This window comes from Phaethon aethereus, assembly GCF_964289735.1.
Source record: "Phaethon aethereus genome assembly, chromosome: 1".
Taxonomy (NCBI): domain Eukaryota; kingdom Metazoa; phylum Chordata; class Aves; order Phaethontiformes; family Phaethontidae; genus Phaethon; species Phaethon aethereus.
The window spans coordinates 140,079,513-140,367,870 of NC_138575.1; the positions used below are offsets into that span (position 1 = coordinate 140,079,513).

At 39.0% G+C, this 288,358-nt stretch overlaps 1 protein-coding gene across 1 annotated transcript; it reads left to right on the forward strand.

The window, feature by feature from the left end:
- Positions 1-59,976: 59,976 nt before the first annotated feature.
- On the forward strand, positions 59,977-209,820 carry ANOS1 (anosmin 1; the record flags this gene model as incomplete). Its single annotated transcript, XM_082005079.1, has 14 exons — positions 59,977-60,174; positions 96,934-96,981; positions 149,679-149,741; positions 152,863-153,085; positions 158,418-158,602; positions 165,692-165,821; positions 175,274-175,476; positions 178,203-178,350; positions 183,068-183,220; positions 202,251-202,345; positions 204,518-204,689; positions 205,918-206,138; positions 208,934-209,075; positions 209,762-209,820. 14 exons carry the CDS (start codon positions 59,977-59,979, stop codon positions 209,818-209,820), a joined length of 2,040 nt encoding a protein of 679 aa, XP_081861205.1.
- Between the last annotated feature and the right edge of the window lie 78,538 nt (positions 209,821-288,358).

The following is a 288,358-nucleotide window of genomic DNA, read 5'->3' on the forward strand; positions in this document are numbered from 1 at the left end:
AAAATTTGTGACAGCTGAAGCAATGAACAAGCAATTTCTCTAGTGTTATAAAGAAAATGAAACTAGCAAGTTAAACTTCTAAATACATTTCATAATTCAGATACATTAACAATAATTATTTTTAACAAATTGTAACTGCTTTATAACTGCACTGCAATTACACTAATTGTATTGAAGTTAATGTGCCTGTACTATAATGTGCATTTGTTTTCTTTCGTTAAACCCTAGTAATCAGGTGAACTAATTACAAAGAAGTGTGTGAGCTACAACATAACCACTCTTTGCTGGCACAGATCTAACCATGTTCGTCATCTTAGCTAATTACAGCTTCTCTTGTTCACTGCAGAAGAAGGTCTTTGGCCTTCTCCAATAAGCAGCATCAAAAATGCTGCAGGCAGTAATTTGGGAAATAGGGCAACATTTTAAAACATTGAAATTCACCTTGAGGGACAGGATGTTATCCCCATGTGCTATAAAATCTCTTACCTTCATTACTGAAGATCCAGTTTCAAGTTTTTATTCTCCTCTAGGTACAGCAAGTACCTGAACTTATTCAAGTATCTATACCTATATCTCCTTATTAATTCAAATTTAAACAATGTTATTAATAGGATCTTTGTATCTTTCGAGGTTATCTGAGGTCACTCAGACAACCTCTTCCATATTGGACCTACGAAATTCTTGTGCACATTGAGGCAATTCTTTAAGAAAACTTATCCCATCAAAATGTTTTTATTTTATCGAAAAGTAGTTTTCAGAGATTAAAAAAACCCACTAACTAGAATTACCAATATAATTGGTGAGGCAGTCTTCCCACACTGAAGATTAACATGTTCGTTGGAAGCACTTTGAAGACCAAATATATGTAAGAATGGAGTTCTGCTGATCACTGAAATCTAGATATTTAATTTTAGCCCTGAGATCTGGAGGTAAAAATCTCATCAGAACACAGTTATTCAAAGAATAAAAAGTAAAAACTTTTTTTTGCTGGGCTTATTTTAAATCAGTGGTCAAATGGTACGAATAAATAACTAAGCCAAAGCAAGTTGGGACATGAGTAATTGGATCTTTCTGAGAGCACCAGTCATGGAGCTGTGGTGGATATGGTAGTGGGTCACAAAAAGTAGCAAAAAGTGGTTTACTGACTGTTGTTTCTTGACTACTGGTGCAGTTGCTGTCATATTACCTGGATATGTATATGGCAAGATCTCTTAGACACCTGAATGCTTTTCCAAAATGTGAAGCTGGAAAGAGCCTTCCTTAGGGCAAGAGAGAAAATGTATTTCTTTTAAATAAAATACATCCATATAATTTAAGAGTGCTCATTCTCCAAAAGAATGTTTTGCTTGTAGGTAACCTCATCACACTGAATTGTCATTGCTTTCTGTACAGGCCTTTGCAAAAAAGAAGAAATTTGAAGCAGGTCTTTTAACCCAGTATGACCTTTCATGTTTTGTGTATTGATCCCGTTGTTCATGTCCTTACAGGTGGTGTTCTGTGATAGTGGCTCCCCTCTCTCCCTGTCCTTCCCCCTCTCCCTCCCCTTCTCCCTCTCCCTCTCCTCAGGTACTCTCTACTTCAGGTGTTTTCTTTTTTTCCCCATGAATCACTGTTCTGCTCTAACTCAGTTTTACTTTTATATGATGTATTCTTACTTCTTGTTCCCTCCCTTCCTCAAATTGTCTTGTCTTTCCTTTACTTTTAAATTTATAGCAACGTTGTTTGTTTTTTTTTTTTAACTTAATAAAATGAGGCAATTAATATCAGTCAAAAAATGAATTAATTTGTGAGGTCCTAGCAGTTGTCAAGCAAGAGACTACAATATCACCAGTCAGTTGATGGTTGGTTTAATTAATGTCTAAATAAGTACTGTTTAGGCTTGAATTGTCTCCTATAACATGGTCCTAAGATGAAGTCCACTAGGCTAGAGGTTTTAGGTTCCTACACAGGAAAGATAGCAAGCACTAGGATTGCTAATTGCCCCACATAATACAAACTCTTCTATTTTTTGGCTGCATCCAAAGCAGTTGGAGTGTTGGCTGCATCCAAAGCAGATCACAGAGTGTTGAGGGAGGTTTATTCTGCCCCTCTACTCTGCTCTGGTGAGACCCCACGAGGAGTCCTGCATCCAGCTCTGGAGCCCTCAGCACAGGAAAGACATGGACCTATTGGAGCAGGTCCAGAGGAGAAATGTGCCTGTGTGAACCTCATGAGGTTCAACAAGGCCAAGCACAGGGTCATGCCCCTGGGTCGGGGCAGCCCCTGATATCAGCACAAGCTGCGGGATGAAGGGACTGAGAGCAACCCTGCCAAAAAGGACTTGAGCGTACTGGTGGACAAAAAGCTGGACATGAGCCGGCAACGTACGTTCGCAGCCCAGAAGGCCAGCCGTATCCTGGGCTGCATCCAAAGCAGTGTGGCCAGCAAGTTGATGGAGATTTATTCTGCCCCTCTGGTCTGCTCTGCTGAGATCTCACCTGGAGTCCTGCGTCCAGCTCTGGAGCCCTCAGCACAGGAAAGACATGGACTTGTTGGAGCAGGTCCAGAGGAGGGCCACCAAAATGATCGGAGGGCTGGAACACCTCTCCTGTGAGGACAGGCTGAGAAAGTTGGGGTTGTTCAGCCTGGAGAAGAGAAGACTCCAGGGACAACCTTATTGCAGCCTTCCAGTACTTAAAGGGGGCTTATATGAAAGATGGGGACAGACTTTTTAGCAGGGCCTGTAGTGATAGGACAAGGGGTAATGGTTTTAAACTAAAAGAGGGCAGATTTAAACTAGATATAAGGAAGAAATTTTTCACAATGAAGGTGGTGAACCCTGGCCCAGGTTTCCCAGAGAGGTGGTGGATGCCCCATCCCTGGCAACATTCCAGGTCAGGTTGGATGGGTCCCTGAGCAACCTGATCTAGTTGAAGATGTGCCTGCTCACTGCCGGGGAGTTGGACTAGATGGCCTTGAAAGGTCCCTTCCAACGCAAAGATTTTATGATTCTATGATTCTATGATTATCTAATAAAATAATCTGTGCTGTATGTTTTTATACAGGACTCAAATTTTCATTGCAATAATTGCTTTTCCAAAGGTACCTGGACACCTGAGCTGACAGGGGCATGAAGGAGCTCATGTGCAGGAGCCGTGCATGAGTTGTGCTTTTGGTTTGCACATACACAATTTTGTCTTTCTGGGACAATAGAGGCCTATTTTTCACATTAATCTACCAGTATGAAACAATCATCTTAACCAGCACACTTAACCTGCATGGTAGGAGAGGGTAAAGTGAAATCTCAACAGGCACTGTTAAAAAAAAAACCAGCTGAGCAGTTTAGTAACAAACCAGAGCAGATGGACTTCCTCAAGCTTTTCCTAATCCACTTTATGTGAAGAGAAATGAAGAAATTCAGACAAGGTCTGAAACAGGATGTTAAGCTAGACTGTGGGAACCTTAGACAAAATTACTGTCCAAAATATCTTTACACATCAGTCACCTAACTTTGGTGTGTGCATGCATTTGACCTGCGCTTCAGATGTTTCTGGTTGTTCCTTTGAAGGCTTATAACTGCTTTGACCTGAACAGTTGTGCATCTGTGTTGTTTTGAGGTCCTGAATCTCCTACTTTTGCTAGCATGGTTAGAGATGATTACCACTTGTGAGCCGACGTGGTCTCTCACCACAGAACTCTGTCCAGGAGGTTTTAAAACATGTCCAGGAAAAAAAAGTCCCTCCACATCTAAATATTTTGACTTCTAGACTACTACCCAAAAAGTGGGGGGCCCCTGAGATTTTGGTGCAACAGAGTCAAATCTTTCTTTTCTACTTCTTGCTTAGTGATCTTCCAGGCTATTAGTTAGTTAGATTATCCGGGTTAATGTAATGAGCAGAAAAACTACTTGGATAGAGAGGCAAAATTCCTGTGACCAGAAACAGGGAGACCAGAGTATGCTGTCACCTCTGGGAAAGCAGGAAAGGCACATGATGAAACAGGACAGACGGACATGCTTTTCAGCATGCTGGCCATGGGAGCTGCATCTCAGTACGGGAAATTATCTTGTAGTGCAGTGTTACTGGAGTCTCCAAAAAAATACTTTAAAAATCTCTTCTCATTATTACTGAGTACTCAGTTGGAGCAAAGTACCATGTCCAGTAAGACTTGCAGGAAATAAAGGCACATGGCTCAATTTTCAGTGTTTCTCAGTATTGATGGTGGTAATGCAAATGTTTTTAACCAGAAAAAAAATCCTGCTGAAGAGGTAAACTATAAATTGATGAAAAAATCATGAAAGTAAATTCTCACATTTCTCTCAAGATTTCATCTGTCAAGAAGTACGAATTTCATGGTAACAATGCTATTCTACACTTTCTTTATTTTTCTTTAGTAATACTATTTTATATTTCACAATTGGAGTTAATAGGTAGCCAATAGCTAGCCAAAAGTCTCACTGCCCAAAGATGATAGGCATCAAAGTCATTAAAAATAGTAAAGACCTAGTTTTCATCTCTGATTTCAAAGAAGTTAATACGGACATACACTTTTACCATTTTTAAAAATTAACTAAAGGTTCAAATTCTCACATTCCTTTGCTCTGATACAGTTTGTTCCCCACTTTGGTATGACATTTTATATATTTTTAATTCAATAGTCAAGTTTGTACTAAAAGGCAACTTATAAAGGTATTTGAATATCTCATTATTTTTGCCGTATTGTAAATAACCACCTAAGCTATTATGTACAATTAAACATCATGACATTTGATAATAATTCTCTCCTTTCATTTATGATATTCAGCTAATATTTCTAGAGAAATGGCTTCATAAGTACTCTGAAGTGTAAAGCTAAAACTATCAGTTTTGGATTAGAAAACATTTAATACTACACTTTCCATACTTATTTTTTTTTAGCAAAACTATGTTTGTATCCATAAATTAAATGTACAGTCACAAAAATAAATATGTGGTTTCAATAAGTACTTTTAAAAAGCCAGGCCTCTTACAAATAAAAGGAAACCAGAGGAAATTAAATCATACTCAGATGTTTAACATAATTTCAGCTATTAATGACTAAGTCACTTTTCTTTCATGGACTGTCCATTAACATGCATGTCTGGTGCAGTAAAGTGCTTCATTTATTTCACACTTGAAGATAATATTTGAAGATATAATAAGACCAAGTTGGAGATGTAATAAATACTAAGTGAGGAAAGTGAGTCCTTACTGTTAAATCAGCTTTGTGTAGTTATGGTGATTTGATAAATATCCTTTGACAGACTTTGACTCATGAACAATAAACCCACTACAGTCTTTAAATTTTTACATGTGGTTTTTTTATTAATAATTTTGCTGGTGTTATTGAGACATCTTTGACTTACCAAAAATTATTATGTCTGAGTGTACCAATTAGTACATAGATTTGAATACATAGTAAGGCCCATAGTCCAGGCAAAAAGATTATAATATTATTTATCTCAAGGTAGTGCTGTTGAGATGGAGCAACTGTTGTGCTACATAGCATAAAATTCTTAATTCTTAAAAATTAAATTCTTAATGTCTTTTGATAGAAAATCTACTTAACTGCCTAGACAATGCCAAAATAAAGATTCTACAATCACAGAGCAATTATGACATTGAAGTATGCCACTAGTTGGCTCAGGAACTCTTGTGGAACACATCCTGAATACGGGAAGGGAAGAGATGAGACATTGGTAAGGTGAACTTGAAGAGACTTTCATCTGTTTAATGCTTGGCCAACAGTAATATCATGATCTTATATTTGGAGACGAATGTAAAACAGCTCTGATCATTGCTGGAAGGCAGCAGTCATTGACGTTAATATGTATATTGATTGAAGAAATTTTAATTGAAAAATCATTAAGGTTTGGAGATAAAGTTTGCCTCCTATTTTTTTTTTTTATTTGATGCTATAAATATGCACTTGATGTTTAAAAATCTTAAAGCAGATTTCTTCTGATTTATTTATCTGGGAAAGGTAATATGGGGTAAGATGATATGTAGGACAGAGAGGCTAGTGTTACAAGAATGTCTTGTGAGACAGTCTTGTCCATTTTACAATAAGGTGAATTAAGAGTCATATTTGGTGTCACATTGGTGAATGGCAACAGATTTGAGAGAAAACCATTGAGACCTTATTTGTATGATATCTGGTTTTATTTTAAATGTCAAATCAATCAAAACTTAAAATAATAATTGAAGATTGCTGCTTCACTTAATCCCTAACGGTTTCAATGTAAAGTGTTGAATGGGACAAAAAAAGAAGTTTTTTTCGGGGTTTGGATTCCCACAGGTCAGAGAGAGTTATTAAAGAAATACCATGAGGCCCTAAAATAATTTGTTACTATTTTATACAATCCTTTTTGCCAGTGATTTTACTTCCCTTTATGAACTCGCAAGTTTGTCTGCACATTATTTCCAATTTAAGGAATTGATAAAGAGTCAGGTTCATGTAGTGACAAAATGGAGATCAGAGCCAAAAGGATGTTCTCAATGTCCAAAACTGGGGACTTCCCACATAACCTCTCTTCTTATTGTTTGTCTGTGCATACTTCCACTTATAACCATCAGGTGATTTGAATAATCTTTCCCTATTTAAAGGGAACTCTTTATAAAAATTTTGCTCATTATTGACATTGCCAAAATACTTGCTTTCATTTCCTTGACCAATGCTTTCCTATCTGTCAGATGTAAGGTTGGGAATGGGACAGTGCTCTTCTATGTTTCAACCTTCATGTCTCTTTGAAGGAAAATTAATAATTAGATATCACTTCAATTTAAGGGAAGCACAATACCTACAATTACAGTGGGAACTTTGTCCAAAGGAGGAACAGATTTAAGCATGCTCTAATGGAAGAAAATTCACTGGTAATACTTACCCTAGAATGAATAAACAAGCAGAGTGTTGCTTCACATTTGCTGTGGCTGAACTGAAATTCCAGCTCATTTAAAAGCTTGGCTACATTTTAAATAGAAACAGAACACAGTTTTAATATTTACCAATGCAGTGAGCTTTTCCTTTCCAGAGGAACATTCTTTTTTTTATCTCTTTGTCAGAGGATACCCAGTCATAGTATTGAATTTGGAATTTCTTTTTTTTAACCCTTATGCATTTGTATCATCCAGATGTACTCTAGGATTTTACATAGGAATTAAGACAGTAACAGTAATCTGAAGTCATTAACTGAAAATAAGAATTTTCAAAAAACCAAAAGAAAAGTGTTTTAGTATAAACTGATTTCCTTTGCTACAAATATGCAACTGAATCTCTTTGCCTCCTCCCCCTGCTTTGTACAGTGCTTGTCTGAAGTTCTACCTTCCAGCTGTATCAGAAACCCTTCCCTTACCTTTACCTGACGAGTTTCATTCCAAAGAAACAATTCAAGAGACCACTTGTCTCTTGAACCTTAGGATCAGTACTCTGCATTCCCACTCTTTTTAACTGTCAGCCACCTCTCTGTCGTTTGAGTACAACCCTCTGAAAAACATCAGACTTTCTGGACAAACGTATCTATTACTTCCTATACTCCTCCATTTAGCTTTCCTATTTATTATTTCAGTGTGTTTTTTTGGAGGATCCCCCAAAGCAGAAGTCATCATCTGGACAACAGGAGAGTGCACCCTCAGCAGCTTTGAGGACAATGCCAAATTAGAAGTGGTAGTTGATACATCAGCAGTCAGGGCTGTTGTCTGGGGGGACCTCAGCAGGCTGCAGGAATGGGCTGAGAGGAACCACAAGAAGTTCAGTACAGGCAAATGCACGTCCTGCCCCTGGTCGGCATGGAGCAAGCCCCTGCACCAGCACAGGCTCAGGACTGGCAGGGAAGCAACTTTGCCAAAGAAGACCTGGTGCACAGAGCTGAACATGAGTCAGTCCTATGTCCTTGCAGCTAAGGCGGCTGTGAGAATGGTCAAATATTGGAATGAGTTGCCCAGGGAAGATATAAAATTTTGATCCTTGCAGATAATCAAAACTCAACTGTGCAAGAACTTGAGCAACCTGATGTGAGTTGGCCCTGCTTTGAGCAGGGCGTTGTAACAGGTGACCTCAGAGGTTCCTTCCAAACTATTTTATTCCGTTATTCTATAGCTGTCCTGTTACTGTTGTAGAATTTACATGGACATTCACTTTAATGTTTTACGTGTTAAAATTTCAACTATGTTCTTTACAACATAAAACTATTTCAGACTGAAACATTATAGCATAACTAACTGTATAGGGAATAATATTTCTAACATAAAAATTAAAAGAGGAAGTTACTGTATCTTTTTTCTGTTTCCTCTTTATTATTATCCCCTCATATTCTTATCTAGGCCACTGCCCTAAAGCAATGACCTGCCAGTCTGCTGGAGGTTAACGGACTCAGAAGATTCTGAATTTGTGCTTATATTCTTCTATAATCATAAATAAATGAAATGATACTTTTATGTATCAGTGTAATGAGTCAAATAGGGTCTGGAATCTTGTTGAGCAAAGAGCAAACTTGAGAGAGAGGGAAGGCAGGGACAAAGATGACTGCATTCTGCATACTCTGTAGTGTCATTGCTTAGACCGTGCACCTCTCACACAAGCCATCTGTTCTTCTGTTCAGCTACCCATCTCTGCTGAACATTAGGAATCCCCTACGATGAAAAAGGTTGCATACATGCAAAATGGAACACACTGCTATGCTGTCTATATATTTTGGCCTCCAATGTCCATAGCCTCTAAACTTCTGACAAACAGAAATGGTAAAGAAGGGATAAATTAATCTTTTTGAAGGATACAGAATTTTTACGGAGGTACACAGTTCACCACATGCATATACGGTAAGATGTTCACCACACCGATGGTAAGGCCACAACACACAAGTCAGAGAGAGAAGTTTGTTGCTGTACAAGAGTTTACAGCTATAATCTAAAGCATAATATGAAATCACGTTTAAATCAACAATGCTAAGGAAAAAAAAAAGCGGGTTTTGCGGTTAAAAAGGATCATGTTAGATTACCAGATTAAACAACATTTTAAAATTGACTGTGTATCCCTTTCAACACCTTGCAAATATGCGGGTAGAATTTAACGAAGAAATCGAAGTACTGATTTCTTTAACTTGCCAGGACAGACGTGCTTTTGCGCGTCACGAGCGCCGTCCCCGCTGCGGCGGGGCCCCGCCGCACAGCAAGGCGCGCAAAGGAAAGGGCGCCCCCTTCTGGCCCAGCTGCCACCCCCACGTCGCCCGGCACGGTCTCCGCGTGAAACGCTCCCACGCAACCCCTGCAGAGGTGCTCGTAGATTTAGAATACCCAGGACATACTGTGCAGGGAGAAAGCATAGTCTTGGCTACAAGAACACGAAGATTCGATATTCCCTTTTTAGCACGCAAGACGCTCACCCAGTTTTGGACGTACGTAGGACTGCTCCCCCCAGATAAGTCAGCTGCAGCAATTGTAGCCTTAAACTTGTTTAAAAAAAAATGCTCCGGTTTTTATTCAAAAGAGAGCCTTCTCGGACCATACTTAACTTATTTTTTGAAATGCCACCGTGATAAAAGCTTGACATAATGCTTAAAAATTTAGTCGAGCTGTGCAGACAGTCCTATAAATTTTAATATACAGGTAATTTATCAAATTTTTAAAATGTTAAGTAATCTATTGCAGAGAATGTATAAAAACAGCTTCACTGAAAAAAAGTATGATTAAAGGATCGTATTTTGCAAATAATGATAGCAAAATTCTGGTTATTTTGCCATGTAAACTAAAGTGTTCCTTTATGGCAGTGGTTCCACAAGCAGTATACTTCAGAGAAGTTAAACAGGAAAGATTAAATAATCTCTTTTTAGTGACTCAGCTTTATTCAGCCTAGCAGATACAGTCACAGCAGCCTTCAAAGTGTTTTATTGCTCTAAGCATGCACTAAGCCAGATCCTAGTTTTCCAGTTAACTGCACTGGGACCATTAATGCATATCTAATTTGGACATGAATTATTCAGCTCCCATTACTTTGGGCATTATTAAAAACCTTTAGCAAGTCAGGTAAGTGGATAAGAGAAGATAAATGCATTTGCTACTCTGCAAATGCACCACATTTGCAACAGTATAATTACATTGCTAAGGGAGATGGAGTATTTGCTGATGACTTAGATTATAAAAACATTATAAAAATATGCGAGGACATACAATCACTACAGTCACATTTAAGGTCAACCCTGACAATCACCTGTGCTTGTCACTCTGCCAAAGCTTGACTCTACTATGAAGCTTGTTCCACAGGCAAACCCTTCAAGAAACCCACTCCTTCCCTTTTTGAAAATCTATGGTTTCAAGAAAAGGTGGCAGAAATTGAATTACTGAAGCAATGAAAGAGAGCAGCAATGAGGATTAATGACAGGAACCCTGTGGGCTATTGAAGATTTGGTTTGAAGGACCTGCTGGATACGGGGAAGCTCTGAACGCACCTTAGGAGTGAGTAGGGTTAGGGCCTTGGGCACAGAAAGATTCTGGCTGTCCTGCACTGAAGGCACACCTACGGGTCAGCAGGAGAGACGTTAGGGCATCTGTGGGATGGAGGTGAGCCTGGCTTCTGATAGAAGTTCATAACCTGCACAAGCAGATCCATAGGGCATGACATTCAGACATGGTGTGGAGGAAGTGGCATACCATTAAAGAGCCGTAAGATCTTGCCGGCTCGCAGGAGACTGCTTCTGGGCAGAAATTGTTCACATAATGAGTTTACACAGTAACTCTTGAGGGAACAGGGGCCTTGTGGTTTTTTTGCACCATAGCTGCTGCAGTCTAATAAAACATTTAGCCACTTACTTAAGTAAGTTGTAACTTAAATGTTTAAACTAAACACTTTTAGCTATTTCTGTTGAAATACTCTTAAATGCTTTGTGAAGTCACTGTTCTCTGGAATTCTGCCACCAACATCGCCTATGACTGCCTTTAGCAAAAATACATTTTAATAGGAAATCCTGAACTGTGCTGGCAACTGGTAAATATTGTGTGTTATATAGGGGAGCCTATTAGCAGCACAGATATGGCTATAGCTAAGTTGAAAAAGCTTAAAAGGATTATCCTATTTATTTCACTCTAGCAACAAATAATTGCAAAGAGTCAGCTCAGGAGAACTGAAGTTCTTTACAGTATAATTCAAACAAGTAGAGATTATTTTGGCAATATTGTTTGGAAAAGCATACTGCCATTTGACTTCATTTATTCATATCACATGGCAGGGAACGGTAAAATATATCCAAACACTTTATGCAAGCGCCTTTCCAGTACTAAGTGCTCACATTTATTTAGCTGTATGGTACCTGCTACAACAGCATAGCACTCGATCCACTGCATTAACAGGCAGCAGAAATATTACCCATTATTGTAAATAGAGGTATTTATTCTCCACTATGTATAAATGAAATTCATTTATTCATCATAGTTGTAGGAATCACATTTTAATGCCATAATCCAGTACCACTCACAGGAGAAAGGCTGGTAGAGAATACTGAGGTTCTTGAATACTAAAGTGAGATTCATCTCACTTAATTTCAGTCTTTTTCTTCTGCTTACCTAGGGTTTCTTTATTGACTATAATGGAAGATAAACATCTCCAGAGGGCAAGTCATTAGAGAGAACCAAGGCAGAAAAATCAATTCAACCCTAGATGTTTGATAATAGAGAAGTTTTACCTAACACTTAAGCCTTCTATTTGGGACCTTGTTTGCCTTGATGTTCCTGATAATTACTTGTCAACTCAGCTTTCCTGTGCACTGTACTTCTTTCCTTCCCTGTTGATCAAAGCTGATCTATCCCACATCTTTTGCCAAAGGAAAATTAGGAAAGAAAGTTTGATCTTTCTTGTGGATATTGCCAGGCTTTTAATCTTTCACAACTGGCATGAAATATGCCAATTCAGAGCTGGTTCTGTTATGACTTACACAAATCATATCTAATTCATTTAGCCCTTACATTACTCTCCTCTGTAAAAAAAAAAAAAAAAAGGCAATATATGTCTCAGTAATTAGTACATGTCTGGCAGCTTTAAGGTAAGTTAAAATGAAGCTGCCATTTTCATTATGACTTCCTTTTGAGAATGTAATAGGAACTAATTATTATGGACTAGATAGGCCAAGATGTCTATGAAAAATGTGAAGCGTCATTAATAATTCTTTCCAGGTCCCATTTATTCTAGGAACCTCTGTCAATAGCATGTATCTGTTGTAATGTGCTGGCTCATCTGCAATAACAAGAATGATATCAAGACTTTGCTTATTTCCTTGCCTGTCTTACACATTAAGAGCAAACCTCAGCACACAGCCCATGCCAACGGAGTTTTCCAGAGGCACATGTCTTGTGTAGGTTCCCTTCTGAAAATGGGCCTGGGGAGCCTGAGTCTTTTGGGAATTTTGGAAGTGTTATGTTAGAGTTTCTTGACGAGGTCTTTATGATGTGGTGTACATTTTAACCTAGGAAAGAACATGGAGAAAACAGGGAAGTTCATACACTCTCTTGGAGACACCGCATAGAAAATTTGTATGGCATGTAGAAGATTTATTACAGGTCTCCCTTGCCACTGCAGTTTCCGTCTGCCCACTCCAAGAGTTCCTGGACTGGCAATACCTGTAGTAAAGAGTCCCAAAAGGTCTAAAAGGTCAGTAAAATTTTACAATTTTTTAAGAGAACTGCAGCTCGTTTCTCAATCGGTTGGGATGTGCCACAGAAAAAACACAGCCTCTGTGTGTGTGCAGTTAAATGGTTTCAAACTGTATTTCCTGACATTTTGTTGGCTGATAAGATACACCTAAGAATAAAATGCACATATGGGACATTTATTTGTCATACCATCTCTGACAAGTGAAATTTCCCATTAGGCTATAAATACAGAACAGCTGTGAAAACCTGGACAACTTATTATAAGCAAGTATAGGCTGAACTAGAAAATGGAAAAACACTTATTTTGGAAATTGAGTCTTCAGGTTCTAAATAACCTCATAGACAATTTAATGAATTTCTTTATACTAGTCATGTTTTTCTGAAAGAAGAAATATGGAATTATTTTTTCTGGTGGTACTGGTGTCTTCAAATTTCATCTTTTTTAATTTATTAATTAGACAGAAAAGACAATCGGCAGTAATGTATGTCATTATCTTACACTGATCACAGAATCACAGAATCACTAAGGTTGGAAAGGACCTTCAAGATCATCAAGTCCAACCATTAATCCAGCGCCACCATGTTCCCTAAACCATGTCCCAGAGTGCCACATCCACATGTTTTTTGAACACTTCCAGAGATGGTGACTCCACCACCTCCCTGGGCAGCCTGTTCCAATGTTTGACCACCCTCTCGGTGAAGAAATTTTTCCTAATATCCAATCTAAACCTCCCTTGGCGCAACTTGAGGCCATTTCCTCTCGTCCTATCACTAGTTAGTTGGGAGAAGAGACCATCACCCATGTCGCCACAAACCCCTTTCAGGTAGTTGTAGAGAGCGATGTAAGTTCAAATGTGAGATCAGATCATTCCTAAACATTTAAAGTATGCTTGTAAGCAGCATGCAAGTTGTAACATGGTTTTCATGGTTTTGGCTGTGTCAAATACGGAGTTTTAAAAAAAGTTTGGATAAAATCTGCTGTCTCTAAAACAGTATTAATCAAGATACTTATTCTAAAGTTTACTAGATCGTGTGACTGTTTGTCCTACGCAAACACAATGGAAGGCATATATCAAACATTTTATAACCAAGTTACAGTGCAGCACACTCTATTAAAGAAGTTGCTTATAAGTAGGATTTTAGAAGCTTTTCTTTTCAAAATATAGCTTCCATATAAAAAATTAGGTGGAAGCTTTGTGTAGTCATCTTATGTCAACAGGGAGGGATATATTTCAGGCACTGAAATCAACATAATTCCTCAGGCGCACACTACAGAATAATTTATCATAACTGGTGGTCTGTGCTTAGGAAAAGCCAAACACTGGAGCAGCAGGGATTCTACAGGTCAGGAAACAGCGTGGGAAAACCTGCTGGTACGACGCATGGCATCCCCATTTCACTAAAACAGCAATTTTAAACAGTCTCTTAAAGTCATCAGTAAATGCATAAAACCTTTCAGACGGATTTTCACTTTAGTCAATTAGCAGCAAAGATCAGAGATAAATGGTTTACTTTATGTCTCACTTTAAGTCATTTATGATTTCCAGTGCTAATACTTCAGGATATATAACAGCATCTGGATACTTAACAAACAAAATGTGTTGAAACCTTTTTTTATTTATAATAATCGGCAGTGATGGTTAATATTCTTAGCAATGCTAGAATTAACTTTAAAATACCACCGTAACAACTATTAAACAATGGGCTTCAAAGCTGTATTATATTATGACATTCTTTGCAGTCAAATTGCATAAAATGTCAAGTTAATTTATGTCCTTCAGTGTGAAAACTAATTTTAATTAAATAGTTTTAAAATCAGTAATTATGGTAGCTTGGTCTGATTAAAATGAGTTAAAGCAAGCCAGAGATTATGTTAATTATATTAAATACCTGAAATATAATTTTTGTTACAAGCAGAAATATTTAAGAAACTGACAGAAAAGCGCTGAATAGTCTGCCTTAAGTATTTCTATGGAAATGTGCTAATTTTTATATACTTTTTCACCTTTCCCTTCAATATCCAGACAGAAGAAGCTTTCCTCTTCTCTCTTCTCTCCCCCTACTCACTTAAAAAGCATATAACCACAATAGAGGCAAATGCTGATCATCAAAAGAAAACAGGAGAATTAAAGAAAGACATTCTAGTCCTGTTTCACTGCAATAGCTATCTTTTACCTTGCATCCTTATTAAGTAGAGATCTACAAATTCTCTTCAGATCTGGTGCTTGAACCTAGGAAGTTAGAAGGCCTTTATCCTTTTCAGTAAGTCCAAGACGGGGTCTAATATGTCACACTCACATTGAAGCATAACACCACATTATCCAGTAATATGACTGATTGATAGACAAAACCCTTCTTTTTGACTGTACTTGTTTTCGATGGCTGGTTTAGTCTGAATCTCTAAAACATCATATATAGTTGACTCAAACTATCCCACAGGACTGTCTCTATTCTTGCCAGAATTTGACATTTATAAGTTTATGTAAGGTCATCTTTCTCCACAGGCTAAGAATTACAGTGGTGTCAATATTCCTGCTTAACAAGGCCAGTTCCCAAAAGGGCAAGTGACTACAGGATCCAATTGCTTGCAAATTACTTCCAAAAACCTGAGAGAGAGCAAAAAGAATATGAGATTTAATAATACTTAGCATTTATCCAGGTATTTAAAATTCTGAAATTATGTTATCTGTTAAGAATGGTGATACATATGCTTTTAGTAAGCATAGCCTGGTCAAAGGACTGTGTTAAGACTAAAGTCAATGGAAAAAATCCATATGAAGCTGAGAGACTTAACCCAAGGTTGCAATCCAGTCAGCTGTAGTGACAGCAATCAAGTGTATGTTGATGGAGGACAGTGCTGTGTGCCTAGAAAAGAAAGTTTTTTTCTGCATTTCAAGGATCTGCAATTCATTACGTGCAAGGGACTGTATGAAGTTCTGATGTAACTCCATTCTCTTTCCGCTGACAACTACAAGAACCAATTTTCTCTGGCATTTGTTTTTATGGTACAACAACCCACACCACCCCTGCTTAGTAGTATACGGTATTTGAAATTTTTGGCTAAGATTATTTTGAAATTTAAAAGTGCAAATGCAATTCACTTTTATGTAAAAAACTCCACAACCGAACAACAGAATACCTTTTGTTTCTTTCAGTTGGATTTATGCCATTGGGAACACCTTCCTCCTCTCTCTTCTCATCACCCCCACTTCTAACTTCAGATTAAGTAAAAATAAAAAAACCCAGACCCAATCAAATAACTTTGTATAACAATAAATCTTTATTTTGTTTTCTTTTTACCTTGATTTATTATTAAACTGTCACTTTCTTCCTTTTAATTGCAAACGTATGTTTTTTTTTTTTAACTTGGCACAACAACATGGTAGCTCTTCAGCTTTAGACGATATAAGATTGTGTTGTAGTTCCTTATGCTGTAGGAAAACTTGACTTGTACATGATCTGCACTTGCAACTGCCAGTTCTTCCTGTTCTATTTCCCTTGCACACTGTTCTTTTCTAGCGCAAAACCATATAAAATACTGCTTTGTTCTCTGTCATAATCTTATTTACAAAATATATTTCCTACCACTAAAATCAAAGAAAAAACTCACGACCACCACAAAAAAAACCCCCAACAAAATTCCCCATCAGATCTGCATGTGGTAGATGCCCTCATGGGCATGGATATAGAGAATTTTTTACCTACATTTGATCTTGTTCTCAAAATGTTGACTGCCTAACTTCCACAGAGAAGAAAAACTATAATCTTCAGTTGTTATTAAATGAGAGAAAACTTCTCATTAAACCCTTTTATAATTGAATCTCGTTATGAATATGTATGATGAGGTGAGTAAACATGGTACTGACACTGCAACAGGACAACCTACCTTCTCTGTTTTCAGTTATGCTCTTGCTTTACTTTTTTTCTCACTCTGATCAGCTGCCCATATAGGTGCTTCAGCTCTCTATGCTTTTGAAACCCTAAACACAGAATCACAGGATCACTAACGTTGGAAAAGACCTTTAAGATCATCAAGTCCAACCATCAACCCAACACCACCATGCCCACTAATCCATGTCCCAAATTGCCACGTCCACACATTTTTTGAATACTTCCAGTGATGGTGACTCCACCACCACCCTGGGCAGCCTGTTCCAATGCCTGACCACCCTCTCAGTAAAGACATTTTTCTAATATCCAGTCTAAACCTCCCCTGGCACAACTTGAGGCCATTTTCTCTCATTCTACTGGTAGTTACTTGGGAGAAGAGACCAACACCCACCTTACCACAACCCCCTTTCAGGGAGTTGTAGAGAGCGATGAGGTCTCCCCTCAGCCTCCTCTTCTCCAGACTAAACAACACCAGTTCCCTCAGACGCTCCTCATAAGACTTATGCTCCAGACCTCTCACCATCTTCTTTGACCTTCTCTGGACATGTTCCAGCAACTCAATGTCCTTCTTGTAGTGAGGGGCCCAAAACTGAACACAGGATTCAAGGTGTGGCCTCACCAGTGCTGAGTACAGGGGCACGATCACTTCCCTACTCCTGCTGGCCACACTATTTCTGATACAGGCCAGGACGCTGTTGACCATCTTGGCCACCTGGGCACACTGTTGGCTCATATTCAGCCGGCTGTCAACCAGCACCCTCTGGTCCTTTTCTGCCGGGCAGCTCTCCAGCCACTCCTCCCCAAGCCTGTAGTGTTGCATGGGGTTGTTGTGACCCAAGTGCAGGACCCGGCACTTGGCCTTGTTAAGCCTCATACAGTTGACCTGGGCTCATTGATCCAGCCTGTCCAGATCCCTCTGCAGAGGCTTCTTGCCGTCCAGCAGATCAACACTCCCACCCAACTTGGTGTTGTCTGCAAACTTACTGAGGGAGCACTCGATTCCCTCATCCAGATCATCAATAAAGATACTGAACAAGATCGGCCCCAGAACCGAGCCCTAGGGAACACCGCTTGTGACCGGCCACCAACTGGATTTAACTCTGTTCACCACAACTCTCTGGGCTCAGCCATCCAGTTAGTTCTTTACCCAGTGAAGAGTGCACCTGTCTAAGCCACGAGCTGCCCGTTTCTCCAGGAGAATGCTGTGGGAGGTGGTGTCAAAGGCTTTACTAAAGTCCAGGTAGACAACGTCCACAGCCTTTCCCTCATCCATTAGGCAGGTCACCTGATCATAGAAGGAGATAAGGTTGGTCAAGCAGGACCTGCCTTTCATGAACCCATGCTGGCTGGGCCTGATCCCTTGGTTGTCCTGCACAATACTGTAGTAGCACTGATGCCAATCCATACCACACAAGGTGTTTACCATGGTGTATGCTATGATCCCTGTCTCTGGTTATCCAGATCAGGGAAATGTTTAGAGCACTCCATATCATTCTATATTTACATTTTTTCGTGTGGAAACCAAAATGTGGAAGTGCTCTTAGCTTCATCAGGTAAGATATACACCAACATAACTGTGCTATAAAGCGGAGTTTAACACGTCCAGTTTTCCTTTAACATCTGAAGAAGTGTAACTGCTAGTATCACTCTGAACCGACAGCCTATCAGTTCTATCAGAGCCACAAAGTACATCATATAAGACATTTAAAATCTTCTTGACCAGGGACAACATACAGAAATGTATCTATTCCATCATACATGGTTTTCACCTTGGGAACCTTAGGAAGTAGGAGGATAAGCCCCCAAGACTCTCTATTTCACTCCCTTGAATTATCCTCAAATCAACTGCTATATAGTGTACTTGTAGATCTTCTGGATAACTCTTTTCAGTTTAGGCCACTTAAATCACTCTCTTGCATTACAGTAAAGTATCTCAGAGCAGTTCCCAAAACTGACTTGTGCCCAAAGCAAGCCTTCCCCTTCCATTCAAATCAAGCAGCAATCTGGTTGCTTGTTCACTGACACTTAACTTCCTTTCTCAGGTAAAATACAGATTCTGCTCTTCTGGAGCATAGTTCTACACCTGGAGAGATGCCTAAAAAGGCACAAGTGAACAACTTTGAATGGTTAACCTGCCTTCTGATGTTTCTGTGGTGTGATAATGACATTTCTATGACTCATGCACATGTTATTGGTCTTCCTCCCATTTTCAGTCTTTTAATATGTGTGATATGGGACACTTTGAACATTAAATATGTCATGTTTGATGTAAAAACACAAAGGGATAACTTCTACTACACACTGCAGTTCTTTTACGTATCACAATTGAGATATGCAGATATTAACAAAAATATATTTGAGTCATTCCACACATTACATATGAAATTGACACAATCTACATTTTTTAGGAAAAAAATAATCTCAAGCTGCTATACTTAATACCACTATTACCTAAATAATTCATTAAAAGTTTTAATGATGAAAAATTTTAAGTAGAATCTGACTGGAAGCCAAACAAATAGAATCAAACCCACAAAAACACCATGCAAAACAGCATCACAAAAAAGTGAATCTTCAGTGACAGCTGTATTTAGAGTTGCTTAATGCTTGCTTTCTTTATATTGTATATTACAAATTCTAACGTAGCAGTAAGTCAAGGGCCTGTCAAAAGTCTGTATCAGATCCACATACCCCTACGAAAATAATAAAATCAGCCCATTTGATAAAATGTTTTTTTCCACAATATTTAGAAATGTAATATATACCTGTTCTTAGTCCAAATTACGTAACATAAATATCCAGCTGTATTATCTAGATCATTGTTATGAAAAAAAAGTTTAAAAACCAGCTCACACAGTGAACCTCTGAGATGCCTAGGTAAACAACAGTGTTCACAGTCTTAAGTTCATTAACGTTAATGGTAGTTGTAGATACGCAAAGCGGTATTAGTTTCATCTGTTCATCTGCACGTAATCCTATGATACCACAGAGTGCGTATGAAGTATGCAGTCATGAAAACAACAATCCTTGTACCTCAATCTCAGCACAGTTTCACTAGGTAGCTACGCTGCCATTTTTGTCTGCAGGGAAGCTGCAATTTGGGTGCTTTCCTCGTGGCGCGGTTTTGAGAACTAAAGGGGACAATGGAGGAAATGAGAAAAGTTAGATGGTCTTTTAGAGTCTGTTCCCTAGGTTTGCTGACAATCCCCCATATAAATCACACACCAGTGCCAAAATGGAAAGCTGACATCATTTTATATCAGACAGCTGTGTTTGCTCCTCAGGTTTTTAGGAGATGATTCTGAGAGACACCTAAAATAACCTGTAAGGGAAATTTGCTTCAAATAAGAAAACTCAAGGCATTTCACTTGCAGAAATAATATTCTAATTTCTCTACACAGCAGTGTCTTCTCTCGACTCCTAACCGTCAAGCATATACTGCATCACCATCTCAAAGAAATTTTTTTCTCTCAGGGTGACATTTTTGGCCTTTCTCCTTTTTTGCCTTAAAGTAGCTCTTTTCAGCAGTAACTGTGGTTAACAGGGTGAAATAAATACAGTGGAAAAGTACAACTGACACAAAATGAACACAGTCATTGGTCAGATGATAGCATGGATAAAATTATTTAGAGGGCAGAAAATGGGAAAACAAAATAAATAAAAAATTAAAAGCTTTCTGAACCTTCTGAAGATAGTGAATAGACTGTTTCTCTCAGTGTACTTTACCGAATAGGTAAAACTAGCAAATGTTATTTGTTACATGTAGTTGTGACTCAGCCCTACTGATTCTTATTTGCACGTTTACCCTTATGTTAACAGGGCTAACCCAGTATTTTGTTTGGCTGCATGGTATTTGCTTTGTTTTGTTGGGATGTCAACAGACATGATAGATTAAAAATAAGAATGAATGCCCCAACTTATGAAAGACCCTGAATGAGACACTGTGGATGTTTGATATTGCCATGACAGAAGCAGAACCCTCTAGTGGAACTCCGAGGTAACTTTAACATCCTTACATTTCAACAATATTGTTACTATCTGCCTTCCAATGATATAGTCAGTGACTTTTACAGATTCACCTACAGCTGACTTTTAGCGGTGTAAAATGATTGAGATGAAGATCAACCCTATAAGCTCCCTATCATCTCCTTTTGAAATGTCCTAGTTATTAAAAATAGAGAAAAAGAAGAGTGTGTTCAAAGGGTCAAAACCAAAATGGCTTCTCTATCAATACCTACAATAATTTTCATAACTGGAAACCCATGGGTTAGAAATCCTGAAACGGAATCAGGGTTTACTAATTGTCGTCAGTATGTCTCTAAAATGCTGTGGGATGATAAAGGAATTTACTTACTGATCTGTTGATGTAAATGGGAACAATAAAAACATTGATTTTTTTTATGAAGGAAAAAAGTTTTCTTCTTTATTAGGGATCTATGAAATGTAGTTATTGTTTGAAATGAACAAGGAAATGCATGGCAACGACAAGCCATCTATAACCCTCTAATGCCCATCATAAAAAAATATTTGAGGCTTAAACTATATGGAGAGCATGAAAGTGGTATTTGTGTTGAACTTCTAAACTCTTACTTTGAATAAGCTTTGGTTACATTTTAAATACATAAAATACTTAAAAATATAAAATATGTAATATAAAAGCATTGACATTCTTTTGACCCATATGATTTTGTTTTCATTATTAAAATAGCTTACATGATGGTGATCAATACACAAAGGAAAAGGAATTCACTAGGGAAACAACAGCTAAGAAATGTGTAGAGTCTTTTGGTTTTAGGATCGAAAGAGGAGGAAAGCACTGAGGTTGAAAGTAATCAGTTACAGAAAGAAAAGAGAAACTTCAACCTAAAAAGAATTCTTCTGGCACAAATCTTTTGAAAATATAGAAAATATTAAACTATACTTGACAACACTTTTCAACTTGCTGCAGAAGCTGACTCTGAGTGTTTCCATAGAACTCAAAAGCTTCTGGTCCTAATAAAACAAGAAAGAAATACTCATTTAAAGAAGTTTCCCACAAAAATTCTCTACATACTCTCCAACACAGTCTGTGTGAATTGAGACCTAAGGGATTTAGAGACAAGATGTCTTGGAGTCTAAATGTTCAGTCAGAAAAAACTTCATAAACATAAAAGTTCATAACGTAAAACTTCATTTCACCTTTGGGATTATGCTTCCATTAAGGGCACTGTTTCCTACTCACTCTTTCATTCACTCATTCATTCATGATGTCATAATGAGCTATTTTTGAGGAATAATATCAATGTCTCTTCTCTTAATCTGCCCTGTGATAGAAAAAATCAGAAGGAAAATAACTCTGTATACTGCAATCCTTTTTCACTATTTTCTTCTACTATCATCCTTCTCCCATTTTATTTGAATTTCATAAGAGAAAAGAAAGAGAACAACTGCCTTCCCCTAATCTTGATGTCCTGGCAGTTTCAGATCAGCGAAAAGCCCTGCAAACTGCTCAGTTTTACATTAGCTTTTAAGGCACATGATGGCTCCAAAGTTCTTTTGTCTTCTTGTAGGCAGTACCTATAAGAAACAAAAGACAGAATAGACAATGGAGACTAAGTATAGTTTCTTTAAAAAGATTAAGTTGAGAAACTCCAATGTGACAGTAGAGGGTATACTGAACTAGTCATTCCCATTCTGCAGCTTGTCTGGGGTATCAGAGTCCACAGTTCAGAGGTGTTAGACACTAAAGCAAAAACCCAAGAAAATAGGAAAAGAGCAATGAGTAGGCCTAAGGTTTTAGATTACGTAGTTAGTAGACATTTATTATAATTATGGATTGAGTATTATTGCTGTCCAATCAACTACAGACAAGAACTGCTAAAAATTGCATTAAGGCATATAAAAGCTTTACATGACATGGACCTGTTCCCACTTCAATTAAAATTCAAATATGTCCCATCAACTCGAGTGTGTTTTAGAGCATGTCTGCCCTACTACAAAACGATTCAGAGGAAGCACTAACTAGATTCTAATGTCTACATCTTTCAGATATTTTAATGGCTTTATTTTTTTTTTCTTACATTGAAGATGACAAACCCATGAAATATGTGCTTGGATATGTCTACATATGGAGTGAAACAGCTCAGAAAGCCAAAGACACGTCAGATATGGACTCTTCTGAAATTTAATTAACAAGCACTTAAATCCTGCAAGCTGTAGGCAGAAAACAATGGAATTTCTAAGTTTGCATCACTGATTTGACTAGCTCAAAGACTGTATGAATTAGTTGCCATTGCTTACAACAGACTCAGAGGCAGACCTTGCTGCAAGGCAACAGTTTCCATAGAGAGTGAGATATATTTCCTGCTGCCATGAATATCTACAGAATTTTGAATTTGCTTTTCCTTTCCTATTATTAGTGCTAAGCTTGCGTTTAGTGCCTTTGTACATTATTTATCTGCTATCAAGGATTTTGCCCTGACAGGTTACTTCACCCAGTGCCACCTTTTCTCTTGCAACTACTGCTTTAATTCCTGTTACCTTTGCTGAGGTATTTATGGGCTGTTAATGTAGCTAACTGTTAACTCTAGTTCTTCCTCATTTTCACTACAGAATATTAATGCAGTTCACGGGAAAACTGATTTAATAGCATTAGGCATTTTGGGAATGAAGAAATAATTGAAGGATAAAATAACGTGAAAAATGGATCTGGAGTGCATGGGTAATTAATACAGGACTTTTTTTCTCATGTGGGAGAAGGAATGTCATTGCAGTTTATGGATTAGTAAATTCCATTTTTCTTCTCTCTGAGAAAAATCCTTGCTTTTCACAAAAATGATGAACAGCTAAATCAAGCAAGGAGATAATATATATGAAGATATTTCAACAATCAGTTTATATCTCCCTATTATTCTTGGCAATAACTTCTTCTATAACTAGGGACACTTGCAAGGTGTTATATAATGGAGTATAGGAATGTTTTCTTATTTTAGTTTCCATGGCCCTTGGATTCCACTGAAGGCTTCTTAATTCCTGGAAGTTTAAGAAAGACTGAAGAAGTTCTCAAAAACTTATGTCTTCAGAGATTTTTCCCAACTGGCAGAAAGTACTTAGGAGTTGAGGTTATGGAGAGAGTTGTGGAGAGACAACTGGCTGCTGCATTGCTGAATCTATGCTGAGACTCCTTTAGGTCAATTTGCTTTGAAATTTTAGTTGTTATCTAAAAGCTATCAGTTTTGTTCAGTTACAAATTAGGAATTACTATTTTTGCCAAACTAGACAATGTCATGTAGGATCTGAGATGTGTTGGAGCAACATCGTGGTTTAGCCTCAGCCAGCAGCTAGGCACCACCCAGCCACTCGCTCACTCCCTTCACAGTGGGATGGGGGAGAGAATCAGACGAGTAAAAGTGAGAAAACTTGTGGGTTGAGACAAAGACAGTTTAATACGTAAATCAAAAAATTTGCGCATGCAAGCAAAGCGAAACAAGGAATTAGTTCACTACTTCCCATTGGCAGGCAGGTGTTCAGCCATCACTAGGAAAGAAGGGCTCCATCAAGAGCCTGAGAAGAAAAACGCCATCACTCTGAACGTCCCACCTCTTCCTCCTTCTTCCCCCAGCTTTATATACAAAGCATGACGTCATGTGGTATGGAATATCCCTTTGGTCAGTTGGGGTCAGCTGTCTCAGCTGTGTCCCCTCCCAACTTGTTGTGCACCCCCAGCTTACTTGCTGGTGAGATGGTGTGAGAAGCAGAAAAGGCCTTGAATTTGTGTAAGCACTGCTCAGCAATAATTAAAATATCCCTGTATTATCAATATTTTTTCCAGCACAAACACAAAACATAGCCCCATACTAGCTCCTGTGAAGAAAATTAACTCCATCCCAGCCAAAATCAGCACAAACAAGAATAATATTTTACTTACATTTCACTAAGTCCAGATAATAATGATTTATAAATAGAAGCAAATAACAAAAATGAAGGAAAAAAAGTTAAAGTGTTGTCTGTGAAAAAAAGGTTTTCATTATATGCAAATTATTTTCATTCTACTTACAAATAACAAAGAGAAACACTTTGAAAGGAGACATATAACAACATTATAAAATATTATTTAAATTTTCCTTAGGAATTTTATCAGTTGCAACCTTGAGGTAATGCAACAACAGTAACAACAACAATAATAATAAGAGTAATAATTCAGTTTTGCCTCATGTTTTAAAGCTTTCAGAGAAAAACATTAAGGGAAAATTCCAATAGAAAAACTATACAATGGTCTAAATAAAAGCTGCTACAGCAAGTGAAACTGTAGGCTCAAGCATCACTTCCACAACATATATCTGAAGATGGCAAAGGCACCCCAGTTTGAAAAGTATAGGCTTTTCAAAGCCTCCAGTGATGCTGACTCCATCACCTCCCTGGGCAGCCAGTTTGATCACTCTCTCAGTAGAGAATTTCTCCTAATACGCAGTCTAAACCTCCCCTGGCACCAATTGAGGTCATTTCCTCTTGTTCTATGACCAGTTACTTGGGAGAAGAGACCAACACCCACCTCATCATAATCCCCTTTCAGGTTATTGTAGAGAGGGAAGAATCACCTCCTTCGAGCTGCTGGCAATACTTTGCCCAATGGAGATCGGGATACCATTAGCCTTCTTTGCTGCAAGAGCACATTGCTGGCTCATGTTTGACTTGGTGCCAACCAGGACACTCAGGTCCTTTTCTGCAACACTGCTTTCCAGACAGGTGGCTCCCAGCATATAGTCATGCATAGTGTTGTTCCTCCCCAGGTGCAGGATTTTGCACTTCCCCTTGCGGAACTTCATAAGGTGCCTAGCTGTTGAGGTCCCTTTGCATGGCAACACGACCTTCTGGCATACCTGCCACCGCTCCCAGTTTTGTGTCATCAGCAAACTTGCTGAGGGTACACTCGGCCCCATCAACCACGTCATTAATGAAGATGTTAAACAGGACTGGTTTACAGTATTGACCCCTAGTCACTTCTTGGAACAAGAATTTGCACCACCGGTCACCATCCTCTGGGCCTGACCATTCAGCCAATTCTATCGCCTGTTACTTGGGAGAAAAGACCAACACCCACCTCACCACAACCTCCTTTCAGGTAGTTGTAGAGGGTGATAAGGTCTCCCCTCAGCCTCCTCTTCTCCAGACTAAACAAACCCAGTTCCCTCAGCCGGTTCTCATAGGACTTGTTCTCCAGACCCCTCACCAGCTTCGTTGTCTTTCTTTGGACATGCTCCAGCAACTCAATGTCCTTCTTGTAGTGAGGGGCCCAAAACTGAACACAGGATTCAAGGTGCAGCCTCACCAGTGCCAAGCACAGGGGCACGATCACTTCCCTACTCCTGCTGGCCACACTATTTCTGATACAGGCCAGGACGCTGTTGACCATCTTGGCCACCTGGGCACACTGCCGGCTCATATTCAGCCGCCTGTCAACCAGCACCCCCAGGTCCTTTTCTGCAGGGCAGCTCTCCAGCCACTCCTCCCCAAGCCTGTATTGGATGGGGTTGCTGTGACCCAAGTGCAGGACCCGGCACTTGGCCATGTTAAGCCTCGTACAGTTGACCCCAGCCCATCGATCCAGCCTGTTCAGATCCCTCTGCAGAGGTTTCCTGCCCTCCAGCAGTTCAACACTCCCACCCAACTTGGGGTTGTCTGCAAACTTACTGAGGGAGCACTTGATCCCCTCATCCAGATCATCAATAAAGATACTGAACAAGACTGGCCCCAAAAGTGAGCCCTGGGAAACACTTTTTAATAACTGGTCTGGCTATTAAAGACAAAGAAGGCATTAAGTACCACAGCCTTTTCCTCATCCTTGGTGACAATGTTCGCCCCCCACCTTGCCATCCAATAAGGAATGGAGATTCTCCTTGGCTCTCTTCTTGTTGTTAATATATTTGTAAAAATATTTTTTCTTCTCCCTTACAACTATGGCTAGATTGAGTTCTAGCTGGGCTTTTGCCTTTCTAATTTTCTTGCTGCATGACCTAATGAGATCCCTGTACTCTTCTTGAGTTGCCTGCCTCATCTTCCAAAGGTGATAAACCCTCTTTTTTTTCCCGAGTCCCCGCAAAAGCTCCCTCTTCAGCCATGTTTGTCATCTTCCCCACCAGCTCATCTCACAGTGCATGGGGACCACCTGCTCCTGCACGTTTAAGACTTCCTTCTTGAAGAATGTCCAGCCTTCCTGGACCCTTTTGCCCTTCAGGACTGTCTCCCAAGGGACTCTCTCAACCAGTGACCTGAACAGGCTCAAGTCTGCCCTCCCGAAGTCCATGGTTGTGGTTTTTCCAACCCCCTCCTCATTTCACCAAGAATTGAGAATTCTACCATTTCATGGTCACTAAGCCCAAGACGGCCTCCAATGAGCACATCTCCCACCAGTCCTTCTCTGTTTGTAAACAGCAGGTCAAATGAGGCACCTCCCCTGGTAGGCTCACTTACCAGCTGTGTCAGGAAGTTACCCTCCACACACTCCAGGAACCTCCTCGACTGTTTCCTCTCTGCTGTTTTCTATACTTCCAGCAGACATCCAGTAGGTTGAAGTCCCCTACAAGAACAAGGGCTATTGATTGTGAGACTTCTGCCAGTCACTTGTAGAATGCTTTGTCTACCTTTTTGTCCTGGTTTGGTGTGGTCAGCATATTGGGCCCTCTGTTCCCCTCAGAAGGGAGTCGCCTATGACAATTACCCTCCTTTTTTTCTTAACAGAGGATGTCTTGATGTGTGGGGCTGGCTGACTCACCCTAGGCAACCCCTTGGATGGACTATCATCAGGGTCCTCATGTTCCTGTCCCTCACATTCCAGAGCCCCATACCTGTTGTGTAAGGGCAGCTGGGACGGTGAGGGAGGCCGGGAGGGGATTCGCCTGCTGCACCGAGCAGGGACCTGTTTCCATTCCCCCTTGTCTCTTAGGTCACCTTCTTCTGCCCGGCAGCAAGAGGGCAGGGGATCCCCTGCTGCTTGTGAAGCCTCCACCAGCTGCCCCTGCCCCAGGGATGGCCGGGTGTGGCTCCACTGATCCATCTCCCTCTCACACTCCCTAAAGCTCTTCAGACTCCCTGCTGCCTCTGTCAGCCCTGCCCCAGGCTGAGCAGGTCGCTCACCTGGTCGCACCGCACACGGGTGGTGTCTCCGCTGGCCTCCGGCGCGAGCGACAGCCCCAGGCACTCCCTGCAGCCGGACACCGGGACAGCCACGTGTGTGAGCAGGAGCTCCGTCTGTGTCGCCACATTCCTTCTGCCCACAGCTTTCGGCCAAGTGGAGACCGTGGCTGGGCCTCTGCTGGGTAGGCGATGGCCACTCGTCAGAGAGCCTCTAGTGCCGGGGAGGGGGGACTGCGCCCTGCCCGCCCATCTGCCCTGCCTGCCCTGCCCGCACCAGCTGCTGCGCCAACTGCCGCGCCACGCCTGCGCGGATTTAAAACCAACCTACACTTCGTTTTAAATCGGCAATGATGTTAAAAACACCATGTTCTGCTGAAACATTAGTAGGGACTGGCAGATACATATGAATCAATGAGAGAACGGTCATGACCTTTTAGAGTAACCAAGTTTGGGGGGTGGATGATTTACTGATAGACTGCTAAACACACCTAGTGCATCTAAACATTTTGTGTGTTACCGTTAATATATGAACTTGTGCTTTTTCTCTTTTCTGACATTTATTTCAAGCATATGTTATTCTAGCTTTCTAAATCATATCTATTGGTTATGTACTGCGGGCCAGGCTACTCTGTGCATCTGGATTAAATTACATATTGGGACACCAGTCAGCTCTTAACTCTGGTGTGATGATCATCAGATGGGTTTTATCCTTCTTGAGCACAAAGGCCTGAAGTATATATTAAACCATAAAAATCCTGTTTAGAGTACTGTTAAATGTTTGATATATCCCTGGCAGTATTCAAGAATATGAAAGCTGAAGCTGTTGATGACCAGAAATTATTGTGAAAGTGGAATCCTTACTTTCTAAAAGCAGTATCATAGAATAAAATCTGACAAACTGGCTGCTAAGAATGGACCTCATAAACTTCACGAACTTCATACATAAGCAGTTCCATGGATAACAGGTACTTACATGTAATTTGTTTGCCATGTTGTGAAATAATCCAGGGAACATTATTTTTAAAATCTTAATTGTAACTATCTACAAGTTGATTTTATATTTTATTGAAAGAGATTGTTTCCTGTCATAATTTTGCTGAAGAGTAATTTTTGATTTTTTAAAAGAAAATATGTTTTCCCTGAAAAATTTATTGGTTCTGTTTTTTCTCACAGAAAGATATCATTAAACTCATTGATGTCAAAATTTGTACAGAGGGGAAATAATTTTTATTAGTCCCATGTTATAGCTAGAAAAGAAAACACAAAGAAAAGTTTTACACATTCAAACCTTTATTCAGAACTTTTTATTTTGTTTCATTTTTATTTCTTTATGTATTTTTTTTATATAGTCTTTTCAGTCATGACTCAAGATGTTTGGCTGAATGACATTTGGAGGGAAAAGCAAGCATATTAAAAGTGAAAACTGCTATGTTAACCCAGGCCGAATATGATCTGATATTATCTATGTTAATATACAGAAGTCACAAAACAACTTCATTCTAAGTGGTCTACAACTGTGTCATGCTTTGTAAGTACATATATCTTAAAGTTACTGTAATTTGGTATGTATTTCTGGTTGTTCAGTTTGTCTAACTCATAAAGGTCATGACTCAAGATGTTTGGCAGAATGACATTTGGAGGGAAAGGAGAGTGTTTGTTATGAAAAGCAAAAACAGATACACAGGAATATAGAATAAAGCACTAAATGTCAAGCACTTCAACACCATGTCACTTTTCACTTTTTTTATGTTGAAGTATCTACATAAAAATTCATAATATAGTTTGGAGAAGTGGCTCAACAGTAGGTAAGGAGATAAAGTGTGATTTAAAAATAAGTATTGGAGAAGAGTCTACATTTACTTTCATTACATGAGAAGACCTAAAACACAGAATAGATGCTACCAGTGACGGGGAGAAGAGAGAAAAGAGGGTTTGCCCCACTTCCCCTTCCCCTGCCAGGACATTAGCACTTTGTTAATGCAGCAGGAAGTGCAGCACCAAGGTTGTTTTCTGTTTTCTCAGACCCATGCATCACAGCTAAGGAACTAGAGAGATGGGAAGGCACACAGGCACCCGAGGACGCGTTCTGTATGATTGCAGCCCAGTGTTGTAAATTCACACCTCCCCTCTGTGAATTGTTATGAGGACAGAAAGGCTCAAGATCTCCTTTTATATTAGGTCTGAGCCTATGCCATACACAGCATATGCTGCATGGGAGAATGCAAAGTTCTCTGCACAAAAGCCCTGATAGAATACAGTGGAGCTAGAGCAGACTTTCAAATCAAAGCACCTAGTGTGCTCTAAGTGGCATAGTACAGAGCAATTAAAAATTACTTTATAATAATATTACAAGCTTGACTTCATATTAGCTGAATCTGAAGTATAAAATACTGATTCCACAGGTCGCAATATGAATTTCATCATTGACTTTATTAAGGCTAGATGTAGAAGTCACAGCTGTTGCAGTGACTTGTTGAACATATGACGATTTGCACCCGTTGAGGATTTGGCCCAGATTTGCTGCGCGCTTCTAGGCTTCGCACTGTGGACATTTGTCCACTGGGGATTCGGTTAACCATCAGCTTGCTTTACAGGCAAAACAATAGCCACCAAAAGGCCAGAATTCCATGTCAGGACCAGCCCTAGGTGGATTTCAGAGACTGCTGTAAAAGTACCTTAATGAAATGCAGAAGACAATACAGTAACCCATACGCCACTTTACAGCAAAGGAGAATATATGACTTCCATATTGAAGAACATATGATGGATTATTCTTTCCTCCATTATCAGTGTGTCTTTTCTTTTTTTAATAGTTACAGACATAACTTTGAACATTACTTTGTTTAGTTTCAAGGCCAGATTTTAATAGTAACTGTATGAGATACAGTCACAGACCCTTTGTACACAAGATTTGATACCAAATAGATCCAACATTTCTTTTAATAATTCAGACTGACCTTTGGATAACACAGGATCAGCACTTAGGAGTACATTATATTTTCATCACTCAGAACAACTAACTGGAATACGATGACAAAGCTTTTCCTCAAATACCATAGGTTCACTCAATTATTAGGAATCTAGTTTCCTTGTCAACAGTATCTCTGATCCATTAGATACAAGACATCCGGCTCTTGCCACACACCTTCTTCTTTCACTTGCACCATAAAGAATTGTATGCAGTGATGTAGGAATGGCACTTCATTTCTGATAGCCAGCATTACCTACGGCCTTGTAGAATTTGCACCATTTATCCTATAAAGGGTGTGACAATCATGTTTTACCTAACTATTACAAAAATCTTTTAAAAAAGATGTCTCATCCTTTGTTGTTCGCGGCCTTCTGGCTCTGACTGAATTATGGGTTGACGACCTAATGTCATAGCTGGAAGCATTTAAGTGTGATGCTGTCAAACAGAAAACAATCTTTTTAGGGGACATTACCTCAGTAATCTTCCATATGTCTTTTCTGCCTTAATAGAGGACATTGTACCCAACCATAATAGTCCCAAATGTCCAGGTAGATTCATCATATAAGACACTTTCCAGACCTTCCTGACGGCTCCAGGAGCATCCAAGGCCAGCTGCATCCATGGCCTCAAAGGAGAGACCAAGGGTTGTTGTTACACATGTTGTATGTACGTCATGTCTGAAAGTCTGCCTCTGGGCAACTCAGCTCCTGTTCTGGCATCTTCCCAAAGCTCACTAACTGTGAGAGAGGCAGAGTTTGTCGCACAGCATGCATTAGAAGCGCTCCTTCACTGTACACGCAAGATGAACTCCATTTAATAACTCAGAGAATCTGAATATACTTTCTTATCAGAACAAAATTCAAAAGGTATCCAACAATGTGAACCATCTCATTTCATGAAACTATCGAATGCACATCATAACTCTTCGATATCAAAAGTAATGAAGAAAAAAACATACTGGGTAGCATCAACGCATAATTTGTAAGTTAGTTTTGGGCTCCAGTGCGCTACTGTAGAAAATGCAATTGTCTGAACCATAAAATACAATGCCAGTGATCACCATTCAGAAGTCTGGCTTTACTCCAAAGCATTGCAGCAGAGCGATATTGTTATTCTGTGTTTGCAGCGTAGGGAAACTTTGCAGAATCTTAAATGTCATTGCAAGTTCTGAATTTTAATGGGTATTTCAATAACAGAACAGACAATTATGTATACAACAGGAAAAACAGAAGGGATACTAATGCTAGAAGAAGGAAGTGAAAAACATTATAAATGAATGCAAAAGGTAAATCAGAAAGAGTGCTTGAGTATTTAACAGTGATGTGCAGCTTCTTTGCAAAATATATGTTTGAGGACAGATTGACAAAAGGAAAAATATAAGTTCAGAATATAGACACTACACACAGGTTTAAAAGATTATTATGAGCAGAACTATTAACCTGGCTGGAAAGGAGTATAAAATATGGCATGAAATAGCTGGAAATAGCATGTGATGGAGTGCTCTGAAAGAAACATGAAGAGATCAATTATCACTGCACCAGCACCAAAATTTACAGAACAAGAGCGTGACTATATTAGGCGATTCTTACATTATTATTTTATGTTGAAGTATATAAAGCTAGATGTTGGCTATAATAAAAGAATAAGGGACCATGCTACACCAAAAAAAAATTCTATTTGACAGGAAATTTCACTAGATATGCAGAAAGCACCAATGGATATGAATAGTTAGACCAGAAAACCTGGAGTACAAAAGGCAAGACTTTAATTCCAATGCTTTACATTGGTTTGAATCTCATAATGTGGCTATGATAGCCATAACATATAATATTGTTTCCATTAGAAGATACTGAGTTTTTTTCAAAGTAAAATCCATGGGCATTCTTAAATACTGCAGAAACCCATTTCAAAGTTGTGGAGTCTTAATGTAAGGTTACATTAGCAATGCTATCTTTGTCACTCCAAGTAGTAGTAGTAGTAGCAGTAATGATAATAATAATAATAATAATAATAATAATAATAATAATCAACAGATTAATAGTTTTTACACATATTTCTCAGAAGGTCTTTCCAGGCTAAAGAAATATTATTGTTCTTGTGCAAACAGCAATCCAAAGCACAGAGAGAACATCAGATCTGATTATAGTTGCACAGTAAATCTGAAGCATAGCTGGGAACAGAGCACGAGGTTGCTAACTCCCAGAGTGGGACTCTAACCACATAAAAACATAACCCTTGGCTGAGATCATATTACTAAGTTACACTGTACTGAGAGCATCAGAATAGTAGCCATCAGACAACCGTTGTACAATACTTGAATTTATAGGATCTGGTCTAAATCTTCTTTATGGACTTGAAATAGAGCAAAGTTAGTGGAGTCTCAGTGGAGCCTGTGAAAGTGCCATTAGATCAGAACATAACAGAGAACCATGATATGTATGCTTGAGGTAAAACACGACTTTCTGAAGTAGTATAAGATGAAAGCATAATTTGTTGCAGAATGAATTCTCCGAGAGAACATTTTGATTGCTTGGAATGATTCCAAAAAAGCAAAGCTTTTTATTCCATGATAAAATCAAAAATCCTGCCATAAAGCTTTCAATAAGAATTTCACTGTTATTTGTTGTATCATTTAACCTTCAGCACACTTTAATATCATGCTCTTTGATGCGCTTCTCCTGTGATCATCAGGCAAGTTACAGAGTATTGCAGCAAACCAAAAAAGGTCTTGAAACCAACACCAAATCCTTATATGCGCTCATTTCAAGCCTAAACTTCCACTTCAGTATGCAGAACCTCTCAGACTGCACCTGCAGTCTAATGGAAAAACAACAGGCTATAGCAGGTTCAGTCAAGGTTCAAGTCAATATACCTAATAATTTTTCATCATTGGTGAATGACACCAAGCTGACTACTGTAGTTGATATGCTTGAGGGAAGGGATGCCACCCGGAGGGACCTTGACAGGCTTGAGAAGTGGGCCAATGTAAACCTCATGAAGTTCAACAATGCCAAGGTGCACCTGGGTGAGGGCAATCCCCAATATCAGTACAGACTGAGAGATGAAGGGATTGAGAGCAGCCCTGCTGAGAAGAACTTGGGGATACTGGTGGATGAAAAATTGCACTAGAGCTGTGTATTGGGTTTCTGTGGCAAGGTTTTGGTAGTGGGGGGGCTGCAAGGGTGGCTTCTGTGAGAAGATGTTAGAAACTTCTCCCATGTCTGACAGACCCAGTGCCAGTCAGCTCCAAGACAGACCCGCCACTGGCCAAGGCCGAGCCCATTAGTGATGGTGATAGTGCCCCTGGGATAACTTAATTTAAGAAGGGTAAATTGTTAAAAATTAAATTTAAGAATTTAAAAACTGCTGTGCAACAGCAGTCAGGAGAGAGGAGTGAGAGTATGTGAGAGGAATAACTCTGCAGGTACCAAGGTCAGTGAAGGAGGGAGAGGAGGTGCTCCAGGTGCCAGAGCAGAGGTTCCCCTGTACCCTGTGGTGAAGACCGTGGTGAGGCAGGCTGTCCCCCTGTAGCCCTTGGAGGTTAATGCTGGAGCAGATATCCACCTACAGCCCATGGAGGACCCCATGCCGGAGCAGGTAGATGTGTCCAAAGGATGCTGTGACCCTGTGGATAGCCTCTGCTCAAGCAGGCTCCTGGCAGGACCTGTGAACCTGTGGAGAGAGGAAGCTATGTTGGAGCAGGTTTGATGGCAGGTCTGGTGACCCTGTGGGGGACCCATGCTGGAGCATTCTGTTCCTGAAGGACTACACCCCATGGAAGGGACCGAGACTGGAGCAGTTTGTGAAGAAATGCAGTCTGTGGGAAGGACTCATATTGTAGAAGTTCATGGAGGACTGTCTCCCGTGGGAGGGACCCCACGCTGGAGCAGGGGAAGAGCATGAGGAGGAAGGAGTGGCAGAGGTGTGTGATGAACTGATTGGAACCCCCATTCCCCCTTCCTCTGTGACACTTGGATGGGGAGAAGGTAGGCGAACTCAGGAGTGAAGTTGAGCCCAGGAAGAAGGGAGGGGTGGGGGGAAGGAATTTTAAGACTTGTTTTTCACAGAATCACAGAATCACTAAGGTTGGAAAGGACCTTCAAGACCATCAAGACCAATCATTAATCCAGCGCCACCGTGTTCCCTAAACCATGTACTGAAGCACCACATCCACACGTTTTTTGAACACTTCCGGTGATGGTGACTCCACCACCTCCCTGGGCAGCATGTTCCAATGCCTGACCACCCTCTCAGTAAAGACATTTTTCCTAATATTCAATCTAAACCTCCCCTGGCACAACTTGAGGCCATTTCCTCTCATCCTATCACTAGTTAGTTGGGAGAAGAGACCATCACCCTCGTCACCACAACCCCCTTTCAGGGAGTTGTAGAGAGCAATAAGGTCTCCCCTCAGCCTCCTCTTCTCCAGAGTAAACAACCCCAGTTCCCTCAGACGCTCCTCATAAGACTTGTGCTCCAGACCCCTCACCAGCTTCGTGTCCTTCTCTGGACAAGCTCCAGCACCTCAATGTCCTTCTTGTAGTGAGGGGCCCAAAACTGAACACAGGATTCAAGGTGCGGCCTCACCAGTGCTGAGTACAGGGGCACGATCACTTCCCTACTCCTGCTGGCTACACTATTTCTGATACAGGCCAGGACGCTGTTGACCATCTTGGCCACCTGGGCACACTGCCGGCTCATATTCAGCCGGCTGTCAACCAGCACCCCCAAGTCCTTTTCTGCAGGGCAGCTCTCCAGCCACTCCTCCCCAAGCCTGTAGCATTGGATGGGGTTGTTGTGACCCAAGTGCAGGACCCAGCACTTGGCCTTGTTAAGCCTCATACAGTTGACCCCAGCCCATCGATCCAGCCTGTTCAGATCCCTCTGCAGAGGCTTCCTGCCCTCCAGCAGATCAACACTCCCACCCAACTTGGGGTTGTCTGCAAACTTACTGAGGGAGCACTCGATCCCCTCATCCAGATCGTCAATAAAGATATTGAACAAGACAGGCCCCAAAAGTGGGCCCTGGGAAACACCGCTTGTGACCAGCTGCCAACTGGATTTAACTCCGTTCACCACAACTCTCTGGACTCAGCCGTCCAGCCAGTTCTTTACCCAGCGAAGAGTGAACTCAGAGATTTGGTGACCTTGTTATCTCTTCAGCCTCAAAATCATGGATGTTTTTTGTAGAGAAGAGCTTTCCACAGGAGAAAAGGTGATTTCTGCCTGTCCTAAGGTATATGATACAAACCTTTTTGGGGAAGAAGGAAAGTGGGTTTTGATGCTAGTCATCAAAATCCTGGACATGTAAAACATATTCTGTGTTCAGCAGTGTTTACTGGTGAGCTCAGCTATCTACCTACAGTATGCTGGCAGTTCTGAATTTCATATTCTGGTAGGTAACTCTACCTGGACTTCATGTATAAGGTGCATAAAACTCAGTTGTTGCAAAACAGCCTCACAGTGGTATTTGAACGTAAGAAACCTATTTTAAAACTACCCTTCTGCCACGTTTGAAGCAAAGAATTGAATCCATATTGTTTAAATCCTGAAAGGCCATTCCAGTCACTAATCTACTGGATGTTCTCTTTGTTTTCTCCTAGATCTGTGACATTTTTTTTATGAATGATGAACTGTTAATTGCAGCAGAAATTTTCATCTGTCTCTCCTAAATCCTAAGGAAATGCCCTCATCACTTAACTATAGCACTTAAACCTTCATGGTTTCTTCTTTGGCCATATGAAGATTTAATTAATTTATAGACAAAATTCAACAGCAAATATTATGTGATTGTCTTGAATATCCAACTTATATTTAGATATAGGTATGCTGGCCTAAGCAGCTATCAAAGAAGATAAATTTAAAAAATTATTGCTTTACAAACTTCCTAGAATTTAGGCACACAAACTTTGTAAACATTAGTGGAAAGGAATTTTTGTCCAATTCTGCTGTCAAGAAGACAAGTCTGTATAGGATTGGTGATACCTAACAATGATTAATGCATCTCAAGGGATCAAAATGTTCTAGTTGTTCCAAAGTTGGAATTTTTGTAACAAAGACTTTCTGTGACTCTAGTTTTTGTCAAAGTATGTGCAGAGTGGTATAAAACTTTCTTAAAAGTGTGTAACATTTATCTACTGCTGCCACAACAGATTATTAAGTTTTGGACATTTTAGAACTTTTAAGCAGGGTATATCCTCCTAATGCTTCTACATAAATGGCTATATTGCAACTTTTTTTCAGTACATTCTGCCTAACTACTCTTCCCCTTGAATACTTATATCACTCAGATGTTAGGATAAAAGAAAGAATTATCAGACTTCTGTGTTTCTGTGTTTGTCATCTAGTCTGTATGCCAGACAATGGACATCACTTGCAATGTTGTGATCACACACTCCTTTCTCTTTAACACTTGCTAAAAATTTTTTTTTCTCATGTATGTCCTGTATAAATCAGGTTTATTTAACAAAAATGGGTATATTCAGTCTTGCCAAGGCAATCTCCAAAGTTTAAGGTTGTTGGAAAAGATCTATTTTTTCCCACATAGAATTAGCATTTGGTCTAACTGAAAAGAACAATGAAAATAACTGTACTTTAAAAAAAAAAAAAGGCCTCAGAAAGGATGGACTGAAAAAGTATACTAATAGGAATGCTTTGTGAAAAACAGAAAAAAGGGGATGGCATTGTTATGATCTGCAAATACATAAAATGCTTCTGGAATGAAGAAAGAAATAATCAGTTCTCTGTGCCTAGAGAGGCTGGAAAAAGAATTAATGGGCTTGAATTACAGCCAGGAGGTTTTCAGATAGATATTAAGTAAAATGTTCTAATGACATGGATCATGACACACTAGAATAGATTGCCTGAAGAGCTTTTGGAGTTTCAGTCATTGGAAATCTCTAAGGGCAGGTTAGGTAAACATCTATCAGAGTTGACAGGTACAGTTGATTTTTCCTGTGAGCAAAAGCATAGAGTAGATGACCTCCTGAGGTCTCTTTCAGCCTATTTGTCTCTGATCCTGTGATAGGCAGTGGTTTAGTCTACAAGTAACCTCATGACTTCAATAAGGGTATTCATAGAAGAAATAGTTATACTCTTAAAAACACATTTGCAGAGATATCAATATTTTTCTGAAAGTGGGTATGCATAAAAGGGGTAGGGCTCCTGGATGAAAATGTCATCCACAGCTTTTTTCTGATTAAAAAAATCACATATCAAATAGATTTTCTCAAGATTACAGATAACAGTTGGATTTGAATTTTCAAGAAGGTGTGCCTGCAAAGCCACATTGCCTCCCTCAGCATTATAAGTAAGCAAGATACTGAAACACATTTAAATGTCTATCTTCTGTATGCTCTACAGAATATGATTTTTGTAAGGCTAACTGTTTTAGTATTCAACACTGAATTGACACTAGGGATATGGTATATCTTTGGCTGACTAAGTGCCCCACACTTCATTTGCATGGTTATTCTAAGGAACTCATCATTCTTTAAGTGTGAGCAATCTGACCAAATATCAGCAGTTACAGACATTTGCACATCTACCCCTGAGATTTCCTTTGGAGTCAGTGGAGGGAAACAGGCATTCAGCACATGGTTCAGCTGACTTATTTTCCACATCCTCTCTAGGATGAGATGATAGGTGCCCTGGAAGTACATATTTATTTCCAGTGACTATGAAGAAAACAAGAAGTGAGCAATTGAAAAATGGACATCCGTATTAAACAGATAAGTAAGTGAGTATCACTCTTCCTTGAACAGATTTTCACATTATATGTAACCACTACGTAGTCTTTCACGTACTTTTCCTCACGCAACTTCTGTGGAATAGGAAGAGCTGTTGGCTTCTTTTTGAAGATGCGGAAATGAAGCACAGGGCAGTTATGAGACTTGACCAAGGTCAGATCAGAAAATTCAACAGAAAAAAGGCCTGAACCTAAGTTTGTGAAGTCTCTGACTGTGTTCCACGGGATTTTCCTTTTTTTAAAATAGCAAAAAAGAATTTTTTAACAAAGCATGTGTTTCTAAGATAGTCATCGTCACAGGCCTGTCACTGTTGCCACTCTTGACTTTATCCCCCCCAAATAAACATTAATTTCCTCAGCCAGACTATTAAATGAAAAAAAAAATTGCTGTGTGTGAGCAGAGGTGAGAAGTCTTTCTAATTAGGATGCTGCAAAGCATTTGAGAATTACAAAGCAGAAAATGGTCTGGTGGTACAAGGACGGCAAATCTGCAAAAATACAAATCTTCAGAATGAGCATAATCTTGCAAGCATCCATATGGTGAAACTTTTTTTTTTTCTGATTTAGAAATGAATAAATTATCTTCCAGGACTAAAATACATATATACACACACTTGTATTCAAATACTACGTGTGTATTCATACTTACATGATATATATAAGCATATCTTAGTTTTCATTAGTTCAATCCAAGGATGGATCAAACAGTTTTCTTCAGAATGCCTAGCAAAAGGGAAACAGAAGTATGGAATACTAGAATTGTTAAGTGCCTAGTGTGTTAAACATTTTTTAATCAAGACGAATTGCCAAGCAAATTCGTACAGGGAAAATCATGGTTTATCTTCAGCTATGTGGCAAGTGGTACCATTCTTACCAGAAAAGGTACCAAAGAAGAATAAGCTCTAAGAAAATATTTTAGATTCTAACTTCTCACTAAATTCAATAGGTCTTCATGTCCACAGTTTTGCCGTAAATATTTGAGGTAAAATTCTGTTCTCATTTGAGCTGAATAAGAACAACCCTTTGGTGTGAAGGAGAGAAACATTTCCTTCTTGGTTCATATGGAGATTGGAGCTCTAGAAGCTAATGTCTGAAATGTATATTTAGTGCTTGAAATGGAGAGCATGGAAGAGAAAAGAGGAAAGAACTTTTCCACAGTGTAGGAAAAACATGTAATGAAGAATCTCTAGGACACACAGAAGTACTTTATGAAACACAGTGAACCCCTAGCTTCTTTTCCAGCTTCCATGATACTATCTCCAAAAGTATGTCTGTATACAGCTCTTGTATTAAATTCCTTACTTTTATACTGGGAATGAATCTCACATGGGCTAATATACCTTGCTTCTCAATACAGAGAGACTTCAAAGAGCATCAGGTGTAAGTCCTCTGGTAATTCTAATCATCTAATGTCTATTATGTACCTTGAGCAAGGTGAAAAGGTCTTGTAAAGTGTGAAGAAGTACAAATCAGAAATATTATTGAATATTTCCAAATAATCTAGAAAATGTTACTGGTAAGGTTCTTAGAAATTATATTTAGAGTTGGCATAGCTGGTTTTAAACTATCCAACACGGGAATCTCCAAATCAGGGATAATGCTGGCAATGACAAGTGGCTACAATGCAGATTATTTTTTCTTATTGATATGTGTGAAACAATATATAATTAGCAGCAATTTTTTGTTCAGACTACAAAATCTTACCCAATAACATTAGCAAGAAAAGCAGCTATATGCAGAGACCAGTTCATCCTTTCAGCAAAATTAAAGACAGAGGACTAAGCAAAACTGAGTTAAGCTTCCTCATGTTAATAGTTCTGGGGACAAATCTGGGCTCTAGCACAGGCTGGAACAAGCCTTTAGTGAAGTGCAGCTGGTGTCTCTGTGATGTGGTTTTTAAATGCATTACACAATGACTACAGCCCCTAATTTTTCTTCTAATACAACATATGTGAATCTTTTACATATTCTCAGTGGGCTAAGCAAAACTATATTCTCCTGCTAAACTTCATGCAGAAGTCCTCCACAGAGGAGGAAACTTGTTTTCTTCTGTACAGAGCAACAAATCTACAGCAGAATATTATTCTCTGTAAAAGTAATCATTTAAGAATAAATGTGTAGAATACTGATCTGTCTTGAACAGACCTGTTTTCAGTTATCTGGGCTACAATCCAACTAATTTAATTTGTAAGCTTTTTTCTAAAGAAGGGTAAAATGGAATTCTAAAATATCTATATATATCTAAAATCCACTTCCCGTTGATATTTACTATGGTAAGTGTAAAATGGTGAAATCAATATGGGTTCAAAGAGATATATAAAAAAAATGTAAGGATTGCAGCAAACAAAACAGATTAAATTCTTATTTTTATTTCATTCCTGCAGATTCTTCCTATGATGCAGGAATTTAAAAAAGATTTGCAGATAATGACATTATTTCATTTTTCAATGTAAGTTTTCTGCACAGGAATTCTTAGCTCTATCATATTTTATACATGCCAGATTATGTGGCAAGAGGAGGCCCTGCAGCATTTAACTCTGCCACATGGCTGGTCCGCAGGAAGACTGGGACCCAGAGGTTGGTGTTCTGAATCATCAGCTGTACTGAAAATTGAAGCACAACGTGCCTATTGTTCAAGAGCTACACTAACAAAATCTTGCATTTCATTACTACCTCCGCCTTTCTATCATGAGATTTACTTTTCTTTTTATAATTCTGGTTAAATGCAGCGTTTAATGTATTTAAATATCTTTTGCAAGGCCTTCATAGAATCATAGAATGATAGAATCGTTTGGGTTGGAAGGGACCTTTAAATGCCATCTCGTCTAGTCCAACCCCCCTGCAATGAGCAGGGACATCTGCAACTACATCAGGTTGCCCAGAGCCCCATCCAACATGACCTTGGATGTTGCCAGGGATGGGGCATCTACCACCTCTCTGGGCAACCTGGGCCAGGGTTCCACTACCCTCATTGAGAAAAATTTCTTCCTTATACCTAGTCTAAATCTGCCCTCTTTTAGTTTAAAACGATTATTCCTTGTCCTATCACATCAGGCCCTGCTAAAAGGTCTGTCCCCATCTTTCATATAGGCCTCCTTTAAGTACTGGAAGGCTGCAATAAGGTCTCCCCGGAACCTTCTCTTCTCCAGGCTGAACAACCCCAACTCTCTCAGTCTGTCCTCACAGGAGAGCTGTTCCATCCCTCTGATCATTTTGGTGGCCCTCCTGTGGACCAGCTCCAAAAGGTCCATGTCTTTCCTGTGCTGAGGGCTCCAGAGCTGGATGCAGGACTCCAGGTGGGGTCTTACCAGAGTGGAGTAGAGGGGCAGAATCTCCTCCATCGATCTGCTGGCCATGCTGCTTTGGATGAAGCCCAGGATACAGCTGCCCTTCTGGGCTGCGAACACACATTGCCAGCTCATGTCCAGCTTTTCATCCACCAGTACCCCCACCTCCTTCTTGGCAGGGCTGCTCTCAATCCCTTCTTCCCCAGGCCTGTATTGATACTGGGGTTTGCCCCGACCCAGGGGCAGGACCCCATATTTGGCCTTGTTGAACCTCATGAGGTTCACATGGAACTACTTCTCAAGCTTGTCCAGGTCCCTCTGGATGGCATCCCATCCTTCAGGCATGTCAACTGTACCACTTAGCTTAGTGTCATCTGCAAACCTGCTGAGGGTGCACTCGATTCCACTGTCTATGTCATTCATGAATATATTAAGGAGTAATGGTCCCAATACAGACCCCTGAGGGACACCACCCCTCACCAGTCTCCATATGGACATTGAGCCATTGACCGCTACCCTCTGCATGTGACCATTCCACCAATTCCACATCCATGCAACAGTCCACCCACCAAATCTGTATCTTTCCAATTTAGAGAGAAGATGTTTTGGGGAACTGTGTTAAAGGCTTTATCTTTGCCTTATTATGGTACCCCTACTCTTTCTAGGGAAAAAAAAAAAAATCTTTTTTTTTCTTTTGATCTATTTGTCTTTTTATATCCACTACAATTTTGAAGGCAATTTTACACAAAGAGTCTTGGGATGTTGTTTGCAACCTTTTCTTTTTTGCTTAGCCTGCAAATTCCAGGTAGAGTTTGTTCTTTTGAATTGATGTGCATGGTTCTTCTATATTAAAGTCCTTAAACTCTCAATCCAGTCATTGTCTCTAACTGGTTCTCATAATTTCTCAAAGTTTGCCATTTCAAAATCAAAATAGTTACTTCCAGACATACTTTTGTTTTTCTCACTATTTTATTTAAACTGTATCAGCTAGGGATCATTATATTCAAGGTTGTTTTCTGCAGAAGGTTCTTTTACAATGTCACTCTTATGTTGTCATGAACTTCATATTACATCCATGTCTTAAAATTTCTATTAAAAAGCAGTTATTGAAGATACAGGATAACTACTGAGCAAAGGAATTTTAGATATTAATATATTATATGCCATATAGCCCCATCTAAAACCAATGGTATTAAAATCACAAGTTCAAGCATTCCAAAACAGGAATGACAATGCAAAATCTAAATTATCCTGACAATTAATTGTGCCCATGTCACATGTACATTATTTTAAGGTATTAGTTATGTGATCAGATCTCACCTACATTGTCTACAGGATTTCTCCCTCAGGTTGTGTACAAAAAGCATGAAGATGAAGTTGTCTTCTTCTATTGGAAATATTTGTACCCCAATTTTGAAAGGGCTGTATCCTTCACCCAAATCTTTACACAAATGTATCACAAGATTGGCAGAAATACTGTATTTCAAGAGACTGATTCACTTCTGATTCAGTTGTAGCAGCGTATATCTTTGTCACATTAGGACTGAATCCTCCTGGCTTCAGCAGGAAGCAATGTGCAAAGTATGACTAATTAAATATCTCCAGTTTGGTGCAGCAAATTAGCATGAAAACACCGTTCCAATATTTGGGAAAGTAGACATGTAAGTGTCTCATTCAAAACTCTAGCCTCACAGACAGTTTTGGGCTACAGTGGTAGGAGTTTCTCGTGGCAACTAAGGACCATGCAGACCATTACAGCTCAAGTTTCTATGTGTTTAGGACAGTCTCCGTACAGTTTCTTTTATCCCCAAATGAAAGCATATTCCAAATACTTTCAATGTGACTCCTGAAGATTTTCATCAACGGTGACAAAACTATACCCTTATTTAGCAGTTGTATAGTTTTTTCATCTCTCCATTTCCAAGAAGTTTTTGGAGATGGGAAGACTTAGGCAATATAGAATAAAATGGTATGGCTGCGTGTGTAATAAATACACGACTCCAATTTGATCACTTTAAAATAAAAATCTTTCCTCAATTGCAAGAAGAGAAGCAACCTTTTTCTTTTATAGTCTGATCCTACTATTCACTTTTACATGCAAAAAGATGTAAAGAAAAAAGTTTATTTTTAAATAACTAGGTGAATTAGGTTATTTGGAGTAATTTGCTCAATTCTGGGAAAAGAATCTTCAATAAAATCAGTGGGCTTTTATGATGGTTAAAATCTTCTAAACTGTTATGCGGAACTTTATCACAATGCCATTTGTCACTAGGAAATGACTTTGCTTCCTCAAAGTCATGAAATTTTATTTTATCTCACCATTACCATGATGAGATGATAAGGAAGGTGGCCAAACCCCATAATTAAAGAGCTCTTCAAAACTATAATGTTCACAAAGAGGTTTACTGCTGTTAAGACACACAGGTTGCATTCAGTTTTGTTATTTTGTCAGGAATGCCCTGGGCTAGGAGGACTGAAGTGAAAAAGATGACTTGATGTCATTTCTAATAAACAGAAAACATTGTGGGGTTTTTTTTGTAAAAATTAAGTACCATTCTTTGTATCCTGCCTTGCAGAGCAACAGAGAAACTACAGCATTTTCTCATTATTTTATTTTGAATGGCCATGAAATACTATCTTTTAAAAAAGCCACAATCTGCTTTTACTTTTTCCTTTTTTTTCCACAGTTACCATGACAACCGTAGAATTTTGCTAGGTATAAAAGATTTGACAAGCACGTTATCTTTCTTCTTTTAAAATCTTCATGGCAATATAGATGATCAGACAGGCATTACTAAACAAGGCTGAGCATTATAGAAGTGTGAAAGCTACACAAACAACTTGAGGAGGTCAAGAAAAATGGTCTTTCCTGTCAAGACCATAATACAAAACAATACAGGAATTTGTCATTGCAGTAAGAAACATTAAAACTGTGATTTAGTTTTTTTTGGGGGGTGAGGGGAAAGAAATTTTCGGCTAGGGTGAATGGACTTGATACAAATGGGAAAAGGTGAGAAGGTGTAAAAAGAACAGCTCAACATCAAGATCAGTTTAATATCAATCCAACCTCCTAATTAAATTAGAGAAGTTTAAAGAGCAGTACAAAAAGCAAACATTCTCTGAGGATACATATTTTGCTCCAAATCACCAAGACATCAGAGACATGCATTCTTTTTTCCAGATATTAAAACCATTAAAGAACTTTTGATAAGACTGAGGACAAACCTTTACAATTCTTGGCATTCTGATTCAAATAAAACATGCAGCGCTTCAAAAAAGGGTTTCACTCTGATCTGGAGCTAAAGCTAGACTTTAAAAAAGTCTCCTGGAAAGAAAAACATTGAAAACATATCACTTTGGGGTGATTTTTGCCTAGCTAAAATAAAAACCAAACTATAAGAATCTGGGTTGGGTTTTTTTGTTAATTTGGTGGATTTGCAAAATTTATACTATGTGCTATTTTTATAGTTATTAATTAGTTCATGGCATATCATAATCAGCATATTCACCTACAACATTACTAATGACATGTGACAGCAGGAAAAAATACCAAAATATGTCATTATTCTTAAAATAAATACCAGCAGCTGATTTTGGCATATTTGGAACACTGCTCTTCTTTTTCTCGTATCAAAAGGCTTCATTGCAAACACTAACAGGAGATGCTTTAATCGAAGTATCAAGCGGCTGCACTCTTTCTTTTCAAAGCATTCTTTACCTGAGAGAATTTTAATTAAAATTAAATCTTTTAAAAATGTTTCCGTTCTACATTAAAAACATGTTTTCAGTTACAAACATTTACATGGAAGAATTCTGATCAGTTCAGCTGATGTAAATAACTATTTGGGTTCCCTGTATGGAGTGGTATCAACTGCGCACAAAAAGTTAAGTATATTGGAATGTATATTGTGGGAGAGCCACCACATCGTATCGCTATTTCGCTCAACTGTTAAACTCTGGCTACTTCAAACTCTGAACTAAATTCTCAGAGTCTTTGTCAAAAATTACTTTTTTTCTCTTAGCCTGGAGAAAATGGGCAGTTCCTATAATTACCAGTTCTTGCTACTGAAGGCCTAATGAGTAGCCAATATCATAAATACATAACCTGATATTAGGCAAGTTGCCCAACTTCATCTGCTCAGTGACATTTGTAAAGACAAATCAGACAAACCAACTGTATTTCTTAAAATACACAGTTCAGCATTAACCTTGGAGGTAATCAGAAGGAATTCTGCTTACTAGTGTAGGGGATACATTAGTCCACATTTTGACAGACTTATTTTGCTTGCCTAGCTAATCCGTAATTAATTATTTCTTTTACCCAAGTTAGACTAGAACATTCTGGATGGCTGGTGGACAGCTAGATGGTAAAAAACTAGTTGGATGGGAAGGGTCAGAGAGTGGTGGCTAGTAGGTAGCACTCTATGTGGATGCCTGTGACAAGTGGATACCACAGGGGTCTGCAGTGGGACCTGTCAAGTTTAACATCTTTATCAGTGGTCTGGAGGTGATAATGGAATGCACTCTTGTCAAGTCTGCAGGTGACATCAAACTGGGAAGAACAGTAAACATGCCGGAGGGCAGGGCTGCCATCCAAAGGGATCTGGGCAGGCTGAAGGAAGTGACCAACAGAACCTCATGAAATACAAGAACAAATGCCAAGGCCTGCACTTGAACGGGAAGAATCCCAGGCACCAATACGTGCTGAGGACTGATGGACTGGCACAGTTCACTGAAGTATTTTCTTATAAAGTCATCATATTTACAGTTGTGGGAAGGCAAATATTAGTCCTGACATCCACGTTTGTGTTGTCTGGTTGGTCATATCCTCCTAAGCTTTGGTATGTGCAGGGAGTGATATAACTGTCACCAGCATCTCTGCACTTCTGAGTGGCACAAAGAACAACAACATTCTGAAATGTAGTGCCAAGCAAACAGAGGCAAACAAAGCAACTTACCTGGGGTTGTTCACTACTCTCATGAGTTTCCACATATGTGTCTGTCTGCACATGCAAAACCACAGGTATATACTTAACCATTTTTAGAATAGTTATTTAAAGATTGGCAAATAGATTGCTATGGATTTTCATTCTCTTCATGTCAAAATTAATTAACCTTGGAAAGAGAACTGTAAACAACAGAAGTCTGAATTGTTCTGTATTTTAAATCTTAACATTTGCAACACAGAGCAGGAAAATCCATAAAAACAAATTTGCAGGTTCAGCTTCTTAATTGTTGTCATTTTTCATTCTATCACTTTCGGTGTTATTTTAGGTTGAAGGACAAGTGCACAAACAACTTCTCAAGCACATCAAAAGGTTTCAGCTTAATTGAAGGGAAAACAGAATGTTTTTATACACCGTGCCTTACCTTTATCTATTTTATGTATAAAGAAATGCTGTTGTAGACATTGAACAGGAATATTAAGACTTCATAGTTTTACGATATATAGATATATGATACTAAAATTATGCAGTAATGTGAGTTGAGAAGAACTGATGTGTGTTGTGTAATAGGCTGGATAGTTGCTTAAGATTGAGGCTAATTAAAAAAAAATTATTACGATTGTGTCACACATTGCTTTCAGACTCTGCACACATCGGTTGAATCTTCGTACAGTCTAGCCCAAGAGGGCCTTCACCTTGATAGGTCTACCTGTCTTTGGCAAAAGCAACAATGCAAAGTATGGAAGCACATTAAATTAATGAATGCATAAAACCTTTTTTCATAAACATACATAAAGCAAATCTGACATTATCTTTTGAAGCGATTACAAATCTGATTGGCAAAGACAATGTCAAATGCATGTCAACTGGCATATTATTATGTGACTTTCTGACTAAAATTTGACATTCAGCAATACTTAATGTAAAACTTCTGTGTTATCCAGATTGGAAAAAAAAAAAATCTTGATAACTATGCCATATCCAAAACCAATTGTAAATGGGAAATCATAACAGAAATTAATAAATTCTGTGCTGTCTGTTCTTGACTCAGTGTTATTTAGTTCATGTATTGATAATATAGAAACAAATAATAAAATTGCTTCTTATTAAGTTTCCATATGACGTGACTATTGACTTAAATGATAAATAATATATAGAGAATTCTGAATCACTCAGTAATCTGAATACATTTTTAATCATCATACATTTTAATGCTGCCATTTGCAAGACTGTACATCTAGAAACACAGAAAGTAGGTCACACTCACAGGACACAAAAATGTTTCTATGTATCTATGAAAGCCTTTGGGATCTGGTGAGTAACCAAAAGAACATGATGAACCTGAGTGGTACAGTGACTAAGACTAATGTAGTTCTTAAATATATAAAGTGAAGACAAATAAGACAGACTAAAGATTTTATACTACAACTGTATGGTATTATTGATACAATTATTTGACTAACATGTCCAATCCTAAGGTATACACATCAAGGTTGTAAATTTTCTGAAAAAAACTGGAAGGTTTACAAAATCTGCAATATAGCAAAACTTCACAAAGAAATCTCAGTCTGGTTAATTTATAAAAGAAGTTAATCGTGGTCTGCAAGTAACCTCCCCTTATATCCCAGATTTATCTTCAGATGTTTCTTGACCTATCTTCAGGTGGGTGTCAACTTGAAAAACAGTTTTTGTTTATCCAAAAGGTAGAAAAAGTTCAATGCCTAAACATTAATAAACACTGCAGTCAGGCTAAAAATAACGTACACATTTTTAAAGACAACCACAAAAAAACTTCCCCAAAGATGTGTTGATTTCTACATTGTTTTCTCTCCTGATATAAAGAGTGGATGCCTGTTTAAAAACATGCTCTACTTCAATCAGAAGATAAGTATGGGATATACAAAACACAAGACAAAGAATTATGGTCTGTTTGAAACAAGAAATCAGACCACATGACTGAAGTGACAAGAGGCAGCTGGGAACGTGCCAGTAAGATACATTTTTGTTGGAAAACTTATTTTTGCAAACTAGTTCAAGACACAGATTTGGAGTGAGTGAGGCCTTGGCTTTGCCCTATTCTATATGACCCTGAAGAAGATGAGAATCCCTGGGAGGAAATAAGTATGTTTTTTCAGCTAATAGCATTGTTTGCCTCTGACATTTCTTTACAGGTGTCTCAAGGTCAATATGTTTATAGTTTATCTCGGTTTGTCTCCTTTCTTTAGTATTGTGGGTGAAATCTCATTCAGGCATATCATTTGGGCACCATCTTTGATTCTAAGGCTTTGACCTCCACATCTCGAAAATCAAAGTTTGTTTAAATCTGCATTCTTTGGCATAAATCTCTAATGTTCAGCCCCTTCTATCCATTCATGTAGCTAAACTCTTACCATTTTTCATCCTAAACACTGTGACTTCTTTTCTCTGCTGTTGATACAACAGAATACTTTCATTTGTCAAACAACAGAGCAAAATGTGCTTTCCCAGCCTTCTGTTTTAGTCATCTCTTCTCTCTTTATATTTCTGAATTTGCTTCTTTCCACATTGCATTAAGACACAGAATATTAAGTTCTAGTTCAACACTGAAAAATCCAATCCTTCTTACAGTCAACTGATGATGTCAGCATTTATTTTTCATTTCTTACATTTTAAAATAAGCACCTTCATGCTTTCTTATGTCTCTTCTTATACTTGGGAAGAGTGCCCAGTGAATCTCTCTAAAGCTATCCCATCACTTCTCTTTAAATCCATCTTCAGACCTCACTGCTCTTATGTTTCCTACATGCTCAATGACGCCTACCACCTAGTTCAAAATTACCTAACCGGTTCCCTGCATTTCCCCAGCAATGTCTGGATAGGCATCTGTTATCTCTTGCTTTACACACAGAAGATGAGATTTTAGGAACTGCGAACCATTATTTCATCCTGCTTTCCACTGTGACTGCTAACTCCCCTACTAATATTCCTGCTACCTACCCCGGATTTCCCTCGTACAAGAGAAAACAGTGACTCAGAAAATTCCTGTTGATTTGCTCCGGGGAGAAAGTATTATTATAAGTACTGCAATTCTACACCTATGAATGAAGAATATCAGCTATATGAGATGCATAGATTTCTGGATTTTACTCATAGTCTTGAGTTATGACTATGCAAAATCCTATTCTTCAAAAGGAGTTTGAGAAGGTCACTAACTTTAGGGATCCCATGTGGAAGGAATGCTATAGGCCACCTGTAAGAGCCCAGAGAAAGAGTGAGTTACTATGCGGCCCTTACCACAGGAAGGGAGCTGTATTTGGTCCTTGGAGGAATGTGCAAAGCCATAAGAAAGTTTCTTTCACCCTCCCATTCACAGGCATGAGGTTTTGTCCACAGACAGCATAACTTCTGGCACAAATTCATTCTGCTTTTATCCTGGTTTCAGCCAGGGTAGAGTTAATTTTCTTCATAGAAGCTAGCGTGAGGCTATGTTTTGGATTTGGGATGAGAAAATGTTGATAAGGTGCTGATGTTTTGAGTTGTTGCTAAGTAGTCAAGGACAGTCCAGCTTCTCATGCTGGCCTGCAGCGAGCAGGCTGGGGGTACACGGGAAGCTGGGAGGGGACACAGCTGGGACAGCTGACCCAGGCTGGCCAAAGAGATATTCCATACCATATAACGTCATGCTCAGTATATAAAGCTGGGACGAAGAAGAAGGAAGGGATGGAGGGACGTTCGGAGTTACGGCGTCTGTCTTCCCAAGAAACCATTACACGTGACGGAGCCCTGCTTCCCTGGAGATGGCTGAACACCTGCCTGCCCATGGGGAGTGGTGAACAAATTCCCTGTTTTGCTTCGCTTGCGTGCGCGGCTTTTGCTTTACTTATTAAACTGTCTTTATCTCAAACCATGAGTTTCCTCACTTTTACTCTTCCGATTCTCTCCCCCGTCCCACCGTGGGGGAGTGAGCGAGCGGCTGCGTGGGCCTTAGTTGCCGGCTGGGGCTAAATCATGACAGCTTTCAATGTCAGTTCTGGATTCCATTGTTTGACCTGCAGAAATAAACAATTTTGTGGAAGCATCTTTCAAAATTACTTCATTTTCCGTGGTAAATTATTTCACCTTCCCTTGAGCAGCAGCAAACTACAGAAGACACAGGCTGGATTCAGGGCTCAGACATAAAATTAAAGACCAGTATCTAGCAGGGTTCTAGTTATTGCACTTTCTTTGGTGAACTGCTGCTAGCAGGAAATCACAATCAAGAAATCACAGGTAAGCCAGCCATCTCCCAAAACTTCCTAAGTCTATAAGTACAGTTAAAATAGATTAAAAATATATCTAATATTACATCTAAATTATTGTGTATCTCTTACATATTACCTTCCTCATGTATGTCCTGAATACTAGTAAACTAAACATGCAGTGTAGGTGGGAAATGTAATAATCGCTTTAATGCCTGTCCATGAATTCACTAACAAAACAGGCAGACTGCTCCTTGTCAAAAAGCCCATGTAGTTCAAATATAGGTCGCACTGCTGCATTAAATAAGTGCTTCTGAAAAAATACCTGAAGACTTCAATGAAGATTATGGCAAGAAATTTGTTTACAAGATAAACATGTAAGGTAATAATTTTCTATTTAGTTTTTTTATTTAGGAAGTGTACTTGAAAATACATTTGTTTGTTCAAATTATTGAATTGAGTAAAACAGGGAATGGTTGAGGTTGGAAGGGACATCTAGAGGTCATCTGGTCCAAGCCCCCTGCTCAAGCAAGGACACCTACAGCCAGTTGCCCAGGACCATGTCCAGATGGCTTTTGAATATCTCCAAGAATGGAGACTCCACAACCTTCTCTGGGCAACCTGTGCCAGTGCTCAGTCACCCTCACAGTAAAAAATGTGTATCCTGATGTTCAGAGGGAACCTCATGAGTTTCAGATTTTGCCCATTGCCTCTGGTCCTGTCACTGGGCACCACCAAAAAGAGCCTGGCTCCATCTCCTTTGCACCCTCCCCTCAAATATTTCATTATATATACAATAAGATCCCCCCTCAGACTTCTCTTCTGTATACTAAACAAACTCAGCTCTCTCAGCCTTTCTTAATAGGTTTCAGCATCCTCATTCCCATTCACTGGACTCTCTCCAGTATGTCCTTGTCTCTCTTACACTGAGGAGCTCCAGAACTGGACACAGTACTCCAGCTGTGGCCTCACAGCTGAGGAGAGGGGAATCACAGAATCATAGAATCATTAAGGTTGGAAAAGACCTTCCGGATCATCAAGTCCAACCATCAACCCAACACCACCATGCCTGCTAAACCATGTCCTAAAGTGCCACATCTAAATGTTTTTTGAACACCTCCAGTGATGCTGACTCCATCACCTCCCTGGGCAGCCTGTTCCAATGTTTGATCACTCTCTCAGTAGAGAATTTCTCCTAATACGCAGTCTAAACCTCCCCTGGCACCAACTGAGATAATTTCCTCTTGTTCTATGACCAGTTATTTGGGAGAAGAGACCAACACCCACCTCATCATAATCCCCTTTCAGGTTATTGTAGAGAGGGAAGAATCACCTCCTTCGAGCTGCTGGCAATACTTTGCCCAATGGAGATCGGGATACCATTAGCCTTCTTTGCTGCAAGAGCACATTGCTGACTCATGTTTGACTTGGTGCCCACCAGGACACTCAGGTCCTTTTCTGCAACAATGCTTTCCAGATGGGTGGCCCCCAGCATATAGTCGTGCATGGGGTTGCTCCTCCCCAGGTGCAGGATTTTGCACTTCCCCTTGTGGAACTTCATAAGGTGCCTGTCAGCCAATTTCTCTGGCTGTTGAGGTCCCTCTGCATGGCAACACGACCTTCTGGCATACCTGCTGCTCCTCCCAGTTTTGTGTCATCAGCAAACTTGCTAAGCGTACACTCTACCCCATCAACCACGTCATTAATGAAGATGTTAAACAGGACTGGTTTACAGTATTGACCCCTGGGGCACACTACTGGTCACTTCCTGGAACAAGACTTTGTGCCACTGGTCACCACCCTCTGGGCCTGGCCATTCAGATAGTTTTCAATTCACCTCACTGTCTGCCCATCCAGGCCATACATCAACAGCTTGTCTGTAGGGCTCTTGCAGGAAACAGTGTCAAAGGCCTTACTGTAGTCCCAGTAGACAACATCTGCTGCTTTCTCCTCCTCTACCAGGCCTGTCGCTTCATCATAGAAGTTTATCAAGTTGGTCAAGAAAGACTTCCCCTTGATGAAGCCATGCTGACTGCTCCTCATAATGTGCTTGTCCTTAATGTGCCTGCAAAGAGTTTCCTGGATTAGCTGCTGCATCACCTTCCCAGCGATGGAGGTGAGGCTGACTGGCCTGGAGATCCCGGGGTCTTCCTTCTTTCCCTTCCTAGAGGCAGGAGTCACATCTGCTTTCCTCCAGTCTTTGGGTGCTTCTCTCAATGGCCATGATCGATCAAAGATTATCAAGAGTAGCCTCACAACATCACCTGCCTCAGCACTCATGGGTGTATCCCATCAGGGCCCATGGACTAACGTGTGTGCAGTTTGCTTAAGTATTCCCTGACCTGATCCTCATCCAACCTCCAAGGGTACATCTTCCTTGATGTAATCCTTCCCCAGCTTTCTGGGTCCTGGCATTCCTGAAGGCTAGGCTTGCTAATAAAGTCTGAGGCAAAGGCGGCCATCGGCAGTACCTCAGTCTTTTCCATGTCCTGTGTAACCAGGTCCCCTGTCTCACTGAGCAGTGAGCTTCCCCAGTCTTCCTTTTGTCACCTATGTATGTATAGAAGCCCTTCTTCTTGTCTTTGTGATCCCTGTCCAGATCCAGTTCCATTTGGGCTTTAGTTTTCCTAACTTCATCCCTGCATGCTTGGACAATGTTTCTGTATTCCTCTCAGTTTACCCATCTTGTTTCCACTGTCTGTATGTTTTCTTTTTGTGTTTTAGGAAGTTATCAACAGTGTACTCCAGAGAACTCCCGGATTGCTTATGCCCTGCTGTGTTGTCCCTCCAGCCAATATCGAGGATAACTTCTTAAGCCGGGTAATAGACAGTCCTACCAGAGGGAAAGTGATACTGGACCTGTTGGTCACCAATGCAATTGAGATAATTGCTGATGTCAAGTTTGGAGGCAGCTTGTCCGCAGTGATCATGCACTGGTGGAGTTCACAGTCTTCAGGGATATATGGCAGGCAAAGAGTAAAGTCAGGACCCTGAATTTTAGGAAAGCAAACTTCCAGCTCTTCAGGGAGTTAGGACCCCCTGGGAAACTGCCCTCGGGAACAAGGTAGCAGAACAGAGCTGGCAGACCTTTAAGGATATTTTCCACAGAGTGCAAGAGCTCTCAATGCCCAGGTGTAAAAAATAAGGAAGGCAAGACACCAACATAGATGAATCGAGATCTGATGGGCAAACTAAAGGGCAAGAAGGAAATGCACAAGCAGTGGAAGCAGGGACAGGTAATATGGGAAGAGTACAGGGATGCTGCCTGATTGTGTAGGGATGAGGTCAGGAAGGCCAAGGTGTGGTTGGAGCTGAATTTTGCAAGGGACACAAAGAATAATAAGAAGGGCTTCTATAGGTGTGTCAGTCAGAAAAGGAAGGTCAAAGGAAGAGTGTCCCCCCAATAAGCAAGACTGACATACTGGTAACAACAGATGAGGAGAAGGCTGAGGTACTCAATGACTTCTTTGCCTGGCAGTGTCTCTTCCCACATCTCTCAAGTGAATGGACTGCAAGACAGGGCCCGGAGAAGCAAAGTCCCTCCCACTGTAAGAGAATCAGGTAAAAGACCACCTGAGGAACCTAAACACACTATGTTCAGTCTATGAGATGCATCCCAGAGTCCTGAGGGAATTGGCTGATGTAGTTGCCAAGACACTCTCCATGATATTGGAAAAGTCCTGGCAGTCAGGGGAAGTCCCTGGAGACTGGAAAAAGGGAAACACTGCACCCGTTTTCAAAAAGGGTAAAAAGGAGGACCCTGGGAGCTACCAACCTGTCAGTCTCACCTCTGTGCCTGGGAAGATCATGAAAAAGATCCCCCTAGAAGCTATGCTAAGGCACATGGAGGACAGGCAGGTGATTCGAGACAGCCAGCATGGCTTCATCAAGGGCAAGTCCTACCTGACCAACCTCGTGGCCTTCTGTTATAAAGTGAACAGTGGAAAAGGGAAGAGCTAGCGCTGTTGTCTCTCTGGACTTCTGTAAGGACTTTGATATGGTCCTCCACAACATCCTTCTCTCTAAATGGGAGAGATATGGATTTGATGGGTGGACTGTTGGGTGGATGTGGAATTGGTGGAATGGTCACATGCAGAGGGTAGCGGTCAATGGCTCAATGTCCACATGGAGACTGGTGAGGAGTGGTGTCCCTCAGGGGTCTGTATTGGGACCATTACTCTTTAATATCTTCATGAATGACATAGTGGGATCGAGTGCACCCTCAGCAGGTTTGCAGATGACACTAAGCTAAGTGGTACAGTTGACATGCCTGAGGGATGGGATGCCATCCAGAGGGACCTGGACAAGCTTGAGAAGTAGTTCCGTGTGAACCTCATGAGGTTCAACAAGGCCAAGTATGGGGTCCTGCCCCTGGGTCGGGGCAAACCCCAGTATCAATACAGGCCTGGGGAAGAAGGGATTGAGAGCAGCCCTGCCAAGAAGGAGGTGGGGGTACTGGTGGACGAAAAGCTGTACATGAGCTGGCAATGTGTGCTTGCATCCCAGAAGACCAACAGTATCCTGGGCTTCATCCAAAGCAGTGTAGCCAGCAGGTTGAGCAAGGGGATTCTGCCCCTCTGCTCTGCTCAGGTGAGACCCCATTGGGAGTCCTGCATCCAGCTCTGGAGCCCTCAGCACAGGAAAGACATGGACCTTTTGGAGCTGGTCCACAGGAGGGCCACCAAAATGATCAGAGGGCTGGAACAAGTCTCCTGTGAGTAAAGGCCGAAAGAGTTGTAGTTGTTCAGCCTGGAGAAGAGAAGGCTCTGGGATGACCTTATTGCAGCGTTTTGGTACTTAAAGGGGGCTTGTAAGACATATGGGGACAGATAATTTAGCAGGGCCTGATGTGATAGGACAAGGGATAATCATTTTAAAATAAAAGGGGTAGATTTAGACCAGATATAAGGAAGAAATTTTTCACAGTGAGGGTAGTGAAACCCTGGCACAGGTTGCCCAGAGAGGTGGTAGATGCCACATCCCTGGCACCATTCAAGGTCAGGTTGGATGGGGCTCTGAGTAAGGTGATCTAGTTGAATATGTCCCTGCTCATTGCAGGGGATTTGGACTAGATGGCCTTTAATGGTCCCTTCCAACCCAACCAATCTATGATTGAGGTGACTGAAGTCCCTCATGGGGACCAGGGCCTGAGAATATGAGGCTGCTCCTACCTGTCTGTAGAGGGTCTCACCCACTTGTTCTCCCTGGCCAACTGGCCTGCAGCAGACACCCACTACAATGTCACCATTACCTGTCCTCTCTTTAATACTAACCCTTAAGTGCTCGGTTGGCTCCTCATCCACCCCCAGGCAGATTTCCATGCACTCCAGCTGCTCTCTCACATAAAGAGCAACTCCCCCTCCTTCTCTTCCCATCCTGTTCTTCCTAAAGAGCCTCTGTCTTTCCATTTCAACAGTCCAGTCATGGGAGCCATCCCATCACTTCCCTGTGATGCCGACAAGATTGCAGCCCTGAGTTTCACACAGATCTCTGACTCATCGTGTTTATTCCTCATACCACCTGCATTAGTATGCAGGCACTTCAGAGAGGCACCCCAGCATGCTGAATTCCTGGAGAGGGTTTAGGGGATTATGTTGTATCCAGAGTTATAGTAATTTTTGATATGTATAACATAATTAAAACTGAAGAGAATTGAGTAAAGAATGGCACATTAAGGTGATTTAATATACTAAGCTAAATCAGTGGTCTAGAATACAGTGGTTTATATGAAAACAATAAATATTTTTAACATTAACAATATTTCCTTTATTTGTTTACTTGAAATGAGAACCTAATGTTGGCAATTCCTTTGGAAGAAGAAGCAATTACTTAAGGTGCAGTCAGCGTAATTTAAAATAGATTAAAATCAACTTATTAAAGAGAAATAAATCAGTGCAACGCCCAGCAGCTCTCACCTCACAAAACCAGCATGTGGCGCTGTCTCCTGTGAAAAAACCAGCCCAACTCTCACAGAGCTGAGTTGGTCTTCAAAAAACCTTGTTTTTACGTTGTCAGACTGCTCTGAAGCACGGGCAGAATAATAATCCCTGTATTTGTAACGCAAGATCAGCGCTCTCCATTTGCAAGAATTTATTGGTACTAATTCTACTACTTCTAATACTGAAAAATTATTTAATTTCAATTGTTGACAAAAAAGCAGTGAGCAAAATGTACGAATGTGTGTGTTATGTCTATTTACGTGGTTATGGATCACGATTATCCTTAAAGATTGGTTGGTTGGTTTGTATATATAATTTATTTCCAAATTTCTGTATTCTGTAACCATTTTATTTAACATTTACAAACTTGTGTATCTTGTCTTTTGGTCTCTTGGATACTTAGCCCATATTGGGTTTTAATTACTGACTAAATTCTTGAGTGACCGAGCCCGTTTCTTAATCTCCATGTAAGGGAACAGGACCTGTGTGAATACCGTTTTACTGGAACTGAACAGCCAGTCTTTTGTGTGCTAACCAAGTCAGCCCTCAGTAAAAAGGAATTCACAGGCTACGCTGATGATCTCTGTAACCATGACCTTTCAAACAAAAGCAACTGAGTCAACTGTGTATTCAAGAACTTTTTAATTATTAAGGGCTCTATGCCCTTTGCTACCAGACTTTATAAAACAAAAGAAACAGGATTTTTACGTTTTTACTTAAAGCTGGGGTTTATAATATACAACATAAATTGCATTAGCACTAACACTGGGGCAATATATCTATAGAACCATCTGCCCTCTCTAGATTTGCATCTGATTTACAGATAGCTACATATTTTTTTCAGGCAGTTCTTATTATCTGCTAAAATATGGCAAAATTTGAAAGCATTTGGTGTACCTGTAAACTCTATGAATCATTGAAGCAATTTTCCTAACTCAAGGCAAAAATTTGCAAAATTTTTAGTCAAGGCTTAAGAAAACCTGTTTGAAAGTTTGTCATTTAGAAACTGGGAAGTCCTGAACTTAATATCAAGGCCTGAATGGGCTCACAACTATTTGTCACAACATAGCTAGGACTGTGCATTTATTTCTGTGCTTCTACAGTGTGTTTTTTTCTTTTTCAATATAGAGATGCTGGATTAGGCAAAGTTCATGAGCTGCTGTCAGCAGAGCCCTAACTGGTTCTCTAGCGGTGAGAAATCGGTCAGAATTGTGGACAGTGTTACTGAGCTGCTAATGACCCCTGCTCGCTGCAAGAGGTGGGTAGTCACTCCAGCTCCAAAGATGAAGACTTCTGGAGGTGAAGCTGAGACAGTCTTCCTTGACAAACCTGGACACTTCCAAAATAGCCAGCGGAGAACACTTACAAAGTGCAAGCAGCTGGACAACTCCCGTGCCAAGACGTGGCAGGTGACCTCGTTCGTCTTCTGGCAACTGTGCTCACTCAAGCATCCAAGGGCACAAACTGTCATTTCAATTTGTTAACACTTGCAGGAGTGAATCTAGCCTACTGGATTCTTTCAAGTGAAGATTTCTGGTCATCTGACAAGAGACACTGTAAGCTGCAAAGTAGTATCTAAGCTAAAATTTGTCTCACTTCCTATTACAGTCATACGTTACTAATACTTGTGATATGAACTCTCTTCTCTTTTTAATCTGTGCCTTTTGTAGTAGACTAGTAAAATTATAGGTAGAATTTAATTGCTGATTTCTTAGTTTGGATTTAACACACCTTTTTGTACTTTGATTCTCTGCTTTGAAGATATATACGGGTATATGGAATGTGGTATGCATATAGTCTGGCAAGAACAGTAACATTGGGGAATATGCTTTATTTTACATTTGTGTACATAAGAACATCCATCGAGGAATTATAGCCATGTAAAATTAGTACATGCCAGACTGGTCGAAGACCTTGCTGTCTTTTGATGACATTTCAGGTGACTTTCCTAATGAGCACTTACGTTATGCTAAAACTTGTTCCAGTAAAGATGACTCCTTGCAGTCTGTTCCAATACAGGGTTTGGTAACCACACTGAAGTACTAACTTACAGAAGTAACAAATCCACTATAAACTCCTGAAACGGCCCAAAGACTACTTATTTCAGCTCATACAACTTCGGGATTTTCAAGTTCAGGAGGCTCAATCCACAGCTCCGGTGAGAACAGATCCACTTGCTCTTTCTACTATAGCACATACTTGCAACGGGAGGGGTCCATACACTGTGCAGGGAGAGGAATGTAGTACGGAGCCTCTGTGCTGCGTACTGCGGCATGCGCTCCCAGCCCAGGAACTGAAGAGAGAAAGGGCGTTAAGCTGCTCTATGCTGTGCGGTAGCCATTTTAAAGCTCAAGGCGCTGGTTTAATTTCGCAGCTATTACCCAGAGGTATTTGGACTAATGACTTGTAGATTTTCGTCCTTAAATAACTCTTCAGAGGAGACTTCATGGGTTTCACCTGGGGACAAATACTCACCGCACTGTTCCACTGTACGAAACACTGAGTTTCAAAAAGTGATTTCTCCGACTTCTTGCCTCCCTGACCATCTTTAAAAAAAAAAAACCCACAACAAAACACCCAAAAAACCCAAAAAGAAAAAAGAGGGAGAGACTAACAGAGACAGGGCTTTAAGGACCGGCGGCTCAGCAGGGCTGCTGGCAGGCGAAGCCGCGGGCGGGCCGCGCCGGTGCCCCCGCAGCGCGGCGTGAGAGGGCTGAGGCGGGCGGCCGCGCCCGGCCCTGGGCGCGCAGCGGGCCCGGGCCCGAGGGCGCGGGGCGCCCGCCCGGCGCTAACGGTCGCCTGCCCCCGGCGCCCAGCTCCGCGCCAGCGCCGCCCCGCCTCTGCGCCTGAGGACATGGCCGGCGGCTCCGCCGGCCGCCGCCCGCCCCGGTGCCCCACAGGTGGCGGCGTGCGGCGGCGGCGGCCCCGGCTGCCCGCCCCGCCGGGCCGACCTGCCCGCGGCCGCACGGCCCGCCCGCCCCGCCGCTGGCGCTCGGCGCAGCCAATGGCGCGGCCGCTGTCAGCCTCGGCCCGCCCGCTGCCGGGCGGGGGAGGGCTGTGGGCCGGGGGTGGGTGAGCAGAGTTGAATGATTGAACTTTCTTGTGTAGTTTCTGCGGCGCGGAGGTGTCTGCCCCCGGCGCAGCCCGGCACCAGCCCGCCGAGCGGGAGCTTACCCCGGCGCCTGCCGTCCCCCGCAGCGCCCGGCCGCCCCTCTACCCTTCCTCTCCCGCGGAGCGATGGTGGGGAGGGCGCCCGGCGCGTCCCTCGCCCTGCTCCTCTGGGTAACGGCCGCCTGCGGCAGCCCCGCCGGGCCGGGGGCCGCCGCCGCCACCGCCGCCCGCAGGCAGGACGAGGCTTTCTCCACCGCCAGATGCACCTCCAGGTGCCTGAGCCTCCAGATCACCCGCATCTCCGCCTTCTTCAAGCATTTCCAGGTAGGGGCATGGCGCTGCGCAGGGGGCCCGGCGCCCGGCCCACCCGGCGGGTGGGCGTCCCTCGGCACCGGCGCGGCGGGAGCGGGGTGAAGTACGGCCGGGGCCGGAGCGCCGCTTGGCAAACTTGGGGGGCCGTTTCCCCAGGGGATGGCGGGCGCGTTGCGGGTGCCGCCGCCAGGTGCTGGCGGAGAGGGGCCGGATGGGCACGGCCCGGCGGCAGCGCCGAGACCCGCCCGTTGCGTGTGGGTGCTCCCCGCGTGGCTGGTGGCCGGGGCGAGGCGGCGGATCGTGGGGCTCCTGGCACGCCGCGCCCCACCACACGCCTGTCAGCCGCTCGCCGGGCGGGGCGGGGGCACCGCTCTGCCCCGGCCCCTCGCAGGTGCTCGGCGCCCCCGGTCGCTGCCTCTGGCGCGGCGGGCCGGGCCCCGGCCCCCGCCTCCGGTGGCGTCCGGGGCCGTGGGGCGGGCGGGACGGCCGCGGCACGGTGCTGCCGGGCCGGGCGGGTCCTTGAGCCCTGCCGCCCGCGGGTGCTTCGCTTCTCCAGCCCGGTGGGAAAGTTTGGGCTGGTGTGTTTGGGTTTTTTTTGTGTAAGAGCGATGATTGGGAACGCGTAAAACACTTGGTTCCAACCTGCTGGAAGGTGAGGGTGGGGGTCAACACTTCCCCCCCCCCCCCAAAAAACAGAGGACCACATCCGTGGCTGACGGGAGTGGGGAGATGATGAGGGTGAAGTGGGGGGAGACCTGCGGGGTGTACAGTGAAACGAGGGAGAGCGAGGCCCGACAGCGGGCGCGCTGGCAGCGGCGCGGGAGGTGCTGTAGCCGCAGCGGGCGCTTGTCCGCCCTTTCGCGTCTTTCAGTTACGCACCTTCCCCTTCGCCCTTCCCCACCTGTTCCACACTGCGCAAGGATTAAAGCGAGTCGACTCCATCCCAGCGAGGAATACCCTCCCGAACGGCCAGCCCCGCTCCCTTCCTAGCCCCCCAGCCCCCTTTTAGAAAGGGCCGGCCAGCCCGGTGGGGCCGGCAGGGCAGCGCCCGCCTCTGCAGCCGGCCGGGGCGGGGGGCGCCGCTCGCCCGCCCTGTCCCCTCCTGCCGGGAAGCGGTCTTCGGGGCTCGGGTCTGGGCACAAAGGGCTGGTGTGAGGGGGATGCGCAAGGATGAACCCGACTGGAAGAGAAGTCGGCGTGGAAGGAAAGCTCCGTGTGTTCGTTTCGACGGGCAGCAGGAGCTGTTTGGTGCCTGTAACCGGTTTTGGGCTAAAGAGACCGCCGATGCACCTCGAGACGGGTGGGGAAGGGGCTGCCCCGGGCGACGCTTCCACCGCATCTCGGCCGGGGCCGGCGGAGCGCTCGCCGTCACCGTGGTCTCTGCTTCACGGGGTGGCTTTGAAGGCAGGGTACCCATTAAAATAGTTCATTATCTTGGAGAGGGATTAGTATTTTTTATTGCGTTGTCAGGCGGTTGTAACTTACTTGTTTTACAGTTTCAGTGGCTGAAGAGGCAGTTTAGATCAAGCCAATTCCTGGTGAAAGGCTGTTTTTGTGTCGTCTTGGCAAGATTTCTTTTCCGACGTAAAACTGCTGACAGAATGCACATTGCCAAACAATAGTGATTACATTTTAATTACCCAGGGTGAAATAAGCTGCAAATTACTCAGTTAGGACTTGATAACTGACTGTTTTTTTTGTAATCAGTTGAAAATCTCAGAGTTTTAACCCCAACCTGCTAAAACACACGGTAATTTATCTAAATTACCAGAGATTAAACTCCTGCTAGACATGAAACGACTGTAATGTTTGGATGATAAAGTGCTCTCGTTTATAAAAAGTTGAGCTTTCCATTGTCTTCTGATGAGGGAAAGGAGGAGAGTTTTAGAGCACAGCAAGCATCCAGTGTTCTCACAGGAGACTGATAATACACGGTGGACTGCAGGACATGCAGGTCTGGGCCATATTATTCCATGAGGGCTAAAGGATACGATGTCCCTTTCATCCCCTTCTCTTCTCCCTCCTTCTAAACACCACCACTACCCCCCGCCCCCCCCCCCCCTTTCATCTCAACTGGTAGCAATTTCTGGAGTTCTTTTCATTTCAGAGGTGACCACTTATCTTGTAATCTGATTCAACCTTTGAAGCGAACTAAACACTAGCTCGTCCCAACTGGAGCAGGAAGGAATTCTAGTGTCTCCTAGTTAGGACAAGAATTGAAAGAAGACTGACCCACTCATTTCCCAGCCCTGCTTTACATACAGCCCCAGTGGTGGGGAGACAATGCTTCATGGGAGGTGGACTCCCCGACACTTCACAGAGAGTTCATTTCACATAGTTCGTGGTACCAAAACCACATCACTAACAACCTTTTAAGGGAATGAGGGCCAAAATGTACGAACAAGAAATCAGGATTAATTCCATACCTGCTGGCTCCCTTGCTTGAATGCCAACTGATACTTTTCAAACCTCCAAAATGCTCACAAGAGATTTTAATTTATTTTCCCCCCACAGAGAATTTTCAGCCATTGTTCTTTACCATCTGCATTTGTGAAAGGGTCAAGAGAGATGTTATTTTAAAAAACCCAAACTCTTATTTGTTAATTTACATTTCGGAAGCAGTTCTATGCCAATTTTAAAGGTGCATTCTCAGTAGGAAATTATTTTAACTGATGCACAGGTCAAATAATTTACTCTTTTTTTTTTTCTATGTAGGCTATTGATGTGGGCTACAAGAATTAGTCACCTAAATCAAATGTCTGTGATCTTCAGAATGGCTGTTGAAGAGGCACAGATGACTGCTTTTTGCTATAAAACTCCCATGGTTGGGGAGTTTTCCAGTTTTGGGAGTATTGGGGAATTCCGGGGAGAGGTTACACCAAAGAACATTTGGGCTTAATATGAGAGAAATGGCACCACATGAGTCTTAAAGCCCAATGAAATACGTACGGTTTATATCGATCTATGGCCTGTCTACAGGCTAGGAAGTTTCACACAGAACGTGCTGGCACAAAGTCCTTTCATAAAAAAGCAAACAAACAAAAAATGTAAACAGAATGGGTCGCAGTGGTTTCTTCTTTTATACAACAGCATGTTAATTACATACTCGTCCACAGTAGAGGATGATGTTCAATCTAGGAATGAAGAGAGATGAGAGAAAACATTTTTATCCCAGCTATGTAACTTGGGCTACTGGACAGTACTGAATGAAGCATTCATTGACCTGTGACCAGAAAGAGTAGGGGAAAGAGAACACGGCTCTCTACTCTAGTGTCTAGGATACTTGCTTTTAGCTATTTTGGCTACTGAGACCAGGGTTTTACAGTGACGGTTGTGTAACATGTATGAGGGAGTAATTGGAGCATTACTGGAACCCATCTGTGCTCCTGGGTGACTGCATTGACAAGTGGAGTTCCTACCACTATGCTTTGTTTCTGGCAAAATTCTCTGCAAATCGCCTGAATAGGGGACGATGCTGAGTGTTCATCCAGCAACCAAGAGCATGACAATCAAGTGGCCTGTCTACAGTGGAGAAGATGTAGGTTTGAACCTGACAGTCCTATATCATAATCAGTGTTGTACCCATTGGGCTGTTGTCTAAAAGAGCATGTCTTTCTGTTAGGGAGGAACCCAAAAGCTGTCCATATAAGAGGGGAAGGGAGATTCCTCCTCTGCTTTGGAATGAAAGGAAGGGTTAAGGGTGCCTGGCTCTGCAAGAAGCATCGAGACTATGAATCCTGTGTGGAAGAAAGCACACTGTTTTAGGGGCTGAGGTTGTAAAGAAAGGTGATGCCCTTGGATACATTCTTTCCCTCAACCTTTCCACATTATGGCAGTTCCCTTTCCAGCGTCAGGCATTCTAACTTGATGTATCCAAAGTTTATTTATGAATCTAGCTTTATAGTAACCTAGTACAGTTAGGTTTTAGTAGGTAAAACCCTCAAGAAAATGAGCTCACAGTTACTGCACAAGTTTTTGCATTCCTGAAGAGGATATAGGGACAACGTAGAGCTATCTGGAAAAGAGGCTTGAATACTCAGATTAGTTTAGTTAGAGCTTTTCTGTATAACCTACCTGTTTTAGTGGAGTGAGACTAAATTTCTTTCATTGCTGTCTATGGGTGTAGCCTTTCGCATCCGTGATATTAGTTGTGGATGAACTCACTTGATTTTTGGGGAGCAGGCATGGCAGTGACCTTTAGCATTCTGTTTTCAACTTAAGTGAAAACACAGTTTGGATTTTAACCTTTACTGCCAGCCATCTGAGCTGTGCTTAGAAAACTGCATGATTAAAATTTTTCTTTGTGAATTAGAGCTCGAACATCAGTGTAAGCATGTAGGCTAGAGGTAAAGGATAAAAATGGTATGGAGAGCGGTGTTTACTTGAACCTGTGAACTCATGGATCTTTTGTCTTAGTTGCCATCTGTTACAGACCTCTCAAGTGTCTTCCTGCTTAATATGTGAAACTTGACAAGTTATCTAGGGTAGAGGAAGTGTAAATCTTGTTTACTGGGTTAGAAGCTAAGAGGGTGGTAGAACATGCCAGAGGATGGAAGAATGGCAGCAGCAAGAGGTTGGCGGTAGTTACGAGTCAAACTGACTGGCCATGTTTGCTGCATGGAGTCACAGGAACAGAGAGGGGCTACAGCCACATGCTCACAGAGTGACAGAGTAGTTGAGGCTGGATGGTACCTCTTGGCAACCTGTTCTAGCGTTCAAACACCCTCACAGTAGAAAAGAAAAAAAAGTGTTTTCTTATGTTCAGATGGAATTTCCTGTGTTTCACTTTTCCCCCCTTGCCTCTTGTCCTGTTTCTGGACACCACTGAGAAAAGTCTGACTCCTTTTTCTTTACTTCCTCCTATCAGATATTTGTAAGCATTGATGAGAACCCCCTGAGCCTTTTCTATTCTGGGATAAACATTCCCAGTTCTCTCAGTTTCTTCTCATATGAGAGATGCTACAATCCCTTAATCTTAGTGGCCCTTTGCTGTACTTGCTCCACTAAGTCCATGTCTCTCATGTACAGGGCAGTCCAGCACTGGACCTGGCTCTCCTGATTCAGGAAAATGACTAGAACAGAGAATATGAGTAGTTAACATTTCAAAGATACAATGCGTGCTAAATATTTGTACTCACTTCTAAATTAATTTTCACTATTTACATTTTTCTTACCTTAGTTTACATATGACCATTTATAGTTGTCAACGCATTAAAAACAAAATGCTAATGCTAAATCCAGTCAGATTTTTTTTTCTATATTTTTAGATATTAGTACATCTCACTGTGGTTTTCTTTTTTTTTGGGGGGGGGTATTTTGCGTTTTTTTTGGTTGCATAGTCCTCAATAGTAAATGGAATCTTAGCAAATCGTAGAATCATAGAATAGTTTGGGTTGGAAGGGACCTTTAAAGGTCATCTAGTCCAACCCCCCTGCAATGAGCAGGGGCATCTTCAGCTTGATCCATTTCTTTATTCTTAAGAGGGAAATCCAGGTACATTGAGATGTATACATGTAGTGTGATCCAGAATTGTGATTGCTGCTTGAATCGGCTCATGAGATATTGCTTTAAACTCGTTCATATGAGTGCTGTTTCAAGGCATATCAGTAACAGTGTGAATGAGCTTGGCCACATAGGGGTTCTGTATTTATACCTAAGCTAATTTGTTTGAGTAGTGGATAACTTACGGTTGAAACTTTTGATACCACATAGACATACTTCAAGTGGTAAGCCAGTTTCGTGGTATATGAAAGGAAATTATTGAGAGATTTCCTCTTCTAAGGGTGATTTAGTATAAATCTAATAGTAATGTACTAGGAATTAGTGCTTAGGAATTAGTACTAAGCTAGATCAGCTAAGGCTAACTCAAAATTGTTTTTGAAAGGGTGGAAGAATGTTCTTTTAAGCTAATGTTTAATAGCTGTAAGAGGGATCAATAAGGCATTAAAAGTTTATTGTATTGAATGACTGATAACTATATGGTGGTAGGTCACTCTTATAGGTGGACTGTTGCCTGTCTACTTCGCAACTGAATTTTTTGAGAAAAAACAGCCAATTCATTTAAGTAAATAAGAAAAGCTTCTCAGATTTTATATTTGCAAGCAAATAGTGTGCAAATGACTACCTCTAGATACCCAATACCAGATCTTACCTGCAAATCAGGCTGCTAGTTGTCTAAATGCCAGCACATCTCTCTTCAAATTGTTTGTAACTCCAAAGTGACTGCACCTGCAAAAATCTGCAACTGATTCCAGATGTAGGCCAGGCTGTAGGCTAGGCTGAAAGTCTAGGGTGCGTGTGCCTCTGTGCTGTGCTGTAGAGAAGATGGAGATCATGAAGAAACCATTTATTGTAACTGTCTTGAATAATTCCAAAACCCTAAATTACTTCTCATGAAATCTTTTGAAAAAATATGTAGTACTTTTGTAATGAGATATAGTAGATATGTAGTGTGTTATTTCCAGAATGTTTCAGTTACAACGGATAGGCTGCCCAAGCACTGAGTTTGCTTAGATCTTTTGGGACATGTTCACAATCTTTTCTACATGTTAGTACTTAAATGTGTGCCATCTGCTTGTGTTGCCATTTCATTACTCATCTCCAAAAATAGTCCTGGTGTTAAATAATTCTGACTTTCATATGTCTCATAAAGCATACAGCTGTTAATTTCCCACAGACAAATTTAAACATTTGTCATTACTTTATGATTTTCTCAAAATTTGTTAAAATTCCCAATGATTCTTCTGTCTTTATTGTTCATATGGTGTATGATCTGGATTATTATTCTGGCACTTGGTGTGCTTTTATTATTGAGATCTGTTGTCGTGAGCAAGAGGTGCACAGATCTTCTAACATGATCTTATGTCAAAACTTTGAAGACGAAAGGTTCGTTTTGAATAATGATGGTTGCCTCTGGTAAAAACACCTCCGTTATTCACCATATTGTAGAATTGAGCCACAGTTAGTCTTTGCAGTTGTATCCTGGTCTGGCATGAACCTCCCTGATTTCAGTGGGAGTTACGTTCACTTTCTTATAACCAAACTCAAATCTCTTTGGCATCGGTGAAGGCTTGCACAGCTGATATGAATGCAGGGGTTACAGAGCCTGGTCATTGTTTTCTAGCAATTTTGATTACTCAAATTTGGGACCTTAACCTTGACCATTGCTTTCCCAAGTTAGAATGTTCGGCTGTGTCTCAACTGTAAGTTTCAAATACAAATCAAATGGACTGTATGAAAACGTAAGTGAATGGTGAGCAATTGTGCCGAACAATAAGCATTGCTAAGTTACTTTGCTCACATTTTACTTGTGGATGCTTACATATTAGAAAAAAATTCTTTATGTTCTCTTTCTCTTGTTCATAAAATTAAAATTGCTGTTAATTTTGTAAATGTGCCTGATGCCAAATGCAATAAAACTAGTAGGAATGTTACTAACATGTTTTGAGGCAGATGTTTCATGTACAGAAAATATTGTCAAAACATAGTTTTAATGACACAGGGGTGTGTCGGGGACGGGGAGGAGATGTTGCTTTTGAAAAGCATTAGAAAACTTTTGAAAGAAAAACATTGGGAGTTCTAAAATGTAAATTCTTTTTCCATTCGAACATACTTCAAACATCCACTTACTACAGAGTGAAAGGTTATAGGTAGTGTTCATAGTAAAACTATTATTAAAACATTATTCATTGTCTGCATACGAATTGTCTCTGTGATTAACTAGTGTGCTGAACTGTATGTAAATGCGTTTGGTTTAGTATGTGTCCTATAAAGAAAAAAAACCCAATACATTTCTGAGACAGCTTGAAAACCAGACTGATTTCCCAGATGCTGAACATTTGTCATTTAGCAAAGGGCAAACTTCTTAAGACTGAACACTGAATTTATGTGTGTCTACAAATGGAGATTATTATTCACAAGCTGGTCTACATCACCATTGGCTATTCTGTGTGAATTTTTGCTTTCTGTGATTATCTGGATTTGAGTACATATCCAACTTTTGTAAACAGAGGAAGAAAGTGCTGTTATTTAGCATCTATGTTTTTGAAGATCGAAAGTACGATTAATGACTATCAGGAATATGATACAGAAGAAAGACACATTCGTATTGATATTAAGTAGTCAGTGCCTAGCAAATGTAAACCTTGCACCAAAATAGCACTTGCCTAGGAATTTACACTAAGAATCTTCATTTATTGACCTTTCCCACAGCTGAGCCTTATAAGGCTTTATATTTCAAAAACCTTTGAAGTCCATGAGAAGCCGCCTGTTGATTTCAGCTGGATCAGGTCCATGTATGAACACTAGGTCCATGCAGCCTTTGTCAACAAAGAAGAGTGATGTGAACTTGGTATCCCAACCCTAGTTGTATCACTTTTTTGTCTTTTAATGTCCAAGAGATCACAGGGCACAAAAATGGAGAACTGGGGGTGTTGAAAGGTAAGTGGACCCTTTAGACTTGAAAGCAGAGTACTGTTCCTTTCATTTCTGATTAAAAAGAGTCACACATTCATTTCCATCTACCGAAAAGAATATCCAATATTTCCAGATCTGGGGAACAACTCCAGCCCAAAGTTTTTATCAAATTTCCATTGACTTCTATGAACCATGTTTTCACCAGTGTGTCTCTAGACTGTCAAAGAGGTATGACATCAAAGTTATGTAAAAATGTTAATGTATGGAAAACGTAATACAGGAAAAAACATGCATCTTTCACCAGAAAAAAAACCCTGTGGCTTATTATAGCTTTGTGGACACTGCATGTTTTGCTTTGCTTTTTCTTGGTCTGTATGTTACTTTATGTTCCTTTAAAACACAAGTGACTTGACTCAAGCTTGCAAAGGCAGTGACTGTCTGGTAAGCAGCTAAGATCCCTGAGGAAGGCATGGCTCCAGAACTTGCAGGAGAAGCAAAAGAAGAGACAAAGAGTCTCAGAAGGGAGAAAGCTGGAGATAGGTGTCCTCCAGCAGGCACACCATGTTGGGAAGATAAATTGTCTAGGGGTAGAGAGGACTGTAGATTTTACTGTGACACAATTAATTGAAACTAAGGCTGGAAACAGAGAACAGACACAGTGGGCACAGGAAGACTTGTTTGTAAATATTTTTTATTTCTGTTCTCTGTCAGTTGCATAGCGTTTTGTTTGGTTTAAAAAGGTTATTTTTTCTTGTTTGTAGTTTAGTAAAAATGTGGTTCAAAAATCCTTTTGACTTTATTGGGAAGTCCAGTTACAGATAAAACCTCAAAGAAAATTCACCACAAAGTTCTAGCTAGTTTGTGGTGCCATCGTGTATACCAATGCAGGCAAGTGTACAGTAAGTTTGTCTAGACCAGGGGTGCTCAGGTCTGCAGCCTGTCCACGTAATGCTGCTGACCTCTGTCTGGCTTCTTTTCAGCTTGTTTTCATTCATTTCTTTCCTAAAAGTAACTTGGGAGTCTGGAGGCAGTTTATGGGCTGAGTGTGTCCTGATGGTGGCAGCTTGCTCCTCATTTCTGTCTCTCTTAAAGACTTTAACCAAATTGATGGATTATGAGAAAAGGGGGACAAAGGAACAGGCTACTTTGGCTTTCTGAACAATTCCTGCTCTCCAACATTACAGGCTACTCTCTGGAGAGTTTTCAACTAGAAATGCGTTTCTGGTGATGGCAGCATGCTCTGTTGGGTCAATACTGTGATTTACTTATATGTATTCTGAATTAAATAGTAATCCCAATTCTTCAGGAGAAGCTTTGAATCTTCCTATCTGTATGTTCTGTTGATTTTCAGAAGTGCTAGATTTACTGTATTGCACATATATAGTGAAGTTTGGTCATGTGATGAGAGTATGTTTTATTCCCATACAGTAGAGAAAGTGAAGTGGCTTCCGGACCACTATGTTGGGCACTGTCTACTACAAGGATGTTGTCTTTCGAGTCAGAAGTTTGACAAACTGCTTCCACTGTAATTTCTCAGGTGGTCACAACTCAAACTGTAAACAGAGCCGAGGTAGTGAAGACTGTTTTTTCTGCCTGTGGGGGTTGCAATCCAGCTGCCATGGATCCTGTAATAAGATAAAATGAAGGAAATAATAAGATTGCTTCAGAACAAATACCTTCTGTCTAGAGAGTCAGAGATTGAGGTTGATGGTGAATATTGGGTGAGAATAATGTACTCACTCATTTAATCCAGTGCAAACATAGTTCAACCTTCCTTGCCATTCTTATAAGAATTTATAAACATAGTTCTGTCTTCTTTTTTATGGATTACTCTTTAGGGGAGTTATCTTCACACTAACTTATATTAAAAAAAAAGAACACAAGTAATCACAGTTCACATATATGAACATGGTTTCTCATCTCGTGATTTAGGCCACAGATCTAGGGCTATACATTATTTGTAGTTAATTGATAATGCTTTTTAACTGTTAATGATTTCTTTGTACCGCTGGAACATTCCAGTTAGGCCTCAGGGAATTTTTGGACCTAGACACTATAAATTAATTTCTTAACCTCACTTGCTGGAAGACTTTGGGTTTTGTTAGAATTTAGTACATGGATGAACAGGTATGTGAGGTAGCAAATAGATGAACACTGAGGAAGGGGTAGTAGTAATAATAATAATAATAATGATAATAATATGTCCCATTACAATGACTATTTGACAATTTTTTTCAGAATTTGTGTTCCTACACAGAAACTAATTCAACAGGGTGGGTTTTTTTTTCTTTTCAGTTAGGTGATGGTTATAGCTCCTTTGAAAACAATGAAATCACATTACTGTGTAACTACAGCAAGACAACAATGAATCACATCATTACCTTAGTCACAAAGAGTGTATAATATGTTGACATTTGATTTGTATCTAGCGATTTTGGGAAGGGAACTGGTACTATGAGAGCTTGAGGCTTTCTTCTGTTTTGGGTTTTCTTTCTATGCAACTATGAACTGAAAGATCATGAATTAGCCAAGTGTTGGTCATTTTGGATCTGCAGTAGGTGGAAGGAACATTTGGGGTTAGACAAACTGACACACAGAAGTAAAAATCATCCAATTAATGAGATATGTGTTACTCTTCATATAGTACTTCGTAGCAGCTATGGGGCATGTTTGTCGGAGTAAATAAGGAAAGAAGGTGCAGATTTTTGCAGCTAGTAGCTTATTGTTGGATTTTTTCCTTTAAGTTAAAAATTGAATAAACAGTGTGAAAGACAGTAAGCTTTTTGGTAAATTTCATGCATTTTCTGTCCAATGGATCCTCGGTTGACCAAGTGGAGTAGGAATGCGTTCAACACTGCACGTGCAGCATATTAGCTCATCTTGTAAAAGATTTAGTTTAAACAACACACATATACATTTGAGCACTGTACAGCACCAAAGCTGTAATTACAGTGGCAATGAATGTGCAACAGCAAATAATAATTATTTCAAGCCTCCTTCCGTTGTTCAAAACCTTCCTTTTCTTAAGAAGAAAAGAACAGCAATGTGGACTAAACTTGAAAGTTAAGCCTATCCTCAGCCATTTTCCAAATTGTAGAAAGGAAGGAATATTTGGAGTTTCCTAAAGAATATACTGCCTGCCTTTGTTTTGGGATAGAAAGCATGACTCACAGGTAGTTTTAAAGACTAAAATGCTTTACACGTTAATGTAGCATAAGCTTATATTGTTTTCTTTAGCTGGAGATCTTTCAGCCTTCTGACTGATACTTATCAGTTTTCCCATTTATATGATTAATAGTTTAATAGAGGATTTTTCTTGAGCTTTCATTGCTTGCCTGAGTCTTATATCCCTACAGTTGATAGTAATGTATCCAGTGGTTTAAATGGAAATAAGCCTGGGCCAGTGCAAATGTACTAGAAATGTCTGTTCAGAATTTATAGATAAAACCAAGAAAACTCCCAGTATGCTGTTTAAGGACAATTAACTTGAATTTCTTAAATACCATCTTACTGCATCTTGACATCATCCCTTACAATTCAGAGTGGTAAGAAATGATACTATACCATTAGGACAAAGTAAAACTGAATTGCCAAATATTTGCCAGTTGCAAAGCACCTTGACTTCAAATTAAGATATTTTTAGAAGAGATTTCCTCAGAAAGTAATGGAAGGTAGAAGCAATTTTTGATGTAACCAGAGCAGAGTACCACTAAAGATAGTAAATAAATATTTTTTTTTAAATGAGGTATTGCCCAATTACTGATTGTTACTCTATGCATCCGGGTGCCCTTAGGGCTTCCAAAGCATCCCTGTAAGTTTCATCAACAGGCGTGGCTTATCTTCTTAATAATAGGAGCAGATGTCAAATTTTCATGCCCCTAGGATGCTTACTCATACCTAGTAGATACATCTGGTATAGATCGAGCCTCAGTCAAGTTGTTCTCATCCATGACCTTCCCACTGAGAAAGCAAATCAAGCAGAGCTCCTCAGTCCAGCGAAAAAGAAACTTGAATATTATTAACATATTGGTAGTACCACAACCCACTTCACTGTCTGTCTTAATTGCGTTACACAGGTGAGAAGGCTGGTAAAATGGAAGGAAACATTATAATTGTGATACAATTCCTAGAGCATGCTACCAATATCTGAGACTTTCCAAAGATGGAACAACTGAAATATTTGTCAGTTCTGCAAAACTAGAGGATTTAAGAAAAAGAAACAAAAGTTTAGTATAAAAAGCCTGCTTATAATTCAAAATGTTGTCAACTGGTATTAACCTCAGTTGTCCACTTTTATTGAGCTTAAGGCTACACATTATAATGTTTCTCTTTTGTAACTGTTAATTTAGGTCAAAGATAAAAGAAAATTCTAGTCTTTAGAACTCATGTGATCCTTGTAGTAGAATTATTTGAAAATTCCATATCCATTTGTTTACATTAACTGGAGGTTTTAAAGTACTGTGACCTCGGTAGAGACTTTAGGCTGAGCTTTGACACTTGTCATATTACAAGCCTTTTCAATAACTTCAATGCAAATTAACCTGTCTTAATTTTTAACTCTTTCACCTGATGCCAGAAATGTCTGAAACATGATGGACCTGTCAGAAATGATTGCTCAACATAACAGCTATATCTTTGGTAACCAGGCGTGTTAATGCCTAGTCCTGCCCTGGAGAGAGATTTATTTTCTTTTCATAGTATGTCTTCATTAGCTAGTTATCAGACTGTATTGTAGAAAACTGGCACATGAAAGGCTTTTATGTTTGTGGAAAGTTTTATGACAGTGTGATGAGGCAACGTAAATCTTCCACTGAAGATTGTTACTGTAGAAAGATCTGGCTAACATCCCTGTAGCTCGAACTGTATAAGTAGTTTTAGTATGTTACATCTTTCTTAAATAAGAGAATTGCATGTTGATTTCATCTCCCTCTCATCTGTCCTTTCACAGTCTTAGGTTGGTTGCAGGGTGGTCTAGCAGACTGGACTGCAGCAGTTGTCCAGTCTAGAAGATTGGACTGCAGCAGTTGTCCCATGTAATATATGTTTCTTGTGGCATACAGTTCTTAACAAACTGGAAAAAGCTCCTAAGAAAACTGGAAGAAATGGATTGTATCTATTGTAATCTGCACTAAAAAGCTGGCTCTTCTCTCAGGAATATACTATCGGTGTTTCAGGGACAAAGGATCCCTGCTAGGATCAGGTTAGCAGGCATGTTAAATTTCAAGTGGAAAGGAAAAGACTCACCCACCCTCCTGTGTGCTCCTTCACTTGATGCCTGTTTTTCATCCATTGTCAACACAATGTCATTGCAGCCTTTGCTGTTCTGGGAGCTGTTGCAGTTCCTTAAAATAGGATGAGAGTAAAAATGTGGTCTGGAGAGAAATACAAACAGGGTTTACAGGTCTGAGAGCCGAGGAAAGAGATCAGCACAGAGCTGAAGTCAAGGGAAGGGGACCATGACTAGCTCTTTGTTACACGATACAATTAGGAGGAGGACATTAATTATGTGACGTGATATGTGGTACCTGACCAGCACGCAACTGGTATCTGCCAGTCTTTATTATCAGCTTAATGTGGCAGTCCTGTGTGGTGGCTTTCTGCAGAAGTGAGAGCTGGCTTGGGAAGGGACAGGCCGAGGGCCAAACCCTCGGAACTGAGGAACCCTCGGAACCCTTGGAATGAAGCAATGGAGAGAGAAGAGTGTTAACTTGCATGGTGTGATTCGTTGTTGGGTTGTGCTTTAGAGATGAGACAACAAAGTTGTGGGCTAATTAAACTGTACCCATTACATCTTCTCTGTCTTTCAATAATGTTTACAACGAAGGCAGATGTATGGAAAGACTGTAGCAATTAAAATATGTCTGGGAAATAAGACTTCTTCCTGAAATGCTGCTTTAACGGTTGTGGTGAAAGCTTTTTTTGTGTGGCTGACATATGTTTCTTTGAGTTAGTGCTTTCTGAGTGTATGTTAACAATATTGTGTTGTTTTTTGTTCAAATTGAATTTAGACTGTTCTGTTTATGAGTCTAAGGGTCATTTTAATTTGGACAGTTCTTTAATTCCTGAATGGCTACAGAACCCTCTTGCAAACGTTTCTAGGAAATCCCAGGTCTGGTAAGGTGCACTTTACTCCCTGAGCCAGGTCTTCTATGGAAAAAGGAAAAAAATCCCCAAAACTGTTTTTAAAGAACTGTTAGAACTCTAAGGACTGTGTTAATATTGACACTTGTTACTTTTGAGAGTTTTGCTATGCACTTCAATAATTCTCCTAAATTATGATTTTTTTTTATAGAAAACTATAAATATGAACGGATCTGTGGAACTACCAATGTCTAATTATAGTAAAATTTTAGATTGCATATTTCATCTGTAGGCTCATTATTTGTGCTGTTTTTTACTGCCAAGATTACACTTTTCTACAGGCTTTTACAATATTAAAAGAACTTGGGATAGTGAAACAAAATATTTATATTGTCAATGATATTTATTGAGCTTGTTGCCTTTCACAGACCAAAGAGGAGAAATTTTATAGTAATATATCAAGCCCAACTGGAATAAGATAGGAGATATTTGTCAGAAATATTTTCTGTTGAGAAAGGTACTGCATGGAATTTATTCATTTATTTGTTTGTTTGTTTTTCTTTTAAAGGGAAATGGAAATATATTTATCCATTGGCTTGTGATGGATATGGCTGCTACTACTGCTTGAAATATTTAGTGTCTTGTAAACTAACAAGACATGCTGAAGGGAAAGGAAATACATTCCTGAAATTTAGCATGTGAATTTCATGCAATTATATTGGAAATAATTAGTATGTTAAGTACAAGAGTGTGAGCATAAAATTTGATGGTGCCTGATAATGAGTCATAATAAAATGGGTACTGAATAGCTGTTGAGTTTTAAGGGCAGGTGTGTATACATACTCTTGCCAAGGATACAAATGTGGTATACAATGATGTCTTTCCCATAGATACCGGAACAGAATAGCAGAAAATACAGTAAAACATCACATGGCTGGTATGTAGTACAATGCATTTAGTACTTCTGTAATCAGAAATGACTCCATGACAATGCAACCTGCATGGAGTATCCCATGTTCGTATAGTTTATAGTTAGACTATTTGTAGTGGACATTTTTAGCTGATCTAAAAATGTGTGGTTGTTATTCTTTTTTTTTTTTTTTTTTAAATGCTTAGTTTCTTAGGAACAAGAGACACCAGAAAGTGTTTTGCGAGTCCAGAAAGCAACGCTGCCCTGAATGGCCTTGAAACAGCGTGGCTTCTGAAGAAAATCTAGTTTAGTATGAAACACTGAAATACTACTCTTGTGTGTTTGTGGGATATGCTCGAAGTGTCTGAGGTGCATTGACACATTAGTGTTTTAACGTGAATCAGAGTGAGTCTCCTGAGCATCATGATCATCTTTTGTTTCACATCATGGACCAGTCTGAGAGTTCATGCAGTAGGTTGCTTCTGGATGAACGTAACTGGAAGAGACGATCCAAGGGGACCTAATATGCTTTAGTGACTAACAGGCATCATGTCCACGGGACCAGGCTAAAACTGGTTGAAGGAAAAGGGAAGGGGAAGTTGGCATATGTGTAGTGCAGACATAAAGTCCATCAACACCAGTTGTTTTGCTCAACAGGTGTGTTCCTGCGGTTCACACGACTCCCTAGTATGGGGACACCCTGGGGTGTTTGTAGCTGATTCTGATTTGTAGCTTGGGGAGGAGTGGCTAGAGAGCAGCCCGGAGGAAAGGGACCTGGGGGTGCTGGTTGACAGCCGGCTGAACATGAGCCGGCAGTGTGCCCAGGTGGCCAAGAAGGCCAACAGCGTCCTGGCCTGTATCAGAAATAGTGTGGCCAGCAGGAGTAGTGAAGTGATTGTGCCCCTGTACTCGGCACTGGTGAGGCCGCACCTTGAATCCTGTGTTCAGTTTTGGGCCCCTCACTACAAGAAGGATGTTGAGGTGCTGGAGCATGTCCAGAGAAGGGCAACGAAGCTGGTGAGGGGGCTGGAGCACAAGTCTTATGAGGAGCGGCTGAGGGAACTGGGGTTGTTTAGTCTGAAGAAGAGGAGGCTGAGAGGAGACCTTATTGCTCTCTACAACTACCTGAAAGGGGGTTGTGGCAACGAGGGTGTTGGTCTCTTCTCCCAAGTAACTAGTGATAGGACAAGAGGAAATGGCCTCAAGTTGCGCTAGGGGAGGTTTAGATTGGATATTAGGAAAAATTTCTTCACTGAGAGGGTGGTCAGGCATTGGAACAGGCTGCCCAGGGAGGTGGTGGAGTCGCCATCTCTGGAAGTGTTCAAAAAACGTGTGGATGTGGCGCTTCAGGACATGGTTTAGGGGATATGGTGGCGCTGGATTAATGGTTGGACTTGATGATCTTGAAGGTCCTTTCCAACCTAGTGATTCTGTGATTCTGATTCTGTAATGATCAGATGGTAGGTAGCGCAGGTGAGCGCAGGCGAATGCAGCCTGTGGTAAATGTGCCACATCACATGCTGTTGGGAATCACTCAACTAAGGAATAATCTTATAATTATATAGAATAGTAATATGGACTAAAATTTTCAGTTATAAAGAAAAATCAGTATTAAAAGCAGCATGCACACATTTCAAAAAAACTGGAATATTACAGTTTTTTAGGAAATCAGTCATGTTTTTTCAAGTACACTAAAGTAGGTCATGTATGTCTACATTTATATTATATTTTGCATGAGTAAACATTTCATTTTTAGAATGTATTTTGTCCTTTTCTGTGTTAATTTCCCAATGGGCTACATTTCTGTCACATCCTTGAGCCGGCACACACTTTTATAGTCTCATTATTTCATTTGTACAGCAAATCTTCTTTATGACATGACAAAAAAGGCACACTAGCATTTTGGAAGGTTAGGGGTTTTAAATTGGGAACACAAACAATTAGAAGCACAGAATCATAGAAGCATAAAATAGTTTGGGTTGGAAGGGACCTTTGAAGGTCCATCCCCCCAGCAATGAGGAGGGACATCTGCAACTAGATCAGGTTGCTCAGAGCCCAGTCCAACCTGACGTTGAATGTTGCCAGGGATGGGGCATCTACCACCTCTCTGGGCAACCTGGGCCAGGGTTTCACCACCCTCGTCATGAAAAATATCTTCCTTCTATCTAGTCTAAATCTGCCCTCTTTTAGTTTAAAACCATTACCCCTTGTCCTATCACAACAGGCCCTGCTAAAAAGTCTGTCCCCATCTTTCTTGCAAGTCCCCTCTAGGTACTGGAAGGCTGCAATAAGGTGTCCCCGGAGCCTTCTCCTCTCCAGGCTGAACAACCCCAACTCTCACAGCCTGTCCTCATAGGAGAGGTGTTCCATCCCTCTGATCATTTTGGTGGCCCTCCTGTGGACTCGCTCCAACAGGTCCGTGTCTTTCCTGTGCTGAGGGCTCCAAGGCTGGATGCAGGACTCCAGGTGGGGTCTCACCAGAGCAGAGCAGAGGGGCAGAATCCTCTCCCTCGATCTGCTGGCCGTGCTGCTTTGGATACAGCTTGGATACAGCTTCTTGGATATAGATGCTTCTTTGGTTGGCCTTTTGGGCTGCAAGCACACATTGCCGGCTCATGTACAGCTTTTCATCCACCAGTACCCCCACCTCCTTCTTGGCAGGGCTGCTCTCAATCCCATCATCCCCCGGCCTGTATTAATACTGGCTGTTGCCCCAACCCAGGGGCAGGACTCTGCACTTGGCCTTGTTGAATCTCATGAGGTTCACATGGGCCCATTCCCTGAGCTTGTCCAGGTCCCTCTGGATGGCATCCCATCCCTCAGGCATGTCAACCATACCACTCAGCTTAGTGTTGTCTGGAAACTTGCTGAGGGTGTATTTGATCCCACTATGTCATTCATGAAGATATTAAAGAGTACTGGTCCCAATACAGACCCCTGATGGATACCACTTACCACCAATCTCCATGTGGACATTGAGCCGTTGACCACTACCCTCTGCATGCGATCATCCCACCAATTCCGCATCCTCCAAACAGCCCACTCATCAAATCCGTATCTTTCCAATTGAGAGAGAAAGATGTTGTGGGGGACTGTGTCAAAGGCCTTACAGAAGTCCAGAGAGATGACATTGGTAGCTCTTCCCTTATCCACTGACTTGTTCACTCTATAACAGAAAGCCACTAGGTTTGTCAGGCCCTTGATGAAGCCATGCTGGCTGTCTCGAATCACCTGCCTGTCCTCCATGTGCCTTAGCATAGCTTCTAGGGGGATCTTTTTCATGATCTTCCCAGGCACAGAGGTGAGACTGATGGGTTGGTAGCTCCCAGGGTCCTCCTTGCACCCTTTTTGAAAATGGGTGCAGTGTTTCCCTTTTTCCAGTCTCCAAGGACTTCCCCTGACTGCCAGGACTTTTCCAATATCATGGAGAGTGTCTTGGCAACTACATCAGCTAATTCCCTCAGGACTCTGGGATGCATCTCATCAGGTTCCATAGACTTGTGTACATTCATGTTCCTCCGGTGGTCACAAAGCTTATCTTCTCTTACAGTGGGAGGGACTTTGCTCCTCCAGTCCCCGTTTTGTAGTCCATCCGCTTGAGAGATGTGGGAAGAGAGACTGCCAGTGAAGACTGAGGCAAAAAAGTTGTTGAGTACCACAACCATCTTCTTGTCCATTGCTACCAGTCTATCAGTCTTGCTTATCACAGGAGTTACGCTTTCTTTGACCTTCTTTTTCTGGCTGACATACCTGTAGAAGCCCTTCTTATTGTTCTTCGTGTCCCTTGCCAAATTCAGCTGCAATGACACCTTGGCCTTCCTGACCTCATCCCTACACAATCAGTGTCCCTGTACTCTTCCCAGGATACCTGTCCCTGCTTGCCCTGCCTGTGCATTTCCTTCTCGCCCTTCTGTTTGCCCAGGATGTCTCCACTCAACCATGCTGGTCTCTTGCCTTCCTTTCTTGATTTCTTGCACCTGGGGATTGAGAGCTCTTGAGTTCTATGGAAAGCGTCCTTAAAGGTCTGTTTAAGCCAGGTCTGTTCTGTTCACTTGTCCCTGAGGGCAGTTTCCCAGGGAGTCCTATTGACTAACTCCCTGAAGAGCTGGAAGTTTGCTTTCCTAAAATTTAGGGTCCTGACTTTACTCTTCACCTGACCCATGTCCCTCAGGACTGTGAACTCCAGCAGTGCATGATCACTGCTGCCCAGGCTGCCTCCAGTCTTGATGTCACCAATTAGCTCACTTGTGTTGGTGACCAACAGGTCCAGTATGGCATCCTCTCTCATAGGGCTGTCTATTACCTGGCTTAAGACGTTATCCTCAATGCATTTCAGGAGTCTCCTGCATTACCTACAGCTCACCGACCTACTTTTCCAGCAGATGTCAGGGTGGTTGAAGTCCCCCAGCAGGAGGAGATCCTGTGAGCGTGATGCTTCCTATAGCTGGTGTAAGAAGGTTTCAAGGTTTCATCAACAGGCTTACCTTGATCAGGCAGCCTGTAGACACTAACCACAAGGTTCCCTTTGTTGACTCAGTCTCATTCTTACCCATAAGCTTTCAATGTGCTTGTGGCTTTTCTTCAGAGACAGCTCTTCACACTCTATCCATATCGTGATGTAGAGGGCCACGCCTCTGCTTCTCCTTCTTTGACTGTCCTTTCTGAACAGCCTGTAGCCCTCCATAGCCGCACTGCGTCATGGAATTCATACCACCAAGTTTCAGTAATGGCAACTAGGTTGTAGCTTTCTAGTAGCACAGTGGATTTGTTGCCCATGCTGCGTGCATTGGTCTAGAGGCACTTCAGCTGGCCTGTTGGCCGTGTCACCATCTTAGAGGAATGCCCCTTAATGCCTTTGAGTTATTTCACTGGTGTTTCCTTGTTGGCTCGTGTTAACTCAGGGTGCCCTGACTCATCTCCATATGACTTCAAGTCTTATGACAGTGTACAAAAGTGCAGTGTAGCCAGCACATCTCAGAGTAACAGGCTGAGGACCCTCGCTATCACCCTGTCCCTCTAACCTTGGCATGTCATTCCACAGCTTGTCACGGGCAAGCCTGATATTATCCCCCTCCCCCTTCAAGTCTAGTTTAATTCTCTGTCAGTTAGCCCTGCTAGCTTGTGAGCTTCCCTCTTTGGGAAAGGTGAATCCCATCTGATGCCAGCAAGCCAGGTGCCATGAAGGCCATCCCATTATTATGGCAGTGACACCAGCCGTGGAGTGTTAGTAGACTGGGCCCGTCTGTTTCTTCCAAATGTTGCTGCCCGCAACTGGAAGGAGAGAGGAAAAAATAACCTGTGCTACAGATTCCCTTACCAACCGTCCCAAGGCCCTGAAGTCTCTTTTGATTGCCCTTGGACTACACGTTGTGGCTTCATTGCCACCCACATGGAAGAGCAGTAGTGGGTAATAGTCCAAGGGCTGTAGCAGGCCAGGAAGTTTCCTAGTGATGTAGTTAATCCAGGCCCTGGGGAGGCAGCAGACTTCCTTAAGCGGAATGTTTGTACTGCATATTGGACCCTGTGTTCCCCTCAGAAAGGAGTCGCCTACAGCTATAATCTGTCTTTTTTTCCTTGTGGAGGTGGTCATGATACGTGGGGTAGGCCTTTCTGATCTAATTAGTTGACAAGCTATCTCTTGCTTCCCATATTAAGGCTATTAGATTAGTTTGTGTTCACCTCAGCTGGATTACTTAACCTCAAGAAATGTGTGCAGGATTTGGCCCGAAGTATATGACTTAGTGTGAGATTCCATATTTAATTTTAATATATTCAAGTTAGTGCCTGTGTATTTAATTCCTCCCATTGCTTAGCGAAGTGAGTTTATTTCATCTGGATTCTTTTACAGATTGATAGAAACTTATGCTAAGTAGAATAAGACCTCAGTTGAGATCAGTCTTAGAAGTGGCAAGAGTGAAGTCTGTGAAACCACAAGAAGGCAGTCATAACTCACAAGTGCGGTGGACACACAAGGATTCCTGTGGCTCATTTGTTTTTACAGCTTGTATTTATGTAGTAGTTTTTCTATGCATTTGGGAAGATACTGCTCTAAAAAGAGGAAAGGTGTTCCATACTTGAGATGCAAATTTAATTCAAGGGATACATAGTCTGTATTTTCAAAACTACTGATCTCGTGCTGTTTCATTGGTAATGACCTTTGGATTTTGATGACTGTCTTTCTAAGAACCTACTAATGACAGCAAGAAAACAAATACTGTTTTGCCTCATGATTTAGGTGATGGCTGCTAATTTTACTTAATTTCTTTTGTAATTACTCTGATCTTAGTATTTTCATTGTGTTTTCATTTTGGTGCATATAAAGTTGTGGCTTTTAATATTTCATTGTAAACTCTAATGAATACAGTCTGTCATAGAAACGAAGGTTGAAGATTACTTTGCATGAACTGTTTAGGAAATATCAATGCAAGATATAGGTCAATACATTTCTATTTGTACCCATTCATGTACAGGAGGACCCACCATATCATTGTGATAGGAGTTAGCACATTACAGGTGATGGCAGCATTAGTGTAAATCCAAAAGAAAGCCTGACGAAGACCTTCTAAAAATTATTTTTGATATCCATTTTCTGGTGTCAAATCCAGATGTTTAAAATTAGACTGCAGTGTTAGTCAAGCTGTTACCCATGATAATTTAATTTTGGTTTATATTTATGAACTGCAGTTATGTCACCAGAATGAATTGTTAGGCTGATCAGTTTTATAACTATTTCTTACATTCAGTCACCTCTCTGACTTAATTACTTTGGGTTAACCAGTAACCAACATTTACTTTTCTATAGTTTAAACATCTGTGGTATAGAAATGGCTTCAGCTAAGGAGGATGCACATTTGATTTAGTTGTGAGGGGTCACAGTGGCTAGTTACAGTAACAGAAGGACTCCAGGTGCATGTTGCAAAATGCATTCTTACCTTTGGCTTCCTTTTCAGTATACTGTTGCTTAGTTCATTTTTTTTATAAAAAGAGTTGTATGTATTTGTAAGATGGCAGAGGAAATATGTGTATGTACTTAAGTTTAACGCTGTATTTCTACATAAGTTTTTATATAACACATTCGTCATAAAGTTATCAAATGTCTGGTGGTAATATATTAAACAGTGTGACTAATATCTGATAAGTACTGTTTTTTCTCTTACCTTTTCTCACGTTAGAGCCCTATGCAGTGATTTTTTTCTTTGCTTTTGTAGGTTTTATATGTTTTGTTGTTTTGCCTGGTTTGGTTGATCTTTATTTGGTTTTGTTGTTGAAATTTTGCTTTGTGCTTTTTTTAACTAGAGCAATGTCTAAGGACATTTCACAGAATCACAAAATCACAGAATCACTAGGTTGGAAAGGACCTTCAAGATCATCAAGTCCAACCATTAACCCAGCGCCACCATGTCCCCTAAACCATGTCCTGAAGCGCCACATCCACACGTTTTTTGAACACTTCCAGAGATGGCGATTCCACCACCTCCCTGGGCAGCCTGTTCCAATGCCTGACCACCCTCTCAGTGAAGAAATTTTTCCTAATATCCAATCTAAACCTCCCCTAGCGCAACTTGAGGCCATTTCCTCTTGTCCTATCACTAGTTACTTGGGAGAAGAGGCCAACACCCTCATCGCCACAACCTCCTTTCAGGTAGTTGTAGAGAGCAATAAGGTCTCCCCTCAGTCTCCTCTTCTCCAGACTAAACAACCCCAGTTCCCTCAGCCGCTCCTCATAAGACTTGTGCTCCAGACCCCTCACCAGCTTCGTTGCCCTTCTCTGGACATGCTCCAGCACCTCAACATCCTTCTTGTAGTGAGGGGCCCAAAACTGAACACAGGATTCAAGGTGTGGCCTCACCTGTGCTGAGTACAGGGGCACAATCACTTCCCTGCTCCTGCTGGCCACAATATTTCTGATACAGGCCAGGACGCTGTTGGCCTTCTTGGCCACCTGGGCACACTGCCAGCTCATGTTCAGCCGGCTGTCAACCAGCACCCCCAGGTCCCTTTCCGCTGGGCTGCTCTCCAGCCACTCCTCCCCAAGCCTGTAGCGTTGCATGGGGTTGTTGTGGCCGAAGTGCAGGACCCTGCACTTGGCCTTATTAAACCTCATACAGTTGACCTCTGCCCGTCAATCCAGCCTGTCCAGATCCCGCTGCAGAGCCCTCCTACCCTCCAGCAGATCAACACTCCCACCCAACTTGGTGTCATCTGCAAACTTACTGAGGGAGCACTCGATTCCCTCATCCAGATCATCAATAAAGATATTGAACAAGACCGGCCCCAGAACCGAGCCCTGGGGAACACCGCTTGTGACCGGCCACCAGCCGGATTTAATGCCGTTCACCACAACTCTCTGGGCTTGGCCATCCAGCCAGTTCCTCACCCAGCGAAGAGTAAACCTGTCTAAGCCATGAGCCGCCAGTTTCTCCAGGATAATGCTGTGGGAGACGCTGTCAAAGGCTTTACTAAAGTCCAGGTAGACAACATCCACAGCCTTTCCCTCATCCACTAGGTGGGTCACCTGGTCATAGAAGGAGATCAGGTTGGTCAAGCAGGACCTGCCTTTCATGAACCCATGCTGGCTGGCCTGATCCCTTGGTTGTCCTGCACATGCCCTCTCAAGACCAACCGCTCCATAATCTTCCCTGGTACAGAGGTCAGGCTGACAGGCCTGTAGTTCCCAGGATCCTCCTTCTGGCCTTTCTTGTAGACGGGCGTCACATTGGCAAGTCTCCAGTCTTCTGGGACCTCCCCTGTTAACCAGGACTGCTGATAAATGATGGAGAGTGGCTTGGTAAGCTCCTCCGCCAGCTCTCTCAATACTCTCGGGTGGATCCCATCAGGCCCCATAGACTTGTGGGTGTCCAGGTGGTTTAACAAGTCCTTGACTGCTTCCTCCTGGATTATGAGGAGTACATTGTGCTCTCCATCCCCATCTTCCAGCTCAGGGGGCTGAATACCCTGTGGATACCTGGTCTGGCTATTAAAGACTGAGGCAAAGAAGGCATTAAGTACCTCAGCCTTGTCCTCGTCCTTGGAGACAATGTTCCCCGCCATATCCAGTAGGGGATGGAGATTCTCCTTGCCTCTCTTTCTGTTGTTAATATATTTGTAAAAACATTTTTTATTATCCTTTATGACTGTGGCCAGACTGAGCTCTAGCTGGGCTTTTGCCTTTCTAATTTTGTCCCTGCTTGACCTAACGAGATCCTTGTACTCTTTGTGAGTTGCCTTTGCCTTCTTCCAGAGGTGATAAACTCTCTTACATGTCAGGAAAAAATGGAGACGTTATTATAAATCCCAAAGTAGTCTCCTGCTGTAGGCTCAGCAAGGGCTGGCTGCTCCCAGGGGGTCAGGAGCTGGGGGACAAGGGTGACCCCGTCACAGGCTGTGGCCTCCCCGAGGGGAGCAGGCCCACAAGGTGGGCAGAGCTCAGTACTGGTAACAGGGTCATCAACAGCCCCAGGCACAGCAAGTGATGAGCCAGGGTCAGGGGCAGCCAGGGGCACCTGTGAGATGAGCAGGTTTACGGTACACTGTGTGAACTGGCTGAAGGGCAGAGCTCAAAGGGTTGTAGTGAATGGGGCTACATATGGCTGGTGACCAGTCACCAGTGGTGTTCCTCAGTGTTCAATTCTAGGCCAGTTCTGTTCGATATATTTTTCAATTTATATTTAAATATATTTCAATTTATATTTAAATATATTTCAATTTATATTTAAATATTTATAAAAATATTTATCAACGATCTGGATGCAGGAGTTGAAGGCACCTTTAGCATGTTTGCTGATGAAACCAAACTGGGAGGTGCTGTTCAGTCTCTTGAGGGACAAGAGGCCTCGCAGAGGGGCCTAGATAGATTGGAGCATTGGACAATGACTAATGGGATGAAATTTAACAAGTCCACATGCTGGATTCTGCACTTAGGAGAGGAGTGGCTGGAGAGCAACCCTGCAGAAAGGGATCTGGGGGTGCTGGTTGACAGTAGGCCCCGTATGAGTCAGCAGTGTGCCCTGGCAGCCAAGAAGGCAAACCACATCCTGCAGTGCATCAAACACAGCATAACCAGCCACTCAAAAGAGGTGATTATCCCGCTGCGTTGGTGCAGCCTTACCTTGAATCCCGTGTGCAGTTCTGGACCCCACAACTTAAGAAGGATGTTAAGGTACTTGAATGCACCCAGAGGAGGGCAACAAAGCTGGTGAAAGGGCTCTAAGGAATGTCTTGTGAGGAGCGGCTAAGGACTTTGAGCTTGTCTAGTTTGGAGAAAAGGAGGCTGAGGGGTGACCTCATTGCTCTCTACAGCTTCCTGCGAATGGGAAGTAAAGAGGGAGCTGCTGATCTCTTCTGCCTGCTACCCAGTGACAAAACGCATAAGAACAGTTCAGAGCTGTGACATGGGGGGTTTAGACTGGATATCAGGAAACATTTCTTTACTGAGGGGATGGTCAAACACTGGGACAGGCTTCCTAGAGAGGTGTTGATGTTCCAAGCCTGTCAGTGTTTAAAAGGCATTTGGACAATGCTCTTAATAACATGCTTTAACTTTTGGTCAGCCCTGAAGTGGTCAGGCAGTTAGACTAAATGATCCTTCCAACCAAAACTATTCTATTCTATTCTATTCTATTCTATTCTATTCTATTCTATTCTATTCTATTCTATTCTATTCTATTCTATTCTATTCTATCCTATTTTAAGGAGACAAGGACAGAGAGACGCCTGGAGACGAGGCCTCAGCAAGGGGTCCCAGGTCCAGCTATGAGATGGGGCCAGAGACAAGCCACAAGGGTACACCCAGGAGATGAGCTGCCTACAGTATAGGTGAGATGTCCATCCAGGAGGCAGGGCCAGAGTCAGGCACAGCTGCCGCATAGCTCATGGAAGGACTGATGGCCCCAGCCAGGCTGAAATGAGACTTCTGGGCCCATGGGCAGGACGTGAGGGTGGAGACCCCAAGTGGGGCAGGTGAGGGCTGTTATGGCCTACACATGTCTTCAGGGTCCTGACACCTGCACAGACAACATTGCAACATGTGACAAAGGTGAAAATATCGGCTAGCCTCTCTGGAGGAATCAAAACTATTAACTGAAAGTTAAGGATTTCTGAAAAACAACAGCAAAAACAATTGAAGATATTGTGATACTGTATAAATTATGCCATGATCCATTTTGAACATGGCATTCTGTTGCTGTTCTTCCATCTCAAAAAGGTATAGTAGAAGTAGGAAAATTACAGAGAATAGTAATAAGAAAGACCAAAAATATGGAATGAGCTCTTAGTTGCTCATCCAGTTCTTACACTTTTGCTTCAGTAACCATTTTTTGCCACTGTTGGATGCATGGCATTGGGCTATCTGGAATTTGGTTCAGTTCTGTATGACTACTATAAAATATTTAGGTATGAACTGTTAGGTTGTGTGATAAAAGCTCATCTGCATGCCCATAAAAGAGTTCAGAGAAGCAAGGGCTGGTTGGGGATCCCGAATCACACCCCACCCAGCTGCTCCCAGGCTCACCCACAGGAGCCATCAGCCCCTCAGACACCCATCTCCAGAAGGCCAGAACAACACAGAGTCCCTAAGGCAGACAGGAGCCAGATTAAGGATTCAGAGGGAGGGACAGCCTGCCCTGGGAGAGCGAGCTTCAGCCCCACTGTCCAGCCATGGGCCCCATCAAGGTGAATCAAAGCCAGATCCCCTTTAGGACTGAGAGGAGATGCTGCCTGAGGTACGGGACACATTATGGGGTGAAAAGGAAGAGCATTTTGGGATTGCGCAGGACTTACGGGGAAATAAAGGGATAAGAGGATAAAAAGAGCTGGATGTGTGTAAAGAGGTGACAGGCTTGTCTGGCCATGCCCTGCTCCTGACCAGCACAGTTTGTCCTATCTTACCGAATTCCACTTCTAACTCTTTTCCTGGCTGAAGGACATCTATTCTGTGTGTGCGCCTGCATGCGTGTGGGGGGGGGCTTGAGTGCCAGCAACCAGAGTCTGAGCCTGGGGCAGAGGCCCGTGTGTCCATGGTACCAGCGGCTGGTGCGAGTGAGGGTCTGGGTGCCAGTGGCTGGGCTGGGACCATGGGCCAGTGGGCCCAGGTGCTGAGAGCCGGCGGCTGGAGGGACCGGAGCAGATGAAACCAAGTGCCAGCCCTTGGCGTGGGACTGTGGGTCATGGAGGCCCATGCGTCTGTGGTGCCAGCGGCTGGACCGAGTGTGGGTGAGCATGTGAGCACTAGTGAAGAGCCAGCTGGACAAGCCCCATGGGTAGGTGAGGTGGCATGGGAGCCAGGTATGAGTGTGTGCCTCCAGGAGTGAGAGGACAGCAGGTTGGCTACTGCAGGACCAGGGGAGTCCTGACCAGATCTGGGTGTGTCACAGTGTGTTTCTAAGAGCACAACCGCAGGGGCCTTGGCTACTGGGGGCTGGAGCAACCCCCCAGGCACAGTGGGGTTTGCTACCGGAGGCTTAGTCTACTTTGTCAGTGCGTGTGAGACAGACTGTACTAGCAGCAGGGCTGTTTTTAGAGGCTCGTATCCAGGGGCCAGCAACTGGGGAGACTGGGATCCAGGGGCACCTACTCGGCAGACTTGCTTTTTCTGCAGTATATGACAATGTTTTATACTAGCTGGAACTTCCCTGTAGTAATTAGCCTTCACACATGGTTTACTATAGCTTAGAGTTCATGAAAGCGTGACTAATCAAGGTCTGATCATTTTCTATCAGGATGGGATGAAGTATCCCAATCAAATGTTTATAATGGAAACTGCTGCTATACCTGCAAATACCATTCCTATTTATCTAAGTATCAGAAATGGTCCTGCTCAACAACATTCAATTTATGATTTGTTGATGCTTGCTTTTTTTAATTTAATTCCTTATTAGAACCATTATATGGCAATAGAAGTCCCTTGCTAAGGAATTAGTTATTTCCTTAAGACATAATTTACAATGAAATAAGAAACTTTATAAAAGGAACAAAATATACGCTTTTCAGTTGTTTGTATGTCCTTCCTGTCTTCCCTGGGTGGAAGCCAAGGAACGAGAATATTTCTGGGGTTCTGTTGTATTCTATGGGTGGTTTCATCTCATATTGATCCTCTTCTATCCATGACTTCTACAGTTGATGGTCTTCAAACTTGCTGTACATTGGACAAGCAAATAGAAGTGAAGACGCTAAAAATATGTTTGCATAAATTGTTCTCGAAGAAGCAGTCTTATTCCTAGAGGTGGACCTCGTCATTCACTTTATGATCGTGCTTGTTCACTGTCTCTAACTCCATGTATCTCCTGTTCATTTCTACAGAGTGGTTCAGTTTTGCTGGACAGGTTTCAGTCTTCACTCTAGCCTGTTGCTAAGAGTAATTTCAAAGTGCATAAGGCCTTAAATTTGCTCTAGCTTGGTGAAAGACTTCTGGGGCAAGTGTTCAGGTGATTGTATAAAAGGGTATCATCTTTTCATTTTTCTGCCATATTTTCAAAGAAAAATATGTTCTAGTTATTTTTATGGAAAAGAATTGTTAAATACCAGAGCCCAGGAGAGGTGGGACTGTGGTTCCCCTGTCCATACATCTACTACAAGTTTGTGTTTAATCTCAAGAGAAAGGCTTTGAAAAATAAATTTTCCTTTGGCATTTCCTGTCTGCTGGGTTTGGTGTCTTGCCCCACTAAGTGTACAGGCTTTTCTGAAATTCATTCCTAGGTGCATGCTTTGAAATTTGGGAACTGGAAAGCCTATTTTGAATTTGGTGGTTCCATTCTGCACCTTAATTCCACACTTTAGATTTGGGCCTGGGGACACACAGCACTGCCATAGATAAGTCCCTATATTAATTTGTGTCTTAGTGAGAATGCAGTCAGGAAATGTATGTCAGGCACAGTATAAATTATATTTTACCATTACATATAATTTCATGCTGTTGAGATTTTTGAAAGGTTATGGAAAATATTGGGAACCTGTCTCTTTACATTCATAATTGCAGCAGCTATTTATTTGTCTACTCAAATGCTCTGTTTCACATCAGTGGGTACTGTTATTTGAAGGGCTTATTTCTATGCTTTTTGGTCATTTTGAAAGAATCAGTGAGGTCATCAGGAGAGGCCACTTCTGAGAGACAGCGGTTTCACTCAAAAGTGAATTGAAGATTGGGCAGGGGAGAAAAGACTTCCAAAACTGATAATAAGTATACAGGTATTGTCATAGTGGATTAAATGGCTAGTTCACTTTTCACAGCTGATCTCTGGCATTTCAAAAGAAGGGTTGTATCTCCTAATGTAATTATGGACAGGATGCAAATGAAGGATTTTTTTTTTTTTCTCCAGTGAAAGGCCATTTTTTACTTGCTTGTGAAGGGTGTTTATGTTTTTCCCTGGGGCACACTGTATATAGATGAAAATTGATTGTTCATTGCCTCTTTGCATTTTTTTCTTGGAAGAGGTGCTTTTTTCAAGGCATAAGAGGGCACAGAACACAGATGTTTCTATGTTAACTGTTTAGGCCCAAGGACATTTGTTGTTTACCAGAAGAAAGCAAGTGTGCACATATGCTTGCTGAAATGAAGCCTAGTAAGGCTGATTAGAGATGCCGATTTATCAGTTTCATTGAAAATACTTGTGGCTTGTATTTTCAGGAAAAAATGGAATGATAAATCTTGTAGTATTTGTCTGATTTTATTTTTTTCCTCCTGTTTTTGCTTTTGTAAACTCTTGCCTTACACGCGCCAAACAGTCCTGATCTTTGAGGGTCTGATTCTGTTTGTCTACAGTTTCCTTTCGGGCAGACTGGAAGTGTATGGGGCTCAGGTGGTGGCCTGAGTTCCTATTGTCTCCATCTACTGGGTGACGTTGGAGACTGTTTTATTCTCGTCTGCCTGACATCTTTCGTATGATGTGTCAGTGCTGGGAAGACAGAATATTTGGAGTTTGCCCCATTGAACGCAGTTTCTTCTCCTCTTCAGTATGCAGATTAAGATACTTTAAGGTTGCCCTGACGGTGCAGTGGAGGAAGGCTTGCAGATGGGCACAAAGAGTGGTATTTAACTCTTCCTTGAGGCTGTTTCTGCACAGGAGAGTTAAGCCACCACTAAAGACAAAGTCAAAACTCTTATTGGCATTCAGGATTGAAGTTTGAAGACAAACAGACTTGAGGGAATTGAGTATGTAATCTGTGAGCATGTAAAATGCTACAGATAAAACACAGATTTCTGGTAGTTTGAAATCACAGTTTCATCCACGTACACTAGATTAAAAGCAGAGAAGAAATCATAGCTGAATGTTTGTGTAACTTAGATTAACCATTTGCTAAGATGCAGAGTAGAGGAGGAGAGTGTTCATGTAGGCATTCCTGCTTCCTCTGATACCCTGTTGTTCAGAGGAAGTCTGTTCACTATGTACAATGAAAGATCATTCACATCATTTTAGTTTATATGAAGTTGAAGTTGCTAAACAATAATTTTATGTTTTGCTAAACTTACTTTTTAATTCAAGTGGTAATAGTTTTCAGTAGAAAAATGAAAACATGTGTAGACATTAAAATTATGAAGTAGGAAAGCCACACATCTGGACATTTATGGCATTGTTGTCTCAAGTAACAGATATAATTCAAAAGCAGGAGTGCTTTTTCTCATTCAGTGGAAAACAGCAGCATAACTGAAACAAAGTGGTGAGCTGCTACTAATCTGTTATTGCAATCAGCTACTTCTGTCACATTTTATATGAAGAAGAAAGGGGGCATAAATTGAAAGTAGCACATAAAATATTGTTTTAACATTACTGCTGGCTAGATCTGTAAATGGAAATAATAAATTCTCATACAGCATTGAGGGTAATACTAAAGTATTCCCACTAGGATATGTTATTTACGGCTGTTCTAAAGTTTTATTTCTTCTATTTATGTCTCTCTCTTTTTGAAGGGGTTGGACCTGGCATGTTGCTCATAGGTAGCTATTCTTATGCTATCAAATCTCAGTTTTAGCTAAATTCTACAGTAATGGCAGGTAAAAATGGTATTACAAAGTCAAATAACGATTGCATTGGAACCTGCTGGGAAGATAAGAAAAAATAAATGTTCATAAAATATTGAAATTAAATTGTACGAACTAAAATTCTTAAATTGCTCCTAAATAAGCTTACAAGTGCAAAGGAGTGGATATGTCTCTACATTTATCATCCCCAGAGCTACTTAGATAATGCAGAAACAGTAATTTGTAGCATTACAGCTGATATTAAAAAAAAGGTATATATAAAAATTTCTGAAATACAGATTAAAAGGTGAGGGGAAAGCGTAAGTATAATTTGCATTAGTTAAGGTACAAGAGTAACATGCAAGTTCAGTGCTTTAGTTTCAGTTCCTGAATTTCCCAATGTATGTAATCCCAATCTGTGTTACTGATTTGTCTTTGCATTGTATCAGATTCAAAATATGCTTAATGCTCAAATTGAAGAAGGCAGTGATTTATCTTGTGGGGCTGAAACATACAAGTTTGTAGCCTAATTACCTTATCCTTCTCTTTTTTTGCCTTTCCTTTAACAGAAGCTTAAGAAAAATTTGGAAGTTGATTCTGAATTTTTCTTGGAAGTGACTTGCCCTTGGTATTTTTATAGAACCATCTTAGTGAGCTGTGCTCATCTCTTTAAGTACAGAAAGGATGTGCCCTCAGCTAGATGGCTGATCCAACCAAAAATTTTTTTTTCATACTGATCTTGGAGTAGATAGGTGTTTTGTTTTGTTGGTTGTTTTTTTTTTTTAATTCAGTTGGTCCATCAATGCACAGAAGAGTGCGCTTAGCTTAAAGCACAAGTAGCAACAATACCCTGTTGATATTTTTAGAATAACTTGTTTTTAAGTTAAAAGTAGATTTATGTTCTTTGCTGTATGAAGGTTTTAGCTTCCACAAACTATGTGATGGGAACATGTGAGTCAAAATCCATACTGTTTCTATCCTTTTACTTGCTGTGCTTTCTGGTATTCTTGGTGTACAGCATCATGGATAAAAAAAGATTCTGGTCTGTTTTGCTATATTTTTGTGTTGGGGCCAAGCTCCTGTGATAGCTGGAAGGATTTTTGTATCAATTTCAGGAGAGCAGCCTTTGGCGTCTTCAGAGATCTGCTTGGAAGAGTCCCATGGGATAAGATCCTGGAGGGAAGGAGGGCCCAGGAAAGCTGATTAATATTCAAGGATTACCTTCTTCAAGCTCAAGAGCAGTCCATCCCAAGGAATAGGAGGTCAGGCAAAAATGCCTGATGAATGTGTGGATGAACAAGGAGCACTTAGCAATACTCAAACACAACAAGGAAGCACACAGATGGTGGAAACAAGATGGGTAAACTGAGCATGCAGGGATGAAGTTAGGAAAGCTAAAGCCCAAATGGAACTGGATCTGGACAGGGATCACAAAGACAAGAAGAAGGGCTTCTGTACGTACCTAGGTGACAAAAGGAAGACTGGGGAAGCTCACTGCTCAGTGAGACAGGGGACCTGGTTACACAGGACATGGAAAAGACTGAGGTACTGCCGATGGCCGCCTTTGCCTCAGACTTTATTAGCAAGCCTAGCCTTCAGGAATGCCAGGACCCAGAAAGCTGGGGAAGGATTACATCAAGGAAGATGTACCCTTGGAGGTTGGATGAGGATCAGGTCAGGGAATACTTAAGCAAACTGCACACACGTTAGTCCATGGGCCCTGATGGGATACACCCATGAGTGCTGAGGCAGGTGGTGTTGTGAGGCTACTCTTGATAATCTTTGATCGATCATGGCCATTGAGAGAAGCGCCCAAAGACTGGAGGAAAGCAGATGTGACTCCTGTCTCCAGGAAGGGAAAGAAGGAAGACCCCGGGATCTCCAGGCCAGTCAGCCTCACCTCCATCGCTGGGAAGGTGATGCAGCGGCTAATCCAGAAAACTCTTTGCTGGCACATTAAGGACAACCACATTATCAGGAGCAGTCAGCATGGCTTCATCAAGGGGAAGTCTTTCTTGACCAACTTGATAAACTTCTATGATGAAGCAACGGGCCTGGTAGAGGTGGGGAAAGTAGTGGATGTTGTCTACCGGGACTACAGTAAGGCCTTTGGCACTGTTTCCTGCAAGACCCTTACAGACAAGCTGTTGATGTATGGACTGGATGGGCAGATAGTGAAGTGAATTGAAAACTGTCTGAATGGCCAGGCCTAGAGGGTGGTGACCAGTGGCACAAAGTCTTGTTCCAAGAAGTGACCAGTAGTGTGCCCCAGGGGTCAATACTGTAAACCAGTCCTGTTTAACATCTTCATTAATGACGTGGTTGATGGGGCAGAGTGTACCCTCAACAAGTTTGCTGATGACACAAAACTGGGAGGAGCGGCAGATATGCCAGAAGGTAGTGTTGCCATGCAGAGGGACCTCAACAGCTAGAGAAATTGGCTGACAGGCACCTTGTGAAGTTCCGCAAGGGGAAGTGCAAAATCCTGCACCTGGGGAGGAACAACCCCATGCACGACTATATGCTGGGGGCCACCCATCTGGAAAGCATTGTTGCAGAAAAGGACCTGAGTGTCCTGTTGGCTCCAAGTCAAACATGAGTCAGCAATGTGCTCTTGCAGCAAAGAAGGCTAATGGTATCCCCATCTCCATTGGGCAAAGTATTACCAGCAGCTCGAGGGAGGCGATTCTTCCCCTCTCCTCAGCACTGGTGAGGCCACAGCTGGAGTACTGTGTTCAGTTCTGGAGCTCCTCAGTATAAGAGAGGCAAGAACATACTGGAGAGAGTCCAGTGAAGGACCATGAAGGTGGTGTAGGAACTGGAGCATTTGTCCTATGAGAGTGCTGAAACTGCTTAGACTACAGAAGGGAAGACTGAGGGCAATTCTTATCAATGTATAGAAATAACTGGAAGGATGGTGCAAAGGGGACAGAGTCAGGCTCTTTTCAGTGGTGCCCAGTGACAAGACCAGAGGCAGTGGGCACAAACTGAAACTCATGGGGTTCCCTCTGAACATTTTTTACTGTGAGATGACTGAGCACTTGCACAGGTTGCCCAGAGAGGTTGTGGATTCTCCATCCTTGGAGATATTCAAAAGCCATCCGGACATGGTCCTGGGCAACTGGCTGTAGGTGTCTTTGCTTGACCAGGGGGCTTGGACCAGATGACCTCTAGATGTCCCTTCCAACATCAGTCATTCTGTGAGTGTGTGACTTGAACAATCTTCATAGTCGTAGAACTGTAGAATCATAGAACGACTTGGATTGGAAGGGACCTTTAAAGATCATCTAGTCCAACCTCCCTGCCTTGGGAAGGGACATCTTTCACTAGATCAGGTTGCTCAAGGTCCAATTCAACCTGACTTTGAACACTTCCAATGATGGGACATGCACTACTTCTATGGGCAACCTGTTCCAGTGTCTCACCACCCTTATTGTAAACAATTTCCACCTAATTTCCAACCTAAGTCTACCTTCTTTCTGTTTAAAACCATTGCCCCTTGTCCTGTCACTACATGCCTTGGTAATGAGTCTTTCTCTGTCTTTCTTATAAGCCACCTACATATATTGAAAGGCTGCAGTAAGGTGTCCGAGGAACCTTCTCTTTCCCAGGCTGAACAACCCCATTCTCTCAGCCTTTCTTCAGAGGAGAGGTGTTCCAGCCCTCTGATCACTTTCATTGCCCTCCTCTGGACCTGCTCCAACAGGTCCATGCCTTTCTGGTACTGGTGACCCTAGAGCTCGATGCAGTACTCCAGGCAGGTCTCACGAGAGTGGTGTAGAGGGGGACTGTCACTTCTCTTGACTTACTGGCTACATCTTAGGAGCTTGTGTGAAGGCGTGGCTACATGCGCAAACATGATCTCCTCAAACATTTGCTAAGAGGGATCCAGCGTCAAAGCATAAGCTTCATAGTTGTGGTGGCAGCCACTGTATTCAAGCTTATAAGCTTTGCTGAGACCAAAACAGAGTCCTGCTGTTTTGAGAAAATGGTCTATTTGGCTTAGTTACAATGCATGCTAATGTATCTATGATTCTGTGATTCTATGTCTGCTTCTTAATTGTATTTGTTGCACATCCAGAGAATAAATTTTGCTTTATCTATGTGATTTTGTACATAAAATGTATGTATATAGATTAATCTGTTATTTGAGTGTCTTCTTATGAAAACAAAAAAAAAAAAAAAAAGAAGAAAGTGTAGTCCTGCTAGTCCTTTGCATTCTGTCCTACCTGAATTCCTCTTCCCTGGAGACTTAATTTCCAGATCTATAGTCAGTGTAAAGGTGAAGGCATAGTACAATCACATTAATTCATCCCTGCAGAAATACCTTGACTAAATCATATGAAAGGACATCCTATTACTCCCTTGTAGACTCACCATTGTAGTCAGATTGTGAACAACAAATTTACCAGAATCTTCCATCTGTTCTGTTTCCAGAATATGAGCCTATAAATTATGGAAGAATATATACATATAAGTTTCTAAGTGCATGAACATACACTCTGTTTTGCAAAGTTTTACCCCATTTCTTGTGTTCAGTCCACAGTCATATAGATCTTCTTGACGTTGTTTTTATCTTTCACTCTACAGAAAGTGAATCAATATTTTGTCTCATCTGCTAACCCCACAAATATACATGTCTGTTTCCTGACCTGTGTTTTTTTGCTGGGAAGTGTTGTGTCCAAAGTTTATCCTTCAGAAGCTCCTCTAAGGGAACAACAGGTTGCTGTTTGTCCCTGTGGCTGTTTCATATTTATCTTTCTGTTCTCATCATGTTCTCTTTTTCCTTTAGCTTAAATTATTATTTTGCATGTGATACTGTATTAGTTGTTTTACTGCAGTCAAGACAAATGAGAGCTACAGTGTCTGCTGATGTGGGAAATGCACTTTATTATCAAAAATGTAAAACAAAAATGGCATGGTTGACTTTTGGTAAACTCATGTTGCATTTCACTGAAATGAATAAATTCCATTTACTTCAAGGCTGTTAATTATCTTTCCTTGAAAATTTATTTTAAGTATTATGCAGTACTGAAATCTTGTTAATGGTCTTTCCATTCATGAATCACTGCCAATTCCTATCAATTTCTTAAATACAAGTGTTACTTTTGTTTGTTTCCTAACAAGTCTAGATAGTAAGTGTTTACACAGATGGACTAAAAAGTGACTTCAGTCAGTTTTGCACCAGCCTTGCTTGATGAAATGCTTTCCTAACTTTTCTCTGGTCACTTTACACATGCCTTAGCCTTTTACTCGGCACAGGGGAACTGGCGTTAGGACTGGTACTAATGCTGTGACACAACATTATTCTCTAAGCAGAACTAGAAGGTGACTTCTGTTTAAATCTGTTAGGGTGATCATGTCTAGTCTTAAAGAAATATTAATATTAATGTATTTTTTCTTTGTCTTTCAGAACAATGGGTCACTTGCTTGGTGCCAGAATCATAAACAGTGTTCAAAGGTATGTCCTTTTTTTTTTCCCTCTCTCATTTAAGTTATCTAACTGCTTTCAATCTCTTGTCTGTAGATGAAGTGCTTTCCATTTCAGCCTGTCTTCAGAAGCATCTGTTTATATTTTATTTGGAAACCTCAACCTATAATAAAATATCCAAAATTAAAACTGAGTGATTTACTCTTTCAGGATGAAGGAATCATGTTTGAGGATAAGTATCAAGCTTAGTTAAACCAATAGAATTCTGTGGTTATCAATAAACTTTGCACTGGCTAAAATCTGGGATATCATTTGTGTTCTTTCAGTACTTCTGGTCATAAGAGAGTAAAAATGTCAATCACTTTAAAATCTTCCTCCAACAGCACTGAAGTATGCCAACACTCAACATTTCATTCAGTTTGGGTATTTAATTTTCAGGCTCACAATGAATTTCTTTGAAAAAATTCTTGATACAAATCCCAGTGGCTCTACTGATGCTCTGTCCTGTCCTAGCACTTTAACCATGAAAGCCTAGCGGGTAAGTCAGCTAATTGTCAAGTGATTCTCCTGTGCAAGAGTTTGTCTACGGTGCCTGGATAGAAGATAGATTTGGGAGCTTTGGTGGGTCAAAGCAGAATTACACACTCTAGGGCTGACTGTTCATAAATGTTGTGGAAGATGCATCCATTGGAAAGTTACCCAAAAATAGTGAAGGTAGTATTTTTGTCCATTATTCCTGAAAATATTTTACTACAACAACTTATTTATTATTATTGAATAATAAATATTCAATATGTATTCTTTATTCTATGAAGATTGTACTGCAAATGAGATTAAATTCAAGTAGCATTGTTCTGTATTGTTTGAATAACGTAATCTCTGTAAATGATGGTGCTAACCCTTGATTTTAACACATGACAATTTCTTCTTTACTTTTAAAAAGTGATACTACTGGTTCACTGATCCAGTTTCTGTTGAAATGAATGGGACTGGAAATGGAGCAATTTGTTATTGACTATTCCATTGCAGGAAAATGAAACAAAGTTTTCATTTTAGTGGGTATTAAAACCTCAGTATAACAACGTCACTATAAGAAGAGAGTGGAACAATTCTCATTAGCTGTGCCAGGCTGCTGAGGGTTGCACTTGTGCAATGAAAACTCATCATTCTTATAAACCCCAAACAAACAGACATGCAGAGAATGTAGCTCATTGTAACTGAAGTGCCTTTTAAGGAAAGTGTGGGGGTCTTGCCCAGTACCACAGTGATCCTGATGTAATTTTCTTTTTTATTAATTTATGAAGGCTGCCATGGTATCTAATCTGAAATCTAATCTAGTCTAATCTAATCTGAAAGGTTTTCCAGTGGTTTGTGTCTGCCCTACAAAGAAGGAATCATACAATAAAAGTTGTTCAGATTTTGGACAGTTGACGAAGCAACGCAAAGGTTATAGGAATGTCTCTCTGAGTCACTCTCAACTTCATATCGATAGAATGGATATAAGGTATTATAAATGTAAGGTTTACCTTAAGATTGTATTAGTCTTTTGAAATCAGCATAAGAATGATACAAATTAATGTTATTTTATAATACAAAATGCAACAACTGCTTAAGCAGTAAATTACTTTACAGTCATGTTACCTTATGCTTTCATTCTTTCATGGGAAGGTAATACATTTTCCTTGAAGAAGCAGCTTTGCCATATTTAGAAAAAGAAATAAATACAAACTTGATCAAATTGTTAGCAGAGCTGAACATTAGCAGAATGTTCTCTTTTTTCAGGAAAGCTTTAGTTTTCTGTGTTTTGCAATACAAGGTCAAACAATTGTATTACCTAGCTGAAACTTTTAAAGCAATGCAGGGGATTGAGTTAACCTTTTAAAAATGCAAATTCCTTTCACTGCTTGTCAGCACCTCAGTGGAGGAGTTTTATATGAGTGTGATTCTGCTAAATATCTCATATGACATTTTTTCTAAAGGATTCTCCCAGTGTCCACCTTTATTTTGTGGGTGTGGTGTTTAGTGACACGTCTTTCTGAGGTGATTTGTAGTAACGTGCAGATGACAGCAAACATCCAGCTGTTTTGTTAGCAGGGGGACTTGGAAACACAGAAGCACCTTTTGTTTGCACAAGTATTTGCACAGTGGAGCAATTTTCTTCGGAAGTTGGATCAGTGTGTCAGACAGTAGCTGATATAGCAATAAAAGATGATGTAGTTAATTTAGTAACTTTTCTGTTATTTTACTCTTTCATAGAACAATTTATAAGATGGAAAAGGTACGGTGTAGTCCATCTTCTTGTCACATAACCAATCTCAATTTTATTTTAGAAGCATTTTTTTCATTCCAAGGACAGACCATAGCCTGTAAAAGTAGAAGTCCTGGATGGGAGATGGAGCTATAGAGAAGAAAAAATAATTGTAAAGCATGAAATACAGGGCATTTGCATGTCTTTTCTCCTCATTGCAAACACCCTTGATGCCTGTTTTGGCTTCAGTTTGCCTAGACCTGAACTGGCAAAAAGCTGTTCTAAAGTTTCTGTCCATTATCGTCTAAGATTAAGATCAATCTGGCATAAAATTCTGTTGAAATTTTGTGGCAACAATTTTGTACATAGAATGACTGGGAAAAAGAGCATAATACTAGCATACAGTGAAAATTATTTTTTTCCTCATGGAAATCTGTGGTCTTTATATTTAAAGATACTTCTGTAGTTGAAGACAGCTGTTGATAAGATACTGTTCAAATTTGGTCAGTGAAGTAACTCTAATGTTAATTCCATCTATTATACCATCGCCTTGTAATACAAATGTAGACAACAACTGTTAGTTTGAAGATGAATACCTTAGAGAACTACTAATTTTTCAGAGGTGCAAATCTAATGTACTAAAATGGATTTAGGTCTCACAGGAGGAGAAGGTAGATCGCTACCTACATCCCAAACAGCTATTTATTTTCATTATTTTAATGGAGCAAGTCACAAAATCATGACTGTGAGCAGCAAAATATGCACCAGTGAATTTATATGTAATTTAATTTAACGAGATCTCTCCAGAGGTCTATTTTACAAGATAAAACACAAGAGAGCTCTTGAATGCTTGCACTGTTTTGACATGAAGGGGGTAATTTCAATATGTTAAAAATACTCTGTTACAATTAGGACAGCCATAGCATTATTAAATAAATTGCCATTTTTAGTTGCAGTAGTTATTTATTCACTGGCATCATGCACTCCTACTTGTCTGCTTGTAAAGAGTTGAAGCAGACTGAGGGCTTTTTTGGGATATTGTCAATTGCCCAGTTGGCTTCCACTGCGAATATGAATATCGAGGTAAAATTGGCACTGGAGTAAGTAAAGTTTTCTGTGAATTTCTTTGGAAATAGATTTGAAACCAAAATGTTTTTGTCTAACTTTGTCCATAGTTCTGTTGTTTTGTTTGAGCTTGTGCTTTTCGTGTTATTTCATAGTTCTGTCTTTCCTTTTTCTTCTGTTTTGCTCCTTTTCTACTGTGTTCATTCTTCGCATTACTACTTTATGGTGGGTATTGCATTTTCTTTAAAAAAAGAAAAACAACTTATGGTGTAATAAAAATAAGAATTTTTATTAGAAATCGAATGGAATAAATCCTTTTGTTTTGTTTTGTTTTGGTCCTCTATCTATTATAGTAGATATCTGGTGTGTTTCATTAGAATAGAATTAAAATAATGAATTAAAATAATGAATTAGAATTAAAATAATGCTTGACACACATATAATAATGTATTTTTATGTGACAACATCCATATTGGTTATATATTGATAAAAACAGTGAATATTGATCTTTAATATATTAAGTATGAAGCTGAGTCTTGAAAACTTGGTGGGTTTTTCTTTGGAAATCAGAAGAATAGACTAGACTGGACTAGACTAGGACAACCTAGTAGCCTTCTAGGGTGGAATGACTATGTCAATGGCCAAAGGAAGAGCTATGGATGTCATCTATCTGGACTTTTGGAAGGCCTTTGACATGGTTCCCACAACACCGTTCTGTCTCAGTTGGTGAGATACGGATGTGGTGGGTAGATTGCTAGGTGGTTGAGGAATTGGCTGGATGGTTGCATCCAGAGGGTAGCACTCAATGGCTTAATGTCTGGATGGACATTGGTGACAAGTGGTGTCCTTCACAGGTCTGTATTGGGACTAGTGGTGTTTAGTAGCTTCATCAGTGATATAGACAGTGGGCACGAGTGTACTCTCAGCAAGTTTGCAGATAACACCAAGCTGAGTGGTTTGGCTGACATGCCTGAGGGACGGTATAGCATCCAGAGGGGCCTGGACAAACTCAAGTGATGGGCCTGTGCGAACCTCATGAGATTCAACAAGGCCAAGTATGGGGTCCTGTCCCTGGGTCGGGGCAACCCCCAGTATCAATACAGGCTGGAGGATGAAGGAATTTAGAGCAGCCCTGCCGAGAAGGACTTGTGGGTACAGGTGGATGAAAAGCTGGATATGAGCCGGCAATGTGCGCTTGCAGCCCAGAAGGCCAACCGTATCCTGAGCAACGTGGCCAGCAGGTCGAGGGAGGGGATTCTGCCTCTCTACTGTGCTTTGGTGAGACTCCACCTGGAGTCCTGAGTCCAGCTCTGGAGCCCTCAGCACAGGAAAGTCATGGACCTGTTGGAGCAGGTCCAGAGAAGGGCCACAAAAATGATCAGAGGGATGGAACACCTCTCCTGTGAGGACAGGCTGAGAGAGTTGGGGTTGTTCAGCCTGGAGAAGAGAAAACTCCAGGGAGACCTTATTGCAGCCTTCCAGTACCTAAAGGGGGCTTGTAAGGAAGATGGGGACAGACATTTTAGCAGGGCCTGTTGTGATAGGACAAGAGGTAATGGTTTTAAACTAAAAGAGGGCAGATTTAGACTATATAGAAGGAAGACATTTTTCACCATGAGGGTGGTAAAACCCTGGCCCAGGTTTCCCAGAGAGGTGGTAGATGCCCCATCCCTGGCAACATTCAGGGTCAGGTTGGACGGGGCTCTGAGCAACCTGATCTAGTTGAAGATGTCCTTGCTCATTGCAGGGGGAGACTAGATGGCCTTTAAAGGTCCCTTCCAACCCAAACTATTCTATGATTCTAGGATTCAATCTCAGATGGAAGGGACCTACAAAGCTCATTTAGTCTAACTGCCTGACTACTTCAGGACTGACCAAAAGTTAAAGCATGTTATTAAGAGCATTGTCCAAATGCCTTTTAAACACTGACAGGCTTGGAACATCAACACCTCTCTAGGAAGCCTGTCCCAGTGTTTGACCATCCCCTCAGTAAAGAAATGTTTCCTGATATCCAGTCTAAACCTCCCATGTCACAGCTCTGAACTGTTCTTATGCGTTTTGTCACTGGGTAGCAGGCAGAAGAGATCAGCAGCTCCCTCTCTACTTCCCATTCGCAGGAAGCTGTAGAGAGCAATGAGGTCACCCCTCAGCCTCCTTTTCTCCAAACTAGACAAGCTCAAAGTCCTTAGCCGCTCCTCACAAGACATTCCTTAGAGCCCTTTCACCAGCTTTGTTGCCCTCCTCTGGGTGCATTCAAGTACCTTAACATCCTTCTTAAGTTGTGGGGTCCAGAACTGCACGCGGGACTCAAGGTAAGGCTGCACCAACGCTGAATACAGCGGGATAATCACCTCTTTTGAGTGGCTGGTTATGCTGTGTTTGATGCACTGCAGGATGTGGTTTGCCTTCTTGGCTGCCAGGGCACACTGCTGACTCATACGGGGCCTACTGTCAACCAGCACCCCCAGATCCCTTTCTGCAGGGTTGCTCTCCAGCCACTCCTCTCCCAATTTGTACTGATGCCTGGCATTACTATATCCTAGGTGCAGAATCCAGCATGTGGACTTGTTAAATTTCATCCCATTGGTCATTGTCCAATGCACCAATCTATCTGGATCCCTCTTCAAGGCCTCTTGTCCCTCAAGAGACTGAACAGCACCTTCCAGTTTGGTTTCATCAGCAAACTTGCTAAAGGTGCCTTCAACTCCTGCATCCAGATTGTTGATAAATATATTGAACAGAACTGGCCCTAGAAATGAACACTGAGGAACACCACTGGTGACTGGTCACCTGCCAGATGTGGCCCCATTCACTACACTTTGAGCCCTTTCAGCCAGTTCTTCACCCAACGCACTGTGAACCCACTCATCTCACAGCTGGATAACTTATCCAAAAGGATGCTGTGAGGGACAATATCAAAAGCCTTACTAAAATCCATTGGCTGTGCCTGATGATTGCATTATTTTTAAATGCCTTTCAGTAGTACCCAGTATGGTCTTCTCCATAATTTTTCCAGGAACTGAGGTTAGACTAACAGGCCTGTAGTTTCCAGGGTCTTCTCTCATGCCCTTCAAAACTGGAATAACAGCAGCTAGCTTCCAGTCAGCAGGGACCTCTGCAGACTCCCAGTGCTTTTTGTAGATGATAGAGAGGGGTCTTGCCATAACGTCCACCAGTTCCTTTGGTACTTTGAGATGAATGTCATCAGGTCCCATGGACTTGTGAACATTCAGCTGATACAGCTGTTCCCTTACCATTTCAGTGTCCCCAGAAGGAAAGTCACTGTTCCCTCAGTCATGGTCCTCAAGATCAGGGGACAGGGCAGCCCAAGGTCTATCAATATTTTTAAAAACTGAGGCAAAAAAAGCATTTAATGCCTCTGCCTTTTCTTCATCCTTGTTTGTCAGATGACCATCTTCAGCAAGTATCAGTCCAATGGATTTTTTTATACTTCTTCTTGCTATTAATGTACTTAAAAAAGCCTTTCTCGTTGCCTGACACCATACGGTCCAGTTTCAACGCTATCTGAGCTTTGACCTTTTGTGTCTTCTCCCTGCATCTGTGAACAACAGCTTTGTAATCTTCCTGTGAAGCCTGACATTGCTTCCAGACATCATACAATTTCTTTTTCCCCTTGAGCTCCATGAGGAGTTCCCTGTTCAGACAAGCTGGTCTTCTGCCCTGCTTGCTTTTTCAACACAGTGGAATTGCCTGTTCCTGTGCTTCTAAAACGTAGCTCTAAAACTGACCAGCAGTTGTGGACTCCTAAGCTCTCAAATGCAGATTCCCAGGGCCCTCTGGTAAATAGCTCACTGAATAGCTTAAAGTTTGCTCTCTTGAAGTTCAGGGTAGCAAATCTGTTGACCTTTTTTCTCATTACACTGAAAATTTTAAACTCAGCCATTCATGATCGCTGTGGCCAAGACAGCCAGCTACCATCACATCTCCCACAAGTCCTTTTCTATTCACAAATAGCAAGTCTAGGAGGGCATCTTTCCTAGTTGTCTGATTGAGTACTTGTGACAAGAAGTTCTCTCCCACAAATGTCAAGAATTTCCTGGACCTGCTCATCACAGCAGTATGATATTCCAGTTGATGTATGGGAAATTGAAATCTCCCATAAGGACATGGGCTACTAGTCCAGAAATTTCTCCTAACTGCCTATAGAATAACTCATCAATGTTTGCATCCTGGCTGGGCTATCAGTAGTAGACACCTACTACAACATTTCCTTTGTTTTCCATCCCCTAATCCTCACCCAGAGGCTCTTAACCACATCGTCACAAACTGTAAAGGCTATACAGTCAAACCTCTCCCTTACGTATAGTTTGGCACCTCTACCTCGCCTATCCTGCTTATTCCTCTTGAACAGCTTGTAGCCCTCCATCCCAGTACTCCAATCATGGGTCTCATTCCACCAAGTCTCACTAATACCAATGATATCGTAGCTCTGGGAACTGACCAACGCTTCCAGTTCATCCTGTTTTTTTCTCATACTGCATGTGTTGGTGTACAAGCATTTCAGATATGGTCCTGAGGTCTCATCATGAATGTTTCCACTAGCATTGTCACCCTCATTAGGTATACTACATGGTATAGAACTTACTTTATGACCTGAGGATCCATTCAGGTTTGGTCTAGATAATGAAAGTTAAAATTTAGCATTTCTTTTCTCTTACTTTTTCAGTAGATTATGGGAGATTGTTAGACTTGCTGAATAATGCGAAGGTGCGCTCATAAACAACAGCATGAGAAAGTGGAGCTGCAAAATGGAGGGACAGCGAAAAATCCAAAATGGACTGGGCTGGACTGGGCTCAGTATTTCTTGACACATAGTCATTGGACCAGCACCTGGAACTCAGTCATCTCTACTCATTTCTGGACACCACATGGGTCAAAAGTTTGTTTGGGGAGAGAACCAGACAAGTGGACACTCCCTTCTTTTCTTCCACATGCATGACTGCAAAAAAACCCAGCTCCTGTTGCCAACAGCTGGTTCAGGAGAGAAATGCAAAACAGACGCTTTGCAAAGTGTATTGTTTGCTTGGGGGAAGACAGTTAAAACTGGAACCTGCTAGATCTGGTATACTTACGCAAGTTGTACTTAAGTCTTGCACCATAGCAAAGTGTTTGGCTTTCATATTGCAATTAAAAATATTTTCATGTCTGTCATCTGTAGGCTGTCTTTAAAAACAAAAATAAATAACATCTTGACATGGATTCCATTTGTAGGTATGCAAATAAAATCTTCTTTGGGCTTATTTATTCTTTTCCTCTCTAATTAGTCATATTTTCTATATCTCATACTCCGAGTCACCTAAGTAACTATTTTAAAGCATTGTGAGGTACTGGTTATATAAGTTGTGTCTGTAATGTATTGAACTCATCTAACATAAAATAATCTAATGTATTATTTCGGTTTAAAGAATTCAACTTGTTTCCAACAGAGGTAGTCAGCTGGCTTTGATACACATTTGTAACCCTCATTACGACTCGAAAAGTTACCTCTAAAAGACAATATGTAGAAAACAGCTTCATCTTCATTACACTACCTTCAGTGTAATGGCAGCTGCTAAGGAGGGAAGTGTAGGATAGGTCAGTGTTTCAAATCCCATTGTTGAATGTACAGAGTGTCTAAAATCTCTACTGTTGAGAAATATGTGACACTTTTTGTTAGAGATTTGTTTATAATTTCTTAAAGTGATAGGTTTCAGAAAATTTTTCCTTTTTCTTTTCTAAGAGATATTTTACAAATAAAAGTCACATAATGAAATCTGTATGGATTCTAGCTCTTTCTGCAAGCATAATTCTCACTGACATTAATGAGAAATTCTGTGCAGGGAGATGTATGTTCAGTGTTGAGAGAAGAATTTTGCCCAGATATGATTATTAGATTTGTGTTTTCTGGAGCTGATCTTACACACCTTTACTTGCAATTCCCAATATTCATGAGGGTAGAAAATAGTATGCTTGGTTTTATTCTATGTACAGAATATATTATATTATATTATATTATATTACTTCTTAAAATGAAATACAGTTTATTTAGTGGGTTCAGGGGAAAAGCAGAAAACATCCACCTATTTTCACAACTGTATTTTTTTCTTATGCATGTTAACCCACTGACTATGTACACATACTGACTGCATGCAGGTGACAGGTCTGTTTCAGTCTTCATGTTTACTTTGACCAGTAACTTCCCTTTTACGTAATGCACTTGAACTAAAGCATTGCAGTAACCATTAAATTTGTTGATCAACCTCCCACTAACAGCTATGTGTGGATTAAGGTACTACTTGATGTGTGAAACACTGTCAGAGTCTGGCCCAATAAAATAGTCTGCAAGGACGACTCAAGTACTTCAGGATAACAGTGTCTCACTGGAGGTTTGCTCAATGTACAGTTTCCATTGTACAATGGAAATAAACTGTTTTATGTTGTGTTTTGAATTCCCCCACTGACTCCACCTTTGCTTTTGGATTTAACTTTCAAATCTTTACATAATTCTTGTTTATGCCTCTCCTTAACTTATCCTCTGAAGATATTTATGTGATATTTTGCCTCTTTCTCTCCACTAGCATCACTGTTCTGTATGCCCATCTACCTGTTTCTTACAGATCTACTGAAGAATCAGTATATTGTTTAGGCTGGAAGGAACCTCTCAAGATCCTCCAGTGCAACCTTCCTACTCAAGCAGGGTCAGCTAGAGCAGGTTGTCCATAGCCATGTCCAATTAGATTTTGAGTATCTCCACAGATGAAGACCACAGTCTCTCTGAGCAACCTGTTCCTGTGTTTGACCACCTGCACAGTAAAAAAGTTTTCATATTTCCTGTGTTTAAGTTGTGCCTCTTGTCTGGTTCGTGGGCATGACTGAGAAGAGCCTGTCTCCCTCTTCTTCATTACTTCCTGTGGGGTATTTATAAACAAGGGCATGATCGCCCTGAACCTTCTTCTCTCTAGGATGAACAGTGGCAGCTCTCTGAGCTTCTCCATATATGGCAGATGCTCCAGCCCCTTAATCGTATTTGTGGCCCTACGTTTTCATCTTCTCTACTTATGCTTTCTAAGCCCAAAATGACTGTTGCCTACTGTCACTCACAAAGGTCCTGTCCTGTCCTTAAAATCCCACTGCCTTCTGTCGTCTTACTAAGAGCGAGTCTTGCTAAACTGTATGTAAATGCACGGCACCTGCTGTTCATGCTCCATTTTGCCAGTTTGCTTTTACAGGGTGAGCTCCATAGTGCCACGGCTGTTCTTCTCAAGTACTTGGAAGTGCTGAATGCATAACAGGTGCTTCCCTATAAAAACAACAATAAGAGTCGAACGCTGGTGAGAGTACCATGAAATGAGAAAGTGCCCTACATTGATGCTGGTTTAGTGAAAAATGTATTTTAGCCCTAAGGCGGGGGGAATTGACTGGGAAAGGCATTTCAAGAGAGTTTGTGAAGTAGAGATAATTTTTTTTTTACAGCTCTTTACACAAGTTTTTCTTTTTGTAAGCAACTGAAAGTCAAAAGACCAGCAGGCGTAGTTTAGAGCTGCATGTGCAGTGGCATTTACAAGGACTGGAGATAAATGGGGATCATCATAATGCACTGTGAATTGCAGTACAACTTTCTTGTTCCCAGCAGCCAAGGCAGTCGTCCCTGATTGATTGATTCTGCAGAAAAGCTGAAAGGCTATTTTTTTGAGTTTTCAAAACTGAGAGGAAAATGTGAAAATAAAGATAAATAAGTTTACAAATGCTGCAGCGAAATAAACATACTGTTTCAAAGACAACTCTGATTTCTTTGTAGCATAATACACACTCCTGAATTCAGTCTGTGAGCAATTGTTTCAGGCTTCCAGCTGAGCTCTTTCCAAAGATAATGCAGGTGGAAAGATGAGTTAATGGTTTAAACAATTATAGATTTGATGCACTCTTCCATCTGTCAAAGCCCACTGAAATGAAAGCTCACAGTTTTAATTTGTGCCTCTAGCATCTAACTCAGTCTGAAATGGTGTCAGCGATTTGCCCTGCCCACAGTACTGTCATTCTTATGGTAAGCATTCTGTGCACACATGCTGAGAGACTTTTATCAAACATATTAGTGTGCATTTGAGAGATCATTAGCCTGAAGTAGCTGGAACATTCCAGGTTTCTTAGCCTGGAAACTCACATCTCTGCTGGAAAGTATGTTGAACCACTGTTATTTACACAAGAAAGCTACAGCAGGATAGTTTTGTAAAATTTAAGAGGAATCGTGATTCTTGGTATTGTCAATCTATCATGATTTAAGTACCACCCATGAAAGGCAGAGATAATGGATGTTTTGATTTTTGGCTAAAAAGAAAGAATTAATAAAAATTTCTGTCTTGATCTGCTAGACAGTGGTTTTCTTTCATCTAGTAAAACATAAAACCATTTACTAGAACAGAGTTCATAAGAATTGGTCAGATGATTGGTGTGCTAAATAGACAAGGTAATCCTGAGCATATAAGAAATAAGAAGGCAAATGCAATACTTATTGCTTGCATTCTTATGGAAGATTTCTTTTATTATATTCATCTATAAAAAACTAGAGGGGGCTGAGAGAACCATAGTGGATAGATGATTAAATCTGAACTAGCTAAGAAATAGGTTGTCTGAAGTTTCTGGGTATTTGTGTTTGGGGAAATAGAAAAAAGAGCTTTGTGATTCAGTGTTTATGTTTATACAAAAGCATTAGTGTATAAATGTGCTGGGAAGACAGGAATCCCTTTGTTCTCTAAGGGCCTTGAGAACTGACAAATAAACAGAGTTAAAATCCAAACAATGTTTACAGTACTTTGTAATCCTCTGATGTATCGTTCTATACTTGTAAATATCAAGTTTTATTTTTCCGGTATCAAAAAAACAGTTGTAATAGAACATGGGACACTGAAGGAAATGGAAGTGAAGAAAGTTCATATTCTTCACAGTTGCCATGTTGGATCACATCAGTCATCCTTCCAGTCTAATACTGTGTTACAAGCTAGATTCTCCATAGATAAGTAAACCTGCAGGTGTGGAATAACCTGCTGCTAGAAAAAAAAAAAAAACTTACTTAAGCCCTATTCCTTATTTTTGGGTGGTACTGTGAAACATAAAGTGTCCTTTTCCAGACACTAGTTTTGGTTTCTCAGCTCCTACTGCGTATTGGTTTGTTCAACTTAAATGTTTTTGTCTTGAAGAACAGACCTCAGGAATTGACAGCAATTGTTTTGCTTGGCCTTCACTCTGAATGGTCCTGCTGATAACTTTCTGTCTCTAGGACAAGTATTTAGCATCAAGTTATTTTTATTTTTCATAGACTCGTAGAATCATAGAATAGTTTGGGTTGGAAGGGACCTTTAAAGGCCATCTAGTCCAACCCCCCTGCAGTGAGCAGGGACATCTGCAACTAGATCAGGTTGCTCAGAGCCCCGTCCAACCTGACCTGGAATGTTGCCAGGGATGGGGCACGTACCACCTCTCTGGGCAACCTGTGCCGGTGTTTCACCACCCTCATGGTGAAAAATGTCTTCCTTCTATCTAGTATAAATCTGCCCTCTTTTAGTTTAAAACCATTACCCCTTGTCCTATGGCATGTCTGTCCCCATCTTTCTTATAAGCCCCCTTTAGGTACTGGAAGGCTGCAGTAAGGTGTCCCTGGAGCCTTCTCTTCTCCAGGCTGAACAACCCCAACTTTCTCAGCCTGTCCTCACGGGAGAGGTGTTCCATCCCTCTGATCATTTTTGTGGTCCTTTTATCTGATCATTTTTCTTCTGCTAAAAGATTATCACCACTGCTAGAGCCCTTACGATGGGTAGGGAGGAAAGGATCATATGGGTTGTCTGTCCTTGTGTCCCAGGTTTTCACTGATGCAGATTTCTGGTGCACTTCTCATTGGTCTTCGTTGAGGGTTTTATGTAAAAGGTTGGCTCTTTTGGAGTTTGCTTTTCTGGCCAGTTTTATCCGGTCCACTTGCTAACTGAGGTAAGCAAGTCTGATCACTGTGCTGTTTGAAATTTGAACTACTGAATACTGAGCAAACTGAGCCAATGCTGAGCATAGCCAGCCAAAGATTAAGTAGCCTTCTTTCATGGAGAAAAGACACAAAATTGTTATTAATGACTGAATTGTGCCAACACTGGCTTTGAGGATAATAGCATAGCAGTCTCAACTCCGGTCTCAAAAATGCAAATGCTGGCTTTAGACCTTAAGTCTGCATGCTCTACGCTATACACAGACATATACTACAGCTAAAGGGAGAGATGTGTGCATGAGTGCGTGCGCACACACACATAACCGACAGATATTTATTGAAGCTGGCATGCTGAAGCACTAAATGCTTCTTTAACTTAGCTTTATCTGCTTCAGTGAACACTGTTCAAAATCCAGGGATATTCAGACTGCAGAACCCTTTATTTAGAGGTATTTGAGCACAAAAATAATCCTTTCCTAGAAACTTTGAAATAACAAGGGAGCTATGCCGCCTAATCAACTGTAAATTTTTTGTCATCTAGAAAGCAGTTGATTAAGTAACATCTAGCAGAAGGTCAGTCATCACTGGAGCAACACTGGTCAGACAGTAGAGACAGACAGTACTACTAAGACTAAGGAAAATTAGCAGTAAATCTACTTGAAAGCAAGCAACAGATTTATCCTTTTAAATCTTTAGTTTTCCCAGGTCTCTCACCATTCAGTTTGCTCAAACCATGTACATATTTTTTTCCTCATCTTTCAATAACTTTGCACTTTATATGCAGAAGGAAATATATAACATCGAAGTGTATTTGAGATTTTGATTTCCCAAATACAATCTTAGTTCCCTAAGCGCAGCTCCATGACTTACTATTTGGGAATTTTAATAGCTCACATAAGTCAGAGAATCTGTACAAAATTTATAACTTTGCAGTTGAGATCAGAATATTAATTTTATCTTATTAAATTACATTTCATTAACCTAATTAATTCTTGGTGCAAAACAGGCTGTAATAGTCTGTTTGAATATATGGTCCTTTTCTCCTCTTGTGGGAGACACCTGCAGAGTTAGATCAAACATAGCTCTAGTTGAGTCACAAAGAGAAAATGTACTTGCACTGACCTTTAATGTAGTACTAGAATATTATTCCAGCCACTGTAAAGGGACAGAGCCTGAAAATCAGATGCATGTCTACATCTTAGCCTTGACTTTAAAAAGAGTTTTGCTTGACTAGACCCAGGCGTTGTTCAAAACCCACTGATGTAAGGAATACTGACTTTAAACAAGCTTTTTGTACAACCATAAGGCAAGATTGTGCTTTTTCAAGTGACCCACCTTGGAGTGTCTCCATTACCATAATACTGAAGGAAATATAAAAGCGTGTTTAGGTGGGTGAGGATACTGTGCTGAGAGGAAGGCAACTGTCTTTGAGGCACATGGACAAGGATATAAGGGCCCTTTTCTCCACACGCTCATTGAGTTATAAGGAAGGCATTGAGCTGGAGCTATGACTGTTATCCACTTCTGAGTGCCTGCAAAGAATTGGGAAGCTATCTGAACTCAGAAGCATGGTCTGTCCTAAAACATGAAGTGGAGGTTTTGTTTCATAACGTTAAGTGTGATATTTAATCAGGCATTAAAGAGTTAATTGCCATTTAGCACTGTCTGTATATTAGCATAACTCTATGCACAGCAGACAAAAATGTTTCTGAGAGAGTGCAGTGTTAAAGAAAGTGCTGTGTTTGTGCCATGGGTTTTAAGCAGATTTCCTCACTGAGTTTCCTTAGAAAGTTCTGCTTAAAGTCAGTTTGGGCTGTAGTCTTAGGTTAACAGGTCAAAAAGGTAACTGACTTTGACAGTTCTTCCATAATAATCACACCTACTATATGGATTACAAACATACATTCTGATTTTAGTCAGATCAAATGTTTTTAGCTATTTCAATAGCCTGCAGATATTAAAACATAGAGGCAGCATAGAACTAACTATACAGATACAAATCCCCAAAACTGAGACAGTGACAGGAAAAACTCAGGCCTGTTTTCCAATACTGTAAGCTTTCTGAAGGCACTTATGTATCTGCAATTGGGTCTAAATGCTACTTCCTGCAGTCTAATTTAAAATCGGTTTGCATCCTCATTTTATACAAGTGAACAATTACATGGGGTGTAAATTGAAGGGGAAAATCATAGCCATATTTCTTGAATGTTGACATACTTATTTAATGTGTATGGGAAATGTGAAGAGGTATTTTGGGTTCATGTTCAGCCTAAGGAATTCCCCATGCAGGAATACCAGCAGGATCCACTACACTGAAATGAAAGAAGACAAAGGGTAACTATTTGGCATTGTACTATTTTGATACTGATGCATGTATGCATAAAAGGGATTTCCTTTTTCAGGAAGGTGTTTTCAGCTTAAGTGTTTAGGAATGAAAGGATTGCCATAATTAATTCTAGAAAGAGATTTTTCCTTTGGAGTGTGAACCAGGAGACTGAGTTATGAACAAGGATCTTTACCCCGGAATATCTAATGTTGGGCTTGCTTTAATATGTAAAACCTGTGGATTCCAACTAATGTGAGTTTGCAACCTCTGGCTTTGGATAAAGAAAACAGGTGCCTATGTTTTTTTTCTCAGAGAGATGATATTGTTGTATCCAAAATATATTAAATCTAAATATCCACAATAAATCAGGGCATGAGCAGGGAAAGAAAATTCAGTTCTGGCAGTTGGGATTTGAACTGTACCCTCTGAAGATAGTAGGAATTTTCCAGAGGTAGGAAGGCAGAATCAATTTTTAAAGCAGTTTCATTTTAGGAATGAAATATCTCCAATTTTATGGTTTTTCTAAAACATTTAGCTATATTGTTACTAACTGAATTTTGAACTTTTGAACTAACTGAATTTTTGAACCCTCTTTTTGGAGGGAAAGAGACTTATTTTTCTTTTAAGTAAATATGAACACCCTGTGAGCCCTAGTAAACAACGAAGATATTGCTTAAACAGTAGTTGCCAGTTTATCATTATTTTCAACTCATGTCTGTTTGAATCAGGCTTTAGCATCACATGGATTCTGATGTGATTAGGTCTTTCTAATGTCTGGAATTCTTCCAGTTTGGCCTGAGAATACAATACAGAGCCCCGAACGTGTCCCCAGCCTGGTCCATGCAGCTGGTGTTCGGAGGAGAACTAACCATGCTCCTGGGTGGCAGGAGTGCTCATGGGAGCTATGGTCAGACCCAGCGGGCAGAGATCAGTCTGGTCACAGTGGTCCATTTTTGCTGGGGTCTGGACCATACTGCTGAGCGATATCAGAGCGTATCATTATTCACTCACTGGGTGGCAGGTATAAAGCTTCTAAAGGACTATGAGCAAGGGAGGGAACTGGAGTTTTTTGGGTGAGATCTTTGGAAGGTTAGGAGTTGTAGCTGTAAACAAGCACCGAGACAGTGAGAGCTGATGAGTAACTACTTAAATCAACGAAAACGTTACCAAACCTATCTTTGCCACCTTGGAAGATCATCGGCTCAGCAAATATTTCTTAAAGAACCGTTGGTGCCTCAGAGAAAACCTCCGACATCTTTCTTCTGCTCATATATTATTTAAGTTTCTATTTTCCTACCATTATTTGTCGTTGAAGGTATCTCAGTGACAGAAGTATTGTGTTTCTTTAGAGTTCAGCTGTTCCTGCTGCACAATTTCCTCAATCAATGTCATCTTTCCTTTGTGTCATCATACACAACTGCTATGATAATTGTGACATAAATTTTTTGGTGGGGTCATGACACAGAAAATAATAAGCTTTTAATCGCTCATTTTCTTCAAAAGATGAATTAAATCTTTTGGTTTCATAACTGAATATTTTAAAATTAATCTATAGTTACATAATACATTTGAATAACAAATTAGTGTTTAAAAAAAAGAGGCGATTTGGTTGGTAGCTTTCTTGCCTTGTTTTTTCTTTTAATTTCTACCCCTACCATTAAATAGACTGAAACCAGAACTAAAATAATGTAGCTTTATTGTGTGGAAATATATTTTTTTTTAAAGGATAGTAGAGGTGCATAAAATCACAACATTTACTTAATTCAAAGTAATATTTGGCTGTAGAGGAAATCATCTGATTTTCATGTTTTCTAGGTTTAATAAGGGTTTGAAAGTGTTGCAGAAAGAAGAATTTAATCCCTTAAACGGCAAGTAAGTAGGTCATCATCATCTTCAGGGAAAGGCTTATTTGTCCTCATTATTCCTCATTATTCCTGGGTCCAAAATTATGCAAATTCATTTTATAATACACTTGAAAGTAGTTATTGTAAGGAAGTGGGTGTATCTATACACGATTCTTTAAAGATGTCCTTTTAATGTTTTTTCCAGACAACATCAACAGCAAAATAGGTTTGCAAACACTATTCATATACATAAATGTTTTTAACCACTATCATAGGAAGACTGAATTAAATAGAAATTCAGCTCTTCTTCCCCCTTTTTATTGCTTCAGTGGTAGAAAGATTGCCAGATGTAATACTGATTTAAAAGTGTTTGTGAAGTGTATGACACACTTAATTGCTATTTAAGCTTCTACTTTTGGCAGATCATACCAAAATGTTAAAGACATTGGTGGTATTCTGTAGAGGAAATAGCAAGAGGGCAGCGTGGTGGGGAAGGAGCAGTGAACAGGCAGCACAGTAGTGTAGGCAGGTCACATACATACCCACATCTTTTTGCTAAAAAATGGTGGGGATCGTTCCTGCCCTGCCAGCAGGATCCTTCTAGGGCAGGCTTGGTGCACCTTTGCCTTCTGCTTACAGAATCTTCCCCTTGTTAGAAAATGATTTCTAGTGGCTTTCCTCCTTTAACTTACCTTTTATTTCAAAAAATGAAGTTGTTCACCATGGAATTAAAAAAAGAAAAAAGAGCTCATATTGTAATAATTTGAAGGGTTTTTCTCCCCTGAGTTGTCACAATAGGCTGGATAGGTCAGTGCAATTCAAACAGATGCGTGTGTGGCAAGCGTGTTATCTTTGCAGAGAAACTCACTTGACTGATCTGTTAGTTCAGAGTGATATTTTAAGTGCATTACAGTTTGGTTTTTGCTTTTTTTCCTGGGGAAAGGCTGAAATGCCTCAATACAGTTGTATTTTTTTATTGTAGTTTTACCAAATAGTGGATTTAAGGAAAAGCTCTTGAGTATATTTTATAGCATTGTCATGGAAAGATAGTGCATTTTTTCTTTATTACTAACATTTGTTGGGTGACGACAGGTTATCAAACAATACAGAACTGTTTAACACCTTGGAAGAAGACAATAAAGAAACTGTGACACTCGCTTAACAAGAAATCTGGGAAATCTGTCAGTGAGAAGACAGGCCTGTAAAGATGTCAGACCTTTTTTGACCTTTCCACCCCTTGTTTGTATTCTACTGATTCAGCTTTGCAAATGACTCTGCATTTGGTACTTGAATTGAAAATAGACATCATATAACCCGGGAAGGATATGAACAGGTTTCAGAAATGTTTTATCGTGCAATGGAAAAAAACCAGTTTTTGTAATGCCTGCAATTGCATTTAAAAAAATGATTACACTTTCTGTTCATGGCTCCACAATATTATTAAAGGAAGTAAAAATATTTTATTATTTAAATAAATTATATATATAGTTATTTTGGGGTGGTCTGTCAAAGTGGTAAATGTTGCATCATATCCAAGTACCACTTGCATGGTACTGTATGCCTACAGTAATCTGACCTCCTCTGTAATGATGTATGACATTCACTTTGCATGCTCTGTGCTATATTTTATCCAGCATTTGGATAGCATGATATTCTGACCTTGTCTGATTGGTGATCTCATTTTCTGTGACTGTTGCAAGAACAGTAAACAAAGCCTGGAAGAATTGTCAAGCTGCCAAGTTGTATCATTTTGTATCTTTTCAAGACAAAGCCACAGAAATGTATCTGTCTTGACACCTTTGTCTCTTGTATTAAGAAAGCCTTAACTAATTTCTCTTTATTTCTGTGGTCTACTATCTAAAAATGCCACATCTTATAAAGAGAATAGTGGAAAGACTTTTAAGGAGAGGCCTCAGGGGGATGGAATAAGTTAGGAAAAAATAACAGCAGCTAAATTGTCTAAGGTATTCCAAGATTGACAAGAGTGCATCATAAGAAGAGTGTATGAAACATTTAAATAAAGCTTCTGTATTATAATCTATAAATAACTATGAATTAAGCTAGTGTGTAAATACGTTGTACAAATATGTTGAGTAGGAGAATACTTTTTTTGCATTAATCGCACAGCCATTTACAAATGTCAGTGATTGCAGGAATTCTGAAATGAGTTTGTTTTATTGTGTTTTCCTTTCACCTTCCTCTCTCACTCCCTCAAGAAACGTATAAAAGAGAAATGTTCCACTCTGTTCAAACCATATGGAGGTTTTGCATCTAACTCCTGTAGGCTCTCTAGAAAATCTGAACCTAAATCTGCGCGTAATTTACTTTCAATTGAATATTGAGCTTGTTTTATTTGGATTCTTTAAATTTTATGTGTGCAAGATAAACACTGAGATACAGAATCACATCTTGATAATGTGGTTGTACCTTAATCTAATTGCTTAAACTGGCTTTTGTAACTGCTTCTGCTTTTAATGGAAAGTTGCTATCGACTACACATCTTCAGTAGGTATTTATAAACAATGAGAACTTCAAAAGTGAAGGAAGTATATAACAAAGTGTCAGTCTGAATAGAAAGTGTGATTATATCATACTTTTACTGGGATTTGGGTGTGAGGTCTCTAATTTATTTATAACAAAGTTAATCATCTTCTAGTTGAACAGTTAAATACTGAGGACATCTCTTTTTTGAGTCGTCTTATGCTTCAACCAATTGACAGAAGATAAGCTTCTGTACCCATCCCTCCCAGCACTTTCAAAGCGCAGTGGAGCTTATTATAAATGAATGACTCATACACAGGGTGGAACAAATGCACCATTGGTAGCCTACAGAGATAATAACACTGACCTCCGGTCATTTTACAAGGGAACTCTCTCGTGTAGGTCGACTTCCCACTGCTCTAAACCCAACCTAAATAGACTATTCATGGGGAACTGGATTGACAGATTAGCGATTTATATGCACAAATATAGGCATTAGCAGCATGGTCTCTGCATTTCAGGGCTCGAGAGGTAGTTTAAATATCTGACCACTAAAAGCAGAGGGACATTTTTGTGCAAAGTACGTTTATAAACTTCCTTCAGAATTACTGAAATATGTAGGGCAGTCATAAAAGTCCAACCTTGCAGTCTATGTTTATGCAGGATTTCTAATAATATGAAGTTGTTCAGAAATAAGAGTTATGATAACTCTGCCACTTCATAGGTGATGTTGGTGTGGGAGAAAAGAGGACAAGATTTTAGGTTCTAAGTGAACGTATGCTTAAAAATGCATTTTTTTGCTTTCTCCCTTTTAGTACATAGAAAATGAGTAGGCAAGAATAATTTTGTACAAGTATGATGTTTAACATTTGTCAAATGATATCCATTTTAGGAGGATCTTGAGATACTAAATTTAAGCCTTAGAATACAGAAGTGATAATGTGCACTAGGTCAAATTTTTACACCATAAAGGATGGTATAAGTGTGTCAAATATCTTCATCTGCCAACTATAAGTATTAATGCTCATGTAATGCAATTTGTCAGCAGAACTTGTCCACCCAGTGTGTACTAGGAAGGAATTTAATTTATGCCTTTTTGCAGAAAGAGATGTGTTCTTCTGCCTGATTTTAACAAAAGGTTATATTGAAAGGAATGATTTCAAAGCAGATGACAAATTACTGAAAAGACACTTTTATTGTGTAATAGCATTCTCCCACAGAGGAAAGAAAAACAAAGAAAGAGCAAGGGGTGGGGAGAAACTCCCTGCCGCAACATTCCCTCACACTAATTTAAGGGAAAACACATGAAGAGACAACCTTCTGTTGTTTTCTTCTTTTGTTGTTCTTTTAATTTCTTTTGAAGGATGAGAGTCTTAACAGGTTCTTTCCTTTTTCTTGGGCCCTTTAATACAGCACACTATGACATGCAGTCGGACGTCTCAGAAAAGGTTGTTTTTTTGAAACGATTATTCCAGTTATATTCTAACTGCAGAATGTATGGCAAGTGCATCAATGATACTTGATTTATAGAGAAAGGAATAGTAAAAATGTGTTGGAAATTTGTATGAAAGAAAATTGTAAAACTATGAATGGGAGATTTCAATCCAAATGTGTATGTACCAGCCTGACCCTCTTATTCAGCCTTTATGTGGAATTTTCTAGTAGATCTTACAATGTAGGCTACTGTGATATATTTTCAAGTTGTTAATTATCTGAATCTGTTTTGATACAATAGTTTTTGACTTCTAGTGAAAGCACTGAAACTATTCCTTGTTTTCCACCTGTTTCTATGCCCTGAACTGCTTCATTTAAGCCCTGAGTAAATCATTCTTGTTGATTAGTAATACAGTATGTATCTATATATCTATATATATTTGAAAATAAATATTTTTTTTTTTTCTCACTGAAGCAGATGAATTGATGTTGGCAATGACATTCAGTTACCTGGCTCAGGAGGTTTTTTTGAGACCTGAATCCAGAGATGTTTACTTGGTCACACCTCCCACAGGACAAATCCAGCACAGCAATTTCATAGGGCTTTCCTTATTTTGTACCTAGGCAACATTTCAGTGAAAATCAAGACACTGCCATGATACAAAGTCTTCTTCCAGCAATAATTTCCTTTAAGTTGAAGATTTTTCAACTGGGCTCCAAACTTCCAGTGATTTTCTATTTGGAAGTTGCAAGAGAGCTGTGAAAATATACACATATTCATTCTTTATGACTGATTAATGATGGGGGTTTTATTAAACTACTTTGGGTAGGGAAATGTCAGTTTTTATACAGAATTAATATTGCAAGTCTAATTGTCTTTTCCTATATCTGGGCTTTTAAAAAAATAACATAAAGTAGAAGCTGATGTCTGGGACAGAACATTTTTACTTGTTATTTCTGCTGCATTATCTATGTAAACCAGTGTCTACCTATGGAGAAATGCACAATTCTCAAATACACTCATTTCTCCATCTTTTAAATTCCACTTGCTTAAACTCTGTTTTCATAGTGCTATGTGCTTGGAGAACATTTTGATTCTTCAAATATGTTGATTAAGCTTAACCTTTTTTGTGACTTTTGCTAGCATTTACAGGAATGTACCTTTGATTGTTAGAGGGAGTTGCCATGAAAAGGCAGAAAAGAAGGACAAGCTTTTGGCATCTTCTGCTTCCAGATGTCCTACACATCATCTCACCTCAACTTTCAGCTTCCATCCTGAAACATCATCTCCCTGGGAAAACTTACCTGCCTTCCCTTGAGTCCAGTAGTCCCTTCAGATAAATAGAGGGATCCTTCCCTCCATATGGAAGAATTTGGGAAAAATTTTTGTTAGAAAACTGAAAGTTTTCCTGTGAGGACAGGCTGAGAGAGTTGTGGTGATTCAGCCTGGAGAGGAGAAGGCTCCGGGGAGACCTTATTGCAGCCTTCCAGTACTTAAAGGAGGCCTGTAAGAAAGATGGGGACAGACTTTTTAGCAGGACCTGTAGTGATAGGACAAGGGGTAATGGTTTTAAACTAAAAGAGGGCAGATTTAGCCTAGATAGAAGGAAGAATTTTTTTCCAATGGCGTCGGTGAAACCGTGGCCCAGGTTTCCCAGAGAGGTGGTGGATGCCCCATCCCTGGCAACGTTCAAGGTCAGGTTGGACTGGGCTCTGAGCAACCTGATCTGGTTGAAGATGTTCCTGCTCATTGCAGGGGAGTTGGACTAGATGACCTTAAAAGGTTCCTTCCAACCCAAACTATTCTATGATTCTATTATTCAGTAGCTATTCTGTGAAGGCTGAGCATATTGGTACTTGCAGTTACCTTTATTCTTTATATTGTGGTGTAGCCATTGAATTATTTTTGTTTGTATGAGAAACTTGTCAGGCCACAAAAGTATTTCAGAGAGAACTTTTGTGCATGTAGTTACATAGGATCCTAATGTAACCAGACCATGGGCTTGCTGCTGTAGTATAAAAGAACATATGATAACAACACCCTTTTCTCTCTGTATAGATATTGAGCAACTTACTTTAGTGGACTCTGCTTTGAGCAGAGGGGTTGGACTAGATGATCTCCAGACGTCACTTCCAACTTCAACTATTCTGCAGTATAGTTATTGGTATCATCATGAAGTAATATACCAAGAAAAAATTAGACACTCTAATTGTTTGTAATATGTGCTTCTTTGGACATTTCATTTCTTACCAGCCAAACTGTGTGTTTCAAGATGCAAAATTGAAAAGGGAAGATATGAAGCATGAAACACAAAAGGAAGAGTTGGCAGATACTGTCTTCATTATCCAACATAAAATGGTCTATTTCCTTTGAAATGCAGATTTTGTTTAAAAGAGGAAAAAGAAGAGAAGCAGCATTTCATTCATATTCAGGTCGATGTGATTTTTTTTAAAGGAACAGATAAAATGCCTTGGAGGAGGGGTATGTGCTAATTTTAGGTTTCTACAGGCTGTCTTCTGAGCTGCAGGAAAGTATCATTGCTAATTGTTAGCAGTCTTCACTGAGGAGTATTACTGCTAGGAGTGATGGTTATTTGGTCACTTTGTAATTGCAACTCACTTTTATTCACAAGGGGGACACTGCTTGTACTTGTGTTATTCACAATTATAAGAGGAATACAGAAAAATATATACATTATTCTAAATTGAGTTGCAATATGACCATTTTGTTATTAAATCGAGTTATGCCAGTGTTTAATTAGGGGCATTAGCTAACTGGCTAAATAGCTTCCTTGGTTTTTTGATTTACATTCACTCTTATTGCTGGTCAGAGTGGGAAATCAGGCTGCTTTCAGTCAGTGAATGAGAATTAAATCAACCCCTTTTTCTAGTCTCCTTCGGAGCCTGTAATTTACCTTCATCCCCTCTGCTCTTACTGTTCCTCAAGTTCAGTTGGTTGGGCTTTCTCACTGTGAGCATTCATTTAATGATTGTTCAGAGTTCAGGTTAGTGTGGTGCTAATTAAGTAAATTCTTTGGCTAGCACAATACATACATTTCCTTCACACTGGCTTGGAGATTCTGGTTTGTATACTACACTTTTTTTGTTTCTTGTAGTACCACTGAAGAGGTTATTTTCCACAGCTGTTTATCACTTCTTCCCTCTCCACAGTATCCCTGTGATCACTGTTTCTCCACTCTGCTACTCCAGTGAGCACATCCTAACCTGCTTCAGCCAAAACAAGTTAAGCTGGACCAATTTACAGTGTTTGCTAGCCAGCCTCATTTTGATTGAAAAAAGTCACCAGACTGAGGAAATCTCAGGGTGCAGTATCCTCTGGTGTGAAAGGAGCACAACAGAAGTCAGAGGTACAATATGGGGATCATCACAGCAAAATCTGAACATAGTACTTAAGGCTTGGGGGTATTTATGCTGTCATCCAGCGATGGAAAGTGATTTTAAATGGTGAATTTCTTTATAGGTGACTGTAACTCAGGTAGGAGTAAGATTCTTTTGATTTAGTTGGGGTCCTGGTTTCAGCTGGGATAGAGTTAATTTTTTTCCTAGTAGCTGGTGCAGTGCTGTGTTTTGGATTTAGTATGAGAATGATGCTGGTAACATGCTGATGTTTCCGTTGTTGCTGAGTAGTGCTTACACTAGTCAAGGACTTTTCAGCTTCTCATGCCCTGCCAGCAAGAAGCTGGGAGGGGGCACAGCCAGGACAGCTGACCCAAACTGACCAAAGGGATATTCCATACCATATGACGTCATACTCAGTATATAAACTGGGGGGAGTTGGCCAGGGGTGTGGCGGCTCAGGAATTGGCTGGGCATTGGTCAGCGGGTGGTGAGCAACTGTGTTGCGCATCACTTGTTTTGTATACTGCTTCCCCCCTCCCCTTATCCCTTGCTGTCCTATTAAACTGTCTTTACATCAACCCACAAGTTCTACCTTTTGTTTTGTGTTTCTCCTCTCCATCTCCGGTCGGGGCGGAGAAGTGAGTGAGTGGCTGCATGTTGCTTAGTTGCTGGCTGGGGTTAAACCACAACAGCTGGAGTTGAGAGACACATGTTGTTATTGCTGATATACTGTAAGTAATCTTGGCAAATTCTGTGCCCTCTCTCTTCTCTAACTTCCCCATCTGTAAAATGGAGTGGTATTTTCCTACCATGAACTTTGTTGGAAATAGTTTTTCAGGGTTAATAAAGTACATAGATGTCACTAGATCTGATGTTATACTAAAAAATAATTCTGTTCCATAAGTTTGGCATTACATATATGGTTTTATCTAAGAATTGAGATTTTTACTGAGAAGAAAGCTGTAGTAGTGTTTGAAATTAAAATATTACTTGTCTCCTACAGCTGTCTTTGTAGGATGAAGTATTTCAGTTAATATAGGAAGCGTTTGCTGTCCCATGTCTTTGCCAAGTGTCTACACCAACTCAAATCTAAGTGTTGTGATATTATTTAAGTCAATGATGAGAGATGGGGAAGAAAGAAATATGAGTACATGGCGCATTAACAGAATAGCATCCAAGGGCAACTCTGGTGGAGGGGAGGCTTGCTTTCTTGTGAAATTTTAGTCCTAGTTTATATTGGGTTTTTTGCAACTAAGAACAAAATAGGGAAGTTATTTTTAGGATGCACATGCAGGCATGTAGGATGCGTTGTCAGTAGTGTCTGCTTCGATAACTGAATTCTATAGTAATTTTTAATGACATCTGATCTCAGTACAACAAAGAAAGTGTAGCAAAAACACAACAATGAAAAGGACCCATTATATTCTCTACCAAGGAAATCATGAACCTTTTTCACAGTTTCTTCTAGTTTTAACTATGTGTTGATTACATTTCTTTGTGCTACGTTGGAAAAGGATTATACTGTATTAGTATAAATGGCTTTGCCAAAGTGGAAGCTTTACTGGGGTATTTATGGAACAATCAGTGTGTCATAGTGTAATGTATGTTCCCTCTGGCTAGACTTACATTTTGGATTAATTCTGATCTTTTTCATTTCTTTTGGATGGTAACTGACACCATGATAACTGATAGGTGTGAAATAATTCTGCCATACTTTGGCTCCCTATTTCCAGCACCACAGATAAATACATAAAGATCTTGATTCTTCTTACACATCAAAACTACTCTAATAGGTTGTTTTAAATTAATGTCCTCTGAAGATAATAATGATTAATGAAATATTTTAACTTTAATAATATATGCTGGTCTGTCATGAGCATTTACTGCGTTGATTGTAGTAAACTCCTAAATGGCTAGCAATAGAGAGTAAGCTCTTAGCAGTGTACTGGTGTAATGTCTTCTGATAGCGGTTGGAGTAATGGAGCAGGAAAATGATGAGTAAATAGGTGGCCTACATAGTATTTTCCCTACTTCTTGCACCTCCATTTAACTAATTGCTATCCTACTAGGCACAGTTTGGTCTTTCCAGAAGTGTTCAGAAGTTATTGCAAAGAGTTAAGCACAAGATCTATTATATATATGTATTAACTTTTGAAGTCAGACTAACTTAAGAGTTTCTTGTTAAAGCAAGCATTGTATGCAGAGCCAATATAAAATGTAACAAAAGGTATTTGCCATGCTATGGGGGACTTCAGAACTGAAATTAAATCTATTGTCAATCCCTAATCAGACATCCCTATTTTCTTATAAATATTTATTATTATATACATTTTTTATTCTATACATTTGCAAATCTAAATTTGCATGTAACCATTACACTTTGGTACTTTAATATAATCAGGTTGATGCTGATGATCTTTCAGAGCAAGTGTTGGCATAGCCCAAGTGGGGTAGACTGCAGAATCTCAATGTTTGTCCCAAAGACAGGAAGAAAGAAGAGAGAGATTAATTCTAGTTTCCTGTTCTGAATCAACAGAATTCATAAACTTTAATGGTAGTAAATAAACTTTCATGGTGGTAAATATTAAGATGGGGGTTTTTCAGGTAGGGAAGACGAGCACTGAACATGTGGTCTCTTCTGGAGTCTCTTCTGAGGAGAAAGTAGCCAGTATGAGGGAGGTAGAGCAACCAAAACCTGCATCAGCTCCCAGTTTGCTGCTGCAAAACCAACACCATTCACGGTATGATGGTCAAAGCAACATAGCCACAAAAAGAACCTCTCAAAAAGCTTCTTAAACACCAAGCTATTTCTCCATGTTTTTATGCAGAATCAAAACTAAAAAGTCATGTCTCATCCCCTCCCCTGCCCACTTATTCTCTCCCTTCCTTTGGCTAAAGCTGTCACATGCTGCTGTGTAAATCCTCTCAGTCTTTTTAGTGATGGTGGTTGAAGTTTGACAACAAAGATGTGGAATGTTATGAAAGTGCAGTATTTATTTCCTATATTGTGACCCAGATATAAAAGATAATAAACTGGTTCGTAGGAAATCAAATATTTTACCTTCTTTTATTCTGTGAAACTAAAACTTTTATACTGTTTTATGTTGCTCTTCTGCATTTTTTTTAAACTCCAGTAAAAAACTGGCTTTAATTTTCTTATTTAAATCATATGTAAGAGACAAAAGAATGACAGGTGAGTCTGAGACAAATTTAATTTCATGTTCTGATTGAATAATTTCATACCTAAGCACCTAGTGTGTCAGATGAGTGTGGGAAACAATCACAGCTAACTTTTTTGTTTGTGCGGGGTGTGGGGACAGAGGAAGCATTTGGATAAACCGATAATGATCGCACTTCTAATTTTATTCAAAAGAAATACAGGGCTGGTTGGACATTGTTTAACCTGTCAATCGTTCTAATATGTCTTACAACTACAATGATGAAAAAATTGCCATCAGAAGCCATCTGTAGAAGCTCTTTTGCTTTTGGAGTTAGAGTAGAACGGTGATTACATAATGAAATAGTCTACAAAGTTGTCTGCCAAGTCTTTGATCTACGGATCTTGCTTTCCATGTCTCCTAAAATCATGACAATATGCAAAACATACTGTGTGGCTTAGAAAATAAGAAGTGAAATTGCTATAGCTATTGTTGTTTCAGTCACATAGAATTTTTACTAAAATTGACTCCAAAATTCCTTTACATGATTTCCCGTTTTTTCACTCAACAGGCTGAATTATCGCAACACTGGTGGCCTACCTAACAAAAATACGCAAGATCACAAACAAACAAGAAAAAAAATACAGATGAAACCTGTGTGCCCCCTGATACACAAAACAAAGCTATAGCTGTGATGAAGTATAGTTACAGCTTTAAGGCTTCAGAGAGAAGTTCTTGCTTTGTCCTAAATCCCCATCAGACTAAGATGTTACATTCATTTGTTCTCATGACTGAGATAATACTTGAATCTGTTTCAACGTGATCAAGAACTTATTTGAAACACTTCTACTCTTCAAGGCAAAATACTTTATGTGGGAGCTGTACAGAAGGCAGTCTTCCTCCAGTCTTCTGGAGTCTTGTTCCCCAAGAATTGGAATTGGTGCTCTTCTTTAGGAGTACAGAGTCTCTTTGTAGACACACATAAGCATGTTTCTAGGCACACATTTTCCGTGTTGCAGCATGGTTCTGTTGCCTTAAAATGTTAGATTCCCTGCACCACGTAAATCTTGTTAGCAAGCTCTTCCAGCTGGTGAGTTGCAGCAGTTGATAGGTGTGGAAGTGTGTCAGATGAAGGCATCAAGCTAGAGGGGTAGGCTTGAGAGGAAAGGGGGAGGGAGAGAGGACTTAAGGTGAAGGCCAAAATAGTGAGCATCTCTTTTGTAATAGTAGACTTGACAGGTCTATTATTTTGTTCTTCTCTGTTCCTCTTCTCCAGTGCAAATAAAGGGAAGGCATATATTGCCCAATCATGAACGGACCTCATAGGGGAAATCGCATTTTGAATTCTGTGAGAACTGTTTCAGAAGTTACTTCAGCACTCTTATGAAAGTGCGGTGCAGTGTAGAAATGCTAATACTGCGTATTACTTCCATCACGTCATGTCTACATAGTTCAGACTTCCAAAGACAACCAAATATGAGAAAATATAAACTGTTGTGTATGTGATTTTCTTTTTTTGTAATAGGAAAGTGTTCAGTTTTTTAAAAATCTCATGACTTGTTATATACCATAAATCCTCATAAAAATGTAATTGCATGTAATTTATGCACATTCAGTTCTGGATGTTGCACACAACAACTATCTAATTAATTAATGAATCAGCCTGATTTTTTCTGCATCTGTTATTGGAGTAAACATATTGCAGCAGCTATACTTATAATCTGTACATATGTACAGAAAAACATTTTGAAGAGGAGGCTGGTGTGTTTCAAATGTACATAAGAGATTATTTTTCTCAACATCTTTTCCTGTTTATTAAACCGTAAAGCCATTACATCATTTGGAGTCAAAGTAAAGAACAGTTGTAAATATAGATTAAGATTTTGTCAGATATTAGCAATAAACCCAGTCTATATTGAATGTCTGGGAATAATTCCAATTTTTATCAAATCATACACCCATTTAGTAATGTTTCACTGAAAAATAATGGGAAACAAGAAAATGTAAACTCGTAAGCATTCAACAGGTCTTGGATTTTTTAAGTGCCAAACATGTTTTCCGTGCTCAGAATCTATTGACCAAAATCCTCTTTGAATTACAAATTATTTTCAACTTGAAAGCCTGTTGTTAGGGAAATGCAGGCTGTGAATGCTAATTTGGATCTGCTTTAGCAATCAGAGAACTGTAGTCTGAGCTGGACACATTTTCTTTGAACAATTCTTTATTATAAATGTGTGAATACAACACCTATAAGCTATGCTAAGGAAGTTACTATCAAGTTTAATAGCCTAGATTAGTAATTAGACACAATATTTTTGAAACTGATAAAAAGCACTAGAAAACTGGTACACTTGAAAGGTTGTGGAGTAATTAATGTCTTCTGTTTTGTAGAAAAGCTTCAGGAGACAAGTTTTGCTGTAAAGTCCTGTACAATAATTTGGCTGCTCTTTCAAAGTGATAGACAAGTACTACTAGGATAGATTAAGAAAATCACCACTTTGTAAGACATTGTTACAATAAAATGTAAAAAATTGCATACAGTGTTTATTGCTGTAAAATTACTGAAGTTCAGTAAACAAAGTTTTAATTGTTTCATGTTTTGACATCACACTGCAGATGTGCTCAACTGTGGAAGCAACAATCATTGATAAAATGAAAAAATAGTTACACTGGAAGGAAATGGACAGAATAGCAACTTTTCTTTGAAATGCAAGCTGCTTCACACCTTGAGTAAACAAATACATAAAGACGTTTGAACAATTTAAAACTTTTAGTTTAGAAGTTAATGGTGAAAAAAACCCAGATTTGAATAAATATTTACAAAGATATGTTCATTCAAACTACAGAGATGGTAAACAAGTGGGGAAAAAGGCTTTTTGTGGTTAACATTCTCAGTTTGCATGTATCTATTATTATAATGTATATGATATGATCACGAGTTATCTTTCAAGACTCAATTAAAGCAATTATAGTCCTATTGAAAGCCTGCTGAAGTAAATGCAAAGGTATCATTGATTTCAGTTGACTTTGATTTGAAGCCTTATTGGCTTCTTGTCATTATTGTTTTCAGTTTAAAAAATCTTATTTCTTGTGATAGAATTTTCAGAATACAATTCCTTGCCCATACTCTGATTATTTTTCATTATTATTAATTTGGACAGTATTATATCTTCATTTCTTCCATTTTAAGCTTTTCAGGGTTTGATAAAGATCTGTTCATTTACATTTTTACTATCTACCAAAATATCAGTTTCAGGAAAGGTAAGAAATATTTATCTCTCTCCTCCAGCCTGGATTCTTCATGTTGCTGAGAAGTACTTGAGAAGCCCCTAAGCATTTTTAAGGAGAATTTCTCCCGAATAGGCACTGCAAATAGTTGCATGTACCCAAGACTCTTGTGAAGATCCAGAGCAAAGAATATGTAGTTGGGATGGAAGGTGAGACATTCTGGAGTGGGAAAAGGCAAGGGCAGTATGCAGTTCTGCTGAGATGCCTGCAGGCAGCTGGCAGCCCAGAATTACAACCTGGTAAATTCTTCAACTCCCATAACTTGTTGCTTTAAGAAGGGGCATGTGAAATTAGAAAAAAAACTTTACTCTGGTCCTTAACACCTGTGCCAGTTTGACAGTGAAGTAAGAAGGTCAGAATATATGATAACAAATATTGTCATCCAGCCTAAAAGTGTATAATCTTTCTGCCTGAATTAGTAGCAAATTACCTCTATCAAAGATGATTTAATGACCAAATTTTAATTTCAGTGTGACAATTCGGTCACTGGACTGGTCATAGAGCAGCATGGTGACATAACTATCTTCTTTGTGAGTATGTTTTCTAATGGTCAGGTTGCTCAAATATATGTCTCTGTGTATGAGACCTTGAACATGCAAATAATGCTTTATTATTTTAGAATGCAATACTCCTTTGAGGATCATGGAACAGTTCACATCTTCTAAATGCAGAAGTAGAAGGAAAAAACATTAACACTTAATCTTTTTTTTTTTTTTTTAATTTGGTGGTCACTTTAAAATCCAAAAGTTTTTTCAGTTTAGTAAAAGGATGAGGAAAAAGGAAATTTTCAAAACAGAATACATTTTGGGGTGGGCTGGCTGTGAGGCTGTTTTGTGTATGGGTTGAGGTGGCAAGGGGCAGTATTCCCTTCCCTCAGCTACTTGTTCTGTTCCACTACCCTATGTTGACTTTGCAGTGAGCAAGGTCTGGCTGAAAACTTCTTGGAGTGGAGGAGATGATCAAAGGGAGAGTTTTCAGCATTGCCAGCCTAAAAGTGTGTTAACTTTTTTAGTTGAAGTGCAAAAGAGCAAACACAGTGTGCAGCCCAGACAGAGCAGGAGGGCAGAACCAGGACATCTGCCTATAGTTGATTTGGCTTACGCTGTTCTTGGAGCCTCACCTGGTCATGTCTGCAGAAGTGCTTGCTCCCTCTCATTACAAAGGGCAATGGGACTTGAGTCTCCTCTCACTGGATCTACTTAACTTAGTAGTGGTGGAGGAGGATGTAATTTTTCAACTACATCTTGACTAATACTTTTATATGCCTCTCACTTATCCTTCACTGATTGCTTTGTAAAGACACTATCTCTAATTTCCAAACTGGATCCGATGAGTTGGAAAACATTATTGTTCTGTTTTCGTATCACTTGATTTGTGCTTGGTTTGAATGGCTCTACAAAGAAGCAATGCACTGGAAGGTAAAGCCCCAAACAGGTCTTGTATTGTGTATAATCTGCATAAAGTTGAATAAAATTTTTGTAAGGACAGGCATAACTGGGTGAAGGGGACAAAAAGAAACGACCCTGAAAAGCTTTAGGATATACAGACCTTCAAGCATATTTATGTGTTGGGCGAAGATGGTGAGTGTTTTGGACTGATGAAGTGTTCCTTGTGTAAACCTGGGAAGTAGATGCCACTGTTTAGTCCGCTTCTGTTTTCTTTATGTTTTGAAGTCACTGTTTCAAACATCAAATGTCCCTGTCTTCTATACTGTATATTGTGTTGTAGTAGTCAAAGCGATACTTTTAAAGCTATGTTTCTACTTCTTTTTTAAAGGCAAATCTGAGTGTGCAATGGTATGTCATTTCCTAAAATCAGTAAAATGCTTTAAAGAAAGAAATAACTTCTGGAGACTCATATAGCAAATCTTATGATTGATTGTCCTTTTTGGGGGTAACTGAAGCAGTTTGGTTTATTAATGTGGCAAACAACAAACTTCAGAATATTCTTTCTTTCTTCTGAGATATTACATGGAGGTTTTCAGGGTACATTAAATTTAGCTCTACTTTTGCAGTGGGAAATGGCAAAATGTGCCAAAACGATCCATGAAGCAAATAAAATAAAGCTCTTAAATGAAAGCTTTATCTTATAGTATTTGCAGGGCAACACAGTTACTTGAGAACAGTTAGCAGCAATAAATTAGTTTAAAACGTGTTACAGATGGGGCTGGCATGTTTTTTCTCTTTGGATTGGATTTGTGCCCAGAGAGATATAGTGACATTTTTCAAGAACTGAGTTATAATAATCTTTGGCTAGAATTCTTCTTCTCTTTTAAAAAATACTTTAATTTTCTGAACACCTTACCTTTGTTATGCTCTTGTCAGATCCAGGAGAGGAAAAAATATAAAACTATATAAGCAGCTAGTTTGGCAGTATAGATTAGAGAGGTAGAGCGCTTTGATACTCCTCTATCGAAATACTTACAGGGGTGCAATTATAATGACATAAAAGGGCTTTTACAGGCACAGAATAATTTGTGTTAACTGTGATAGGCCGTATCTTTAAAAGAACATTATATGGTACTGTAAACTTCATCTAAATTAGAATGATTTTGTACATACCATGAGTCACAGTAACCAAAGTAAATCCTGAAATACATTCAAGAAGTGTAGATTTTCTAACACCGATGAAGTACGTTGCCTACAGTGGTGCCCCTTTGGTATAGCCATCTCTGTTGGTCGTCTTCAGGCCTGGAAAGGATTTCAGTAGTTACACTGAACAAGAAAAAGATGCATGAAAGGACTAAGAAAGAAATAAGTAAATCAACTGTAATGGCCACAATTTAGGAGAATATCCTTTTCAAGATACCTTTTAATGTCTGAAGGAAAATTGTATTCATAGAAGAAAAGAACGGAAAAAGACATCATTTGAAACTATTTTCTTAAAAATGCAGGTACAGATTAGTTTGAGAGGTTAAAATTAAAAAGAGAAAGATGTATTTGGACAAGGAGCTGTGACAGCTGTTGTTGCTGTTGCCTTTTTAAAGAATGTGAATGGAAAGATTGTTTATGCAGTTGGCTTGGCCTAAGCGTTGTTCCAGAATTTGTGCCAAATACATAAATTATTCTTAAGATACTTTGGGCCAAACTCTGTCTCCTTGGTTGCCTGGGTGGGTCCTGTTGATTTTAATGAGCATTGCACATGTTAATTCAAGCACAAAATTGTCCCTATGATACTGAGTCACTGAGGTTAAACCATAAAACAGGTCATTTCTCTATGAATGTGCAAGCAAATTTTAGGATACTTGAATACATTTGTCAGATGTATGCAAACTTTTATGGCCATTCCATTAGGCAATTGTAAAATGCAGGAAAGAGGTATTATATTTCTTTACAGTCAGACATTATTAAGATATTCCTATAGTCAAATGCTGAAATATTCTTAATTCTGTTCATTCTGTGTATAAAAAACATTACTGAAAAATTTTTGCACCGTTCCTGAAAAAGGGTAGCTTTCATGATTTGACTTGTAACAACTGGCATTTACAATAAAGTGTATGTCTATTTTATGTTACAAGTAATTCTGTAAACAGTATCAGTATACTAGCAATTTTGCCGCTGGGCAGTGGCAATTTTACATGGTGGTAAAAAAATTTGATTTAACTATCTTGTGGTGGTTAGGCAAAAGAGAGAATTGTTTTTTTATTATACAGCATCAATTGATGCATTTGTTCAGACAAATATAGGATGGTTACCCTAAGGTCCTTACATATTAACCTCTAGCCACTTGCCCAAAGAAATACTGTGGAAAATATAAAATTATTAAGACAGTTTGTTTGAATAATCAAAAATTAGTGCCTTGGTGGTTTCATACACAGGCCCAAACATATTTGCAATGTTACAGCAACTGAAAATCATATTTAGATCAAATTGGACTGAGAGTAAAAATGATTAAAATCATGTAACAAAGTTGACTGGCGGTGAAACAAACCAGATTATATGTTATGTCTCGTTCAGAAGTCTCTTCATGAGTAGATTTCTATCTACTTTTATGAGTGAGTGTTGTTATACTTAAGAAATATAATACAGCCACAAGATTATAAATGTCTTCCTGAAATACTTGTTACAGAAGTATTCTACTTCCAGGAGTATTCTGGTGTATTACAGTTCTTGGGTAAGAAATGTTTTCTCAAGATTATAATCCCACCATGCTAAGCAAATTAACAATATTTTGACCAGTGATGAGACTTGAGATTCAAACACCTGAATTTTGGACTTTATACCATTTATACATGATAGAGGTATCCAGACTCCCTCCATTGTCAATAGGAATCCAGTTAGTACAGGCAGTAACCTCCAGAGAGCTACTTATCTCACCCTGTAGGAGACACCTATATTTGGTCCACTGAGAGGTTCTCTGCATGCTATTGACTGCACTGGCTCGATGGCCATCAGCTAAAGGCAAGCTGGGTCCCTGTCTCACATGCAGACATGCAGCTTAAATGTCTGAAGCTGAATCCTGCAGTAAGGATGTGTACTGGGTTTGCATGGCAAAGTTTTGGTAGTGATGGGGCTACAGGGATGGCTTCTGTGAGAAGGTGCCAGAAGCTTCCCCCATATCTGATACAGCCAATGCCAGCTGGCTCCAGGACAAACCTGCTGCTGGCCAAGGCTGAGCCCATCAGCAACGGTGGGGGAATATGCCTCTGGCATAACATATTTAAGAAGGGGGAAAAAAACACCCATGCAACAGCAATTGAAGCCGGAGAGGGGAATGAGAATATGTGAGAGAAACAACCCTGCAGACACCAAGGTCAGTGAAGAAGGAGAAGCAGGAGGTGCTCCAGGTGCTGGAGCAGAGATTCCCCTGCAGCCCACAATGAAGACCATGGTGAGGCCGGCTGTGCCCCTGCAGCCCATGGAGGTCCACAGTGGAGCAGATATCCACCTGCAGCCCCGGAGGGGCCGTGGAGGACCCCACACCAGAGCAGGGGGATGTGCCCGAAGGAGGCTGTGACCCCATGGGTAGCCTGTGCTGGAGCAGGCTCCCGGGACCTGTGGCCCCGTGGAGAGAGGAGCCCACATTGGAGCAGGTTTGCTGGCAGGACTTGTGAGCCCATGGGGGACCCATGCTGGAGCAGTCTTTTCCTGAAGGACTTCCCCCCCATGGAAAGGACCCACGCTGGAGCAGTTTGTGAAGAACTGCAGCCTGTAGGAAGGATGCATGTTGGAGAAGTTCATGGAGGACTGTCTCCTGTGGGAGGGGCCCCACGGTGGAGCAGGGGAAGAGTGTGAGGAGTTCTCTCTCTTAGGAAGAAGGAGCAGCAGAGACAAGGTGTGATGAACTGACCACATTCCCCGTCCTCCTGCGCAGCTCAGGGGGAAAGAGGTAGAGAAAATCGGGAATGAAGTTGAGCCCAGGAAGAGGGAGGTGTTGGGGGAAGGTTATTTTAAAATTTGGATTTATGTGCCCGTTACCCTACTCTGATTTGATTGTCAAGTCTGTTTTGCCTGTGACAGTAATTGGTGAGTGATCTCCCTTTCCTTATCTTGACACATAAGCCTTTCATTGTAATTTTCTCCTCCTGTCCAGTTGAGGAGTGGGAGTGATAGAGCAGCTTGATGAACACCTGGCGTCCAGCCAAGGTCAACCCACCACAGGCTGTATTGTTCATTTGCACATGAGCACTCAGTTCCATTTGAGCTTGTCTAGAGTCCTGGAGCCATCCATGTGGGGCTGGCAGATTTGACAGATACCTAAGGAAAAGGTGTTTGCCTTTCAGGAGCGGCAGCTGGAGGCCAGTTGTCATACTGTGTGTTAAACTGGATATTGGTACCTGTGAATGGGCAACTGAATTAAGCCCTAGATACTTTTTGGTCTGAGGAAATAACTTGCCTTGACCTGGCACATTCAAAGCACAGTTCCTACTGAGTTTTATTTCCTGAATAGTTATACATTTCCTGAAATAGATGTCTCATGTTCCTTTGAATTTTGAGGATATTTGCACAGCTTCTATATCCTTAGATATAGGATATCTGGTATACAGGGTACCTGGTATTGATGTGGGGGCTATGTAGGCCTCAAGGAGATTCTTTATCTTTCAAGAAAGGCAGGTTGGTTTCCCACTTTTGGTTGATCTAGCAAACGTAAATTTTAATGGGACCATAAAAGAAAGCAGACCTGTTTTATCTTAATTTTTCAGTTATTTCAGGAATTAAGACTTGTGCGATTTGGCCTAGATCCTACTGAGGCAGGGAATACCACCTAGTTATCTGCACACAATAATGACTTTTTTTGTAGATTTTAAAATACAGTGTTGTTCTTTTTCTGTAGCAAAATCCTGGGGTATACTACAATTTCAGTGCTGCATAAGCCCCGAGGGAAAGCATGGGATGAGTGTGAGACAGATGTAACATAATCCATGGAGAATATGAGCTCTTCTCTTCATATCTGGAGGTCCATGAGATTCTACATTTAAAGTTGGCACAAGGGAAGATCAGGTTTGTGACCACTTGAGGAATACACAAGTCTATGGGACCTAATGAGATGCATCCCAGAGTCCTGAGGGAATTGGCTGATGTAATTGCCAAGACACTCTCCATGATATTTGAAAAGTCCTGGCAGTCAGGGGAAGTCCCTGGAGACCGGAAAAAGGGAAACATTGCACCCATTTTTAAAAAGGGTAGAGAGGAAGACGCTGGGAACTGTCAGCCTCAGCTTTGTGCCTGGGAAGATCATGGAACAGATGCCCCTAGAAGTTATGCTAAGGCACACAGAGGACAGGGAGGAGATTGGAGAGCCAGCCAGCATGGCTTCACCAAGGGCAGGTCCTGCCTGACCAACCTAGTGGCCTTAGGTGATGGAGTGACCACATCAGTGGACAAGGGAAGACCTATGGATGTCGTCTATCTGGTTTTCTGTAAGGGGTTTGACATGGTCCACCACAATATCCTTCTCTCTGAATTGGAGAGATATGGATTTGATGAGTGGACTGTTAGATGAATAAAGAATTGGCTGTACGGCCACATCCAAAGAGATACAGTCAATGGCTCAATGTGCAAGTGGAAACCAGTAATGAGTGGTGACCCTCAGGGTTCTGTACTGGGACCAATACAATTTAATATATTCATCAGTGATGTAGTAGGATCAAGTGCACCCTCAGCAAGCTTGCCGATGACACCAAACTGAGTGGTGCAGTTGGTTCACTTGAGGGGAGGTATGTCATCCAAAAGGACATTGACAGACTTGAGGAGCGGGCCTCTGCAAACCTCATGAAGTTTAACAAGGCCAAGTACAAGGTCCTGCACATCGGTTGGAGCAATCCCCAATATCAGTAGAGACTGGGGGATGAAGGGATTGTGAGCAGCCCTACCAAGAAGGACTTGTGGGTACAAGTGGATGAAAAGCTGGACATGAGCCAGCAATATGCTCTCTCAGCCCAGAAGGCCAGCTGTATCCTCGTCTGCATTAAAAATGGTGTCGCCTGCAGGTGGAGGGAGGTGATTCTGCCCCTCTACTGTGCTCTGGTGAGACCCCACCTGGAGTCCTGCGTCAAGCTCTGGAGCCCTCAGCACAGGAAAGACATGGACCTTTTGGAGCTGGTCCACAGGAGGGCCACCAAAATGATCAGAGGGCTGGAACACTTCTTCTCTGAAGAAAGGCTGAGAGAGTTGTTGTTGTTCATCCTGGAGAAGAGAAGACTCCAGGGAGACCTTATTGCAGCCTTCCAGTACCTAAAGGGGGCTTGCAAGAAAGATGGGGACAGACATTTTAGTAGGGCCTGTAGTGATAGGACAAGGGGTCATGGTTTTAAATGAAAAGAGGGCAGATTTAGACTAGATGAAAGGAAGACATTTTTCACCATGAAGGTAGTGAAACCCTGGCCCAGGTTTCCCAGAGAGGTGGTAGATGCCTCATCCCTGGCAACATTCCAGGTCAGGTTGGACGGGGCTCTGAGCAACCTGATCTAGTTGCAGATGTCCCTGCTTATTGCAGGTGGGTTGGACTAGATGGCCTTTAAAGGTCCTTTCCAACCCAAACTATTCTATGATTCTATGATTCTGTGATTCTAAATTCCTGCCTAGCTTTCCTGTCTTTGATAAATAACAAGAAGTTCTTCATTTCTGTCTTTAGCCTGAGGTCACTCTGTCTGTCTGTGCATAAACAGCAAAAGCCTTCTCCTTTTAGCTGTCTACCTGCTTCATCTTCCATGGTGAATTGTAAGGTGGCTGGGCAGAGGATGGTCTAGATGGAATGATTCAGGAGAAAACCAGCTGTTGGAGCAAGAGGTAGAGCTTATGTACTTTTTATTTACTGTCTTATGTACTTTCTTTCCTGATGTTTGGTTTCAAATTCTTAAAATAAAATCCCTAAACACTTTCATTAAAAGAGGTATCTATATAGAAAAAAGAAAAATTGGAAGTATCCTGACTAAATTAAAAGCTGCAGTATTTCATTACGGATTAATATACCCTCAAGGACGTACTGCGATCCTTACAGGTGACTTCACATGGAAAGCTTTGTAGGACTTTTTTTTTCCCCACCCCCGCTTTTCTCCTCCCCTCATCCTGTGCCTTTGTTTTCCTTCTTCCTGTTGCACACAGTCCTCCATCTTACCACTGCTGCCTACCTAACCCTGTTTGTATTGAGATAAATGGTAAAAAAATGCCATCCAGTTAGAGCTGCTACAACTCCAGGGCCCTCAGGTGAAGATTTTTCAGGATTGTTAAATTTTGCACTTTACAATGACAATACCTCCAGAGCAGCTCACAGGTACACGCTCTCTACAAAGCCGAGCATCCTAGCGCTCTTACCCAGATACGCGTTACCGTGACATTTAGGATGCCTCTGAGCAATCACAGGGAGTCAGTTCCTGAGATTGCTGGGCACCTACAATCTGTGCTGATTTAATCCAGAATTATGACTTCTGGTTGTGACCCCGTGGCTGTACTTCATTAACTAGTGCGCATTTCCTTGCATATATTTACATAAAAAGACAAGCTATCAATTTCATCTGTCAGCATACAGAGTGCTATGCAAAGAGCTGCTTTTCAGACAGTTGTTCTCTGGGGAATTAATACCAACATGCTTCCATAATCTTCCTCTCTTTGATTCCTCTGAGAGCTTGCTCAAGATTCCCTTTAAGAGGAGTGGCAGAAAACTGGATGAAGCATACACATCCCAAATTTCCCCTTTATATTTTTGCATAGCATCACCTTTATCATAATTATATTCCATTTCATTGTCTGCATGCTACAATAGATCACTTTAGGATGACTAGAAGTATATTACTATCAGTCTTTCACTTTTTGTATTGTAGTCCATGACTGGAAGGATCAGTATGTTTTAATAATGTTAGAAATCAGTGGATAATTAATCAAAATACTCAGCTTCCAAGCTAAAGTAAAAAAAAAAAAAAAAAAAAGCTACATATTCAGAGACAGTCCTAGAATCCTTTTAGGAGTAATATCTGCCAGCCAAATTTCATATTTAAGGAAAAATTTGCTTGCCCAATTAACGTTCTAAATTTATACTGTAAAGTAATGCAGTGATGCCTGTTTGAGCTGCAGAGGTGAACTGCTGCATTCATGAACGCTGAAAGCAGAATGTGTTCCCGGGGTGCTGAGTCGCCTTCCCTCCTGCCCTGGAGGTAGAAGTGGCCAGTGATCTGGCCCAGACCTCTTGCCAGGGAAAATGTATCCAGCTCGATTCTTCCAGCAGAAGGCTGAGGATTGACTTAACAGTTTATTACATTCTATGATAGTTTAATCAGAACTCCTTATTTATTAACTCAGCTGCCAGTTTGTCCCTCTTGCCTCTCAGCGCCATAATGTCAGCCTTTATTACTCAGCCTTGAGGGGGGAAATGAGATAGTAGTTGTTTTTTAGACTGTGGCTTTATGACTGGCTTAAGCCGCTGTAAGTGCAGGCTATCAATTAAAGAGGTGTTTACACACTCCTCTCTCCTTCCCTTTTGCCCACCTCCCCAACCCAGACAGCTAGTTTTTATGAGGCTACTGAGCGAGCTGAACGGCGATGTTTACTTGGCTAAAAACTGGTCCCTTTTTCGTCTAGGGTGCCTGTTTCAGCATATTTACACCCAAAAGCGTGCTAGTCGCAGTGCAGGGCTGCTTCTCTTCAGGTGGCATTACAGATTTAGATTGGCTTATGCCCATCACGTAACCATAACCTAAAAAGTATAACAATTAGAGAGACTTATCAAGCAATTTAGCACCTAAGTGCAATCTTTCTTGTGTATGGGTAGCATGCATTGAAAAATAATAGGAGGGAAGGCATTTATTCAACAACCATTTAAAGAAATTCCTTTGAAACAAGATAGCTATTTTAGGTTACTTCATTTGAATTTTCTAAGGTAATCAGACACTGTGTTATTTAAATCACAACCTTTTTTTTTTCAAATAATATGTGAAACTATCTAACTTTTAAAGTATTATCTAGCCATGTTTATTCTGTGAATTGTCATGTAAACTGATAGAGTATTACTCATGTTAGTGTTTCAGTAGACTGTGTTAAGAGATATGAAGATATTATTGTGGAAAGGAATCACATTATCTCTTTTTACAAAAGATGTAATGGATACAATAAGGATTCTTAACATGGGACAGAAAAACGTTCTTTGTGTAGTAGGAATATATTTAAAGCTAAGTTTAGAGCGCTTCAGAGTTTCCTGTTATATTTTGAGTTTTTGTTCCTGCTGTACTTGGAATTAACTGAATTTTAACTTCTGTTTTTATAGAATGAAGCAGTATTTCTTTTACGTATGATCCTGGTACTTTTTAGAAACGCCGTATTTGTTTGTTATTGCTTGTCACCTTCACTGGTTTTTTTTGTGAATTTTACCCTGAAAATAATCAAAATGCAAGTTTATTTTCCTTAGATCCTTTTTTTCCCCATCCTCTCACCTACACAAAATTGTATCATCGGTCTACTCTAGCTGAATAGAGTTTTTCATTAAAGCAACAAGTGTAACTAAGTACACTGAAAACTTTCTAGACTTGCTATTATTAGATTGATCGGTTTATCCATGAGGCAGAGAGCAGATACATTTAAAAATATTTAGGCCCAGCAATAGAATGTAAATTGCTTTCTTCAGGGTAGGGGATGAATATTTTTTTCAAGAGAAGCTCCTTTTCATTTTTCTGCTCTTTTTCCTCCCCCCTTGCCATAACTGTATGAAGAGGCATGCACAGATGCCTGCTGCCAGAGTGTGATGCTTAACCTGACCGTCAGACAAGCCTCACAAAGGAAGGCTTTTCAGGTCCCCCAGTGAAACAACCACTGCATTTTATTATGGCGTGAAATTAGAAGTGAAAAGCCCTATGGCGCTTGCTGTTTAGTAATGCAGAATGGGTCCTTTCTGATGGTGATGGTAGTGCTGGGAAGGAAATAGAAAGCCAGGGAAGAGAAACAAAGTAACAATTTAGACAAAGAGGGCCCCCATTTTTTTCATCATCTGTGATTGTTAGGTGGTCTATAAAACCGTAGTACCGTGGTGGATACAAGGGAAAAGAACATTTAGTTGTGGCTCTTTTATTCAGAAATGTGTGTGTGAATTTGCAGGGTGATGTATAAGGAGAGTCATCTGTTACCAGAAGAGTTCACTAGTTTAACTCATTTATTAAACAGCAACAAAAAACTTGACTTTGCTTGGAGAGAGCAGCGCTGCTCTGACAGACGCTTGAAGTTGCATGGCAAGATGGTGTTTATAACAAGACTGTGTGTGGTTATCTGAAGCTGCCTTGTAACAGATTGGAAGTGGAAAGTGCCAGCTTGAAGAGGTTTTCCCTTGTCTGAGATTAAAAGAATCATGTTTTCTCCATGAAAATTCTGTGCATATATAAAATGCCAAAATATTTATGCTCACTTTTATTTTAAAAGTATTATGTAATCACTAAAGCAAATAGTCAACTATTAGGAAATAAAAAGACCGTTTATGAGAGAGACATTTTAGAATGTAAGGTGGGCTTCCTTTCGTAGAATCACAGAATCATTTAGGTTGGAAAAGACTTTCAAGATCATTGAGTCCAACTGTAAGGTTATCCATCAGCTGGTCACTGTTGCTACTGCTGGAAGCAAATTGTGAAAGCCCATCCGCAGTTCTAATATCGGGAAGGGGAAAGCTGTTACGTTTTGCAAACCCATATTGTTAGCAGTAAATATTACTCATATTTTTACTAGACTACGTTTTTAACCCTATCCATATGGAAGGGGTGGCAGGGAACAGTGGTCTAGAAACAGTAGGGACGTACAAGTGGAAAGTTTCTGCCATGTTGCTTACTCTCTAGGTTATAGAGGCAACCTTGGAGAAGCTTTAAAAGCAGAAAGAAAGAGTTGGCATGACTGATCTGTGATAGATGAATGGAACAGATGCAAACATGACAAAGCAGTTTATTGGTAAACTGCACTGCGGGACAGCAGCCTGAAGGAGGAAAGTTCAGACAGAGAAGCAAAACTTCTACTGTTTTCAGGTAGTTAATTTTCATCCATACGTAAGCAGTAGAACAGAAAGAAGCAGGAAGGCACTAAACTATTAAACCTATTATCACTATCAGAAAGAAGTCTATTAGAGAAGAGCTTCTTAAACCTTTTTAGACTACATCACTCTTCATTTGATTTAAAATAATTTATGCACTTTGCCACAGTATATATCTTGCGTACACACTAGTGCTCCAGGCTTGACTTGCCGCTTCATAGCATTTTGCCAGTGCTTCTCCTTATATATTGACAGGTGAAACCTCAGAATGTGGAGATTTAGAATAAGGGCTAGGAAGAGTTTTGAAAAAAGAGACTAATTGGCATTTGATGCAGCACATAAAAACAAGGCAATAGAAGAATGGGAAAAAGGTCTTTGAGGCAACAGTTTGAATAGGGATACTCGGAAAAATTTTAAGGCCAGAGTAGACTGGTGAAGGACACAAAGAGGTGAAAAAAAGAGGGTGTGAAAAAGAATATTATCTCTGTAGCAAAGAAGTGGTGGTGGAATAGCTACTGCAAAGTGACATAAAAATATTTGTACCTATCATAAGCATTTCAAAAGAACTTCAGGAGGATCAGAAAGTGCTGCTAGGGCATGCCCCTTCAAGGTGAGAGGTTCACATTTAAGGCTCTCCTCTAGAGGGGAGATACATACAAGACAAAACAGCCTCAACAGGAGAGAGAAAGCTCTATCAAATATTGTATGTTTAGGGGATTCATCTTGAACATAAGAGGTTTAATTCATTTTTCAAAATCAGGCAAAGTAAGAACTCAAAGTTGTTTTTTGGTGACTGTGTTAAGCTCTAGGCTATAAAGCGGGAAAAGAGAAGAATGTACATGTCCCAGTTTCATCTGCTGGTACAAAACCCTGTAAAAAAACTTTGAAAAGAACTGGGCAGGAATGAACTAATGTTTGGGAGCCAATTTTCTGTTGACATCGATGGCCATGATTTTGATTTGGTAACAAAGAATAGAAACATGAAAAGCGTCCTAGGATTGTTCTGTCCTTTCAAGCAAACACTTCTGCTGGCAGATTTTGACATGCCAGACCACTAAGCCAAACAGATAGATAACAAGCTGTCAGTGTTGAAAGTTATTTTCACTCTGAAAGGATTAGAGTTGAAACCGCTACATTTCTGCTACAGTACGATGATATGACTTCGTCTCTCTTTTTTTTTAATAGTAATATTCTTTCCAAATATTTTATGTCAAAACAGTTCCTTCATTTTCAACACCTTCAGTGATTCTCACGTTCAGTACATGTACAACTTTTCTGGTAGCTTTCACTTTCTGCTTAATTCTGGAAAATCACAGGAAAGGCTACATGGACTTCCAGAAAATTTGACCTGAAGTTCTTGTCAAGGGTCTTGGTCTTTCTGGTGCTCTAATGCAGGGTGTTGGAGCATATGGAGATTTGAAATGGTGGATTTTCAAAGATCAATGCAGTCAGAACAGCTTTTTTATCCATATTTTTGAACCAGAGCCTCCATTTTAGGAACAAAGCCTGTAATGCAGCTCTGTATATACAAAGGTCTGGACAGACTTAAACAATATACTGTGACTAGCCCTTTCCCTACCTCTATTCCAGGAAATACTGATACTGATCCTAAGTCATAAGGCTTCCTTTCTTTGCTTAGGGTATTGAAGGCATTCTGTAATTCAAATTGCTACCACTTAAAATTGTGGTATTGGCATCCCTGATGTTGTCTACTGAAATGAACTGGACAATTAAGAAAAGGAAATTATTTTTTCAAGCTCATGTTTTTGTTAGATATCCAACAGTTGCACTTCTGAAATTTTACCGTAAGTCCTGACTTGATATTAGCAAGTTTGCATACCTGTGGAGAGCAGTAATGCCTGTCTGTGTGTGCTTTTAGTCCCTCCACACCCAAGTAAAATAAATATGCAACGAATGCAGCTATTTGCTATAGCAGTTCAAACTATGCTGCTTGACTTTGCAGCCAGTAAAGATTCTCAGAAATGTTCCATTCTGCTCTGAAATAACCATTGGAATGACCAGAATACACTCCAAAGTGCTGGTAACGGACAGAAGACAGTTGCAGCTACAGCTGCTGTAGTTTGCTTCAGTAACTGTATGTCTAACCCTTGTAAGAGGCTGGGTAAACAGAGCTGGAATCAAGGATTTGTCCACCTCTCTGCTCAAGTAGCAAAATAGAGCTTCAAAGAAACGAGTCAGTGCGCTGTCCTACTCTTACTTATTTGGATACTGTTCTGAATAATAGTGTTTTATTTTTTTCTATGTCCTTCAGAATTTGTAATTGGGAGATACTGTAGCTATGTTCTGCATAGTTTGGTGAAGTGAAGGTTTTAGTGGTCTGTTATGAGACACTGACAGTCCCATCTGCAGAAAGAATTTACACTTAGGGAGAGCACACTGCTTGGATGTGAAACTAGTAGTAAAATCATTTAATGCTGGTTTTGAAATGTAATTTAAAAAGTATTTCAGCATTAACACCATTTTGAGGTGACTAAGAGCTGTTCATATCTTTCAAGACTTCAGTTCAAGGTGCCAGATAGGGAAGATCTCACTTTATAGGTTTATATTTAGCATATATTTGGAAGATATAATTTACCATCTTTTTCTTAAAATATAAAAACAGTGAGAAAAAAAGAAAGAATCCAATTCCTGGAAAGTTATCTAAAGCAAGTGATGTGTCATAAGTTCCATATTTCACCTGCAGGTTATATACATCATCCTACTTAGATATGAATTATTAAAAGTTAATCTCAGTTGCACATGTAACAATATGTTTTGGATCTCTGTCATACAGTTTTTGCTAGTCTTTTCGCAAGGGATATAACAAATTCTGCCAGGAAATATGGCTCTCCTTCCTGTTGACAAAGACCACTGCTGGATGGCTTGTATTCCCTCTTATTTTCTGATGTTAGGACTCAACACAAAATGCTGTATTCTCATGACTTAAACCATAGTACTGTAATGCCAAATTGCTCGGTGTGAGGCCACATGTCAATTAGCCAGAAAACTCAGTTAGGGCGTTAGCCTCAGATTAATCCCAACCACTGCAGGTACAAGTGTGTGTGATGTGATCTAACACAATGAGATGGTGGCCAGGTGCTTTCTGTTCCCTATCCCTTTCTGCCCCTACTTGCTCCTGTTGGACCCTGGAGGTTTGTGCTGTGCTGTTTTACCCTGCAGTCGAAGAACAGTTAAGGTAGCTGCAACTGCATCTCCAACAGAGACACCGTTCCCTTAGTTTCAGTGCCAGCCCCACGTATTCTGCTGTTACTTTTTGCTGAGCAGCTGACTTCTGAAAAATACGAAGTGGTCATCTGTCCTAAAACATAAGGATGCACTGTCTGAATGTTGGTTACAAATGGAGGGTTTTTCTTTGTATAAGTACCCTTTTATTAATTAGAGTAAATGAGTACATGCAGATGATAATAAATTCCACATTAGTAACCTGTTCCGTGTCATCTACCCCATCACAGTACACGTCAGGATGTCATCAGTAGAGAACAACAAAAAATACATTTCAAGAAAGACGAAGAAGTGCTACTTAAAGGGATTTTAAAGACCCAGATCACTCTAACCAAGTAGCACATTCTTTAGTGACCATTTAAAATCTAAGACCTGGCTTTCATTCAAAACCAGCTCTACAATTAGTAATACTTTCAGACAGTATCAGCTGGGTTCCCAGTGTACATGATAATGTCACAAAATAACCCCAACTGTAACTAATTTCATTAAGACTTGATCCTCGCATACAAAATCACTCCTTTTCACCAAATCATGATGCTCACTGACCTACAGGAGAGAAAACAGGCAACACAGACAGGGAAGCTTTCTCTGTCATTTAACCCATTTGTTTATTCAGTTGCAAGGGAAATACATTACTAGTGTAATTCTCATGGGAATCGCTTTAACATGAGCAGAGGGCTAAATCCAGGTAGCCACAGGAAACTGCTATTTTACATAAAAGAATATGTTTCACAGTTGTTCCTATTAGACTTGCAAAGTTTTGAAGATACTTAAACCACTCCCAGTCTCACTAAATGAAACCGAATTTTAGGAGCTAAAATGTCACTCCGAGTTTCTACGAGGTTGATGCCTTGTGCTCCGATGGTTCGGTCTGCGAATGGGGGAGGAAAGGCAAATAGAGGCAGAGAAGCAAGAGGCTAACTCAGCTTAAAACGGATCTCACAAAATGCTCGGAGGCTTCCTGAGCAGCATGTATCAACCTACAAGGTAATACGACAGCTACTGATTCTGCAGCTGAACACTCCTCTCTGGGCTCGCGGATTTTTTTGGCCTGAGGAACTGATTTGTTAGTCCATCTCTAGCTCTTACGGTTTGTTTTAAACAAGGTGGATGTGTACCGTGGGTGCCTGACCTGATAGGGCGTACGAGCACCTGAAGTTACTCACATCTAAGTGCTGCACTGCCTCATCTTAGGCGCTTGATCACTAGGAAAGGTTCCCACAAACTTGAGTGCAATACCCTGATACCATGAACCACTCACATGCAGAATTACTCACATGAAGCCTCTGAATCAATCAAACTATCGAGCATGGGTTTTGAAGAACACTGAGAATGATCCAGCATGGAAGTAAGAAAAGTATTTTTGCATCACGATTCTGGATTCACTTACCTGCCTCTGTAGGACGACTCAGCCTAAGTGCCTGAAATTCTCACTGCGAACAGTTCTGTTTACCCGAGCTTTTCATTTTGTAACATACATTGTGAAACAGTCACCTCTGTGCATTCCGGGTGGGTAGACAGCCCATACCTTAGTGATGGTCAAAGATTTAAACTGGAGATTAAAAAAACCCCTAGAACAGGGATCTTTAAACAAGTGTGTCTAACTTCCATTTCATAACCAAACACTTCTTTCATTTTAACATGCAGAATTCAAGTAAGCTACCTTGAATCTACAGAAGGAAAATACACATCTTACAGTTTATGAGGACGTGCATTACCACGAGAAGTTAAGAAATAAATTTATAAATAGACTTTTATAAAACGATTTCACAAAAATTATGTACATTCCTGAAGTGGGCAGCCAAAGTCCTTCAGATGGATTCACTGGTCTCATCCCAGGATGCTTTTCTTACATTTAATTGCAAATTGTTAGAGTTGTGATTCTTACCTACTTCTATGCATAATTAATATTCTCATATTCTGCTAAATTATTTCCTTATAGATTTAGCTTTTAGGATTGCACCATGTCCTCCTAAGTGCTGAAGTACCAAATCAGACTCGTGCATCAAGTTGGAGAATCTAATTTGGTCTTTGATTCAAACACTAACTTAAATATTGATATTTCTTTTTGGCGTTAATAAATGAGATGTATCTTCTAGGAAGAGAATTTTTGAGGGTTGTTTTTTGTGTGTTTTTTTTGGGAAAATATAATCCAGAACTATTTTTTTTTGATTGATGTGCCAAATTTTTTTTAAATTATATATCTTCCTGATGCATCTCCTCGGTTTTATGATGAGAAATAGTTTCAGTAAACACATCCTGCATCTCTTTACTTATATAGAAAAGAAGAAAAGTAGTTGTTCAAGGTGTTCAAAAGGTAGCATGTTCTATGATGTGATGTTGCTAATACCTGATATTGTTCTACCAAGCTAGCATGCTATTAATAGATTAATTGATTTGGTCTGGGTAAATATTCAACTGTGCATTTACTTGTTCTGAAACCAAAAAATTGTCTTTTCCAGGCAACTCACAGTCCAATTTTTGAGACACAGAAAGTAACCATTTCTATTCCTACTGATAAGCAGCAGTAGATAAAAAAACCCCTCAAAATAATTTCTTTCTCTCTCACTGACTGTTTATGTTTTGCATTGTGTTTACTGCCACTATGCTGAGATTTACAGATTGAAAATCACTTTTCTCACGGTTCCTTTGGGCGCAGTTGTATATTTAAGAGTACCCATCACAAAATTATTCTCTCTAAGAGTGGCAAATGCTATATTCTCCTTTGACTTTGGTTAAATTCCTGACCCAAAGACTGTTCTCTGCTCAGTGTCTGATAGTGAGTACATGCTTTTTTCAGGTATTTGCCTTCAGGACGTGGCAGGTTCTTAGGAGACTGTACACTGAAAATTTTTTTTTTCCTCTTTTTTTTTTTTGACCATCTAAGTTCCATTTAATTAAATATCTTAGGACAGGAAAACACTTAAATATATATTGTAATCATTAATTTCTGACCTTGCTGTTGTGAGCAACTGGAATGGTGAATCGTAATGAAAAGAAGAATTATATTCCAACTATAACACTTTGATTCCATTCTTTTCACAACAGTTTGTATACGACTTGGTTCCAATTTGGTGGGGGAAGAAGCCTTAGACAAAAATACTGGGGGTAGACTCTTCTACTCTGAAATAAATAATTGTTTACTGTTTAAATAGTCATAAATATATCATATTCAGCTATTTAATTTAAAAATATTGAAATAAATATCCAGAATTTGAATAAATATTTATTTCAATAGTTAAATGGTGTTTTGCAGTTCATTAGACTTTCAGAATTGCTGTGTTGGTGTAACTCTCTCCCATTCAGGTCAAGGGCAACATTTCCTAAGCAAAAGTGTTGGTGGACTATTTTGAAAATCCCTTTACTAACTAAATTAGATGGCATATATTGTATGCTAATCTCATAATAGCTTTATTTATAGTTTAAAAGTCAGAACAAAAAAGACTTCTCTAACAGGGTCCTCAACTGCAATTTTTTAAAAAAATGAAATAAAAAAATACAAACCAATGTATTTTAAAGGCATAGTAATCTTTCTTCCTTGGATGAAAGAGTACTTTGCTCTTGTTCCTAATTTTATACGGTCTGAATAAAATGTATAGCATGTATATAACATGTTGGATGTGGAACACATTTCCCTCTCCATATAAAAAACACAGAGACTTCACTGGGGGAAAAAAGGTATCTCTCTACCTGAGGTTATTGCCATTCAGAGGATAGAGCTCACCAGATAGTGGGGGGGATCTCAAGATCTCAACTGATTTACAGTTTAAGTCAAAGACTTAAAGGTGAGACCTGGATCCAAGCTTCCAGCTTTTCCAGCTTCCCACTTTAGGGGAACCTCATGACAAAGTAGGTAAGAAGATAAATGTACAAACCTCAGTGTTTGTCAGGTGCTCTCGTCTTTGTTATTGCAAGCTTAATAACTACCTTTTGAGAAGGACAGTCCCAAACTCTTTTAGTGCAAAGTCATTGGCAACATTTCTGTCTGCTAGCACTTTTTCTCCAACCTACAGAATGGTACAGCTCCTCTAAAGCTGGGCAATTGGCTTCTGCAGCAGCCCATGGTGCTAGGCTAAACCCAGTGCTCTGAGAACTCCTCATACAGCAGGAGTACAAAGATTTTTTTGGTTGTGTATAGGTAAGGGCCTATAAAGCTGATGATGGAGGCCTTATGGCTTGCTACATCATGTGTTTTCCTTGGAGTATTCTGAGAGCAGTTGGATTGCAGGATACTGCTCGACCCAGGTTCACGTTGTCCATCTGAGTTGAGATGCCCATCATCCTGGTACAGATGCCTTGAACAAACCCTCTCAAGCATACAGCATCTTGGTATTTCCTTCCAGGAGTACCAACTGTTTTACTCTAGAGCCTGCAAGAAAGGTGGCCCAGTCAGCATGAACTTGGTCCTGGTTGTCTTTCAAGATTGTGGATATGCTGGTTCAGGTACACTCTGTGTGTGCAAGAATTCAGAGAAGGCAAGGACATGGAAATCCTGACAGCCTTGGGATCACTGACAAAGTCCCAGTGTGGTCAAAATGTTGCCCATTTTGTCTTTACACCATTTATACCTCTCTAATTTGGGGCTAAATCCATCAGACAGGAGAGTTGTAAAATTGGCATGACAGTGGAATTGGGCTCAAATGTGCGGTAACTGTATCACAGGAGGAAGAACAATCTGGAATTAATTAAACTTACTGACTTAAGTGACATTTTATAATGTGTCCTTCTAATTACTCCGTATAAAGCACATTGTGAATTTTGAAGAGCTAGAAATAGAGTCTAAAATACCAAAATATGTATATAGGAAATGTTTAAGTGGTATTTTTGATTCCTGATATGTGTAACTTCTGTGACTAATGGCTTTATTATATTTTTCAGGCTTTGTTGCTAGAAAGAAAAATGCTGAACTTTTAAAACACAAATTTTTTACTACATTAGTGATACAGGTGGACAGCTGAGATACAGCCTATATGTATTCATGCTTGTTTTCAAATAGCGTAAATGTATATGGATCCAATCTAATACTATGTATAAGAGAAACCAATTATATAAATACTAAATCGCATGTCAAAAGCCTTTTTTTTTGGTGTAATAAGTATCTTTCCACTATTAGCAGGGGGTGTTATTAACTTCCAACACTGCCAGTGTTTTCCAAGATCATGTGTCTAACAAAGGAAGAAAAAAGGTTTCCGGATGTGAATCTAAATTTATGTTTCAGCTGCAGTAAATGCTCTTAACAGTGTGATTTTTCTTTGTGCAGTGCTGTGAAGTTTGACTCTGGTTTGCAGAGTTTGAATCTCAACTATCTGTATAACCATTGCAATAGAGGTTGAAGGTGAAAAAATGATAATATGGTACTTGAAGTAAAGTGGTTTTGATAACAGACCAGTGAACATTGTCTATTTATACAGGAATAGTGGTTAAACCTCTGCTGAGTTTACTCCATAGCTTGATGAAATAGTTTCTTGCTTGGGAAGGCAATGTGCCCGTCTAATCTTTAGGCTGGTCCGTGAGGAGAAGATTTAACTTTCTCTAGTTCAGAGCAGTGCTTTTGACATTGTCTCTGTGATCCAGTGACACAGTGTTAAATGGTATTAGGACCTGGATTCAATAAGGTGGAAAATAGGATGTCATATAAACAAATGAGGCAATTGCCTTGTACAGTAAGAAATAGTGAAAGTATTTCTTGTAACCTAACCATGGCTTGGCATGACCTTGCTCTGACACCATGACACAAGCTTATCCTCAGGAGAAGTGGATTTTTAAAGCCTGTTATTAACTTCCTATGGGCCAAACAAACAACTGAAGAAGAAACGGGGTCATTTGTGGTTGTTTATTTCTTTCTCTTCCTGACACTTCTCTGCCTCCTGATTCTTCCTAGTGCCTGGAGCCCTGCAAAGAGTCCTGGGACTTGAAGAAAAACCATTGCCAAAGCTTCTGTGAGGTATGTCAGCCCGAGGACACACTTTCTCACTTTGTTCTAGCTGTCTCTTTCATTTAAATTATTAACTTCAAGGAGACAGCTAACAAACATGGGATTTTTACAGGATTCACCTTCATTTGAATGGATACACATATAACAATTTAGCCATACTAAGTTTGAGTTTTAAAAAAAAAAAGTTTTTTTCTTCTGACCCAATGATTTACCTTGACTGGAAGTTTTAAGACTTGATCCAGACACACTTACATCGCTTCTCTCAGAAGGTGCTGTTACATCCCTCCTGTAAGATGTTATTTCTACCACGTGCTCTTCTATCTTTTCTGGACATGCGTAAGAAGGAGTATCTTTGTTTAACGGATAAGATATCATTGCATGAAAATCGTTGTGCAGGGCAGGTGGAAAAGATGGCTTTTGTGTATGAGAAAGTCAATCTGATTCCTAAAAGAATATCTCTCCAGGAGTAACCGGATTGTGGACTCCCAGTTCAGAAGACTACTGTCAAAATACATAATTATTCAGGAACAAGACTTTGGAAAACTGTTTCTGAGTCATGTTTCAGAATAACCTTGTGAATAAGCAAATCCAGATCAGTTATACTAGTGCGAAAAAGGAGATGGTTTTATGGGATTTAAAATGTGGCTCTTCTGAGTTTGTGGAAGTCAACTGTTGCAGTTTTTAAGTGTTTTTCAGTACAAAATCGAAATATCTCAATGGAAAGTTGCTTTGTTATAACTAAATAAATATAAAGATACAACTTCATTTAAGTCTATGAAAGTATATGTTTATTAATATTTTCAGCTTTTCCTATTAAAAAAATAGAAGTGACCTTAACTGATATATTGAGCTCACAGATACACTGATTTAACACCTCCCTCATCACTGTGGGCACTCTTTTTCTGGTACAAAAGCATGTCTTATCTTTAAATGATTTTAAGCATCATGAAGTTGATTAGGAAAAGCCATAATTTCAATTAAAAAAAAAAGATTAGATCCAACTATGTGTAAATAGGGATTACTGGATTACTGATCTATGTAGTTATATTAGAAGACAAAGTAAAAATTTCTCATGAAAACCAATCTTTGTAAGAGTTCTTTAACCCAGATTAGTTGCTGCTTCCTCATATACAAAACTCTAGGGTAGTGTAATAAAGCAGTTTTAGTGGATCTAATTTATGTCATTCTCATATATCACTTCTCACTCAGGCTGTATGTTTCCAGATATGGGTGAAAATACGTATAAAATTGGCTTAAAAGGAAAACATTTGTAGAACACTGTTCTATTGTAGTTAAAAACAGTGAGCATCCCTCTTTGATTAGTGTTTTGTGGTAGAAGCTAAATTTAGAACTTCAAAGGCCTGTAATGAAGAGCAGCACATTTAGCAGCTAACTGAAAAATGAGCTGTGAAATAGGGTGAGGAGGAGAAGCCTTGAGGACGTAGTATGCCTCAGGGAACTATAAAGTTTTTAATTAAGTAGCTGCAAATTTGTGATGTTTTAGGATTTGAAATTAGCTTCACACACACACACACAAGCAGGGGACCACTTTCAGACACATGTATGCTCCATTGACGTTGTTTGATTGAATTAAACAAGGCTGTTTTGCTTTGAGAGTGTTTTCAATCTTTTTGTGTTTTGTAAAAAATCTGGAAGCAACAATTTAGCTCTGTGTTTCTCAAGGTCCCTACTTGGTATGTTGCTTCTTATCTACTGAATAGGTGTACCAATCTTAAAAGAACCTTACGTGTGTACATAATTTCAGTTTCCTGCTGGTTTAGCTTCTTGACTGGCTAACCATGGCACCAGGTGCATTCCAGCAAAGGGAACAGCAGGAATGATGGAGTCCAGGGATCACTGGGGTCAGCAGGAGATATAAGGGCTGCTCATTTTGACAGCCTTTAGGCTGGTTAAGCTGTAACACCCAAACGCATCCGTAAAAGCTTGAATCAAAACTTCTGGACTGTTTTGTAGGACAAGATGGGAGAGGTAACGTAGCGGTACATTCTTGGACCACGGTGACTTTGGAGAATAAATTGACACATAGTCTGTGAAACACCTGGGCCTTACACAGGAGAACAGTAAAAATAAGAAAGTAAAACATTTGGATATGGAAGGAAGTTGCAGAAGTTACATGAATAGTTGGGTGGAGAGTGGGTTATAATTCCTGCACAGGCTTAGGAATCTGTAAATCAGGTCTGTCAGAGTGGAAGGATTTTGGTTGCCCTGAGATAGACAGGCAGGCTATAGACAAACCCAGTTACATGGGTTGCCCATCTACAGTTCCACCAGTCACTTTAGCTGTTTTTTTGCACCGAACTGTATATAGCACCTGATAAAAGAGGAGATGAAATCCCCATGTCACACACAATGTTCTCCCCAGGGTGCTAGATGCTACTTTTAATACAGTTTTAAGTGAACCTTGCAAACCTCTCAATAGCACACATGCTATAAAATGTCTATGCATTGAAGCAAACTCTCATATTATCTAGGACTTGATTTCTCAAAGAAGGAGCATTTACTTTGATCTTTAGTCAATATATTTAAGGCTTACTTTAATGTGTTTTTTCTGCTGACCATTTTATCAAAAATTTAGTTCCAGTTCCATGAAGAGTTATACAATTACTAATGCTGGCAAGAACATAAAGATGCTGCAAAATCTTCTCTTAGCCAACTTGGTTCAAACAGTGTAATGAAACAAGATTTCACTTATTTATCTAGCGTGGCATTACATCAGATATTGTGGGTAAAGTGTTATGAAGTACAAAGGGAGGAATGTGGGGTAGTCCAAAAAGAAAAGACTGTCTGACCATTGCTTCCCCTTTGTTTTGGGAATGTTTTTAATCTGTCATTGAGCAACTTTGTAGGCAGCCAATGTGAGGAAAACAAGGGGAAGCTGGCAGATATAAACAACTTTATTCCATTAAAGATGGTGGTCTTACTTGAGGGAATTCATCATTCTGTACTTGGAATGCTTTTTTAGAAGTGGCTTGAATATATAAATCTTCAGGGATAGTCTTGCAAAAGCTGAAAATCTGAATTTTCCTTTAGGAGGTCTTGGAAAACGTACAACTTTTTTTTTTTTTGTTCCTGTTGAAAACTTTATACAAGTCTTTTGTTTTCCCTTTAGCCTCTTTTCCCCAAGAAGAATTACGAATGCCTAACTAGCTGTGAATTCCTTAAGTACATCCTGTCTGTGAAGCAAGGGGACTGCCCAGCACCTGAGAAGGCCAGTGGTTTTGCAGCTGCCTGTGTTGAAAGCTGTGAAGCTGATAGTGAATGTTCTGGAGTGAAGAAATGCTGTTCCAATGGATGTGGTCATACGTGCCAAGTTCCAAAAAATCTGTACAAAGGTAGAGATCATTAGTATGTACTCATACTGGGCTAATAAATTCAAGCTATAATAAAATCTCCTAAAAAACCAGGACTTTCATTTCACAGGAGTTTGTATGGATGGGAAGAAAAAAGGGAGGCGGCTGTAGAGATGTGTCTGGACACTGAAAAGGTGGAAAGCCAGAGAAAAAAAGTTGCTCAAGTTTCTGAATTTTTTTCCCCTTGTGAAGCTCATGTCTGGAAATCTGTGGAATGTAAATATGTGGCTATTATGAATCATCTTAAGCAGAATAAACTCTACAATTTAGGTAAAATCTCACTTAATTTGATACAGATGAGAGAGAATGCAGCAGGAAAATATTTAACGATAAATAGTTCAAGTCCTATTAATCACAAATAATGTTTATGTTTATAAGCCAAGCAGGTAGGACTACCAAATAGGAAGTGTGAGATAATCTGGTAAAAGAACGAATCAATGCAGTATATTTGGCACTAGTGTTCTTAATGACCTAAGAACAAAATAGTGAAAGATTGTAATATCCACATATATATATTAATTCATTATTTAAAATTAAAGCTATCTTATTCAAAATTTTTGAATTTATTTAAGTCCTGAGATTCTGTGAAAAAAAGGTTTTCCTTGACGACCATTGTCAAGAACATAGAGACTAAGAAATGGTTTGCTTAGACAAACTCCAGATTTTAATTCGTTGGAATTTAAAAAAGCGCTATACATGCATATTCTGAAAATGTACTCATAACACAGAACAATGAGCATTTTTGAAAGGCATTTTCTTGTTCCACAGCGTTTGTTAGAAATCCATTCTCCTTAATTCAATGATAAAAAATGAATATTAATTAGTTATTCTTCTGATAGCATTGGTTTCTGTAGAGAGCCTCATCAGCAGACCTCTGAACTAAGCTCCAGGCTTAGATCCGAATCCAGACTTATTTCCATCTGTGGATGGAAAAATGGTAAAATATGTGAAGGAGATGGTGATTTCATTTTTAAGTTCATTGCTTTAACTGAAATGTCGATGCATCTTTCTGACTGTCCCTCGTGATAAGAATGTATGTCAGAAATAACGTGCTTTGACTTTTGAATCCTGTCTGTGAGTGTACAGGATGGGCCATCAGGAAGCACTGTCTTATTTACTTACATAAATGGAGAAAATTTGATCTAGAAGTCATAGAGGTTGAGTAAGCATAAAACTGATGAAGATAAGATAGTACTCAAAAAGTATTTTGAGGAGCAGGCAACACTGTGATCCAGATTTCCAGTACAGAAGAGAAATCCTCTTGCTTCCAAGATACTTCAGAGCAACCCCTTTAAAACTATAAGGAATTAATACACTCTTATACACAACACCTTTCAAAATGAAAAGTATTAAAATTGATCATGTAGTTACTTCTTATGTCTTCTTGACCAGAGTGATAAAGTGGCCTTTGTATTATATATGTAATGATTTACATGATAAGGCTCCATACCGCAACTACAAAACATTACAGTAAATGTGACAGCTGGAAAAGGTAAAAACAAAACAAAAAAGCAAACAAATGAAATAAGACGTGTTTTTGGAGAGGACACAGGATATGACAGGGTATGACACATTGTATGCACACTGAAAAGTCTACTGCTGCTCGACGTAATTATATAGGAGCAGACCTAACCTTCTCTAACATCTTATCACCTACCTGCAGGAGGTGCTTGTTTTTAAGAGCATATATGTCTTGCAGGTGAGGGGCAAGCCCAATAGTGTGCTGCCTTATCAGCTGATGAATTCAGCTAATTAGCCTCTTCAACCTGTCTTTCTGCAACAAAGGACAAATAGAAGCAGAACAGACTTGCTATTCATTTCCTCCACGGGTAAATGCCCTTCCTGTCACTAAGGAAGAGGAAACTGCAAGCATGAGTAAGATCTAGTGAATAAGTTTAGTACTTACTCCTGTGATTTTGACAGCACTCACAGTTAGAAAATTAACTTAGATTGAATCTAAGAGTCTACAGAAATTCTTGTAGTTTCACTGTTGATCAAGCTCTAGAGATTAGTTACAACAACAGATATAAAATACCCATCTGATTTGCTGGATTTACAAATTGGATTTGCCCTCTAGTACTAAGTGCTCAAGCCCAGTCCTAAAAGAATATTAATGTAAGTACTCTTGTACCAAAGTCATATGTTGCAAATGTTGGATTAACATAACAAGTCCAGTTATTTGTTATCCTAATTGTTTATTGGCTTGCATTGCCTATAATCTTCAAACTGTCCATCATCATTGCATTTTTTCATCTCTTTTGGGAGTATTACTAATCAGTTGCATAGTCTTCACATTTTTATTGCACTTTACTGGAGATACCAATGTTCTCTACTACTCTTCTGTCATCTGCCTCATCGACGTCCTTTACATTGTCTCAACTAGTGAAGGGCTTCAGAAAGTGTCCCTTCTCCATGGCCTACCTTGTTTTTTTTCTATATGGACATAACGGTGTTATAAACACCAGTAGGTGCCTAAAGTAAATTTGGCACTTCAGAGATAGAAATGGGTGCAAAATCTCTGCTAAGAGGTAAAACAGCTTAAAAATGCAGAAAAAAGGGGCAGAAGAGAAATGGATGGAAAATGCTTGATCAGGTTCGCTTTCTGTAATGTGCGTGTATGCATCCCCAAGTAAGGACAAGGACAAGGACATGTCATCTTTTTCTACACTCAGCTGGTAGCTGAAAAATTTACCCATCAGCTTTTTCCTGTACAGAAGTTAGTGGTCTCTCAGGTGTGATGATATACCTATTTGGGTGAGCTTTCCAGGACCCCTTTTTAACAAAGATGTAGGGTTCAGGCTGTCTAAACCAGGATAACTAATTTTGTCTGAAACGTGTAAGGGAACAATCCATACAGCAGACCATACTGCAGATCTGGGCAGGGTAAATTGTAAAGAGAAGATTATGACATTTAAAGGGTATGATGGTATGACAATATCAATAATAGGATAGCTGGAGCCAGATAGTCATCCACAGTTTAAAGGTTCTTTTCATGCTTAAAGAAAAATAGCATTGTATTGAAAAAATAGTGTACAGTTTTAGAGGTGCGCATCTCTGAGTCATTGAACAACTGTGTTTACAATTGTACTGATGTCATGAATGTACCCTTTACTGTCCACCCTTCCATGGAAACTTTTTGAGTTCCCGGGGAACCGACATTTAAGATACAGATTCTTATGATGGACCAGTGTACGTTTATTTTTTGTGGCACAGAGACGTGCCATCTGAAAGACACCTTTAGAAACATTTTTCTGGGCTTTGGTATTGCACACATAGAGCAATCAGTGATCTGAATTCTTCAGTTACGCACTGCAGGCTTCAGAGGACTAATTTCTTCCAGCATGATGAAAGGGTTGACCATTTACATAATAAAAAGCATATTGAAGAGTGATTGGATCTACACATTTGGGTATGAAATTGATGGTGCTGGTTCTACAAAAGTATTTTAAAATGCACTTGTGCTGTGCGCTCGTCGTTTGTGCTGCTGCGCGCCATCTGCACGCAATTACGTAACAGCGGAGAGGCTGAGATACTTGCAATCAAGTGAATCCAACTGCCCCTAATGGAAAGCAGATGGAAGTTTTATTAACATGCAAATGGTAGGATTATTGTACATCATAATTAAAGAAGGATTTTCAAATGTGGAAATCCAAACTGACATGTTCTGTGATGTTAGTTATATTAAACTAAGACCGCTGCCTGTTGAAGGATATCCAGGGTTTAAACTGCTGTGATAACCAGATTTAAGTACTGGATTTTCCTCAGGTTGATTTTATGTTTCTTCAAGGCCTACAGTATCAATTTTTATTGACTTATAGCTATGTATAATTATATTTAGGAAAAGATCTCTTAAAATATAAAAGTGTTTGTTCACCTAAGGAAATCAGGGTACTCGGTCGTCTGTGGCAAACTCAGTAGGAAACAATTTATCGAACCAGCACATACAGCTGAACTTATGTGGACAACCACTGCAATGACAAAATAACTAAAGTGCATACAATAACTTGCTAAGAAGGTTTATATATCGGCATAGAAATCTTATTTGTGACATATCCTGAAGTGACAAAATGCTGCACGCTCAAATATATGAGTTCCTAAAGTCTGGCTAGAGAAATGTATCTAGCACTTGTTTTGTTGATTTAATCAAAAGATGCCAAATTCGAAGAGTTGTTTTTTTCCTTCAAGCTGCTGCGGATGTTTTCAAAAAGGTGACGTTACCAGCAGTAGAGACAACAGAAAGAACTGTCCTTCAGTGTCACTGTCTAATGAGAAATTACTGTAGAATTTTACAAAGACATCTTTGTCTCTGAAATGTAACAATTGGACAATGTACGTTAAATATATCTGTTCCAAGATGCCTTGAAATTACCTTTCCTAGGTCTTTAGGGAAGAGTGGAGAGTGGCACATCATACAATACAGCTGCATGTGGGTCAATAAGATCAGGCAAGAGAAGGCAAATGGCTTTCTTAAGTGTATCACACCAATGTAAGATGTGTGAAATAATCCTGCTTCTCCAGTCTACACTGGTAAGAGCTTAGACACAGTCTGTGTCCAGTTTTAGGCTCGACTGGAGAAGGGCTGTGTACCAACAGGAGAGTTTCCAGAGACAACTGCAAAAATGATCAGAGTTCTAGAAACACTGATTTAAAAGGAAAATGGAGTGCACTGTGGTTGTTAGACTGAAGAAGGAAACATTCAGAGGCATGGTAACAGTCTTGCAGTACATAAAAGGCTCCTCCATAGATGAAAGAAAGAGTCTGTTCTCCATGATCCATGAACATCATGGGCAAGTACTGAGTTTAAGATGCAGCGGAGGAGATTAAAAAAGGTAGTGAGAAAGCTTTCTAATGGTAAAGTTAGAGAAGTAGTAGAATGGATTACTATGTGATGCTGTGGAAATTCTGTCATTAGATGTGTTTAAGGACAAATTATGTGAAAAACTGAACAACAGGCGTAGATGATTCTGCTTGGGTTCAAAGGGATCTTTCTCCAGGTTATCACGGCATATTTGGAAAGTGTTTTCTGAGAGATCAGTTTTAGCTTACCAGTTTCAGGTCCTCTAGTGGAAATCAAATGAAATAAACAAATATTTTTTAAAGTTTTTTTTAAAAATAAGTTTCGCTGTAAGCAGAGATAGGTCAGCTATGAACACTTCTGAAGCTCCCATGCTTATCAGCCTATCCATTCCCCCCTTTTTTCCTTCTGCCTGACCAACAGTCTCTTTTTTTTTTTTTTATACAGCTTCATCTACGTATGGTTTCATCGCATCTTGTAAACTACTCACATATTTTTGTCTCCACGTTCCTATTACAGGTGTTCCACTGAAACCCCGGAAAGAATTAAAATTCATAGAACTTCAGTCTGGAGACCTGGAGGTGAAGTGGTCTTCAAAATTCAATATTTCCATTGAGCCTGTGATCTATGTTGTTCAGAGGAGGTGGAATCAAGGAATCCATCCCAGTGAGGATGATGCTACTAACTGGCAAACTGTGGCACAGGTCAGTTCTTTGTAAAGCGATATGGATCCCTAGCTTCCAGACCATGATCTAAAGGTCCTCTTCGGATCAGGGAAGAGTTAGATCACTTACAAGTGGGGAGGCTGTTGCAGAGGGTTCCCTTTATAGGGTCTCTCTCCAGGTCACGACAGAGCTGCAAACATAATCCAGATCTGCAAGGCCTTCCTTCACTGCTCAGTGAACTGCTTTCCAGATTTACTCAAGAGAAATTAACTTCAGTATATTCACTGACAGTTTTTTTAGTTATAGAAACATCAAATGCTTTTGGTATGTATTGAAAATTACTTCATTAAAAATGCATTAATATATCAGTACAGAAGTAGATAGTGGTTCCTTGTCCCCAAAAATAAAAAAATACACAGAGGTTTATGTTTTCAAAATGAGTTTATTTTGTGGGTTTGCTTTCTATAGATAAACATCTATAGAAGTAGCTGGAGGCTTGATTTTCATAAGGCCAGTGAGTGGCACTTTCTTGTAAGCACATACTTATGATCTGTTCAGATGGGAATTCCAAAGACTCTGAAAGCCACAAATCTCTTGAAAAATGTTGAATTACATACCAAAATCCATTGAAGAAAGCCTACAAGAGACATAGTCCTTTTGAGGTCAGTGGGACTCAGTGCACAGTCTCCAAGGCATGGCTTGCATCTTATAAAAAAGATAAGAAATACAATTGGCTATTTAATTTTTTTTAAATAAAACAAGGAGTGAAAAAAAAGACTAAAGCTTTTATTCTTTGTAAATTTGGATTTTGCAGATGTTACCTTCCCGATTCAGAAAAAACTATGATGTCATGCTCTTACCACTCGGTGCAATCCAGACTGAAAATGTAAGATTCATGAGCAAATGTTTCTTAATGAGAAGCAGCCAACAGAGCATAAATTTTCACTTAGTTCCTTCCCAGTTTCAATCTGTTTTTTAACACGCTGACAGTCCACCTGGATGGCAGAGTTCCAATCATTTATCTTAACTGCTTCACCCTCATCCCTGCTGACAAGAAAAGTAAAATACTCATTTTGAAAAGACCTGCAAAATGTCATTATAGCTGGGAAAGAAAGGAAAGAGAGAATAAGTAGAACCATCCACAAAATAAAGGAAAGGGTTTAAATTCTGTGACAATTGTGATCATTCTCGATTCAGATTGTGTAGGAAAAAGCAATCTTAAAATAATGTCATGCTTGTGAAACAGAACACTCAGAAGTGAAGTTCTTAGCTTCAGTGTGGTGCTACAAGGGGCTGTCACTGTTAGAGTCTTGCTCAGAAGAAGTCACCTGCAGCAGAGCCTGGCATGAAACCCTGCTTGTGCAATCCCAAGGGAACGTGCACACCTCCAAACCTGTCAAAGTTGCAGTGACTTATTTATTCTCTCTCAGCTGAGGTGCAGGTCTTCAATCTGCATTCTCCGTATTTGGCAAACAACCTCCTGCCTTTGCTGCCAGGAAAATACCATGTAGCAAAAAAGAGCCAGATCTGAATTACTTTTCACTGTTATCATGCCATATATATGTGCTAGACTACAGAAGCCCAACTCTTCTGGCTGGTGCAAAGGTAGCACACTGCTGTGCTTTTTCTCATCCCAGAAACGAACCTCACGCACGTTTCTGCAAGCGTGCACTATATATGCTCCACAGTAGCGGAGCATATACGAACCTCTGCCTACTTGCAACGGATGTACAGAAGAGAGTGTTTCAGAAATGTGTTGCTGTGCAAGGGTGATCAGAATCCTGACAGCCACCTTTCCTGGGGGTCTGTTAGACGCGGGCAGAAGGGGCTGAGTTAATCTCTGTGGGCAGGAGAAGCCTCCTCCAACTTACATCTTTCTGAGAATTTCGCTGTCCCTTCCGCATCATGAGAGACGCATATTTGGTTGTGTGATGGACCCCACTGGGGATGTCAGTTCAGAACAAGCTTCAGGATGCCTGACTGGCTTTGTGAACTGTGTGTGCCTTACAGGACGTACAGGCTGGGCACCCTTGAGGGGTGCTAGTAATCAGAATTTCTGTCTCTATATAGAGTGATGTACCTCCATGGTGTTTATAGTTTTAGACATCCTACCAGGCAGTCAAATTTGTTAAGTACGGATGCATGCAATAGAATTTATTTTGCATTATCAGCAACAAGGACGGATATCCAGTTTGACTAAAGTGACTGCGTGCACAACCTCCAGGCTTTTCTTGTCTGTATAACTGAGATTTTTTCTGGTATGATTCCAAAACATTGGGCTATGAGACCTTAATTATAGGCAAAGGCTGTGAAGAGCTCAGCCACTCAGCTGAGAACTCCCGGGGCATCTCAGTCCAGGGGAGAGGACGCTGGGTCTTTCATTACTCTGTGACTTAAGCTAAAGAGCATGTAAAAAGCAGTCAAAGATCAAAAAGGCTGGGGGCAAGGATCTGAATTTTTCTATGCCTATGCCCATATGTAGCGTAATTATGCAAAGTTATTGTTTGCATCTTCCTGTGAGAAAATTCATAATTATTATCAGAGTTCCTTATCCAATATTCTATTTTTATTATCTGTCCAAGAAGAAAGGGGGTTATAATTTTCAATAACTTTATTTTAAGGTGTTTACTTTTCAAAAAAACCTCACTGTTTTCCGTTGCCTTTACATGAGCCAATTTGCAAGTAATTTCTCATGTCTCTCATAAATTTTTACTTGGTATTGAGAAAATAATTTTGAAAAAGTTTGTTTCCTTTGTATTGTATTGTGTCATCAGGACTTTTTTGATGTTTTCTTTTTAAGGAGGAAGGCTCAATCTATTAATATGTTATTTATTTAACTCTCCAAGTATATAAAGAAAGCAAAACACATTGAAAACAATTTTAGTTATTTTTCACTTCAGGAAGAAGGGATTTTGTTAAATTTAGTTTTTTACTGCAGATTTTTGGGAAAACTTGGCATAACTAACCATTTGACTAATTTCAGTTGATTAATATAAAAACTCTGGGAACTAAGGTACTAGTTAGCCTAGTTAGCTGTGATGTATAGTGTCCTAAATGGTTATGCCAAGTTTCTTACGCTACTGTTTTTTAAGGTTTAACCATCTGAGCAGGACCTGCTGCACTATCCCATGAGAACACTATATTTTGAAAACAAACTTATAATTCTGTTTGGTACTAATGCTTTCTAAAAGTAATAGTATTACTGTTTACACTGGAAACTTAGATAGTTAACTGTATTAAGTTAATGACGTTAATTCAAATATGCCAGGGCAGTTATTTTTAGACAGAACATGTCTCTGTTGTGTTAACGGATGTCAAGTCTGTGTGTGTGTGTGTATGTATACATACAGGCAGACAACAATGAAGTTTACTTATTAATTTATTTCTTTCTTAAAGCAAATAAGGAGCTGTATTTACTGCTAGCTTGGTTGTGACAAACTTTAGTGCTTCACCTTGGAATTGTCTAAACTCTGTGGACAACTAATCTTTTCTAAAACTTAAAAGTTTCTGAGCCACCTAAAGTTCTGGTTCTGAGGATCACACAAACTTTCTCAGCTCTTGACAGCAAGAAATCCCTGCTGGAGACAACCACCTGTCCTGTACAGTAATGGTTTATTTCTCCATCTCCCAGGAGAGGCTTTGCTTTGGTAAACATTCCTGGAGAGTGCCCACCTTGTGTGGGATTGCATTCACTCGAAACAGGGGAGGTCTGCTGTCCTTCCATAGAGTGGTGGATGCACTGTCAGGTTTCTTCTGTATCAGAGGAGATGTAAACTCAGTTCTTCTGAAAACCTTCTGATGGTATCCCTTCACTCTCTGAACTGCAAATTCTTTTATCGCTGCACATTGTTTCAAAAGACTGTGTAGAGCTATGTCTTCAGCAGGGCAAGGCTGTCCTCCCCTACTTCCATTAAACCTCTGCACTACAGAAGGGAATCCAGGCTTGATAGTGTGAAAGGCGGGGAATTAACTTGGTGAAACAGTCCACTGATTACTGTAATACCACTCAGCATGCCATTTAATGGGCTTACATGAATATAAGACAGATATTGAAAGGACTCTGGATATAATATTGAATCCTGCATCCAGCTGTGGAGCCCTCAGCACAGGAAAGACATGGAGCTGCTGGAGTGGGTCTAGAGGAGGCTACCAAAATGATCAGAGGGATGGAACACCTCTCCTGTGAGGACAGGCTGAGAGTGTTGCGGTTGTTCAGCCTGGAGAAGAGAAGGCTGTGGGGACACCTTGTTGCAGCCTAAAGGTTGCAACCTTTAGTTGCAAAAACTAAAGTTTTTGCAACCTAAAGGAGGCTTGTAAGAAAGATGGGGACAGACTTTTTAGGAGGGCCTGTAGTGGTAGGACAAGGGATCATGGTTTTAAACTAAAAGAGGGCAGATTTAGACTAGATATAAAGAAGAAATTTTTGACAATAAGGGTGGTGAAACCCTGGCCCAGGTTGCCCAGAGAGGTGGTAGATGCCCCATCCCTGGCAACGTTCCAGGTCAGGTTGGACGGGGCTCTGAGCAACCTGATCTAGTTGAAGATGTCCCTGCTCCTTGCAGGGGGGTTGGACTAGATGGCCTTTAAAGGTCCCTTCCAACCCAAACTGTTCTGTGATTCTATGAGTATGATCTCAGCTCCAAACATACATAAGTAGTGAGAACTAACTGAAGCAATTAAACAAAACAAAACAAAAAAATCAAGTTACCATTAAGGTAGTATAAGACATCTCAGTAGTATTTAGCTCTTTCTTGAAATTTATTAAATCTCTGTAAAGGCTGCTTAGAGGTGCTAAAGTAGTTTATACTCTTTAATGCAGGTGTTACACCTCCTGCATGCCATTGATTTTAACAGGAGCTTTGCCAGCAAAATGAATGATGAAAGTAATAGGCCCAAGGCATGTTCATAAATTAAAATAATTTTGGCGATATGGCTTGACAGATTATTTGATTTTTGACAGTATTTTGCAGTTGCCATGGATGACTGACACAACTGAAATCTTTTCTTTTAATCAGTCCTGGCAGAATAACTCAACTGATGCAAATGACAACCAAGATTCCTTAGCTGAGGAATTTGGGTTCAAGTCTATTCAGATTATGCTTGCCTTGTAAATAAATTCAGTAAATATGTTTTTAAAAAACCACAGTGTTGTAACTAGTTAATTATAACTGGATATTGATCCTGACCCTGATCTCAGTTGCAGAAGTAGCCTGAATAGATCCTTGGGCTTTTTTTCTGTTAATATAGTGATAGTTCATTCTACTCTAGTTCACTGTCACGTCTTATCTGTAAGTTCTTGAGTATTTGGGGCTGCATGCTGGAAAAACTAGCACATTTGAGTGCTCCATAAAATTAAAATAAAAGTAAAAGTTGGTTCAGGTAGCCTCTTCCCTAGGAGAACCTCTTCACTGGATGAGATAATTCACTCTACAGGCAACATAAAAGCTAAAAAAAGGATGGAAGATGAGGGAGAGAATGAAAGCATCGGGACTGTTACCCTTGCTTAAGCAAAAAAGAGAAATGCGGTGGTCTGAATGGAGAAGGACTCTAAGCAGCAATAAGTGAGGGGCTCCAAGTCTGCAACACTTACCAGTCTGAGAGCAGTCTATAGTGCAGATTAGAAAGGCTCTCTTTCCTTTACGTGCACACACACAGAGATACCCGTTTTCCTAAATTTTGCTTGTCACCAAATTGAAGGGATTAAGTGCATGATAACACCTACAAATTTTATTGGTCAGGGCTCTAAAAATACCATTGCCGGAGAGGTGAAGCAACTTAAGTTCTGGCTATCTGGGTTAGGTCAGCAGCTGCTACTTTCTTGCATATATTGGAAAGAGCAAGAAGCAGAAATGATGCTGTGCCTTTTTTGGGAATTGCATGGCATCACTGCAAATAACATTGAATCCTATACAAGGAAGGTGGATTTTTGAAGTTACAGAAAACAGAGCTTGTGAAAATAAATCGATGTCACTATATTTTTAATGAGCTTGTATGTTTGTAATGTCAGTAATGATGAGGAGTTATGATTTTATAGTATACTTAAACATGTACAGGACATTTGGTTCAGGTTCTTGTGCTATTTTGATTAAAGAATTGAATTAAATCACAATAAACATGACATCCTAAAATAAATTGAAAACTGGATAACTGAGAGGTAATTGCAAAAGTAAAATCCACAAGTGGCTGAGTTTCTGACGAGTTGAACAAAAATGCTGCTTCTTCTGTACTTGGCAGTAATTCAGGGGTTACCAGGAGGCTGTGTTCAGTTCTGGTGTTTGTAGCTTAGGAAAAATAAGAAACAGTCCAGAAGACAGCTGTTTAAAAGCTTAAAGAGGGGGGAAAAAAAAAAAAAGATAGAGGAAATCGGGGCTCAGAATAAGAGGATGTAAAGCACCTCCTACTGAAAGGGTTCAGAGTGCATCTATGCTTATTCCATATTTCAGCAGTTAAGGCACTCCCCGCACAAGGTGTAAATTGAACTCATGACACTAGTGGTCCCAGTGGGTGTTGTTGGAGAAAAGGTCATCTCCTATGACCTGAGAGAGGTCTGCCGGGAAGGGTTAAGGCTGCGAGTGTCTTTTTGACATAAGTGCCAAAGATCTGGAGAAGGCTTACATTCATTACCTGAAGGTTTCGTGTTTCCTATGAACCAGAAAAGGCGGCTTCTCACAGTGCTGGTTTTCGTGAAGCCATTTTGGACACCTAATCTCTGAGAATTGGGAATTGGAGAAATCAGTCCTATGACCTGGGGCAAGGAGTTCCCTGAAACGTCAGCACCTGAACAGCTAGGCCCTATACGCTGGTGAAGTTTGTGATAACTGGAAAACTAATTTTGTGAATTTAACACTTCGCCAGTTTTCTAAAGGTAACTTTTTTCCCAGAAAAGACCTGTAGTACACTGTAAAATTGAGTTGTTACATGATTCTGTTCACAGGTGTAAATGCTTTGCAGTGCAGAATGATGCTGGGGCTCAGGTGAGGTGGCTGCACCCAGCCTGCTGACACCCCTGTGTATTAAAGCAGCATGTCCCCTTCCCTTCCCTCTGACTAACTGGCGTTGCGTGGGAGATGGTGGCACAACTAGCCACGCCAGAACGATGAGCGTTAAGTGCGACATTTTCCCCACCAGACTACGGACGAGCGGGTTCGGCTGCCGGACATCCGAGCGAGCAGGTGGTACCAGTTCCGCGTGGCAGCCGTGAACGTGCACGGGACGAGAGGCTTCACGGCACCCAGCAAGCACTTCCGATCCTCGAAAGGTTAGTTGTCATTCGTATGGCTGCTGCTGACCTTCCGCTCACTGGCACGTGGAGCGCAACCCCCTCTGCCTGCTTCTGTGGCAGAAGCTTTTTAACAGGTGGGTTTTTGTGCAGTGTTGCCACCGGCTTTAGAAATGGTGTGAGATTTGTTCGCAGTCAGCAAAGGAACCAAAGGTTAAAGATGTTATTATTCTTTTATCAGTAAGGGGTCTCAACGAATAAACCTCCTCTTAAACATTTTCCGCACGGTTGGTGTCAAACAACATGACCCCGACCACAAAACATGGAGGAACTGGGGTTTCAGTGTGTTATTCTGAGAAGTTTCTCTTATTTTTCTTTTTAGTTATGAGAACTATGTTGCTGCCGTCAGTTTTGAAATATTTTGTTGCCTGTATCTTTATAATTGTAGCAGCATTCTTTTGATGGAACTACAGGCTCTCTTAATATAACTTTCCTCTTGTTAGCGCTGATCGTAAGGGCTCAAGAATAAAAAGGATATAAATGCGAAGTAGCATGTTTCTGTTCATTAGAAAGGCATGCTGGACAATCCACAAAGTACTGTAGGAATTTTTGTTGCCAATTCTGGTTTTTCAAGGGTTTGGGTAACAGAATGACTTTGAAAATTATTTCTGTACCAGTAAATGGTACTTGGGGGGCGGGGGAGATGGCAGCGGATCTCCCATCATCCTGTGAAGTTGCTGGCACTGTCCCAGGCATGCCTTCGACCCCCGTGAAGCAGGATTTTCCCGGGTGACTCTCAGGCGTAGTATAGGAGGTGGCACGGGCCAGAAACTGTTCCTGACAGGCTGTCAGGAACGAGATCTATCACTCCACTTTAATAACAGAAGTAGTTTCTGATAGAAGGACTCATCTTTGTTTTAGTAGTGACAGAATCATTACACTGGCTTAATGCATACTTTGAGGAATGCATTTGCTCCTCTTTCTGCAGATAGAATTATCTTGCAATACAGGCAGTTGCCATCTATGGGTTCCCATGCTAGCTTTTAGCTTGCTGTTTGGCCATAGCCAGTCCTAGAAAAAAAACCTTATTGTAGATGCAGTTCTAGAAGCATGCAAGTGCTTTTGCTGGTATGTATGGTTTAATTACTTACTGAATAAGTATACATTAATCTCAGTAATTTTTTGGTGCTATAACTACATTTGTGTTAGGAAGGTTGGCTGGCATAGCTATCCCATTACTGCTGTGACCACAAACTTTTCAAGTATAAAAGAAGTATTATTTTAAGAATTTATTACACTTAAGTAGCATATCGTTTGAGTCACATCAGAAATACAGTTCTTTCAAGCTGTGTTGAACTTACTGCAAGGACTCAACAGCAGCAGTAGCTTTCTCTTTCCTTTTCTTCATGAGCAGCACTTTAGCAGATACAGCACCAACATTCTTTAAACTCAGATCATTGTCAGTTGTTTTACTGAGTTTGTAAAGATTTTCCAACTATTCTGCTTGGAACCACTATAATTGCAATTTCACAAAGGTGTATCATGATATCACTGAGGTTTTGGCTTGAGCATGACATTTTCAGGCAGGATTTGTATTACTTTCCAAAAAAATCATCTCCTACTGAGTGTGCTAGCCACAGGAGTATACTGTTAAAAATACCTACACTGGTAATAAGAACATCCATGGTAAGTAATACTGAAGGTCTCTTTAGCCCAGTGTCTGACCCCAGCCAAAAATGGATTTTTGGAGAACTGCAGAAGAGCAGGAAAAAGCACATAGGGATATTTCTTCAGAATTGCCTCCCAGATGGCAGTGATTTGGTTTCAGGAGCTTGTGGTTTTGAAATGATTATATGTTAAGATACCAGAGTCCTCTTTTTCTGTGGTCTCTGCAGCAGCTACCCTGAAGCACTTGCCCTCCTTGAGTGCTGCTCACAGCTGCCTGGTGGAGGTTTAGGACTTCGTGACAAGGACAGCAGGAGCCAGTAGTACCGCTGCATGTTCTTACCTAATAAACCAAAATAATGGGATCTTGATAATGGATGAAAGTATGTAGCCAGCATTGTTCAAAAGGGCTTCTATAACCCTCAAAATAACGATTTTCAAATCTAAACTCCAGCCCTTGGCAGAGAATCGTGAATTGCCGGACAAACAGCAAGGAGTTCGGTTAGCTAGCAGCTTTGTGGCCAAAATCATCCTACTCTGGCAGCTCATTTGACTATTTGAGAGGCTTTGATATTGTCAGTGCTTATTATAAAGATACCACGTTCGCCGGACGAAACGTGTGGAAGTGCTAAGTGACACAGATGAAGACGCTGCTAGGTGGTGACTGTCAGGAATGATACTGGGATGCTTCAGTCGGTATTTCTTAGCCTCCGTGTCCCCAAGTAGGCACTCATAGTGGTAACAGTTATAGTGTCATACAGACATTTAATTACTACTTTGGAGCTCAGTGGGAAGTGGCGGCTCCTGCCTGGCAGAAAGGCAAGAAACTGCTGCTCAGATGTGCCTAGTTTTTGAGCGCCAGCATCTACTGGCCCCTGCTGAGCTCCTACAGGCACATTTAACCTCCAGTTTGGAAGAAGAAAACGGACTTTGGCACATCACCTTTGGAAGGTTGCTGACCGTCTGTGCTACGTTTATGTGAAGCGTGGACAGAAATTCACATTAGTTCTTGTACTGTTTCAATTCACCCTGTTGTGCCAAGACCAAGAAAAGATTAGTATCTTTGTCAGACTTAACAGAAGTTTTCTTCAAAAAGAAACCCTTTGATCAGGAAACATTACAACAATTCCCAAGACAGTTTCTCACACAAGATGTTGAACTTTTACCAGTTGCTCATAAGTTATAATGAATAGCAAATTATTTGGGTTTGTTTTTTCTTTAAAGGAGGACAAACATGATATATAATCTGAATCTAGGGAGGAGTATGGCACCACAAAGTCTCTGTCACTAAATATTTTAAGCTATTAAAAAGAACATTCAAAAACATTGGTACTGTAATTACTTGGAGAGAGACTTTTTGTCTGGTTACCACAATATTGTTTTATACTATTTTGCAAATGCAAAAAATATGATCTCTAAGTAGACACAGCAAAGTAAGGTTTTTACTTAAAATAACGTTAAGTCTTCTGAGGTATGTAATTTTCATTAACTTTTCTATCACTAAGTAAAGCTTATTATCCAAATTCGTTTAATTTCTCAGTCATGAAAAAGACAAAAACAGGAAAACAAGAGTATTTTGTTAAGCATTCCAGCTTACTATTCTTCACCTAGCTGTGTTTTGAGGTTTTATCTACTGCAGCTTTTGATGCTCTTATACTGTAAACATTTGAGGTAAAGGTTTATTAGCTGTTTTACACGGCCTCATTCGTTCATTTATGGCATTTAGCTGTAAATAATAAATCAAAGTAACACAGCAGAGATAATTTATGAAATATTCAGAGCTTAAGCAGAGAGACATTTTTTATGCTGTTTATTTCTGGTTTATATAGGAAGTGAAGGATTTGGTATGCTTATCTGGCATGGCCCTTCACAGGGAATGAAGTGCTGCTTCATTTTGCCAAAATGCGATTCCAAAATAACAAGAAACACAGATTAGACTATACCTATCTGTTTGGAGCAGAGTGGCTAGAAGATGAAGTGAATACTGCACCTAGGCAAGTGGGACCTTTTCTAGACGTTGAACTCTGCACATGTATTTTCAGATTGATACTGTCAGCTAAAATTTATCAAAATTTTCTGCTATTTTGACAGTGGTTTCCACTTCACTTTTCAGGGTTTTTAAATTGTGTGTGCTTTCCTTTTCATCTTCAACTGAGTGGCAACAATTTGCAATAACAGCAATAAATAAAGCTAACAAATACCTGGCAGAACATTTTTGATCCTCAAAGGTACAAGTGTCTTCCTCTTCATATTTTGACTGTCTCTCTCCAAGCTGCTTCATTTTCTTTGGAAGCAGGAGAGGAGTGTTCCTACAATGCATAAATGAGTCTCCTTGGATGAAAAGTGACCTGTGTTTTTCTCCAATTAAGCGGGCACCGAATAGCCTAACCCAACCAGCCAGAAGCTGTTTGGCACTAGTAATACGACTTCTAATTCGTTGCATTTGGGGAAGAGTTTTTAGTTTGTTGGGGTTTTTTTTTTCCCTAGCTTTTGTTTTAGCATATGTTTGTTTCTAGCATATGTTTTATGATGAGAATGAACTCTTAGTAACAGAGACTGCAGTTAACTAGAGGGATCAGTGTTAGGCATTTCCATATAATGTGTTGTCTTGCTGGTCTGTAGTTAGGTACTGTGCCATTTTCTGAGACAAACAGAGGCTGTAAGATGAACACAATGAGCCCAAACCATCCGATCCTTCTACCTCTGCTAAAGGTTTGTATCTTCAACATGAAGGCAGTTGCTAGCACACATAGGATAAATTGTAAAGCAAAAGGAAGCAGGCAACGTTGTTTTCACAGCACACAAGTACCATGCTGGATGTGATTTCATGCATACATTACTGAGTGTTAGTAAAACCAGAACAGACACCCACTCCTGGCAATAAAATTCTTTCTGTTGCTCCTTTGGGACCAATGATTTTTTTATACTCTTGCACAGCTGGTTTATGTGTGCCATTTCCATTGGGTAAAGCTAGTCCCCCTGCTTATGCCTTGGAATTGTTTAATGGTTGGAAACTTGTCTGTAGAGCAGCTTCAGCAGATTTTTAGAGTTGGACGGTCTAATGTTTAAGAGATAGCAATGGGAGATCCGTTTTAAGTCAGAAAAAGAGCTTTATAAAACAGGGTTTAACTTAAGAGTGAAACTTGCTGTCACTTTTACAGCTCAGAATGAGAATTCCGGTTCCAATGTCAGTATTTTTTTCTCTAACATATATTCCAAATCATTTACTGTTTTTATTATAATTGCCACATGTAAGGCCAGAGTGTATGCATTGCAGCAGTGTACAGTGTGACTCTTGCGTATAGCTTGCCCATACTGTTTTGTTACGGTTGCAAAGTGCTTCCAGATCCTGTTGATTGAAAGAATTTTGTAAAATATAAATTGTTTATCACTATGTTTACAAATATGAGTGTGGGAAGATGTGCATTTCAAAATGGTGATGATGTGAGGATTTTCTTTTTTTCTTTTATTTGCAGCAAGGAATCTTCCCTTTTGGGGACTGGAGACAGAGTTTTGCTTGTGATGGCTAAGTAGCCAGCAAGACAAGAATTTAAGTCCTTTGGGTATACTCAAGCCAAATGCAATCCAGACAAATGCAGTACTTACTCCATGTGCTGGAACAGCAGCTTCAGCCTTGACCTAATGAAACTATCGTTTCTAGCAGCAAGAAGTGATTTACTTGTCAGGCTGCTGAGACCGGAATTTTTTCGGATTTGAGGACAGCTGTCTCTGCCAAATTCTAATGTGTATATATAATGACTTTTATTTTATTTGAGTTGTAGTATAAACTGCAAAGGAAAAGCTGCAACTAGCATCACTTTCTGTGCAAACCAAAGAATTTGATTTAACACTCAGATAAATTTGTGTATATAAAATTTCAGAACTTTATATTTGAAAAACTGGCAGTAGTTTCCATTCCAGTAATTTAATGTTCACGTATCTGAATTATACATGTGGGCAGTCAGTCAAAGGGATCACAGATATATGAAGACTTATAGCAGAATGGCTTTTAGCTTTGTAGTCAGCAGAATGCCAGTTTAGCTTCATTGTCAGGTTAACAAACACCTTATGCATATAAGCTTTATAATCCAGTACCAGTTATTAGACCTTGAAGTATTTCAGCAAGAGTTGTACACTGCTTTTAATGTCTGCATAGACATAAACATAACAGAGCACCTTGTAGAAGCATGACTTTTGCATTCAATAATGCAGCAGTGAAGGCTTAAAAGAATCAGAAAAAGCAACTAATCCGTTATCTAGTAACTGGCAGGCATGCATTATGGAGGAGCATGCTCTTATACTTAATAGTATAAGTTTTGTTGGGTTTTTTTTTCTTGTGTGGTTGGGGGCGGCTTTGGAGAGGTCTTGGGGGGGGATTTGTCGGTGGGTTTTTCAGTTTTTGAGGGTGGAGTTTGGGTCATCTGTGTTCTTTTTTTCCTGTAAATAACAGAGATCATAATATCCTGCCTTGCTGCTATTCCATCTCACCTGTTTGTTTTGCTGGTGAAACTCAATCCTTTCAAATGAAAGAAAAGATTATTATTCTTGTTTTCTAGCTTACAAAATGATACTTTTGTCAACTGTAATAGTGATGAGTGTCACAGCAGTATATAGAAATAGCTGAATAAATTACATCATTGTATCGAAATACTTAATATGGAATGGTTCCTCAGCTGGTATAAAATGCTTACTAAGTGGCTTCCTGTTTCAGGTAATACACCCCAAATCCAAGAATTATTTTACTGTTGTGCCTTACAATCAGACAGGGTTTTTTTCAGGTAATGCAAAACTGTAGTAAATTAAGTTTTGTTCATCTTTGACATCTTACGTCCTCCTAGTTTATTATTTTCTCCAGCTAAGTCTACTAGTTTTAAAAACCTTCTAGAAAACACGGCACTTTCAAATGTCTCGTCTTTTCATGTCTGTCAACTGCAGATCTCCTCCCTTTCTATCTTTTGCTGCTACCACCACCGCTCCTCCTCCTGTTCAAAGGCATGTTTGTGGATGACATTTGTGAGGCTTGCAAAAGAGACTTTGAAGAAAAAGGGCACTCAGGAAAATGTTTCTGCTATTGCTGTTTCATTTCACATGGATATAGCCTTTAAGAGGACGTTCTTTCTTTCCTTAACTATAGTTACCCAATGATTTTTAATACAATGTTTACATTTTCCCATAGCAAAGGAGAAACACTAATAGGTTTTCTTTTAAATATAGATTGCTGTTTTGTCTGCTGACTGGACTGTTTCTAGTGAACACAGAAGAAATGCTACCAATAAAGTAATGTTTTCAATAAACTGTGTAATTCTAAAAAGTACAGGGTAAAATGCTGGTGCTGTATAGAAGTCAGAAGAAATTATCTGTTGGTTTCAGTATGCACACAGTTCTTCTGTACTGCTTTCTTTTTCTGCTTATGTTACTGGGAAAACCAGGGATGTTTGAAGTTATCTTAAAAGGAAAACAAATTCCTGTGATTCTGTGACATAAAAGCTCCATTCTGGTCAACTGCTAACTTTATACAAGGAAGGTTACACACTATCTTGCAATCTTACAGGGACAGAAATATTTGAAAAGGAAGAACGTAAATTTTCTCATTTGCTCTTAGACCTATGAAAAATTGAATAGAACTTTAAAATATTTTAACTACGTAATAAAATTTGTCCAGAAGAGGTATTTCATTTAACTTCTAGATTTTTTTTAATGACTCTCAGAGTCTTTTATAGATGCAGAAAGAAGACAAACATATTTTATGGTTAGAACTATTTTTGCTTATATCTGACCGTTTGTGAAGACGTTCTCTGAAACATTTTAATTCTATCCAATATGTTATGTATACATAATACATGATGCATAGTACTTCTGGGACATAACCTGATTAATTCACCTATAGTAATATGATCCTGTTGCACTTCAGGTTATAAATGTTTTATTGGCATAATACATTGTCATAGAACATAAAAAACCTCTGTCATTTTAAATTAGTGAAGGTGAAAGATTTTGGATTTATGAATCATGAGTCTGTTTATATTTATTGTACCTAAATTTCATTTTATGTCTACTTATTTTATTAAACTATAGAAGTAAATGAAAAGTTGTCTTAGAGAACAGTACAAACCATTTAACTAAATTAATCTCTTATATTTATACCTTCCAATACAATAACTTTGTATACTTTAAGATAGAATTGCTGGCTACTTCAGAGGTAAGGAAATAAGTGTAAGGACAGTGCTTCTCCAAAGCCAGAAAATAACAAAGGGAACTGGCTTGCAAGCTGATTAAAAAAAACAAGTGAGAAAAAATAAGGAATTCTCTCCAGAACTCTTAAACTCAAGTACGCTTTGTAACTTTTATAGCCAAAAGTTAGACTGAATTATATGTGTGAGGAAATCAGGGACATCCATTGTTATTTAACCAAGAGTCCTGTTAAATAACAGGAATAAGCCATTATTTCCCATCTGCTGATCTTTAAAAAGGAAATGCTGTCTTTATTAATTCGGAATGTGTCGGTTTACATGACCTAAGTGATGGAATTTTTCAGTGAGACTGTTTGTCATAGGGATTATATGATGAACTTAGTATGCCTGGAAAGTTTATTTAACAGCTCATTTACCATTATAAAAAGGTGCAGGTGAACCATGCAGTAAATGAATGCCTGGTGTCCCCTCTGCACACCTCCAGTTTTATTTCTGGCAAATAAGTGGTGGCTCATTTGGCTAAAAATTTGCATGAATGTTTTTTTTTTTGATCAGATTGTTTTTTCTTGGCTACAGGTTCATAACGTGCCTTAATTACTATGAATTTCCTTTATTCTGTCTGATATACTTTTACTTTTTTTTTGAGTCACAGTGTTTACTTTTACTTAATTTTTGGTTTTTCAGTTTCCTTTTATTTTGTCACCAATGTTTGGCTACCACAGGCACTTAAAAAAATGTAAAAGTTGAAAAGCAAGATTAAAAAGTAGGAGTTAGTTAGTAAATAGCAAATGAGACTTTCAGAAGCTCAGCAGCAAAATTTCCATTGATTCACATTACTCAGGGCCAGGACATTATACGGGGGTCCACAAGGAGGACCTAATATTCAACATTGCACAAGGTTCGATACTGGAACCTCCGACTGTCGGGTGTCCTTCTTGACTCTAGGGTCAGCACAGAGACAGCTGAAGGAATAATATCTCAGTTGACACCGACCACAAATTAAACCAGAACAGGGAAATAAGTCACAGGAGTAGCTAATTGATTTTTGTTGTTCTAAAAAAACCCTATAGACTGCTATGACATCATAATATACCATTACATCTTAATTATATTTATTCTAAGGAAGTGCTTGTGTCCTATGGTGGTAGATACCAATATTAGAATTTTGAAAAAAGATTCAACATGTAGAAACATAATTTTATCATCTGAGAATTGTCTGGCAGCACTGAAAAAATATTTAGTGTTTCCACCATACAATTCTGTGATGACTGTACAAGGCCACTTGTAGAACACAAATGTTTTACACTCGCTATATATTTAAAGTAGTGAATGGCAGAAGTAAAACTCATAGTCTAGTACATTCTGATAAAGCTTCATAATATTTGTCAACTATCAACAACGCAGAATAATGACAAAACTAGATGCTAACCCATAATCTTTATTTCAGTAGAGCTTGAATTTTGAGGATTTACAAGAAGCCATATCATTTATGGAAAATTTTTGCCTGAATTTTCTTCAGTGTATTGAGAGTGTTAAATCCAGCTCATGTGTGCCTGGTAAATACATAAGATGAAGATGATCTTTACCTTATTGAAGATGATCTTTACTTTAGAATCTTTTTGTTTTAAATTCCAGATCCGTCTGCTCCACCAGCTCCATCTAATATCAGAATTGCCAATATCAGTGCAAACAATGATGGGAGTGTAAATGTGATGATTACCTGGGACCTTCCAGAAGAGCCTGATATCCCAGTGCACCACTACAAAGTCTTCTGGAGCTGGACATATAGCAAATATGTAATCCCAGCTAAAAAAAAGAGAAGGAAGATTACTGATGGGGTAAGAAAGAAAAGAGTAAATGAGATAGAAATATGGCTTATTTCTGGCACAGAATAGAGTGTAAGTATAAAACACGTGATAAATTGCAATGATTTCAGCAGCTGAAAAAGTAGTGATCTTAATTTTTAATATCACCAACCCCATAGTCAATTTTGATCTCTCAATCTCTATCTTTCACTGAGCTCAGGGAGGGACGTTGATGTCTGCCTTAAAATGCAGGTAAAAACTGTAAGATTTTGCAGGAGAGATGAACAGAGTTAAGTGCTGTTTGTCCTCTCAATTCAGGCTTATTTTATTAGTACTTCTTAAAGATACAGTGCTTGTTTTATTTAAAAAGCCTAACATCATCTGTCACATTGTTCTTTCACTATGCAAATACAACTTCTGACACTATTGTGTAGAATAACCATTAAATAGTCAGTATAGGTCCAAGGAAAAAACAAACCCAAAACTCTAAATAAGCTGCTCTACCAGAGATCTGACATATTTCCATAGCAGCAAGTTCATATAAGTTTCTTGAATGATGTATCAAATATTGCTTCACTAGACAACTCTCTGTTGTGATATCCTTAAGCATATTGCATATTACTTTAAAGGAGTTAATAGAAATAGAAATCAATTACAGATAACAGGCTGAACTTAATTCTCAGCGCTCTTAATAAATGCATTGTGAGAATTTGGTCCCGTGTCTACGTTAACACTACGTTTTGGCTCTGGCTGCCCACTTGCACTGTGATGAATGACAGCCCGAGGGTTATAGTTCTCTCTCTGTCCCTCAGTCACCAAACCCTGAGAGAAATAAAGGCACTGAAGGCTGTGTGCTGAGTTCATCTACAGAAGATTGGACACAACAGAGGTGCCATCGTGGGAGCATGCTGGACCCATGCATTCTCATGGGAGCTGTTGGGTGATCAGGGTCCAGAGGCTGCAGAGTCACCACCACCAGCTCTGTGCTGGGAAGGCAGGAAAAGGAAATTTTCCCACAAACGTAGGCAATATGGAGTAATTTCAGGGACTGAGATAACTTGGTTTTATGTTTCTACTTCAGTTAAATACTTTAAAAAAAAAGTTAATTTGCATAGGAAAGAAAGTTATTTCCTTCTTGTACTTTTAAAAAAAACACTTTGGTGAGACAGGAGTGGGGTTGGACTGTTCTACGTAGAAAAGATTCTCAGGAAAGCTGCCATCGGCTGGAGATCTTCATGGGAGAGGATACAGCCTAAAGGTACAGTGGAGCTTTCTCTCCACAGGCTGGTCCTTAAAACCCCAGAGAATTTTAAAACTGAGGTGGGTCCTTAGTATTGTGTTGGCATTTTGCCTACGTATAAATATGTTAAAACAGATCCAATATGCATCATTACTGTAACTGGGACCAAGTTCTGACCTTGAATATAGGGAAATGCATATTTTAGAGAAAAGGCAGGCTCTTAGAATATCTTTCATGTTAATCCTGGCCCATTGTACTTTTTCTTCTGCAATGTGTCACGAAACTGTACGGCAATGCCAGTAAGATTCAGACTTCCCCCACAGGACACTCCTGAGGCTATTGCTAATCAATGGTCCTTTGAATGTTACAGCAACTCTTCTGTCTACAACTTGAAAGTGCAGGAAACTTAAAAAAAAATAAATCAAAGGTGGAAAATTCTTATTTTTTACAGATCATTGAGGATTTTTTAATCCAGTTTTTACCTTTTGATGTAGTCTAGTCCAAGTAATTTTATAACTATTTCCATATGAAATCATTCCAGGTAGACATTCAAATAATTTAACTACAATATTAACATTGTTAATTGAGCATTATAGTTAATGTTATAAATATCTCAGCACAAAACAAGTAAAGGTAATTGATATGAAATGCTTTTCATAATCCCTGAAGTATGGCAGTGTGTCATCTTTTCCACTCTGGATTGACTGTCAAACTTTAGAGGCACAAAGTATTCTAATGAAAACATGGAGTAATGTCTTCTGTCTGAGGTATCGGCTAGAAGGGCATTTTATAAATATATTTTAAAAATTTTGACATATGAGAATACTGAGAAGCCTTCGCTCTTTTTTGCAATATTTTTGGACTTTCTTTAATTTATGGATTATTGACCGGAGAATGACAATCCTACTCAGGTGTTTCCCCATTTAAGACACTTCCATGACAATGTATTTTTTCTTTTCTGTTTTCCATTCTATAGTGGAAAAGTGTTCTTGCCAATGAGGCGGTATTTTTGGATGTGGGTTTTGTGGGGTTTTTTCATTTTTGTTTTCAACAGTTGAAACAAATAGAAAATACTGACAAATGTACTGAATGTTGGATTTTAGCGTTCTTCAGACTGAATGCCTCTAGAAAAAGTTTTCTATTGCTTTGCTAACACAAAATCAGGGAATCAAAAGTTTAAATTTCTTTATCTAAAATAATTTTGGCATAAGAAAAAAAACTGTTACATGTAAAAAAAACCCTTTAGTTTTGACCCAAGCAACAGGTGTCTGTATTCACCAGGTAATTGCCAAAATTATGTAAACAACAAGAAGGTTAGTATTTTAAAAATTTAACAGAAAAACAGAGTCCAATAAAATATATTTTTAAAATAAAGGAAATTTTACTCTGTTGAAATTTATACATGAGTTTTTTAATTTCAAGAGAGTAGCGTGCCTAAGATAACAGGCCTGCTTTTAATAAGGTCCTGTGTTTCAGTAATGCTATTAATACTTTGTATATTTATTCTCCTCTACTGTAGGCCCAAAATTATGTGGTCCTGGAGGGACTCCAACCCAACAGCAACTACAATGTAGAACTGCAGGCAGTAACACGTTGGGGTCAAATACGCCTAAAAAGTGCTAAGGTTTCTCTGCATTTTAGCACGACTCAGGACACCAGGAATAATAGTGAGTAATTGTATTCAAACATCTGAATGCTTTCTCTTTCCTTGCTCTAGAATTCAAATGTTTTATATAACTATTTCTCAAATTAAAAAAAATAATTTTCTTGAAGCTTTTTGCTTCATATCATAGTGAACCTGTCTCAGTGAAGCTGAGTATCCTTTCAATGTTAAATTTCTTATCTAAAAAATGGTGTCAGTTTTTGCCTAATTCTTTATCTTAGATCCTACTCACCTGAAATAAACAAATGCAACAAAAATGGAAGCATTTGCATGACTCTGGTGTTAATATTTTTTAAAGCAATACAGGTATAAAAACTTACTATGTTTGTCAGTGGCTCGAATAAAACCATTTCTGTGTCTTTGTCTTAACTGGACAACGTTAGCTTGCAATGCTTTTCAAAATCCTGACTCTTTTGAGTAGCCCGTTAATTCAGACTCTTGGACCACACAAATATGTATCTATGATGAACTGATATAAAACATCAACTCTTCTATTAGGGAATCTAAAATGTACCATGCCTAAAAAGCAATGAATTCTCAAGAAATTATTGTGCACATAGAAGCCATATTCAAATTAGAATCTTGAGATCTTTAGATGTCAGGTTATTTCTTGTAAAGATCTTCTTGAAAACCCAAGTAATGCTAAGTAACATAGTTGAAAAGCATATCTGAATCTGAAAGTAAACCATCCTTAGTCTTAGTTAAATGTTATTTATATTTATAATTTTTTATAATTTACAATATTATACAAATAAATGTTATTTGTATAATTACGATACCAAGTTACTGCCCCAACTGTCTCTGCTTAACCAATACAGCAAAATTCTGATAAGATGTTAAAGGATATAATTTTAAATATCCTGTTCTGACTTAACTCCATTTACATTCTTTGTTTTAAAGTACACTCAAATTTTAAACTTTACTTGTCGCCATTTTCATAACATAACTGTAATTACTCACACCCTACCTAATCAATTGCTGTTGTTGCTGGACCCTTCTGCAAGCATATTCGGTTTGGATATACATACAGTATTTTAAAGTAGTTGTTAGCTGTGACAGACCTTCATACTGACAGTTGCTTCCCATTTTGATGTACCAAGAAGATAAAATAGACCTAGAGATCCTTCTTTTTCCCATATTAAGCTCATTTTTACTATCTTTTTGGTCTATGTTAAGAGGCAGCAAAGGGCCAAGTTTTCAGCTGTTCAATATACTGAATCTTTTCTTGAAATCCGTACCAGAATATGAGCTTGAACCTCCACAGTGTGTACGTAAGGCAACTTGGGGTTAAATCCTCAGTGAAGCTCAATGTAAGTGAATGTAAGAGTTCTGCCCTTTCCATACAGGCTGTTCTAGATTGTACCTGAGCCTTCTGTCATCCACTAGAGAAGTGACCTAATTTGCAGGATTGTGCATGATATCAAAAGCTTCTTTGTATTACCACATTTAGTTTTCCTTTCTTTTATGTACACAGGATATGTTATAGAAGAGAAACTACAGTGGGAACTGGGTGTTTAATTCCAGTACGCTCAGCCACTGAGCTCAACTAGAAGAGTATCATTGGTGTTTATGAGAGGTGTTCTCATTTTACTGAGTATTTCCCTAAGAATTTTTGCTGTGTTTGCTCCTTTTTTTTTTTTTTTTTTTTTTTTGGTGTAACTCATGTAACTGAGTTTACTTCACATCAGGTCACAGGTGAAGGCTGGTGCCTGGATTTCACCTGAGACTGAGCCGTGTCCTGGTGACTGGGATGAAATTCTAGATGCCATTATACACAACTAGCCACAGTGAATGTGATGTTGGGCAAACTGTTGAATTTCATTCTCTCGTTTTACTGTGAGAACAGCTTTATAAACTTTCCTGTCTTGGGAGCAGGGATAATGAATCAACTGATGTTTGTTAGGCTTTATTGCTAGTCCTGACATTAGATCAGATCACTGTAGTCTTTAAACATGATAGTAAGTAAAGACTTTCTATATAACAAAACCTCTCTGAACTGAAGCTGACCAACTGACATTGGACTGTGTCATTTTTGGTACCATTCTATACTAACTGTGAGAAACCCTTTCATTGGTAGTGCTGCATCAACTCTCCATGGTCTCACTAATGGTCTGTCCCTCATGGTCTATATCACCAATGAGTTTGTGTTGGGAGAGGAAGATTTTTGTTTTACTTTTCCCTCTCCAAAACATTGTGTTTTTCAGAATCTGATGCAGATCGCGTCTGATTTATTACTTACAAATCCTCTACCAAATGGGGTTCATTTACCCTATACCCCACATGCGACCTTGGTGGTTTCATCATTTTCTGTCCACTCCAGTGGCACCTCTTTCCTATCCATCACAGCTAGATTTAAATTCCTTCCACAATTTTGCTTGGATAATCTACCCTCTCCTTGACTGTTTTACTTCAGAAAACATCAGTAGTTTCTGTGAAAGTGAGTCTGCTATCTACTAGTGTCTAATTAGTATAGACTTCCTAATGTCTTGTTCTGTATTTCACTTTACTGTGGTAACGTTTTTGGACTAAAAGGTTCATTAATTGTTGTATTGTTTTTTTAAACCAGAGTAACACCATACTAAGAGCAATATTTTTGTTTTCTCATGCAATTGAAGTATTTGACTGTTACGTTCAAGTTATGAACATCCATTTAGTTAACAAGCAGTATTTTCTTTTCAACTGCAAATCAGTGCCTGTGAGAACTAAAACACATACCTGTTTTCAGCAGAGTACTTCAATAATAAGTGTATTAACAAATCTGAGCATCCTTTCTGTTAAAGCCATGAAGTAAAGGATTCAAGATTCTTTGAGCCTAAACCACTGATATCACACATTTTAGTGGATAGAGCATTCTGCTCAGAAGTATTTTGGACCTTTTTGGACTTTTAAAAAAAATGGCTACATTATAGCTTACATAGAAAAGCAAATAAAAACTACTCCTTGAGGAGATGCAAATTCATCTACTGAATCTCATTGAAGTTAGTTAGGTACAGAGCCAGTCCTGCTTGAGGTGCTTTTGAGAATACTCAGAAGCAGATGGAGAAATATGAACAAGAAAAAAAATAGTGCCTGAAATATTATCTAGGACATGACATTCATACCCCCTCTTTATTTGGGGACTTCCATGGACTTTGGGAAGTAGTTCCAGAAGCAACATACCAATTTTGCTGAAGTCAAGCTGTCAGTTGCTCTGCTCTCTGTGGAATTAAGCTCTGGTTTTGTAGGTGTCTGTTCCTGTTGTTAGAACAGAGAGTAGTCCATAACCCACTGAAGTAGTTTACTCCTACAGACCTCTGTGAGCTTTGACCCTGGCCCTCTGGCATTGTATTTCCCCACGCTCAGAAATACGTTGCCTCACTATATTTGTATGCTTCACTTATGGGAAATGCAGCAAGACTCTGTCTTGACCTTTATATAGAAATATTCTAAATTGTTGTCCTGGTTTTTCTGGAGGTGGAGCAGACAGAGAACAAGAAAGCAGAGATTTAGTAAAGTTAAAATACTTCAAGTTGAGGTATACCTACTAGATTTAAGTCTGTACTTCTCTATCACATTTTTATTTCCTTTTAGGCAGTATAAACATTATGGTTACCTTGAAAAAGAATTTGCTTGAGTTTGGCAGTTTTACTTTAATTTAAAACAAGCGAAGAAAATGTAAAATTGTATCAAATTAAGCAAAGGATTGACAGGTAAAATTTGGCTAAAAAGCAAGTGGGTTTCAGCTGAAGCTACATGGAGGGCACAGTGTTCAAGTTTACATGTTACTCATGGTAATTACTGAAAGCTAAGTCTTTTCCTCTTTCTCCCAAGTATGTAGTTAGTAATTTACCACTTCCTAATTATTAGAATCTTTACTTTTCATTTATGCTTATTATTGAATTAAATACAGCTTTTTTGTTAATCATCTGATGCAAATATTGTCCTTGTAATCAGAACTAATATATTTAAGTGTGCAATGAAAATTGCAGTTTGACTCACCATTGCTGCCTTTTCCACTGAAAATAGCTAGACATACTGTCAACCCTGCTAAATGTTGATGAACTGTTGCCAAATGAAATGCTTGATGAAGGACATCCTGTTACTATTGCTTGTTGGGAGCCAGGCACATAACACCAAGGGAATTGCTCAAAGTTAATCCTGCTCTTTCAATATTTTCCTAAGCATTCACTGTTCACTGCTGGAAACAGGAAAGTGGGCAAGAAAGATCTTTAATCTGATCAGAGTGTTCTTATATAGCATACCAAAGGACTATATTTACTTTGATATAATAACCACATGTGGCACTCTGCGGGTTATGCTCAATGCCATCCTTGGGTCTTGTGCATATTCAAACACTGCACAAACATAAAGACCATACATGATTATACAGAACTACTGCTAGACACTGCGCCTGTTTAAAAAGTCAATGTGTTAACATTTCTTATTCTTGGGGGTAGAAATACACTCCCTTTCCGTATTATTCTTTTGAAAATATACATAAAATATATTTATCTGTTTCTCTATCCAAAAGATTTTGTTTTGACCAAATTTCAAACAAATTATATGCTTTTCAACCATTGTAGACAGTTTGTTTCTTATATTAATTTAATTTAGGTAAGATACTGAAATAAGATCATTTGAATTAAAGATAGTATTATTTTCTGAATTTCAGCACTGTTAACATAATCATTCTATGGCACTGTACTTAAATAAATAGTTTCTGATTGTTCTGTGTATTGCAGAGGAACAAACATCTTCTGTTGGGAAACCCCATAAAGGACTGGTAGATCCTTACCCAACATTTCAACGAAGAAAAACCACTCGTTTTCTTAAAATTGGAACTCCTTTCTATCAGGACAATCAACTTCAGGTCAAAGTCTACTGGAAGAAGACAGGTTTGTCAAATTTTTATTTTACTATTTTTTCTACGGAGCAACTCTCCTCAGCTGCCTCAGAGTTGTAGAACTTTGATATAATATAATGAGCCTGGTACAGTTATTCAAAGTTAAATCCTACACCCATCCTTCCTTCCCTTCACCTTCCTGTTAGAGTGAAACATTGCCTCTTCTTATTGCGTTATGGATGTGTAAATATCTGGCATAGGGAAATGATGTGAATCAACTATCCAAAAATTACAGTCAGTCCTGTTGGGATACTGAATCTTCCCAGAGCTGAGATAATTTTTAGTTTGTTGGAAATTGCTGCAGAAAAAATTTCAAATAGGGAAGCAGAATTTGGCACTATGTCAGCAGAGCTTCTGTGGCTATGAATGTTGTCTCCCTGTTCATGGGCGGATTTTCTGCTGATGCCACTGCAGTATCACTTGTTGGACTTTGTCAGTTGAGAAATGAGTCAGGAAATTAATGTATATGGAAATCATGCATTGGTGTCACAAAAACTAACTGTAGTTTGAACCACAAAATTTAGAGTTATACTGGCTCATGTTAAGGGCACAATAGGCTTTATGCCAAACTTTATCAGTCACCTTGAATTAGAACAGGATGAACAGCTGGCCACAACCACTGGAAAAATCTTTTAAGTTGGTTTTCTGCTAGGCTGCATACACCCTTCTGTTTTTCAGAAAAATCTGACAACAATTTTATGTTTAAGTCTTCCAGTCTAAAGGAAAATACCGCACCTCGAATACTGTGTTCAGTTTTGGGCCTCTCACTACAAGAAGGACGTTGAGGTGCTGGAGTGTGTCCAAAGAAGGACAATGAAGCTGGTGATGGGTCTGGAGCACAAGTCTTACGAGGAGCAGCTGAGGGAACTGGGGTTGTTCAGTCTGGAGAAGAGGAGGCTGAGGGGAGACCTTGTCGCTCTCTACAACTCCCTGAAAGGGGGTTGTGGCGATATGGGTGTTGGTCTCTTCTCCCAAATAACTAAATGGCCTCAGGTTGCACCAGGGGAGGTTTAGATTGGATATTAGGAAAAATTTCTTCACCAAGAGGGTGGTCAAGCATTGGAACAGGCTGCCCAGGGAGGTGGTGGAGTCACCATCACTGGAAGTGTTCAAAAAACGTGTGGATGTGGCACTCTGGGACATGGTTTAGGGGACATGGTGGCGTTGGGTTAGCAGTTGGACTTGATGATCTTGAAGGTCCTTTCCGACCTTAGTGATTCTGTGAAAATGCCATACATTTTAAGTGTCTACTCAGAATCAAAGGGATTTCCTTTCTTGCCCTCTGAGAGCATATAGATTGTTACACATTGGTCCAGCTTAGCCATAACAAGTTCATATGCTGTTATTTGAAAATGTGCTAACACTGTTAGTGTTTTAACTTAGAGCAGTCTACATGTGTCGCAGTAGCACATGTATAAAATCCATTCAATTTTTGTGTTTGATATAAAGGGCTACAAAACAGATAATCACCTTTGCTTCTGGAATTTTTCAAAGAATTTTAGAAATATTTAAGTTCTTTTGGGTTGAGGTGTATGCAGCATCACCCTGAACGAGGAAAGGCTATATAACCATTCCATTATGCTATATGACATAAGAATTTGTCACACTGGATGGAGTGGATTTTGAGGGGTATCTTTTGCTTTGTGTAAAGTGTGTTCCTGCTTGAATGGTTGCCTTTCTAGCCCTGCTATATCAAATACTTTCAAAACAAATGCTTATTCCTGCAAATAAAATCTGCAAGCTTTGGCTCAGCCTGGCTACATACATATTTTAAATGTTTGTCCATATCTTGGCTATGCTAGTTTTCTTTTTTCTAGCTTCCCTCATTGTATTTCATTTTTGCCTAACTTCCTGGAAAGCTGTAATAATTTAAATTTTAAATAAAAGTTGAGGCATTTTGAATTGTGAATACTAAGTTTACCTAACAATACGCCTTCGGTTATCCAAAGTGAGATTTATATATTCTGAACTTGGGACTGATCACCTTAAGCTTTAGTCTTCTGGAAGTGAGACGTCAAATCGTTGTCCAAGCTCCTTTTATAGTCCAAAAAGAAAAACAGGTGACTTCTGAAGCAATTCGTCCCACACAGCAGCTGAATCATTCTCTGGATGTGCCTCTCTTCCTTACTGAGTACAGAAGGGAGCCTAGACAACTCATTTGTAGAAGGCTTAGAGATGCCTAACATCTCTCTGTGAGCTGAGGTTCAGTTCTGAGCAGTTTGAACTGAAAAAACTGAGGGACAATATTCAAAGATGAGGAGACTATGATGTCTCCCACAGCTGTAAGGCCAGGTTGTGCAACTCAATCTACAGGCAAGATTCAGCCCAATAGAACAACTGATCCGGCTGCAGCCCTTTTCCCGCCAACCTGTTTCCAGAAGAAAGATTATGTGTCTTATGAACAAAATGCCAGCAGCCCTGGTGAAATTCACCTTCCAAGTAGTTTCCCAAATTGATTGTTAAAGTTAATGGAGGAAAAATCATGACCAGTACAGCAATATTCATCTTTCTCCAAAGTAGATGTCTTGAACTAGGTGTCCACTAATTATAATGGTAACTTGGATATTGAGCTTATAAGTAGATGTTACACCGTAGTTACTTACATGTTGACATCTAAATGTGGGGCTGAATCCCACACTGTGTTGCATACCTGGAAGTATTATTTGTAGTAAAAGTTATAAATGCCTATAAAAAGAAGTAGGGTAGTCATCATTCTCATAGTGGCTGAGACAAGAGGTAATTAAGATTAAATGAAGTCAGGACATGTTTTGTAGCTTGGAAATAACAGTGTTTGGAAATGGTGTAACCTCCACAACTGGAGATCTTCAAAGACAGATAGATATGGCACAGATCTGTTAGAAATGGCGTGGATTTACATACTGTCACCTTGTGCCAGGGATGGACCTGTTGAGTTCCTGACTTGCTGACTGTACAGCTGACTCACCCTGTGTGAACCAGTGCACATCCAGCTATATAAGGGGGACACCAGATGTCCATTTTGGACATGTGGTGGGAGCAAGCTCTGTCGCATGCACTAGGGTGTGTAGGTATGTGTCCCAGCCATGCAGGGGAAGTTGCCTTCATTTTGCTCACACAACAAACAGTGATAGCAAAGGGTTGTGAAGAGGAACAGAATATGGCAGTTTGTCACACTTACTTTTTTATTTTTTCTGTTTTTTAAAAAGAAAATAGCTGCGTTCTGAATGACAGCGTATGCAGTAACTCATCGGGAGCCGTTGCCTCATGTGGAACTGAAATGTAGCCAGTGACCTGCTCCTGAGAAGCTAGCAGCTTCCATAAGCTCTTCCAGGAGTTTGGAGGTTATGTAGTACATGGGTGAGGTACTGACTGTAAATTTACTAGTGGCAATTTACTGCAGAGCAAGTCTTTTTCACCGGGCAAGGAACGCAGCAGGGGAAGCACATTGGCTGCGTCTTCTCTTTGTGAAAGACAGCAGTTGCGGGAGCCAGCTGCGTTGGGAACTGTACCCACATGTCTCTCCCCTTTATGAACTGCACTGTCTCGAGTGGTGTTTAGGGAGTTGTAGGAGGTATAAGAGTGCAGCAACTAAAATAGGAAAATACGGGGAGAGAATTTACCTCAGCCTACTCTATGGCCTAGCATCGAGGCTATTTTCATTGCAGATAGGCAATCAGAGTTTAAATCCTTCCTGGCAGGGGACTGACCTTTTTGTCTTTTTGTCTTCTACGTGGTGAGTGAAAACAGGAGTCCCTGCTGATTGCTTTAATGTTCTCATTATTTTGTAGTTTTGCTATTAAAAACAACACTTTTTATTGGTACAGGAATACAGCCATTCTACAGTGCTAAATTAGGATTTGTGACTTTAAAACAAATATGAATTAAGAAAATACCGTCAAACCATATGAAATAAGTATATTGATAATGGTAAGAGTTTCTATGACAGAAAAAATAATTCAAGAAATGTGAATCTCAAGCTTGAATATGTTGGACATTAGTAAATTCAGCAAAATTTCAATTGGTTTTAACAATCTTTGCTTTGCCTGGTTTGATTTTCAAGTTTTTTCTACTTTCTGTGATGGACTTCGTGGTCCTAATAAGACATGGTTGCAGTGGTGATGAAATCAATATGGTAGATTTTGGATTCATTTGAGATGAAGGCATTTAAACAAGTATGATGTGTTGATATAGACTGTCTTCTAGCTGTACTGAAAACTTTAACACCTACTAAACAATTTTTCACTTCGTAAGAATGTTACTCATTTTCTGTATAGTAGCCGCCCAGAAATTTTTGTTGTATTCCTGAATTTAGTGGCCCTACCATTCTACTTAGACCTGAGATTATTTTCTTTCTTTTTTAATGCTGTCCAAAATCAAGATGGCTTTATGGAAGAGTTCTGTCCTGCCTCCCAACACTGTAGCATCACAGCACACCGCAGATTACAGAAACAAACAGAAAGAAAGACTTGTGTGGATTTCTTGCTGTCTTAGGCCATTTAGGAAACACAAACCTGTTCCTACGGTTGTTTTAGATTTTTACTTTACTTTCATTGGTCCCTTTGTTATCTGAGAATTTTTTTTTGCTTTTGAATTTTAACCATCTTACTCTCTGTAAAAAAGACAAAATAGAACAGAATCATAGAATGATTTAAATGAGTTGGAAGGGACCTCTGGAGGTCAGCTGGTCCAACCATCTGCTCGAAGTAGAATTCTGAAGTTAAAGCAAGTTGTTCAATCCTATCTGTAAGACCCTATAACAAATGTTGTTACTGTTGTTATTATTTTCCGAATGACAGGGAATTTGTCCTTTATGAATATCAGGCTGCAGAGGCCACCTAGCAGTTTATTGCAATGTACCTTAGGATTTCCAGAATGTACAGGGATGTCTCTTGACATTCAAAGATAGTTCTTCCGTTACTGTGAAGAAGATGTATTCCTCAGTGCCATTTGCAGCTGTGCCTCTAGGAAGCCAGTGAAAGACCACAACGATGACATCAGGGCTGAAGCGCTTGGTTTTGTGTCATCCCTCTGGACAGAATTCCAGAATTCAGACCTCTGTCCTGTGCAACGACTGCAGGAGATGGGGTGTTGCAAACTGTTACTGATAAGGCTTTATTAGAACGTAAAGAAGTGATTGCTTATCAGTACTCAGAAACTGAACACAGCATTTGAGTTAAAGTCTGAGGAAGTGGATGGAAGATCCTATTTCCATCTATATGCATCATAATGTGCCACAGTTTGGGAGGAGGAACGACTTATTTAGGCCTTTTCTTTAAGTGCCATTCCTTAAGTCACATTAGCTTCAGTAAGTATGAGGCATGAATGGAATGTAGGATCTGGACTTTACATTAAAATAAATCTCTTTCTGAAATAACCTTTCAGTTTGAATGCTTCGGTACGGTGGCAGTAGTAACTTTACTTCAGCATGTATACTAGCAAAAACAACTCCACACTTCAAGCAGTACAAGGTGCTTAGCAAATGCACATAATTTCGCTAGAGTCATCACAAAAGCATATTGTAATTATATGAATACAATAGGTTCTTTCTGAGAGAAAAAAATATCTTTCACTTGCTGCCTCTGACTTAGGCCTGGGATTAGAGAACACAGTACATTCCTGAAACAGCATGAATCCCACTTTTGTAAATGAAAAGAACCTGCTTGTGGCCAGATTTTTTGGCCATCTCAACTGTGTGAAATTAGAAATTATGTACTATTTACGTCAAATAATGGCATCAACTTAAATCACTTTTAACTCCTTGGTACTGAAGTCGCAGAGTACCATCTATTACTAAGAACGTTACTCTGTGACTCTGAACCCCTAACTTAAAAGGATTAGCTACTTAGAATAATTAAGATCCTCGGTATCTTCTGCAGTAATCAAGACTGAAAGTGTGAAAATAAAAAGATCCTAGTGTTTCCTCTCTTCCTCAGTGGTTTGGCAACTAGAGAGCTGAGGTTTTGGACTTCAACCGAAAAGCCTTTAAGTTGCTGCAAATTTGTGTATCTTCAGGGTATGAAAATAAGATAATTCCCATAAACAGAAGGAAAAAAAGATTATCCCTTATGACCTCGCTGCATCAGTCCTCATCACTTGCTGCAGTGATTGTAATACATGAAAATACTAAAATGTAATTTAGTATGATGATTTCTTTCCAAAGCAACATGTCACAATAATATTTTCTAGCCCACTGTTCTGCATTTGCGACTGTTTTCTTAGTGCCTGTAATTTGAGTATAATGTAACTCTCCTTGCTCAGGTGAAACTTTAGTTTCCTTTACTTTTCTTTGAACAAAGTATATGAGCATTTACATCCTCTTTTTAAATTAAACATTTAAAGTACTTCTATATATTTAAAATCAATATATCTGGCCCTTGGTTTTGCTTAAAAAGACAAATATTTAAAATACATTAAGACTTGGCTTCAGGCTTCTTTCTTTGTGTTTCTGGTAAATGCTAAAGCAGAAAAAAAAAAAAAAGAACACTTAAGGCAGGGAAAGGCAAAGAATCCTCCATTGTCTGATAAATCAACCAAACAAGAATAATGAATTAAATTACAGGGAAGAATAAAATGCAAGGCAAGGCAAAGCAAACAGAAAGCTGCCATGAATGCTTTTAAAACCAGATCTTAGGAAAACAAAATTAACTTTCACTTAGCTCAGCGAGATAAATGAAGTGACTGTATGTGCTGACTCTTTGTTTGCAATAAGGTATTTCATATGGCAAGTTTTAAAATAATTGAAAGCTTTCCCCATGTTATCCTATGGTCCTTTCTCATGGAACTAGTGCCATTGAAGCTAATGAAACCCTTCAATGCTAGTTGGAGTTTCTTGCTGTTATTGTAAAGAATTCAGCAGTAGCTGCTTAACAGTAAGGAATTATTAGTTTGTTACTAGCTGTTGCACTAGGAAGATCAGTGTTTGAGCAGCTGGCCATTTTATAATTATAGATACTTAAGCAGTAAAATATTTGTACTTGAAGGTATTGCTGTGGTCCAGATGGTTCTTTCAGCAAGAAGAGGTTGCTGTTAATTATAGTGAAGTATACACCACTATATTTCCTTCATACTTCTCCGCGAATATGGAGACATCGGCTCAGCAGAGGCTGATTGTGTGGGTACACATAATGTGCATTTATATTTGGGGGTTTAATTAGGAAAGCTGGCCCCAAGCACAGGAATCTTCCGCTAGATAACTCTTTAGAAATTTGCCCACAGGCATTGCATAATTTTGCTTTTCCACATGTGCTCCAGTTGACTCGGATGCCTGTGTCCTTTAGGCTTCCCCAGCATCCTGCCTGGGGAGGTAGGTCATGCTGTCAACTTTAACTCTTGTGGGAAATTAGTCCAGAGTTAAAAGAATATCCTGTCAGAAGTATCCTCTGTGTGATTCCTACTCATCCCTGACTTTGTCATACGTAGGCCTAATGTAGCTCCAGGAATAAAATTTTTGTTATCCCACTGCTGTTTTTTAAAATCTTTTTGCCTTTTTGCTGCCTGGAGAGACTGAAAAGGGGAGCATCTGACCACCTCCAGTTCTACTTTATAAACTGAGTACAGGACCTGGACTACTTGGTTTATGTCCAAATATGACGTGCTAACAATACTTAAAATGGTATTGGCAGGAGTCTTAAAAAAACGTCAACAATACAATTTAGTAGAGCAGATAGTGTGCAATTTCTCAAATAGTATGCAACTGCTTAGTGGGACAAAAAGTAAAGTTTGAAAATCACATTTACAATAGGGGCAATCTCAGTGTTATTTCCCCTGCAAATGGGACGATACTGGGGAGACTTCCAAAGGGCATAGTTTACTGCATTTCTTCATGTGTCTGCAGGAACAACAGAAAAACATTACTGAATGCCTTTCACTCACTTCCAAACCTCTGTACCTTTCAGGGTAGGTGGTTAAAGCTCTTGGTATGAGAGACGTAGGGGCAAGTCTGTCCAACAGTTAGTCCCAGGAATACAGTTGGAACTGATTCAAAGTCTGCCAGGAAATCAAATATCAGAAGCCAAATCAGAACTACCCACTGTGGTCCCAGAGCTCAGACAACACAGAAGACTGATTTTGCTTTGCAGGCACCCACCGATGTCTGCTGAAGGCAGATTCTGGACTGGTTTGGTCCAGAATATTCATCAGACTTGTTCTAACACTTTGTATGGTTTATCCACTTATTGCTTCATTTTAAAATTTACATACTGTATGCTGTTCACAAGACCTCGGTATGTCCTGAATCATACTCCAGAACGCCTTTAATAATTGTGAAAGTCTATTTAATTTTACTTAATTTATGCATTTTTATTCTTAATAATTGAATACAAATTTAAACTTGATTTCTTTTGAACTTACATTAAAAGATCAAATAGAAATGTAATTGCATATTACGTAGTCCAGGAGTGCAGTCCAAAGATAGACCTTCATTATGTGGGATGAGCACCTGCAGTCAGACTGCAGATAAACATTCAATATTGCATTGTGAAATCATTTATCAAGACCACTGACATCAAGGCATTGAAAAAATTAACTGGACGACTAATAAACTTTTACCTGATTTTTAATTCTTCAGGAAAAAAAATATGTTTTCAAACCCAGCAGCTTTATGTTCCTTAAGTAATATCTGTCTACCCAGTACACAGTTTTCTACATTTCTTCTTATTTCTTGAGTATTGCCACATCCTACAAAGTCAATTATTTTCACAACAAATACAGAAATGTGTATGTATGTGTATATATATATAGGCACAATGATTGTCATTGGCAATGCTTGTTGTTAGGCAGTCTGAATAACTGAGGTATAAAATGGCAAGGTTTTTACCATCCAATTCCTCTCCTCCTTTCCCCAAACTGTATCAGTGGGTCACATTCAGTCAAAGTTTTGTCATATATCTTACACTATCATACTTAGAGCAATCCTACTATTCCTACTGTGAGTAAAAAGATACGGACGTACTGCAGTTTAGCAAGATGGGGGCAATAACTGCTCATGAGTGCTCTCTTAGCCTGCCTAAGTTCTGAGGTAAAATATTTAGCTTATATATTAAATTAGTATTTATAATAATACAATTTATTTTAATTTTAATAGATAATATAATATAAAATTTATATTAAATTATTAATAGCTAAAATACTAAACCTCTATTGTTTAATTAGCCTAATTTATAGGCCATAAAACCAGTTGCATGAACACTACAGACAGGGAAGGGAACTGGACTGTTTGAATGAGTAGCTGGAGTTGGAGGGAAAGACACCAAAACCAGGTATCTGACACTGACTTTATAATCTAAATTTAAAGTTGTCACATGTATGCAGCTGATGAATAATGAGTTCTTAAGCACCAGTTGCTTTTACTCCTGTGACCATAAACTGAATATAACAGTATCCATAGTAGTCTAGACCAAAGGCTCATCCCACCAGGTATTCCGTTCTTGTCAGTGGCCAAGAGCAAATCCAAAGGAAAATAAGAATAGGGCAAGCATGTAATGATACTTCTGCAGATTATTGTCCGAGCTTCAGACAAGTTCTAGTTTGTGGCATTTCCTGAGCCCGATGTGATTTCATTGTATTTATTCACTTTTGATGCATTTCTCTTCCATGATAATACCCATCAGGGTCACATAAATTTGGGGCATCTGAAACTTCCTGGGTTATGGGGTTTCCAGAGTTTTAAGTACTTGTTCTATGAAGAACCACTTTTTAAATTTGTTTTGAAGCCACTTCTTCCAGCTTCATTTGAATACTAATTCTTACACTGGATACACAGGAAACAGTCAAGCTCTATTCACCCTGTCTGTACGCACATGATTTTATAAATATTTAACCTGGTTTTGCTCTATTCTTTTTCTCATAGACTTAGTAGTCTTAAACTGAGATTTAGAAACTGCATGTTAATGCCATTAGCTTCATGAATAACAGTTCAGCAGGGCAACATCCTGATATGACATGCCATGATGCATACCATGAAAGTCCACTTTTGGAACTTGGTAGGGCATTGTACATACGTGCAAACCCACCCACACGGCTTTTGCATAGGGTATGAGAGAGAAAAGAGTAGCAGGTACATCTCTGCCTCCTCCCACTGTTGAGTCAGGGGTAATCTGGATCTGTACCTTGACTCTCGAATTGGGAAAGACTCCCAGATTACCTACCCTCAATATAGCCTCCCCACCTAAATTAATGACCAGATTTGTCAAAGTTACACAGAAGGCTAAAGTTAATGATAGAGCACCTATTGACATTTTCAATAGATGTATAACCATAGTGAGCCTTGGACTTGTTTGTCTGGGTTGTTTTCTTTTTCATTAAATACAGTTTTTGAAGGCTTAGATACCTTTGAAAATCTGTCAATGAGGGAGTAATGTAGGAAACTTCTATTCAGGCTACAAGCAGCTATTGTGAGACTTGGAGCTTACAAGAGGCAAATTTCTTTGTAATAGAAAACCAGAATGAGATACTGTTGAACTCACTTAGTATAGGATGTTGAGTGTGGGAAAAGGAGTGAGGGTAGAGGTAATCCATTTTAGAGATGATCCCAAACTGAAATTCCTCAGTATAAACATCTTTAAACCTTGAGGCTTCCTAGGTCTAGATATGGACACAAATACTGTGGATTAGGCCTGTCTTTAAATTACACACTAATTGTTAATATCATTTTTGGAAAGGCTTGTCATTGTATTATACAAAGAATGTGTTCTATAGAAAGTGTGTTTTAAATGGCATAAAGTGAGAAACAAAATCTTTGTGTTTTAAATGATACTGCTTTTATTGCATGTAAAAGCAGGAAACAGTATAGTTTGCCTTGTTAGGAAGTGTTTATTGAATGAAGTTTAAATGTCAACTGAGGGTTTTGGTGTTTATTTTAATCATACTGCTTGAATAGGTGATTATTAAAAAGTTCTTTTTCTCAGAGGTGTCATTGACTACCATGAATTTCATAACTGAACATTTGACACTTTGGTGTGGTTTTTTTCTTTTTTATACCACTGGATGACTCAATGCACGGTCAGCTAAAGAGCCGGAGCTGTTTTCATTTCATTTTTTTGAGAGCACTTACCTAAAATGCCTGAGACAGGAGTCATCTACAACGCAGTTTTTACAGAGAGACTTGCAATGGATTAGCACATCAATGTAGCGTTTTATCGTTAGTTGAAGGTAACTTGTGTTTACCTGTGTATCCTAAGACTGATAACTAACTTTGCATTTGCTAAACTACCATAAGTAAAATAACACTTGTTATTCTATCTTTATGTTTTGTCCTATCATTAGCTTGAGGTTTCAAATGTTGGCAAGAAACGCCATGATTCAGAGAGGCATAGAACGGCTCGTGAACCAATATGTGAAGAAATAAATGTTATGATCAAGTACTAACTGAGATCATGTTTTGCTTCACTGCAGTACGCTAAACTATTCCTTCTCAAACTGTTCTTCAGTCATGCTGTTACTACAATGCAAAAAATACCATGTGGATCACTTTATACTAATTGTGTCTCAAGACTGAAGCAACTAGTAGTAAATAACACTGCTTCATTTATTCACTTGGATTTTGCCCATATTTAAGCCTTCCCTGCACATTTTTAGGACCTCATCAGCAACTGAATTTTAACAGAAAAAGTGTTTATGGAAACTTGCATATTGTAGAACTCTGTGTTGACATGGAGAAGAATGGTGGCCTGATAAACAGATGAACACAAGCCTGAGAGAGCAGAAGACACTTCATTATATTCTATATCCCAACTATTTGCATAATAGTTCTTGGTGTGGAAATACAAGCAGGTTATGCTGCAGACCAAAGACTGGTGTTCACCCTTCCACCAGAGTGGTGGGTTGGAAGCAGTGCTGTGTTGTATTAGATCCAGAGTTATAAAGGTGTATCAGGGGTTACATACTGGGAGAAGAAAGGGTAGGAACATTTCTTCAGGAAGCCTTTGGCACTTCAGAGATGATAAAATGTTTTTCTTTATGCAAGGCATCATAAATTTCACCATTTACCATTATTACTTTTCCATTCACCACAGCACAGCTTCACCATTCAATACAATGAGATAAATAATTTTTGTCCTGGCTGGTGTATGAATCCTGTGACACAGGATTTATACAGACCTCCCCAAAATCATACTGTGACTTTGCTGTAGAAACAATTAATCAAGCTTGTAGATACTGAGACATGTACTTCATGTGCCTTGAGCAGATTCTGCCCTGTGCTGTGATAATAGTAAATATAAAATCTTTACCCCTTGCTATAGCCTATTTTTAGACCAGTAATGCTGCAAGACACATGATCCTGAAAGGAAATTACTTAATTTTGGTATATTTCCTTCTACCTATTATTCTAAGACAATCAAAGACATGTTCAAGATAGTCTTTTAACTATAGTTTGTATGGTCATTAGTATCTTGATCTTGGTGGGTACTAAACTTTCTGGCCTGATCCATTAGCTATTCTTAAGTATTGAAGTCAACACGACTGTTCATATGCTTAAGTGCTTTGTTGAATCAGGGCCAGAGTGCTTAGAATCTTGTAAGATCACCCCCCCCAGTATGAGAAGAAAAACAAAAATCGTGTGGCCAGTCACAGTCATTGCAGTTTGTTGTATGAAATATCAGATTTAACAATATATAATAAATCCAAAGGTTTAGCTACATGCAGAACAAATTATTTCAGTAATTTTCTTACTGAATAGTTTCACAGAAATTTCATTATAGCATTCTGTTTGAAGAAAGGTTAGGTTTGAATGAAGACAGGAGGTTTACATACGGCTAATTATCTTCCAAATCTTGATAACAACTCCTTTTGACATACAGTTAGCATATTAATTATATGTATATATTTTGGAGGGCATCAGTTTGCTGAGGTAAGTTGACAAAAAATACATAACATCATTTCCTTTTTTACTGAAATACTCATTCGACATATGCTTGTTATTTATATTAAATTAATACTTTTGTGCTGCCAGGTAAAGGATTTCATATAAGTATGTCTTATTTTGTAATCTACTTTTTTAACATATTTTATTCTAATGGAAAAATCTATCAGACACTGCTTGTTAATTACTTCAAATTGTGTCACGATACAGAAATCAGCTTGATGTTACTGTGTTTATTGATGCCAGACATATTTATTGTAATTAAACCTTAATTTGAGCTGCTGTTGTTGAACATGTCTGCTCTGAAATCTTGTTTTCCAGCAAATACCATTTCATTTTTCTTTCTAATAAGTTTTTGTAATTTAGTTGCCTGCATAATAGTGCTGTCACAGCTGGCATTAATTGGCATTTCTATACCAAATTGTAGAGAACCATCATCCAACAACCACCCATCGAACAGAATAATATACAACTTTAGAGCTGAAATACTTTTACGTCAAAGACCGTTATTATCCCCACTTGACAGGGGTAGAACAGAGGTAAGGATCCATGAAGTGCTTTGCCTAAAGACCTCCAGCAAACCAGTGACAGAACTAGCCCCAGTTCCCAAAAGAGTCTGCTGCAATTTTCTTGATGTGTATCGCAGGAATACAAAGAAATACATACCTTTTAAATTTGTTTACCTGGTCTTCTGGAGTGACAGTAGGTTGTTGTCATATTGGTGGCATTGGGTTGTGTGAACAAACCTCACTGCTGTTCTTCCCTAGGCTGTGGCACTTTTCTACTTACAAAGCAGACTTCAGTTCCTCATGATTGGCAGGTTGGCACCATTCTGCAACAATAAATATAATATAAAGCAGAAAAATTTGAGGCAAAGAAAGGAGCTGTCTGCAGTAACATGGTGGAAAAAAAAAACCACACTAGATGAAATTATTCACGTGGCTGGCGGTAATGGAAACGTACAGCAGAACAGAAAACATTGGCAAAGATCAGGAAAAGAGATTACTTTTTTATTTAGTTTATTTCCAATAAACTGTAGAACTATTTAAACCAGAAATTCCAGCTAGGACAAGTTGCAGAATTTCCTGGCATTATGTTTGATGATTTTTCTGAATGAATCTTGAGCTTCAAATTCTGTGAGGAGATGATAACATTTAGCAAATGTAGAATGTAGGCCTAGGGTATTCCTGTTAACCACTGTGCAGCCATGATTTAGAATATGTTGCAGTTCTTTAAGCAAAACTTTTCCATCTAAGATGCTTAAATTGTGCGGATGAACCTGAACTTTCCAAACTGGCGAACAGATGTGTTTGGCATTGGCGTCAATGGGATTTTGAGCTGCTTTTACAGCTTAAAGCTACAGAATAAATATGCATTCCCCAGCCCCGCCCCCCCCCCCCGTAATCTGATATTCATTCATTCATTTATTTATTTATTTTAATTGAAATGGAACTAAAGCGTTTAGGTTGGGGAGGGTGAGGAAGAAGATAAATCTGATGAAAATCTTCATAAACGCAATCAATAGATAGCTTTGTGGAGATACTTGTGGAGTTAAAGGCTTTTTTGGGTGAAACATAGGAGGGATGGAATCAAAACAGACATCTTTTCAAAATGCTTTAGAGCATCCTCTGATCAATACCTTCCTAGTTTGAGATTTAAGATTTCTGTCCAACAAAGTTGGCTGCATCCCCTTGTTCAGTAAAACAGCTAAGCATTTGTGGAATTTTAAGAACATGCTCATGTGATGTCTGTATAGGAATGTTTTCTCATGGCTAGGAACTCATTTTATACTTTAGAAATTTTACTTTCAAATTCGTAGCCAAAATAATTACCATTAGCTATTAGTTTATTTGGGAGGATTAGTTTTGTGTAACTGAAACATCAAGAAATCTTTAACTTGCTCAGCTGAAGGTCATGTCCAAGATGATAGTAACTTTACAGGGATTTTTAAAGTAATTTTTCTGCTTTGCTTTTTATTTTTTTTCTTTTAAGAAGCTTGAGAATAAAAGTAATTGTTTGAATAAGCTGTCTGCTGTAGCAGTCCTTACTCAATAGCAGTTAGGTCCTTACTTTGTAGCAGTTCTTACTTAAATGATTACTATGTTGACTAGTTCTATTTCACAAGCTTAGAGCTGCTCAAATGAGTACTAGCACTTAGTATGTCCTTCAAGTTCAGTGTTTATATACAATTATTTTGAGTTCTGCGAAAGATGAATGCTTGCTCTTTTTGGCAAGCATCAGTCTTTTTAGTGTTAAACGGTATACTTTCTAACCATGAGAACAATGAAGTTCTATAGCTTTATAACGACATTTGAAGTACAGAATCCAGAGAACTCCAGACTATTAATGAGGAGATTGATTATATACAAAAAAGGCTTTATAATGTGATGTCTGATATACAGGGAACCAGACTGAATGAGTCTGGTAGTTTCTTTTCAGTGTTATGTACCTATTCCAAAAAGGATAGCAGAGCTTGCTGATAAAACTGGCCAAAATCAGTCCCATTAGATACTGGATATTCCGTTAATATTACCTACTTAAATGACTTTTCAGAAAAAGATGTGGCTGTGGGTTACAATGTATTAACTTCAGCTGGGCTTAATTCAGAACCACTGGCTTGGTGGTAGTGGCTGACATTCAGATAGACGACGGCTTGGATGGCGTGTCCAGTACCTACCACTGAGTTCATAATGGACAGCTGAAAACAAAAGTCTAAATAAAATCATAGTAGTGATCTCACTAGGAGAGTGTATATTGCTGAAAGGAAAGCTGGGAGAAACTTTTCGTTTGCATGTGCTGTAAACACAAAATCAGATGTCTAACGGTGCATATAAACGAAGCTCTAGAGCCATGAGCTTTATGAGCAGCTTTATAAAACAAAGGCATATTTTCATCTTTTTTTTTAAGTCTCATATGTGGCTTTTTATTTAGATCATTCCATACATCTTGTCTCATTTGCTTTTAAATAATTTAAAAATAATTTCTAAATCAGTCTTGTTATTAAATATGCATACTTCATGCATGCACATACACTTTGAGTTTTTTGATGCTTCTAGCTTTATTTACTCACAAAATGTCCCACCTTTCCATATTTTTTAAAAAGTTTCTGTCTCAAGTAGAAAGTACTATGTTTCAGCTTTGCATCCCAAGTTACTCTGGCTTTAGACCCTGACAGGACAGATTTTTAAAAGGAGAAAATTGTTTTTATTGTTGTCAATTGTTTTTACATTCTTCTTTTTAACAAAAAGCAATTGATATGCTTATGTTCAAATCTTTCAGGTAGATAACAGCAATCACAAAGGTAGAGGTGGGAACTGAGTCTTGGAAGTAAAAGTTTAGGGAAGTCAGGCTTGTTCTGTTGAAAAGTTTTGGATAAATTTGGCTGGTGCTGTCCTGATGAATTCCAGTTTATAGCAGTTCATGTACTTTTATATACGTATACAAAACTTTCTGAAACAACTTTAGTTACATAATCGCTGAAAAGAAAGAAAATCCTGTCTTGTCAATATAGGTTGTTATCAGAACACCAGATGTGAGCACTATCAAATATAAGATGCATTTGTCCATTTTGTTTAAATAAGAAAAAGTATTAATTTATGTTTATTGAAAACCTTCATCCTACTTTTACAGTCCAATTTGATAGGAAGTGAAATAATTTTTTTTAACCTCCTTTGTTGTTTACAAATGTGTTACTAAGGGTTTGCTAATGCAAGAGAGGAGAAGTAGGAAGGAAGAGAAGAACTGCCCAAGAGCAGAAGCTCACATAAGGAATGGAGGTGGAACTGCAATAAAATCTAAACAGAATTCTGCTGTGCCAGGGGCTGGAAATACCAAATGTATTGGGTTACAGCCTGTTTAATTACATTTCTTAGTAATTCTTAGAAGCTTAGTAAACCTCTATACTGATATATCTGGATGCTGAGCTGTTGTAAGCTCTGCTTGGGATTTATCTTTCCCAAGCAATATTCAGTGACCTGCCTGAGGTATGTGTCTTATCCAGTTCTTGATGGCTGGATAATGGCAAGGCTTAATTGGCTTGGATAATCTCTGATTTGTTTATGGATTGCAAAGTGAAAGTTATTATAAGTGAAAATAGCCAATTCTAGCTTTACAAAAAGCAGTCCACCTTACATGCAGATAGTTTAAAATAGCAAGCTGTGATTATCAGATAATACACAATCAATAACAGATTCAGTGTGGTTAATTGGCACAGAGTACAATCATTAATGGAACATGATTAGTATAAGAGCAGAAAGTTTTCAGGTCCCCAGAAGCGAGGTGGTTGGTTTGTTTGTTCGTCCCGGGAGAGGAGTGCAAACAGGTAATAGGTGATAATTGAGTGAACTGGAAGAGCCGAAATCGATGAAAGCTGCTGACAAATGCACTGTACCTTCGTGTCTTCATCCAACAGGCACATCAAGTGGGAAAGCCCAGAAACTAAGAGGCAAGTGAAAGCAAATCCATTTCTTTATTTTTAAATAAAAGGCAACAATCAGAAGGCAGCAAGTTATTTCTTTATAGATTTCTTTTTGGGGAAAAAAAAAAAAAGTTGGGTTTCCAAAGAAATCGCACAAACGTACATGTTGTATGAAGATAGCTGCTGCAGAAATCTATTTCAATGAGCTTCTAATCGGTCTTTTTACCAGACTACCATTTGAGCTAGTTTCAGACACTACTTATTTTCTCTTTAGCTTAAAAGCCTTCCCTTCTGCATCCAAATTACTCAAAGCAGTCTAATGCAAGATCAAAGATATTTGTTTCCCCTCCTGAAACCCACGATCAGGCACTTGGCATTAGTGGCTATGTCATACCAAGCTAATTAATAATAACAGACATAATTTTGCATCCCCTGTATAAAGATACAGGAAAATTAAATCCAGAAAAATGACAGCATGTATGTGCACTACCTGATGAGTTTTTCTTCTTTTGTCTCATTCTTTACTCCCCTTTGTTTGCTTCCTTTTGCGATCAGTATTAGACAAGAAGCTAGAAGAGCTGGGAATTGGTTGAAAGCTTATGCTGTTGACACTGCCGCAAGTTTTGTCATTGATTTAAATGGGAGCAGATTCAAGCCTTTGGTATTACTCCTAAGAGTCAAGACTAGAATTTTATTTGGACAGATACTGAACAGGTCTTATGATATATTCTGAAAGGAGAAAGCTTCAGGGTTTACAGACATTTTCACATGTCTTCAGGCACAGATTTCTCAAGCAGTTCCAGGCAGCAGTATGCTGCTTTGACAATATAAACAATGCTTTGACAATATAAACAATCACAGGCGGTTGACACAGTCATTTCCATCATTTGCAGGGTGTTTAGAAGTAGCAGCACTGAGATTTTTTTTTTTAATGCTTAATTTAAATGATTGATGGTTTAAAAAATGTAAGCAGTATATGCTCACATATTTAAAAATGACAATTCGCTATTTTTAAAGTGTCGTGCTTTAGCCCCAGCCGGCAACTAAGCACCACGCAGCCGCTCACTCACTCCCCCCTCCCCCACTGGGACAGGGGAGAGAATTGGGAAAAAACTCATGGATTGAGATAAAAACAATTTAATAGGACAGCAAGAGAGAAGGAAACAACAATGATAATACCAACAAAGGAATGTACAAGAACGAGTGATGCCCAATACAGCAATTGCTCACCACCCGGCGATCGACAGCCCGTCCCCGAGCAGTGATTTCCGCCCCCCGGCCAACTCCAGTTTATGTACTGGGCATGACGTCGGATGGTAGGGAATATCTCTTTGGCCAGCCTGGGTCAGCTGTCCTGGCTGTGTCCCCTCCCAGCTCCCCGGGCACCCCCAGCCTGCTCGCTGGCAGGGCAGCACGAGAAGCTGGACTGTCCTTGACTGCTCAGCAACAACCCAAAACATCAGCACGTTATCAACAGTTCCTCATCCCAAATCCAAAACACAGCCTTACACTGGCTTCTGTGAAGAAAACCAGCTCTATCCTGGCTGAAACCAGGACATAAAGTTATCTCCATTAGCTGATAGAAGGTTTAAATTACGTAAGTGTGTAATATTTTCTCTGTTCTGTTGAAGGAGGCTTAGGTACAAGTGAGGAACTACCAGCTCTGTGATACTTAAAACTCCTATTTTGATCCAGAGAAGCCAGAAGAGTTGCAATGGCGAAAGCATTTTTTTAATATGTCTTTTCCTCTCTTTTTATATCATTTAGATATCAGCATGAATCAATTCCAAGTCCACTGGTTACGGGAGTCCTGTGCACACAATGACACCAAAGGACTCGGGAAAGTAACTGAGCTGACGTCTGTAAGTCTCCACTCTGAATAGCTTCTAAGCAGCAAGAGAAAGGATGGTTCTGTAACGTAGCACAGTATGCTTTATACCATGTTTCATAGATAAGTAAGGATGTTTCTTTTCTGTGGTCCTCTTTGGCAAAAGATAAAAATGATGCATCTGGACTGTTTTGAGTTGCGTTTGTGGGGGTTTTTTTTCAATCCACACAAGGCTAAAATCATATTTTTTTTTGGTGTTACTCAGAAAACAGGCAAACAACTGTCTTAGCTAAGTACTTACATATTTCTACAGCATATAGGATGCGGAGCTTTATCTATAATTGGTGCTGTAGGACTCTAGCACAGTGCAAATACTGGACAGTAGCAATAGTAATTAATAAACTAGGTTTTATTTTAGACACGCAGGTGGGTTTCACGACCCTGAGGAGAATAATAGAATAAGGAAAAAGGACCGTAGGTGGAAAATACTAGACATTCAATCTGGAAGTTGACAGATATCAGATAAGGAGAAAACCTCTATGTAAGTACCTGTCAGCCCAAATACATATATTGCAGTGGTAGTTCTTCGTGGTCAATTGGTTGGCAATCTAGCGTCATCCCTCTCTGTTACATATTATTTGAACAACACAGTAATGTGATTGGTGCATCATAATTGATATAGCGGGTTATGGTGAATGAAGAAATCACAATTCACCTTTCCTTATTCTGACCTGTACCACTGGATCAATTCAGTGGAGTTAATGACATGTAAAAGTAGAGTAAATCAAAAGGCATCATTTCTCATACAAAAGGCTGTTAGCTTATGAGATTTACTGCTGCATGGGGTCAGCAAAGCAAATAATATGAGTGGATTACAAAAATGATTGTGACATAATGTTATGATCAGTCCCAATATTTCAAGTTATATACATTGAAGATAGGAGGAAGTTAACATTTAAGAAGTTTAATTCCACTAGGGGTCAGGAGAGGCTCTTTGGACATCTGCCCAAATGCATTGTGGGATTAGTTCATTTATTTCCTCTTGATCATCTTAAGGTAATTGGTCCAATCTACTTTGGGAAACTCTGTGTTTCTTTTGAGGAAGAAAATAATTACAAGCAAAGAGAAGAAGGTTGATGCTACGAAAGGTTTGGTACTGGATACGATAGGTCAAGGTAGATAAAGGCCTTACATTTCCAATGTTGAGCATTTAGGCCCCGTCACAATACATAAAAATAGTTCTGTCACAATTTTAAGCCGGAGTCAAGCCTATTAGAGCACTGTCCCAGCAGGTGGAAGGTGGGAACTCAAGTCCATTCTCAGCCCAATCTCTATGTCCCGTCAAAAATGACCTTCCAAGTGAAGGTTAGGTTAATCCAGTTTAGGATTAGGAAAAAGAGGGAGTTGTGCAGAAGAATGCTGGAAATTAGTAATTCTGAAGGGAAGTAAAGATCTAAAAGGCAGTGAAAGACCTTTGACCTTAGCCAGTAAGGTTTTATTGGACGTATTCCCAGAAAACAAACAAACAAACAAACATTTTTTTCTCATATATATTTGTGATAAAGCTTTCAGGCTGTGATTTTCAAAAGTACTTTAGAAAACAGCAAGAATTTAGCAGGACACTTTGTGCAAAGTTTTCTTCTCCAGTCATTGTCTTTAAATAGAGAATTGTGCTTTGTAGTTCAGCTGTGGAGCTTTTCTTCCTTATAAGAAGCTAGAAGTAGTTAATGTACTAAAGCAGAAAAAAATGGATCCATAATGCCATGCTGGACTTTGAATATGCTTTTAAAAAGTTAAATGTAGATGAAGCCTGTCATTTACAGCAGCTTAACTCAGCTTTCCTACATTTATTTAATTTGATTAGCATTTACATCCTGACATTGCTACCCCTACTGCCATCACATCAGAGAGACTGTTCTAAATGTCAGAAGCCAGTTGCTCTGATGCAGCGTGGCGAAGGAACTCTGTAGAACTGAAGGAGATATCCAAATACCATGCTAATATATTTTGATACTGAAAGTCACCATAACATAGGCAATGTTTGCTTTGTTCTGTGAGTAAAAGCCATGTTGGCCTGTGCTAAGCATATCAGGAAAATATTTTACTGGAGAAAACTTTTCATCCTTTGCCAACCTTATTTTTCAATTTTTATTTTTTTTTCTGAAGGTCTATTTTGCAGCATGTGATCTTTTTGTTTTTCTTCTAGGAAAGCTACATGATTCTGAAGGATCTGTCATTTTCATGCAAATATAAAGTAACTGTTTTGCCTGCAAAATCGAAAGGCCGTTTTAAGGCTGAGAGTATTTTCTTTGTTACACCACCTTGCTCTGCATTTAAAGAAAAAAAACACAAGCACATTAATTGTCCTGCTGAAGGAGGTAAGACAGGACCTGGAGAAGTAGCCAAATAGTTTCAAATATATTTATAATAACCAAAAAAAAAGGTGATTAAAGGCAATTGTAAAATGGTAAATGAAAGTTTCAGAAGAAATAAAAATATGACTAATGCTTATGTGAAAAATCAACTAAAATACAGAGCAGTATATATATTGGCTACCACATTACTGTTTTGCAATTAGGTGATAATTTTAGGGGACTGTTTATAAACGTATGATGACATTTGCTATTACACAGTTTTTATTTTTGTAAGGAGGAACAGTTTCCCAGTTGTATTCATTATAATGACAGATGATAACTGTAAACATAATTATGCTGGCATGACCCATCTTTTGAATGTTTTGCTACTGATGCAAGCTGCTTTTTCAGTTTGATTGTGTTTAGGTTAAATTCTTCTCTCAAATAACAAATAAAAGCACTCATACCTGTTACAGTGTTGCCACGATGGTAGGTATAGCTAGAGGGTTATGGAAAATTGCAGGATCATGGAGATGTTGGGTGATCAGGACCTCTGGGGTCAGCTAGTCCAGCTGCCCACTTGAAGCAGGGCTGTTGTCAGGTCAGGTCAGGTCAGCCCTGGCTTTGCACAGCCAAGTCTGGAAACCTCTCTCTTCAGCTAGAGGTGGCCCTCTCACTTCCAGTCCCTGCTGTCCCCAAGGGTACTCCTGTGCTTCATGGATCACTTCGGAGTCCTGCTGGCCACCATTCCTGACCTGTTTCTAGCATTACAACCTTATCCCTGGGCAACTGCAATTCAGGCATATGCTTCCCCTAATCAGAGTGCCCCTATTAACTTGTACTACAGTTTTAGAGCAGGAACTTCACTTTTTGCACGCATCATGGAGTTCTGTGCTATCCTGTGGGTTTTCCTGTGGTCCCAAAATCTAAAACCAGAGCTCAGGTATTCTGAAATACAAAGGAGCAGCAGGGTGGTTGCCTATGAATGCCTTTACATGCCATAGGCTTTCCTTTCTGTTGCCTGCAAACTGACAGGATTTGATTTAAAGTTTAAATCTGGCACAAAAGGCCAACATAATATATCAAAGACAGGCTTTGGTTAACACTGAAAATTCGGTGGCAGAAAGCTGGCAGGATCCTGGGTAACACCTGAATGAGGACTCTGTCTGACCTTGATTTGTGGAACTAAATAAACATTATTGAACATTATCTCTCAAAGTTTAGCTTATCTTTTTGCTTTCCAAATTTATAGTGCCAGTTCTACCCAAAGTGTTGGCCAAACCCGAGAATCTGTCTGCGTCTTTCATTGTCCAGGAAGGTAACATCACTGGTCATTTTTCCTGGAAGATATCTAAGGCAGACCTTCACCAGCCCATGACAGGGTTTCAAGTCACTTGGGCAGAAGTAACCACAGAAAGCCGGCAGAACAGCTTACCCAACAGCATCATTTCGCAGTCTCAGATACTGCCAGCAGTAAGTTGTTTGTTACTTTCCTTTGCTAGTGGCTTCGTAGGTGTGTGCGTATGTGGCTTATTTTTAACGTTTAGTGGCGATGCGGATGTCACAAGTAGTGTTCTCTGGCTCTGCAGGCAAGTTGGAGCAGGACATGCTTAATTTTTCCTCCTTGCTGGAGGAACAAAGCACAGCTACTCTTCTTGGTGACACATCAAACGTTTTAATGTTCACAATTGTCAAATCAGCAACCATTGTCTGAGAAATGCCTGAAGGGAGGAAAAGATCATCTGTGTGGCAATAGATAGTTTGTATTTTCCTTTGATGATCAGGCTGTTCACCTTGGCGGTTACTGTACTATTACTAATTATTTGGTGTCCAAGTCGATGGATTTAAGAGAATTTTCTCTTCCTTTGAGTCATTCATTGCTCTAAGAAGAATGAAAATTACTTCACCCTCTGCCAATACTCGCCATTGTCCGACAGACAAATAATTTAAAGGAGAACTAGATTTTGCTGTTTATTGAAAGTGTGAGAATTAACAATTTGAATGCTTCCCCCTATTTGCTTTAAGATGGCCTTTGCTATTTTAGTTCCTCCTCTGTCAGAGAGGCAGGTGAAGAGCACTTCATTCAGACTCTGTTGTGATTCAAAGAAATTCAAACTTAAGAAATTTAAACTCAGACTTTTAGATCCTTGTTTCAGTTGCCAGATCCACCAAAGTAAACAAAAGAGCTTAAGCAGCTGGCCTTGATCCAAAGTCAGCTAACAATGTTGGAAGTCTTTCCATTCACTTCAGGGAGGTGGATCAAGGTGATTGTGTCTAGAGCAGAGCTGGCTGAAAATCTTTTCACAACACTCATTTCATCAAAGAATGCCTAAAATGTTTTGTTCGATGCATCTTACATTCAACACGCTTTCCACAAATCCAAGGCAAGGTTCTCACCATTCTGTCTTAATTCTTAGCAGATTTCCCTAAGGCTAGGGCACCTGTGTTTCAAAGCCTGTTGTTCTGGGGGACAGCAACAAAGTCAACTGCAGATGGTCTAAAACTATGGGGCAAGCTACCATGTAGTGTGCGGAGCTGCTCTATTACAGCTTAGTACAGACTCGGTGTGATCTGCACCAGTTCACTCAAAGCTCGACCCACAGTCCAGAGCAGAAGCACGGTGCAGATACAGCCTTGGTCTCTTCAGCAAGCCACGTTGCAGGATTACCTGAAGCGGTTATTCAGTCACAGACCTTTGTCTGCAAACGGCCAAACTGCTGCAAACACTTCAGCACAATGATAAGCAGTCACAGACCATGAGATGTTACTTTTCACTTCGATTTTCATCTTTTTTTTTAGGAGCAGGCATATGTTTTATTCAGAATTTCTATTCCTTTTATTAAGCTTTTGGTCCAGTTAGGTCTGAAATATATATGAAGTTTTATTTAAAACACTCCTTTGCATTGTGTAATGCTTTTATTTTTTGTCTTAGTTTTCCTCTGTTTTCATTACTGTAGAGCCTGGAGATTCCTTTTATTTAATTATCTAGCACTGTATCTATCTCTGTCTATTTATGGCAACTGGTTAAGAAAACTCTGGTTTGAGCTGAAACAGTATCTCTTACCTCTCAGAAACCACCAGAATGTGGAGTATTTTATGGTGAGGATCATTCACTCATTCATGTTGGTAGCCTCTGACTGTTGCAAATTTTAATACTGACACAACGGGGGCTGAAACCCAGCTGCTGGAGGAGCTCCTGAATGGGCAGTGAGCGTATGAGTGCGATGTATGGACTCCCGTCTCTCCTACCTGTTCAGTATGTTACGTGATTTGGAACAGCTTCAGTAAGGTCTATTTAAGAGCAGCCCCATCTCAAAATAACTGAGATATAAAACTACACGTTTCCCCCCACTTTTTCTCTCTCTCCTTTCCCCTTTCGTGCCTGCTCTGGCAGTAACACCAAATTATCGGTTGTTTCCACAGCCCACTTAGGTCCCCCAGACGGTGCTGGGTACAGTGCCAGCCAGAGGGACTTGCCCTGCAAATTCTGGGCCAGCCTGGCTGGTCTCAGGAGCACACCATGCCCCCACTGTCTGGCTTCACTGTCCCCCGCTGTCCCCTTCCCGGGACTGGTCCTTTGAGCTTGGAAGAAGGACTTTTAACTCCTTAATGCCCTGCAGTCTTTAGTCAGTTGTATTCCCACTTGGGAGCATTTATAAACTTACTCTGAAATTATTTTGCAGAGGTGTAAGTGACCATGCAAGGTATGGAGCAGTGAAAATTGAGGCCATTACGCCAGAAATGGGATTAAGAACAGAAGGGCAGATTCTCGTGGTGTAATTGGGACAAATATGCTGAAATCTGTGTAGCCAAACGTATTTCCACTAGCTGCAGCAGAGGGCCAGACCTGTGAATTGCCATGAATTAATTTAGAAATCAGTAGAATTCACAGAGAGATCCAAAATAAAAACAGGCTTATATAGTGAACATGTTTGTTAAAAAGAATGATTAGGAAGTTAATTTTTTTTTTTTTTTCTGGTGATGAGTACATCATCCTTTTTCAAGAACACTAACAACTTGGACCTCTTAAACATGAAAGCATAACATTCTGGTAAAAATGTACGCTTAAAGGCAATGGCAAGCAAAAAATTAAAAACAAACCCTCTCAACAAAGTGATGCATACGTTAAATCCTTTTAACAGAATTCGAAGATAATAATTTGTGGATGCTGAGTGTGACAGAACCTGTTTAAACCACTGCTTTGTGTGAGTAATCAACTGTTTTAGTTTTAGATGCTCTGAGAATTAATATGATTTGTTTATTTTTAGGATCATTATGTACTTACTGTGCCCAATCTGAGGCCATCAATGCTGTACCGCTTGGAAGTTCAAGTGCTGACGACTGGTGGGGAAGGGCCAGCTACAATAAAATCGTTCCGAACACCCGACCTTCCTCCATTTTCACCCCACAGTAAGTAGTACCCCATTTTGACATGTGGTTTTGTGTTACAGCACTTCAGTTCTCCACATGTAAACAGTTAGTTTGAGTCTTATAGTCTTGTTGGTTCCAGTAGCATTCCATGAATTTAAGATGCGTGAAAATATTGGGTTTTCCCCCCCCACACAACTGTCCGTCAGCAATGATGGAAGCAAATGCAGTCTTTCTCTCACTCAGTTTCTGTGGTCTGACATTTGCCATTCCTTCCACCACAGCTTTTTGGCTTATGCCCATAGCACTAGGGATTCAAAGGTGGTCTGTCCTCCAAGTACTGCCTAAACCTGGGATTGCTTAGCTTTCAAGATTATTTTTATCTGAGTGCACTCAGTCCAGCATGTCTAGAGCCCGATCGTATTTGTAAAGAGGCACAGACCAGCATTTTGTATGTTTCTGGAAAAGTACAGCTCAATGTTGTGAAGGTCAACAAAAACTATAATGAATTAATCCAAGAATCACCTGCTTTAATCTTTTTTTCCTTCCACAGTGACTAAAGTTGTCTGGACTGGACATGCACATAGTTGTCGACACTAGTTGTCAGTTCACTTAGAAGCCAAAAGGTTGCAGGCTGAAGGTCTCACAAAGACTTTTTAGTACAGATAAACAATGGTGTTACATATTCAGGGCTTGATACATGCCTATTTTCCTATTGTTTTCTTTAGGACCTCATCTGAAGCAACATCATCCACATCACTACAAGCCACCCCCAGAGAAATATTAGACTGTTTCAGATGATTATACAAACAACTGAGAGAAAAACTGAGCTCCCAAATGGAGGCTAGGAAAAGGCACATCTGTAGGAGCAATGAACCCGGTTTTCCAATGGAAGTTACCATCCTGTACGATCTGTATCTACTTCTCTGTAGTTTAGCCATGCCGAATTGTATTTGCACCAAGGCCAGGATGAAACATACAGCACTTACCACTTCAGTACCACCATTATTCATCAAACTGAAGATTGCAACTCAGCACCTGTGAGAAAATCAAAAGAGTGTTCATTATAATGTTTTTGTATTTCTATGTTTAAAGTAGATTGAAATGGTGCGGTGTATACAGCTTTTTCTCTTAGTGACTTTAATGTTAATATTTGCAAGGTTGTCCTGTGATATATACGTACTTTTGAACACTGGAGGCCACGTTCTCATCAGCATATTAAATGATCTATTTTACTTAAAGCTCTGCCTGTCACCAGTTTAAGCCCTAATGTATTTTGCTATTAAAGAAGATCTCCATATGTCTGAAATAAGGACATAAGTAAAATAAATACCAGTAGCAGAAACCCTAAAACAGTCAGTATTTACTAATTGCAGTATCACCACAGAGGCAAATGATGATACAGTTGTATCAACTGTTTGTACTGAAATGGTAATATTTTAGCATGTAGATCTTCTATTAATATAGTTAATAGCTAAAAAATATGCAGGGTAGATGTAGCATTGTAAAGAAACAAATGGCAATTAGTAGAATTGTTGAAAATCTATGGCAATTAATACAATTAATTGATAAGGCCTGGAAGAATTACTTTAAAATCCCACTTATAATTTTCTGGTATATAATATTTCAAGGTGTAATAAGATCTTGAAAAGAAAATCTGAAGACTTAACATGAACATTTTAGAAATTGAAATTCTGAGGCACATATATTATTCAAGTAACCATAGAGCTACTTTTTCGCTTTGGCTTTTGATGCACGTATTTCTTTTCCCCATGGATCTTTTGAACAGAAGGATGGAGGTATTGGCTCCATGCTATTCTGCTTACAGAAAGAATTATGTGACAATATTCTGGCATCTGGAAAACATTGGCTTATAGTTTATTTGAATGCATTTTTCAAATTTAGACATAAGGGTGCCCTTTTTAACCATAAGAGAATTCATATTGCCTTATTGTGCAATATAAACTGTCTAGAGTAATTTGCCACACAGAGAGACATCCTTCGATAGTAAACAGAAACCGCTTGGATTTATTATCAAGAGGGTGGAAAGTATCTGCCAATAAATGTCCATACAAATACTCAAAACCAGCTTCTCATGTTCAAGATGTTCAAAGTGTTCCTGCATTCTTTGGCACAGTTTCCATTGCTCCCTGAACCATTATACGATGAAGCTAACGGAGCTCAAACGCTTAGTAGTCCAACTTGAGAAGATGGCCACTTTTTCTACCAACAGATGCTACAGACTCACCTTACTTCATGTTTGCCTGAGATATTCAATGAGAGGAGCTCAGACATTAGTGGAAAATATATTTTCCTTCTCTTGATGACAAACTGTTTTGTGGAAAGCAAATACGGAGAAAAGAAATACATACCTGGAACTGAGGATCAGAGTTGTGTTTATGATAGTAGAGTATTCGCAAAATATTCAGATACAGTTTGTCTATACTGAAGTTTATAGCTTTTTGTTTCCTGTGGGTTGATACCACAGGAGGGGAAGGAAACAATGAGGTTCTGATTACTTGCTCATTCCAGTTTTCCTATATTTCTACCTTCGGTTTTAAAGGGCTCTTTTTTGCCATTCTCTTTCTGCTTTGCTTGTTGTCTTTTTTCATATGCACTCAGTGATCAAGAACTTTTTCAGAAAATTGCTATTGCTGCATGGTTTGGGCCTTTAACAGTAGTTTTAAAATATTAAAAGCCATGGTGCTTTTAATTCCTTCCTCTATCATACTGTCTCCCCCCCTTTCTCCAAAATTCAATAGCAAACAAACAGATGAACTCGTCTTCATAAAATCTGTAGTATAAAGATTTATTTTCAATATTGACAGAGGGCCAGATTCTCAGAGGCTTTTGTCAGGATGGAAATGTTTCGAGTGTACAAGTCTTTACAAAGAAAACACAATGTGAATCAGAGCACTGAATCACTGCACGGTGAGCAGCACTGCTTCGACATTTAGATTGCACAGGGCGTCAGTAAGGCTAGAAGTGACCCGTGTTTGCTGAGAGCAGGAGTCAGTGGGATCAGGGAAAGTACTTACCTCAAGCTTCTCTGAAATATTCTGTCCAAACCTTTCAATCACAGTCTATTCTAGTTATGCTGGAGCAAATCTGTAGTGACTTGATTAATGTTAATGAAATTATGTTTCGTTCATAGTGACATGGTTAAGTATAGAACACGAATGTCAGTCTTTATTATGATGCCAAATCTGGCTTGGAGATAAACTGGAACTTAGCAGCCCTGAGTGATCATACTCTTAGTCTTGGTTCCTGAGGGGATGAATCAAAACGCTTACTGTTTGCCAGTCTCTTTGAAGCATTCAACTTTCAAAAGTAACAACGTACTTTTGAAGAACATGGAGGGGTTTTCCCTTTTAAAGTAGATTCTGGAAATAAATAAAAAGAAGTTGATAAAGTAGAATTGTATTGAACAAGTATATTATATAGAGTCCACTAAGATGCAATTTTTTTTTGCCCTTATACAAATCAGCTTATCAACTCACTTTTCAAGTCACCTTCCAAATCAAAAAAGAAAAATACAAGGTCAACAAAACCCATGCATGGATGTTAAATTCCCATCTATGAGTGATTTCCTGATTATTCTTTGAATTTAGTAGTACAGACTTGACGTTGTTCGTGCCTAATTCATAAAGCCTTGTTTGCTGAATTGTACAGGGTATTGTCCTAATTTCCTAGCCTAAGTCATATTAAACATTTAATTCAGCAATAGAGTTGTAATTTACTACTTGATTCACTAGTTAAAGATTTATTTTCTCTAATGATGTTGTGAAATACAGAGTTAATATAGATATTGGTATGTTTTTAGATACTCTGCACCTTTACACTTATGTATTATTTGCTATGTACGATTCTGATGGATTTGTCAGTTGACTTCAGGACGTATTTTGTTTATCTTTTATCTTAACGGAGAATGATAAGATTATGCCATTTTTGCTAACCGATTTGTGAAGCGGACTTCTTTTTTGTTCATTGGTGATTTTTGTTTAGGAAGAGAATGGTTTGTTCTTGTTAAATCTTTTTTGACCTTTTTTTATTTGTTTATAGATCAGGAGAAATGCAAGTACGGCAGAGCTTGTGGTGTACTACTATGTGTATCATCTTGAATATTCATTAAGAATATAGCACATAGACAATAAATAAGAGGTCTGACTTCTGAAATGCTAAACATCCTGAACTTAGTGGCTTCGGAAAGACCTGAGGACATGGTGTGGCACTGCTAATATTGACATTAAAGTTTGGCATGGTCACACACAAAATCAGAGAAATACTCATTGCTAATGTGAATGGGAATTTTACCCTTGGCATTAGCAGAACTGCATAGCAACCTAAATACTGAGTCAATTTATTACACAATGCTGTCATCTCCATGCTCCCAACTGGAGGCACTGAGAGTTTCAGATAAGCAGGCCCTGATTCAGGAAGTTATGCAGAAGAGGAAACTTCCATATGTACAAGTCAGTGGGATGGAAGTAAACCTTCACAGTTAAGTATGAACTTTAGTGATGTCTAAAATAAAACACGGATGTCAAAATTTGCTTGAATACTGTCTTAAATCAGAGCCTTATAGAACAACATATGGGACCCAGACAGTTCTAAATTCTGTGTACAACACCATAAAAAATTTTATTTTTGTCTTGTGTATATGTAAATGTAGTTGTGATATTGACTTATTTATTTCATTTTCTTATACTATGTGCCAAGTATATTCCTACCCTTTTGATCAGTACCTGTGAACATCAATTACTAAAAATAACGTTATGCAAACTTGTGCATTGTAACCAGGAATATGATGCTAATAAGCTGTTGCATGTAGTTTTAAATAATTAAGAAAACCCTTTATTTAAAAAGTGTAAATGAATACCTGCAGATGTTGATGATTATATACGGTTTTGCATGCCAAAACTCATTGTTCAGTTGTGGGCATGAAATGTAACGACTGTATTACCTCTGCTGAATATATTAGTAAGGTACAATTTACAAAGTAATTAACAGAGCTCTATATGTAAAATTTTTCCTTTTTACATAATTATATTGTAGTAGAGATAACAGAACTGCTTCTCTGTTACCCAAATTGGCTGTAGAAATTATGATCCTATAACACTCATTTAAAGTCAATATTTATTTATGTATGTAATACAAAAAGATTGGTCTTATGTGTCTGTCCTGTTATTTAGAGAAAAAAAATACGCTTCTTGTAAAAAATAATTTGTAAAAAAATGTAAATGTAAATAGAGTCTGATTTCTTTAGTCATTATTTTCATGTTTAGAATTTGTACATACTGTTTAGGTAATAAACGATCCTATATCAAAATCTTGCTGCATTATCTCCTACATACAGAATTTATAGTTTTGTGGTTTTTTAAGTTGAAGACATAGAGTCATGTAAGAGGAATCAGTGTCACGCCAAGTACCTCTGCTACATCTGCATTTCATTATGTATAAAGTCATACCATTTTATCCCCCGTTTACTACAGCATTTTGTTTTTTTATGAAAGTGATCAAGACAATGTGAAAATAAATTCAGATATAATTTGACTCTCTTATATTGAAAAACAATCCCTGAAGTAAAAAAATAGACTCAAGAACTTGCTATCCCTTCCTCTGTTTTAATGGAATAATCTTTCACAGTGAAGATTTGTACACCCTTTGTAATACTAACTTAAAATAATTTAAATGTTGCTGGATCTAAGTTAGTGGTCTGATCCTGCAAGTGAAAATTTTCATGATTGAAGATCATGGTGAAATCTATGTATACAACAGATTTGGAGTATTTTCTATTTTAAAGTGCCACATCCCTCTATTTAAATTCTATATTTTTAATAAATATAAATATCTGTCTTAGTACAAACATTTAACTGTTTAATATTGTCAGAGGTGTGCTATCATTCTCAGATACAATATCTTTAGTTTGGGGATGCACCTTTGAGCTTGCTCTTGACTTACCTAATAAACATTTAGATTTTGTTAGCTTGAACATAAACTCCAAAATTTCTTTCTCATTAGAATAACTGCTTAAATTTTTGCTTTTGATTTTCCTTTTACATAACTGTAATGATAGTGTTTAGAAGAATGCACATAGTTAAATTTCTCTGCAAGTTGGACTATTTCAATGATATTTGCCTTTATGGTTCAGTAAACCCAGTGTGGAATAATTGCTGGAGGTGACCTAGAAATCTAACTTATATCCATATTTTAAAGAAAGGTACAGCACTGAAGAAGCATCCAAGGTGTAGTGCGGCTGATATGCAAGGGATCCATTACGTGGGAGTTCCCTAGGCCTCTAACCTTAGGTGTTACCACACCAGGGGAATTTGGTGTGCTGACTCTAGGAGGAACTGTACGGAGGGTGGAGCAGAGTGGAGACACCGCGGCCAGGATCTGTGAGATACAAAGATCTTGAAGGTACAATGGAACCGATAAGCTGCATATTCACTAGCCTGAGCCAACGGTCTGTCATGTTTTTGACAAAATGCTGTACTTGGAGTAAACTTTGCTTATTGTAATATCATTATAATACTAAAACGCACACCCCTCTCAAAAGTTACCCACCTCCCAAGGTGCGACCACCCCTCAATGAGCGTGCGCACTGAATTTTTCCTAGTCTGTGCCTTTAAACGCGAAGCGAGAAAGCTTTACACCAATCCTAACAAAGGTATGTATGACTAGAGTCACTCAAGCTCCACCTGGAAGATAAAAAATAATATAAAAATAGCTTGGAGAAGAGAATGTTAGGGAAGATAACATCGTCGTGTACTACTCTAACTTTTAGGATCTGCCGACAGGCTGACCCTCTCTTCCCCCCACTGAGACGCTTTTGGGTAAGATTTGAACACTTGGTCATACCAAGTGCCTCCCCGGGAAACTTAGAAATCTCTATAGAATCACTTTACATCTTTTAACTCATTTGTAGCCAAGCAGTGTTACTGATACTTTTGGCATTTGCACGTGCTTTGTAGGCAGTGAATTTATCGCCGGCAATCCAAAGAACCTGTGTGTCTGTTGCTTTAATAAACTGCACTACTCATTAATCTAGCCGTGATAGTTCTCATTGAACGCGACCAAACCCTTTAAGTGTGGCCGTGGTAGTTCATGGAACGCGACTAGACTGAGGAGGTGTATCACGTTATTTGTGCATCCATAATCGTGATAGTTCAGTGTACTGAACGCGACCGGACTTATAACGACAACTTGGGCTACTTTAGCCTTTAATGCAACACCCAGACAAGAACGATATATCACTGTGGATAGGTAAGTAGTCATAATAAATAGCTGAAGTGTTCTATGCACTGTAAGTCAAAATACCCATTCAATTTTCCTTTCATAATTTCAAGTAAATGCTCTATGCCACGTTGAATTAAGAGAGACAATGACTGGAGGATGTGAATCATATGAAATAAAGAAAGTTTGCTATATATTTAACAGTACCGATCATTTTGGTTTGGCGTTTTGTAGCTTGTGCTTCTGTGCACCTTGGCTTTTGTGCATCTAAAACCAGAATGCACTCATTCCATTTCATAAAAAATTTAATACATGAAAGCTCTTTACAGCACCAAAAAAAAACCCCAAACCCTCTCTATACTTCTGTTTTCTTATTACAGGTGTTGCATTGTCATCGTCTGGATACATGCCAGCCTCCTTCAGGAAGGCCCTGAGCCACAACGCTGGCTGCTAGCCCGTCGGTGGCCATGCGGCACCTGTAAGGCTAACGACACCGCCGGGGAGAGCGCTGGGAACAGAAGCTTTGAAAGAGCCGACCTGCAAGTCTTCTGCAGATCTGAAGGGGCTGCGGTTCAGCAGAAGCGAATTGCTCTGCTTAAGAGCCTTCCTGCTTCTACTCAAGGTGCTGGCAGGAGCACAGATTAATGTTTGTTAATAATGTTAATTAACATAGGTAATTATTTAATACATGCCTTGCCATAAGCATTTACTGAGAGTAACTCAGAAGCTCAAGAATTCAGGAATGCTCGCTGTACCCAGTTCCTCACCGGTGATGGGGATTTATTCACGTTACTCAATAATAAGCTACATTCAGGAGGTCTGTTTCTTCTCAAGGGTAGATCAACCTTGGAAATAGTGGGCTGTCATTTTTGGGGAGAGTTAGGCAAATAAGCTACACACAAATATCCCTTTATATTTGTGTGCAAATATATTTGTAGACCAAATAGAGATTCCTTGTTTTTTCCACAAGCTGTCCAATAATATATATGTACAATAGGTGCAAAATTGTCAATGTTTAAAAGTAGCTCTGGCTTTGTTGATTAGTACTGATTAGCCAACATACTTTTCATATTTTTATAGTTTTATTTAGGAGATGTTGCCTGATTTAAATGGTTCAGACTGCATAGTTATTAGTAGATGAAGAGTGATAGGCTGTAATTTCCACCCTGTCATTTCTAAGTGAAAGGTAGAGGAGGCAGCTGGGGGACAGAAGAGAATAGGTGGCACAAAAAGAAGCTAATCATCTGACGTATTTGTTTCTTTGCAGGCATCCAATTTCCATTATTAGTAGTTACCTGCAAACATTCAAAATAATCTTCTAAATTTCTTTTCTGAGATGTGCTGCAATACTTGCTTGAAATATAAATATTTCAGACTTTCAGTGGGCATACCTGCTCACCAAAATCAATTAGACCATAACTCATAAAACAGGAACATACAAGAAAAAAATAAGCTGGTGGATGCTAATGGTTCTTTCAGAGCACTTAGGGACAACTGTTCTTTTTGCTTTGTGTTCAGTATGATTACTGAACACAAAGAAGATCCATATGCATTTTTCTTGCTTTGAGTGAAATACCTCTTATCATAAAGGATCCCATTTAATTGGCTAAAGGTGCTTCATGAATGGCTGAGTTACCAGAGGTATACAGGAGCTTAACACTGTAATGAATGCGCTAGTGAATGAACCCTGTATTTTTACATTTTTCTGAAGATTGTATAATTTGTCTCATCATTTTGCCTGAACTTCAATTTTTATTATTTTTTTTAATAATGGATCACTGTTCATTGTTTTTGTTGTATGTTCAGTGTGAGAACTTAGTCATTCATGACACTCAAAGCATGTTTCTCTTCACTGCTCATTGCTATAAAAATTTAGGTTTATGATACCTTTCCAATAAAAAATAAAGACATTAAGATAATGTATACATTCATGTATTTAGAGCTGATTTCAATAAAGGGCTCCTTGTTAACAAAGTAATATTAGTTTTTAGATATAAGGTATATCTGGAGCTGTATCTCATTTAAATTATTAAGTACAAAATATAGTTTTGGAGAATAAGAGACCTTACTGTCTTTCGAAACAACAACCATGCTAGCCACAGGAAACTGTAGCAACCACACAGGAGCATATTAAACTGATAGATATCACTCATACTTGCAGAATAATAAATGCTGTTAAGACAATAAATTATGTTCAGGTTAGCTAAATCCATCACTTTGAACAAAACTGATCCCAATTCATCTGCAAAACAGGAGATATGGGGAATACCAGAAGTCTGGAGAGAGATGTAGCAGGAACAATATAAACTTCTGTGTGTGAATAATATCAAAAAGCACAAAGCTGACACCGACATCGCTTTTATTATCTTTATATGTTTTTTTCCCAGTCACTAATGGAGAATATTCAATACTTTAATAAAATTCTAAGATGATCCCACATTTATTATGTAGGCAATTTTGTAACTTTTGTAAGTAACTTTATAGAATATGTGGAACCAATAACAAGAAATTAATCCTTTTATTTTACTAAATTCCATTAAAAAAAAGATATTTAACTAACATCATTCTCAGAATCACTCAGCATAAAACTTGAGAGAGCAGTGTAATTCAGTTGAGTGAACAGTTCAGTTTGGGATTCTTTCCCTGAAATCCAACCTTTGACTGAAAAAATCTTCATATTTTTAAAAATTATATATACAGTTATTGGGAAAATATGAGTTGAATAACTTGGTGTTTTCAGTAGCTGTTGTGAGACTATCTAGGAAACTTCTTATCTCAGCTAACCTCAAAGTCTCTGGAATAGTTTATTGCATGCTATCATTCATAGATGATAGGTTGCTCAGGGCCTTTCCCTTTGTGCTGGTTTTGGCTGGGATAGAGTTAATTTTCTTCAGAGTAGCTAGTATGGGGCTGTATTTTGGATTTGTGCTGGAAATGGGTTGATAATATAGAGAAATTTTTGTTACTGTTGAGCAGCTCTTACACAGAGTCAAGACATGGATGGTGGCTAACACCCTGTGGGTGTGGTTACAGCAATGAAAGCAAAACAAGGAATCCTTTCACCACTGCCCATGGTCAGGCAGGTGCTCAGCCATCTCCAGGACAGCAGGGCTCCGTCACGCGTAACAGTTACTTGGGAAGACAAACAACATAACTGAATGTCACCCACTTCCTTCTTCTTCTGCCAGCTTTATACGCTGAGCATGATGTCATATGGTACTGAATATGCCTTTAGTCAGCTAGGGTCAGCTGTCCCAGCTGTGTCCCCTCCCAACTTCTTGTGCATCCTACTCACTGGTGGTGTGGTATGAGTAGCGGAAAAGGCCTTGACTCTGTGTGAGCACTGCTCAGCAATAACAAAAACATCTCTGTATTATCAACACTGTTTCCAGCACAAATCCAAAACACAGCCCCATACTAGCTACTGTGAAGAAAATTAACTCTTATTCCAGCCAAAACCAGCACACCCTTTCATGTTTTGGAGATGATCAAGGATGGGGATTCCACATCCTCTCTTACTAATTACTTGTGAAACAACAGTAGGGCAAATAGTGACATCTTAACTATCAAGGAATTTGTATGGGAAAAGCCACATGGCATAAACAATTTCAATTGCATGATGGGCCTGTCAAATTACAAAGAAATTTAAAAATATTCTTTTGAAGCACAAGCTTATAGATTCTCTGTTCTCAGCAGATTTGTGATGAAACCCTTCTGACACTGGCCCTGGGAATTCAAAGCTAGCAGAAAATGAAACCTGCAGCTTCTCAATGTATTTTTATTTTGTCAGACATTGGCTACCACACAAGCCTTGAGAAATGAGAAGCTGATCTGACATATTTCTAGAAATTTCATACTGGTTGCTTAGCTTGCAAAACTGAATGAATTAGGACTCACGTGATAGTTTACCATATTAACATATTAACATTCAATAAATTGTTAAATATTAAGTTGACAATGGCAATGGCCATTTGTGTTACCTCTTTTGTATGCCATGGGTTGTTGGTTTGAGGAACTACAGCTACCAAAATTATCAGTCTTCCTTGGTCAGGTAACATGTTACTCTTAATGTATGAGCTTCTGAGAAGACCACCTCAGCTCTGGAGGGCTGAGACGAGCTGATCAGGTCAGGTTGTTGTGGCTGTGGCAGAGTGTGTCTGGCACCCAGCTTGGTTCTGTTGGTGCTGCAGATGTTGAAACCCTCTTGCTTGGGGATGGCAGAGGGAGAGGGGGCAGCTGCCTGGGAGTGGAAAGAAAGGAATGCCTTCAGTGAAAATGCTGTGCCAAGGCCTCTCATCCCACTGCAGAACTGTAGGGTAAGTAGGGAAGAAAGACTGAGCACAGAGGTGCCTACTGATCCACTCTGGGAGAGAAGAAGTGTAACTGATTGCATGAGCATAGCCTTTACAAAAGAATGTCAAGGGCAGAGAGAGCCATGCCATGCAGGGGGACATGTCCCTGCTGTTGAAGCAGAATGGTCCTAAGCTTCTGTGTCCACAGCAAGAAAGGGAAGAGAGGAGCACCTCACACGTTCAGTACATTGCCTTTCTGAGTGGACTAGGTGTGTGGGGAGGGTGGACAGGATGCAAAGACGACTGTGTATGTTGGGTTTGCATAGCAAGGTTTTGGTAGCGGAGGGGCTGCAGGGGTGGCTTCTGTGAGAAGCTGCTAGAAGCTTTCCCCATGTCTAACAGAGCCAGTGCCAGCTGGCTCCAAGGCGGACGCACCACTGGTCAAAGCCGAGCCCATCAGTGACGGTGGTAGCGCCTCTGGGATAACATATTTAAGAAGGGGAAAAAACGGCATGCAGCAATTGCAGCTGGAGAGAGGAGTGAGAATATGTGAGAGGAATAACTCTGCAGACACCCAGGTCAGTGAGGAAGGAGGGGCAGGAGCGGCTCCAGGCGCCAGAGCAGAGATTCCCCTGCAGCCTGTGGTGAAGACCACCATGAGGCCGGCTGTGCTGCTGCAGCCCATGGAGCTCCAGCAATCCACCTGCAACCCGGGGACGACCCCATGCCAGAGCAGGGAGATGTGCCCAAAGGAGGCTGTGACCCTGCAGGAAGCCTGTGCTGGAGCAGGCTCCTGGCAGGACCTGTGAACCTGTGGAGAGAGGAGCCCAGGTTGGATCAGGTTTGCTGGCAGGACTTGTGACCCCGTGGGGGACCTGCACCGGAGCAGCCTGTTCCTGAAGGACGGCACCCATGGGAGGGACCCAGGCTGGAGCAGTTCATGAAGAACTGCAGCCTGTGGGAAGGACTCATGTTGGAGAAGTTCGTGGAGGACTGTTTCCCATGGGAGGGACCCCACACTGGAACAGGGGAAGAGTGTGAGGAGACCTGCCCCTGAGGTCCTCCTAAAGGCAGCATTTGAGCCCACTGGGAGGCTCATCACACATCACTGTCAAAATCCAGAGCCCCACATTCTCGGTCCTTCTGGCAGGGCATTAGATCTCAAGCAGAAGTTTTTTTCTCTCTATAGAAGTCCAGCTATAGACAAAATAGTGAGAGTCAAACATTAAAAATAGGAGTCAATTTGTGTACAAGACAACACAGGCAATGAAGAGACCTAGAAACTTTATGCTAATTTCTCAGCTGTCCTAACTATAGGGAAACTGTGATTCAGGCAAAGCATTTCAAATAATCTATTTCCAGTTTTGCCTATTGAACCAGTTAGCTTCAGAAGAGAGAAAGCTGCTCTGGTTTTTAGGTTTAGCAACAGTTCCTGTGAAATATTCTGAGGCTTAGACTTCTGAAATCAATAGGTTTCCTTTATATTTGAAAGACAAATCTAAATGCATGTCTTGCTGCATTACAATTGAAAGGCGTTGTGAAACATATGTTACAATCATCTTGGATGTGGAAATATTGAAATACTTACAGATCAAGTAAATGTTTTTCTTCCTCCTTAGATAGTTCATGATGATGCAGAAACAAGAAAAAGGGCCACCCTTTAAATGAACCCGCAGGCACAGATAAGAAAATTCAACTTATGGATTTTTTTAAGGACTTAAAAAAACCTCTTTCCTGTGAAGGAGAGAATAAAGATCATCAAGTATAGCCCACCAGAGGACTGGTGCCAGAAATAAAAGGAGGTGAGATTCGAATACTTGTCTCTCTGCACATCTCTTTGGTGTGCATCTTGGCTGCTCAGTGGCTCCAGGTATAGCTAGTCTGCCAGTAAATTCAATAGCTGTGCCACTGCCATGGAGCCAGCACGCTGTAAAGAACAACAAAGAAAGTTTCTTCTGGTCTCTGGCAGGCTGCTATCATTATCCTTGTAAACTTTCCCATGGTAGGAGAATACTTAGCTTTCCCTTAAATGAACTATCTGTAGCTTGAAAAAAGATAATTTGATAAGCCACTGTGGGAAGAAAACCATCAAAACAACAGACTTAGAGGGGAACAAGAAAGATCTTAATGAAGTGAAAAGTGAAAAAAATTCATAAATATGATTAAAAAATGCTTATTATTCTCTTAAATATCACCTAGACATTCCTAGAAATGGTAGAAAAATATTAAAAATTGACTAAATCAGTCAGAAACTGTTGGAGAGACCATTTCGGCAAATTCTATAGCATCAATCCATGAAATGTACTTCTAATGTGTCATGGGAATCAAGAAAGGCCTGTGCAATGTTGGGAAGCCTTTAGTTGCAGCATTTCAGTGAAACTGGATACCTTGGAATACTACATTTAGTTATTAACATTGTATTACTCTTAACACATTTTAACGTTAAAAAATGTATGTATGGCTTCACCAAGCAATGACTAGCATCAGCACTGTAAGGACACACCATGCTGTCAGTTTAATAATGACTGCTACTGTTTTTGCCATGTTCTTTAGTCTTCCTGCGATATGAGCAGCAAGAATGGCAAAAATGTGTAAGCAAAAGGCATGAAATAAGGTCTCTTGTTTCAGTAAATTCTACACTGATTTTAGGCCATTGTTGCCAAATTTAGGCCAAGCTTCTTCCAATTGCTTTTGATCTTCTCAACGGCTGTGATTTAGTTAGGTATTTTAGTGTTTGGAATCCTATTAATGCTGAGTCTGTTGAATGCACACGCCTTCCCTGTGTCACTAAGGTAGACTTTGCACTAAACAAGGCAACGGGTATGTCCCCAGGGCTATTGACCACTATCCGCAACCGCTCCATCTGGTTCCAGGGATCATCTCTTGTAAAGTCTCTTTACAAATCACAGTCACCTTTGCCCTTAAATCCGTTTTAAATTTAATAGTAGTACCTCCAGATTTGAGATTAACAAACCCAAACTGCTCATCGCTGTTGACTTTGAAAACAGATCCTACATTATGTGAAGCACTTACCCTTGATTAGGTGATTTCTCTAATTCTTTCTTTTTGACAAACAATCTTTCTGGTTTTTCCTTCACACATCCTGGATATATTTCTGTTGTCTGAACCTCTCTCATCTCTGCTGTGCTCTGCCTTGTCCCTAACAGCCATAATTCTGCCATGGGAAATCCAGTCTTCAAAAAAGCATTTTTATGGGCTCCCTTGTTTCTGTAGGGATTTTGTCTTTGCTTGTTCTTGACCACTGTCCCCTTACTTTTACATTGGGTATCTTGAATTTTACCCGAGTTGGACAGTGATGTTTCTCCATCACTCATTTAAAAGGAAATTCAATTATTAGCTGCAAGATGTTTTTTAAAATTCCAATTACTAAACACTCTGTTATGTGTTCCTCAGTCTCAAAATTATACTTCTTGTTTATATGTCAACTTTATCAAGTTTTTATCTTCTCCTGATCACTGACTGTTTTGTGGTAAAAGACTTGCCTGTTTGGGCATCGTATACTTTTTAGGTTGCTTAGTTTTTTAAAAGAATAGCATCACCATTACTTTTTATAGAGATTATCTAGCAATATTATTGCATTCCTCATTACATACATTATGAGATGCTTTGTCCTTCATAGATTTGTGTGACATTTCCTTTTTCCAATATTTAGTGCCCTGTTCTTTCCTCCCAGGTGATTCAAAAGTTAGCTGTGAGAAATCTTTTAAAAGGCTAGATTGCAGCTGATTGTCTTATTTAGTCGTCTTCAAAATGAGTCTATTTCTCCCATAAAGGATATAAAAATGACAAAGAAAAGTAAAGGTTTGTAATGATAAACAAGTTGGGGTTTTTTTTCCATAATAAGTCACTATTTGCACCACAGAATGTTTATATTTTTGGTTTCATTTCAGAGATTTTCCCTAAAATTTTCTTATCTCCACCTGTTTTCTTGTTATAAATTTAAAGAAAGGAAAAGATGCATCCTCACAGCAGCTAATCATTATGTCACAAAAAGATTGATTTGATATTATATTAGTTGTCCCTTAAAATGCTTCAGAAGTATGACTTTGTCCATGGCACTGCACTCTGTGTGTACAGATTTATTCCACTTGCACTGTTTACAAAAGTATTTTTCAGGAAGTATTTCAAGAATGCAGTCAGCAGTTTAGCTAAGGCAAAAGCTTATTACTAAAGACATTTATCTTCTCTTCAACCACTTACTCCTAAGGATGGATGAGTTTGTATTCTTTTATTCTACTGTACTTTTAATTGTGGTTGGCAAAATAATCCCTGGAATTACCAAACTCATATATGCTTAAAAAATCATAGGCTTCTCTAAAGAAATAAAAAATATGTGGTTTGGTTTGGTTTTGTTTTGTTTCATTTTAATTTACATTCTCTTTTCTTGCTAGTCAGGACTTATGTTTCTGAGCTTTTCTTTCTTTTATTTACTTTTTGAGTAAATGAAAGAGTTACACTTTTACAGGAGGGGGAGAGGTTGGAAGAGAAGAATGTGAAATTCTCAGGAAGTTTAGAATTTAAAGTATTAGGTTGCATGAAAAACACCAAGTAACACCACTTTTGTGACAAGATTATAAGTTTTGTCAATGACAGTGGTAATGAGAGTGACAGTGGGACCCATCTGTTGACAAGACTTGACATTCTGGGAGGCATGCTGCCTCTGAGGAACCCAAATCCTTGATGTTACTGAAATGTTGCCAAAGCTCCTCCAACCCTCTGAACACTACCCCTTGTTTCTGTTCCATGTGGGTGTTAATAACACTACTGGGAATGAGTTTACACAGATTAAAAGCTACTGTAAGGCTCTGGGAATGGGGAGGTGAAGGGGTCAGGAGCTCAGGTGGCTTTTTTGTCAATTCTGCTGATCAAAGGTGAAGGCTTAGGGACAGATGTGACATGGAGATAAATATGTGAGTGAGCAGATGGTGCTGCCAGCAGAATGTCAGCTGCCTTGACCGTGGAATAATGTTCCATGAACCCTATGGCACAAGGAGGAACTGCACCTCTCTCACACCAATTTACTGATTTATTGAGGCAGGTTCACAAAACCCACCACATCAGTATGAACTATTCTGCTCTTAACAAAAGTATAAATACTGGCAAGAAAATAAGTATTTACCATAAGGTCAGGGGACAGACAAAAAGAAGAATGGTGGGTTGCTCCACCAAACATATTAGATAATGTAGAGATTAAGTAGGAGGAACTGGAGGCTTTATTACATGGCCAACATTTTGCTGTAAATGACATTTAGTTAATTAAAAACTTGTCAGATGATTCACATGTGCCACAGCATTAATATTAAAGGGTATAGCTTGCTCAGAAAAGGCAAGCAGGAGACTAATGAAGAAAGCAGGAAAATTTTCTTAGATGTGAAAGGTGCTTACATTTGCTCTGAGATCCAGATTACAAAGAAGCATATATTTCCTGTAGGTGTTCAGAGCCCTCTTTATACTGCTCAGAATTAAAGGAGAGAGAAGGCAGACACTATCATGGTCATGGTTCTGGAGATGAAAATCAGAATAATCCAAGCACAGGAATTGTTAATAATATTGTAATTGCTTGGTACTCACTGGTCACTACTCAAGCATAACCTATGGAAAGAATGTACAGCAAGACATGGAGGTAGGACTCACCTGACTAAGGGTAGAATTCTGCAGAAAGGACATCTGTATCTATGCTGGCTACTCTCTAGTCAGCAGAGGCAAGTAAAAGGTGCTGAGATCCGAGTAACTGTGCATTAAAAATGTCTATTTTTTTTTATATTGTCAAAAGGAATTTTGAATTAAAACCTAAGATACAGATGTCTATGCAGAAGATACTTAAAGTAGGATCATATGAATCCCATCCAGGCAGTCCAACAAGTTTTTGGAACATGCTGGTGTTACCACCTAGAAGACACAAGAGGCAAAATCCTGCAGAGGAGGATGCTACAGAGAAACTGGAGTCTGTTAGAGAAATCATACCAAGCTGCGTTTGCAACTTGACTAACTTGCAAGCTATTGATGTCATATATCAGAAAGCATACTGCCTGTGGGTTGGTCAGTAAAGATAGACGTGGGAACAAAAATAAACAAAAGTATAAAGGAAGTTCACTTAGCAAAAGATGGAAAAAAACCCCAAGGCCAAACCTGTGAAAACTTAGAAGATAATATAGGCAACAAAATAATGGCCAGCATTAATTTGTAAAGACCAAACTGTAACCATAGCATGATTTCTTTACATAACATAGCAACAAGTCTTCAAGACAGAAAAGAAGAGCATTTCTGGGTATCTTGATTTTAGCAGAGCTTTTGGCTTTGCCTTCTACCCTTAGGATCATATTAAAAAAATATTATTCACATGAAAGTATTACAGTATATGCAAACTTTGTTTTAAAAAACTATTTAAAGAGTAATTACTAATGGTACATGTCAATTTTGAAGAATGTGTCCACTAATGTACTACAGGGACTCTTGCTCTGTCCAGGATTATGTACTGTTTTCATTGACATTTTGAAGGCTGAAATAGGGGGTTCTTATTAAATTTGCAGACTTGATAAAGGAAATGCATCTTAAAGAAAGATTAGAATTTGAAGTAATCTCAAGTTAATGGTATGGTCTATTTTAAAACTTTAGCTATAATAGGGATAAGCAAAAAGTATTTTGCTAGACCTAGAATAATCTGTTGGAAACTACAATTTGGGGAACAATTAACTAAGCGGTCATCTAATAGACAAGAATTCATGGGTTGAAGAAAAATTGTCCATAAACCAATGATATTGTATTGTTGCAAAAGAAAATAAGGCTAACTATACTGAATTATTTAGACAGGAAAGTGCCATTCAACATTAAAATACTTTTTCCTTCTACTTGGCACTACTCTGGTTTCTGCAGCAGGTTTACCCTGAGAAAAATTATGGAGCAAAGAGAATGATCAGAGTTCGGAAAACATGGTCTATGGTAAAAGAATAAAGGACTTCTGGAGTATGGTAATTTAGAGAATAGAAAGAGCAAAGAAGTGTTATTTACTTCCAACTATGTAGAACTGTGCTGCAGTGAGAAGCATGATGGTGAATAGCTAATAGACTCAAATTTAAGTATTTGGAAAATATTTTGCATTAGTGAGGACTATAAAGTACTAGAGAACCTTGCCTGAAGAGATTTTATGTGGTTCCCGGTGTTTAAAAGCCATTGAAATAAACTTCTGTCCTAAGCACAATTAGTTTCGCTTTTAGGCACATGGGTGTTTAAAGGTCTAAGCCATCTTTGAATATGTGAGGACCAGGCTCCTACCTCATTCCTGAAGGACAAAGCCTTGTCTTCGTGAGAGCTGGATATCTGTGCAGGTGCAGCACAAGCGGACAGTGAGTGGACAGTGAGAAAATCCCCAAGAAGTGTCACTAGGTACTCTGAGCTCAAAGGTGCATATTGCCACAGGCTGTACTGGTAGAAGAACAAGATTCCAAAGAAAGCTCTTTCCTCCCATCTGGTTGCTGAAGTGGTGATGGCAGAATTCCTGTCAAGGAACAGGCATGTGGACAGTCTCCCATCTTACATACAGAGCCCTGTAATGCCATCATGCACAAAATTAAAAAAAAAAAAAAAAATTCCTATATATTTTCAGAGGTTTGTTAGTTTTTTTAGAGGTTTTTATTTATGTGTGACAGCCTTTGAAAGTTATAAAGTTACTTTGTTTAATTTTCTTTTAATTTTTTAAAGTTCATGGAGAGTTGAGGTCATGGGGTGTTTTTACTGAAAAATATGTGTCCTACTAACATAAAATGCTTTAAAACATTAAATGTCTTTAAAACATTAAATGAAAGAGGAAAATCTACATAAGACTAAAGCATAAGTTAACACAAGTTTCAACAAAAGGAAATGCAAATTTTGCATCTTTCCCTGTTATAACATCCAAAATGATAGGCTCTTCTAATAGAGAAGAATTCTTTCTCTAGTAGAAGTTTTATGACATTCCATGGCATGTACAGTAACTATAGAATTACTAGATGATGCAATATTTCATGAGATTAAACAAATTTCTGTAAACTACTGCTGTAAGTTACCATTTGTTTTTAACTTAGTAGGCCTGCGTGCAGTGTATGTTATAATACAGGACTAGGATAACTATTAGGAAGATCTTAAAAGAAGAATGCGAGTGGTATCTCAGCAAGTGTGAATAGCCATACTGGCAGTTTTTCTCGGCTTCATAAGGGTAAATAGGTGTCCAGAAAACACTGGAAGAAGACTGCTGAGATGAGACAAGGCTTGGTTTGGGCAAACAGCCAGAATAACTAGCCTGGGTGTAAACTAGTGGGCAGGCATGATTTCACCTCATTCCATTTGCCAGTCTGTTGCTCTTCCTCTAACATTCAGCAGTGATCGCTGTATGTTGATGTTCCAGAAAGCTCCTGGCAAGATGAAAATTACAGATAAGCCTTGCTGCTCTATTATTGTTTTAATCATCTCTATTTTTGCTTTACTCTTACTGCAATGACTTTCCTTTTACATTCAGTTTTGGTTTTCATTGTGAAGCAGCAAGGCTATCAGTTGCACACATTTTGTGTCATTGTAATGCGTGCACTTCCTATGTCCTAACCATGACACGATGCTCTTCATTTAATCATTGTGCTGCACGTTTAAAACTTTAAGAAAAATATTTTTCTCTCTCACTGTTAAAACAGTGTCTTTGAAGAGCATTCCTAGAACTGTTCTGGTTCCCAGTTGAAGCCTGTGTGTCACTACTATCTGTCATAATTAGCTTAGGATATTTGAATTCAAGGAAAGTTTCACTGTGAATTATCTATTGAAGCGGATGCTGTGTCCTTAGGAAATCAGGTGGGTAAGCTCAGCATATGTGTAGCCAAGTGTATGTATATGTGTAGCCAAGTCTCAGCAAATGTTTCTGAAACAGTTTTAGAGGAAGCTGGCATAGGGCAAGGTGCCGCAGAGCAGGGCGGATGCTTTAGTCAGGGACACCAGCAGCTGGTGTTCCAGGGCAGTGGAGCACCATTTCTCAGTTCGGTACTCAAGCAAATCACCGTGTCAACTTCACTGAGAAGAGAAAGTGAACACAGCTTAACACGCTTGCCTGAAAGCAGCTCTCCCAGTTCTTCTTCTCATTAATGCTTGTTTATCTTTTCTGCAACGTTTCAGTGCGTCCTTCAAGAACCTGGGAAGTTACTCTCATCGGTTCCCAAATGACCTGATAGGGAAATGGCAGGATGGAAAGTACAATTTGTCAAATTTGGAGTGATAACAGTCATTTCATGGAAAATGGTAATAACTTTATATTGAATTTAACACGGGCAGGACTGGACCATAATGTAAGAAACTTTCTGAAGCTTGCCATTTTTAAGATGAATACCAAATGCTTTGGAACTGGCATTGGAAAAAAAAAATATAACTCAAATATATTTCTAATCTGGAGCATGTTAACTGCAGAATTGGCCCTGCTTTAAGGAGTTAAATCAATTATTTTCTTCAATTTTCCAACATTATTTATTATTTTTTACTGGGATAATGATTAAAACAAAGAAGCTGTTACTGGTTAAATCAGAAACTAATGACTTCCAACATGAGTTGCTTATATTTTCATTCTATATAGAACTCGAACTCCCAGCTCTGGATAGACTTATATTTGTCAAGAAAATATGTGAAGCAGTATACAATTCAAAAAATACTGTATTGCTAATACCAGAAAGCTTCTAATTGCTTTTATAAAGAGTCTTTTTTCTAAAAGGGGGCTGCTGTTAAAATGGAAAAGGGCTAATAGTATCACATTGCTTATAAGAGCAATGCTTTTGACTTCAGTGAATATAGTGTACTTACATAAAAAGGATCCATAGTATGAAATGGACATCTCAGGAAGAATGTGTCATACGTTAAGGCATTTGTGTTATACAAGTGCAACAGTACAAGATTAAAGTTTTTTTTGGCATTTCTCATAAGTTTCAAAGAGCATTTTTACATATGTATGTAAAGCTAATGTCTAGCAATATTTCTTATGTCCCTGAGTAATCCTATTAATAAGTTAATAAATCCTATTTTAAAAATCACTAGTAAAATTAGTATAGATTAATGGCCACTGAACCAGACTCAACAGAACAGAACAGCGACAGATATCTTTACCATTTATAAGAACCTTCTTGAAAAGAGACTCATCAGTTGTCATCTGGAAATGAAGAAAAAGTAACGTATTTTTCTTATATTTTAGCTATATAGGATTTCGTGTTCCAGGACATCTACTGTGGAGGAAAAAACAAACAAACAACAAAAAAACCCCAAAACACCAACATAGATTTATTCACTATTATCAATTACATCTCATTTATGTCTAAATTGATGTACTTTTGGACTGCTCCTTATGTCCGGAATCTAAAGGTATCATTTGGTCCTTCCTCCTGCCTCTACAGCCTTGGGTTACAGAAGGCAGCCTGGACCTGCAGAGCAGAGGGGAACTGCAGAGCACTATGAAAATGCTCCCAGTCTCCCCTCTGGAGGGCAGGGTCAAGAGAACTACCGGATGTCACCCTTCCTACGGCCTCAGCACAAGCGCTGAATTTTCCAGTCATGCACAACCTACTGGTACACTCATATAGTAAGTTAATAAACATTGCTTTTCTATATCATTTCCAATTTTAGAATGCAAGAAAAATATTTCTATAGAAATGAAAACATGGATTGTAAACATGATGTGTCCCTGTTAATTTAACAGAATTAGACATCCTATTGCGACAGAGTTCACCACTAGTTCAAGAGGAGTTTGGGGAACGTTTTTAGTTCATGAGATAAAAATTGCTGTGTTGAATACATGCAGCTGGTGCAAATATGTAATGTGATTTGCTTGGACTTGTGGCCAAATCTGTCATTAAACTTTTGTGCAATTAGAAAATCATTCAATGACAGTTCTGTTCTGCTGCCCTTAGTCAACTCTGAGTTATACCATACTCTTCCAGGAATGTCATCAAAGCTGGTCATAGTATATTCTCACTGTTTTTGAAGCACACATAACTGATAGGTGAAAGGTACCAGTTGTAGTTTAAAATCTGCTTGTTACGTCATGATGTAAAACTGCCATTGTAGAAGGTCATACATTAACATTTGCTTTCGATAAATAATGTCTTGAAATAACTAATAACACAAGTAAAGCTTTGAAAAAAAAAGTCAAACTGCTTTTGTTCTGATGTCTTTTAATAGACAAATACAGTAGAGGAAGAATAGATATTGGTTAAACAGACAAAAAAGTCAAAGATTCAGAAAAGTATATATGCACTGTGTGTATTTCTGCAATTATTCATCACCTAGAAATATTGCCACTTAGGTAAAGGTCAATATTGACTAGATGTTTCCGCTATTACTAAATAATTCTCCATGTTTTATCACTTTTGTGCGATTTATTTCTGTCAGCTCTGCATATAACATTTGCCTTAATGCTGTTTAGTATGTGTGCAAAAAGGAATGATGAAATAGCTGTGCATTGCATTGTCTTTTAGCGTATGCCCATGTAAGCGGACACAGTCGAAGGAGCTTGAGTCCTGACGTAGTCCAGTACAGTCTTATTGCAGTGGTCTAAATAGCAATGTTGCTAGACACTCATCCTGTCAGCAGGGAAGGCTAATCTCTTTCTCAGGACTAGAAGACAGAAGGATTCGGACTGAATTCAGAGCATCATAATCTGCCGTATAATCTTTGGCATATCACTGAATTTTGCTGTTTCCTGAGTTTTGTCCTACTGAAATATAGATAATAGCAATTTCTTGGATATCTATTTAGGAAATAAATTCTTCTGGATAGAGATTTATTTTTCACTTCACATCCTATAATGCATAGATAAATATATCCTTAAGATTCTAGGTGTTTCTTTGGTAGAAAATAAGTAAAGACAGGGAATTTCAAAAGAAAAATACCCACTCTGTACTCTAGATTTTCTGACTTTGTTCAATATTTCAGGAAAATCCCCGGATTTATTTAGTTTAATAAAGTAACTAAAACCTGCTGCTAGGACAAGCTATCTGTATTGCAAGATAAATTATTCCCTTCTGGTCTTCTTTTCTCTGCCTTCTGCTTGCTGCCTCTCCTCCCTTCACCAGTACTGCTATTATGGATACAGTACAGCTGGTGTCCTCCCACAAATGCTACTATCCAGTTGCATACCTTCAGCAGGAGAATGAAGTAGATGTGCTGACAAAATTTTAAGCCTATGAGGTAAACGTACAATCCTAAACTGCTTTCTCCGAACAGGCAACAGCCAGAAAATCAATGCAGAGAGAACATAGCATGTTTGAGGGTGTTGGATTGACTAGCTTTTTATGTAGAACTGAAACATAACGTAGCATGTATGTTTGCAAAAAGAAAGTAAAAATGAAGGCAGCATTGTTCATTAAGATCTTTAATAGACATGTGGCTAGCCTGCAAAAGTTTGATCTGAGTCCTGATTCAACTTTTGCATAATGCCGCAGGTATTTGCAACTCTGTCAGTACTGCTGCTCTATGGAAGTCCAGCGTCTGGGATGCAGATGGTTTTAGTAACCTCACAGCTACTGCAGTGTCTCAGAATCTGTGTAGACTAAATCTTTCTTTTAATAATGCTCAATATTCATTTTCAACTACAGTAATGTTATTAAGATAACAATGTATTTTCTATCAGAGATTTGCACAAACTGGGTTCTTCCTGTACAATCAAAGAGGAATGCAAGTACACCTGGATTGAACATCTAAAACTATAGCTAGACTGACTGCTAAAGGTAGGAAAGGGCACATCCTTCCTGCCACGAAATGGTGAGGAAAGAGTTTGTACTCTTGTTAGTAACAAGAAAAACAAGAGAAATACTAAGCTAGTTAAGGAGGACAATGTCTTTCATGACAGGTATCCCTTGAGGTCAAGAGCAAATTAATAAGTTTCTCTTTCATTCCAGAAGGCAGGAGCACTGAAGGTGAAATCCTTAAAGTTGAGCTTGCAATCTGAGAAAATACAGTGCAGTTTCCTTTTGGTCAGTAGCATCAAAGATGCGATCAGTAAATTCACCCTGTAGCAAAGTCCCCACACTGAGAACCCGTCCTGAAGGAAATAATATTGCTTCGGTCATTTGTGATTCAAAGATCCTTAAGTTTGAGTTCATTAAAGACAAAGGCTACATTCTCAGCTACTATAAATCAACATAACTATTTTGACTTTAAGGTGCTACCAATTAAAGTGTATTTTTGCAAGACTCCGTTATCTCCTTTCTCAAAGTGAAATAATGGTTTATTTAGTCTCTGCTGGTTTATGCTATCTAGTCACACCATAAACAGCGAGGCAGTTCTTTTCCTCCCTGATGTTACTTCCGTTGGGGAAGGTCTTCAGCCACAAATTAATTTTATTGTAAGGTTGCCTTGTAGGAACAGATTCTCACAAATCCTTACTAGACTTGCACTGTTATGCTGCAGTTGCATCACAGCAGTTTTAGCAGGGCGGTTTTGCAGTTAGCTCTGTCTTGCTGAATTACATTGCCTTAATTGGTAAGCATTCTTAGTTTTTCTCTTGCCATGCTGAAAGAGCTGGCATACCATCACATTCCTCACAAACCAATCTTTTCCACAGCAGGCAGTTTCCCTGAATATATTTTTTAAATCTTTTCTAAGACTGAAATCAACATAATGAGAAGGAATGCGTAGGAGGTTAATAAAGGTTCATTACACAAGAACCTTTGGCTACCTCATGTTCTTCTTTCATTTCTGTTCTCTCAGTGTCCCTGAGTTTCAATAGAGCATACAGACAACTAGGTAGGTCAAAGGGAAAAAAAAGGTGAAACTTGTTGACAGATGGTTAGAGCAAACACAATAATTCAGAATTTCCCTATTTTTCTTCATAGTCAATGTACACGTGCTGCAAAGAGATTAACTTCTTATGTATATTTTTGCAGAAGTCTGAATTATTTCCACATTACAGATTCTTGGCACAAACTGCCTGTTCCCCGGGTGGGACCCACGTATGTAACACCTGAATTTTCATCTTTAAAAAAAAAAAAAGTTAAACTTTTCAGTAAAGATCAAATTAAAGAAAAACTCACAGTGTTGGACTTGAAGATGTGTATTAATTTATAACATACATATTGTGAAAGTATGATCATAGAGTTCAAATTTTTCATATAAAATTTGTGTGCATTACAAGATGACAACAATAACAGAAAATACCCTCAGTATTGAAGACTCCATATATTATAAGATATCTAATAATCTAATAATTCTAATATGTGGTATTGAAGACATCACATATTCTAAGACATCTACCAAATACAAAATTCATTTCCATTCATAAAATTATTATAAACAGCACTTATATTTGCCGAGATATTATAGAAGTCTCTTTGCAAAGAGAGTTAATGAATTTCTAGCTTGAGTTTTACTAATGTAAATTCAAAGGCCATTGGATGAGATCAGTGATTATGAGCAGTGCTGTTTCAGAGTTCTATGTACATAATCATGACTAAACTTTGCTGTCATGATACTGCTTTATTTGGCTTGTAGTTTTATTGGCTTCATTTATTTAATTGATTTCGGGGGTATGCAAATAGTAATAGCATGCCGTGTAATCTTAGCCTTATACATTTATCCCAAAGCTGCAACAGATTAACTTCTAACTCAGATGCTGCCGCTGATAACATGAAAGCCTAATTCAAAGCAAAGCAAGGAACTGTGAAAACCTTTTATAGCTATTGCTCTTAAATATATTCCTCTGTGTCAGTTAATAAATACATATGCAAAAGTTGTTTAGCACCAACAGTATACATGATCCTACATTTCTACACAGACTAATTTACATTTCCCACCCTGCAAAATAGACACTGAGAGGAAGTGATCACTTAGGTAATTTTTTCTTTTTCTTTGATAGTAAATTAGCTTATGAACAAACCAACCAAAAGAGCTCTCCATCTGCAAACCATGTGAACATAGACACATTTTTAAGTGAGGTGTAAACGTGTAGCAAGCAGATGGCAATAGTTGGAAAAAAGGACTGAAAAAAGGCAATAAAGAGAGAGCTGGCACTGTTAACAGTGCAAACAGTTTGAAGGGGATGGTGATGGCACAAGTCAGGGTAATGCTGAGTAAATAAAACTAAAAGCAAAAAAACCTATAAACTTCCAGTGGTTATGAATTAACTAGAGGAAGCAACTCTGAAATAACGTACTGAAAAGAGAGATAAAGGTAGCATGAGCAGGGACATGCATTTTAGATAATCTGAAATGAATGGAGATGGTTATAATGCTTAGTCTATGAGAGAGTCTTCTCCTATAACACATGACATACGCAATTTCAAAATAAATGTCAAGGTTAGGTGAGAAACAAATTAAGCATCTTTATTGCCCTGGCCTTGAGATCAACAATCTAATGGCATGAGGAGAAGAGTCAATATTGTCATTATACAAAAAAATAGCAAAGATGTGTCCAAATAATAGATTTTTTATTCTCTTATCTTCAGAAGAATTAAAACCTTGCTTTTTCAAAACAGCAGTAATGTGAAAGGAAAACACTGTTTTTCCTTTAATGCCAAATACTCAAAAAGATGTGCAAAAAAAAAAAAAAATCCAACAAAAAGATCTCACTGCTGTTGGTCTCACATTGCTGGGAAAGTAGTATTCTGATGCTATCATGAAATGAGAACAGCAGGTGTGTAACTACAATCACATCTTATTTGTAACAAACAAAGGCACCAAAAACAGGGCTGAGGAGGTGGGGGCTTTAAACAGCAGAGGGTAAATAGGGTATTGAGAACGGAGCGAGTAAAGAGCCAGGTAATAAGAAAGGGAGAAGGGGACAAAAAGAAACACAAACCATGGAGGCAGATAATGTAAGCTCTGCTTTTCAAATCCTTGATTATTAAAGCACATAAGCAACAAGCTTGCCTTTTAAAAAAATAATCAAATTACGCCATTAGTATGCACACATGTATGGGTGAAGAAAACGTACAAATTTAACAGTCATAATCCCTGTATTGCTACTGCTGTCTTTTGGACAGACTGTACCAAAAAGCTTTTTCCATCCAACCACCTACTAAAAAAGCAGCTGCCAGGACCTTAGAGGTGTTCCAACACTGACTTCACTGGAACGTAGAGAAAATGGTGAGCTATTCCTACAGAGACCTTCACTTCTTCGCGCAACTATATAACGCATAACACTGGTGCTTTTTTGTGTGTGAGGGAGAATTCAGAAGCTTTGCAATCCTCAGAAACCAAAGATCTCCCAGAATACAGTTACACATCCCAAGAATTTCCAGAAAAAATATCATTAACCCAACATGTTAACTTCCTTCACTTCTTAAATACAACCTTTGCTTCCCCAGCATGTGTTTACATTATCCTGCTGAGTTGCTGTTTCTTTCCTGTTTGTTGACAATAATACTGAGAACTTGGTCCTATGTGCTTAAAAACTCTGGTCTGAGCTTCTCCTCATCACAAAAGATAAAGCTTTTCCTTTTTGCACCAAGCACAGGCAGAACTTCCATCCTTCAAGAGTTCTTTACTTGTATGTGTGGAATAGAGTAATATTTAGTAAGGGCAAAGAGGGCCTTGGAATTTGAGAAACCCCAGTGATAATTTAACGTTTATGGAAAGACCAAAGAATTTGGCCCCTCTCTGATCTTTCCATTCCAGTTGGAGGGTTGGTATCTAGCTGAGTGTCTACACTTTGTAAGGATATAATTAATTAAGACTATTAAATTTATTGATTTGCACACCCCCCACCCCCCCAATCTTCGTGAAAACCCAGTGAGCAAAACTTCTGCAGCCACAGATGACTCCAGATACTTCAGAGTTCACTTGCAGATTGTAGCATTAGCGTTAATTACCACATTAGTATTCCAGGTATTTCAAGGTGACAGCATATTGATCTCATTCCAGTTGGAGGGGCTGCTACCCTCATAAATATTTCACATCAACTCTGTTGACACGTTGGATACGGAGCTTCTCCATCTCTGCTAGGGCTTTTGAAGAGTTTCTTCTGAAAGGTTAGTGTCATGTTGCATAATTCCCCACAAGCTGAAGCCAAAACCATCTGGGATCCCAAACACAAAGGTCTTTCTGCTCCAAATGACCTCAGTGAGTGTTCCCCTTTCACTTACCTCTTGGTCTTTAACCGTCACCTGCCTACCAGAACCACAGTTTGGTATGGTTAGGATGTTTTATAGCTGTGACTGGGAATGGTGTATAAGAAACATATGAAAACAAGGCTGTCTAAATCCATGATTTTCCTTTCCTCCTGAAGGAATAAAGATTATTTTTTACCCTGTAGGTTCTACTGGCAGATCACATATAGTTTATTTTTCACTGCTCTGCTGTCTTACTATATTCATTTATATTTGTCACTGCAACTCCCACAGATAACAAACTCCATTAACAAAAATACCCTTCTTTCTATTGTCCCTTCTTACACATAGCTGAGGATCCAAAAAAGACACTGACAGTCTGCTACTGTTAATGGGGGCAACATGTGTCACTGCAGGTATCTCAGGTTCAAAAATAAAAGTTTTATAATTATACACAAAGTCACTGTTGTCTAGAGCCATGAAACTGCTAAAGTATCTTTTTTTATTGCTTGATCCCCACTCAGTTTTCTCCTCCCATTTCCCATAACTCTTTCTTTTCACCCACCTCAGAATAATTTGGAGAATTAGTACCATTAGAGTTGCTGAGCATATAAGTAAACTATCTTCTACTGGTGAAGGGCATGGCTCTTCTTGTAAAGGATAAAGAGAAATCTGAAGTATTTCTTCATAGCAAAATAGGGACCACAAAATTATTCAATGTTTGTATCTATGACAATTCTGTGAGTGATTTAAAGAACTGTTACTTCTGCTGAAGTGAATCTGTTATCTGTAGCATAAAGTAAGCCTAAAGCAATACATTCTTTGCAATTAATGAAAACATGAACAGAACAAGCCTAGAGATATATACATTTGCCTCTGGCCTTGAATGCAAGACTTTGCATCTGCCAAACTCACCTCCACAATCTTTAATGGCAAAAAAAAATCAGGGCTTTGATGTAAATGCTTTGAACTACTCCTATCTAAAGTAAGCTTCCAGGCACATGCAACTACCCCCCTTAAAACTTTCTAAGCATGCATACTGAATGATTTTGGTGGATTAAAGACTGTCGACTGAATTTGCTTAAAAATACACGTCACTGAATATAAATGCTGTGTTTCTCACAGCTATTAGGAAGCTTGCCTTCTGTAGGCAAATTAACTGTAGAAGTGAAAAACAGCCCCTTTTAGTTAAAGTTGTATTGTTAGGTGTACATTCAGCAAAAGTTAAGCAAAAGGCATATGTACTAAATGTTACAGGTGTGTTCATTGATCAGGTCAAAATAATGAGTCTCAAGGTCAGTTTTGCCATTACAAAAATGGTACTCAAATGGTTGCAAAAAACGGATACGGATGTTCACGAAACTGTAGATGTTATCTTTGAGCAGTATAACTGCCACTGCTCAGAAAACAGTATTTTAACAATAAAAAATCATGCTAGAATGACAAATATAACATTGAGTGCAGTAGCATTTCAGTATGTTCCTATAGTATAATTAGTTAAGCATGTCTAAATGTTATTACTGCACTTTATAACCTCTTTTACAGGATACTGTCAAAGGATGAGCAGTGACATTCATTCCATAATGGATTAATATATTAATCATATAATGAAACATTTATGAAAATTGCTACTACTAATTCAGAAGAAATACGTAACATAACTATTTCTGGGCGTTAACAATACGATCGTACTTAGAGCTAATATGCTTGGTGATCTGGGTAATTTCCAGAGCAGTTTAATCCAGTTTCTGCTATAATTTGTTGCTTTGCATAACCCAAGAGAGGAAAACAAAACAAGAAAGTACTAAACAATCATTGTTTTCCCCTGCATCCTTGAAGCAGCCTCTAATTGTATCAGCCTGTGGTAGAATCTAGAGATTTTATGATGCAAGGGAAGATTTTTGGAGTGATTTGGGAATGAGCCATGTTTTCTGTCTGAATATTTCACAATTTATTCCTAAAGACTCCTCTACATTGGGAAGACTGGCTAACACTCAGGTTTTGTATACTCAGCAGAGAGGCTAAAGAAGTTTTCTAGTTGCACTTCACAGACTGGTAAAATGGGGCCATATAGGGGTGAGGATTTAATGCTCGGAATGGCATTGAAGGAGCTTAAGAGTTCTAATAAAACGTTGGTATTTCTGCACTAGCTAATTTATTCAGAAAAAGAAAAAGAGGAGTGATAAGATAAATGATATGATTCTAAAGATGATTTGTTGCCTTTCTTGTTCTAGATTTTTGGTTTAAATACGTAGGGAAAATATACTAACTTTCTTACTGAGACGAATGAAAATTTTATCACACTAAAAACGGATGGCCAAATATGAAGACCATGAAAACTCAACTAATAGATGAGGAGTTTAGCAAAAGGTTTTTATGGAGACTTGAGTTCATATCTGAAGGGAAATCTAAAACTTTCTGGTGTCCATGAAATACTCCCTGCACTACGAGGACCAAACTGCCAAATATGGTTCCTTCAGATATAAAACATTAAGGAGCTTTGAAAAGGCCACCAAGGGTCTTTTAACTTCAGGGTCACTTAATCTAGAAACAGATGAACAATCACATTGCTGACGCATCAGTGTTCTTTTGAGGAGTGTGTCTGTTGTGTTTTAAAGTAGGAAAAAGAAGTATCCAACTTTAGAGTAATAAAATAATGCAATGAGACTGTGCACCAAAACACACACACAAAAAATTAAGAATAATAAACCCAGAAAAGTTACTCTTGGCTTATTATGAGATCTATGTAATACACTCAGCATCAGAGTTTGTGTGGTATGAACACAACTTCAAAACTTTTCCTGTAAATTTCTATTTCTATGTATTTCTATCAAAAGAAAGGCATTGGTGGTGAAGCGATCCACCAGAACTTCACTGCAAGTCTGACCTCTGGATTCAAACAGCAGCATACTAATATATTTGCATTAATCAACACAGAGCAATTGCTGCACTGTACTTTGTAATTACTAAGGCTGCATTCCTTGATTGTCGGTGTTTCAGTAAAAAAAGCTAAACAGCATTAAATGTGCACACCTGGAGGGTGAGTGTTAACACTTTTTGGTCTAGCATAGAAAAGTCAAGCTAATTTTAAAATAAACTGCTTTGATTAGTTTTGTTTCTCAAATGCCTACCTTTCCCTCCCTCTTTTTTCCTACATATTTGTATATTAATGCAAGGACTGGGCATACAGTGCTTTGGAATACTTCTCAAAGAAATGGATTGATCACATTATAGAACAATTCATTAACATTAACGAAATCATATTATATTATAGTTAATGGAAAACTATGATTTATTTCCTTTTTGGAAAGACAACCAAGATTAAGTAGATACTGAGTGATTTAATTAATATTAATTCAAGATACAACAAACAGCTTGGTCTAGAGATGAGCTGAATAGTTTTCCAAAATTGTGTCCTTATCAGGTAGATAAATATTTGATTTGAAGAATGTTTCGGTCCATCAGTTGTTACAGTGCTACAATATACAGTATCTTCTATCCTGCTTTACATCTGAAAGATAATTTTTCCATTTTTTGGCCTGGAAAATCTTTAGAGGTGGAGTATTATTCTTTCTTCACCCCCAGTTAAATAGCTGTTTAGCTCACAAGTGCCATTTGGGAGTAATTAGCATTTACTTTTCACCCACAAGTGAGTAGATTGACATAAACTCTCAGAAACCCGAGACTTTGTTTCACACTAAAATATGTGATGGTTTTTTATTACATGTTTGTAAAACAGTAAACTTTATTAAAGCCATGCACATCATTTGCTACAGATGAGAAAGCTTTAACTACTGCCTATATTACTCTTCACAGACCCTGGTAGCTCTGATGTTATCAGCACTGTAATGAAGGCAGGATATATGTGGTTTCTGACATCTTTGAAACTCGGAAGTGCAGCTGAGGCTTGTGTTAGTACTACTCTTAGAACAAAACATCATTGGGACTATGTCTTTAACATCTTTTGTAATTAACCTAGTAGCTGGAAGACTTACTACCCCTTATAATTCACTGAGTCAGGGCTCAGTGAATCAATGGGACTGGAATGGAGATGTTCCTACTAGCACAGACCCTACTCTGTCACTTCTGGGTTTTGTAAAGTTCTAGCTCTGAGACTGTGAAGGCAACATATTTACATACAGAATTAGCATCAAGATGAATGGAATATTATACTGCGGTATTATAAAAAAACTTTTTTGAGGACCAGCACAACCGAAGAAGTACAGTACAGTTTCTCTGGCTTTGAAAAAGGGGCAAAAAAAATGGTGATTGCATGTTGATAAAGTCTGTGTTAGTGTAAAGAACTGAACAGGCAGATATATTTCCCTGTGACACACTCCTAGTGGGAAAAGAAAAAGGAAAAGCTTTGAAACAGAAATTGCTATATCTTCCCAAAATAATTCTGATGTTTGAAAGTACATAGAAAGGCTGATTCTGCCTCAGTTAAAATGTAAGTACACACCCTATGTGCAAAGAGAAATATGAATATTTTTAATCATGATAATTAATTAGGTGCTTTCAGCCTTTCATTCTGTCATCAAGTTTGTGCTTTCTGTCACTAAAGACAACATCTAAAATAAGAAGCTGGGACATCAAATGAAAGAAGAGATTGTGTTTCTAAAGATCTACAACTTATAACAACATATGTACTCTTTTCTTTTTAAAAGATTAACAAAAAATATAGGCAGAGTGCTCATGTATTTTAATGATACTTCTAATTGCAGTTTGTGTGTAACTCATGAGGATTTTAAGAGAGAAATAACAATCTTTTGTTCTTTTCTTAACCTGATAGGAAGAATAATGTGTTTTTTCATACTGCAAAGTTAAAAAAAAAGCAGCTGTGAACATCTTTATAATGATAAAGCTCAGAATTCATAATGCCACCAGCTATGTTTAGAACATTTATTTTCTCCCTATTCCTGATTTAACTATGCCTAACAAATACCACAAGGTTAAAAAATTACTCCTATTCATGGGGAATGGATAGAGCAAATGGTATTTTTTAAAGATGTAGTTAACCAAGGTCAAAAGGTCAAAAGAGGTCAATAATCCTGCTGCATTAGTTTTTGCAATAAAACATTGGCAAGGACTGTTATACACCACTTTGTCTCTCTCCCATATTTTGGGAAGGAGATTGTTTTTTACTTCAGTGTTGCTAGTAAAGTGCAGCCCAAAGTGAAGATTCTACAGGGAACTCAATATCTCTCTCTTTCTCTTTTTATCAAATACTCTGCCTAAAAAAAACAAGGATTGTTCAGAGAACCTGCATACTTTATCCTACATGGGAATAAACCCAGCCATGGAAAAGCATACATCCAGCCCATAAAAAATAAAATTTGATTGTTCAGATATCTCCTTGCAATGGTAGAGACCCAGCTGCAAGACTGCTCTGTGAGATAGTCCTTTCTGTTGCTCCTTCTCTTATTGGCAATTGTATTCTGGTTTTGCTAAACTCTTTCATCCTAGGTACACAGATATTCAAAGCTTTTAATACAAATATTTTAGTTTCGATTAACTGATATTTTTAGGTGCAAAAATGTTGGGGAAAATTTCCTTTTTAGGCAAAATATGTTCCCTAAATTTCCATTGAGAGTGGCTTGCCTAGGTACAGGAGAAAGAAAAAAAGATAAATCAGAATAGGGTGGATATGGAGGTGTTTTGTGAGCCTTTTTCATGGTTCTTTAGGTTTGTTTGTGCACTAGATGTTTGCATACAGATGAGAAATTGAATGTGAGCTAAGCTAAGCATAAGTTTTTTCTTGTGTTCTGAAAAAGTCTTTCAATCTAATTTGTTGTATTATAAAAATCCATAACCTAAAGCCTGCTCTGGTTGAAGTATAGTCTCTTCCTCTTATGAATATTGCTATGCTCTTTCTTGCGGACACAGTTGTTAAGGGATGCTAATGTCATGAATGTAACATCAGTCACTTCAGTAAACTGATGAAGAACTAGATTCTCTTTTCCAAAGATAAGCAGCAGCTTACCTTGTGAACCCTTACGTGGCCAGTGCCCTATGCTATTTAGAGGAACAGAACTGCTCCAAAGCTTTACAGAGCTTTGGATTTCAGATTTCTTCCAGGTACCTACACACAACCACTCTTCTCTTGCACAAGAGGCACCACCTATTCACCTGCTCTGAACTTTCTCTTCTCACTCTTCATTTTCCAGCCCTTAGGCCATAAGTAATTCAGTGTTATTGAAGCACACAACCGACAGTAGAGTACTTTTGCTTTTAACCAGGGCTCTTCTCCATGTACCTTCCCTCATGTGAAAGAAGGAAGCAGACTCCTGACTGGTGTCTCACACCACAGCTGGTCCTGCTTCCAGCAGAAAGGTCCTGGACCAGGAACCCACTCACTGGGAAGGGTGATCTCCAGATTGCCTTGATCCTGAGCAGGGGCAGGGACAACTGCAGAGACTGGAGACTACTGTTCCAGGGTCATAACGTCACAGGGTGAAAGCCAGCATACAAAGGTGATATGCTTGGAGCGAACTGTGCTTCTAAACATACAGACCAATGAGCTTCGTAACAGTGATTACGTAGCTTTGAGATTTAGTAACTTAATATTGAAGGCAGGATAACACAAATATCCTTGTGGACTAAACTGCTAACAGAGGTGCAATTTTCTGATCAAGCCAGGTCAGAATTATGAATGCTTGGCAGCCGCACTTCTGTGCATACCCAGCTACAGCGTGCCTAAAGTCCAAAAGTGCTCTACGGTATTAAGAGCTGATTTAACAGTCTAAGGCCATTTCTCACCCTAAGTGGAACATGATAATCAAGAAGAGGCAAATCTTCCAAAACATTGGCGCTTTTCCAGTTGTCATGTCTCTTGTTTTTTTCCCCTTTTTTCACTGGTGGAAAATGAACTTTTGTTAACTATTGGGTGCTAGTAGAAGGAAATAAAACAAATCTTCTGAGCCCTAATTCAGTGAAAAAGCCTGTGTGGTCTGCTCAGAAATATTTATAAATGTTGGAATTGTGAACATACATATACTCTCTTAAGTAAAATACAGATGCTGATGAATGTTGGAAAGGTAGACAGATTATCCATAAAAAACTAGTTATGGTGCCAGACTGAATAAATTTATAATTCATACATCAATAAAATACATTTCATTACAGTTTATTGTCTGTTAATGATTTTAAAGACTACCCATATTTTTCTCATCGGTTAGCATTCTTGTCATTCATTGACTTCAAAGTTTTTTGGATAAGGGCCTATAGCTACTCCTTTAATGAACTGATAGCATGCTTAGCCCTCATTCTGAAGCCTTGAAGGGAGGTTTGTCTGACTAAAGACAGTATTTTGGCCATCATGCTAATTCATTGCTTAGAAACTGAAATTTATGTTAAAAGTATTTTTAAGTACGAGTATTTTGTATCTTACAGGCAATAGACTGTAGTAGTATACTGTAAGTTTCACTCATAACGAATTCAATGTCTAAATGCTAATAGGCACACAATTAATTCACCCTGGCACATCTAAAACAGTAATCACCTAATGCCATTCACATGGTGTGGGGTTAATTGAAAGAGGTCTTGACCTTCATGACCTATCAGTTTTGCCTTGTCAGCTTGACCCAGGTCAGAGATTCTCCCTGATAACTTTTGCTTATCAATAAAACCTCACTGTATCTAGAAACAGCATGTGTTTCTAGATACATGTATATATGGTGTGTATATGCATATCATATGGGTGTGTATGTATATCACAATAATAACTACATAACAGAAATAAATACTTGTGCCACTGATTTTTATCTTTTATTTTTCTTTTCAAGTAAAACAGGAACTATGTGAATTGCAAAGTGAAGGCTATATTACTTTTCAGTTTGTAGCTTAAGCATGATACAAAAGCTGATTTTCCAGGTGAGACCAGAGCAAATTTATTGTTGCTTATGTTATCATAAATGATTTTTAGAAGAGAATTTGGCTGACACAAGATTTTCAAAGGGTAATATATGTTAAAATAAGTCCTCTTTAATGTAAAGATATAATTAATCAAACACAGTTCTTAGTGACAGATGTACGTAACTCTGTTAGGTGAGTGCAAAAACTGAGATACTGGTTGAATTTTACGCTGTGCTGCAACTGGAGGGAAATATGTATTCCATTACATCCCCCAAACTTATTAAATTATATTTAAGTTGAAAAGTTGAGTACTTGGAAATTAGAAAATACCAGAATTTAAGTTACTCCTGGAGTTACAACAAGAAGTCAGTCGTTTTGTCCTGAACCTCATGCTGTGTCTTTAATGCATTATTACAGGAGAGATCACTGCCTCTGCTTCTCCCTTCCTAAGCACAAAGCCACAGTAGGTACAAATACGTTCAAATACCTGAAGGGTGGGTGTGAAGAAGGCAGAGCCAGGCTCTTTCCAGTGGTGCTCAGTGACAGGACCAGAGGCAATGGGCACAAACTGAAACAGGAGGTTCCCTCTGAACATCAAGAAACACTTTTTTTATTGGTGGTGACTGAGCACTGGTATAGGTTGCCCAGGGAAATTGTGGAGTCTCCATCCTTGGAGATATTTAAAAGCTGTCTGGACAAGGTCTGGGCAACCAGCTGTAGACGGTCCAGCTTGAGGAGGGTGTTTGGACCAGATGACCTCCAAAGGTCCCTTCCAACCTCGACCATCCTGTGATGCTGTGATAGATAAAGTGGAGTTAGGAAAAGCACTATAAATTCTCAGTCAGGATATACTCAGTTGCTTTGCATAATTAAGGTGTATGCGCTGCATCCGTGAGGTGGAGCTTCAGTACCAGATGCCTGACCAGTCACATCGCTTAATTGTTGCTTTTTTTCCTGCCCTAGATAAGACCGGTCCTATTAGTGAGGTCTGGAACAAAACACAGAGTTTGGATAAGTTTCTCTTGGCACTACTCTCCGACGTGGAAAAGATGGAACCCAGGTATTCTGTTAAAACACACCGTTTAGGTTCCCCTGCCTGATCACCCTTGTACCCTTTCATGTGGCAGCTCAGGCAGCAACACTTACCCCACAGTTTCATTTTATAGTAAAACCACTCTAGTGGGCTATAGCACAATCCTCTTACTATTCTAGAGAGTTTAGTGCAAAACCACATGGTAGTAATGATGACACAGGAAGCAGGGAGAACAAGTGCCATGATGGTCCCTAGGCAGCATGGTTGTGAACCAGCCACCTGGGGGGCTGACATGGGGTCCTGGGCCCTGGGCAGGGTTGGGGGAGACCCAGGGGGCTGGTGGTGCCCTCCGTTCCCACAAGAAGCCAGTAGGACCACCCCAACTGATCCATCACTCCTAGGCTGTGTGGGGCTGAATGTCTCACCACAGCCATCAACTCCATTAGCTTACCTACACCTAATTCTGTAGTAATCACACTTTAAAGCTGGAACTGTCAATGTGAAATGTATAATGCTTCTAAGATGAACCATAACACAAGCAGAATTAATAAGGCATTTTCAGTGAAGATTTGATAGTAGCTTACTCTGTTCCGAGAAAGGAGCAGATCCAGCAGACTGACCTGGCAGAGACCCTGTGCATGCTTAACCCTCAGTTCTTTATGCATCACGTGTACTGTAATCTTGTGTTCTTTGGCATTTCTCAGGTGCACTAATCCTTTCATCCTGTGAGAGCAAATATGAACCCTCATTGATTTCATGCTAAGGCAACAACCCATGAGCCTCTAGACTAGTAACTGCTGTACCCTGCTAATAGTAGGACAGTTGTGTTTTCTGTCTACTGCCTCAGTCTAAAAGTACATTTTACTGGTTATGGTTAGTTCACTTACTAAATCTGACTCAGACATGCTGACTTACATCTGTTTCAACCTATTGCCCATGTGTAGTTATTCTGAATGTACATTAAACTAAGTCACGTAACTAAAGGGACATACTTTCTCCCATCAAAGTGCTAAAGGGAAGAGTGTGCTGCCAGTCTTGTCACCGGAGGATATATCCCTATAAATACTTTGTGAACTAGGCAAGAGAACAAGACACGTGTTGATAATGCTGGTGTGTTGTGGCTCTCCGTCACCCATCCAGGCAAAATACCTTTCGGTTCCAACAAGGGCTGAGATTCTTCATCAGCTGAATAAATTAAAGAGCAGAAGACACTTTGTAGTACAGAGGAATGTATAAACTCTTGACAAGGTATTAACAAAATTTTTCTAATCAGATACAACTGATAGAGCTTTCAGTATTCTTTTTTATTTGTATACAGCAATGTTCCCCAGTTCACTCTCTTAACTAGGATGGAAAAGCTTTAGAAGAAGATAGAATGGGTGGCTGGTTTTCTAAAATGATTATTAGGGAGCTTTAAGGAAGCAAGCTCCTGCCAGTAATACTTATTTATTAAAAGAATTGTTATGGAATTGATTCGGTTGAGTTTCCTGAAATTGTGCAACACTTCATCCTGTGAGTGGTCCCAGGAAAGTTGACTGTGTTTCTGAGACATCCTGGTTTTAACTTCTAACAGATATTATTGGTCTGTGTGAATTTCATTTTATAATAACTACATATTACACTGAATTTGTAGAAACGGGATATTTCGTTACTGAGGTCTGCTTGGTACCTCCAGCTGCTCTGAAAATTTGTCACAGAAAACTATTCATTTTTCTTCTGTTTGTCTTTTTTCTGCAGCTTTCACTTCTCAGTTCACCACAGCCCTCTTTTTCTCACTCACATGCTTTGTCTCCATGGTATTTTTGAACTACAATGCATTAGACATAAAAATGATCTGAAATTGTCAGCAGCTGAAATAAAATATCTTATGAATATCAGAATATGATGCTTGTTGGTGTAGATTTATACTCCCCACTTAGTCAATGAGATACATGTGTCTCTGGTGTTTGGGTACTTTCTGAACATGTAGTTACTATTATTCCTGGCACGTGTGTGACTGATTGTTTCCAGAATGAACAAAACATAAGGCAGCATCATTATGCCTGGTAGTCGCAGGCCACACTCTCAACAGTGGTCTTGTTTTTATAAATTAGTTAAATGGTTTCCAGAGAATGATGTGCTGAACTATTTGGGACACATTTCTTTTAAGCAAATGATGAAAGGATTTCCAAGTAGTTCCAAATGGTCCATATTTGCTTTGTTTAACAGTCAAGCATACTAGTCACCTGGAAAGTATCTATAAAAGATTGAGGCTGTGACATAGTCATTTGCTTTTATTTAATCTTTACTTTGATTCTAAGCGCTACACTTATACTTAATAGGACATTACCATATTAATGAGAAGTTAGTAGAAAATCATGACTAGAATAATTTTGTTTATGGCTTAAATCTGTATGGAGTGGATTTTTTTACATGCATTTACATGTTAAAAACCTGTATCACCTAATGTTTGCAGATAAAATTGTTGCCTAATTCTAACACAAAATACAGGATTTTTTGGTAAAATGGTAAATCTCAGAATTCAACCTAGTACAAAATAAAGTTCTCTAAGGAATGTTAATTTTTTGGTGTAATTAGGAGCTGATGGTATAAGATGTCTGATTACTCAAAATTACTTTACTTCCACCAGCTTATAAAAGGTATAAGGACAAAGCGATTTAGAAATATTACAAAATTATCAAGGTTCCCAAGACTGCCTAGGGCAACATATCAAATAGAGAAAACACATAGCCCTTATTTTCATCTTTCATTTTGTATCCTGGAAATAATTTCTTTGTAAGATACCTTCAGAATAAATGTTTCTTGTCCCAAAGGAAACTGGTTTTTATTGCATTTGTAATACCTGATCAGATGAGATTGAACGCTATCATTATTTCTGATGATTATAATGGTCCCTATTGGAATCTGAAGAATAAACTGAAGAGAAATTTTTTTGAGCAGTATGACTGACTTTGTGTTTGAGCAGAACAGTTTTTAAAAAACCCATAAACAATACAGTTCTCAATGATTTTAACTTCTCTCTAAATGCTCTTGAAAGAAAAAAAACACTTATTTCTGCCTTGTTGGATAACCCTATCTTCTTCACATCCTGTTCCCTTGTAATAGTATAGCTGATAACAATATTTAAATAGCAGTAAATATTTTCAAAGAAAACTATTGCTAGAAGTGCTTTCCAAAGCATTCTGCCCTGCAGAAAAAGAAAAGCAGATAAGTTATTGCAAATATTTTGAATGGCTTTCAGACTTTGGAGACTTTAATTTGTGGATTCTGCAATAAGACAATCACCTTGTCTTAAATCGAGCTTACAAGCTTCCCTGCTGATGAGATTCGTTTGATGATGTTATGTTAGCTGAGGCTCTGGAGATCGTTTTCATTCACATCAGTATGTTTGGCTATTCTTAAATCCTGTATAAGTCAATGGAACTGAAGACCACAATGGAAGTTGAACAATATTTAACCCACACAGAAATGGATTTTTGGAAATCTAAGTCATGTCATCGTTTTTGCTTACAGGAAGTTGTATCATTTTCTATAGAAGAAAATACGAATACTCCAAAACCCATCTTTTTGATTTAATGTAACCAGATGGAATAAGGCAATGACAAACATCCTTTTCTAATGTTTAGTCCCTAGTTTCTGATGATCTAGTATTTCTTATTATCCTTAAGGCAGGGATTCCCTAATGTTCCCTAGATCTGCAGTGGCTATACAGCAATGTATCTCCTTTGAATTAGTGTATCCCATCTGAATTCGGAAATTTCTTCATGCAAGCTTAATTCCATTTCAATATCTATTTTTTCAGTATGTACTTGTGCTTAGGTAGCTGCATAAAATATTGACAGAAAAAGCAGAAAACAAGCAAAAAATTGCTGATTCTGAGTGTGATTCACTTACATTGTCCTCACGAACTGCTTCACAAATGTTAATGGTTGTTGCCCTGATAAAACCTGTACCTGGTAACTCAGACCCTGTGCTTTGAGAGACTTGCTGACTGCCAAATATTTCTTATATATCTAAGATAACAAGTGACAAAATTTAAAATTTCATTTTCTATGAGGAAAGGTGAAAGTCAATATTTCATTCAAACTCCAAAGAGGAAAGAGAATATGAGAGAACCAGGAAATAGACTGAGACGCATCTCCAGGAATCAACACACTCTTTTGAAACTCCCTTTCAAGCGAAATTTGTGAAATTTCTCAGAGCTATATTTTGAACCTGTTTTGGGTTTGTTTTGTTCTGTTTCTTTTGCAAAGGAAAAGATTCAGTTTTTTCCCAAGATCACAAATGGACTAGCTGTTGTTCAAAGCTGTACTTTGATAAAGCACTTTGATACGCTAGATAAAACATGTCTAGCAATTTGCAATACCAGAGGTATATTCCTTTTTTTGCCCTTGCCACCAACATGGACTTTCATTATAAATCTGTTTCATAAAATAAACATTTTTTCCAAACTACTGATCCAATAGCCTTTCATTGAAATCCCCCTTTAAAAATACAACACTGAAATAATAATGTCAGCAATGCCAAAGGCTGACAATCTCTAAATGGTGCCAGCAGCTTTCAGAACAGCTCAATGTGCTAATTACTTCATACACTTTTAATGATATATTATTTCATTTCTGATTTTTTAACAGTAAAATCCAATCATTTTAGTTTGCAGTGCCTATTTCTTTCTGGTTTATGTGGTATAATTTTAAAAGAACTGAAGAACTTACAAGCTGAGAAAGGTAAAATTGTTGAAATTAAGCCTATGAAAGAGTTTTGTTTTATCATGCCAGCAATTGTTAATGAAAAACAGTCTTTTCCATCAGTAAATGTCTCATGTAACCTGTACATTTTCTAAAGGAGAAAAAAGAAATAAAGCACAAAAGGAAGCATCACTTCAGTTGTCATGTGGGAAGGGTTATTTTGTTGATGACTGAGGATCAAGTAGCTGATAGAAAGCTTTCATGTACTGCCAGAACCATCTTGGACATCTGACATAGATATTCCACCTTGTTTTCTGCTCAGGAGACAATTGCCTCTCAATTGCTTAGAAAGGAAGAGCTTTGCTACCTTATCATGTCAACGTTTACTCAGAAGGTTTTTATATCTCTGGTCATATGTTAAAGTCCTAGAAGCTAGCCTCGTTTTGCCGAACTTTTAAAATTACTAAATTAAAGGCCACTTAAGAACTTTTTCTGGGTCCTATACGAGCCTTTGACTAATCTAAGAATAGATTCTGCTTTTTCTATTTCCCTAGAGTCCACCCTGAAGCAGAGTGGATAAAGTGGCAACCTGTCACAGAGGATGACTCCATCTGACCTGCTATGCTTCATGTAGCCAGAGAATTTATGCACAGAGAGAAATGCCATTGTTATTAACACTGCTGAGTCAGTGCTTTCAACACTGAGATGAGAGCATCATCTTGGCCATCTGTCCCATGCAGCCCACAAGATGGAACCCAGAATTAACGTCCAATTTTAATAAAAAGGCCGGTTTATTCAGAATTACACAGAATAGATGAGGTTGGATTGTCTAGTCTCTTGGGGTTGTCTAGTCCAGCTTCCCTGCTCAAGCAAGGTCAACTACAGCTGTTGCTTAGGGCAGTGTCCAGTCAGGTTTTGAATATCTCTAAGTATGGAGACTCCACAAACTCTGTGGACAACCTGGTCCAGTGCTGAGTCACCCACACAGTAAAAAAGTGTTTCCTGGTTTCAGACAGTTTCATGTGTATCAGTTTGTGCCCTCGTCGTGTGAGTGGACACTACTGAGAAGTCTCTGGCTCACTCTTCTTTACTCTCCCCATCTTATATTTGCACTCATGGGTAAGATCCCCCTGAGCCTTCTCTTCTCCAGCTGAACAGTCCCAGCTCTCTCAGCCTCTCCCTTGTGTTGAAGATGCCCAGTCCCTTAATCACCTTTGTGGTTATTTGCTGCACTCACTCCACTATGTCCATGTCTCTCTTGTACTAGGGAGTCCAGAACTGGACCCAGCACTCCAGGTGTCTCTCACCAGTGCTGAGCAAAGAGGAATTGTCACTTTCCTTGACCGGCTGGCAATGTTTTGCCTAATGGAGCCTAGGCTACTATTGGCCTTCATTGCCACGAGAGCACACTGCAGGCTCATGGTCAACATGGTGTCCACCTGGACCCAGAGATCTTTCTCTGCCAAGATGCTTCCCAAACAGTTAATCCCTGGCCTGTACAGGTACAAGGCTTATTCCTCCTCAGGTGGAGGACTTTGCTTTTCCTTCTGCTAATTTCATGCATTCTTCTCTGCCCATTTCTCCAGCCTTTTGAGGTTCCTCTGAGTGGTGACACAGTCGTCTGGTGTATGAAGCACTCCTCCCAGTTTTGGATCATCTGCAAATTTGCTGAGGATGCACTCTCTCCCATCATCCAGGTCATTAATGAAGACGTATAGGAGCCAGTAGTGATCCCTAAGGTATACTTGTAATGACAGAATTTTCCAATTCTAAACAATGGATGATTCCTCCATTAAAAAAAAAAAAATCCTTTTTTAGGTCTGACATGTATATGGATAAAGTCAGTTGTGCACTTTTGAGGTACTTGGTGTTTATTTATGTAGTTTGTAGTGAATACACTTCCTGCAGACCTTCTTAATTCTTTACTGCTGTAGATGCCTAAGAGACTAGAGATTCATTTGAGAAAGACAGCCTTTCTGATATTTTTCTTAGGGATTTTCATCACATAAAATTTACACTGCAGCGATTCAGAGGTAGGAAAGGAGGGAATTGGCAGACAACTGTCCTGGAATGGAGTTAGCTGGGAACCTGTAAATCTGTCTCTCAGATGTTTTTGTCCCTATACGCTCACAACTTTTCCATCAGAGTAGAGGAGTTTCCTAATTAGGTTAGAATTGTTCTCACAACAGAACAGGAAGAAAAATTTAGAGACATTTAAAAGAAACCATAACTGTTTGGTACATTAAAAACGGAGCTGGAAAGCAACTTTTGCAGAAGATTATAACTAAAGAAAATTTTCTTTAATGGATTTTCCTCCTATGACATTAAAGAGCTGTTCCATACTCAAGACTAACTTACTTAATTTTCAAATTATACTGAGTGGGATATCTGGAGCACCTGCAAGCACCATACATACCAGTGCAACATGTTAAAATGAACCTGTCTCTTGAGTCTCCTACATGATTTATCCCACCCCTGCGCCTTAGATTAATAAGAATGAGATTTAGGAGCTAAAGAGAGAGGGAACTTCAGTATATTTAACAGATCTTCTTGTCTGGGGTGGTCAGGGTATCAGCATTACAGGTGTTATATAGAGGATGACTGGATAAATCCCAGTTTTTAAGAGATTTAGGAAAATAATTTATCTGAGGAAATAAGGCTGGGCACTCAGGTTATGCTCTACAACACTGCAATTTGCAGTACATAAATACATCTGGGAACCCAACTTCCAAACACTCAGGCTAACAAAGGGCAAGCTCTCCTCATTTAAAATCCTAGGGACCTTAGATACTTATCAGTCTTATTACAGTGCAAGGGATGGACTATGTTGTGCATTTTTTGCAGTAGAAAGAAACAAAGAAAAAATTGTAGTCAAATATGAAAGATAAGCTTATTAATGATCAGATAAATGGGAAAAGCTAATGACTCAATTAGGATGCTCTAGATAACTAAGTAAGATTTATATTTGGCAAAGGCTCAGGAGAAAATTGTTTTACAAGTTTTGCAGTGGAAGAAGAGTTATGCTGTGTTTATAACAAGGGCGTGTTGGACCTTATCCTGAGTAGTCTTTTTTGCTTGTAAATATTGTTCCTTGATTTCAGTGTGATGTCAGGTCCTTAGCAAATGAGAGGTATTAACTTCAGTTAGGAGATGTACTGCTCCACGTACGGCATTGTTTCTGTACTTACTGAGTTTACTTAATATACTATTAAAAAGAGCTCATATGTGACTAGATTGTCACAAAGCATAGCCAGATGGTGTAGAGCTGTGAGATCAAGTGCCATTATTTCATCATACATGCACATATAGACCCTGGTAAGTAGGAAGAAGGATCCCACAAGGGTCTCAAAGGAGCTTTGGGTGCTCCCACAGCAGAACACTTTCCCAAGCAGCTTATGCTTCTGAAACAACCAAAATGGATGGAATTGTATACTCTTTTCCTTTCAGGAACCATCCCCCTCCCCAACAAACAACCACCTCCCCTCAAAAAAAACCCAAAACTAAACCAAACCAAAAAAACAAACCCAAGGCTGGAAATACTATGTTATTCACAGCAGAGTTCCCAGCAAGCTTGAGAGACAAGACAGATCTGTGGGACTTTGTGTAGATTCTTTGGGGACATACATAGGACATCCTTATGGTGGTCTGGATTGTTCAAACTCTAAGAAAAAAAGAGTTTTATTCAAATCACTGTATAAGCAGGTGTACATATTACTGTTGCAAATGGATAAATGGGAAAATGGAGGTTTTCTCTCCAAGGTTTTACAGTGGGGGTTCCCTCCACTGGGTCTTCCAAATGGGTGCAAGTCCATAAGTAAAAGGGAGAATGAAACCACTGGGCACATAGAGCATTAGCATGCACCAGGCAAGCGGGCTGGTGTTTTTAACAGGCTACATCAACCTAAGTATGAGGCTTGATCATACTAAGTCTGTAAAAGGTCAACATTTTAGTATTATAAATCATACTATCCTGAGCACATGTAGTCTTGACCTCCTTAAGAATCTTTGCAGAGCTATTGTAATCGCAAGGCTGTGAGCAGGCCAGTTCATTAAATCGCCAACTCTGTTGCTTGCAGATGTTTGAGGCAGGTGTTCCATACAGAGCAGGGAGTTTGCTTTCTTCTGCTGCATGTTGCACTGGAGGTCAGAGGTTACGCCTCAATGGCAAGGTCTCAACTACATGGCAAGTCTCAGAGGTCTTTGTTAGGGGAGAAAAAGAATTCAGTCTCCTTAAAATTTATGTACTGCAAAAGATAACTGCACCTGCAGACTGCTGCTGTTATTGAAAACACATGGTGGCTGTTGGGAGAAATATAAAATGCTACTCTGTGGTTCCTGTTGAGACTGTGCAGGGATTCCAAATGATCAGTATTAGACCAGAGATACTGAAATGATTAATGATCTAATAGTACACAATTCTGGTACAAAGTGTATGGTTTTGTCATACACTTAGGGATTCATGCAAACCCACATGTATTCAAAAATTGACTTTGGGCAGTGTTGCATTGCCATCAAACACCCGCATGATATAATGCACGCCAGCAGGCATTCTCAGTGACCCAGCTAGTTCATAATTGGAAAAGGTTAGTCCAGTCTTTCCTGGCCACCTGTGTGTTGGCTTTTTAACTTCCCAAATGCAAAGAGCAAAGATAGATTCTTCTAGATGCAGGAAGTCCTATAAAATAGACCACCCTTATTAGGGAATCTTCTGTCTTAAAAAGACCACTGTAGGTTTACAGGATAAAAACCTGCTTTGTTTTTGCTAGAAATAACCTCCAGAAAACACCAAGTTTTTGTCAGTTCGTGTTACGTTAGTCAGGTATAAATGATACGCTTATGGAAGGGGATGGAAATATCTTTGTGTTTCTTAACTCTGCTGACAAAATGGGGCTGTGGTAGTGCTGAAAGAGCTTTTGGCAATGACTGCAGGGGCCGTAATGCTAATTGCTAAAAGTTCATAAAAAATTAAGACAACTGATATAACAGCATCACTTACTGGAATCTCTAAGGCTGAGGCTTTCATTATCACTTGTTCATCAGAAGGAGCTGTTATAGATTAATTTCTCACTATTACCATGTAGGAAATGTGAACATTCAGTCCTGAAGTTCATATGATGTTCAGAGTGTTCTTCATGACAATTTTGTGTGAAATAATGATGTGGATTATTATGCAACAAGAGTTTATTATGCCATGGTATTACATATGCCCCATACTCTATATTCAATTGTATAATCTATGTACAGTAAAAGGTGAAGAATATATATGAGGGGAATCCAAATATATTTTTTAATTCTGAAAAATCCCTATGTATGACAAACATCTGTAAGTACTTCCCTAAAATCCAAACTTTTCATGGCTTAAGAGAGCAGAAATATGATATAGAACATCTAATTTCATAATTTGAAATATTTCTGAACTTCTAACAACATAAGAGTTTTCCTGTTAATTTCAGAGGTGCAGCATTTTCATCTATTTTCTGTTTTCCTTTCTTTTTCTCCTGAATAGTGAACATATATAGTCCCATCCAGAAATCCATTTCAAGTACTAATGATGAGATAACTATTTTCAACTGGAGATGAATAGGGCCAATGTTGCAAACTGGTACATTTTGCAAGAAAAACAAAGAGTATATATAATTTGAGTGGTCTTTTTCAGAACACTTAACATTCACTTCAGCTGCATTCTACTCACACAAGTTAAGACTTACTGCCAACCTCCAAGCCCTGATGGAGAAACAACACTGAATAGTATTTCATCTAGTTTTTGATAAAGCATTTATATATATATCATAGAGTGTACTGTTGGATGTTAACAAGACTTCTATGGTCATATTTACTAACAAAAAAATCTTTGCTTGTAATAATTTTTAGATTATGAAACATAAATTCAGAAGCGGCAACAAGGATCCCTACACTGCTCTACATTACCTACAAAGTCTCTGATGAAGGACAAAATCCTGCCCAAGTATGGTCTCTAATTAAAGGATGAGGGCAATGCAGCACAGAACTGGATTCAGAACTGACAGCATGCTGAGTGAGAAGCCAGCTAAACTAAGCTGAAGGCAAACCTTGAGAATAGGGTTTGTTTCTTAACCCTATTTCTTTCCATAACTTCTGGCATTTATAGCAATGAACCTTCTCCAGACTGAGGCGGCTTTTAAAAATTAAGTAATATTGGTGGTTTTGCAAATAACAATTTTTAAACATTTCTGACAAGAGTAGAGAAGAGGGATCTGGGGTTTTTTTACTGCATCTATATTTGTAGCACTCATCCAGGAATTGGGAATCCCTGTTCTATTACCTTTTCTGCCTGAAAAGATTCACATCCACATTTTTCAACATCATTCTCATTTATGTTAGGTTTTAAAAGATGATTTATAGATATCTGCAGTTTCAAAGACCATGAGTGATATAATTTTTTGGCCACTCTTCTACTTTTCCTCTGTGTTACAGTGGTGAAAGTACCAAGTTTCAGTTTTGACAAACCAGTATTTTCTGTTGAAACTTTGTTTTATGAAAGCAATTACAACAACCTGTTTTCCCAAATCCTCTGTTACATATAAGCCTGATATGGAAGATGAACAGAGTGAAAAAGCACTTTTTTAGGTTTACAGTCTGAAAACAGTGAGAATAGATAAACAGGACAAGACAGAGACAAAACTGAGTGTTCTGCCACTAAGGTGAGACTGCTAATGCACACTTAGAGCACATTTACATTGTTTGCATTAAAAAATAGGGTATTAACTCATCCTGTTAACAGGTAAAGCAGTAAAATTGTGTTCAAAATGTCAAAATTAGACGTGGGACACATTTGTAAGCATAAAGTCTTCAGTTAGCTTGCTAGACTCTGCTTATTATTGTTATTATGATGCTTATGTTCATTTTATGTTTTACTGTGGATCATATCCAGTCTGTCTTAGGGAACATCTTCTCATGTTTCCCATCTTGTGTGTTTTGTTCAGGTTGCTCAATCATTTGAATCACATTTTAGGACATACATATAGAAACCCTGGTATAAATCTGTCACCACTTGCAGTATGAATCTGAATGTTTTAAAGTTTTTTAATGTCTCAGCTGTTTTAATTTGAATTGGGCTATGCAGGATTTCAGGCATCAAGGAACTTTCTGGTTTTCTAATTTCCTAATATATAGGAGTATCATTCAGGGGTTTTAGTACATTACATTCATACCATGCTGTTTCTTCCTATTTTAAAAGGAAATGCAGTTATACAATGCAACAATAAAAATATTCCCAACGTTATTGTATTGTTTTAATCACACATTCTGCAGGTGGCTTTGAGTAATCTGCATTTCTAAACAGGATGAGAGATTTCCCTATGGATATGATTTGGTGTTAAAGTGGGGTTTTTTTCCTAAAAAAATTTATTCCTGCTAAATAAATGCAAAGGAAAAAAGAAAATGGATTTTTTTAAGCCAAAAAAGAACTGCTCAATAAACAGAAAAATTCAAACTATAATCTCTTTTAGAAAATACAGAATAGGTGACTTCTATCACATAGCACATAGCCTGGTGAATCAGGTCCTTGAGTATCCTGAGAATGTCGGTGTGGTTAGTACTTTTCAGTTTTCTTTCTCAGGGCACAACTGCATCTTTATGAATTGCTTGAGATCTATGAAAAAGAGTGTTCTTCCTCAATGTTGCAAATAACAGCAATATTATATCTCCCATCCTGCAGATTAATTCTGGCATGTGCAGAGCCCCGTTTGCATGAACTTCTCCTTCTAAGATGTTACGGAAGATGCCCAGACTAGTCAGTCAACAAGCTGCCCTTTAATTTTGACAATACTCTTGAATAAGTAGTTGGTTTTTTAACCTCTCTGAAAAACTGGGCAGCCTCAGGCTTGCAGCATGAACTTGTGTTATGCCAATACACAAACCCTCGTTTGTTCATCATACTTGTCTTTGTGAAAAAGGACCTTGGATGTATGCCTGATGGTTTTACTTCTTTCCCTGACACCATGAAATAATGGCATCACTGAACAAAGGTAGCAAAGAGTAATACCTGTCATGTGGTGGTAAAAATACAGCCCCATCTTAGATTTTCTGATCAAGGTCACAGTGTGTAACAGACTACAGTCACCGTCCCAGACATTGCATTTGAAGAGATAGATTGTTCATTGCCAAAGCAGCCACAGACCAGTCTTACTTCTGTCTCTCTCTGCTGGACAATGCAGTTCCCATGCATTTGTCACTCATTATAACTCACCAGATTCAGGCTTTCAGCAGCAAAACATCTCTTACCAACAGTGGGAGAGAAGAAGGTAGTCTCTTTTGAGTCTGGGTGTGGAACATGAAAGATCCTCTATCTCCTATCTCTGGCAGTTCTCCAGGTAAGCAGGTCCAAGACCACCACTAGAACTAATGCTACAATCTATGTGGAATTTCTAAGACTTTTTACTGGCTCAGTTTGGACCTCTTTACCTAATGCCTAGGAAATACTCATATGCTGTGGTATTCTCTGTTCTTTCTAGCTCCAAAGTATCACAAGAAAGTCTGGTTTACTGGGTGACATCCGAGTTGGCTAACTGCGCATACAAAGCTAATCAAAGCCATGCTCAGACACACTGCTTGACACAAAGCTGTGCAGTGTAACCTGGAACAAAATGGCGATCTCCATCATGCTATCATAGACAACAGATTTCCAGCCTGCATGTAGTTGCTTATACATTCATGCAGAATTCACACTCAGCCAAAAGGCTGAGTAGGTTAGATGGAGACGTCTTCCCATATAGCTAGCCCCAAAATCTACTCTTCAGGCTCCAAAGGCTGGGAAGAGTCATGAGAAGGACCCAGATGGGAAGTGGTTCATAGTGACAGGTTAACAGCAGTACGCGTTTGCTTTCTGACTGGCCTTAAAGAAAGACTGGAATACTTTTGCATGACAAGAGGTCAGATCTCACAGCAGCTGGCACAGTTGGTAGATGCTGAGAGTAAGGTTGCGGTCCTTTGAAGATACCTCAGAAAAAAGATGCCACAAACACCGGAGGGACTCAGGAATCAGCTATGTAGTACAACCTCAGAATTAAAAGCTGTTTCCATATCTGAGATCAGATACTTTCTCAACCAGAAGGTGGTGATTGGGCTACCAGAGCCAGTCACATGATTCTTTAAGGCAAAAAACCAAAGCAAATACGAAGCAAGGATGACAGGCTTACCATTTTTTCCATGGTTTATACCTGTTTTTCTTACAATAACAGTAGCAGGAGCACCTTAAAACTGTTCTCCCAACACAGTAAAAAATTGTTCAAAACCAGTTTGGGCCCAAAAAGATCAGTAACTTTTTGCCACCTCCTTTGCACTATCATGTGCATGCTGAAGGAATATCTGTCTAGAAGTCACATATTAAAAAATGTTTGCAGGAAACAGGATCTGTGTCAGTCTACAAAAGAAAGGTCACAATAGCTCATCTTTCTCCAGGAGAGCATTTGTACAGGAGATGACACTGCAGTGACTGTTTCTTGCTTTCTTTTTTACCTCTACAGTGAAAAAAAACCCACAAAGTAAAACAGGACAGCTGTGCACAGCTATCTTATGTCCGATCTATGTCTTTTCCCAAAACAGCCTTTCCACTTTCCTGGGACACATGATATTCCATCACGACTATGCCTGCAGATTAAGTATTCTGGGGACTTTTTTGGACTCCCTCCAGTTTCTCTAACTGGAGATATGCCATTGCATTACTCAATAAATGTGCTGGCTGATCGATTAATCATATCTGTGGCTTTAGCACCTCATTTTGCATCTCCTTGTCTGTGTACTAACTCTTACTCTCCTCTCCTTAGCTTGGTCTCTGCCAGTTTTTGAATATTCATCAGTTATTATATACATTGCCTGACCATTATCCCTAGTCTAGCTTCCAGGCAACAAATTATTCTATAATTCACTTGGAGCATGATCTGTTTTCCATTTAAAGCAATGGTAGCTTGGGGACACTATTGATGAGAACAATATCCTGAAGACACAACAGTTTCAGGGTTTTTTCCAAACGCCTCTTTTTAAATTCTTCTGAAATTGGGTAGCTTTCAGCACCAACTGAGCAAGTCATCTGGAACAAAATAAATGAACACAAACAACACCAGGTGACTCCTACTCGAACCTCTAAGTTGTTGGGATTCTGCAGCTGAAGGGCAGAATTCAGGTTTGATACATTAGAAACTGTTATTTTAGTTCACATGAGAGTCAAATGATCATCAAGCGTATCATCATGTGCTTGATCTGAATGCAGTTCAGAACGGCCTGGGTTTGATTTGCTGGAATAAGGTTCTTTAAAGGTGATAAGGATGGACATTCGAACTTGAAGAAACTTCAAGTCACAGATTGTTGCAAAAATGTAGCTATATGGAAATAAGCCCTGCATATGAAAGAGAAATAAAATCCTAGTTAAGGTCTATTCAGATCAGGTATCACAATATAACAAATAGCACGGCAATTTGCTAGGGTAGCTTTCTAATATAACTGCTTTACTATTTAACTGTACGTAGCATTATAACACAAAGCAGCTGCCATTGACATAAATGCTTTATCCCAAATCACAACAGGATTTCCAACATATTCAACTTCCCAGCAGCAGCCATTAGGGAAAGTAACCTATGATTAATTTCAATAATATGTCAATCTGTGATAAAAGAAAAGGAGCCCCCAAACCCAAGGAGCTTATACGCTATGAATGAGTGTGTGTGTAAAACCTGCTGAGACACATGATTTAAAAGAACTGACACATGGGTGTGCCAGCCAACTAGGAATTGCAGCGTAGGAGGTCTTTCTGAGAGCTTTCAGCAGAAATTGTTGTAAAACTGTTGTGCTGCCTTGGGGGCTTGGAAAAAGCTTAACATATCTTTGCAGACTGAAAACAATGATAAGATGAATGAGGTATAACAGAATCTTAAGGAAATCTTTCTCATGTTTGTTTCATAACTCAAAAAGGGTGTGATGGGTTCTTTCTGTAGCAAGCTTTAGGTTAGAGGTCAAATATGCAAAAAACTAACAAAAGTAAAAAAGACCTTCTAGAAACAGGGTAAATATATCTTGCTTGCATGCTCAGGTCCACAGTAAGTCCCGGTCTGTACGAGCTGCATATAGCCATTTTCCTATTGCTCTTCATGAGTGAAATATGTAACTTCAGTAACTCTGAAATATGAAACTCCATACATGTGGCAAGTGCATTAATATTTAGGTGCATTGCTGCATTTATATGATGTATCTGCTTTGCTAATATGAGCTCTGGAAATCATAACCTGTTTTCCTAGGTTATCAGCTTTTTCTTCACAAAGTAAAACATTTTCCTCTGCTCTATTCTCATTCTGCCCTCACCCTCTGTTTATTCTTGATTTGTGGTGGTCTGACCACTTGATCATCAAGACAAAAGGCAACTAGAGGGAGAAGGAGAGGGGAACTTTGATCTTCCCCCGCAAAAAGGAATCGTGATAATGTATAAAGGGGATTAAGAAATTTGTTCAGTTTATTTCTATTAAAGTGGTTGTGTACCACTGTGACTTAAAAACACTTCTTAAAAATTCATAAGTAAAAAGAACAATTTACAAACCTGAAAATGTCCCAGTAATCTGAGCTCTAGATTTCTGGACATGATGCATTTTCTTACATGTACAAGCTGCATGTCACCCATGTAGGTATGCGTTGCTCTGACTGTTACAGCATGTGACAAAAGGACCAAAACTAACCACAGCCACAGCCTCACTTCATGCCATCACCAGAATCTTTGTCACCTTTATTGCTTTGGAAAACCGGCGATACTGGATTTGGCTACACATAGACAGTCCTGAACAAACTTCAGTGTTCTTTCTGCAAGGTGACGTTTGTCTTGCAGGGCTGAAAGGGAGTCATTGTTCTGTCTTGATTGAGAGTAGAAACCTGCACCTAAGGAACATTTTGAACTTGCTTATCTCTTACATTTGCTGCTTTGGTAGGCTTTCAAGACTAGTAATAATTGTATATGTTCTCTGGCTTGATCTTGACTGGTTACCAGACATATCAGTATCTTTTACTTTGAGTTAGCATGTGTATGTTTATTTTCTGTGTGCTGAATTTAGGCAGCTTCATTCATCAGCATCTCTTTACACTTCTTGGAAACTTCTGTTTTCTTTGGAAAGTTTGGCTTTCTCACTATATCTGACCTTAAACTCTTCTGATGATCTTCCTTCCAGAAGGAATTGTAGTTTCTATCTGATCAGCTGGACTGAAGCAAACTGCTTTGCCTTTGCAGTTTAAGATGGTAGGGTATATAAGCCATGTTTATATCTTTTTGACTTAGTGCTTTGGAAAAATAAAACATTTATCTTACGGTTACTGTCCATAATATTACATATCATATTCTAGGATCCTTAGCAGCCTCCCAAGTCGTACCTAATGCCAAATACTCCGAAAACTGAAATCAGTGCTCCTGCTTCTCTATCCAGTTAAGCAAGAAGAATGCACATCCAGTGATACAAGTGATGCTTTGCATTTTATGTCCTTACATATAAACTTTCATTTGGATACTTTATGAACAATTTCTGAGGCAGGTACAGACAAAGCTATTTTTTGGCATGCGAAATCCATAGCAATGAGAATATTTAGCTCTTGATTCCTTTAGCTGCAATTTTTTGGTAATGCTTGGCTACCAAGCCTATTACTATTAGCTGCATTATATAACGGTTTCTTTGACAATTGTTGATAGATACATTTAAAGTCAATATTATATCTTTCATGACTGTCATACTTCTGCCGATGTACAAGTTATCTTATACAAGTCAATAAATTAAGAAAAATTAATGTCATCACCCACATATCATAGCCATTACACCACTCTCCTTCTGTTAGAGGAATCTGTTTTATTTAATCTACCATAATTACATATATAACTTTCCAGCAATTGTTCAAGAATAGCCTCCCATGATTTTTCAGAGCCACTGTTACCATTATGTCATTTTGAATGGCAAGAATTTATCTCAACCTTCTTTCACTCACTTTGAAGTATCATAAACTTGTTATCCTGCCTACAAAGCAATCAGTTAAATGAAGTGATAGCTGACTTCTCCATTTACTGAGATATTTTCACCTTATTTAAGACACCATCTTGCAGTTCAAGACCTTGCCTAGTAAAGTGTTATATACTATTTAGTACATGCACTAAAAACCCTTGTTTTGTTGGGGTTTGTTTTGTTTTGTTTTGTTTTTCTGAAAGCAATTATTTGAGTTGTTTTGTTTTGTTTTTTTTCTTCTTAGAAATGTATCAGCTGTTCCTTGGTATACTCTTCAAACTATCTTTACAATTATAATCAGACCAAGAGGATGTTTTCTGTCTGTGCATAGTCAAAGATAATTTGTATCTAAAACTACAGCAGAATCTATTCACAAACTTCAGAACTACACAGTTTAGAGTATAAATGGACATAGAGTGGCTTTATTTTCAGCATCAAGCACAAGAAATAATGAAGGTATATGAGAGTTTCTAACAGGTGGAGGTAGCTAATGTATGATTATTTTAAATATATTGAAGGGCTTTATATTACATCGCATTAGGACATCCAGAGGAAGTTATCTACTTATTTTGGAATTATTTTCCTTCTCATTGTTTAACTGTGTTTGAAGTTCTTCAAATCACTACAAATATATGAACATTTATTCTGTCCTTCAGTTGGCAATTATCCATTTGATAAGGCTAAACTGGGAATATAGAATGCATCACACACAACAGTCAACACACTGAAACATCTGTCTGGTGCTGTGATCTGATTTAGGCCATCGGGAGACAGTCAAGAATAAGACACAAAGAACAAAAACAACATCTGAACTTGATACTATAAAGCTTCTGATTTTCGATTTTGGCTACGTAACCCTTTGTAATAGAGAAAACTACTTAAAGTCTAAAATGGTCCTTTTTGAAGTTCTTTTTCCTTTTCAGGAGCTCTGTCAAACCAGAGGCAGAGGAATGATAGCTTATTTTATCTGTAGAAAGACAGAGAGGCTGAGAAATCCATGTGTAGTTAAAAAGATTCTCAACCTTTGCAATAGAAGAGAGATCATGAAGGAAAAAAGTAAGGGAGGGATAGACATGTGATCTTTTGCAAGGCACCTAACAAAGGGAGCTTAATTTTCTGAGCTATTTCCCAGCCATGGAGGCTGAAGTTCCATCTATATTGCTAAATAAAAGCCCAGGGACTGATCTTTTGCTGAAAGGCTGAGTGCTGCCAGCTGGCTTTGGTCCACAGTGTTTAGGGTTAACCACCTCTGTAAGAAATTTGTCTTGGAGAGAGCAATCCGGAGAATTCCAAAAAGAGCCAGGAAGTACTGTTAACAATTAGGCAGTAAGGATGCTATGGTCCAGTGCTGACCTCAGTCTCTGGCCCTTTTTTAATACAGTACTGAAGTACCCAGGGAGATCTTTAGCCTGGCCTTACCCACAATGAGCCATCTGACTCTCCAGATGAGAGGGAGACATTTTAAGCAAAGATCAGTATCAGTAGTATGTAACTACCTCTAGTTAAAGAGTCTGTGTTCAAGCTCCACTAATTAGCATAAAAATGAAATTCGTATATTCTTTTGGTTTTAACCGAATCTCAGAAATGTTTCTTATGATCTTCCTGATTTACAGTGTTCTGTTTTTCTGTGTTGTTATTGTTTTCACTGTTATAACACAGATAATGTTGAAAGCTTTGAGCTGAGTCCATGCTTAGTTATATGTTTGATTTTCAATTCTTCTGCTGAATGTAATGAGAATATTAAGAAATATTAAGAGCTTTACTGGAATGGGGCCAAAATTAACATTGCTAGATAGACTAAGCTATATTATACATAAGCTTTAACTGAATGTTCAGAGTCTTTCTCTATAATGTGGAAAATGGACTAGATTAAGAGAAAACCAGAACGACAGGTAGCCAGAAATCAGCCCCAGCTAAGTAGACTACAGACATTGCACAGTGTCCCACAGCAGGAAGGATAAGCTGAAGGTTGTCAGTTTGCCTAATGCTGAACAAAAACAAAAAGCTGTTCCTAAATGCTTGAAATAATAGGACCATCACTGATATCAAATCCAGTTTAATCCTCTTTGGCAGCATAATACTGCTCTAAAGACTATGTCTTTAGTCATCAAAGGGTGGGGAAGAAAATGATCAGGTTTAACATATAGACTAGAATTTGGACCTTTGTATGAAATCTCTGTATTTCATACATAATTTAGCAGGTGCATTTTTCTTATACATATTCTTGTGTATAAGAAAATACACTATTTATTTAAGACCTTTTTTTGGTGATTCAGTCATTTTTTTTTCTTCCGTTTTTTTTTATTTGTCCACAAAACACCTTCTTTTACCAGCATTTTCCTCCTGACGTAACATCCTTTCCAGCGTTTCTTTGGAAGGACTTTGTTTCATAGCACTAGCTACCTCAAGGTAATTGTAGGCATATGTTGCAAAGCTAGAACTTTCAAAAGGAGGATTTTATCTCCCAGTCTTGAAAATAATATATTTGGTAAATTTTTATTAAGGGTTACAATTTTATTATTAACTCCTGGTGACTTGTGATCAATCAGGAATGGGGCCTAATTGCACTAGGTGCTATAATGCTTTCCCTAACCTTATTGCAGTCCAAAGAAAGATCAGAAGAACAGAAGCAAAACACACTGAAAGATTAGTATTTTGGCAGACAACACCATGCTGGGGGTAAAATTTCAGGAAGTGAAATTGTAGGAAGCGATTAGCTAAGTGCTTAAATAAAGTAAAAGAAGAAGGGTATGCAAATTAATGAAAAAGGTGGTAGGGGAAAGAAACAGGTCAGAAAGGGAGTGCTGGAGTGAAGCCAAACCAAAGGTGCTCTGAGAAGAGAGGTCAGGGGCAACTGGACTGAAGTGCCTCAGCACAGAGCAGAGCAGTCCCTGCCAGACCCACAGCCTTTGAGTCTCTGCTTCAGCTGATCGAGTACTCCTTCTCCTAGATCAATTTGGGAAGGGCATTCTTCTTTCACTATTCAGCTTTTGAATCTCCTATGCCTGAAAACTTATTTTCAAATGTCTTTATATTAGAAGCGAAATCATTGAGGTCAATACTCCATTATATTAATTAACTTTTTTTGTTAAGCCATCAACAGTTCCAGTATTGAAAAACATTGTGCTTGCCACCAGTTTGTGGACTTGGTTCATTTGCAGAGTTGCAGATTAAGGTCTTCATACACATTGACATGGTTCCTGTTGTAGTTTATGTTGCCAGTGATCCATGTGAGTAAGGTCTCTGTAAGCGTGAAGTGATATGATCATTAATCATTTTTGTACACTTTGTAAGTGATCCATAGTTTAGGACAATTTATCATGTATTTTGATTTGATCACAGAGTCTAGAAAGTGGTGGCAATAAATTTAATATAAGAAATATACAAATTTCACTTAAATGTCTTTGTGCTTTTAGTTATGTCCTGCCATAGAAAAATAATAAAATCTGCATGAAAGAAAGCTCATTCCAAGACATAGAACTTAAAATTTCACAACAAATATTCAGTATCTGTCCTTTTTTTCCATGATATTTGTTCAACTCTTGCAAGAATTTAGAAACGGTTGTTAGATTCTATATCTTTACAATCTAATTATTATCATTGCCAGCAAAAAGCGTTCATATGAATTACTTTGTACAAATTCATTGTAATAAATCTAGTTGGGGAAAATATCCAAAGATACACGCATACAGTTGCGTTACATACAATGTAATGGCCATTTTGACTTCCAGTGGGAAATATTTCTTAGGTGAGTTAGTTACTTTTGGAAATGGGTCATATTTTACTGAGGAATTTCAGGACTTCTGAAAACTCTACTCAGTAAAATGAGGACCCCAATATACTAATCTAACTTCAATCACAATTTCAAAAGACTAAAAAAATGTACATATCAAATTTCACGCGTGACCCCGATCCTGTCTGTGCAAGCCGATTTTCTAGTGGTAGAGGTGTTGTGGTAGAGATGTTTTCTTTATGGAAAGCTGTTCGGATCCTCTTCAGGTGCATTCAGGAGCTTTGCTTATGGAGTTCAATGGACTTGGTAGAGTTTTTCTCATGTCTCTTCTCACACTTTTGACAGATGTTGTTCATGTATTGATTGGCTCTGTCAAGTGAATACAACAAGTTTTATGGTTTACCTTATATAACACAATGCTCATGTCATCTTTCTATCATGGTCTTGCTTGGGATTCAAATTATGTGAATAACTGTCATGAAATAAGTGGAAAATTAATCCATTTGATCCATGGTGCCAATTTAAGAAATAATAGTTTTTGCTGGATGAAATTATCCTTACCTCTGTGCACAGCCTAGTGTGGATTCTGAATCAGAATATGAATCACAAAATCATAGAATAATTTATGTTGGAAGGGAACCCTGGAGGTCATTTAATCCTATTCCCCTCTCGAAGCAGATCAGATTGTTTAGGGCTGTGTCAAATCTTGAAGACCTCCAAAGCGGTAGACCTCACAGCCTCTCTGAGCAACCTGTATCAATGTTTGACCATTGTTACAGTAAAAAGAAATTTTCCTTTTATCTAATCAGAATCTTCCTGCTGCAAGACGCATCTGTTGCAAAGTCTGTTTCTATCTTGGGCATTAAACGTGTTGGGGACTGTTCTCTAGTGTTGAGGACAGCTGGTGTGGAACAGACCACATTCATAATATTAAGCAATCTTGTCCTGCAGAAGTGGGAAGCTGCATCCAAACTTTGTCACAAATGGCTCCTAGCCCATGCCAACTCCTGTCTAGTCCTAGGAATGGTTTGGGAGCAAAATGCAAAGGCCAAAAATATATAAAGGACATATGACGTATTCTACTTGCTTAATAGTCCAGATCAAGTTCCAGTGCTTGGAACTAGCATTGCTTAATTTAAGTAGCTGTTCCCTAGATCCATTTAATTAAATAATATACACATCACCTACAATTCTATAAGATATATGAGACTGTATTTGCAACCAATAGGATGTGTCACATCTACTGATTGTTTTCTTCTACGATAGCACAAATCTGACTATTGTCACTCCTCAGAATGAGAGGACAGTTCTCGCAGTGGTATAGTCAACAGATATGGTCACACTCCAAACTTTCAGATTCTGAGAGTCCGTGAAACATGGCTAGAACAAGGGAACACAACGCTGCTTCTTTGTCCGTATCTTCATTTGCTGCGTCACATCATTAATACCATTAGGTAGAACATATTATAGTTTCTCTGACTTGGAGACTGGGTCTTCACAGAGAAAACTCAAGATCTGTGTAGTAAGATCATGCATTTTCAGCGTCTCTACTCTCTTTCAGGGTCCTTCTTCTCAGCTGCTGCCCACTTTCCCCTGTATTTTGTTCAGATGTTTTCAGGTTTCACAGAGACATTTGCTGCAGTTGGGTTACGTTTTTAGTGTTTGCACAGTTTTAGGTGTATCCTCTGTCAGACACTGTTACCATGTAGATGTATAATGTTTACAAAACTATCCCCATACAATGCTCCCTTCACGACCAGATGTGTGCACCAGATAAGGAACTTGGGAAAAAATTCATGGGCAGCCTCTTAGCACTTACCGAACTGTTTATTGTAAATGTAGTTCTTTGAGTATTGCCAGACATTAGTAGCTGAGTAGTAGTTGGCCAATCAACCTGACATGATTTGTTCTTTTTCCAAAATCAGTCAAATTGATGCAACATATTTTTGCTTAGTGGGAAATATGCCAATTTTAGCTGAAGCTTGGTTTTAAAGTCAGAGGAGTCATCATGAGGAAAGAGCGATTAAGATATATATATTACAATTTTCATTTCTTAGGGGACTAGTCAGTTGTTGAGATCTCAACTAAATGAACAGGTGGTTAAAATTCATTACAATCTGTAGCTTTTCAATGACTGTTGTTACTGTAAATGAACTGATGGAAATTATCTGTTTCCTGGTAAATTTAGGGGCATGAGACCAATACCAACCAGTGCTTTCATCAGTGGTTTTATGGGAGAGAGACTTGAAGTGGAGCTCCTATCTCAGAACAGAACTTGTCTCAATTCCTTCTACGTGAAAGACAGATTTTTAGCTTTCCCTCTTCAACAATTTGCCCTTTTGGACCCATTTAGTAGGTGATTCCAATGACTAACACCTATCTGAGTAGTCCAAAACAGGTTATTCTGCAGAATTACCTCTTAAAGAGTTTAAGTTAGGCAGAAGAAATTCCATGCTCAGTTCCTATGGGTAAGTCACCCAAACAAGATTTTGTGGAGAAAAAAATCTGAAGATGTTTCCTGGCTTTCCAGCATGTCAAGCCAGTTTCCAGTGGCAATCAGTAAATTTGCCTTAATACAGCTCTGAAGTTAATCAGGGCTTGATTTACATCATGGGAAAATCAGAGTTAATTTAACTGTAGCTTGTCATTCTTTATAGTGATCCTTTTTTTCCCCAAGTGAAAATATACACACAAGATCTAGAAAGTTTTTTCTCTTTCAGAGCTCAGCATAGAGATGAAGTGACTGTCATAAATAGTTTAATATTTATATTTTAATACAAGCAACTGTCTTTTGGTAATGTACTTCATGTTGCTTTTCCATTTGATGAAATTTAACATCAGTCTGGCACTCTTTTAGGCATAGGTGCTCCAAATTAGTCTGCTGTTGCACACAAGCAAAATGCATATACTTTTCAAGACTTATTTCACATATTTTTATTTAGGTTAAGTTCATGCTGAAGTTTGCAACATGATAAATTTGGAAAGGCACTCAAACTCCCAAACTATCCAGAAATACTTTATGTTTAAGCTATCTCTAATTATTACTGGAAATATATTTCTTTTTTTTTAGTAGACCATACATTATGAAAATAATATTAATATCAATATTAATATGTGTCTTGAGTTCATTTGGCATTTTCAATGTTTTAAATGTCTCAAAAGTTTAATATGTGCCTCTTCTATTTTCATAGCAAACGGATCTGTTATAACGATTCAAAGAGCTTTAAGCAATATAAACACTACAGCACAGATACTGATTTTATACTTTCTAGGAAGTATAACATAGCTAAACTTGAAGCTATTGGTGTAACGAAGAAATTATCAGCTAGGTTCTGTGGTCTATCTTATGTAAGAAGTCATATTCAGTTATTATATTGTCTCTTCAAAGTTTAAAATCTGTATACCTATGGATCACTCCAAAGATTAGAGCTCAAGGGCTGTTCAGTTCCATGTTCTAGTTTTGTCCATAGCGTGTATATAGGTTCTGCATCTAGAACTGATCCAGAGCCTATACTAAAGGAACCTTTATAACAGCAGGAACCTATATAAAAGGAAGCTTTAAATAGCTGACAACCTAATTTAATTTTTTCTATTGCTACCCTATTTAATACAATCAACTGTGTACGTGTGTATGTCCTTCTCTCTGTGTGACTTTATTATCCATAGCACTAAGTTTTAATTTCTGATTACATTGTTACATGTGTTATCTACGCATCTCACCAAGCAAAACTCAATATATCCAGCAAACTTTCTCCAGACCTATCTGTTGCAGAGACTCTCTTTTGCCTCCCAAGTCTCAGGGCTGTGCACTCAGAGCATGTGTAAACCCTTGAAAATTAATGATCATTTTGTTAAAATGGGATTTCTTTCTTCCAGCATTTCTTCCAGAATGTGTTTTAATTTTGTAATTGATGCATTAATAATAGCAATTGCTGCAATGTGTTCAGTGAGTATGTTTAAAATCTTAATTCCTTTTCTAGAGTATTCTCTCTTTTTTGAAGTCTAGCAAGTATACTTTAGTGTGCCAATCAGTAACAATTTTAACCCATAATGATCTTTATATCTGTATGTGCTGTTTATACATGATATATAGGTAGATAAAGCAAAACCTACTTATATAAATATAACTCTCAATATACTCTCTGCGGTGCTTGGTAAGCTTCTGGTTTTTAACATACACAAGACATATGACTGAAAACAACTGGTTCTTCATCTGTGCCCTTTTCCTTAACATCCTTTGTGTTCCAAGTATGCCCCTTGGACCTGTAGGTTTTATTTTCTTAAAATAATTATTTTCTTAATAATTATTTTCTTAAAACTCAGCTGCTTAGCTTCCTCAAATGAAACACAAATCAGTTGGCCATCAAGAAGCCTGGAGAAAAAAATTCCATCCACCAGTGTGTGTGTATGTGTGTGTGTATATACCTATCCAAATATATATACATATGCATGTATATATGTGCAAATCTATATTTATCTATCTATAGTTGGAGATAGATGTAGATATATATTCCATCCATCAATGTGTGTGTATATGTGCGTCTGTATACGTCTATAAAAAGTTGTATTTGTACCTACAAAATCTATGTCTTAGGCTGACATAACTGACCCCAAAAGCTATAACATTAAGGGTGTTAGAAACAGGGACTTAAAAATTCCATCATATGGTCAATTATACACCTAATCTGCACTTCAAGATTTAAAAGACATTAGTCATGTGTGAGAGAGACAGACACTATATAAAAGAAGGGTGTTTTATTATTTTAAAATATATTTATTATTTTAAAATATATTATTTTAAAATATATTATTATTTTAAAATATTTATTATTTTAAAATATCACCTATTATAATTATATACCTAATATCAAATATTATAAAATATCACCTGACTCTAAAGGATAATATACAATTTGTTCTAGCTAGTGTAAGCTAATAATTAGTTCAACAAATAAAGTTCTTCAGTATGTGTGATTTCAAAAGGTCAGTAATCTCTATCTAACTCCCGTCATTTAAAGCCAAATATTTTTGCCAATATATGTCAGGAAGAAGAGGTATTCTATATTTTTGAGATTTACTATGTATAGTAAACCTATAATTATTGATGCAGTACTGTGTCAGTCCTTGTATAGATGGGTACCAAGGAGTCATCCCACAATACAGAGTTATTACAGATAAAACTGAACTGGAATAAATGTGCTACAAAAATATGTAAAAGAATTGTTATGGTCTTTTAGGCATTGTATTTTGAGTTTACCTTAGTTAAAATATTACTTTGAACACCTGCCTCTTTCTCTGTCCAACCTGCTTGTTTAGTCATTGTGTCGCGAGTGTTAATTTGATCCTTAAAGTTATTTTCAAAGTGCTGAACTGTACGAAACTTTTGAAATTTTGGGCAAGTGCTTAACGTTTTGGCACAGACTTACATTTTAATAAGACGATTAAAGTAAGAGGTAGGTGGTAAACTTTTACTATGAGTGTCATCATTCCTAGCATAAATCCTGAAATTCCATGATCAGCTACTGCCTAATCTTGATTTTTTCAGGTGTGCATGTTTCACTTAAACAAATTGCAAGGTATTCAATCATGTCTCCCAGCAGCCAACAAAGGGAATCTGAACCCATAAGAGTATGTTATTATCAATAAACCATGCTTATGCTTTCACATGTGTTTGTATCTCTGGCCCAATTAAAATATTTTCCCTCAAAGTGGAGCACTTCAACACAAGTAGTTTGGTGAGCCTATCTATTTCAGATCCCTTCAAACTGACTTGCTTAGTTACTAGTGATTCCCTAAGCTACTAGCCAATAAGACAGCTGTACCTCCTTCTTACATGTGCACTTGAGGTATAAATAATTTTTCAATGCCCATATGTATTTGTGTTTATAATTATATGTATTTCTTTCTGCATTTTGTGAAAAAAGATTAACCGGAGGGCGTTGATCAGGACTGGGAAGGTACATCATTGTGTAACCAAAGAGCTGTAAAGGAGAAGAGTGAAAACCTAAAGGCACCCTGGTTTCTATTGACATGTTCTCCTGACTATTGTAGCTGTTCCTTGCTCAGCACTGCTACTGTGGTTGCACCTTCCCTCTATCTTTCTTCATGCTCTTAAGAAAAGCTTTTGTTACCTAAGTTAGACCTTCAGTTTTCATTTCTGTGTGTCCTCTCACACCTATCTCACATCAGGAAAACTAATTTCATTTCGTCAGATTATTTTTTATTTATACTGGAATAACAGAAGAAGACTGAAGCTTCTTAAATCTATTGTTTTGCCTGCAGAATCAGGTCACATTAACTGAGAGATGAGGAAAAGAAATACTTCAGTTATTACACGATGTATTGACTAGAATCCAGTTAGCATGTTATGAGCCATATTAACTCCTATCTCGTATTGATTTGGATAATCCAATCTGGAACATAAATTTGTGTACATTCTAATGAAAACATAGGCAAACGGTTATTTTCCTCTAGGGTGAAAATCCTGTAAACTGGGCTGAATATGAATATTAACCTAGGCTTCCTGCTAGGAAGGAAATAAATATCCAAAAGGAGGAAGCACACTGTGGATTTTGAGGGACTTTATCATTTTTTGAATGAGTTTATAGTTTCTTAAATATAATGTGATATACCATTTTAAAACATTAAAATAAAGTCTAAAAATAGTGCTTCATATATTCTTTCAATATACTTATACCTGTATTTCAGCTAACTACGTTTGTCAAGTTTCAGGCTGGGCATAACCACATGGACAGCCACTTGAAGAGGATATTTTACTCTCTGCTGAAAGACTAATTTGCAGATGGGATTATATATCTTCATTCTCTCTCCCTTGATCTATTACAAATTCACATGAGCATAATTTAATTTATAATTTTGGCTGCTTTCATTACAATACTGTCACATGCTTTTTCTTTATGTTTAGCTCAATTTATATGTAATCATAAACTCCCTCTTACCTTTTTGTATTATTATTCTGGCAAGAAAACATTATCAGTTCTGCGATTTGCATGTTTTTATTCTTACAGAAATCTTAAAACAATTATTTTTTCTGCAGTTTATAATTTCATGGAAATTTGTAACAAAAGCTCCCTGAGGTTTTTTTAAATACATGACTTTCAATTTATGGATGCATTACTTAATGTATTATGTCCATGTGTATGCAAAGTAACATTTAAAAAACAGTTAGCTAAAGACTCAAATCCTTCCAGGTGTACTGACTGCAAGAAAAACCCCAAACAACCCTCTATTTTCTTGCTAAGTTAAATAAAACCAAGAACGACGACATTGAGATTTAATCACTTATATTAAAGAGATTTACTAGAAAACTTTAAAATTCATGAACTATGGTAAATTTCTTTGCATATTAATTCAATTCGTCAGGGCATCTCAAGGCTAGTGGGGGGTACCCATGGTGGGTGATGGCAGGGCCTGACCCCCCCCCAGGCAGGAGCGGGGTGTCCGGGGGCACCGGGGCAGCCCCAGCCCCGGGCATCCGGCACCTCCCTGGGGCTGGGCCGAGGCCAGTCCGGGCCGTGGGCCCAGGGGTGGGCCCAACTCGGTGGGGTCCATGGCCGGGCGGGGCTGTGGGGAGCTGGAGGCCGGCCCTGCTGCGGGGTCGCTGGGGCAGGGGCTGACGGCCGCGGGGGGCTGATGTGGGGTCCGGGGCCCTGGGCTGGGTGGGGGGAGCACCGGGGGGCTGGGAAGGGCCAGGCAGTGTTTATGGTGCCCTTGGGGCCCAGGCCAAACGCATGGCTTGAGGTGTTAAGAAATAATAGTAAATTAATTTAATTTTTTAATAATTTTAAATCATATATTTTTAATTATTTATACCATTGTATTAACCTTAAGTTTTGCTGCTGTCATATTGATTTAGATGAGGTTTCAGTAATACGGTATATTTAGAAAGGTTTTGGAATATTCCATATTTGTTTTATCATTTTGCCCCTTTTCAGCTGAAGTTTGCCTTCCCTTTCTCCTAAATCAGTCAATGAAAAAATTAGTAATTAGCTCAGTAGGAACAGGAATTCATTAATAATTAGAGCAAGTACGGACATACTTTGTATCTGTGACTGTATGAATGTACATGAAGTTAAATTTAATGTTTCAGTCATAGAACGGGAATGGCGTTTTCTTTGCATTGCTGATTTTGAAGCAGAATCCTAGCTGAAGTGCTGTTCAGTCAGCATTATCTGCAGCTTTAGCAACAAAAATATACAGGGAAGTCTAGACATGGTCTTTTTTGTGTTTCCCGGTTTTCCATTTCCCATAACACAAAACCTTCAATTTTTGTTATTACATTAAAACATACAGAGTTGGCACGTTCATCAAAGCTGTTAACCAAGAATCATCTTTGACAGATTATAGTAAGGAAAGATTTGACATGAGAACAAAGTCTTGAACTGAGATAACAGTTATAAATTAAATGAGCTGAAGACTTGTGGTTGGAGCGTGAATATGAGGCCACTCTGGTTGACTCAGAGATCCATGGAGAGCTTTGGATAATGCCTTTCAGGACCTCAGAAAACAGACCTCTCCACATTCCTGTGAGGAGGAGCAATCTCTGCTCAAATGCCACAATAGAATGATAGGTGGGATAAATGGATCTTGCCATAAAATGGTAAGAAATGGGAGGGGTGTCATTTAACAGCAGGCTACAGAAGATGTGCTAATTACCAGGTTTTAAGACAGAAGGGATACTTTTTTTCCTTCTGAATTTTTCCTTTCTGTGTATAATGCTAAGAATCTGACGATTTGTTGTGAACGTGGAGGATTGAAACCAAAGCCACCAGTTCTAATTTAAAGAGATTAGTAAGTACCTTGCAAAAACTGATCTCAGGCTTTTAGAATATTGCTGTCAGGAGGCTTAATTTGAAGACTTGTTTTTGTCTATATCATGATGCCCTTGACACGTAAGTTACATCATATTTGCCTGTAGCTGTCATATTTAGAGAATTATTGTCCAGTAATTCTTTCATTTTCACATTGATTACCAGACTTCTATTTAGTTTATAATATGTTTTGTACTACTTTCCCTATGAAAAATCACAGGAAAAAGAACTAGAAAATTGTTTAGGATGTATAAGGGTTGATACCCTGAAAAACTAAAGAACATTGATTAACAATCTTTCCTGCAACTGTATTAGACCTCGAGCCTTTCTTTGAAAGCAAGCTAACAATTTAGCCTAATACAGACTTATTTTCTGCTACAATGTAGTGTAATTTGCATGTTCTTAAAACGTCAGTTTCTTATACATAAGATTTTTTGCATAAAAAATAGTATTTCAAGGATATATAAGACAAATATATATATAATCTGTCTAATTCTCTCTATATAAAGACATACAGTTCTTTAAAGACATATATGCTAATGATCTAACAATTGGCTAATAGGGTGTATTTTTAACTCCTTAGGAGATCAGAATTCAGAATCCAGTCAAGTGGAAAGTTAAAATAGATTTGTTGTCTGCCTTTTATTTGCTCGTATCAAATAAATTTTACAGGATTAATGGTCATGTAGCTGCTCAAAACTTGTTTGAAAGTAGTGGGACGTACTAAGAAAACAAGTAATGTACAAAGGCATAGGTGCTACACGTATTACAGTAGATTTCATCTAACCAGGTAAAAGTGTACTTTATCTCCACATTTGAGCTTGTTTTCTATAATCTCTCCACAGTCAGTAAAGAGCAGTAAAGAGGTATATTTATGCACATACAAGTCTATGGGGCTGGATGGGATCCACCCAGGGGTACTGAGGGAGCTGGCAGAAGTGCTCACCAAGGTGCTTTCAATAATTTATCAGCGGTCCGGGCTAACCAAGGAGGTCCCTGTTGACTGGAGGTTAGCAAATGTGATGCCCATCTACCAGAAGAGCCAGAAGGAGGATCTGGGGAACTACAGGCCTGTCAGCCTGACAGACTTTTCATTCCTAGAACTCATTCCATTTGAGCTTTTCAAAGAACACCATGAGCTTTGAGCAAGATCCAAGGAGGAAACTTAGATGTTTGAACAAAATATATCTAAAAATTACACACCTAGCCCTAGCCAAGTGACTCAAGGAAATTTAATTGAACACCTAATCACCACAGATAAAGAAGGGAGAATTCAGTCCTCAGATAGGTAGCATCTAAAATCCAGATCATGTTGATAGGGAACATTAAACACAAAAATGTGTTTGCTGTTTTGGCCACATCTAAGACACCAGGAGAAAGAAAAGGTCTGTAAAGGAGTAAATAAACACAAACCCAACTCTTTCACTTTTATGATTAGGCACTGAGTTAGACAAGGACACTTGTGTTTTCAGTTCTCTGTTGCAAAGTTTAGCTTTGTTTATATTTTATTACTGGAATGAAAAAGTGGAAAATTCTCTTTGAGCTTAGGAAATGGAGTCCTACCAGACAACTGATCTGCTACTGACAGCCATCCTCTCCCAATCCTGTTGGCCCTGTGCTCTTGACTGATGGTTTACTAGGTTGACATCGGGCTTGTTACAGATATTTTGTATGCAGGTAATTAAAGCATTCTCCTGGGAAATGAGCCACATGTATTTCAATATTCTTAGACTGTTTGCAGTCCAGGATCTAGATGTGCTTTTTTCTGAACACTTTTCTGCCCTCTGTCACAATCTTCTGTACTCTCACTTGTTCTGTGCTGTAAGCAGGAATGTAGAAATGTTTTTCTGTGTTTCTTTTTGAAGTCAAAATAATCTCAGTGACCTGGTTTACATTGTGGCCTCGTAAGCAATTGTATTAAGGATGGCAAATAAAGCATTAGCGTGAGAATGAACGCTAGAATAGGGAGGGAGGAATGGAATTTCTTTAGTCAAGGTCTCCACCAGAGAGAAAATATTGTGTAACTGCACCCTTTGTTACAGTAAATGAAGATTTACCAAGCCAAGGATTTGAAATATTTGGCTAATAATTGAATTGATTAGCTGTCTAAAATAATTAGCTGTTATAGATATAGAAGGATTATTTTACAAGAGATAGAGTGCCTAGCATATTACAATTCCCTACCAGATGTTTTTTTGATGTTACAGGATCTATTTTGACTGGACCAACACATCGTTTATGGTCAATCAAATGAATACAACATGCAAATAGGAAATATCTTGTGGGGTTTGAGTACCCATTTCGGTTATATAATAGTGGCAATTAGCAGAACTTTACTTGTGTATTTATTACTTTATAATGCAAAGCTCTAAAACAGGAGTAGACCATGCAAACTCCTTGAAGTGAATGGTTTATTCAGTATGTTTAACCTTGTTAAAATTTATAAAATATCCACATGCGAGCCCTATAAATTTGTTCATGATAGGTTGGATCTTTTTGCCATGAATATAGTTTAAAACACATGTCAACAATTTCCAACAAAAACAATGAACAATTTTCAACAGAAAAAAAAAAAAAGAATTGTTTGTAATAATTATTACTTCTCCACTGGATAGCTAAAACATTTGGAAAGAGGAGGGAAACCAAAGTGAGTTCAAGATGGCTGATACCAGTGAAGCTGCAACACTTGATGCAGTTATTGTGTTATTGATACAATCGTTCCATTAGAGTTCTCACAAATAATGTCAACAAAACACACATGCACAAACTCTTCTACACATATGTACATATATACATGTCTATATTCACATTGCTAGTCACAGAAAATGAAAAAAGTATTATGGATACCATGAAAGTAAATTCACTCTGGCTGTTTCCATCAATGTTGACAAATATTCTTATATATACTTATGATAAGAGCTACATAAGAAAGAACTAAGAAAATGAAACCCATTTCATTCCTTAATAGCTGATTGCAAATGAGCAGCAATCTGCAGGGATTCACTGAACCCCAGAAAATCCCATTTTATAAAACCGATCACAAGATCAGAGATTTCTCCAAGCAACTTATCAATTTACACAACAAATATGAAGTGATAAACATGCCAGGATCCCACTGACCTTTACAGATAGAGCAGTTGCTACATATGGATATACAGAGTATTTTTTCAAAGTGACATGTGCCCCTTGAGTTTGATATGTGGCACTGTGTGCTTTATCTCCATGAACTTATTTTTCTTTTGTGAGCATTTCTATTACAGTTGAAAAATACTGAGATTTAATCTGCTGCTTTCTGTGTCCCTGTTACTGGTGCACTGAGGGAGATGTGCTTAAATTTATTCCAAATTCACACCCGTTTCTCCAGTTGGATAGACTTTTAAGATTCAAATGTGATGGTGCAGCTGTTGGTCTTTTACACATGTTGTCTTCTCTGAGGACCAAGAATTAATTTTCTCCTTTTACAGAACAAAGATACAAATAGTTTTCTTCAGGGGCTAGTTTGCATTAGGCTCTTCAGCACACTCAGCTCTGTGGAAAGGCAATTCACAGAACACTTTTCCATCCCTGTACAAGGTTCAGTCACTGCTCCCTGGCTTAACTTCTGAAAGAGAGAAAGCACCACAGAAGGTCAAAGCCACAACCATCCTTTCCCATAATTGTGGGGTAGGCCAGATGGGTTGGAGGGTGGAAGAGCAGAAAAGAGTTTACATAGTCACCTGCACATAGAGAACCGTGTATTTATAATGTGAACCTGAGGTTCATTTTGCAGACCATACTGCATTAAAAAACTGCTGCAAGCATTCATGGTCACACAGCAAAATGTGTTTATATGTGCCATTTTTTTGTGTCAAGCCCTCTCATATATGTGCCTGATCCTTTAGCTTTCTTCACTTTCAAATATGTGGTGACTTGTGTGCATGTGGGAGGCAATTTTCACAGCGAGTCACTGGAAAACTGAAAACATGAGGGAAAGTTAATTACAGTAATTCCTTCATTGAAATGTTTTAAAGAACAAAATAATATAAATTATTATTTCACCTTCTTCCAACTTATTAATAATACACAGTAATACTTTCCTATGAAAATTTATTCTAACAATGCAGTTTGAGTGTGAAGTTTTTTACTGCCCTTAATACTGTTTTATAAAATTCTTTTGTGTTTTAGTGTATGCCAGCACATCATTGTTGGAATTAGGAATGGATGATTTCAGCACCCTGAGAGAACTAATGAAGATTAATATAAGTAGTTCCATGAGGCATGAAAAACAGTGAGATTTTGGACAGAAGACCACAAATCATGGTTAAATTTTACATCCACAGAAGAATGAGCAGTGTAGTCAGATTATCTAGCAAGGGCTGTAGAATCCTTTTTTTGAAAAAAAAAAAAGCTTCTTCATGACATTCCTGTGATTTGTTCTAGTACTGCTGACACAGGCTATTAAAAACCTTGTTTATGTTTTAGAGAGTTTTTTAAAGAGCACTTTGGGGCTTTATAGTGTTTGTAGAATGTTCTTTATAGTTAAAATTACATGCTGAGATGGCAGGCTGCTGAGCTAATATATTGTTACACTGATTAAATTGATTAAAAGCTTCATTTCTGACAGGCAAATTGTAGAGGCTGAGATCTCTTTATTGCACATTTCAGTAATTCAGCTCATGTCTTGTCCTATCTAATAATCACTTCTCTGCCTCCCTGTTTAGGAATCATCTCAGCAGCGGGTACATTTTCAAACAGCATATTAGCTTCAGATCTGAATTACATGAGTCACAGGGCATTGGCATTACAAAAGCCTTATTCAAGGTAATGGCTTATTCAGTGAAACACTTGAAATATATTCCTTTTTTTCTTTTTTTCTGTCTTGCTACACTGTGGGCAAAGAAAGGGACCCTTGATTTTTAGATTAGAAAATAAGAGATTGCTCTTACTATAGCTGAGGTTTGACAGGAGAGGTCATATTGCAGAAGCATTTTATGTCCTACTCAGAACAACATACGCTTACTTACAAATGTGTGACAGAGCAGAGCGTAAAACCTTACAAGAAATCAGTGGAGATGTAACAGGCAGATAAAGAAGAACATTCAGCAACTGAAATCAGCTTCAGAAGGGATATTTTGCAATAAACATGGAAATAAGGTGAGTTTTTTCAAAAAACTGAAGAAATCTAAATTGCTTTAAATAAATGTCGTTTTAGGCTTCTGATGGCTGTGTAAATTACAAAGTGTTCACAGCCTGCCAACAGGAGAGACTGAAGGCCATCAAGAAATATGAGTCAGCTGATAGCACTACACAGATATGGGTAGTCAGTACCAGCCACAAACTGCACTTCTGCACCCCACATCCCCGATTTGAGACAGGCATTAAGCATTTTTCAGGGTAAAAGCAGACTTATTTAGCCAGAGATCAGTGTCCAGCCCAGTGACTCTCTCAAATGAAGAATATACTACTTGCCTATCTTATAGCATGAAAGGTATGAAGTGTGTCTGCCTGGTTCAGACTGAAGTTCCCTTAGCTCAGTACCCTGAATTTCTGATTCTGCTCAGTGATCCATACAACCCGGCTTCTAGCTATCAGAAGTTTAAAAATTTCTGGAGTGGTGGTGACATTCTGCCCCCTCTATTTGGATGCCACTGATATAGCAAAGTCTATCTTTGGATTTTACTTTTTGAAACTATTTACAATCTAGGCCACGTAATATCATGTGGCAGTGAATTCAGTAACTGAATTATGTTCCATTTTAAACATGTCATTTCATTTGGAGAACCATTTTTCCTTTATTGTGAGCAATGATAATTAATCGTTTCACTTCTTACTTTCTTCCTATTATCCGTTATGTCAGAGAGCACTGTTTGTCTCCATACCTTATGCTGGTAAAGCACTCCAGATACAGCAGTGTTTCCAAAACTGCTCTAACAACACTGGCAGCTGACAGAGAACTTAGTGTAGGTGTAGAGACAGTTTAAATGTTGGTATCTTTCCATCTGCAAACAGGAACCTTAAAGGGGAAGTGTAAAGGAAAAAATAAATATCTTGGGGTTGGCTTGGAAGGAAAGCATCAAGGGCATACAGGGCTCTCAGCCATATGAAAATCTGGAAAATCTGAAAATGCTAGGATTTGCATCCTGTGGTCTTAACATCTATAAACGCCTCTGGAAAGAAGGATGGGGAAGTGTAGTACCTGACCGTACGTGGGAGGTCCTGCTGTGAAGTACAGGTCGCCAGGATCTGATGTGTTTGCCTGACACTAGTAGAATAGACAGTGCCCACAAAATCAGGGAAGGAACTACTAAGCCTTCTGCCTTTTTTTAGATTGTTTTCTAATGAGCAATGAAAATTACAAATACCTGTAAAATTAAGGTGGGATCCCTACGTCATAAGTGTTCATTAGGTGTGATATGCAGGTTATAAGGGGCAGCATAAAGAAAGCAATCAGGTTAGATTTCATACAGAAATGGGCACATGTAGAAATGATGGTCATCCTAGCAGCCTTTTGACGAATACTAACAACATGTTACCAGCATCCAGAGATGTAGCTTCTGAAAACAGTCCCACAGAGTGCTGGGAATTATTTATAGAAAGTTGCATTATTTTTCACCCCCCTCCCTCCAATCTGTACCTGTGTGTGAACAAGCACATCTGCAAAAGATAGTCTCCACAATCCACAAATGTGTAACTCTTTAAATCAGTGCAGCTTTCAGCCCAAGAGTGAATTATACACCTGCCTTTTCTGTATCTCTATGAAAGAACTAACTTCGTATCCTATAAAGCAAATAAAGGGTTATTTTGGAATTACTTCATGCAACAGGTCTTCAGCACGTCATTTTCAGGTAAGTCTGAGCCAGAATACTGGTGCATAATCTCCTAATATACCTCCTTGAGCGAAGGATACTTGGGTGTTTCTAAGGGATAATTTGACCTGCTATCATAGCCCTTGTCAGCAGCTAGGAAAGCCCCTATAGCATTTATCTATAGTTAGAAACACAGCACCATATGAGCTTAAAAGAAAAATACAAAGTGAAAAGAAAATATAGTCCAATAAGACTAATTCTTCTTTCATCAGCCACTATAAAAGACTACACATTGAAACTTTTTCATTTAAAGAGGTAGAGATATCACTCATTATCCATGCTGGATCATCCCGTACACTGGGGATTTGTAATCCCCATTGACTCTCCACCCTTCCCCTCCCATAATCCATGGATTTTCTTCACCAAGGGTCTTCTTGTGAAAAAGACATGGTGTTTAGCCAATATTTTAATTTCTACATTTTGTGTTGTTGCACACCTGTAAAAATATGTTTATTATTTCATTAAGGAGTCTCAAAGGAGAGGCAGGGGAACCTTTAAGGAACAGTTATTAGAAATTCTGTTCTTCTGTAGCCATTTAATGCTCTTCTGTCTTTTTCCATGGTTTTTATTATCACCTGTCAGTCTACTTTCAAACGGCACAGTTTACAGAAAATGCAGGCACTACAGAATCTGGGCCAGAAGGTTTGCTGTTATGTTCCTCACTGGAACTTTGGTACAACAGCCAATTTTAAGAAGAGAGGAGGCTTATATTCAACTATAAAATTATTCCAGATTATTTTTTTTTTTTCAGTTTCACCCAATCTAATTTTTCTAAAATCAGAAATTTCACCATATTTGTTTTGCATATTCAGGCTACGTTCCTTTGATCACTGTGAGGAATTCCCACAATCTAATTTTAGACGCCTAACTTTGGCTTTCCCTTGCTTTCCTCCAGATACGGTGATTTAGGGCAGGAACATATTTGGAATAGTCTACCTCTTTTCAGTGTCTGTGTATGGATACTGGCAAGACTGATCTCCTAATTTAGACCTATTAATCAGACTCCTAAAGGTAGGTAATGTAAATATCCCCTTCCACAAAGGACTGGCTTTCTAAATAAGTGCGCAGTTCCTCTTGGGCTTGTGGACCTACTGAGGATCTCACTGGTATACAGTAATGTGTTTTGGATTTAAGCATGGGATAAGTGTATGTATGTTTGGCTGATTGTGCCTTGCTTTCTGTTGCTTTGACGTGCACCTATTGGTACTTTCTAAAATTTTGAAATCTGGACTAAAATTAAAAGATTTCCGTAATTCTTATCTGCTCATTTCATTCCTTACAGTTTGGACCCTTGCCATTTTTAAGTGATGTTAGCCAATGCAGAAGAAATACTTTTTTGTCTCGGGATCTTGATGATTGTTAATACTTACAGAATGATGAACATATTTTAACAAGTGTTTATCCAGCTGGCTCTGAACACCTTGGGAAACAACCACAGATGTGTGGAAAAAGTAGTGCAAAGATGAAACAGAACAGTAAATTGTGCATGACATTCTTCTGAAATGGTCTCACTTTCTGAGGTTAACCAGTAGGAAGTAATGGCTGGGGCTGGGTATGACAGAGCTGGGGAAGGATATTGGGAAATTCAAAAGAAGGATATAACATTCCTAAAGTTCTCTGGTGCTGAAGCATTATATTGTCACAGCAGTACTCTAAGATGCCATTATTAATAAGTCAAATGACCTGGACACCTACTAATCAGTTTGAAGTTGCTGGATGAGCTATTGGAATTATCCTTAAAAGATGTGTTTCTTATCAAGAAGGGGCTGACACCCCTGGATCTTAAAGTTTTCAAAGATAAAAAAAAAAAAAAAAAAAAATCAGTGTCCCAGGTTATTTTGGGTGACTGCTGGGATCTGTACCTTCTCTTTACCTACCCATTTCTCAGCAGACCTCAAAGGCTTAAGAAAATTGCCATTACTATATATTTATCAGTATTGAGGCAAGGCACTATGGGAGGTTTCAAGATTACATTCAGACTAGATATAAGGAAGAAATTTTTTTATGATGAGGGTGATGAAACACAAGAACAGGTTGCCCAGAGAGATGGTAGATGCCCCATCCCTGGAAACATTCCAGGGCAGGTTGGACGGGGCTCTGAGCAACCTGATCTAGTTGAAGATGTCCCTGCTCATTGCAGCGGGGGTTGGACTAGATGACCTTTAAAGGTCTCTCCCAGCCCAAAGTATTCTATGATTCTATGATTCTGTGATTCTGTGATTCTATCATTCTATGATTATTTCCAGTGAGAAACTGAATTACGTTAGTAGAAGCACTATGATCATTGATTTATACCGTGATTCTTCTTCTCATTCTGAAAGATGCAGTCAACTTTCTGATTCTTGGTTAAAGAGCTCTGAACCATGGTAACAAGACCAATTTAGGTACGACATAGCTACCTCTGAGAGCTTTTGCTGGATTTTCTGTGGAGGATTATCCACCTACATTCAGGGCAGAAGTCTAGCCCTGAGGAGGTCCTTAGGTCTTGCATTGCTTGTGAATCCTAAGCCACTGAGAAGAAAGATATTTTCAGAGACAGTGTTGAATAATTGGAACGATAATAATATGGACTCACAGTTCACTAGTACTTTCTCATCTGAAGCTATGTGGTACACTCTTGTGGATTAATAGGGATAGGGATTTCTTTGGATCTTGTACTACTGCTTCCAACCTAAAAATCTGGACAGAATTAAAGAAAGATCTGGAATGAATACTGAGCCACTGAAATGTCTTTTCATTCATTTCAACAAAGTTTTCTTTGCTCAATTCTTCACAAAAATGCAGTTTGCATTTATAGACTACTTGTACTGTAAAGAGACAATGCTTCTGAACAAACTCTATGAAGAAAAGACTTCAACCATAAAAAATTAAAAAGAGTGTGTTTTCAGATTAATATAGTCTATCTAAAATAAATGCTGCAAGTATTGCCTACATACTCAGTTTGTTTCAAGTCTAATAATGATTTTATCCTATACACTTACTGCAGTATTAACACTATCTCTGCAAGGACATTATTTGGTTTTCATTAGCTTAACATATGATAGGTACAGAGTTGACAAGGTGGTCATGACACGAAGTAGAATTATGTTTTTATGTGGGGAAAGTATATCCCTGCATGAATTGTGAGCTTCATGGCAGTGAATGCAATCATGACAGCAAGTCACAATAACTGACTAAAACATCTTAAAAAATTTTCCAGAATGCATATGGTCATGATTAGCACTGATCAGCTAGGAAACAAGAAGTAGTATAAAGACAGCCATATGCAGAAGCCTGCGAGATGCAAAACAGCATGTAAATGGAGAAAATCATGACTGCAAGTCTACCTTAATTTTCTATTTATATAGATAACTGTCCACACAAAAGAATAACAGGTGTTTTCTAAGATTAATTTAAAACTAATGTATGATGGTAAACCAAAAACTTCATAATTGGGAAGCTATTCTTCAGTGACTGGGTATTGCTTACGTTTCTCTTAGAACAGTGTTAGAACAAAGTTGGGTTTTTTTCATGATACTGGATAAAAATCACAGTTGTTGATCTCACACATGTCAAAGTTTATAACAGAATGCATAAGGGTAGATTATAACAACAGAAATAAATGAACAGTTAGTGAATGTAAATCCTACCCAAAACTATCATGGCAAAGGATGCAATACGGAAAGATATGTCACATATTGGTTCTCATATTCCTGACTTTGATTTCAGCAGGCATAATTACTCTGAACAGATTTAGCTGTACCTCTGAATAAAATGCTAACTTTACAAGAGATCATAAACACTATTGAAGGGTTGAGTCTTGACAAAAGGCTGGGTATGAATGGTTTATATAAGGAATATTATATACTGAGATTTTGTGTGTGTGTGTGCACATGGGTGTACATACACTCACGTGTGTGTGGTTCAGAAATCTTGCTCAGGAAACAGAGTACAGGTCTATCTCCTAATCCAACTTCTCTGAATGTAATTAAATTTACAGAATCTATTATGTACAGAATTTATTATTATTACTTCAAAAGCAGCATTGGAAAAAATATTGTATAAACAGACTTGGACAGATTGCAGAAACCTGCTAAATATCAATTGTATTAAGGCTAAACTTCAAATTTAGATCAATTTAATTACAATTTTTTTTTTCTATTGCCATCATTTTGCTTGTTTACTTGCAGTTAACAAAATGTGTTGCAGTGAAAAAAATAATTGCCTTTTTTTTATGACATTCATAATTCAGAAAAGTTGTTCGAAGCAACTGTACATGTAATGGGTTATATGAATTAATGATGAAGTGTATTGAAATATATTAACTTCAGTATCATTTTCAATAAGAACTGAAGGTTATGATAATTGAAGTATATTGCTGTTGGAAGTAAAAATGGACACTTATGACATACAAATTTGAAATGTGCTAAGGGAAGGGTATTTTTCCTGTAAGGTGCCATTTTTTTTTAAAATTTTGCCATTTATTGTATTAGTTTCTAATTTGCATTCAAGAAAACGTGGTCACACAGTTACTATTGACTTCTGAGGTGGGAGGTGACTACCCCTCTTTTGAGTAGAACAGTTATGATTCTGTTACATATAACTGATATATAACTGATAAGAGTTATAGAACACTGCTGTGTTATCACAACATGATCTGGGTGGGTAAAACCCTCTTCAAACATTTACCCTTGAGCTGTGTATGGCAGCGAGATGGGATCTGACACCTGAAGATGTAAAGAAGCAGGAACCAGACAACGCTTCTCTGACTTGTCTA